The sequence below is a fragment of the Ptychodera flava genome, chromosome 9 (genome assembly GCF_041260155.1).
Source record: "Ptychodera flava strain L36383 chromosome 9, AS_Pfla_20210202, whole genome shotgun sequence".
NCBI classification, from domain to species: Eukaryota; Metazoa; Hemichordata; class Enteropneusta; family Ptychoderidae; genus Ptychodera; species Ptychodera flava.
In genome coordinates, this window is record NC_091936.1 from 20,481,784 (window position 1) to 20,722,156 (window position 240,373).

General features: G+C 37.8%; 10 protein-coding genes across 20 annotated transcripts; 6 read left to right on the forward strand and 4 right to left on the reverse strand.

Annotated features, from left to right (window-relative positions):
- Nucleotides 1–8,990: 8,990 nt before the first annotated feature.
- LOC139140290 (aromatic-L-amino-acid decarboxylase-like) lies at nucleotides 8,991–40,598 on the forward strand. Of its 2 annotated transcripts, XM_070709438.1 has the most exons (10): nucleotides 8,991–9,260; nucleotides 11,180–11,400; nucleotides 11,848–11,997; nucleotides 12,670–12,728; nucleotides 29,661–29,785; nucleotides 32,981–33,137; nucleotides 33,629–33,845; nucleotides 35,962–36,127; nucleotides 38,142–38,248; nucleotides 38,715–40,598. In XM_070709438.1, the coding sequence occupies exons 2-10, from the start codon at nucleotides 11,193–11,195 to the stop codon at nucleotides 39,017–39,019; spliced, it is 1,494 nt and encodes a 497-aa protein (XP_070565539.1). In that variant the 5' UTR covers nucleotides 8,991–9,260; nucleotides 11,180–11,192; the 3' UTR covers nucleotides 39,020–40,598. The 2 variants fall into 2 exon arrangements, with proteins under 2 accessions (XP_070565539.1, XP_070565540.1); XM_070709439.1 differs by lacking the exon at nucleotides 11,848–11,997.
- Nucleotides 40,599–59,727: 19,129 nt separating this feature from the next.
- On the reverse strand, nucleotides 59,728–69,613 carry LOC139140292 (uncharacterized). 3 transcript variants are annotated; one of them, XM_070709441.1, is made up of 6 exons: nucleotides 69,516–69,613; nucleotides 65,549–65,650; nucleotides 65,379–65,406; nucleotides 61,256–61,414; nucleotides 60,799–60,989; nucleotides 59,728–60,110 (listed from the first exon to the last, which is right to left on the reverse strand). In XM_070709441.1, the coding sequence occupies exons 2-6, from the start codon at nucleotides 65,606–65,608 to the stop codon at nucleotides 59,973–59,975; spliced, it is 576 nt and encodes a 191-aa protein (XP_070565542.1). In that variant the 5' UTR covers nucleotides 65,609–65,650; nucleotides 69,516–69,613; the 3' UTR covers nucleotides 59,728–59,972. The 3 variants fall into 3 exon arrangements, 2 of the variants coding, with proteins under 2 accessions (XP_070565542.1, XP_070565541.1); XM_070709440.1 differs by lacking the exon at nucleotides 69,516–69,613 and adding an exon at nucleotides 67,285–67,309; XR_011553973.1 differs by lacking the exons at nucleotides 65,379–65,406; nucleotides 69,516–69,613 and adding an exon at nucleotides 67,285–67,716.
- Nucleotides 69,614–75,015: 5,402 nt separating this feature from the next.
- On the forward strand, nucleotides 75,016–92,341 carry LOC139140293 (uncharacterized). Of its 2 annotated transcripts, XM_070709442.1 has the most exons (13): nucleotides 75,016–75,130; nucleotides 75,941–76,024; nucleotides 78,867–79,053; nucleotides 81,675–81,830; nucleotides 82,394–82,530; nucleotides 83,384–83,541; nucleotides 83,721–83,903; nucleotides 84,368–84,457; nucleotides 85,013–85,111; nucleotides 86,114–86,236; nucleotides 87,635–87,769; nucleotides 88,276–88,392; nucleotides 89,020–92,341. In XM_070709442.1, the coding sequence occupies exons 2-13, from the start codon at nucleotides 75,991–75,993 to the stop codon at nucleotides 89,131–89,133; spliced, it is 1,533 nt and encodes a 510-aa protein (XP_070565543.1). In that variant the 5' UTR covers nucleotides 75,016–75,130; nucleotides 75,941–75,990; the 3' UTR covers nucleotides 89,134–92,341. The 2 variants fall into 2 exon arrangements, with proteins under 2 accessions (XP_070565543.1, XP_070565544.1); XM_070709443.1 differs by lacking the exon at nucleotides 75,016–75,130 and having other exon boundaries at nucleotides 75,743–76,024.
- Nucleotides 92,342–101,400: 9,059 nt separating this feature from the next.
- Nucleotides 101,401–126,476, forward strand: LOC139140294 (uncharacterized). 7 transcript variants are annotated; one of them, XM_070709447.1, is made up of 12 exons: nucleotides 101,401–101,711; nucleotides 114,903–115,089; nucleotides 115,379–115,534; nucleotides 116,182–116,318; nucleotides 118,660–118,817; nucleotides 118,997–119,179; nucleotides 119,678–119,767; nucleotides 121,529–121,624; nucleotides 123,315–123,437; nucleotides 124,132–124,266; nucleotides 124,816–124,932; nucleotides 125,984–126,476. In XM_070709447.1, exons 1-12 carry the CDS (start codon nucleotides 101,678–101,680, stop codon nucleotides 126,095–126,097), a joined length of 1,530 nt encoding a protein of 509 aa, XP_070565548.1. In that variant the 5' UTR covers nucleotides 101,401–101,677; the 3' UTR covers nucleotides 126,098–126,476. The 7 variants fall into 7 exon arrangements, with proteins under 7 accessions (XP_070565548.1, XP_070565550.1, XP_070565552.1 ...); XM_070709445.1 differs by lacking the exon at nucleotides 101,401–101,711 and adding an exon at nucleotides 102,065–102,227 and having other exon boundaries at nucleotides 116,182–116,309; XM_070709444.1 differs by lacking the exon at nucleotides 101,401–101,711 and adding an exon at nucleotides 102,067–102,227.
- A 14,205-nt stretch (nucleotides 126,477–140,681) lies between these two features.
- LOC139140296 (uncharacterized) lies at nucleotides 140,682–153,194 on the forward strand. Its single transcript, XM_070709453.1, has 12 exons — nucleotides 140,682–140,791; nucleotides 140,989–141,175; nucleotides 142,360–142,515; nucleotides 143,938–144,074; nucleotides 145,621–145,781; nucleotides 146,235–146,417; nucleotides 146,634–146,723; nucleotides 147,845–147,937; nucleotides 148,264–148,386; nucleotides 148,645–148,779; nucleotides 149,550–149,666; nucleotides 153,035–153,194. The coding sequence occupies exons 1-12, from the start codon at nucleotides 140,758–140,760 to the stop codon at nucleotides 153,143–153,145; spliced, it is 1,527 nt and encodes a 508-aa protein (XP_070565554.1). The 5' UTR covers nucleotides 140,682–140,757; the 3' UTR covers nucleotides 153,146–153,194.
- Nucleotides 153,195–153,930: 736 nt separating this feature from the next.
- Nucleotides 153,931–168,352, reverse strand: LOC139140295 (ATP-dependent RNA helicase DDX51-like). Its single transcript, XM_070709452.1, has 14 exons — nucleotides 168,233–168,352; nucleotides 166,586–167,698; nucleotides 165,959–166,109; nucleotides 165,521–165,666; nucleotides 162,737–162,915; nucleotides 162,068–162,176; nucleotides 161,436–161,566; nucleotides 161,054–161,075; nucleotides 160,524–160,700; nucleotides 160,208–160,323; nucleotides 159,536–159,652; nucleotides 156,208–156,373; nucleotides 155,457–155,591; nucleotides 153,931–154,883 (listed from the first exon to the last, which is right to left on the reverse strand). The coding sequence occupies exons 2-14, from the start codon at nucleotides 166,670–166,672 to the stop codon at nucleotides 154,857–154,859; spliced, it is 1,563 nt and encodes a 520-aa protein (XP_070565553.1). The 5' UTR covers nucleotides 166,673–167,698; nucleotides 168,233–168,352; the 3' UTR covers nucleotides 153,931–154,856.
- LOC139141209 (uncharacterized protein DDB_G0286299-like) lies at nucleotides 166,845–168,255 on the reverse strand. The gene is made up of 3 exons (XM_070710832.1): nucleotides 168,233–168,255; nucleotides 166,940–167,698; nucleotides 166,845–166,854 (listed from the first exon to the last, which is right to left on the reverse strand). The coding sequence occupies exons 1-3, from the start codon at nucleotides 168,253–168,255 to the stop codon at nucleotides 166,845–166,847; spliced, it is 792 nt and encodes a 263-aa protein (XP_070566933.1).
- A 257-nt stretch (nucleotides 168,353–168,609) lies between the features above and the next one.
- LOC139140297 (protein adenylyltransferase FICD-like) lies at nucleotides 168,610–170,913 on the forward strand. Its single transcript, XM_070709454.1, has 2 exons — nucleotides 168,610–168,905; nucleotides 169,672–170,913. The coding sequence occupies exons 1-2, from the start codon at nucleotides 168,620–168,622 to the stop codon at nucleotides 170,766–170,768; spliced, it is 1,383 nt and encodes a 460-aa protein (XP_070565555.1). The 5' UTR covers nucleotides 168,610–168,619; the 3' UTR covers nucleotides 170,769–170,913.
- A 4,919-nt stretch (nucleotides 170,914–175,832) lies between these two features.
- Nucleotides 175,833–183,605, reverse strand: LOC139140298 (transcription initiation factor TFIID subunit 8-like). Its single transcript, XM_070709455.1, has 5 exons — nucleotides 183,301–183,605; nucleotides 182,236–182,397; nucleotides 178,438–178,562; nucleotides 177,499–177,646; nucleotides 175,833–176,942 (listed from the first exon to the last, which is right to left on the reverse strand). The coding sequence occupies exons 1-5, from the start codon at nucleotides 183,440–183,442 to the stop codon at nucleotides 176,596–176,598; spliced, it is 924 nt and encodes a 307-aa protein (XP_070565556.1). The 5' UTR covers nucleotides 183,443–183,605; the 3' UTR covers nucleotides 175,833–176,595.
- A 332-nt stretch (nucleotides 183,606–183,937) lies between these two features.
- LOC139140300 (rab11 family-interacting protein 2-like) lies at nucleotides 183,938–234,055 on the forward strand. Its single transcript, XM_070709456.1, has 9 exons — nucleotides 183,938–184,257; nucleotides 212,143–212,284; nucleotides 214,411–214,539; nucleotides 217,080–217,225; nucleotides 226,102–226,229; nucleotides 226,764–226,871; nucleotides 228,050–228,413; nucleotides 231,808–231,950; nucleotides 232,909–234,055. The coding sequence occupies exons 1-9, from the start codon at nucleotides 184,170–184,172 to the stop codon at nucleotides 233,080–233,082; spliced, it is 1,422 nt and encodes a 473-aa protein (XP_070565557.1). The 5' UTR covers nucleotides 183,938–184,169; the 3' UTR covers nucleotides 233,083–234,055.
- The last annotated feature ends 6,318 nt before the right edge of the window (nucleotides 234,056–240,373 follow it).

A 240,373-nucleotide genomic window follows, 5' to 3' on the forward strand; every position in this document is an offset into this window, starting at 1 on the left:
TTTCAAGACAACATCACAAGAACAAGAAAATCACAGACTTGATTCAAATTGAGATTTACGACGCCAAATACCAGAGGTGTAGACACGTGGCATTAGAATCGGAAAAAATTACAAAACAAATCAGATGAATATTCAAATATCACTACATTCTGTATGATTAGTGTGACCTTTCTAATTTGAGCACATCAAGTATGACCGTTCCGAATCCACAACATGAAATTATCTTCCTGAAACCAATGATAAAACACATGACGTCATTACCTGAATACTGCTCGAGTGTTGAAAAATAGCAAACACAATAAAGGTCCTTGAAATTATCTAATAAATGACAAACAAGCCACTCACTAATAATACAACTACGTTGTGTTTTGAAAGGAAAAAAATTATGAAAGTTCACCGATACTGCACAACACTGAACTATTCACAGAAGACACTTAATATATACTGTTAAAGTTACAAGTCAGTTCTGTATGACCTAGGAAATATATTAAACAAATACTACCTATATTTGAATGAAAATAAGTTGCGATTTTGAAACAAAAATTAATTCACAGTCTAAGACAATAAAGAAGGCGAAGAAAAGAAGACGATTTTTGTAGATAAATGAGAAAAAAATATCTCAGAGATTTACATGTACAGATTTTACGTGAGTTTCAACAAATTCGAAAATGATTGTCCTTAAGAAGTCAAATACCAATTGTGAAAGCTACTACACACGGTGTTGCTGAGTTGATTTTACTCTTCCATGCTGTCATTTGCAGTTTATCAGTTATGCAAATAAGCGATAATAATGTAAACCAAATCGGAGCAAAACTGTATATGATGAATATCACATCCAGCTATCCTTTGAAATCAAAGAAATGAAAATTTCATACAGAGCTTTGAGATTTACATGTATCTTGTTTTTTAAATGAATTAAGTAAATATGCACATCTCCTATGAACAGTAAACCGAGAACGTTATTGTAATGTTGATAAGAGTTAATTATTTAACTATCCAATCAAATTCCAGGTCGCCTTGTCAATCACCAATTCTTATGAAATAAATTAACAATCCTACATATTAAAGAATATGCTAATGGTGCAAGCCGCGTATGGCAAACACTTCCCCTAACATTCATTTTTATCCAGTAACTTCCCCTTATGCCAAGTTCAAGTTGTATTTGATATTCTGTTCTCGAGTAACTGAGCCAATAAACAGATTTATTGACAAAGATAAGGGAAAACAGACCTACAGACAAACACTCAGACAGACTGGTGGACAGACATCAGTGTAGCATCAGCGCTTATGTGTAAACATTCGAACGACTCATGGCCACTTTACAATACTTCTATGCAACCATGAGGATTTCAAGGTGAATTAAAGGCGGGCGTTTGCGCCTATTAGCTGTTCATACACTCAGTGCCATTCAAAATCACAATGTCGTGAGATAATGTTTACAAGACCAAACAACACACAGCCATGGAGGTAGCAGAGACCTTCTCTGCTACCTCCATGGCACAACGGACAATTGTCAAACAAAACAAACAAAAACAAGACTAACATATTATGCAAATCCAAATCGATGAAAGAAAGGAATGATTTCTTAAATCAAGAAGTGGTGTCAGGTTATTTGTAAAGAATGAGCACATCCTTCCCACATGTGTCAACAGCCTCAGATCAAAGGTCATAATGACAAATGGTCATGCTCAATGTACAATGTCATTGGTGAACGTTGGTATTATTCAGTGAACACATATCGTATTAATTTACCCGTTGATATTTGCAAAAGCAGAATAATGTCCATTTATGAAACCTCTTTCACAGGGGTTGAGCAATATCATGAGTACTTCATTCTTCTCTCAAGTATTGAACGTGATTAAATGATAATGAAATAGTTACGCCTCTTTTCGAAGTGTTAAGGACAGAAACATATATTGTATTTCTTTATAACAGCATAGCACATTTTGAAATTGCCGTTCAAACGTGAAATTGAACGTAGGGTTGAGGGTGTTGCACTCCTCGACATCTCGACATGATGTTTAAAGTTCTCATTCTGTTCCTGTGTAAATCATGAAAATGTCGTCTCTAAAAGGAATAGTTAATCGGCGTGGAGATATAATATATATTTTTTTCATTTCATGGAATGTGATGTCAGCTGTTTCCGGTTAGGCTGGTGAGCCAATGCTGCATCCACAGATTTGCTTATAGTATTCAATTCAAATATGTTGTGTTTCAGAATAATTGACAGTAGGGCTTTCATGTAGGTTGTCGGTGGTTTTTTTACATCATTTGTGTTGGCTGCGTATGGCTACATTTTGTGGCATGTTTGTGTATATTGATATAGCGGTGGAAACGCAGCTATCTGTTGCCGGGGTAGCGTGCGTCGCTATGCGGGTCATCAAAATGTCAACCCTCCACGGATACGAGTTGACCTGTTGATGACCCGCATGGCGACGCACGCTACCCCGTCAACAGATGGCTGCGTTTCCACAGCTAATATTGATACCACGTATAGTGTTACCAGAAAAGAGATTTTACATAACCCTTACATTCAACATCATTCCTGTCTTTCAAAGACAAGTAAAACTATTCATACTTACATAGAGTTGCACGTGAGTATACACATAGCTCCTTTCGCTACACTTTCTTCTGCAATGATTATTTAAGATAGAATTTCAGCTTTTTAATTGCCGTAATCTCCGCTACAAGGTTTTAAAAATGCTACTTATACTGACGTCTTCCCCCTAAGAAAGCAATACTTATTTTATTCGTCACTACATCCGTCAATGGACGAACTATAACAATAAGGCGAATAATATATGTCGAAACTAAAATTCATAAAAATATATTGTCCTATGTGAAAGATAAAAACATAAATGTACATCATTCGCATGCGTGTAAAAATGCAATATTACAGAAGCAATTGTATTTTACTTTATAAAATAAATCAACTAATCGCAATGTAGTATACAAGACTCTATCCTTGAAAAGTCCTCTGTTCACACACTTTCTCGCCCAGCCTTGGACAGTTCGATATGTAACGAGAGGACAGTCTACCAAATGCTCGGACCTTGCAGTGTATATGGAAAAGATAAATTACTGTTGCTACGCTTGTAACTACTCTCCTGCGCGAGAATTACATCAAATGCATACTTTAACTTATGAACAACTTCAAAACAGAAATATCCACATTTCGTTCACAAGCGCCCTCTTTTGGGGAAAAACTAATCGGTTTATCGCCTTCTCTGTTATATATCTCAATATTTTAATCCCGTCTGGTCATAAATTGTCACTATTATCGTTACAGCCTATCTTAGGAATCGGGTATCGCTAGTACATTCAACACTATTAGGAAGCATGACTTACGATGACATGACGTACAACAGCGTTTTATTTTATCCCTTCCGATTTAGACGACATCTGTCGACGGTATATTGTGTGGAACAGAGGGAGCCGCTGATGGCGTGCATTATCGTTTCTACTTCAGTCTGTGCAATCACAGGCTTTTGCGATGTACGGAAAGATTGAATCAATAATAAATTTAACACGCCCATTTATATCACTACTATTTCCCCTCCAGATAAAACACTCGAACAAGTACATTTATTCAACGTACGTATCAGACTACACACACAACCCTTACGTCACAGCCGCCTTCAATTATCATGGCCCTTGTCCTTCAAACTTGTTGTGTTGATTTTCAGCATCGGCATTGATAAAGCATGTACATTTACAGTCACTGTCTAGCTGTGACTGTCTCTGTATTCGGTATATTTGCACATATCTCCCATTTCGAATCAATCAATACGCCGAGTGAGTTTATATATCCAAAATCTATATCTACTCATGTGGAAATGTTCATAGACGTGTAAGAGAGAAGGGCAGAGCTGTTTTTTGTCTTTGTGACAATTTGTGTTGATACCCTTTTTTAAAGCTAAAGAAAATGAATGAATGACGAGTTGCACGTTTTATAATGTTCAGCAAGAAGGAAAGAACGCATGGAAAGGTAAGCTTACGACCCCAACAGTTTTTCCATTTACTTAGTAATAACGAAGTTGAATATAAGAGAAGTTAAATATAAGTTGGATAAATGATGATTTCACGTTTATACCGCTGAGCAAGAATAAATAACGTATAAGAAGATAAGTTTACGACCCCAATAGTTTTTTGTTCCATTTTGTTGGTGGTAATAAGCTGTTAAAGAGTTCCAAACATCACTATCATTCAAGGTATATAAATTATTTTCCAACCAAAAGGAGCAACTAGAACTAATTTTAAATGTAACACAAAACGTTTGCCTCTCAAAAACTTCTAATATCTGTTCTGTCTAACCATGTTTCAAGCCCTCTATTTCTCTGCCATATCGCCCTTCGTAGCACTGCTCAAGTGCCGACTAAGTACATCATATTTTTGCATTTCTAATGGTGAGTGCTCTTTTCTCCTGTATAACAAACTGGCTGTTCATTGTGTCGGAGTGTAAAAGTGCATCACTTTTCAGATACAATTACTTTGTAATTGATTATCTTAAGCAAGAATGTTACGCAGCTTAATACACATGTTGAAGAGGGTTTTGTCAGAAGGCCAAAATGGTTTTAAAACACCCCTGCTGTCAAGGACGAGAATCTTTTTATAGCAACATTCTGGTCCATTAATTCCTGTAAGCTGCGTCCGCAAGATGGCTTTGAATAAACCTTGCAATTTGTCTGCCAGGGATTATTATTGATATTGTCAAATGCTAGCGATGATTGGCCATTTATCAAAAGTGTCTTAACTCATCAGTTTATCATAAGCATATTACGACCTCTTCGTGGCGTGATACTCTTGTAATTAAAGCCCCACTAGCTGTATCTTTTAGCATTATTTTTATGGTTTTAATTTCAAGCTAAAACAAGGCAGTATTGCTGAAGGCAATGAGTACTTGGGCCGTGATAGAGTAATTTTGAGGACAATATATACTACTATTCAAATATGGTCTTGAATTTCCTCCTGTCAATTAGGCATTTGATTGACTGGTTATTAAACGAAGCAATGGCATGACAACGGCAAAATATGTCTAGCAACTTTTGTGGAGTTTGAGGCAGGGGTTCTTTATTTATAGTGGAAATTGCTCAAACTCCTTAAATATTCAAATTACAGCAAATTTCTTTTGTTCTCGATGGTAGATGTCTAATATTTAGATGGGCATATTTAGATTTCTACCCTATAGTTATCCCTATACACCAAAAATCGGACATCCAGCTCTATTGGCTTGCTCAGTATTAGATATGCGCATAATTAATGAGGTACAATATGTGGTGTCATAAGGTGTCCCATCATACCAAATATGAAGGGTGTAGCACTTGTGGTTACTGACTTGTGGACAAATATATATATTTGAGGTCAAAGGTCATTGAGGTCACGTGACATTTTGTCAAAATAATTGTATTGCTAAGTTATTCCTATATACCAAAAATCAGACCTCTAGCTCTATTGACTCGCTCAAAATTAGATATGCGCATAATTAATGAGGTACAATATGTGGTGTCATAAGGTGTCTTATCATACCAAATATGAAGGATGTAGCACTTGTGGTTACTGAGTTGTGGACAAATATGTATATTTGAGGTCAAAGGTCATTGAGGTCACGTGACGTTTTGTCAAACAAATTGTATTATTAATTTATCCCTATATACCAAAAATCAGACCTCTAGCTCTATTGGCTCGCTCAAAATTAGATATGTGCATAATTAATGGGGTACAATATGTGGCGTCATAAGGTGTCCCATCATACCAAATATGAAAGGTTTAGCACTTGTGGTTACTGAGTTATGGACAATAATGTATATTTGAGGTCAAAGGTCACCAAGGTCACATGATATTTTGTCAAAATGTCTGAGATATCTGCGTGAACCGATGGACTCACTGATGGACTCACGGACGGATATGACCCAATCTATAAGCCCCCTGGACTTTATCCGTGGGGACAAAAAACTATCAATGCATCCTTTAGGCAATATGAATACGATGAGAAACTAAATTTTTATTTTTCTTGGCCTTATACATGGGAGTCTATGGAGAACTGCCTTATACATGGGAGTCTATGGAGGTGTAAACTAAAAAGTACTCTAACACGGCCAAATTCGATCGCATATTGTGAAACAAATCGACGTGCATCTGTATAGGGTTGAGTACTATTCTTGTGCAAAGTTTGAAAGAAATTGACCACGGCATGTCTGAGATATCTGCGTGAACGGACGGACGGACTGACATGACCAAACCTATACCTCCCCAGGACTTCGTCCGTGGACACTAAAAACAACGCAACAGTTATTACAGCTACACCGGCGGTAGGTTCATATCCAGAGCCCCGTACGGTCTGCCGCCGTCGCTTGAAAACCTTACCTAGATGAAATTTTGTCTATAGGCTGAAATTTCGCCGAAGTTTGACAAAATTGCATCGATTTTTCAGGTTCATATCCGATATTTTTGAGTTTTGAGTGCAGACAGAAATAAGTTTTGAGGCAACATGGCTGCGACCCCATGTTGACCCCTAGCCCTGCGTACGATGCTATGTGCTACAGCTAACACACAGCATCGTACGCAGGGCTAAAAGTAGCGAGAGTTGCCGACATCGACGGTTATTTACGAGAAGTGAATAAAAGACTGTCATTTTTGGAAGCGATCGAGTAGCTGAGGTAGGCTGGGATGCGACTTGGGCCCAAGAACGCTGAATTTCGGCAGTAATTTGGCTTTTTACGTCAAGTCCCAAAATGGATTTGAAGTCACCGAACCTACGTACGGGTCTTTGCAGGGCTGTGGTGAGCGGGGCGATTAGCTGTAGCGGAACACACAGCATCGTACGCAGGGCTAGTTGACCCCAAGTGTAAATGTGTTCGCGATCAAATCTTCCTATATTTTTTTTCAGAATTTTCGACAAAATCATTGCTTCTTAAATCTTTTGTAAAATATAAAATACTAAAATAAAAATGCGATGTGCCATGTCTCCAGATTTCTAAAATATCGTTCGTTGACCGTTCGACGGAATACTCATTTCGCAAACTTGTGACGCAGTTGAAATTCAATACTGACCGCCAAATAATCTTAATGAGACGAGATCATTCTAAACATCCTCCAAATTATCCAACCATTCGCGTTAGAGTTCAGCTCGCTTAGAGTATCATAACATTCTTCGGCCTTCGTTTAGATCGACCCTAATCTCTCCCATTCAGGAAATAAATACACAAGCTACCTTGACAAAACTTCGTGCACCATCCAGGACCAAACGCACTACAATCTGTCTTGACGTCATCATCTCCTTACATGGTAATCGGCATACCGTATTTTTTAGCAAAGGAGACACAGAATACGTCGGAGTATTCAGTTTCAAAACGTATTACATTGTGTGATGTTGTCAAAAAAAAGGTAATGTTACTGCAGTGGTATAAATTACAAAACACAAAAGTTCAAATCAGTTTATATTGACTGGCTTTACCCAACATTTCATATTGTTTCTTATGCCAGATTTGACCACGTGCTTACTGGCGACCCCTTTACATGCAAATTTTGTGTCAAATGGTGTGTTCTGCTGGAAAAACAAACGTACGATTTCTATATGAAGGAGGCGAATTTGCCCTCAAAACTCGAACCACCCCTTTATGGGGTGTACCTAGCTATTTTGAACGAGCTTCTCGAATCTGCAGCTCTATTTCGAAATGATGGTGTGGTTTTCTCAGCTCAAGGATAAGTGTTCTCCATCGCTGTGGGCATTACTATTCTCAACTGGGGGTACAGTTTCCAGTCGTAATGTTTTTCATTGTGTCCGGGATATAAAACCTTTCTTTTACACACTTAATACTTTGATTAACACTAGTCCACATCTTGTCAGCGATTAAACATGTTTCAAGTTTAAATGTTAAATTCTGGTCTCGAGCCCTCTTGTTCGACCAAACTGAAATTACCCCTCCCACTTTGGCTCGTCCAGTGGGTGTAGCAAGGGTCGTGCCATCGCCTAGGAAACGGAGGGTGCATTAATTGTTGCATTTCGATGCACATTTTGATTATATTCAGAAGATTTTGTGGCAAAAACTCAGATAAAGAAGCATTAATATTCACATCTCACTTATTCAAGACTGGCTGAGAGCAGCACTTCCATTCAGTTAACATCATTACGCCATTTATTATGCCAAGAAAGATGAAGCCAATTCAAGACATTTTGCCCTCCCTGGTCTCAGCCAGGAATGGTTATACCTTACAGAGTTTTTTCCCACGGAATGAAAACAAATGTACTTGGGCTGAGGCCCAAGTACAATAAGTTTGTGAGAATGTACTAAATAATTTAAGTTTGTGTATACAGTTACTATGAACTACCGCTGAGACTGTATATGCAATCTTGAACAAGATAAAGATTACACTGCCATTAAATGTTTACGCAAACATTAAATCGCAGCACCATGAGGAAAAGCAAAAACTGTGGATACTGTGCATATCTGCACTGAAATCTTCACATAAACTGCACAGAGTAGTCCAATGTAATGCATAGGGGTGAATGTTTTCAACTGTGACATTCTATTTTCTCTTTCCTTTGTAATATTACTAATTTTTGAAAATTGTGGGATATCTAAAAGTCGGTTAAAATTTGAATTTACTTGTCAAATGTTTCACAAAGGAATGCTTTCCTAATGCAGTGAAAGCCCATATCCCTTCAGAGGGTAGAATTCAGAGAAAACCAGGAGAGAATGGGAAGATATTTTGAGGTCAACCAATTTCAAGAGTTACAGCAAGCGGGGCTTTAATTCTCATAAATGAACCGAAAAATATGTGCAAAATCAGCTCAAAAACGCCGCAGGAAAACAAGAGAAACACTAATGAGCACTAATGACATAAGTACGGGTTACTTCGTGTACACATGCGCGTTTCTAGGTGTTACAGGTGTTATGCAGATACCATGATAACATACGCATTACCTTAATTCATATACCTCAAAACTGCCCACTTGTGAGGTCAGTGTCCTTACGTTGTCCGGAGGCGGAGCAATGAAGATGACAACGTCAGGTTGCTTGAATTAAGGACAGGCATTTCATTTTCTTGGTTATTTTTTTTCATATTAGTCGTTACGCAGCGCATCGAAAACGACATACAGATCAATTAGTCTGTTACATAAATAGAGATATTCCAGTTGCATTCTGAGAACACAAGACTTTAAGGTTGTTGTGGCGGTGTGGACAGGGAGGTACTGACTGCTGCGGAGATAGTTAGTAGGAGGTGGACCACTCTACCGGCCGAGAGAAATAAGTTGAAAAGTGAGTCTGATTTTTCTTGCAATTTTACGTCTAACTTTTCAATAGACACTGGGTTTTCCTGGGCTGAGTTTCGTATATGTGGATGCTCGAAGCCCAAGCGATTATAAACCACACTTTTGTCAGGAATGCTGTAGGGCAATTTTACTAATGTTTGCAGTTTTTAGTACTGAGTGGTAACTTATTGGACTAATTTCGTACAAAAATATAAGCTTGCGTTTATTAAATCATTTCGTATGTAATTTTCCTTACATTTTCCTTATATTGAAAGCAAAAATGTTATTAATTTTGGTTTGGTTCGAAAACAGCTTTACTAACCTTTGTTTGCTGTAGTAAACTTGTGGTACGGAGGCCATATGAGCTTACAGTATCAAGTTACTTGCGTTTATCTTTATTCTATTATTAAATTTATATTTCCATCGATTGATGTCCTTCTTGACATCAATTTCCGTTCATACTGAAGAGCTTGAAAGTGCACAACATTGACATTGTCAACATCTGTTTCCAGGACAGCTTCCTGTTCAACTATTCGTCGGAAGGATATCGGTAAAATTTGAGGTCAGAAGACAATAACATAACAGTGAACTGTGCCCGATGTTTTAGAGAATGGTCTAAAATAGTGTATAGAAAGATAATGCTTGTCATAACGGTGTAAAAATTCTCATGCCGTAGCTTGTGAATATAAATTCTATGCTCCCTGAGAACAATGTCAATCTTTTATCATAGTAAACTATCAACGATTCGAAAAATATGCACGCTTCACTGAGTAACCATGACAGTAACCTATTTGCGCACAGTTTGATGTTTTGGCGATCTCATTTCTACAAACAAGTCCATATTCACCACTCAAAACTATATATTATAGCTACCACGGTGATAAAAGATTACAAATAGTTTCCGTTGAAGTGTCTCTGTTCGATTGTTACAGGTCAGTTAACTTCGCAGGGTAAGAAATAGCACAAGTCATGGGTAAAATATTCATAAACAGCACGGCGGCAAATGATCTAATTCTTTTGCGTTAAGGTACATGCAGTATGTGCCTCAAAAGTGAAAGACTTAGGCTATTGCTCAAACTTCTCCAATTAAAAATCAACCATTCTCTTACCAAATCCAGAATAAATCAGGGATCACCTCGCAAAGTTTTGTAGTAGAGAAACAAATTACCCAACACTTTTTGATATTTTGAATTTAAAATGGCCGCCACCCCTGTGGTTACTCTTTGGGAAAAATGAAAGGTTAAATTTCTGAAAAGCTAGGACTTTGAAAGTTTTTCCTTACTCCAGTAGTTTGAAAATAAGCCCGAAAAAGTGGTAGAGAAGAAAAGAATTATAAAAATTTGAGAGTCCGAATGTCTATTGCCGAGGTGCATTCTACCTTAACGAGAGAAGCGTAGATGTAGTCAGTTTACTACGCTACACTTCTACAACATTTAAAATTCTCGCTTTGGGGGTAATTTTCCTTTGCACGACTTAATTTAATCGAATTGCACGTAAAATTTCTCTTTGTCGCATTCTGCGAACAAGTTATCTTATGAAGAATATATTACTGCTCAAATATCAATTACACCATTGAGATTTGTTTGGTGTTTATCGTAACCTTCACATTATTTTCAATTCGTCCCTTTCCTCAACGTTCTGCTTTGAACAAGCTGTCCGCTAAAGGAAAAACGTTGTAAAACAATTTTAAAATTCTACTGTTGTATTTGAAAAATGAATTCTGTATAAGTTTGAGTTGGATGACTATTCTGAATGATAGTGTCCTTGCTTGTACGACCAAAAACTAGCGAATGAAAAAAGAGGGACATAAAGTCCCTTGTATGACAGCTAAGTCGGTGGTGAAAAATGTGAAAATTCATTTCAGAGAACAAAATCTAAGGCGAAATATGACAAGGGAAGTGTTTATTATATTCTTGCCTTCAATAGTCTCTTAGCGCATATGGATAATCATACCATGGAAAGACTAGGATACGACAGACTCGAGTTGGGATCAGAAAGAAGGCGGTTGTTGACCCAGAAAGTCACGGATTTCATTGAAGAGCACCTGCAGAAAGTAGAAAAGAAGGAAACAGCATGCTTTAACATCAATGATGACAGAGCATCGGGTTTGCTGAATTTCTCTATCAGTGAAGAACCAAAGGATATTGGTATGTACGGCGATTTTGATTCAGCTATTCTGATTATATACAGTGGTACGTAGTATAATTATGCTGCAACACTGTGGCAGTCATTATTGCACATAGGCTGCCTAATCGACCAACACGACTATACCACTTTGGCTGTCACTCATATAAAGAATTTATGGGGTACCTGTAATATCACATCCCTATTCATTTTCTTTCATTTCTCTTTCTGAGAGAGAGGGGGGAAACTTGTGCCATATTTTCGAAACTGCCAGCCAAAGTTGCTAATATCACGTTTACTCGGTATTTATTATTCAGCGATGAGGCTTTTTGTCATTCTGAGGCAATCTGAGCCCGGTAGTCTTCCTTGTGCAAAAGAAGGGTGTCAGAAAAAAGTTTTAAAAACGAATCCAATGACAGTGTCATTTTAAGTTATGACGTATACCTAATCACTTTCGCTTTCCGAAACAGAGTCACTTCTGAAAGTGTATGAAGAGCACGTACTACAAAATGGCGTGGATCTAAGCCATGGCGGCCATCTTGGTTTAATACCCAGTGGTAGCGCTGTGTATCCTGCCGCGCTGGGAGATTTTCTTGCAGCAAGTATTAACAGACACTCTTGTGAGTGTGAATTCTTATGTCTCAGGCTTTATATCTTTGGTTTGCCTCAAGTAAAGATAGTTTCGAAGACTTCAATTGCCTTGCATAAAGTCTCTTATATTTTAGTTATTTATGAGAAAGGAAAAGAACTAACAGCTTTCTTTACTAAAGGCTCGCGTGTTAAAATAAATATAATCTCAAAATGCATGATATGGACTTGTCAAGTGTCTGCTTCAGCTGTATGTAGTCATCCTCAATTTTCAACTTACAGTGAACCGAGTACATTATGTTCAAATTAATGAAGAAAGCGAGAATTAAAGGTATACTGTCACCTGTTTCAATTTTGCCACAGTTACCATGGAAAGAGAAAATCTAACCAATCACATAGTTTAAGCCGGTGGCCGCGTTTTAAAAACAGCGCCCTCACATGGGAATGTTGAATACCAAGGAACGCCCCTTTGACCATATATGGGCATCTTTAGATTACAGGTGACTGTATACCTTTAAAACAAAGTCCTTTCTGTACGCTGTAGCCCATTCATTAGGCGAAGGGAAAAAATATGTTTGCTTTTTATAAACCCATTTTACTTGAAGTTATCATTCGGAAAGGGACACACGATTTTGCCAGATTTTGCTAAAAGGCCTTGCTAAAACGTCAAAGTGTGGGTTAACAAACCCCATTTTAAATTCCAGGTGCTTTCTATCTTGGCCCGGGTGCTGCCCGACTCGAACAACTGCTGATATCATGGGTAGCTGGTCTCTTTAACTTCCCAGTAGTAAAGTAAACGTGGACAACTGGGATTAATAAGAATTTTACACCCCATTTTATTCATTTATCTACATGAAGCGAAGGAAAAATTAACCATCCATGTAACTAAAGTATAACCCTGACCTATATATGAACTCACGCACGCGCAACAGTGCATTGTCCTGAACTAAGCGGGAAATTCCCTGCTGAGCATGTTTATCATGTACGGGAAATTCCGTGTGAGTCATCACCATCAAACTAGCCTATATAAAGGACCCCGTTGTCAGTCGCGGAGTTAGCTGAAGTTAACTAACTTTCATATCCATTCAATCCATAATATCGTAGATATCGCTCCAGCGGCGGACTAAATCCTTCTTGTTTTTGAATTTCTAGCGCCTGATGAAATATGTCCTGAATAAGTTCTGACCCCGGAGCCTCTGTTGTTGCGCCTTTTTCTTGTATTTGTGTAAGCAGCTGTTTATATTGAACATAATAATGTTTATATTTCTCTCGTCTCTTTGCTACACCAGTTTTCCCTTGTATCACATCAATAACAACACCTGGTATAGGAGTTAAGGCTAACAGTACCGGAACTGTTGGAATTGCTGCTATTACAGCAGAGCTTACAAGAATTCCTTTAGTAATATTGAGAGCCATATCAATTCGACCCATTAATTTATAACTTCGTCGATATGCAGCACTTGTTCTTTCTATGTAATCAGCCAATTGTTCAACGCTTTCAACAACTGAGATGTGCATTTTTACTGTATATGTAAGGGATTATAAAAATAATTGTAGTAATATAGAAAGACAATATGGCAGAAGGAGGAGAAGAAAATATAGCACTCCAGGATTTCGATGATGCAAATGTAAATGACGATGATGATGCTACTGCTGAAACAACTTTTTCCTATGATGATGATACCTTTGCAGAAGCCGGTCCTTCCCAGGCTGGCTCACGCGATAGCCCGCAGGTGGATCCTTCGACTAGACATAGAGTAGAACTTACAAAGCAAGAGGCTGAACGACTCTTAAACAAATATAAGATTACTAATACGGATGCACGAAACGAATTTATTTTAAATTCTAAGATTGAAGGTGGTGAACTTTATTATAAAGAAATCAGAGTTACAACAGATAAAAGAAGTAGATTTTAGAGTCAAGACAGTTAAAAAAGAAGGCAGGAGGTTCTGAATTTATAAATAAAGTATACGGAGGAGTGGAGTCAAAGCGCAGAGCCCGAATATGTGAGTCGTACATTGTATTCTGTAGATGTGGAAAACGATAAAATACCGGCTGAGAAGATGACGCCAGAAGACATGGGTATATACAAAGATAAACTGACAGAGTTACGACAAGATGCCTCTGGTAATGCAGATAAAATACAAGCTTTTGAAAATAAAATCGAACAATGGAACAATCTAAACCCAGAATATAGAGCTATTAATGATGAATTAAGGATTGCGAATATGCGTATTAGCGACCTTAACAACGAAAAAGTTAAAATAAGGCTATTGAAAAGAGAAGCTGAAAAAAGTTAAAGGAAATTCCTGAAGATCACACCCAAGGAAAAGAAAAAGCCAAGAACTACTAGCTGAACTCATAACAAGAGAAGCTAAAGTTGACAATCGAATTGAATACGAACATGGTAAGATCAGTGAGGCACGTGAAAGTCTCGCTACGACTAGGTCTCTTCGTGATGTAATTTCCGATCCAGAATTATCACTGAGACTGAAGCTGACAGAATTATTTAAACGAAATGGTATAACAATCGCTGCAATACTGACTGCCCTTGGAATGACAATATCACACAATTGCCCTGGCTGTAACTAGAGGAGGAGGGGGAGGAGGGGGAGGAGGAGCAGGAACTGGCGGGTCTGGTTCAGGTCCGCCCAAAGTATATACAAAAGCGAAAGAAATTGTAAAAGCAATTTGGTGAATGGTTAAAAACCTTGGCCGCAAAAAGTGCTGCTGCAATACCAGGTTTAATCGGTTCCCTCGTCAGTTTTCTATTAAAAACAGCAGGATCGGTGGTCGGATTTGTCGGAGAACAGCTATGGATATTTTTAACTGGTTTAACATTAGTAATTATAAATAAAATTATGTATTAATATATGACACTCCCCTACGGCATCAACATGTTTGGTGAAAAGAATATTGCAAAGTTTCTTTCTAAAAATAAAGACCTGTTTGGTTTCTCTGTCGAATTGGAATGGTGCAAACTCCGACGAGTAAATCGACATATACTTCGAGCAAATCCAGGTGTCCGACTCAAAGATGATAATCTATATCATAACATATTAGCTTTCGTGAAGGAATGTCAAAAGACTAACTTCTTTAAGCGACTAGAATTCATAGCTGTATTCCAGGATACTGAGGATGACCAAGAGGCTCATCATCTCCAAGAATATTGGGTTCTTCGATTGATTCGCGACACAGGCAATCGATTTATCTTTCAGGCAGACGGAAATATTTACGTAAAGATGTGATTTTTTCTTCTAAGTCATTATATACACGAAGTGAAATGTAAGATGTGATTTATTTTCTTTTTTTCTTCTACTATATACATTACACGAAAATGGGGTACGATAGAACATTATCACCGACTTTCACCAACCGAATACCGAATGGAACGAAGTCAGAAAGAACTCATCACGTGATTGCTCATAATCCAAGTGAGGCAGATCCAGGCCAGACACTTATCATACGATGTCCGAAGTTAGAAAGCGGAGTACTCTTAGTTCCAGATACTTTCGACCTGGTTTTTGATCTCGAAGTAACGGGAGGTGGAACTACCCGTGTAGTACAAAATGTTGCAAAAAATTTGGTGAGCGTATGAAACTCACATTTGAGGGTCAGACACTTTTCGATTTGAATAAATATAACCTTATTGAATGTTATCGCGATCTCTTCAAACATAAAAAGGAGAGAACGAACATGACACTGTATGGAATTCAGAACGAAAATCTAAGAAAATTAAGAAGCGGTGCGACCGATGCAGATACCGCCGTCGTGGGCGATAAGTTACTTTTCGACACATATAAAACAAAATATGCTATTCGTCTCACTCACCCCCTCGTGACAGGTCATGGAGTTGCATATCCAAAAGCGTTAGGGAGTCATATTGAATGGGAAATTACGTTGGCACCCGCCCCCCAATTACTTGTCAGTAATCAGTTTATTACAACCAATTATAAATTAAAAAACATTCAAATGGAATACGAGACAATTTCTGACCTCAATCTCGCGAGGTCAACTGCTGGTTATTACAACGGTGGAAAAGTTACCTTTACGAGCATATACATTATTTTAGAACAATCCCATTCAAAGAATCGGACACGGTTATCAATGAAAATATAAATGTACCACGACGTAGCATTAGAGGTATCGCTATACTCTTCACTAAAAATCAGAATCAGGCAGAACTGAACAGTGAACTTTTCTTTAACCCATCCATTGAATCTGTGTCTGTATCAATCGAAGGCATTGCAAATAAAGTGTACGCTCAGAAGATGATACCAAGACAATTTTGGCGAGAGGTGCGACGGTATTTTGCTGAAGATAAAGATTGGTGTGAAATTGATATAGATGAGGCCGATTATTTGAAGAATAAATTCTGTCTGTTTATCGATCTGCGTAGTTTTAAAGATATTGAGTTTCATGGAAATGGTTTAAAAGTAATGAACACAAAGGACGGAATTCAACTTGAGATCCTGAAGAAAGATACCGCGTGGGTTGGCGATGACGCTCACAATGATAATATATTTGCCCACATTTATGTTATCAGTGATGCCCAGGTCACTGTTGAAAATAGTAGATTAATGTCTTTACAATATTAACCATGACCCGTAGTCCGTCCTATCGGCCATGTTTCTGCCAACCATTCGCCTGTGTCTGGATTGTATAACTGTACACGTTTGATATCATTTGGCGCCATCATGATTTTACTGCGCTTTTCACTACGGATTTCTCCAGCCTTTTTCCGTACAAACTGTACAAACTGTGCCGGCTCCGGCTTCTTCCCAGTTTCAAACAGATCTTTATAATCTTCAAAGTTCAAATGTTTTCTAACACAAACATCTTTCACCCCTTTATTTTTTTTCGTCTCCGAAGTTGGAGTTCGAAAAGCATACACTTTCGAGCGTATGCCGACAAAATCAAGAATAGGTTCACCATTCAACTCATCTTTAAATTTACCTATCACTTTTTTATTAATCTTCGGAAAGTTGGGGCCACCATGGCCCACTCATCCCACTAGTATCATATATAGACTTCTCACCATTCTTTTCCACATCTTCTCGGACTATATCATTGAAAGTTACGTCCGGGTCCGGGATCGGTACACTGTAAACAAACTGTCAGTATCCATGTAGGCTAATCGTATTCCAGGGAACTGCTTTCGAAAGTAATTGTAATGCGTCTCATACATAAGCAGCTTAGAAAGTTCCAGTACTGCGGCGCCGATGAAAACTGGTTTTACATATCTATGCTCATCCGTTTTCAGTTCCAGTAGGGCACTGTCGCAGGAATCACCATCCTCTTCGGAAGTTATGAAAGTTATATGTTTCATCTTTGGATTATACTTCTGAATCTTTTTACGTCCACTATCCGTGCCGTTCCAGTCCGAAACAAATTTAAAGTCTCTGTACTTTCGAACATCTTCTATTGTCTTACCGAACATTGCATTATTCATCAGCTTATAGAAATTCTTTTCAAAATCTGTCCTCCCCTTTGCCCTCATTTTAGTGTTAAAGTCATATATTTCGCGAGACATGGAGCTTCATCGAAAGCAAGCACCCGATAAATCTTTTTCAATCTCATTCCCATCCGAAGATAGAATTCCAGCAACTTGTAGTGTAAGACATAGGACTCTCTATCCATCACACTTGTAATCAGTCGACCGCCCTGCCTCGGAAATTCATAGTGATGCGGTGCTAATGGCAAATCGCTGTGTTCTTCATGTAATTCGCTGGGTATTCTAAGTCTACTTCTAGAAAACTTGGTGGAAAGGTGGAACCAGGTCCCCACGCTCCGCCAGCTCCGCCCCCCGCTCCGCCGGCTCCGCCCCCCGCTCCGCCGGCTCCGCCTTCCCATTCCTCCCACTCTTCCATCGTCATCCAATGAAGTCCGCCCGTAGGCATTGCCTGACTCATTGCCCAGCCGTAGAGATTGTTTGCATCGAGATATTTTATTTCGGTCACCGGCTTCTCTGGATCGTAATTCCCACCAGTGGCGCCGGCCGCTGGATGATTTGTCTGTAAATAATGAATATTACACTGGCTGATGCCGCCTCGAATTCCCCGTTGTACGAAATTCATCTGCTCAGCATCTTGAATGAGCCCAAACTTATTACCCGTGTAAAGTAACATAGCATCCCATGTCAAGCCAGGCGCTGACATATAGTGGGCTGGATCTAACTTGTACGCTTCTAAACATGTGTCACGAAAATTTTCAAATATATTTGCAAGAAGTAGAACGTCAGTCTCACAATAGAATTCCATATAATCACGAATCGTCTTACATCCAACTTCGTCCCATACTCTTAATGCATGTTCGTAATCAGACTCCGAAATCCCCTCTTCCGTCAATTCGCTATAAAATTCCCCTCTCTCCGGGAGCTCACCCTCTCCCAGTCTGTCAACCGAGTCTAAATATTCGTAGGGGAAGAAACCTTTCGCCCTTTGAATGTCCGGGTACGAAAGTGGCGCCGCCGTCCACCCGTGGGGCTCCGGCACAGTTTTTGCCAACTTCGCCAATGACCCCATCATCAACTGAGCACTGTCCATAAACTTTATAGAAAAGTGGCGTCTCTTTATCTCCCTCTTCCCTCCGGCAACAACAATTGAGGCGTGAAAAATAAATGTTTTCGAGAGACCCATAATTCCTCCATTGCTCGTCTTAGCTATGATTTTAGGCTCTGGTCCGGAACCCCCATCATCTCCTTCGGTAACGATTTCATGTAATTCTTTCAAAATAAAAGAACCATCGTATCCCTTGAGGTTGTGAAAGTAGATAGGAATGGTTCTCGACGGGCGACATCCCTCGCAATAGAAGGTCGCCTCCTCCTTCACTACTCGGTATCCTGCCGGCTCTCCACATGCAATACAGACTGGATCACATCCGTCGCGCCGGTAATTAGAAGGATCCCTCATCGGTATTATTTTCCAATAATACGATTTCGAATAATACTCGGCCCGTTCTTTCATATCCTTCAGAAAGTCTGTAACACAGGAGAGACCTGTGAATGTTCTTTTACCATAAACAGTGGGTGGTCGCCCCGTTCCGAAGGCGCCCCACCGTTCCACCATAACATACGAAAGACAAATTGGAATATGTCGACCGGTCCCCTTCTCAATAATTGCCTCAGTATCTGCATAGACGACGTAGGGGGCGGGGACCTTCTTCCGATGTCCTTCGAATTGACACACTTCCTTAGGAAAAACTGGCTGGGAGTCGTCTGTTCCACAGTATACCTGATGTTTTTCTAATTCTTCTGTTGACTTAAAACCTCTTTTACAAACCAGGCAAATACACTTCTGTCTGCGCTCATTCTTTCGATTAGTACGAGAATTACGAAGGCGATTTTCCGCAGTAATTGGTACGAAGTGAGAACGGCCGCCGTCTTCGCCAACTATCAGTAAGATATTTGCTATTTGATTCCTATCGGCTTCACCTTCGGCTCCGCCAGGGCACTATATAACACAGTTATGTCGGACGGGGGAGCGGGATCATTTTCGTAGATCTGAAATACTTGAAGTTTGATGCCTGGATTTTGCTGCTCGAAGCGCCTGAATACAGTCAGATCGGCGGGCGTGGGCGTGGGAATACCTTCCCAACAGTAGTCAGCCATAAATGGGGCGTACGTATTCCATTTTCTCCTTACCTGACCACATTTCTTTTCACGAAACTCGGGTCGGCCAACTTTAAACTTGCTACGATGGCGTATTGAAAACAGTTCTCGCTGCCCGAAGGTAGCACCAGATCGCTCACACAATGCTTATTTTTTAACCATCTGGGAAGTTGAATCCCAGCCCCCGGGCCAGCCCCGAGTAAAACTTCTACTAGAATTACTTCAAATTAAGTATCTCCTCGAGAACGAGACCAGAACCCTCAACATTTTCAATTGTATCAAGCATACGATCGTAGCGATCTATTAATTGTTGCCCCACATCCGATCCCGATCCTCTTACATCTTTTGTGTATGTATCATTTAATTTAACATACAATGAACGCGGTTGTGTATTACCAGTTTTCGGATCCGATAATTTGACTTCCATTTCAGTATAAACAGAGTACATCTTTCGTTCCGAATGGCTTTCTTTGACCATACCTTCAATATCCACCAGCTCCCCGATATCCTTGACTCGCTTGACTTCAGGAAATTTTTTTTGTAAAACTGCTCCCTTGAATGCTGTATGTAACTGGCCATCTTTATGATATATATACTATCCTAAAAATTTTTAAAATGAAAAATAATTATTCTATGATAGGTCATCAAAATCCACTATAATATTTTTGTCAGCATTTATTTGTTTATATATCTCACCTAATCTTTCTAAGTCGACTAGTTCTTCCACATCTTGAATTTCTGGTTTATTAGGCGCAGCACAAAATAACCTCTCACAGTGAAAGAAAGGCCACGCTTACTTAAGCGCGGTTTAAATGCTAAGAATTCTATCTTACTACCTTTTCGGATATTACGAGGTACAATAGCAGGATTTTCTCGGACTGGCAAGGGCTCACTGTTTTAAAACCGCAGTCAATTTCTTGAACCATATCAATACATGTAGCGAAATCGTGAGCCCCTCCCCCTCTTTTAAACTGAATTTAAAATACGCAACTGGCTGAGGCCCCTCGCTCCCTCGCTTCTGATACACTTTAGATGGATTGTAAAATCCGCAGGAATTATTCTTGGAGTGAGCGGCCAGGCTTAGAGCATAACTTTTAGCAGTAGATGCATCGAAACTTTCACCTAGGGTACGGAATATTATTAAATCAGTAAACTTTTGAAGACTCGGTTGCCAACGGACACACACCCCATCACATGTAGCTGGATCTCCTCCCGAACCATATTTAGGTCCGATGGGGAAAACCACTTCTAGCTCACTGTCTACGTATATGAAAGGATCTACCAATGATTCACCAAATATGAGTTTGCCGTCACTGATTGAATATTCTCTTCTCCGGTTTCAAGTATTTTTATTGCAGTTGAAATAGAAAGGATTGTCATTGTCTTATCGTATATATCTTAATAAAAATAATTTTAAAAAATTTTTTCTATGATATAGTATCCTAAAATGTCATACATATTCATAATGGACCAACTGGAAGTGGTAAGAGTTACGATGCATAAATTTGGATCCCTATCACGTACCAGAATTTGACACTAGTTTTTCCAGCAACATTGCCGACTTTTATAATGGGCGCTCCCCCGTTTCGATTGCTGATTTTCAGAACAGTTTATAGAACATACGCTTAGTTTACAATGTCAGCTGGGAGGAGGGAGGGGGGTACCCCTTCAGAACAATACATTATTTGTGACTCTTCCATAATTCAACATCTAACTTTTTCTAGAATCCGGGGCGTTTCCACGGAGTGGGAAGAAAAAAGATTGTTTCTAGAGCATTTGACCATTTACCCAGTTTCATTATCATATTCAAAGATATGCCTTGGGATTATTGCAGGCGGAATGTGTTGACTCGAGCCAGGTCGTACGAAATAGCCGCCTTAGAAGAACTAGAAGAGATTCACAACAAGTTCAAACAGACTTTCTTAGAATTTGCCACGACTACAGGCTTCCATGTTTGGTAATTCATCAATCTCTTACCCCCCTCGTCTCAAGAATATACTTAATCCAACATTGATACTGAGACAGTCGGGCCAGTAGAATATCCACGAGCTTTTGACTTTGGAATTGCATGGAGCGGCGGCAGCCAGGGATTTTTAATAGACGGTTTCAAGGAGGAGGAACTTGAAAAAGCGTACTTCCCACCTGGTCAAGAACAACTAGAACAACCTCGAGTCTCACTAAAGAACCTACACAAACTTCTTAACGCTTGTGAATCTGTGTGTGCTTATAATGCTTCGTTTGACCTACGAGCACTTGACATTATGAAAAGGGGGGACTTTGAAGTTACTTGTCTATGGCTTATGTCAGTTGTGTACATTATACTTCAACCAGAACTTATCGATAAAGCTGAACAAGGGGGACTCGAAAGAACGGACTGTGGTAACATGAGAAGTCGTTTTGAAGATCTTGCAAACTTAATATGTTCAGGAACTGAGATACCACCTCATCCACATACTGCCGAAAAAGATGCAGTAAGTGAACATTACTTACGACAGTACATGATAAATACTTGGCCAGGTGGGGGTGGAAGTGGGGTGGTAAACTGACACTTTCGGCTTTCAAGAAATTAAGACTTTTTCCATGGTTCTTATTGAATAACTTTCGTAAATACTTACGTTAGTACTTACGTAGTACTTGACAAGTACCAGCACAGGAACTTACGTAGTACTTGACAAGTACCAGCACAGGAACTTACGAAGTTCTAATAACATTTTCCTCTGGCTCCCAACTATTGAAACTTTCTGGATAACCTTTCCATTTTATCAGATAATATTTCTTTCCTCTAATTTTTTTCGTCTTCAAAATTCGTTCTACTCTGTACAGCTCGTCCGAAAGGGCGCTCTGAAGTTCATCAGAATAGAAAGTGCCGAGTATTTCCTCTCCATTCAGATCTTTTATTTTGTAAACTGGTGGCGTTCCCAAGCCAGCTGCGTACACAACTTTTGAAACCACGAAAATCTCCTCTGTCCAATTTGGTAAATACCTTTCTTAAAAGTGGTCTTGTATTTTGTAATTCGAACACCGTTCTCCCCGCTTGAATTCAGGGTTGGCTCCCCCGGCTGCCAACTCAGGACCGATAGTGTATAAAATGCCTGCCAATCGTTCTCCTCTGTTACGTCCCTGGGTTTCATTTTGATACTTCCGTGAACGGTGTTATTGTAATTCTCGAGAAGGTGGGGTAGAATAGAAAGCCATTCACGTGTCTGTCTGTATGTAAAGTATTTCCACATCATCGTCTTGAGGGTCCGATTAAAACGTTCAACGACGCTAGCTTTTTTGTCACTGTAGGTGTGAAACCAGTGAATTCCCACCTCCTCCAACCACCCCTGCATTTTTCGATTAGTAAATTCCCGCCCCTCATCTGTCTGAAGTTTGTCGGGCCTTCTCCCGGATTTCTTAATCACGTCTTGTAGCGCCTTCAGAGTGTCATCGGCCGTTTTTGACTGTATTGGCCTAGCCCAGGCATATTTACTGAGTACATCGATTACTGTTAGCATGTATCGAATGTTATGATTCTCTTTTGCGAATGCTGCAGGGAATTCCACAAGGTCTGCTTGCCACTGTGAGTCTATCGATGTTACAAAAACGCGTCGGCCGCCCGTAGCATGAGAACGAGGTACCGGTTTATGTAGATTATAAGTTAGCTGAGTTTTTAACCAGTCCTTCACCTCTTTCTTAGTGACGTGGAGTCCGCTGGCCCGTGCTGCGTCATACAATTTTTGTACACCTCCAAAACCAGTTTTCGGGTTGTAATATAATTCTCTAAGAGTACCTTCAGCTTCCATAATTGTTATATTATACGAATAATTTTATGTCGTACGGTTGCCGTAAACGAAATACTAGTTTACTGAATGGCCTACTTTTCAATTGCTTGATTAGCCCACGCTTCCCGTTCTGACACCTCCATTCCATATTCTTTTATAATAGTTTTGTTGTCTATCTTGTTCGGTGTGTAAAATAGTACTAACATCTGTATGTTTTCCCTGAATGGTTTACTAATACTAGTATATTGTTGAGTCAGAACCCAGACAGATAATCCGTCGTGCCTTGCGCTGAAACCAAGTTGACTAAAACGTTACTGCGCTTCTTCATATCTTTGGACGAGGCGCAGTCGTCGAGGATTATTAAAGTGTTCGTGCCGGCCCATTCTTTATGCACGTAGGTTAATGTATCATCCACTGCATCGAGTCCGACTGGAAATATAAACACATTATCATCGGTGAAAATGAATCTTCTATTATACGCTTTATTATTCATGAATGTTGGGCAAATGAATATCACATATTCGAATTTCCTTAAGTACGGACCGGTGAGGAGGTCCAACATAAATTCTGTTTTGCCAGAATATGTCGGTCCAGTTATAATCATGTTGAATGGTGGGGTTACGTATATTGACATTTACTCTGGATCTATATACTGTAAATTAATGAATCTCTTCTAGTTCTTTTAAGTTACTGGTTCGAGTTAGATGAAACCCAGTCACATCGACAGCATCTGAATGAACTATATAGTTAGTGACTTTATTCCAGTACCTACAATAGTAATGAATATTGCTAAAGATAACAAACCAATTTTTACCATATTCGTGAATAGGGTCTGCAGATGCTGCCCGTTCCGGGGAGGGGAGGGGAGGCCCCCGAGTCGTGTCATTGTGAGGTGGTGGTGACTCTCCGGGCTCGTCCTGCCACTTCACAGGATCTCCCCCCTCCATCTCGTGTACAGCACTTTCTCGAACTTCCGTGTTATATCACCGTTCACCCGAAGGACATAGATTCTGTTGCGTATTGCAATTCATTATTATAACCCGAGATTGCCGGGCCCGAAAGATGACCATCTCAGACGGTAAGAGAAGTAAATTGGTGAGACTGCCATATCAAGTTTTACACCAGTATTCATTATTGTGTCTTGATATCGCCTATAACTAATTACTTTGTCGGTATTACGAATTTCATCTTCGAGGAGAACACCGAATTCTTTTCGGACTTGCTCTGCACTGCCAGTATCGCCCACTATGGTACTACGAATATTCGCTTGTGCGCCAAGTATGCAATATACGTAGGCTTCAAGGCTTTCATTGAGGCGGGCGAGACCGGCCTTTGTTAGTCCCGAGTCTCCCTTCAGAGGAATGAAACTATTGTATTGTCCCTCCGATCCATCATTTCGGAAGAAATAATAGTGTGGTCTGTCTTTGTCGGGCAGTACATGTTTTTTTCTTTCCAAAAATGGTATGTGTATAGAAAACGCCTCCGTCGGCGGAGAGGAAAAAGTCATGACCGTTGTATATCGCTTTTGGCTGTCGAACGGGACCACGATTAGTGTAATATTCATAACCATAACCAAGACCTTTATTTTGACCTTTTCGATAACGAAAGTCGGACTTCGTTGGACTTATATTTCCAAATTCTGTACAGAGAAGTTCATATTGGACGAGATTGTACGGATTGTCGCCCGCTTTGAAGGTGGGGGTATCGTCTGGAAGTGCAACGCCCATTTCGTGAAGGATCCGACGTATTGTAAAGTATACATGGAAACGGCAGAATGATCGTATTTGCGGAGGAAATTTCTTATCGAAGAGATGGGTGAATGATATACCACAACCAGTAGTGCTGCACCATACAGCGAAATTCAGTTGCTGGTCCCAGTATTTCATCTTTGGACTGCCCAGCCAGACATTACTTTCTTTCGCTGATCGATGAGTGATTACGTTATCTTTGAACACATCCCGTGGATGGAAAGTAAATTTATCTGTCGGCGTTACATATATTTCTAAGTCCATGAGAATAGGTTTTATTCCCCGTCCGGTTTGGAAGGAATATCAGCATGCTGTACTGTCGGTACGCTCGTCTTATTCAATTGAAAAGCAACTGGGAATAGGTCTGTACTCATTATTCGTGTTTCTATATACAGATAGATTTAAATGGAGGAGAATTTTCTCGGATCCCTGTCGGAATCCCTGTCGGTACGGTTCTGTTAGGGGTACTAACATTCCAGACTATGTTAATACTTTATTTCGGATTCAGGTTTAAACGAATTTTTTATTTTTTACTAAGAATAGATAACATACTGCAAACAATGGAGAATTTAATAAAGTCATCGGCAGCGGCAAATATGACAGCGCATTCCGAGGGGCTTCGGCGCCTTCGGACGCTCAATCCATAATAGAGACAAAACGTGAAAAATACTCTGTGTCATCGCAAGTGGTCAAAGTAAGTTATTTTTTGGTAAGGAGTTTACAGTTAGAGAAGTGGAAACGTGGAAAGATGAATTCATAACACGAGCCTTTAAAGTCTATGAAGCGAAATACAGTTCTCTTATAAGTGATACCATCACTCAAAGTTTCATAGATCTAGGAGCCCGGCAATAAGTCAGGTAGTTCCAATCGATGATCGAGATAACTATGCCACTGATCTTAAAAAGGATTTTATTCTAAACAGTGAAATAAAACGATTATCAGGACGGATAGGGTACACGTGGGGGCCCCTGATTGCTCTAATTTCCACCGGTTTAATTACGGGTAAACATTTAAATTTAAAAAAATCGGGTTTAATATAGTACCTGAAATAAATGGATTCAACTTCGACGACTCAGCAAACGGCTCCGCCAGGGACGACCTTACCAGGGACGATCCTAACACCAACACCGGCACCTCCGACACAGCGCAACATAGAGAAAGTGACGTTACCGACGAAGCATCCAGGAGAGTTGCTGCGGGCAAGAAATTAGCGGAATGGAACAGCAAAACAGGGAGAAGAAACTAAAAGCAATGGAGAGGGGGGGGGGAGGGGATCGATGCGGTAGCGACTGAAGCAGACCTACCGCCTACAATGAAAGAACAGTGTGATAATAATTCACGCTGGTATAATAAATGTTATCTTGTTTTAGGAATTGTGGGAGTTTCATGACTGCATTAGGGCTATATTGGGGGCGTGCTCGGCATACCCCCTGTCCCGTTAATCGATCGAGTCCAGATCGAAAGATCCTCCCCAAAAGAAAGCGGAAAAAACAGAGCCAGTAGCGGCTCCCTCCAGAACAGTTCCGACGGGAGGGGAGGGGGAGGGGGAGGGAGGACCCAGCTCCTCTACATTGTAATGATGGATTAACTCCCCATATTTTTTATTTTTATTTTTTATTTTATATACTAGTCAGCAATCATGGATATTAAAACAGTTGTAAACACAATGTACGATGGTATTGTAATCGCAGGACTTGCGATGGGATATCTTATGATCTCCAGCAAATTTCTGAAATAGAGGTTGGCGATCCAAGTCGCCAAATTTGACTCGATTGGCAAAATTAGGCGGTGCGACTGCTGCCGCGGTAGCAACCAAAGATCTCCTTGAACAGAAAAATATTATTCCTGCAGAACCTTATACTTCGTAATGGGCACCTTCGGAATAATAATAATATTCATCGAACATTTATACTTAGTAATATATACAGCGCACAACAATGATCATTTGGATTGAAAGCCAAACAGGTGAACCAGTCACTGTTAATTTTTACCCTTGCATTGACACGACACAGTTTACGAAGATAAGACTGCTAGAGTGCGGACTATATAATTCATGGCATAACATAACATCGACGAATAATGTAATAAAATATCAAGAAGGTGACCAACCGAAGAAGACTAAATCAATACGTCCAGGTAACTACAATATCGATACGTTAAACAAAGCAATCGGTTGAAGCAAAAAATTAATTTTGAAAAACATCTGCCGACAAACCATGTTTATCTAACTTGGCTAAAGATATTAAAGTCTATTTCAATGCCACAGGTAGCTTCGCCAACGTCGTCGGCTTTTCAGATAAACCTGAGACACACCCAGTTATAAAAAGTACTATGAGTCCGAAGAAAGTGGATTTCTTAACAGTCACTAAATATATAGTTCATTCAGATGTAGTCGATGTTACTGAAATTATGTTTCATTTGGTTCGGGTGCCTCCGGAGGATACATACAGGGGAAAGTATCGAACTGTTTACAAATACTTCCCATCCGGGATACGAGAGAAATAAGTGAAAAGGTTACTTACGATTTTAAAAACGGAGCAATTTCTATGCCATTGAGAAAAGGGGGAGATTACATGAATTCAATTCGTATCTGGATAACGGATCAGGATGGAAACATGATCGATTTCAATAACTGGCCAATTAGCTTTTGTATTGAATTATTGTAGTCCCGAAGCGGGCCCCTACCGGTGTAACCCTATCGGAAGATAAACCATCCCACGACCAATCCTCCAGCAATATAGATCATCTCATATTTCTTTTGCTCAGGACTGGGCTGATAATAATCTGAGAATTGAACTGCCCCTTCGGACGGTCTGACGTAGAGTTGCTTTGCACCGCTTCTGCTCTTCTTCCAGGATTTCTGCATCTGTATCTCTTAATTCTGCCGCAGCATGTGCGTCCTTTGCCTGATTTTCTCTTTCCCAGTCAGCCTGTAGTAATCTTTTTTCTGACCAGACGTTGCGATCATGTTCAAATTTTTCTAATGCTTTATCATGTCGGACCTTTTCTTCAATAAGAGCATCACCATTACCAGAAAGCTTTTGTCCGATAATATTTCCTCCTGTGAATGCCGTTGCATTTAATACAGCACCGAGAACTGTCATTCCTATAGCTGAAGCCATGACTGTGTATTGTATATTACAAGGTATTATTTTAATTTTCACTGTATATAGGTCCCTACGGAGTATGTCTGATCCAAGTGGCTTCGGTCTAGGTACAATTCGTATGCAAAATCTTGAGCTTGAAGATCTGAGTGATGTTAAAGTTAACAATAATACTAAGATGGCTGCTAATCATAATAAGGATTACGTCCTTCGTTACAAGGACCGCGCAAAAATATTTCGTTTTAGCCAATGCCGCGGCGCCACCCCACGAACATGCTGTAGAATTTTCCGAACTTAAAGACATTGATGAAACTGTAATTGACGCCACAAAGGCTTCGAATGATTCTACTCCTTTTGCTCTGACATGGGATTCGGCTAGTCAGAAATTCATGCCTTATAATGTGCCGCGTAACATCTTAGATATATTGGATAGTGAAATTGCAGGAGGTGTTGCTGAACCACCAGGAACTCCGAATGTGATTTATTTTGATAGCAATGTAAACAAATATAAATTGTTAGATTTTCGTAGTTGGCTTACTCCTACGAATCCATACATTGCACTTCTTGGTATACCGATTCATCTTAAAATTAGTCCTCTTAATACAATAATGAAGGCAGATAATACACTAAGAAGGTGGATAAACGAGGGGGAGAATTATTGCTCGTATACAGCTAGCGGAGTTCCAGTTAGATTATTTTGGGACACAACTTTAAAGAAACTGGGTCTTAAAAGTGTCGGTGATGAGGCAGCTGTTCTCACTTTACAGACTGTAAATCAACAGATGACTGATAATATGAAAATACTTCAACATGGTACAGTTCTCATTAGATGTGTAAAGTTAGCTACTGGAGATGAATTTGACGATTTGGTTGGATATTATGCTATGAAAACAGATAACAGAACAACTTGTGATATTATCATAAGTATCGATAAAGATCGGGGAGGGGAAATGAGTATTGAATGTTTTGTTGGTGGGAATAGAATAGAGAACGACTTAGGAACTACATTGTACGTAGAGATAAAAGAGTGAACACTTTAGATATCAGTACCATTCATCTGAAACGTCTCATATTATTTGAAGTAATGGTCTTCCGTCACTTTTAAGTTCAGAGGAAATTACTAAAATTTTATCTATCAGGTGAACAAGTTCGCACCGATAGGAACTTCGTGTTCAACATCAGCTAGACTCCGCGACCGGCCGGACTGACAACGGGGCTCCTTTATATAGGCTAGTTTGATGGTGATGACTCACACGGAATTTCCCGTACATGTATAAACATGCTCAGCAGGGAATTTCCCCGCTTAGTTCAGGACAATGCACTGTTGCGCGTGCGTGAGTTCGTATATAGGTCAGGGTCACACTTTAGTTACATGGATGGTTAATTTTTCCTTCGCTTCATGTAGATAAATGAATAAAATGGGTGTAAAAATTCTTACTTCATCCCAGTTGTCCACGTTTACTTTACTACGCTGGTCTCTTTAACTTCCCAGCCGGCTTTGCTGGAAATCTAACTTCCGGTGGTTCAACAGCGACAGTGCTGTCTTTTCTGACTGCCAGGCAGAGCAAACAACTGAAGGCAAGAGATTTCGAGAGGTATGACCGCAGTGTGCGAAATTAACGTCGGTCCGACGGTCCGAGACCGACAGATTTCTCGTCGGGCCGAAAGTTTTTAGCAACATGTCGGTCCTTATGACCGACTGAAATTTGGAATAAATGATGAAAATTTCTCCGTCAAGACCTGTAACAGATGCAGATGATGACTGACTCTGAATCATGTGATTCAGACTTGAATGCCATGCACCTATCAATGTTTCCCAACGTGGGAGTGCGGGGCAACAGGGGATATTGATCGCACTTCGAGTCCTGGTAGTGGGGAATTCGAGCTCTATGGTACTCCAGACGGGTAGGGGGTGGGGTTGACAATGTCGCAACATAGTAACTTTTGTTTTGCGACTTCTTGCATTTACGAAGTCTAATCCCTCCGATCGATGCGCATGGTACGGTGCAGCTGATTACATTCAGATCAGTATGAATTATGTCCGTGCATGCAGATTCTAGCAATGAAATGAATTGATTTTGGTGTAATAATGCGATACAATATTATAATAATACTCGTCTAGTGAGTGTAACCCTTGTAATGTTAGCATATCTGTGTCATATGACAACAACACCTGGTATCACTTCACTAGTTCCACACTTGTGTTCGGAATTTACATGTACACAAATGTACATAATACAGCCCTTCATTTTATCAAACTGACTCCGTTTTCTTTGCTTTGATTTTCCATTGAAGCGTTCAAAACATAAATGGTTCATAGAAGTGTTTAAGACAAAAACGACTAATATTTGGTTTTGAACATGGAGGTATTTTTTTACCTCTATGGTTTTGAACTACGCCCGATACAAGGACTAGATCTTACACGACAGCCCAATTATGCTACTTGCAGTCGACAATCAAGTTCACGTTTCGCTGCGTTTGTTTGTGGACCATTTTATAAAATAGAGCGGCCTTATCATAACAGTTTTGTCGAGTTGCACGATCCGTTGTGTATACTCTCTGAGGCAGAGAGTAGGGCTTCAAATTGTTTCGATGTATAGGCCTACCGGTACCGTTTTACGACAGGCATGCAAACCTCACCGTCATCCTGGGCTGTAGGCCTAAAAGTCGCAAAAAATACGTCTTTTAAGATTTTACGGTGTTGATTGTCGAGTGTCTGTCAAACTTTTCAGAGTCATTTTAATAACTTTAAGCTTTCAAAGGGCGATGAGACCCAGCAATCGCTCAGGCACAACTTTTCGATCAGAAAATATACATTCATTTCCGCGATTGGCGTTTGCCATTCATGTTGTATGCAATTTCTATAATCAAGAAAAGTTACGATACTTGTCGTTTTAATTAAAAGTATAACTTCACCTGTTTCTTCATGAATGCAACAGAGGCCACATTTAAGCATATTTATTTTTTGAAAAATGTTGAAAGTAATCCATACGTCATATCAAAATACATACCAAGTATTTTCTCCCTTCTGTTTAAAAAAACGTAGTAATCAATGTTTGCATAAAAAATTATTCATACACTTATGACTGTTTTCAGGGTACTAAGCTATTCACTCACCCTTCTACCATTCGCGTTGGCTAATTTCAGAAGTGATTTTCAGCTCGCCAACCGTTTTCAAATCACAATATCACATGCCCTGGTGTAGTATACATTTGTACACAGCAATGTAGAGAACACCATTCCCCATAGAAAGTCATGAGAGACAAATTTTCTTGCTTTCATTAGTCACGAGTAGCCAGTGCACGAGCCTGTATTCCCCGGTCCCTGGGTGTTTGACATCATTTTATAGTCCGAGAGTGGGGATTTGACATGGCTAGAAAAAATGTCATATTCTCCTGTTAGTCCCATAGTCCCCCTCCCCCGTGGTGGAAAACATTGATAAATGTGTGCGCATGACAACGAGGAAGATGAGGGCTGTGATCTTTTTCAGATTCCAGATCATGTAGATGAATGATTCATGATCATTCACCTACACTATTCTGCAATCTATGTGAACAATAGTCCTTTTGAGTGAATACTTACTGACTGTATTGATAAAAGGACATGAAAAATTAAATATTACAACATTCAAAAGCATAGTATTGGTGGAGAGGTTGACTTTAATTGTCGTTAACAACTGCATTTATTGAGGACCGGCAGTTTTCTGTAAGGACCTGAAGCTTTGGCTTGGTGTAGGCCCTTATGACCTGTAGCTATTTTCTCTTAATTTCGCACACTGTATGACCGTGTGGATAACTAAAACATGCGCACGATAAACGAAACTAAGTGGGTTTGTCCTCAACCCCCCTTCCCCTAAACGTAAGTTTGGAAGTCCGAAAATCCAACATATCCTTATTCTGTATCTGCCTCTAACGATCGGATGATTACGTCGCTATGAAATCACGCATAGGCTACCCCCCTCCCATGCCCCCTCTAAAATCAATCTCTGTTCAGTGCCAACTCAACAATGACGCAACCAATGGAATGAAATAATACAGAGTATCCAAAATGATTGTTAAGTTATTTTTTCGCGCACTGATTCACATGTATGTCAACTGGTGCCGCGCCTGTGCCGTACTGGCCTGGTACACGCCAAACAATGTAGCGCGATATTTTGTAATACAGAAAAAAGTGTAGGGAGATGTTGCGATAGGAAAACGTAGTGCGATTTTTGCGCATGGCAATCGAAATAAAGCCAAACCCCCTCCCCCTCAAAACACAGAAGTTGCGTTTACCGTGCGCATGTTTTAATTATCCAAGGCCCCCAAAACTCGTAAAGATAGACTGCAGCTTGCGAATAGGGATTTTTGTTTGGTGTTGGACTCATTTTTTAATTCCGTGTAATCGGAATTTAACGCCTCGCTTTTGCGAAAATTGATAATTAATGTTTTCTAACATAGATTAACATAAGGATCGCGGTCACGGTGAATTTCTTATGTCGGTAAATTTATGATTTTCAGACTTTAATGCGACCCTGATTTCGATTGCAGTAAAGGAATGGTTTAGAAAGTCTTTTGGGAAAGTTTAAGCCGTAGTTGAAAACTTAAGTTTTGTGGCAGCTTCTCGAAAGGTACTCTGCAATATACCTTTAACATACTATTTCTGTGTTATGGCTGATGGGTATAAATTCTCTGCAGTGTTTCAGCGAAGAGATACATGTAAACAAGTGATAGCAGTCAATATTATTATACGTCTGGTCAATGTAGTAAATACGTGAGTTTCTGCAGAGTGTGTCTTCCATTATTCCGCAGGACAGTAATCTATCTCACAGATGCACTGCACGTGTGTGCATACAAGGCGTTAAATGTAATCGGTCTGGGCGAGGCTATTTTGAGAAAAGTACCCATGGACAAAAAGTTTCGAATGGTTCCAGAGGAATTGCGGAAGATTGTTAAAAGAGACAAAGAGGTATCTAATTTGTTATCCGAATGTAGCTATCACAGGTGTCATGTACTTCTTTCAGAAAAGTCCAAGGACGCACACTAGTGTGGTGCTGAAATATGACGGACATTCTTTTAACAGAGAGGGAACTGTATGGAATACTATCACATTTTTTTCGACGAAGTGCATTTATGACTACCGATACAAATAACAGCAAATTCATTTTTGTCCATCTGCAACCTCGACTTTTGAAAGAACCGGGAAGTGTTCAATACCTGTGAAACAGGCAAAATAATGTGTATTCTTTGGCCGGAAGACCTACGGAGATAAACTGTACAGCTGAACAAGAGAATGACTCGTAGCGAGGTCTTTGTTTGATTTAAGCAAGAAAAATGTAATAACCGAGCCAGTTTACCATAATAAATGAAGGGCAGACAACCTTATTAGCCAACCAATTTACTTGCTCACTTGATGGCATACGTACTTAAATTATTTCTTTATCTCTATTGTGCCACCAGGCCGGCCTCTTACCGGCGATAGTTGCAGCATCAGTTGGCACCACAAACTTTGGCTCCGTTGATCCAATAGATGAAATCGCAGACGTGGCTGAGGAATTCAACCTGTGGCTTCACGTTGATGCGGCTTATGGTGGATTCTTTGTGTTGGTTGATGAGATGAAATATCATTTTAAAGGAGTTCATCGGGCTGATTCAATCATCGTGGATCCCCATAAAAGTAGGTCTTGAGTTTGCTTTCATTTCAAATGTTGATCTTTTCTAGAATAATACTCATATAGTAAAAAAATACATTGGAGAACTTTTCTACCATACCTTCTTCAATGAGGTGATAATTTTCTTTCACTTTAACAAGTTTAGTTAATTTGCAGCGTATAAGGTAACAAATTGGAATTATTTTGTACGCTCAACTTACAGTCTATTTGACTAAACAGCTGAAAATCAAAAATGTCTTATGCTTCACTTGAATCACCTTTAAGGTCGAACACACCTCGGGGACAGATATTTCGCTCTTGGTGTAAGAAAAAAAATCACCGTCTCAGTTTTTCAGAGTCGAAAATTTCATTTTTCTCCGTAGAGTTAACAGGGATGGCGACCATTCTGAATTTTAAATATTGGTAAATATTGGATGTTTTGTTTCTCCAGTGATCGGTTACCCCTGATTTGTGTTCTTGATTTTAAAAGAGAATGGTTGTGAGATTCCTGGAGAAAAGTTTGAGAAAAAGTCTAAGTATTTCATTTTCGAGGCGCATACTACCTTAAATATCGCTAGGCAAATAGATACATTGTGTTCGAAAGTGAAGAATTGGTGTTTCAGGCTTCCACGTGCCTGACAAGATGTGCGAAACCGCAAACGGAAACGTTAGTTTTGTATAGCGATACGGGTAGCACATAAGGCTAGAATATAGCATCTTTCATCTTTCTCGTAATGTTTTGGAACAGTAGCCTATCGGATCTATTCTCACATAAAATGTTATTTTACTAAGAATCTGCTATTCGTGGTTTGTTTACGACCCAGTCTGTTTTCTCTGGTCCGGGCTCTGGTCGCTCTTCAAGAAAGCGATAGCTCAGTCTGCCAAAGGTACTCTCCTATCCGAGTTAGGACGATGATATTTTACGTATATCACAGACTGGACAAAATCTACCAGCACTATCTTTTATTGAAACACGCAAATGGTCGAGCTTAGTCCGTGATATTCGGCCCTCTGAAGGATTTGTATGTACGCCATGCATACGCACTTCCTGCAATGGCTTCCTTCCATATGACAAACAAGACATTGTAGTGGTCATCGACCAGGGCACTCTTCCTAGTTGATCAACCTTCAGCAATTCTTTTCACCTTCAGAAGTTCCCGTAACCTCTGTCCGCAACTTGAAAACTAAATCAGTGATTGCTTGCTGACCTCATCTGTTCGCACTACGACCTTCTTTCGCCCTTGGAAATGTCGTTATGAAAATATGGTTCTAGAACTACAGAAAGTGACATAATCGAAGGTTATTTTGGTGTTCGGATAATCGGTCACTGTTTCTATCACGGTCATAATCGTTGCTATGACGATTCAGTCGACTGATCAGAATTTTTCCTATACCTGACCATACTAACTTAAGAAAACTAAGTCATGAAAGTATCGCTATCTTGTTTTCCGAATTTATTGTAGCCATAATTTTAAAGAAAACGGTGCAGTGCATAGAGCAAGGTGTGCGATTTTCCATAATCATCGAGTTCCAAACGACAGCAACGAGCCGGAGGTTACCCCAGCTTCCGGATTTGCATTTTCTTAGTACAACGATATGAACTACATTTGACCCCACTCCTATTCTTAGATTTTGTTTTCGTTGGTATTTCTATAGGGATTATATTTGACCCGCATAGCGATAAAACAGTGTTATGAATATATGAATATGTTCTTTCATCGGTATAAGGGCAGCTAACATGAATATAACTTAACGTAGCAAATATCCCAACGTGAAACAATTTGACCAGGCATAGAAACAACCAGAAATGCCAACAGAGAAAATAAAAATGTTATAGTAAGAGCGACTATAACATATTCGACAACATATTTTGTGTATTGTCGATCAGCGCTAAACTTGTATTTTTTTAAATTACACCACTTTCATTTCCCTTGTCTCCTCTCGGTTGCCTATCAGTGTTGCAAATTCGCGGTTCGCTGTGTCCTACAACATCTCTAAAAGCGTCGTCATTCAAAAAAATATTTTTGTCTTAATAGAGTGACAAATAAAAAAGTGTGTCGAGTTCGCGCGCTTGTTATCATTTGGCGCCACGAAAGCTAAGTATGTTTGATTTATTGCGACAATGTATCTACACCTTTGCAGGTTTGTTTATGCCATTGGGGTTAGGCGTCGTGGTCGTAAAAGATGGATACAAACTGCATAATGCCAACATCTTGACCGTCGAGGCGTCGTATTTAAGAGACGTGGATATGTTTCAGGACGAGAAGTCACCAAAGAATTTTTCATTTGAACTGTCAAAACACTTTCGGTAAGTAGCCACCTGGTACTTGAATGTTTTCCGCACATCCGTTGTGCTGTTTGCTCGTCCAATATTTGCAGAGGCCACAGTGAGAAAGTTCTTTCTTTTGCGCCCACTCAAATGGTAGGTGGATAACAGTAGAAATTTTAAAAAAATGTAAAAAAAACCCAAAGCATAGTGCCATTATTTTGACAAATTTACTCATTTAACATGCTCATGCCTGTGACTATTTGTCTGGAGAATAAAGTTTTACTTCACATTTTTTCGCGATGCAAAATCGTGGTTTTCTTTTGCGATAAAATAAAGTCAACAATAGAAACTTGTGATAGGTAAGCTTTTAGGTTTTTACGAGGAAACTAAAACCTACACGCGCCAAAACGCGACCCAAAACGAAGATTTTACTAGCTCAGAGCTGCTTATAGATTGTCACAAATAGGAAGATATAAATGTTTGCGCTCTTAGGTATGATAGGTACAAAAAGTTAAAAAAATCATTGAATTTGCACACGACAGCACTGCGTTACGGCGTATTTCATCTTTTCCTATTTGCACTATCTGTTATACCATTTTTATATAATTATTTGGTTCATAAGCTTATGGTGTTTATACAATTCATAAGAGACTTTATTAAAGTACTGATTTGATGGCCGCTCCCGATGACTTGTATACCTTGTATACATATAATACTAGACTACACCTACAGATAATGAAGTATTTGTACGCAAATTTGTCAATCTCCGTACAGAGATTGTGTGCCGCGTGGATATTTATAATCTAGCTAGGGAGTCTCAGCAGTAGTAACACTAATCTCTGCCACAAGCGACGGATTTCACCAACTGTTGGGTAATCCGCGTTTTCCATGATATACATTTTCTGTATTTTTATGTAAGCATACTTCGAACCGAAGCAAAACTAGTTAGTGAAAATTACACCAGTTTTAATATCAATCGTCGATTCCGTGAACTCTTGCAAAACATAGACCTTGCTCTGTAGGCTATCACATGGATGTAAATTGATGATTCAAAATATCTGCACCAACTGGTCAGCATTGCAGACGCGATTGTCAAGGTTATGGAAGGTATAGGTATCATTTTTACTAGTGTATGTGTATTATTTTTACCACTGTACGGAAAGTGCGGTCTCTTGCCGGACAGCTCCTAGATTTCAGTCACGTTTGGAGTGAGTCAGGTTAGGTACGCGCAGGACTGAAAGAAGTACCACTTTGGAATATTTAAATTTGCCTGTAGTAGAAATTCACTGATCACTGCGTCTAACGTGACCAGACGTAGTCCTGCGTACAGGTCTGTGTGTTCCCGGCGTTACACGGCCTCCCCCACAGCCCTGCCCCCACGGTCCATATAACTGGCGAGATTTAAAATGGCGGTCTCCATGGGTAAACAACTTGTCGAGTACGTTATGTTTCAGAAAACGAGCGGTTTTGGACGTTAGGAGAAGTTAATCGCATCTTTTCTGGGGTCGATTAGGAGGTAAAGGTAGGCAGGGAAAGGATTTTGCCCCGATAGAGCTGAATTTCGGCCAAGAGACCTTGTTTTCGTTGCGGTCCGGATCTGGACCGCAAGGCTAGGGTCGCCAGTCATCTCCATAGACCGTTGCAGGGCTGTGGTGGAGGCCGTGTAACGCCGGGAACACACAGACCTGTACGCAGGGCTAGACCAGACGCAGCACTGAGGCGGGGACCAGCCAACAGCAGAGATTGGTGGCGCGCGCCGGTTAGGGTTAGGGTTAGGGTTAGGGTGAATAACTCGGAGACCCTCTAACTTTGTTAGAATTATCTACGCCGCACTGCTGCCTCGCCACCCTCAAATCTCTGCAAGCAGATTGCACATTTGTATTTGTCAACTGGCCGTCACATCTATAAGGAAATGGTTGATCTCACAAAAGTCACTGGTTAAAATCTCACAGCGTAAAGCCACAGCTGACAGTCTACTTTAACCACAGTCACGTGGCGAAAGATATTGTTCTTTAATACGACATATCTGTTTAATTTCATGGTTGAATGACAGGGGAGTAAGGGTGTGGCTGCCCTTGCAATTGTATGGTATAAAACCTTTCCGAGAGTGTCTTAAAGAAAAAGTGGAACTGGCCAGGTATTTCACTTCAAGACTTGGAGGTATGAAATTTTTCTTAGTTTCCTCTTCATTTTTTTGCCTTTACTCACTAAGCAACGCTAAGAAAGAACTACTTTTGGTCAGAGTTTAAGTGAAGGGTTTAAGTGATATGACATTATTTTGTGTATATTTACACATTGATTGATCATTGAATTCTGTACAGTAGCTGTACAGAAGTATGCTGTGCAGGGCCCTTAGTTGTATTTAAAAAGAAGATGGGCGAAGATCTTTTGAAAAAACTTGTTCAGGAGCACATTCTTTACAACGTCCTGCAACAGAACTTCTACTAAGGCAAGATTTGATTTTTGAAGATGACTTGTTGATTTGTACTATACTGAAAGCCAGTGAAAACTCAGCCTACTCGTTTCAGACTGGCCCCTGACTGTTGAAAGGAAATATCTTTAAAATTTCTACGCTAATAATCACATCATAACATTTTCGACAAATCTGTGCTTCTATTAATTCCAGAAATCCCGGGTTTTGTGGTTGACAACTACCCACAGCTTACCGTTGTGACGTTTCACTATGAGACCGGAAATGACGACACCAATGAACGCGTCAATCAGCACCTTTTGGAAAGGATATTACAAGACGGATCCGTTTACATCTCTTCCACAACAATCGGAGGGAAGTTTCGACTTCGAATCTGTGTTCTGCATTTTCGAAGTCATAAGGACACTATTGACTTTCTTTTGTCATTTCTCACAAAAGCAGCGGTAAGTTTGAGTTCAGGGATGATTAAAAAATTGCACTGGCGCAAATGTAAGGTATGATGTCCAGATTTAGGCCGGTTCTTTGAAGGAAAGATATTTGATGCCAAACCATTGCACCATATATCCACCGTAGAAAAAAGGCGGTTCAAAACACAAACTATGGTGTTTGAATATTGAATGTAATAAGGCAAACCTTGAGGGCTCAAAGAAATTGGAGGGGCTCACTCAATCACAGTACAAGCGGAATTATTTAGCTTACACTACATTCACTGATTATATAAATAGGAAAAAGAAGTGTGTAGCATTGAAAACAGCAAAGGTATCCTTTAGCTATATAGCTTTGAACAATGTTTAATATACGAAACTTCTCACCTTTTGAGAAACAGCACGATGTGATCCAACTCCAATAATACATCTGATCCTTGAAGACGCCAAACCAAAACGCCACTGTGGATAAAACCTTCACCTTGCACACGTGGTAAACACATGTTCAATGGTGAAGTGTTCCGAATAATTTCTCTGATTTCTAAAATTTCAGTGAAAAGTAAACTTTGCAAACATATATGCCTGTTGTGATCATTATCCGCCAAAGCAAAATGAATTATTTATAATTAGTTTCAAATTACATTTGTGTTCAGTAACGTTATCTTCCGTGTATAGTATACAATAGTAGACACTTTTGTACTTTTGTATTTTTCTATGGATTTTCATTTGATGTGAGTTCAGCTGAGGAAAGTTGTATCTTTAAGTTAGGAGATGAAATTTAAATGTACATCGATGTTTCATCAAAGTGAGTTTCTGCTTCCAGGGCGTGGTTTAAATAGTTTTTGCATTGTCTCGACATTGTCATATGATCCTGCAAATACATCATTAAGTTTGCCACTCACTCAATTTTAAATAAGTATGTAGATAAAGAAAAGACTCAGAAATACTCGGATCGTGTTTAATGTATTGCAACATATTATGTCGATTATATTTTGAATGCGTCTCGGGGACAGACATTTTCTCTTTTAGAATACTTTTCTGGTATTGTATTGGCTCATTTTGAAGCTCTTGGCGTAAATGAAGTTTTCTCCGCGTTGTGTTTGTCGAGAAGAGAAATGTAATTTTCCCCTGTAGTATTGATACCGAGACGGTAGCCATTTCCATTTTTGAATTTCAAATATTTGTAAATTGAAGATAATTGTTTCTCTAGTACCTAAATTTGCACGGCGACCTCGGAGTCTTATTACAGATTTTGGGAAAAAAATGTTAAAAGTTTTCGTCAGGAAATTTTGCAATGAGTAAACGTTTCGGTGTTTCACTTTTGAGGCTCATACTACCTTATGTGTTGACAAGCGCAATCCGATTCTGTCACTTTCACCCTTTTAGTGCTGTATTTTTCCACCAACATTTCAGTGCAAGATTTAACAATTTTTTATGACTTTTTTCAATTTTTCAATTGTTTGATAATTTTAGACCGATGGACATTACATTTCATTGACTATAACCTTTGGCAAAAATCTGAAAAAAATAATGATAGGGTTATATTTTATGAAGGCCAAAAATTGACTTGGGTTTGCAACGTGTCAGTTTTAAGTCTACACGATCATGACTACTTCATTAACCAGATTTTGTTTGGAAATAAAACTTGTCACCATCGGAAGTAAAACGATATTGATTCACTTCAGTTACTAAGTCACATTGTCGATTCGCCATGCAGTACGGTTGCAAAATCTGATATACACAACGTGGGGTGTTTGTCTCAGTTTTTGAGATTCTCTCTATATCGGTCTCATTCTCTGTTCCCGACTCTCTGACTTTCAATCTGTCAGTGTGTATTTGTGTAAATTTTCTCTAACTCTATGTGTCCTCTCCCCTCTCTCTCTCTCTTCTCTCTCTCTCTCTCTCTCTCTCTCTCTCTCTCTGAAATAATGATCATTTATGGCAATGTGCTAAGTTTTCATGATAATTGCGTGCGGCTGTTCTCAATTTTAGGCGTAGCAGCAGCTAGCCTCCGACAAGCAAAGTAATTACGTCGCTTTATCTCTACATTCGTGCCATAATAGGTACAGAAAAAGTGCATCAAGACCTTTCTGCCAAGATAGATACTCTAAACAACTATGGACACACGTTCTGTTTAGTGGCGTGGGCATGAGTACGTGCTTATAGCCTGCGCTGGCTTTGTTCTCCGCATCTTTTTTTCTAGTCTACACTATGCACTTTACCGAACTTTTGGAAATTAGTTCAAAGGACAATCATGCTTGACGATAAAACGATCCTTATCATGATGTACAGCCTCACAAAAGTTGAACTGTACTTAATCGACATGTTTCCGTCTGGAGTTAAACGTTCTACTTGAAAACTCAATGTTGTCATGGTGATGAAATTATTCGCAGTTGGTACTAGATTGCCATAGGTAAAATATGTATGAAATGATACGAAACACAGTTTTTCATTCTCTACTCAGCAGACGATTCTCAAGGTTTTCTTCTCTTCGAATAGAGCGAATTCAAAATGGGATAAATGTCGTGAAATAAGTGAACGGCGCACAGTATAGATGATCTGTATAATTTGAAGACCGCGTTTCACAGAGCTTCCAGCTTAACGACAGTTTCGTCCGGCTTGACTACTCATGTGCCAGAATTTACCTATACATTTGGTGGTGCTGAAAGCAGAGCCCGTGATTAATCTTTTCCCTCGTCAGTGTTGCTCAGAAATACCACTAACCACTAACTTTCGCAAAATGCGGCAACTTTCCTTGAATCAAAAAGCAACTTCGGGAAATTATAATTGTTATGGAAGCTATAGGGTTCGCGTCACTATTAAAACCACATAAATGTGTTCACATGGTATCTGTTCTTCTCTACACATGATGCAGCAACGCACACTTTCATGATAACAATGTTCATGGCAGTATGTATATGGTATCATAAAGTTCGTGTTCTTAAAGCCATGATTGTGACCAATATCGGCTCGTGGCCAGTCATTATCGTATAGTGTCCAGCGCTATTGCGGCACACGCTTCAAAGTACTTCTCAGGGTGACATTTGGTGATAGACAAGCAAGGGCCCCAATACGTGCAAATTTCGTCAAGTGTCAACGTGTCCTCGTTCTGATATTCATATACACGTGTGTCTTGTAGGTGTTAATGATATTTTCTGCCCGAATGATCCCCTGACACCTGCACTTTTTTGACCAAGTGTACCATTTCACGTACCCTGTAGGTCTCGTACGTACACTGTAGAAAGTCACTACAAAATCATACGTGATTAGTGTGTACGCTGTAGTGTGTTCATAATATGTACATTTATGTAAATAAAGTTGAGAGAGAGAGAGGGGGCGGGAGAGAGGCAACTAAGAGGAAAGAGCTTTAAAACGTGTTTAGGGCAACTATCGACCAGTGACTCTTAAAGACAAAATTCAGCGTACATCGGGCAGCTTTTTGTGAGAAAGCTAGGCAACCCTGGATCTTTGGCAGTGACCAAAACGTTATTGTTAGCAACTGTGAGGAAAGAGATTTTTATGAAAAAAAAACGAATTAAGGACAAGCTATACATACGATATACATATTATTCCACAGCTCAGCATTTTATTATTTCAGCGAAGGAACATACGATATCGAATCTATTGACCGTGCAACAGCAAGTCGAAGACTCGTGGTCGAGATGAATGAATATTAGGGAACAATACACTTATGGCATACACAACCAGCGAATTCATAATTATTATTGCAAAGTTATTTTGCTTAAACGATTCACGTGAGAAGTTCATAAACTGTTTTATTTCCTGTTTTACTTTTGTAATAATAATAATATTAATAATAATAATAATAATAATAATAATAACAAGGTAGTATTGCTGAAGGCAATGAGTACTTGGGCCGAGATAGAGTAATTTTGAGGACAATATATACTACTATTCAAATATGGTCTTGAATTTCCTCCTGTCAATTAGGCATTTGATTAAGCTGGTTATTAAACGAAGCAATGGCATGACAACGGCAAAATATGTCTAGCAACTTTTGTGGAATTTGAGGCAGGGGTTCTTTATTTATAGTGGAAATTGCTTAAACTCCTTAAATATTCAAATTACAGCAAATTTCTTTTGTTCTCGATGGTAGATGTCTAATATTTAGATGGGCATATTTAGATTTCTACCCTATAGTTATCCCTATATACCAAAAATCGGACATCCAGCTCTATTGGCTTGCTAAAAATTAGATATGCGCATAATTAATGAGGTACAATATGTGGTGTCATAAGGTGTCCCATCATACCAAATATGAAGGGTGTAGCACTTGTGGTTACTGAGTTGTGGACAAATATATATATTTGAGGTCAAAGGTCATTGAGGTCACGTGACATTTTGTCAAAACAATTGTATTGCTAAGTTATTCCTATATACCAAAAATCAGACCTCTAGCTCTATTGGCTCGCTCAAAATAAGATATGCGCATAATTAATGAGGTACAATATGTGGTGTCGAAAGGTGTCCTATCATACCAAATATGAAGGGTGTAGCACTTGTGGTTACTGAGTTATGGACAATAATGTATATTTGAGGTCAAAGGTCACCAAGGTCACATGATATTTTGTCAAAATGTCTGAGATATCTGCGTGAACCGATGGACTCACGGACGGATATGACCCAATCTATAAGCCCCCTGGACTTTATCCGTGGGGACAAAAAACTGTGTCACTGCATCCTTTAGGCAATATGAATACGATGAGAAACTAAATTTTTTTTTTTGGCCTTATACATGGGAGTCTATGGAGAACTGCCTTATACAGGGAGTCTATGGAGGTGTAAACTAAAAGTCCTCTAACACAGCCAAACTCGATCGCATTGTGAAACAAATCGACGTGCATCTGTATGGGGTTGGGTACTATTCTTGTGCAAAGTTTGAAAGAAATTGACCAGGGCATGTCTGAGATATCTGCGTGAACGGACGGACGGACAGACTGACATGACCAAACCTATAACTCCCCCAGGACTTCGTCCGTGGGCACTAAAAACAACGCAACAGTTATTACAGCTACACCGGCGGTAGGTTCATATCCACAGCCCCATACGGTCTGCTGCCGTCGCTTGAAAACAATCTCATAAACCTGGCCATATGGGCAACTGTGTATGGGCAGCTGGATGCTTTCCCGGAGAAGGCGAGCTGTCACGTTCAAGCTCAGGATTATTTGTCGATCAAATTTCAGTAAATTTACCTTACCTAGATGAAATTTTGTCTATAGGATGAAATTTCGCCGAAGTTTGACAAAACTGCATCGATTTTTCAGGTTCATATCCGACATTTTTGAGTTTTGCGTGCAGATGGCTGCGACCCCATGTTGACCCCTAGCCCTGCGTACGATGCTATGTGCTACAGCTAAACACACAGCATCGTACGCAGGGCTATAGGCTAGCGAGAGAGTTGCCGACATCGACGGTTATTTACGAGAAGTGAATAAAAGACTGTCATTTTGGAAGCGATCGAGTAGCTGAGGTGGCTGGGATACGACTTGGGCCCAAGAACGCTGAATTTCGGCAGTAATTTGGCTTTTTACGTCAAGTCCCAAAATGGATTTGAAGTCACCGACCCTACTACGGGTCTTTGCAGGGCTGTGGTGAGCGGGGCGATTAGCTGTAGCGGAACACACAGCATCGTACGCATACAGGGCTAGTTGACCCCAAGTGAAAATGTGTTCGCGATCAAATCTTCCTATATTTTTTTCAGAATTTTCGACAAAATCATTGCTTCTTAAATCTTTTGTAAAATATAAAATACTAAAATAAAATGCGATGTGCCATGTCTCCAGATTTCTAAAATATCGTTCGTTGACCGTTCGACGGAATACTCATTCGCAAACTTGTGACGCAGTTGAAATTCAATACTGACCGCCAATAATCTTAATGAGACGAGATCATTCTAGACATCCTCCAAATTATCCAACCATTCGCGTTAGAGTTCAGCTCGCTTAGAGTATCATAACATTCTTCGGCCTTCGTTAGATCGACCCTAATCTCTCCCATTTAGGAAATAAATACACAAGCTACCTTGACAAAACTTCGTGCACCATCCAGGACCAAACGCACTACAAATCTGTCTTGACGTCATCATCTCCTTACATGGTAATCGACATACCGTATTTTTTAGCAAAGGAGACACAGAATACGTCGGAGTATTCAGTTTCAAAACGTATTACATTGTGTGATGTTGTCAAAAAAAAGTAATGTTACTGCAGTGGTATAAATTACAAAACACAAAAGTTCAAATCAGTTATTTTGGACTGGCTTTACCCAACATTTCATATTGTTTCTTATGCCAGATTTGACCACGTGCTTACTGGCGACCCCTTTACATGCAAATTTTGTGTCAAATGGTGTGTTCTCCTGGAAAAACAAACGTACGATTTCTATATGAAGGAGGCGAAAATTTGCCCTTAAAACTCGAAACCACCCCTTTATATGGGATGTACCTAGCTATTTTAAACGAGCTTCTCGAATCTGCAGCTCTATTTCGAAATGATGGTCTGGTTTTCTCAGCTCAAGGATAAGTGTTCTCCATCGCTGTGGGCATTACTATTCTCAACTGGGGGTACAGTTTCCAGTCGTAATGTTTTTGATTGTGTCCGGGATATAAAACCTTTCCTTTTGACACTTTTACTTTGATTAACACTAGTCCACATCTTGTCAGCGATTAAACATGTTTCAAGTTTAAATATTAAATTCTGGTCTCGAGCCCTCTTGTTCGACCAAACTGAAATTACCCCTCCCACTTTGGCTCGTCCAGTGGGTGTAGCAAGGGTTGTGCCATCGCCTAGGAAACGGAGGGTGCATTAATTGTTGCATTTCGATGCACATTTTGATTATATTCAGAAGATTTTGTGGCAAAAACTCAGATAGAGAAGCATTAATATTCACATCTCACTTATTCAAGACTGGCTGAGAGCAGCACTTCCATTCAGTTAACATCATTACGCCATTTATTATGCCAAGAAAGATGAAGCCAAGACATTTTGCCCTCCCTGGTCTCAGCCAGAAATGGTTATACCTTACAGAGTTTTTCCCCACGGAATGAAAACAAATGTACTTGGGCTGAGGCCAAGTACAATAATAATAATAATAATAATAATAATAATAATAATAATATGCCTAGAACAAGTTGTTCATTATTTTGATGATCCGTATTTACTGCAAATTACAATACCGAACAACCGTTCGCTGTGCACGTGATCCCATGAAGGTAGTATACACGATTTCACAAATCGCAGAGGCCTATAAATTTTCCTAGGGCAAAGATGCTTTATGATTCTCAAAATGAATATCAACTAAATCTCAGCGGCGCCGAGAGTTGCAAATCTTTCCATACGAACATTGAAAAGCGGCAACCGTAACGTTAACAGAGTCCATAAACTGCAACAGTGAGAGTATAGGCGTCACATTCAACGTTTCAAATTTCCGGATCATTTGCATCGTAGTTTATGAAACCACAGAGTAACATAAACAGAGTGGCAACACTTGCATGCCTTTTGTTCCATGGTCGTCTCGGTAGACTATTGCTTTTCATATTAAAATGAGCTTCAAAGGTGTTAAACTTTTTGGAGGCTTTGTTTGTGGTTGATAATTACACGAGGATTATGCGAAACATACGACGAGATGGCATCGTACTGCCAGTCGCGTAGCAACCATAAGGCTTAGTTACTTTGTGAGCTTTCAGGCCAGAAACACTGCTTCACGCCAATCAAAAATAACACGCCAGCATTTCATAAACATGTCCTTTCTTGACGCACGTGTAAAAGACGGTATGACTGACCGTAAACCATTGAATAAAACCAGACAGTATCGATAAAAGACTTTCAAATTTGGTTCAAACACACTCATTATATATTCATAAAATATGAGAGGAATTTTAAAACGGTAAAACCCACTTTCCTGAAGCTCAAAACACTCCCGTTTTTGCCAGCACATCAATTCCGATCAGCACCAACGACAACGACAACACAAACTTTGTCGAACATACTATCGCTTAACAATTGGTGAAAATCCGAAAATTACCGAAGGGTGCATGGTCGGCACTCTTCGGAAAAGAGAGCCAAGAGCTTCGTGAGGCGAGGCAAAACATGGATTGATTACGTAACCGCTTCACGCCTTAAACAATAGCTGTTGCCACTCTGTCTATGATGTTACTCTGTGATGAAACTTACCAACGCTAAGACGACTTACAACCATTTTCAGTATTAGACAGCGAAGCCACTGCAGTGAACTGCAATAAAACTGCTCACACTAATTAGTTTCAGCTGTAGCCAGCTGGCAAAGTCGACAACATTGTATCCATGCAGACAGTTTGTCTGGGGAAGTTGTAGTTTATTGAGGCAACACACTTTTATGAGCTGACTGCTATAGCATCAAGTAAAATTGTATGTCTCATGCAGACAGTGTGTCTGGGGAAATTGAAATAAACAAGACTTATACATGGACCAGTGCATGGTAATGTTACATTGTATCTCAATCTTGAACACAGGGTGCCAATCGTAAAACTGGGCAGTTTCTGTTAATTTATTTTGACTGCCCACATGCAGAGTTAAAGCCGATCTTGTGTCATCTGACTCCGTTAATGTTATCGCTAGCTACAGCTGAAACTAATTAGTGTAAGCAGTTTTATTGCAGTTCACTGCAGTAGCTTCGCTGTCTAATACTAAAAATGGTTGTAGGTTGCTCAACGTGCGGCCCGGACGCAGTGTTCCTGCTAAGCTATAATGCACAGGGACTTGTATGTTCAAATTTCAGGGGGTCGAGTGTTGGCAAACAAACCGGCCACAAAACAAAAAACAAGGATTCAAAATTTGCAAAAGTGGATGTACAATACATGTAGATTGAGTTCAATAATTAGGACTGGTTTAATACGAAATTTTCAAGTCAGATTTAACTTCAGGTCGAGGGAGAAATACAAGCCGCCATGTTAATTTGTATCGACTAGTACATAGAAAACCATCGCAAAAAAGTTTCGACGCAGCGAAATTGATGATACGAATGTTGTCGTATCGTAGAACGGCCGAAGTGTTAATACGATGAGTAATCACATTTTTGTCGGTTAAGGACAAAGTGAGCTTGTGCATGTAATAATCATAATTTTTGTTTTAGTTTTTATTCTCTCACAGAACAACAACAAACAAACACAGATAAGAAGTTAAATAATAACGTGAATGCTTGTCGCGAAATATTGCACTGGTCCGCCAACTCGTCTATCCCAACAATGATCGTATATACATACAAAGTGTTGCCCGTTTATACTTTAGCGCTTCCGTCTGTAAAGTTAGTAAGCCTTCAGTAATAATAGGGGGTGGGCCGAGAGAATTCAGTGCACACCTGCACTGTAAAATAAGACCCTCCCCTATCCTAGTGTCTAAAGTGTGACCCTCCCCTGTCCAACATTCTTAAAGTTGACCCTCCCTCAAACACTGTAGTATCCCTCCCCCGAAATTTCTGATACAGTATCAGCTAATTTACATAAAAAATCAATTATTACGTAAGTTAAGGGCAGAAATTACAGGGGAGGAGGCCTGGCGTTTTGAGGGAGAGGATCGCAATTTATCACCCAAGCATTTTGAAGGGACATGATATTTCATATATTTGCGGGAGGGTCACCATATTTTGCGCAACTTCCATAAGAAGGCAAGAAGTGACTGATATAGTACTTCACATAAAAATATCAAATCATAATACATAGGAGTCTATCAACAAACTATTGATAATTTCCCCCCACAAAACATGTTATATCAGTACATTTATATATGTTTGATAATATAGTAAACACCTATTGCCTGGTCATGAGGGCTATAGCGACCGTCTATTACCCCGAGGGGCCGTGTGTTACCAGAAACACATCGCTATTCCCCGAGGCCGTAGGCCGAGGGGTATAGCGATGTGTTTCTGGTAACACACGGCCACGAGGGGTAATAGACGAGCGCTATAGCCCGAATAAAGACCAGGCTATAGGTGTTTTATAACACACCACATGCTCATGTTGTATTGTTATATAGTTTTTAATGTGTTTTGATATTTTACACCGCAACAATCCATTGTGACAAGTTTACTGGGCGATGTTTCCACAGCGCTTTCAGTTGTACGTGGTACCACTTTCTTTCAAAAAATATTCTTAGCATACCTAGCGACATCCTTAGTTGCACCTTAATCTTTTCCGTCGATGAGCTATTCAAGTTCCTACGCTGTTGGAATGTTGGAAAATGTTTGAAAATCTGTTTTAGAGAATGAATCGTCACCCATCCCGGACGCACATCACGTTCTAGTCACCCGCCATTGCTGCAAAGCTGCAGACGACACTACGGTCACGTGACCAGGCACTTTTCCAAATTTGGTCAGAGCTATTCCCTAGGGAAATAGCTTTTCAAAAAATACCCTCTGACGTCACTTTTGTCGATTTGGTGGGGACTAGACGTATCTATTTTCTCGTCACGTGACGTATTCTGGCGAATCGCGACACGGAATGAGCATGTGGCGTGTTATAAATGTAAATATACTTTGCTTGAAGTGGGAAGTAAAACATGGATGTGTGTACAAGAAATAGGCTTTTTGGATTTCATCGAAAATGTTGATTCACTATACATGGCCAAAATAAAACTAAAATATCTGTGCATTTATAGACGTTTAATAATTCATATAAGTGTACTCAATCAGACTAGGGTGGTTACAAGAGCGTAAGTGTACAAGAAATTGGATTTTGGAATTTCACCGAAAATGTTGATTTTCGATGTATATATGATATAATGGTTTAATGTAGGATACTACTGCTTTTTTTGCTTTGAAGATTATGAATAATGTGTATGCATTAAAAGGAATCGGTTTATTTCGTCGGTGATTTCCTCTTCAGGAAATATCACATGGACAATCCAAGATTAGGCCGTGAAATCAGCTGCTGTTAAAAGTGACCCTCCCTAAGACAGTTTTATAAAACGTGACCCTCCCTGTAGTCACTGAAGTCTCCCTAATAGATATTCGAATATTACCACCATCCCATTCCAGGGGCATTTCAGAACTGCTGCCGTGCCTCACCCACTAATATATTCCTCTCAAGGACGATTGATTCGCATCATCTATATAACTGAAGATATGAGTATTAGTCTGCTACTATGACGACCGTCAGGTATGGCTTGACAAGGAATTGATAAACGTCAGTTAATCAAAAGGCACAATATGCACCTGCGATGGCATCATATGAGTACGTGCAGGGTAAGAGGTTAAGGTAGTGATAAATCACCTGTCACTTCTGAAAATATAGCAACGAGCTTTATCAGTCTAAATAAAGGTGGGTGGGAGCACATAACGCCGTTAACAGAACAGATTATTGAAGGCTATTTAGCTAACCTAGTCTTCATTAATTCACTCACTTAGCAGCAAAATCCAAGCGGGACAGAAGATCAGTGTTTCTCCAACAACGTATATATATAAATCTGAATCTGTCCAACATTGGAAAACTTGTCAGTGTCAATAACACTGTATGGTTGAACAACTGCCATTGGAGTTGCCGGCTGGTCATAAGTCACACTATGCTTCTCCACATTAGCACTTTCAATACTTTTAGAAACATCGGAGACAGATAAAAGATGCATTTTACTGACATTTTTTGACGAAAGTTTATGGAACTGTCCCAATGTAAGTTTGATGCGAAGGATTCTTGCTCTTTACCTAGTGATCCTCTCAACTATCAGAGATTTTCACTTAAATCTTCTCTTCTATATTTCTAGTAGAGAATTTCCTGAAAATATCTTCAACACACTCTATTTCCATTTTCTGTCCATTTGCATAACAGTTCATACCTTACCTTGTTTACCGTTGCCTATTGGCACATATAAATATATGGGTTAGTATGTCAGTGCAAATATGAATGCGTGTGCGTTCGTCTATCGTATCCTACAAGGGGTCGTGGAAACTTTAAAAAGGCGCTCTAGAAAACAGACCTCACTGTGTTATTGGATATGACTAAGCTCTATTCAAATCATCATGAGGAACTTCGCATAAATATACGCCATCGTTACGCTATTTCATTTCGGAATGTAGAAACTCGGATTTTGCTTTGAAAAGTTTGTTGTCTAAATATCTATCAGCAGTTAACCTGCGGTTCGCTGTGTTTCGTGAGACATTTAAATGTAAATTTCGTTGCTTAATTCGCTCACTTTCAAACGATTCTTCAAGAGAAGCGAGAGGGGAGCTGGAGGTCAAACGTAGTGAGTTTTGTTTTTCATGCGTGTGTTTTAACTATCCACGGTTCCTAACTAGAAGCCGCAACCACGGAAATCACTCACCCTTATCTTGTGGTTACCTGCTAGGGCAAATACACTGCTGTAAGTCGGTTGGTCAGTTGTTACTGGCGTGACTAAGATTTTAATCCATCGTGTGCACCTGTGTATTCACCACCCTTGGACACAAACAAGGGGGGCAAACAGTGATGATAAATTTGACACAAAATGAGACCATTTCGTAATTTTGGAGCATCAAGACGTAGCAGGTCACCAAAAGGTGAGTGGAATCGATATAATTCCCATGTTCGGATGGTAGTCTGTTGCACCGCTCTGATTAATACACGATCACATGCCCTATAATGAGCCTACACACCCAAATTTTCAATATAAATGAAGCTTGAATTAATTCCCTCTGATTAAACCAAACAGCATACCTTTGACTTACTTTGACACTCACCCTACCATTTATCAAGATAATTACTACAGCATTACGAACGATCATTTTTATTTCTCGCTTTAGATCTTCTTCTTTCTTATTGAAAGTTAAAATTTTTGAACAAACAAATAAACATTTTGATTACAAGGCTCACTAAGTTTGACAATTTAGTCATGAAATGATTATTTTGGTCTGCGTGTGAAAAATAAATTACATAGTAATCATTCATGAAGACAAACTCTGTTCAGTTGCATTACACTGGATGAAATGATTTTCCAGTCCAGTCCACAGTCCTATGCGCCCTCATCGGCTGTGTGATAAAACAAGGGAGGCTGTACACGCTTAGCTAGCTGTCCGTTGCTGGCTTTCGAATTCTGCGAACGGGTCTCCAAGTACTAGCAGTCAGTGGGTTCCCATTGAGATAGTCTGGTGCCCTGGCCAATTTCTACCGCTTGCTGCGCTGCTAACGGAAGGGTCAAGTACGGGCTAATGTTTCAGTCAGAATTTTGACTGCATATTAATGAGCACAGTCACCTGACAAGATCATGCAATCAGCACATCTGTACAGTGGCAAGCTCGGAAATTAGATAACGAAACATCGAACGTTGAAGTTGTTTGCACTGCTTCACTTTTAAGTCTCCGACTCTGTTCTTCTATGATGGTATTCAGTGGTGAATATTTGAATGATTATTTCGTCTATGATTTTTTTTTCTCAGAGGTGACCTGGTGACCACAACGACCTTTGGCATGTACGGCAATGACTCAAAAATAAATGATTTTTGGTTTTTCATTTAGTTTCGACATAGGATGCTTGGTTCGGGAAACTATGAAGGTAAAATAACTCCCTAAGCCCCCCCCCCCCCCCCAAAAAAAAGAAATGTTTCTGGTCAGGTCTCCCTTTAAAAAATGGTGCGTCGACGAGAATTTTATTTTTATTTTATTTTTATTTTTTTCCCCTCAAGGGAGGGAGGAGGGTCAGGTTTATAGTTTTATCAATATAGTCACATATATACTGTTCATGCAGTCACTGATCATGCCCCCCAAGAATTTCTCTTTCTCTTCAGCCATTTTGGTTTGGTGTCAGCCACGGCCGCCGGCCACAAAACATAAAAAAAGGGTGACGTGCTGTTGTTCAAGTGACGCGCGCGCTGACCAGAAACATTTCTTTTTCTTTTTTGGCCTAAGCGATATGAAATCCTTTATTTTCGCAGGTAGCTCAAAGTTGGAAATAGATACAACGCAATCACTGCAATCGTACTATTGACCAATGATTGCCATGCTTACAATAACTCATACTTGACCCCATTTTCGTTAGCAGCGCAGCCAGCGGTAGAAATGGGTCAGGGAACCAAACTGCCGTTGACACTGTAAGATCCGTCGTTTAGAGGCACTCTTCACGCTCCGGGAGCATAGAGGGCGTCCTTGAGCGACGCATCTTGCAGGCGGCAGAAGTTGCAACTGAAAATGCCATAAGTTGAAAATGACTGAGGGCAGCGCTTCCCCCAGAGCAGTTCACACTGGAGTAAACATGTTCACAAGATTCAATGACGTCACTGAGGAACTGCATGTCTGCCCTGTGGGCAGCTCAGATATATTTCTGCCCTCAGGGCAGATTTGCAGATCGGATAGGAAATGTATATCTGTCCTGAGGGCAGCGCTGACATATTACTGCCCTCAAGCTAAGGCTGATTGGTAGATATAAACTATGCAATACTTTAAGGAAAGGAAATGTATGTTCCTTTAAGAAGAGGAAATGTATGAGTATAGTGTATATCTACCAATCTGCCCTGAGGGCAGCAATATATCTGAGCTTTCTTTTTCAAGATGACTATCACTTTCTCATGTTTTTCCCTGAGTTTGCAAGTTCGAATATTCATCTAAAATCACAATCTTCTCTTCTTAACCTTGACTTTTTGATGTATTGGCTTCTTTACTAAGATTCGAAAACACAAATTTCGGATTTGAGTGCGTCATTATTTATAATTATTGGTCAGTTTAAATGAAACCGATTTTACTTGTTGACAACTTTGACCTCTAATAGTAAGTAATGAATGGAATTTCGTACTAAATGGCAAGGTCTGATTATCGTATAAAATACATATTGTCTTTGTAATAAGCCAGTTTTGTGGACCCTGCGTTACCTTAAATCCTGGTATTCGGCTGACAATTGGTTTTTATAATTTCGCAAGTCTATACAAATTTCTGATCGCAAAGAAGCAAGCGAAACTGATATTCATATACATGACAACATGTTACAATAAAAAGGCTTCATCTGATATGCATATTTTGCTTATTTTGGTCGTAAATCTCGATTTTTTCACTAAATGTATTCCAAGTGTCCCGAAATAAAGAAATCGACGACTTATTTTAAGTTTATAAAGTCCTCAGAAGCCCATGCCCTCTGAAGACCATCATGATTGAACCAATTCAGTGATGATTTCGTTACTGGATGATGGTATTGCATCGTCGTACTACATTTGACGTTTGGATGCATGACATTCTGTGACAGTAAAAGACTTCTGATTTGGATATTTTGAAGCAAATCTCAATCTCTCGTTATCGTGTGTCGCGAAAAAAAGCAGTCGAAGACTGATTTCAAGTTGTGTATTTGTAGAGTCCTAAAGATGTCAGCGAAACTCGCCAAACGGCACTACGCCCTCTACCGACCACCATTATGGTTTTCTTCGTGCTCTTGGATCGCCTCTCTCACAAAGTTTCCAAGGAAATGGGCAATTTCGTTCTGCCATCTGTATGTATAACGCCTCTTATCACATGCACAAGCCAAGTTTGTCGTCTCCGAACAAAAAATACGGGATTTATTCTCTGGTCGTTCTACGTCACGACAACCCGCGTCTATGTCATCAATTTTGGTGCGTCGGACCTTTTTTGTCGATCTTCGGTGTGCTCGTAAATATGTAAACAAACAGCATGGTGGCCGATGTTTCTCCCACGATCAAAAGTCAAGAATGAAATCGATATTTTCACAGACTACGACATTACTAATCCGAACAATGTAAACACAAGAGTGTACCGCCTGTATATTCCGAAGAAATTACGTGAATAATTTGCGGAAACAACGAACTCGAAGCTGGTCGCGTATACCGTGGGTTTCGTACGCATTGCAAACAGGGTCAGCGCGCACGTTTACAGTGTTCGCGCCGTCGAGATTCAGTCCGGCGATATTTGTTCCCGAAAAATAGCGTATCTTCGTCTGTGATAAATTTCTAGGACTATGCTATCTTTGAAATAGAGTATAACTTTGCGGAAGGTAGCCTACATGTAGACCGAGAGCTGTCATTTGCTCCGCACATGAACGAACATGAGCGCAAATGCACACGACGGACGACTGGAAATGATTGACAACTTATGCACGGCGTACTGATATTTATTCCTAAAGTAGTTCAAAAGTTTAAACGCGGAATCGTCATGGAAAACTTATTTTATTTTGCAAAAAATAACGAATTATTGGCTTGTGCATGTGATAAGTATATTATTCCCTAATATTTTTCTTCGTTCAGCGAAGGAAAATACGAGTGACGTAATGACCGTGTCACCACGAGTCGAAGACGAGTGGTGACACGGTCATTACAGTCACTCGTATATTCCTTCGCTGAACGAAGAAAAAATATTAGGGAATAATATCTAATAGTACTGTAACGGAACAGCGGCAAGAGACATACACATAGATAGGTAGAGACAAACCGTAAACTATAGAGGCGGAGAACGAAGGGTAATTGAGCCTCACAGGAATCACTCATATTAAGTTCCTGACAATTACTTTTGCCCATATTTACAGTAGTACTCTTTGCTTTTTTTCTATATCTGACTCGAAGTGAATCATGCATGAATTGCTTTGATCCATAAGAAAGACACGCAGACCCAAACGGTAACAGGACAGTTACCCCGGGACATTTCAATTGTCCCCGGACATTTGCCACCTACCATTCCCCCCCCCCCCCGGCTATTTACCACCGGACACTTACCACTCAGACATTTACCGCAAAAGACATTTACCATCAGGAGAATTACCAATCTCTTAAAAATTAATTTTAAAGGACGTCTGAGTCACTGTCTTTATTTTCAAACAGTTTCAACTGTGTTTTGATATTATATCATATACAGTGTCTATGATTCAAACAGCCTTATGGATTGCATTTTATATGTTGGTAATGAAGAAATAAGTAAATATTTTATAAAACATCTCACACACATTCTAACCGTAAATTCATTTTATTATATAATTCATGTATAGACATACAGTGTCAAGTTCAAGATTAGCATTTCAATTAACAGCTGCAGAGAACTCCGCGTAGCGTAGTGGTGAGAGTGAGAGTTTTTTAATTCGGGCTTCCCGGGTTCGATTCCCTGAAAGGCATAAGTAAAAATGTGTAACGTATAGTAACCTATGCGAGGCATAGTAAAAGGTAAATCATGTGGCACCCAGCAGGAGACAGTACTAGTAAAAGATGCACTTGCAGTCTTCACGATTGTTCGGGCACCTTCTTCTTCCGATAAAGCAATATTGTCGTTAAGGGGTAAATATCCGGGTGGTAAATAGTTGGGGGGGGGGGTAAATGTCTGGTGGTGATTGTCAAGAGGGTATTTGTCTGGGTGGTAACTGTCCTGGAACCGGACAAACTTGTGTGTTGGCCAATAGGATGTAATAGGGCTTCCAGATAACAGGTTGGATACAAAAAAGGGTACTTTGAGGGACAGATGTTCGCCTGATAGAAAACGTAATTGATTTTGAAGAAAAAAGAAGAAAGGAAGAGCTAATTTGTTTTTAGATTTTGTAAGGCGTTTGATTCTGTAGAACACAATTTCATGTTATTGGCACGAAAGAAATTTGGTTTACAGGAGTCCAATATAAGATGGATTGAAACAATTGACAGCGATTGTAGCTGGGCTTTAATAATAAATACATGTATTTCAAGAAAGTTTAATGTACAAAGTGGCATCCGACAGGGTTCTCTACAATCAGCACTGCTTTCCTTGGTTGTTGTTTAAGTTTTAGGACACGTTATAAGAAACGATCCAGGGTTGGAAGGTCTCATCATTAAAACTGGGAAGGACAATAAGAGGTTTGGTAACTGGAAAGGAAGAAAAGATGAAGGGATGCGATGGGTTCACTGCTATACAAACCATTCAAAGCGTTAGGCATTTACTTTGGACATGACAGAGACGAGCAGAAAAAAAAACTTAATTGGGGAAGTGGATCGAAAATATTGCATCAATGCTAGATACATGGAAAAAAGGCACCTCTCAGTATTTGCGAAAATTGCCATACAAAAATGTTTTGCTATGTCCTAAATTTTATACTGTGCCTCAATGATAGACATACCGAAATATGTGTTACAGAAAACTGGTAAGCTTTCCTTAGATTTTATGGAAGCGGAAACAGGCAAAAAATAATAAATCTATTGTGATAAACAAATTAGAAAAGGGGCATTGATGATGATTTGGTGTAGAATTTATGATTAAATCCCTCAAATGTTGATGGATATCAAGAATCATTAATAGTCAGGATGAAATTTGGAAAACCGTTGAGTCTCACTAGAGTAAATTTTGAGATAGCTCTCTCGTAACTTTCATACGATTTAGACAAATCTGAGCTTAATAATATGGCGAAGAATGTACCTATTTTTATAAAGAAATTTTGAGTAACTGGTTAGAGGCAAGAAATAAAAGAGCGTTCATATGAAGTTTAATACCCAACAGCACTGGGGAGAAAATCATATGGGGAAATAAGATTATTAATTTTAAAAAACAAGGTTCTGTAGTTCAAATAATTTATAGATTCTGGACTAACCTACATGGCAGACTGATGTATTTAAAATGGAAACTTTATCTCGCCTACAAGTTTATTTGAGAATTTAAGATGTAAAATAAAGTGATTTTCACAATTAAAAGTGTTGAGAATGGCTATTCCAAAGTCTTGGCATGCTGTGATGGAAAAAGTACAAACTTTCATTATATACCATCAAATAATTCTTTGTCTATTCTTTGTCTTTTTACACGTGTCTTTCTTTAAGAGAGATGAATGTAAATAGACAAAGAATATATGTTGATGGGATGTGATGATGGCAAATATGGAAATATATCACATTCCTCTTGTAAAGATTTCTATTATAACTTTGCCGAGGCAAAATCAGAAAAATCACATGCTTGTAGAATTTGAGAACGATCTTCTGGAGTGACATGAACTTGGGAAAAGATGGCGTTTTAAGCTGAAGGTGATGTACATAAAGAAAATTGCTCAGTTTAATTATTTTATGTCATATGATAGGTTACTCGTAGGTATTACTTGTGGAAATAGCAGACATTTTTGAATGTGAAGCATGTCATAAAAAGACTATTGTGAGCATTTCCTGTTTTAATGAATTCCCTAGAATGCGTTTTTTGGCAGAAAGGTGCATGAGTTTATAATATAGTTTGGATAACAAACCTGAAAAATATTTTGGATTTTGATAGATTTTATGAGATAAATACCTTATGAATGTAACAGTTATAAATATAGCTACTAATGCAGTATACAAGTAAAAGATGTTAAATGTGAAATCTGCTGAACATTTCCTTAAGGAAGGATTGATGTATTTAAAATTACAAAGAAGAGTGAATACGTTGAACAAGTGATTAAGTATTTATAGTGGAGTTCATTTTGTGAATGTGGTATTTCTCAGAAAAGTCAGTCAAAGTTTCTTTTTTTGTGTGTGTTCTTTTGAGGTTTTTCTTTTTTTCTTTTTTCAGTGTTAAACTTAGGAATATTGAGAGACGAATTAAAAGTGTTTACAAAGTGAACTGCTTTGAAGTTACAGTTTATAATGCCGTTGAAACGTAATCTTCACTTGGATTATGATCTGCGCGAATATAATACGCCTGCATTCTCGCCAACAATGGATTTAATGTTATTTCAAAGGGACTCGTAATGCTCGACAGACAAACTGTGTACCGTACTTTTATAAGCCATATTTGGAGGTTTTTTACATGTGGTTGTGCTGAACAAGTCACTTTCGGCAGAAAGAAAAGCTAAGATTAAATGTCAACAAGCAATCATAAATTCACGTCTGCAATCTCTTCAACAATTTAATCTCATGGCAGTTTCACAGTCTATACACGGACTGCAGGACGTGCTATGACCCGTGCTACAATAGTTCATACAGTCCTTGCACAGCCGTTTCTCTCCATGACAAAAACAGAATGAACTTTGTGAAGTACACGATTGACATGTCATACCTACTTATCACGTACAGGAATTCCAACTGCTCACGACACAATAGAAGGCTTATCGTCAACCTCTCTGATTTGATCTAAACAAAGGACCGGACAGGCTTTATCTTATCAATATCGATAAGGCACTCAGTTTCGGTTTTGTTACATCATTGCTATTTCTGCACATCACTTTGAACGGAACAACATTCTTTCTTACTCATTACCCCTCTACTACAGACCTAGTTTAAGAAATTAGAGTCAAGACTCTTGTGGACAACTGTTTGCGACGGGGAATATGCTTATGCAGATATCGCCATTTGATGTTTGTATCTCGCAGATGAGTGTACGGGACTATGGAAGTATTTCTTCTTCATAGCCCTCTATACTCTGCTTTTATCGAGCAAAACTACAAACACTTTAGTGTTAGAAAAACTAGTCACTTGCTCAAATTGTTATTCACAGGGAATGTTTATCTTCCGTCTGTCTGTTGTTCGCTCATCTGTCTGAAGGTTCAATATCTCAAAGATGGCTTACTGTATTGGAATGAAATAAACTCGGACATATTGGTGCACTTCAAAGAATTCTTCATATGTCGGCGTCTCTGGCCTGTACGATTGTGAAGTCTGAAGGTAAAAGTTGTTTTAAGTGGCGGTGACCAATTGGAGCAGAATTGCTGACTTCATCTGCTGTACATGAAGGGTACCGCATGTGTAAGGTCACATGTGGTGATCTTATTTCTGCATCTGTTTCCATTAAACGATTCAATATGGCTGCCAAGGAGTCGTTCTGTAACACATTATTTTGTATTTCAGGCCACTGCTAAGACGTGTCTACCACATGTGTCCAACATTTTTACCGTTATACTATCTGACAAATATATTCATGTCGATATGTTTTTCATACCATTTAGAGTAGTTTTATTTACAAAAAAGATGTGTAGATATTTCTCACCTACAAGGATACATGTATATGTGTAAATGGTCAAATGGTGCATCTTCTTCTTTCTACGTGAGAGATTACTTGGCCCCCATAGTTTTCATGATCAGTTTAATTGCAATGACAACATTCATGAGACCTGTATCTGCACAATTTAAATGATCTCAGCCTATTAGTGTAAATGAAAGTACAGCCGCATTCATCAATTTACAGCAATCAAGCGGTTCCTCCTTTTAACCTCGATGGCTAGGTCAGGTGCAAGTTCCAAGAGATCACAAACCACCTTAATTAATGACAACAGCTCATCGTCTTTATCGCTTGATGCAGTATCCAGGAAAGCCTAATGTAAGTGATAACGGTAAGGAAACGTTAACGTATGACAAATTTCGCTACATTCAAATATTTTCAGATTCACGACATGATGCTAGCTTTGATATATGATTAGGTAACTTATGATTAGTAATTTACTTCTTACACGTGAAAGCATAGACAGCAGAGGGGGAAGACGGACGCGTCTCTGCGGCAAAGATCAAAGAGAATTGAAATATGCAGTGGCTGACCTTTGTTGCTAACGGTGGCGCTGTACAGTGGAGCCCCTAAGTTAATTATCATAATTTAGCGTAATCCGCCATCTTGGATTGTAAGTCTCTTGAAAAAAACGTGTGTTATTCATGCAGCAGCAATTTCTCTCATGATTCAGAATTCTCTTTGACTCTGAAGAACCCTGTTCTTCTCCCCTTTACTGTCTATGGTGAAAGCAAGAAATGGAGAACTAGAAGTAGTAATTGCAACGAAACTGTCCGTTTTGCAGTCTGTTTATGGAAATAACCGAGCGTTGAGCAGGATTTCGATTACCAACGACAAGCTACTTCTATTACACACTAACTAATGGTCTTGTGGGAGAGTCAAAATGACTCATGGACAAAACAAAATTATTTGCCATTTAATTTAAACACACCAGAATAGCTTTCAATGATGATAGCATGTCAACGTAAAAATGTTTAGGACTGACTTATTATTTAACTTACCAGTGCCTTATATTCAAGATGAAGGATTCCAAAAGTTGTTGTGATGAGCAAGAGAACAAACGACCAACACTTTGTGTCGCCTGTAGCTACACCGACACATAGACCAATCGGCGCAAGGAATGAGGGTTGGAGAGTCCAAAATAAGGCTCGTTTAAAGCCCATACCTGCATCCGACATGACACGGTAATAACCTGTGTGTGGAAAATGATGAATCCCTTCAGCAAAAAAAAAAGGTTTATACTGAGAGAAAAGTTATATCCTGTGAAACAATTAACGGTTATGTCACTCGTCAGCTGTGCATTGTAATAATATCATTGTCATTATCAAGTCTACCGTGCTTGATTTTAACCTCGTTTATATTAGCGTTAGAATAAACCCACAATCCTACAATTGAGAAGGGTGGCGAACACTGGAAAGATGATTTATAAGGTAATGAACAAAGGTCATCTCTTCTTACATATTTCAAGCGGTGTAAGCCAAAGTGTTTCCATCGACATCAATGCGAGCATAGCCGTTGCCCCATCAAGTTGACTGAGGATTCCTACAGCCATGCCACTAACGAAGTTGCAAATAAGGCACATGATGAGTACGTACCAAACGCCATCAGGAAGACTATCTAGAGTAACAAATCAAGAAATTGCAAAAGCATTGCAAGTATAACGAAATTGCATTCTCTATACATTGTAGTCGATTATCGGTCAAAAACTGATTGGTTACTAATCGAATTGCACTTCAAAAATAAAAGCATCTTGTGCAAAGTAGAGCACAGACAAAACAGTGAAAAAAGACATGTGTAAACGAATTACCAGAGACGCAGTAGGGAGAAATGTATGATAGTCGAAAAACAGTCTAAATATTATACCTAATACGTTTGTCACCATCGACGAGGCGTGAATTGGTCACTTTTACACACTTGTTACATACGCGCTAGTTTCAAAGCCATGGACGTTTGTCTGTTTCATCAAATCCCTCCCACAAGAGTTACTTTTTGTGGGAAGGGGCTGTGCGCGTACTGTCTGCTCCTTACAGCCGATTTCTTGACTGATTTCTGCGACCAACTATGCATCGTTCCATCTATAACTATTCGATTTCTGCGACTAATCTAACTGAATTCTGAATGCGCCTACTACCATTGAGAAACAATGACTTTGGTTTCATTTACCCCAAAATGATTAATGTTATGTGCCGATGGATACATTTTGTAAATTGATTAAGGTAGAATGCACCTCGGAGATAAATACAATAACATTTCTTTTCTGGTCTACCACTTATGGGGCTTCATTTTAAAGCTCTTGGCGTAAGAAAACTTTTCACAGTCTTAGTTTTTCGAAAATCGAAAATTGTATCTTTCTCCATAGAGTTAACACAGGGATGGCGGCTATTTTGAATTTCAAATATTGGTAAATTTTGGTTAATTTTTTTCTCTAGTCCCAAAATTGTCACGGTGATCCCCAATTTCTGTTCTTGATTTTGAAAGTGAATAGTTAAAATATTCCTTGAGGAAAATTTTAGCCAAAATTTAAAGTTTTTGAGGCGCATACCACCTTAAACTCTATGTACCCGTCGCAGTATAATTTAGAGAAATTATACCATTGATTATCGAAGGGCATGTTGCTGAATATGTGTTTGTATTTACTGCCCGCAAGACGACAATGCTTCCTTGTTTTACGATGTATTACAGCGAGGGATATAATGTGGCGGGTTACGACAAAGAAATACGACCAATACAAGACCCAATTATTAAACATGGCTGAGTTTCAGTTTATGACAGACGGCTACCTTCATTATATGGCACCAAAATGGACTACACTCAAAAGGCGGCATTCACAAACGTGAATCGTGATTGGAATCTTGATTCGTTTTAGATCTCCCTCAATGTCCTCAAAACATTCCAAATCCCACCCTTTACAAAAAAGTTCAAATCCCCCTCCGAGAAAACGAAATTTATGGAAGATATCTCTTTAAATTACATCATTAACAATTATAGAATTGCTTTCTGTACAGTGTGTGTTGACAAGCTGCATATTTGGAGGTAGGGCGTGGTTTAGGGAATATTAACAAGACATAATAATCGACCCAAACATAAACAGTACTTTCAAAATGTTACAGTCACTGTCTCTTTAAAAATGTTTAACTGTGATTCCTGCTTTAATGCTGCCGAATCTTCCAAGATCAGTACTCTTTCACAAGGTATGACTTTATTTTTCAATACGAGGCAATGCTTACGGAGCAAACAACCCTGTGAAGGCCCTGACACAACCCTGTAACACAGGTTTCTGACAACAAAGACGGTAAACAATACAGTTTGAACAGATTGAATGCACCGCTGTGAGCTGTATACAATACGCTGTACCACATGTATTACCTCTGGTATATGACTATGAACATTCAATACTACACAGATGTCTGAAAAGTTTGCTTTTCTTGTACCTATAATCATTATTGCTGTAAGTCTCACAGGAACATGTGAGTGCTACAAGCACCCGTGGATTTTCTGTTGTGTATACTGGGGCACAATGACCTCAATTAGATGGAAAGTTGCTGGCAAAATTGTGCATTTCAATCACTTATATGCTGTGATAATGTTAAAGTAGCTGTATTTTTATTATGTTAATCTTATTGCAATTGTTGTAACTATGCATCGTTCCATCTACAACTATTCAATTTCTGCGAATAATCAAACTGAATTCTGAATGCACCTACTATCATTGAGAAACAATGACTTTGGTTTCATTTACCCCTAAATGATTAATGTTATGTGCGGGGGAGGTTTTTTATAAATTGGTTAACTTTTTTTCTCTAGTCCCATAATTGGAACGGTAATTCCCCCCCCCCCCACGATTTTTGTGTTTGATTTTGAAAAAGAATACTTAAAATATTCCTTGAGGATAATTTGATCAAAAGTTTAACCCTTTCACTTTCACTTTCGGGGCGCATACTACCTTACACTCTGCGTACACGTCGCAGGTTAATTTACAGAAATCGTACCATTAATGATCAAAGAGAATGTTGCTGATTGGGTGTTTGTACTTACAAGCGAGGGATGCAATGCATTGCGGGTTAAGTCCCAGAAATACGACAAATATAAGAACAAATCATCAAACATGGCTTAGTTTCTGTTTATGACACGACGTACATTAAACAGCTCCCTTCTTTACATGGCAGCAAAATGGACTACACTCAAGAGGCTGCATTCACAAATACTTGGCCCGCTGGAGGACTCGTGATTGGAATCTCAATTCGTTTAGGATCACCCTCAATGTCCTCAAAGCATTTCAAATCCCACCCTTTACAAAAAATTTCAAATCCCCTCCGAGAAAACGAAATTTATGGAAGATATCTCTTTAAATTACATCATTAACAATTATAGAATTGCTTTCTGTAAAGTGTGTGTTGACAAGCTGCATATTTGGAGGTATGGCGTGGTTTAGGAAATATTAACAAGACACAGTAATCGACCCAAACATAAACAGTACTTTCAACTGTTACAGTCACTGTCTCTTTAAAAATGTTTAACTGTGATTCCTGCTTTACTGCTGCCGAATCTTCCAAGATCAGTACTTTTTCACAAGGTACGACTTAATTTTTCAATACAAGGCAATGCTTACGGAGCAAACAACAAAATAGTTTGACCTCTGTCATGGACCCTGTGAAGACCCTGACACAATCCTGTAACACGGGTTTCTGTCAACAAAGACGGTAAACAATTAAGTTTTTAACAAACTCAATGTACTGCCATGAGGACTTTCAAGACGAATGCAATGCTCTGTACCACATGTAGTAACCTCTAGTACAAGGCTATTATAAGGAACATTCAATACTATACAGTTGTTTGAAAAGTTTGCTTTCCTTGTACCTATAAGCATTATTGCTGTAAGTCTTCCAGGGCATGTTGCAACGTCTTCAGCCGCTTGAAAACACAGCTTGTGTTAAGTTTGCTGGACATTTGCACTGTTGAGAATGACGTCTCTATCCCCTATTACGAGGTCTGCTTGTGGTTTTTCTTATAAAATTTAAGCTTTATTCATGCTATTGTGGTTTTATTCCAAAACAAGAGTCAAAAAATGCTATAAAATTATTCTAGATTTTTTAAACTTGTCATTTACATTAGAGCTCTTTGATGACATAACAACGTTATTCAAGATTCATTTTTATTGAATTACCTACGAAACTTTAGATTCTGAAAAAAATTATAAGGAGCCAAAATATTTTCAGATTCCACCCTATACCGAGTGAAAACTATTCAAATACCCCTCTACTACCCAAGAACTTTAAAATTCCTTCGAATTTCATCAGACCCACCCACCTACCCAGTATTATTGGTGAATACAGCATATTTCGACGACTTTCTCAGACAACAAAAGAAAGACGATCAACAAAATGCAGTTAAAGTGCAATCCTGCAATAGAAATCTATGAACCTTAATGAGTATTCAACTACAGAATATCAAATATGCTGAAGCACAGCGAAATGAAACTCTTCCACAAAGTGCATATTTTCTCAACATCGCCAGCTTTCGCGAATTCTGTCAAAGAATGCAGTTCAACCACCACAACCATTAAAACACTAATATCACTTACAATTTCTCTCTCCATGGCGTTGTCCTCTCTGTAAGAAATTGACGAATTCAAAAGTTTACAACGATATTTTGTACAATTGCCTGTGTCAACAATATCATTGTCATTTGAACCGTTTTCTCCATGTTTCTGTCCGATCTTATCAATAGCCACTGCAATTAACGTTTACCTACCAGAGCTCCACGCCGCCTATAAAAGAGGTGCAGGAAGAATGCCAGCGTTGCAAACCCCATATGATGTCAAGTTTCCTAGGGCTTTCAGACTTCATGTACGACCTAGAATAAACATTGAAGCTAGGTGAAATCCCATTTGTGGTGCGGTATTAGCTAATTCCATTGATCTGCATATAGAAATGCAGGGAGATGTTGTCATTTTCTTAAAAAGTTCTCCAAAAGCTTAATACAAACTGTTTTAAAAAGTGGTTTCGTCATGCTAGATTTCAGGACAAAGTGGCAAAAATTATTAGTTGCTTTACCATTAACACAGACAAATAGAAAGATAGACTAGCAACGGGTCTTGTTCAAGGTGTGGAGTGGTTACGTAACCCCTCCATGTACGCCTCGCCTCAGGCAATTCTCGACTCTCTTTTCCGGAAAGTGGCGACCATGCACCCTCTGGATTTTCGCCAATTTTTAAGTCAAAGTATGTTCTGCAAAGTTCGCGTTGTTGTCGTCGTGCAATGCTGCGCGGAATTGGGGGAAAGTTTTGAGCTTCGGGGAGATGAGTTTTACCATTTTAACAATTCTTCTCACATTTTTATGAATATATAATGAGTGTGTTTGAAACAAATTTGAAAGTTTTTTATCAATATTGTCAGATTTACTCAATGGTTTACGGTCAGTCAAATTGTCTTGTAAATGTTCGTCATGGGAGGAAGTGTTTATGAAACTGCTGGCGTGTTATGTTTTGATTGGCGTGAAGCAGTGTTTCTGCCCGGAGAGCACACAAAGTAAGTATGGTTGCTACGCGACTGGCAGCACGATGCCATCTCGTCCTACTTTTCACATAATCTCGTGCAATTAACAACCACGAACGAGGTCTCCAAAAAGGCTAACACCTGTGAAGCTCATTTTAATATGAAAAGGGCATAGTTTATCGAAATGACGTGCCGCGTTGCTAGTCTGTCTTTCTATTTGTCTGTGCCATTTAGAAACACGATGACTCCGTAGTTTTACGGAGTGCTTTTGATAAATGTACCATTATTCGTTTTCATTGCTTTGGTAGCTACTCAAGTGTTCCTTTCTACGTCTGACAGTTATTTGTAAAGGAATGTTTATGAAATCTACACTGAAAGAAAATTGTTATGACTCACTCATGGTCGATTCCATCCCCTTTTTAAGAATGAAATGAACGTGATGTGGGCTGTATAAATCGGAGAGCACGGTGCATTTTTACGAAATGTACCCAAAACAGTGAAATGGGGACCCATATTTTTTTTCTAATTGCTTGAATGGAATGTCTTCTAAGTTATTTCAACAATGTCGAGTTGCGCCGGAGAAAAAACAAGCAGTATACATCAATTACAAATTTTGTAAGCCAAACTTTGATGTAGCAATTGTAATTCAATTATACGCTGCAAAAACAATAGGCAATTGCCAAAGGCGTGGGATGGTTCGTAGCAAAATCCTTGGCTTAGATTTGGTCAGACTCAGCATTGAGTAATTGTTCGCACATAATAGAGGGACGACATCGCTGTTTGCTTTTATAACCATTGTCCATTATTTCAGAAGTCAGCTGTGGTGTCAAGAACCTTTAAATAAATCAGAGGGTGGGGCGCCAAATCATACATAACAATAAAGAAAACAATGACGCAATGGCCCGTACACGCCAGAAATATACGCTGACGAACTGACTGCTTCTACATAGTTACTTGTAAGTTTGCGTCAAACACAAAGTGTACAAAAATTACCTGTATAACAAGCCGTCAGTCTTTTCAAAGCAACAGAAAACGTACCTTCGTTTTCCCACTACCCACTGGCTGTACTACTTTCTGATTCCGCATGTGTATGATTGCGCACGCGTATCAGCCAAACCATGTACGGAAGCCAGCCTTGCGCATGATTCGCCGTCAAGGAAGGAGAAATCTTCACACTAGTTTCCGATCGCACGGAAAGTTTACAGCTTTTTACTCTAGTGGTGGTTTTAATGACCTAAAACAGTACCCTCGATCACGAAGGATAAACAATTCTCAGAAAGATTTCGAATTCTATTTTTTAGCTGCCAAGGCTTGCGACAATGATGCCAATTGTGTACACTAAAGAATTATTTCAAGCACTATACATATCCGCAACAATGCAATGTAGACTTCTTCTTCGACGATAAATGCGTGAGGGGAAATTTGCTTGTAACACCTTTCAGCGAAATGCCTGACCTTTACAGCTTTTTACTCTAGTGGTGGTTTTAATGACCTAAAACAGTACCCTCGATCACGAAGGATAAAAAATTCTCAGAAAGATTTCGAATTCTATTTTTTAACTGCTGAGTCTAGGGACAATCATTCCAATTGCGCACACTTAATAATTATTTCTACCACTATACATATTCTCAACAATGCAATGTTGACTTCTTCTTCGACGATAAATGAGTAAAGGGAATTTTGCTTGTAATACCTTTCAGCGAAATGCCTGGACAAAACGCAACCGAGAGTTCCTGTCTTTGTGAATGTTGAACTGCGCTGTTCCGATCAAAGGTTACAATCAATCATAGCGAGTGCCGAATGTCTAAAGTTTAAACACTGCACCACTAAACACGAAACTATGTCGGTCGTTTACCTGAACCTTTGCGTGTTGAAGATGTATGAATGGGTACAACAGTTCACTGGTCTGCCGTAAAAAATGAAAAGATGGAAATAGATTAACAATGGTAAGGGAGGGGCGCCGTTCTTTCCTTTTGGTCAAGTGCCAGATTTCGCCAACGCGATTTAAAATCTCATGCATGGAGTATTGCACTGGCGAAGTAGGGCTTTCATATCACATTCAGTATTCATAAATTGGCAATTGCGCTCGCCATTCATATTACATTTGTCTTACTAATCGTGCTGCAGTAGTAATGATGCAATAGTTAATTTAGTGGACACAGAAAGTGTTATTCATTTATCATCAGTAACTAGGAAGAGGGTCAGGGTTGTGCAACTAGCCGGAGGCCAACGGTAATTAAAGATATACAGTCTCCTGTAATCTAAATATGCCCATATATGGTCAAAGGGGCGTTCCTTTCAATCAAAATGCCCATGCGAGGGCGCTGTTTTTAAAAAGCGGCCACCCGCTTAAAATCTGTGATTGGTTAGATTTTCTCTTTCCATGGTAACTGTGGCAAAATTGGAGCAGGTGACAGTATACCGTTAACCAAGCGACGCCCACACTGACCTGCACGGAGAAATGTGTCAACGTTCGCAACAGCGCAGACAAAATATCGGGTAAGGGCTGCTAGGTGGCGCAACGGTTAAAACTAGAGAACAAGCAAAGCCGGCCATTCTAATCTATATTTAGTCGTCGAAAATGTATATACCGACTGACCAGGAATATGTAGATAACTTTTCTCAGTTGCTATGATGGTGCTTGTAATTGTTCATTATCTATTAATTTTTTTATAGACCAATGAGGTCGGTGAGCTTTGATCTAACTGGATACGACTTCAACTCATCATTTATTTCATATTAAATTGTATGTATCGGCGAGGTTTCAGAGACATTTGTAAGATTAATGAAGTAATTATTCTATATGTGTCGACATTTAAACGGAACCCAGATATGCAATACGTCAGTCCTTCCGCCATAGCGGCGTTGTGAATCCAAAGTTGACGTCAGTGCCCATTCGTTCTGTATACAGTGAGTAAGTCCTTACACATACATGTGATTTCATAATTCTGTCACAAAACAGAAACATTCACGGAACCCTACAGCTTATTGAACGTGACACTTTACAGATACGGTGGATTGTAATTTGTGTACATAAAGTATAGTTACTTGAGACTATTGTGAATCGGCAAAGTAAACAGATGTACAGTTTCGATAATACCGTAAAGGTATACATACACACGGTCCCTCCACACAGTAGTATATAGGAGTGGAGAGATTCGATTCCGTCAATTATAACACAAGGCGGCTATTTAGCAACGAGTTATTGTTGACGTAGTACTTACATGATATAGACCACTTTCAATACAACCACCGATGACGTCATGATTCATGAATATATGACCGATTGTTATACGTGCAGTTCTACTCGGGTACATTTCTCTGCAAGGGCGTCACATGTGAGGCTAAAGGCTACATGTTAAAGGTCATAGAAGCTCTTGAAACCTGGAACTACTTTACGTTGCACGATGGGGATATCGATCTACCTATCATTAATAAGACTGAGGAGTGTCCATGATGACATGATATGTTTATGATGACCTTGGAGTTGCCTTGTGTATTGTCCTCGACGCTACGCTTCTCGGATAATACCCCTGATTTACGATATACTTCGGCATAAATCCAGATATTTTCAAAATAACCTTATATTATTGTCACCTCTATATATTTGTGAAAGCATAAAGTTCGGTTTACTGCAGAAAGTGTGTGTGTCGTCACCACGTTGATCATACTAAAAATAGCGTAACTCCTATATTCAAGATCTCTCCTGGTCACTTGTGTGGTTCACTATCACGACAAGGCCGCTTTCAAACAAGCTGAACTTACATCTTTGGGTTCACTTTCATTGTTTAAGAATTTAAGAACTTGACAGTAACATTGACTAGATTCTAATAAATCTGCTGGTTAATTAGTTTCATAAGTTGTAGAGTGAAGTGATCATTAATTGAACAACAGTATAGCTTGAGACTTCCCATGTTCATTTGCCTGTTGTGACAATACCTCTTTTAACATAACTAAGGATACATTGAACTTTGTGACAAATTAAAGTATTCTAACCTCTTATCATGTGTATTTAGTCTTTACCTGTCACGACACAAATAATCTTATCGGCTGAGGATTATATCTCAAAAGCGTCAGCAAGTTTTGGTTTCGTACAGTCATCTGTATTTTTGTAACTATGGATTAAGAACATTGTTATATACGGCTTATTTACAGCTGCCATATAACAACGAGGTGTAGTGACAAGCATAACAGTACAACCAGTCGCCATATTGATTATTATTTTTATGCTGGCTTAGGGAGCCTTAATCACTTACGGCGGGGGAGGTAACTCACAAAAATGATAATACAATGACAGACAAAAGACGCAGTGTCGTCAGGAAGCCTATCTGGATCATGAAAAGGAGAATTCAACAAAACGATTAATTTTATGTACAATTAATTAAGTAAAGGGGTGAGCAGATAGAACATCAAGTTAGTGAGATGGAACTATACGAGGGAGACATGGGGAAGTTATTGAACGGGTTTTTATATACTTTGAGATAAATTTTACTGATAACCCTTCAGCTTCCGTTATTTACAAAAATATAATAAATGAGAGGTTGTATCCCATAAATACGACAATTTTAAGGGCCACGCAACAACACACGGCTTAAGTTTACATTTCTATACCACAAATTAAAGAGCATCTCGCCACCTAAAATTACACCCAAAACGAACTACACTGCTGGTTCAACAATTTTCTCATGTTGGTATTTCAACGCATGAAGGCTACAAAACGCAGCACAATGTTACCTTTCATTTCACAATCTACGAATAGAAAAACACATCTGTATGCATACCTAAGCCCACAATCACTGCAGAATGACAAATTGTTGGAAGCAAAGGGAAAAGGAAACATCTCCTCAAAGAACACATTTTCTCAACATCCCAAACTTGCCCAATATGTTTCGCAAGAAGAGCGATTTAACGGCAGAAAGCTATAAAAGCCGATACTACTTACAATTTCTCTCCATTATACCTTCAGGGCGTTCTCCTCTCTATGACAAAGTGATGAATTCAAAACATTACAACAATATTTCAACAGTTTCGCATGTCAGCAGTATTTCGAACGGCTTCTACATTCTGCCTCTTCAGTAATAACAAATTAATTCTTATCAGCGTTAGCCAAAATTTACCTACCAAAGCTCCACGGAGCTTGTAGAATAGAAAAGAGAAGAACGCCGGCGTTGCCAATCCCATCGCACTGTGATGTGATGGCAGCTTTGAAACTTATACTACCTGGAATAAACATTAAGTCACAACTTGAGTGTTATTGGTAGTCAAAGAGTGCTTTTGTAAGTCCTGGCATTTAAGGTTACTGTGTGGAGTATTTTAGAAGAAATTGTTAGCTCGTAACATCTCGTTGGTTGTTGAAACAACGTTCATACGCGTAAGAAGAATGGGTGACGATATATAAGAGACCGACTGTGAGCCACACTTCGACGCCTTACAAATAATACTCGGATTGTATTTTGACCGATTGTAAAAGGACTTGGAAGATTATACTATGGGGTGAAACTTAGCATTGAGCAACAGTTCTACTCGGAAATGGGACAAAATCGCTGTCCTTTTTAAGAACGTCGTTGATTATTTTGTATCATGAGAACAGTCAGTTATATATTAAAACTGTTACTGTAAAATAAAACAAGAGGTGCGACGAAAAAGGCACACCTGCAACCAGGCTACGTAGATGAGAAATTGTAAACAATGACGCAGCTCTCGTAAATGCCAAAAATACACCTAATAGCGAAGATTATACAGCAGTGAAATTATATTTTATTCATAATTCATGATCCATTTTTCACTCATAATAATTCATAATCAATAATAATTTATTTTATAGTTCATATTAGTCAAATTGGTCTCTCATGACGGTGACAACACGCAAAATAGTACAATGGACCCGTCATGTTGATGCGTCGGCGCTAGAACCAGTACCAAGTGAACACATAATAAATGCCAGGTGTTCGTGTCGTGTAGCATACAGTTTTCATTGTGCTTGACTTAACACAACAAAAACCTGCCAGTAACCCGTTAATTTCACTGTACTGGTACATTTCAGGGCAAGACGGGCCACTATACACTTGCCGAGGCAAAATGTTGATAAGATCATAATGTTTTACTTAAATCATAGTAAAATGACTTCAGAGTAAAAAAAATACATGCGCATGATAACCCCTATTTCCCGGAATATCTTTGTACGCTGAATTGCTTTCCTTGGGGTTGACATTTTTGAATATCAAATAGACACCCCTCTCCAGTTCAGTGTTTATTTGGACGCTTTGTGTTATTTTTTTCTTATTTCAGATGACACACTCTTAAGGTTTGCCAACACAAAGTTGAGACTTGAGTGAGATTCGATCACATTGGAAGACGCGTTTACCATTCAACACCGCCCTCACGCGTCGATTCGTGGAAAACCCTTTGATCGTGATAAAACTGACCAACGACCGGTGCTTATGAACTCTTGACTTCCACCTATCTGCTATCTGACCTCACGGCACCTGCATGTCTCATTTTTGGCAAAGTTAAAGTTGAAGTGAGACCAAATTAATTTACAAGAAATCGAGTACTTTGAACTATTTTCAACTTCTTCTGAAATAGTCCGTGGGCTGGAGGGCCCCACCGTGCACACCCCCCCCCCCCTCACATCTCTACCCCATGGGTATTTTTTGTTCTTTAGGACCTGCTGAACAAGAAAAAAGATGTCAACATCGGATATTTTGAGATGCACTACCTATCTGGGCTGGTTTTTGATTTGCATGTACCGCGAAAATGGCGAAAAATGGGTAGCGGTAGGGGGTACTATATCCTCCCCTACATTAAGTAAATTAGCATGAAATAACACAAACCTTGCATATTTTGGAAAGCTCAGATACTGTTCTATATGAGAAACACCAACTTTAGCAAAATAAATTTGTATATTTATAGAATAGGACGACTTTAAAATGAATTTTTATGACAATTTTGAATTTTTTACCCGAATTACCATGTAACAATTTTGATTTACATTTTATGAAGCAAAATTTTGACAGCTTTTTGTGTTTACATTATTTATTTCTACATATTAAACAAGAAAATAAGTGTTAACATTGGATATTTAACAATACACTACTTCTCTGGAGTCAATTTTAAATTGCGTACATCGGTATGGGGTGCCCAAAAGCTGGGGGTAGAGGTACCACATTCTTTCCCTGATGAAGTAAACTGGCTTGAAATACCATATACCTTATAGTTTTAGAAAGCTTAGACACGAGGCTTTCTAAAATGCATAAGTTTCTAGCAAAAAAATATGACGTCATAGAATTGAATGATGTTAAATCAATTTCTTCTGGTTATTCAGTATTTTTAACCGGAAGAAAATATGATACATATGGTTTCCTTCCAATGAAGCAAATCAAATGGACTTATGGATGTTATTTACTTATTGCAATATACTAAAGAAAATAAATGTCAAAATTGGGTATTTTCCATGCAGTAATGTCTCTAGTCACTAAACTTACCAGTTTTGCCATACTGGTTCATCGTGAATGAGCGTTTTATTGGTATGCAATGAACTAATGCACAGCTATAAAAATAAGAATTTAAAACACGCCCATGTAGTCCTATTATCATTTTCTCCTTAAAGTAATATAAAGTGTTGATGACTGTCAATTTTTATTTATATACTTTTAAAATATTTTTCTATAAAATAATTTTGATAAGACGTATTTAGAAAATTTTCTATGCCTCCTTGTCTTCCTGATCCAGCAAGCATTACTGATTCAATTAGGCCATGGGTCCGAGGGGGCGTCTACCTGCACTTCGCCCCACAGGGTAACAAACCTGTATTTTACAGAAGCCTTCGGATCCAAAGAATTCGAAATGGAATTTTAACAGAAAAAATATAGACTCTCAATAGCTGGTACGGTCATGTTTTGAAATGTACCTGAAAATCACGATTTTGCGGCCCACGTACATTTTTGTCAAATTTGTCTTCTTGTAAGTCATCTGCTGAGCTTACTCTTGAAATGTGTACTGTGCATTTGTATCATTGACAAATGACTTTCAATCTGGACTTTGATTCAAAATTATTGTATTTATGTCTACAGGCTTTGTTGACAAGCGGAATATGGCATGTTACAGCATATTGTAGTGAGACAGCAATAAACTGTATTGCATAGAATATTGAAAACATTATCATAACAGTTGCACCTTCTGTCCCGCTGCAAGGTCTACTTGTTGTTTTTTATTATGAAAATTCAGTAGCATTTACACTAGTAGATGTTCGAAACAAAAGTCTTGAAATGCGAGAAAATGGTTCCAAATTTTTTAAAATTACTATCACTGACATCAGATCGTGGATGACATAAGGCTGTTATAAATTTTTAATTGAATTACCTACTAGACTATCAAATCTGAAATTGCGAAAAAGATATAAAACAAAAATACTTTAAGACTCCCTTAAACCAAGAGCAAAACATTTAAGTCCACCTCCACTACCCCGGGAATTTTCAACCCACCCTCTGAATTCCTCCACCCCCACATCCCCCAGTATTTGTTGAATGTAGCTTAATCATAATTTGCTATTCCCCAGTAAACTAAGTTTACTGGGGAGCAGGGTCGATAGACGTTGATCTAACAGAGTATGACTTCAATTTATCATGTGCTTCTTATAGAATTGTATCAATGAGGCACCAGAGACAGTTGCTATCGTAAATGGGGTCACTTTATGAGTTCATTACACGTGGGTCAACATTGAAACGGACTCAAGTGATACGTCATCCGGATCCGTTCGCAATTGTTGTGTGGTTTCGTACCGGCTGTTGAGTTGTGAAGCCAAACCGGCCGTTAGCAAAAAGTGTCTCCTCTCATAACAGTAAGTAATGTACAAGATAGACAGTAGAGACTTCTCTGCTGTCTATGTTTACAAATACATGTAGTCTTAAATCAATGAACAAAGAAGCAGCAGACGGACCTAGGCTACAGTTTTCAGGCAGAAAATTAGGATGTTGACCAAATAACTCGTTGGCAGCTCATAAGGTATAGTGGACGGACGTCTCCTACCTTATGAGCGGCTAACGAGTTATTTGGTCAGGGCGATAAGCCCCACGTTGGTGATCTGCAGAACAAATTAATGAAGGGGACTAGGGAGGGCAATTAACAGATATAGACTGTTTTCTTTGAAATACTATACAGAGATAGCTGGGGTAAAGTAATAGGCACACACTAGACACAGGTAAGGCTTGTATAATGAAAAAAAGTTTAATATATGACATTTTTTGATCATATTCATAACTTCTAGAGTAAAATTGCTTGCGATACCCTGTAGTGCAACCTGATTCGTGTCCTTGTCTCTGTCGGCGTGTCACATGAAAGGCGAAAGGTCACATGGTGCACGATCTGGGGGTCATTTATTGGAAATGCCAATGCACCGATTATTCATAGTAAGATCTGAGACTGCGTATATGTATACCCATTATCAAACTCTGGTCAGCTGGTCAGCGACCTCGCTGATACTGATGAGCGAGGTCGCAAAAACCAAAAATCACCGACCGCCTCACCGTAGCGCTACAATTTTGCAGCTATGGTCAGCTCTGTTTTCTGAACACCCCAGGCTGTGTGAGGGAGAGAGGCATTTTATCCTTGAACAGCTATTTATAGCATTGAAGAGTTTCTTTGTACATAGGGAACCCCGGCAAGGATATTGTCGTTGGTACGTCAGCCGTGTGCAAACTAATGGCGGATAGACGTGCAGGCACTACAACCACAGGTACGTATAGCAACAGTGTGACCATGGACGTACCTCCTGTGGTACGCACAGGGAATGGAGTAATCTTGTTGTTTTGTTGTTGTTGTTGTTGTTGTTGTTGTTGTTGTTGTTGTTGTTATTGTTGTTATTGATGGTGATGGTCAATTTAAATGCCCAGTGATGAGCGACCCATCACCATCGACCGGGAAGTTCAAATGTGATCGATTTTGACCGGGTACGACTTGGAAATCGCCGTTTTTCCACTCGTTTGCAGGTCGGTAGTTCAAGTGAAGCCCAAATTAGGTCAGTGAGATAAATTTCAGTGCCTATGATAGCACATTTCAATCGATCGCTCGTGAATGGGGTGTTTTTTCTGGGCCTTGAAGGTGGCTGATGAGCCTTGATCAGGGGCATCTCGATTCCACCCTTGGTTGTATAATAGGACGGGAGTGACGTTGGGCGACCTACGTCGTTTTTTGGTCACGATTACAGTTTTCTTTTACAATTATCTACAACATCGACAAACAACAGCAAGGAATGACACATTGTTTTTTAATATTTTTTATTATCGTCATCATCATCATCATCACCATCAACAACAACAATAACAACAATAACAACAACAACAACAACAACAACAACAACAACAACAACAACAAGATTACTCCATTCCCTGTTGTGGTACGTCCATGGTGTGATCGGGGCTCAGAATGACCACCTGACCACTCAACACCATGATTTTTATGAGGTGAGATTGGTGCCGAAACAATTGTGTTAACATTATTTCATTATGTTTACATTATTTCGTATTGTCAATTTGTTTGCATTTTTATGTTATTATGTTTACATTTTTATTTCGTTTTCTCATTGTGTTTGCATTCTTATTTCATTGTCATTGGCATTTTTATTATATTATGTTTACATTTTTATTTCATTCTTTCATTTTGTTTGCATTTTTATTATATTATGTTTACATTTTTATGTCGTTTTTCTTATTTTGTTTCCAGTTTTATTAAGATATATTTACATTTCATTTCTTTAACATAAATGAAAGAATGAAATAATAATGTTAACATAATATAATAAAAATGCAAACAAAATAAAAGAATGAAATAAAAATGTAAACATAATGACAAAACGAAATATAATGTAAACTACATAAAATAATGTTAACACAATTGTTTTGGCACTAATCTCACCCCATAGATTTCTAGGGTGTAGTATGTTCATTATAAACACTGACATTTCTATTAAAAGCGGTAGTGTTGTGCCGAATCCGATCTGTTCGGTCGGGGAAAAGCTGCATTAATTACGAAACTTGGATAGGCCAGGGAAATCAGGGTTACCCACATTGAGAGGAAATTCCATTACTGTGATATATGGATGGACTTTTGTTTTGAAAAAATAAATTTATTCCAACAAAATGGCAAAACAAACAAAACAAAACAAAGCTACATTAATGTTAATGTATTAAGCTAACTTACGAATTTTACAAAGCAACTCGTCTGAAAAGAATAATGAATGAACGAGTTAAGCTTTATTTGCGTCTCAAGGCCACCGGCCCATATGCAAAGAGGGATTACATCTGATATTTTCTGTCGAGTCCAAAATGAGTGAATAATGATAAACAAATCACATAAACAGTATAATACATGCGCCACACAACGTTGTAAAAGTTACAATACATAACAACGATTCAGTGAAAACAGTCGTACACATGTATAAATCTCAATCTGATTAAATCAGATGTACAGTACGGCGACGTCTACTTACGCGTACGCGGTATTCTCTTGCTGTCGCCTCTACAGCGTAAGTAGACGTCGCCGTACTCTATATCTGATATTAATCAGGTCGGTTTAAAACTCTATTCAAGCATTTTCTCTGAGCTTGAATGCTCTGTAAACAAAATTACAAAGACTTAGTCTTCTGAGACACATGAACTCATACATTTTACAAATTTGTAATAATTTGGTTCAAGAAACAGATCTATGGTAAGTATTGTCATAAGATGTTGTACAGTGGGTAAATAACAAGAAAGTGATACTCATCTTCTACCATATTCATTACAAATATTATAGAGCCTGTCGGCTGGAGCAATTTTGTATCTTCTGCTTTCCTCTATTGTAAAGGGAAGAACCGAACACTGAAAACATGCAAACATTCGAATAGCTTGAAAGTACAGATATTTTCGGGTTCCAAAAGACTCTTAAAGTGAATATATGTACGAAGCTTCGGTTCCAACGCTAAATTTTCTATTCAGCGTTGTTTAAAAACATCTCTAACTATATTTTTAAGCGTGCAGAAAAAAACTGCTTGTGGAAAAAAGAATCATTTAAAGGGACTAAGTCGGCCATTTTTTATGAATTTTTTTTGATACGAGATGCTACTTATATTATTTGACATGTTGAAAGATACTAAGTGAATGGGTGACCATGCACATATTCGACCCGGTTTTAGACACGATACATGAAACCATCGCGAAAATGAATTAACGGTCATGAACATTAATTCATTTTCGCGATGGTTTCATTTAAGTATCAGCATTTGTGGTGACACCGAATTTTACTCTCTGGAACTTCTGACCACGCAAAGTTCATATCCAAATCAGTATGCTTTCTCTCAAGTGTTGATATGGCTAATATTAAAAATCAGTTTCCTACAAGCTTTCACCAATATTAACCCACGATTTCGTCAACATACTGGCTCATCTCACAACAATCTTTATGCCAGCCAAATGGCTTGATTGGACATCAGATCAAGATGTACAAGGCAGAATTTGTGTTCTTCATTATCACTGGTTTAGAAATATACATCCACGAATTTGCCACATGAGCCAATTTTCCATCGAAAACTTCAATTATAGGAGACGAGACCGATGTCCGCTCTGACATGAAGGACTTCTGGGCCGCTCACTCCAAAGATGCGACAGTGGAATCTATGATGCATGACACAAAAGCCTCGACTCTGACTGAAATGGAAAGCAAGGAAATAATGTCAATGTTACCAAACATCGAAGGCAAGAGAATTCTTGAACTGGGAGCTGGTATCGGGTGAGTCAAAATAGGGTCTTCTGAACGGTTGTTTTGATGCTCTTTGGAAATGTTGATCATTTCATCAGAAAAATTTGTTCGAAAATAACACGAATACTAGGTTGCGGCTGAATCCCTTTAAAGGCACCATTTTAATGTACATACACCGAAGCTTGGCTTACGTGCAATAACGGCGCTGTGCACCCTAACCCAAGTACAGGTAAGGAACTGGACATAAATTACAGGGGGGGGGGGGGGGTGGGCGGTGTTTTTCGAAAAACCGCTGCGTAAAAAAAGTGACCCTTCAAAAGTTCATGCACAAAAATTAGTGACCCTCCCCCTTATCCGTGCATGAAAATAAGTGACCCTCCCCTGTTACTCAATACCCCCCCCCCAAAAAAAAAACCCGCAATGTGTTAAAGACCCCCTTCTGACTTGCTATACTTTTTAAGTCGCCCTCCCGAAAGGAAGGCAAAATGTGGCCGATATAACGCGTTGTCCAAAAAATATCAAATCATATGTGTGTTATTCATGTAAATGTACTTTGCTTGAAGTGGCAGGTAAAAAGTGCATGCCTGTACAAAAAATGTAATTTTTAGATTTTATCGATAATGTTGATTCACTATACATGTAGTCGACTATAAGAAAACTACGAACGTGTATTTTCCAGTATAAAACTAGCTATATCTGTTGATATACAGATGTTTAATAACTGATATAGATATACTTGATTAGCATGGGTTGTTTACAAGTGCACATGTGAACAAGATATTTGATTTGGAATTTCTGTCAAAAGTTGATCCACTATACATGGGAGTCTATGACAAAACTATACATGGGAGTCTATGACAAAACTGTCAAAAAATTTCAGAATTAAAAATTTGCACTATTTGTGCATATATGGATCCTGAATAATTGACATAATTGTGCTTGATTAGAAGAGGGTGGTAAAATGTGCATCTGTGTACAATAACTTTGTTTTTGGAATTTCGCATAAAATGTTGATCCACTATACATGGAAGTCTATGACAAAACTGTAAAAAAAATTTTCAGAATTAAAAATATGCACTATTTGTGTATATATGACCCTGAATAATTGACATAATTGTGTTTGATTAGAAGAGGGTGGTAACACGTGCATCTGTGTACAATAACTTTGTTTTGGAATTTCACATGAAATGTGGATCCATTATACATTGTAGTCTATGAAGAAACTATGAATAATTTTTTTTAAATACAAAACTTGGCAAATCTGTGTATTTATATATGCTTGATTATTGATATTTATGTTCTTGATTAGACTAGAGTGGTTACAAGTCCATGTGTGTGCAAGAAATTTGATTTTGGAATTTCACTGAAATGTTGATTCACTATACATGGCAGTCTATGGTGAAACCCTATGAATAATTTTTTTCCAATACAAAAATAGGTAAATCTGTGCATTTATGTACACTCAATTATTGGTACTAATGTTCATGATTAGACTAGAGTGGTTTCAAGTCAATGGTTGTGCAAGAAATTTGATTTTGGCATATCACTTAAATGTCAATTTACTATACATGGTAGTCTATGATGAAACTATGAATATTTTTTTCCAATACAAAAATAGGAAAATCTGTGCATTTATGTACACTGATTATTGGTATTAATGTTCATGATTAGACTAGAGTAGTTTCAAGTCAATGGGTGTGCAAGAAATTTGATTTTGGAATTTCACTGAAATGTCCATTCACTATACATGGCAGTCTATGATGAAACTATGAATAATTTTTTTCCAATACAAAACTTGGTAAACCTGTGCATTTATGTACAACTAATTATTAGTATTAATATTCATGATTAGACTAGAGTGGTTTCAAGTCCATGGTTGTGCAAGAAATTTGATTTTGGAATTTCACCAAAATGTTGATTCACTATACATTGTAGGCTATGGGGAAACTACAAATAACTCATAGGTTATCTGATCCTAAATTGTTATTCAAAAGTTGTTCGACCTGAAGCTTCCAGTTGTTATTGATGACACTATGCACTATTCTGAAAAGTTTGTATTCTGTCAATGTCCTCAAAAAATAAAAAATGTACATACAGCGACATGAACGTTTGACACCGACCTATACCCAATGTATTGTCAATGGGAGAATGATGTCAAATAAGTAATCTCCCAAATTGTTATTGAAAGAGTCATTAGGGACAGTTATGCACAATAGTGTTGAATAAGTAGAAATCATGATAACTTAAATCAATGTGGCTGCTTGATCATCAATACATTGTTTATTATACCTGAAATTTGCGCCCGAAGGGCGCGCCGAAAATGGTAATGGCAGAAAATAAAAGTGCCAGGAGGTATTTTTTCTTTTTTCAGTATTCCATAACGTGCACATGCAATTTCAGCTTTGATGCATGAAAAAGGTGACCCTCCCCCATAGGCTTGCACAAAATGTTATGACCCTTCAAAAATGCTTGCGCGAAAAATGGCGACCCACCCCCAAAAAACACCGGCCCACCCCCCTGTAATTTGTGTCTAGTCCCTAATTTCGAAAAAAAAATACCATAGCAGAACCAGCTTGTAAATGTGTAAATTCCGCAAAGCATGGAATGTGTTCTAAAACTGACACGATCATGATAAATATCGCCCTCTCCAGGCGGCAAACGAGACTATTCGCAGAAAAGGCAGCCCACGTCACGGCGGTAGACTTCATCGAGACATTCGTCGAAAAAAATAGACAGAGCAACAGCCATCTAGAAAATGTTGAGTTCATCCAAGCTGACGTCACCAAGCTTGATCTTCCCGAGCAGAGGTATGGTTTTCGAAAGTCCATCTGCCCCCACAACATCTTAAGATATCAAAATTTACACTTGAAGAATTATGGTCCACATCGTTCTCGCGGTAGAAATCAATTTAATTCCCATGCCCAATCTTGATAAGGACATCCAAGCTCGCCTTATATTATTCCCCAAACAGAGATTGCAACAATAGAAGGCGTGTTGCTTTATCAAACCAAGAAAACAATAACCGAAATAAAGTCTGCCCTGATTTCTGTGTGTGGGCAAGACTTTCGGCGTGATGATACTTAAACGGGTTTATACAAGCTCCATTCGTGGGGTTCGACGATACAATAAAAGCTTCTTGAAAGTATCAATGAATTTCAAGACAATTTTATCTTGTGGAATGGCGAATATTCTTATTTGCCATAGAACAAAAGAATCCTACCTAAGCTTTGGTCGCAAAACAGACACTGAGTGTAAATCTAAGTAAATCAAAGCAGCACCGTAAAAGAGCTAGTATTTTTTATCATTATATTTCCAATTTTCAGGGGAGAAACTTGTTGACCTTCCAATTTTATCCTCGCGTCCCTTTCAGCTATGATATTGTGTTTTCAAACTGGCTGATGATGTATTTGACTGATGACGAAGTCTTGAAGCTGTTTACAAATACTCTGATATGGCTCAAGGAAGGCGGTTACATGTTTTTCAGAGAATCATGTTTTGGTCAAGCAGGTATTTATGTTGTCATGACAATTGTTGTTTACTGCGATAGTTCACTGTCCACATGGTTAACATATACTAAATTTACGTAAAAGGTTGATGAAGACTTTGTTTCAGTTCAACGGCTGTACCGAAACAGGTGATCGCGGCCGAAGCAGCTCCTTGTGAACGAAAAGACGCAACCAAAGTTTATTTTTTCAAAGTCTTTCAGTTACTGTAATTTGAGAGCTACAAAAGTGGTGAACTATGAACTTGCATCCAATGTTGCATTTTGCTTCACATTTGCTCGACAATCATCGCCAATTTTCGGGAAGAGGTAAAGTTTATCAACAGGACAATCGCACAGCCGCAGTCGGGACGACCCCCTAGCTCCCTTTAATATTTCATAATACGTGCTACGGTAACAGATTTTGTGAGTAATATGAAATTCCTAAAATTTATTGTGCTGTTAGAAATTCCACAGATTCTATGGCGTTAAATCTTTTCATGGAAGAGTGTATTCTTTCATATTTTTCGTCACTCTTTTCTGACAGACTTCGATTGGAACTAATTTGGGATAATTGGATGGTGAAGTAATGTCAGTTTATCTGCAAATGTAAACTCATATGCTTTTCTTTTTAGATTATACACTTGTTTTTATGAGTAATTTGTAATATTGCTACATTCAGCTATAGGGCACCTAACACTTTTGAGAAATTTGAGAATTATAAAGATCAAATTAATTAGTTCTAATCTGCGCATTGTTTCATGTCAGGAATCAGTCATTCAGGCTTCTGCGATCCCTTTTCTTACGAATAACGAAAGCAATGCCACATTTCCGTGAAATAGTGAAAAGTTTCATGTATTTTGTCTTTATATCTTTAAGGTGACTTTGATCACGGCGAAGACAATCCAACATTTTATCGTCTTCCAAGTCAGTACAACGCGCTCTTCCACCGCGCGTTTCTGCCCAGTGGAAAGGACGGCGATGAATCACGTGGATTCGAAATCATTTTCAGCAAAACTGTGCAGACATATGTCAAGGTAAAGGTCCTAACGGCTTACGGTTGGTGAACGTCTCTGAGTGTTGTGGCTTCCCGTCGACACCTCACTCGACGGTTTTCCACCATACATGTATGCTGCCGTGCTTTGTCGATCGTTTTCAAATTTCAGCACGTTCACGCACTGAAAAGTCACGTTCGATTCTCGTTTGCCTTTTACAGGTGAAGCATAATCGCACCCAAATCTGCTGGTTGCTACAGAAGAAACGTATCGCTGAATACCGTGGGTACACCACTTTCCAAGCCTTCCTTGACAACCAACAATACGCGAAAAAGTCAATCCGTCAGTACGAGAGAATGTTTGGCGAAGGAAGCATCAGCCCCGGGGGCCTAGAAAGAGCTAAGGCAAGGAATAAATGTCTTGCGTCTCTCTTTGTTTGATGGGTACTATCCGGTATTTGATACTCGCAAAAATGTCATAAGATGTCAGTATGTAGCGATACTGAAGAAATTGTGTTTGTTTGGGAACTAGCTTTAACTCTTTTTCGGTAACATGTCGAGAGACAGCTTTCAAACAACTTACGTTCCTACAAAACAGTCTGAGACGAAGAACCGCGTTGAAAAGCCGGCGAATTTGGTCACAGTGAGTGAGTGTTTTACTTGAAGACATTCATATCACTAAAATACATACCAAATTTCGAAATTCGACTTCTGATTAGAATAAGTGGCAGAGCATGCTAAATCCTCTGAACTCATTTGATTTACCGAATCCAAAATGTTTCGGGGTTTTGGGCGACCAGATAATCTAGCGGATGAATACATTTACCATAAATTGCCAGCTCACGTTGACTTGTTATCCTTTGTTTCAGGAATGTATCAAGACGTTAGCTTTAAAACCCGGACAGAAAGTTCTCGATGTAGGTTGTGGAATTGGTGGCGCAGCTTTCCATATGGCTGAGGTATTATCGTACCAAAATAGAATACACAGCATTAAGACACTTGTTCATATAGAAGGCTAAGCTGTGAAATGAGAACAAACGAATGTACCTAACTCATATCCGGGTGTTCAGTTCAAGTGAAATATTGTTGTACGTACATTCTACGACCCTGTGTTTATTCGAAGATTTTCGGAAGCGGTGTGCCATCTCTATCATCCCGCAAACAACATTAAGTCTTGGCATTTTCGTTTGTGAATCTATCATTTTGCTTTAAACCCCTAGCAAACAACCATATCAGGCTTAATTCTGCACTGGGGTGGACTTTCCGCTCGCTTTAAAGCCCAGCTTTGCATGTTTCCCATTTGGAAAGTGTTCGATTTCGAATACTACGGTGACCTAAACCATCAACATGAAATTATAAAATACCAGGATGGAAGGTCATGTTAAGGTCATAAAAATGGTCTGTTGGACAGCGCTATATGGGAACATAAGGTTCAAAGTATTCAACGTTTAATCATCATAGAATATAATGTTAATTGCACTGTTATCATCAGTTTTGAATTTTACATATTACAGACCTATGGTGTAGAAGTATTGGGAGTAGATTTGTCCTGTAACATGATTGAAATAGCCATGGAACGAACTGCTGCTCCTGCAAAGACAGAAAATCTACAAGTAGGTCGAACATGAACGCGTTCTTACATTTCCGGGTTCCACATGCACTCGCACATTTTCATGAAGTTGGACCAGAGGTGACGTCACCAAAATCTCCATTAGAGTTCCTCAACAACAATATGTACTAGTGATATAACGCACATTTCTCCATGTTTAAAGTTCCAAGACAAGTTGGACTTTTCGTCAAGGAATTTTTTGCACACAAACTGAGCTTGTAACCAAATTAAAGTATATATTTCTGCAAGCCTAGATATTCGCAAATCCTGTGATTTGTATTTGTAACCAATATTAGAATGAGGATCATGTGACAAAAAGTTGAATAACTTCTTAAAAACCATTTCACCTTCCCCTTTCAAAACGTTGCCGTGTTTCCGGTTGAAATTTCCAACAACGACAGAAAGTATAATGACCTTGAAAAGTGTGTTTTTAATTTTTTTCTAGTAACAAAATTTATAAAGGTGCAAGACTATCGCCAAGGGATTAATCACCAATAAGAAAATCATCATGTCTTTGAAAACGATCTACAACCACTAACAAATATCGTAAAAAAAAACCCTTTGCAAGATTTATGCAGCAATTTTAATCACTCAAGTTTCGACTTTTCAACACTTCAGCGTTTGTACGGGAGAAGGTGAAATCCGATTTTGAGAGGTTATTAAAATTGTACGCTACGTGATTCTTATGTAAACAATGATTGCATTATTTAACATCTAGTCTTTCAGAAAATGCAATACTTTCATGAGGTTGTGAACTGAGTCCCCGCCCCACAGAATTCACTGTTTGGAATGATCAATACTTGTCTCGGAACTCACATCAAGATCTAGGCATCGTTTTCACTTAACTTTAATCTGTATTTTTTCATGCCCAGGCTGTTTGTTTTACCCTCGTCTGAGACTCAGAGAATGATAGCGTGAAGTGTGGTGTTAATGCAAAGAGTGAGCGCGCAATTTTAACCTATATTTAGTGACGTACTTGGTTACAATTTCTTCTCTCCTTACTCAGGTGCAGTTTGAAGTGTGTGACGTCACCAGACGAGATTTCGATCCGAATGCTTTTGATGTCATCTACAGTTCATATATGATTGTCCACATAGCGGAAAAGTCATCGCTATTTGCCTCTTTGCTGGTAAGTCAGGGGACTCTTTTAAATGTCATTCGTGAAATCAATGTTGGTGCACATGCTTTGGTTGGAGAGGAAGAAAAGCAAAGAAATCCCAACGAAAAGTAACAAAATAAAACAGTTGTGTACTAAAGACGCTGCTGTGTTGAGGAGGAAGGGTACCCTTGTATATATTTGTAAAGAAACTGGTATAAGTAGATGGGGACTTCAAATTAAAATCACTCGCCTTGTAGCCACACTGGATCACATCGTCAAACAAATTTGATACGAATAAATGTATCGTGGCATAATCCTTGTACTAGCTTTGAACAAAATCGGTTGACATGCGTCTGAGAAATAGCCTAAAATTGCATAAACTGGCTTCATCCTTCGATGGCTTCATTATCACGCAAGCCTAATCGTGGACCTCAGACGCCAACGTCCAGGTTCTGCTAGACTTGGTTCAAGTCGGTAAATTTTTAAAAAATAAAAACATTCATAATAGTTTATCTTGTGTCTCTCCTATTTCGTACAGACATATTCGGAATTTGGTAGCCCAGGCCAGGTTTTCCCAGCGATTGCATGAATGCGTAACCTTTGAGTCTGCGCAGTATAGTGAGTTAGTTTCTGCCGGACCCTGTGATTCCGGGTGAAACTCCCTTGTATAGCGTTCACCCGACTCATCGCGTCCACTCCACTCACGCACACGTTTCACAGGAAAGCACAGTACAAATCATTGCGTTCAGTCAAACATTCACAAATCACAGACTTGAACCAAGTCTAAGGTTCTGCAAGCTATTACCAAATGCTTTTGTGTATGGAAATGTATTGCTTTCCAATCAGAATAGACTATCGACAGTCACTTGCACACTTTCTGTCTCTTATTGGTGTTGTCTCTCGTACATACAATGGGCAAAGCGTAGCGCCGAAGGTACGATCTGGGCATTCCGAAAGCAGCTGGGCATAACCACGAGTGCCGAAGGTACGAGGGACCCTTGTATCAATTTATGATTTCGCTTGCGATTCCCCCCACCGTCGTATATGCGAAAAACTACATATGATCAATAAGAGATAGAAAAGGCACAAGGGACTGTCGACGGTCTATCCACACAGCAGTCCCTTGGGTTTTCAATCGACAGGCTGTCACTGCTGCATACACAGACGGAAAAACAGACAAACAGACACACACAGATAGACAGAACGACAGACTGGCAGGAATGCAGGCATCGGAACATTGGCCTGCGTGTTTGAAGATGAGCGGTAATAAACAGGAGAAAACTGCCCTTTAAACACCTTAAGTTGCCATGAAAGTATCAGTATTATTACACATGAAAGAGTGCATTTCATTTAGAAAACGTAGGAATTAGCAGCCTGGTTGAGCTTGACCTACGCGGCCACTGTTTGACTCCTTTAATTTTCCTGTAGAAATGGACAAAGCCCGGTGGAAAACTGTTAATCAGTGACTACTATTGTGGTAGTCCGGACGATCATTCAGAAGATTTTAAAGAGTATGTCAAACAGAGAGGGTACACCATGTGCACCACGGCCAAGTTTGGTGAAGTGAGAAAATCTTTGTGGAAATTAAACCTACAATCATAACGATGGATTTATGCCCTGCACGGTTAATGGGAAAGTATCCGATGCAGACATGGTAATTAGGGTAGGGCTAAACGATCTTTGAAAGGGGTGGTAAGCACAAGGATACGTATTTTATGCTTTCGTAGATTTGCATATCTATGATATCAAAGAAAGCGGAACATACTCATTCTGTCCAACATTCTGAGCTGCCTTCTACTTTCAATTGATATGCATGCGATTTTTTTATTGTTTGGCACATGGTTTTACAGTCTGTTCATGATCTTCTCCGCGTATCTTTTCCAACTATGGCCACCTTTTCTAAGATGAAACAATATATCTGTCATCATTTCATCCAGTTAACCCATATCTAGAGTTGCCTCCCCATGGCGTGTGTATCTCAACATCAGATTTTAATGAGATCGATCATCATCATGAGGCGGCACATGCGCACTTTGACAAGTGAATGGACCTGTTTTTGTTCTCGGCAGTTACTTTCATCCGCTGGATTCATCAATGTCAAGGTCGAGGACAGGACGAATCAGTTTACTGAGATTCTCAGGCGGGAGAAGAAACGGCTGCAAGAAAAGAAAGAGAGTTTCGTGAAGGTGAGCAATCTTATATGACATCTGTAGCAGTATGAGACTACAATGCCAAAGTAAGCTATGCAGGGACCTTGCATTAACCCTTTAATACAAACGTAGAGCACTTTTTACCCAGGGACTAAGCTTATGGGTAGACCAATTGATGCCCTTTGAAATGACCCATCCATCCAACGACCAAGTTTCCTGCATGCTTTCGATCACACGTCGGCGAAGTGGCACCATTCGAAAAATATAGAAGGGGCGCAATGCTAAGCTTACTCGTCTTTAATTCCAAAACATGGCTTGAAGTGGGGAGAGTTTGCTAATGATAATAAGTCATGGCCACATTTTGCGATCTTCATATGCCATTATTACTTTCACTTGACCTAACCCAAGCTTCATCACGTGTTCATGAGACAAACATGAGAAACCCCGTGGGGAGCAAATTCAAATCTCTTAGCGTTCATAGAACTCTGAGAATGTTGGTGCGAGTGTACGCGTATCGACCCTGAACTCTGTGCAACGTTAACTTCATTTCCGTAAATTTCAGAAGTCCTCAACTTTGCTTCAAATTGAAAGAAACCCGCGTGTAATATGAAAAATTCCGGGATGTATTACTTAATAAATTCATGTAAACTATTAAATATGCAGGACTTTTCAGCAGAGGAATACCAGAACATACTCAGCAGCTGGGACAACAAACTGAAATGGTCCGAAGCTGGACATCACAGACTTGGTGTATTCTATGCAGAGAAGCCAGAGTAGTTTGGGAACGGATTAGACTAGCATCTGCTATTTTCCGTTTCCGTTTACCCTTTATCACAGCACAAATGATTAAGGGTAATAAAGATTATTATTATTGTACTTGGGCCTCAGCCCAAGTACATTTGTTTTCATTCCGTGGGAAAAAACTCTGTAAGGTATAACCATTTCTGGCTGAGACCAGGGAGGGCAAAATGTCTTGGCTTCATCTTTCTTGGCATAATAAATGGCGTAATGATGTTACTGAATGGAAGTGCTGCTCTCAGCCAGTCTTGAATAAGTGAGATGTGAATATTAATGCTTCTCTATCTGAGTTTTTGCCATAAAATCTTCTGAATATAATCAAAATGTGCATCGAAATGCAACAATTAATGCACCCTCCGTTTCCTAGGCGATGGCACGACCCTTGCTACACCCACTGGACGAGCCAAAGTGGGAGGGGTAATTTCAGTTTGGTCGAACAAGAGGGCTCGAGACCAGAATTTAACATTTAAACTTGAAACATGTTTAATCGCTGACAAGATGTGGACTAGTGTTAATCAAAGCAAAAGTGTAAAAAGGAAAGGTTTTATATCCCGGACACAATGAAAAACATTACGACTGGAAACTGCACCCCCAGTTGAGAATAGTAATGCCCACAGCGATGGAGAACACTTATCCTTGAGCTGAGAAAACCAGACCATCATTTCGAAATAGAGCTGCAGATTCGAGAAGCTCGTTCAAAATAGCTAGGTACACCCCATAAAGGGGTGGTTTCGAGTTTTGAGGGCAAATTTCGCCTCCTTCATATAGAAATCGTACGTTTGTTTTTCCAGGAGAACACACCATTTGACACAAAATTTGCATGTAAAGGGGTCGCCAGTAAGCACGTGGTCAAATCTGGCATAAGAAACAATATGAAATGTTGGGTAAAGCCAGTCCAAAATAAACTGATTTGAACTTTTGTGTTTTGTAATTTATACCACTGCAGTCACATTACCTTTTTGGACAACATCACTCAATGTAATACGTTTTGAAACTGAATACTCCGACGTATTCTGTGTCTCCTTTGCTAAAAAATACAGTATTCCGATTACCATGTAAGGAGATGATGACGTCAAGACATAGTGCGTTTGGTCCTGGATGGTGCACGAAGTTTTGTCAAGGTAGCTTGTGTATTTATTTCCTAAATGGGAGAGATTAGGGTCGATCTAAACAAAGGCCGAAGAATGTTATGATACTCTAAGCGAGCTGAACTCTAACGCGAATGGTTGGATAATTTGGAGGATGTCTAGAATGATCTCGTCTCATTAAGATTATTTGGCGGTCAGTATTAAATTTTAACTGCGTCACAAGTTTGCGAAATGAATATTCCGTCGAACAGTCAACGAACGATATTTTAGAAATCTGGAGACATGGCACATCGCATTTTTATTTTAGTATTTTATATTTTACAAAAGATTTAAGAAGCAATGATTTTGTCGAAAATTCTGAAAAAAATATAGGAAGATTTGATCGCGAACACATTTTCACTTGGGGTCAACTAGCCCTGCGTACGATGCTGTGTGTTCCGCTACAGCTAATCGCCCCGCTCACCACAGCCCTGCAAAGACCCGTACGTAGGGTCGGTGACTTCAAATCCATTGGGACTTGACGTAAAAAGCCAAATTACTGCCGAAATTCAGCGTTCTTGGGCCCAAGTCGTATCCCAGCCTACCTCAGCTACTCGATCGCTTCCAAAAATGACAGTCTTTTATTCACTTCTCGTAAATAACCGTCGATGTCGGCAACTCTCTCGCTAGCCCTGCGTACGATGCTGTGTGTTAGCATCGTACGCAGGGCTAGGGTCAACATGGGGTCGCAGCCATGTTGCCTCAAAACTTTTTTCTGTCTGCACTCTAAACTCAAAAATGTCGGATATGAACCTGAAAAATCTATGCAATTTTGTCAAACTTCGGCGAAATTTCAGCCTATAGACAAAATTTCATCTAGGTAAGGTAAATTTACTGAAATTTGATCGACAAATAATCCTGAGCTTGAACGTGACAGCTCGCCTTCTCCGGGAAGTCAAGCATCCAGCTGCCCATACACAGTTGCCAGGTTTATGAGATTGTTTTCAAGCGACGGCGGCAGACCGTACGGGGCTCTGGATATGAACCTACCGCCGATGTAGCTGTAATAACTGTTGCATTGTTTTTAGTGCCCACAGACGAAGTCCTGGGGGAGTTATAGGTTTGGTCATGTCAGTCCGTCCGTCCGTCCGTTCACGCAGATATCTCAGACATGCCGTGGTCAATTTCTTTCAAACTTTGCACAAGAATAGTACCCGACCCCATACAGATGCACGTCGATTTGTTTCACAATGCGATCGAATTTGGCCGTGTTAGAGGACTTTCTAGTTTACACCTCCATAGACTCCCATGTATAAGGCAGTTCTCCATAGACTCCATGTATAAGGCCAAGAAAAATAAAAATTTAGTTTCTCATCGTATTCATATTTCCTAAAGGATGCAGTGACAGAGTGTTTTGTCCCACGGATAAAGTCCAGGGGGCTTATAGATTGGGTCATATCCGTCCGTGAGTCCATCAGTGAGTCCATCGGTTCACGCAGATAACTCAGACCTCTTTGACAAAATATCATGTGACCTTGGTGACCTTTGACCTCAAATATACATTATTGTCCATAACTCAGTAACCACAAGTGCTAAGGCCAAAAAAAAAAATGTTTCTGGTCAGGTCTTCCTTTAAAAAATGGTGCGGCGATGCGCATTTTATTTTATTTTATTTTATTTTTTTCCCTCAAGGGAGGGAGGAGGGTCAGTTTTATAGTTTTATCAATAAAGTCACATATATACCGTTCATGCAGTCACTGATCATGCCCCTCAAAGAATTTTCTCTTTCTCTTCAGCCATTTTGGTTTGGTGTCAGCCACGGCCGCCGGCCACAAACAGAAAAAAAGGGTGACGCGCTGTTTTTCAAGTGACGTGCGCACTGGCTGTCCAGAAACATTTCTTTTCCTTTTTTGGCCTAAACCTTTCATATTTGGTGTGATGGGACACCTTATGACGCCACATATTGTACCTCATTAATTATGCGCATATCTAATTTTGAGCGAGCCAATAGAGCTAGAGGTCTGATTTTTGGTATATAGGGATAAGGGACGGACCATTAGATCTTGGGAGGGGGGATGGTCAAAAACAGAAAAAAAAAATTTTCAGAGCAGAAAGTTAGGAAAAAAAAAATCTTCAAACTAGTTTGCAAAATAAAAAAAAAATAAATAAGAAGACAAAGGCGTAAAAAAAAAATCTGCAAAAGTCTTTAAAATTTTGAATTTGTTTTAGATTTTACCGACAGAAAGCAACTTTCTGTATTTTTTAGTACATCCTCCCGGCACATTTTTAATTTTAATTTATACATTTAGAGTGACTGTATCCCTTATACTGGAAGTTGTGATTATCTTATCTTTTCAGGACTTTTGTATTCTGATCACTTGAAAATTATGAAATTACAGAACCTGTTTTCTACTTGTTTCCTGCGTACAAACCAAGCAGGTACACTAGGTAAAACATTGAAACTATGGTATGGTTGTCAAGACAGAAAGTTGTATTTGCCTTTTAAGATCAAGGTAAACAGATGCAGGCCACATCAGCTTCATTTTTTTCACAGCATTTTATTGCAATGATGAATGCAAGAATGGGTGAACAAGTAGAAACAGGTCAATAATGATAAAACAACATATCAAGTCATTATGTATTATTTTGCTTTTAAAAAGGCATTTTCAATTCTTTTTTCTCAAAAAACAGCCTCAAAAAACAACAGCAACACATGTTTTAACATTCAACAATACACTACGTAGAATGCCATCTATCAAACAAATCCCAACACAAAAACACACAAAAGGGGTTGAACTTTGAAAGTTTCTCGATAGCAAATACTGAATAAATCTGCATGAATAATCGTTTTTGTGTAGCAAATTTCAAAGAAATTGAACAAGCCCTTTCAGAGAATACAGATTTTTTGACCATGAATGGCATAAATTGCCCTAAAAAGACAAATATTGAAATTTCAACACATCTATACACATCCAATCAATTTGGACATGCTGCTACAGAGAAATAGATGTTTTGATCAAAAAAGGGCAACAATTGCTCTAAAAACACAAATATGCAAATTTAACTATATTATTTAGCTTATTTTAGCTTCTCAGCTTGTCAAAATCAATTGTAAATCATGAGATATGCATGATGTTTGGTGGGGTGAATGTAGGCATTTCACCATGCAGTAGAAAGGGAAGCCAGGAAACCAAAATAGTCAATTTTCAAAAATATAGGAAGCTACTGAGGAGCACTGATCATGTTTCAGAGGAAGATGTGTAATCCGAAAAAAATGTTCCCACAGTGCCACCAAATAACACCATTTTAATCTCTATTTTTCAAAAGCTCCAACGGCAGGAGGGGGACACCCCCTCCTGACCACCCCCCGCAAAAAAACTCCCCAAGTGCCACCAAATAACACCATTTTAATCTCTATTTTTCAAAAGCTCCAACGGCAGGAGGGGGACACCCCTCCTGACCACCCACCGCAAAAAAACTCCCCAAGTGCCACCAAATAACACCATTTTAATCTCTATTTTTCAAAAGCTCCAACGGCAGGAGGGGGACACCCCCTCCTGACCACCCCCGCAAAAATACTCCCCAAGTGCCACCAAATAACACCATTTTAATCTCTATTTTTCAAAAGCTCCAACGGCAGGAGGGGGACACCCCCTCCTGACCACCCCCCACAAAAATACTCCCCAAGTGCCACCAAATAACACCATTTTAATCTCTATTTTTCAAAAGCTCCAACCGCAGGAGGGGGACACCCCCTCCTGACCACCCCCCACAAAAATACTCCCCAAGTGCCACCAAATAACACCATTTTAATCTCTATTTTTCAAAAGCTCCAACGGCACGAGGGGAACACCCCCTCCTGACCTCCCCCGGCAAAAATACTCCCCAAGTGCCACCAAATAACACCATTGTAATCTCTATTTTTCAAAAGCTCCAACGGCAGCAGGGGGACACCCCTCTCCTGACCTCCCCCCGTGACCGCTTGCGTGGCCGCTTGTGGTGCTTGGCACCACATCTTTGCCCTCTTTATCTTCAGACAGCGACGAACTAAAAAAAAATTATAAATCTGAAAATTTACTCTGAAAAAAAAAATTTGCACAGCTAATCTCAATTGGAAAAAAAAAATTTCAGAAATTTACAATAGTAAAAAAAAAATTTTCACAATTTCATTGTGACCACCCCCCCTCCAAAGGTCTAATGGTCCATCCCTAAGTTAACAATATGATTTGTTTGACAAAATGTCACGTGACCTCAATGACCTTTGACCTCAAATATACATATTTGTCCACAACTCAGTAACCACAAGTGCTACACCCTTCATATTTGGTATGATAGGACACCTTATTACACCATATATTGTACCTCATTAATTATGCGCATATCTTATTTTGAGCGAGCCAAGAGAGCTAGGGGTCTGATTTTTGGTATATAGGAATAACTTAGCAATACAATTATTATGACAAAATGTGACGTGACCTCTATGACCTTTGACCTCAAATATATATATATTTGTCCACAACTCAGTAACCACAAGTGCTACATCCTTCATATTTGGTATGATAAGACACCTTATGACACCACATATTGTACCTCATTAATTATGCGCATATCTAATTTTGAGCGAGCCAATAGAGCTAGAGGTCTGATTTTTGGTATATAGGAATAACTTAGCAATACAATTATTTTGACAAAATGTCACGTGACCTCAATGACCTTTGACCTCAAATATATATATTTGTCCACAACTCAGTAACCACAAGTGCTACACCCTTCATATTTGGTATGATGGGACACCTTATGACACCACATATTGTACCTCATTAATTATGCGCATGTCTAATTCTGAGCAAGCCAATAGAGCTGGATGTCCGATTTTTGGTATGTAGGGATAACTATAGGGTAGAAATCTAAATATGTCCATCTAAATATTTGACATCTATCATCGAGAACAAAAAAAATTTGCTGTAATTTGAATATTTAAGGAGTTTAAGCAATTTCCACTATAAATAAAGAACCCCTGCCTCAAACTCCACAAAAGTTGCTAGACATATTATGCTGTTGTCATGCCATTGCTTCGTTTAATAACCAGTTAACCAAATGCCTAATTGACAGGAGGAAATTCAAGACCATATTGAATAGTAGTATATATTGTCCTCAAAATTACTCTATCACGGCCCAAGTACTCATTGCCTTCAGCAATACTGCCTTGTTATTATTATTATTATTATAGTGATAGCAGAGGATAAAACCAACAAGACAAGAAGTATTTCAGGATTTGCATATTTGCAAGCTCAGTCAGGCTTAAGAATTGCGCATGGAGAATTACGTCATGAATAAACTTTTGAAATGTGTTTCTATGGTCAAATGTCATGACATGAACTTACCGAGATACCTTTATTATGCATATTGATACAAGTAAAATATTGAAACACGGGAGCCTGTTTCTGCCTTGAAGAAAAGGATGAATGGTCGAAGAAATGGATGAGATGGACGATTGAATGAATGAATGAATGAATGAATGAATAAATAAATGAATGAATGAATGAATGAATGAATGAATGAACGAATGAATAGATAAGTAAATATATGATGAGTTTATGTGAATCGGTCGATCGACCAATCAATATGTTTAAAAAGCCGGAGGTGAAATCGTCGCACTTAAAGAGTTCCATAATCTGAAATAAAACGAATTTACGAAGATTATTTCTCATGCATACTCAGGCATCAAAGGCAATATTGAAAGAATGGAATCTATATCCTTGTTTTGGATATACTTTGATGTCGGTCGACCACGAGGCGTGTACGTGTTTTGCACTATTTACAGGGAAACCTTGACAAAAGATAATTACATTTCGTGTATTTTCAAACTCACAAACATATTTAACTTAGTTTGCGCCTCGAAAATGAAAGACTTACACTAGAATTTTTGCTCAAACTTTCCTCAAGCAAACTTTCAACCATTTTCTTCCTAAAGCATGAAGCAAGACTGAAAATCTAGGGTCACCGTGGAAATTTTGGCACTAGAGAAACAAAGTGCCCAATAAGTAAGCAAGAATGTACTCCCTCCAGGTCCATAATGGACGAAAAGCAAACTTTGCACTCTATAGTCGTGTAAAGTTTGTTTTTCGTCCATTATGGACCAGGAAGGGGTATATTATCACCATAATTTTACAGTTTTGGCAATTCCAGTGAATTTGTAGATATAGAAACATCTGGGACACAATACTAGATAATCGGAAACATTATCAGTAATAATCTAAGGGATGACGTCACAAAATTAACTGGTGTTGACAAAACTATAATTACCGATATTTAAAATTCAAAATGGCCCCATCCCTGCATTATCTCTATGAAGGGAAATAAATATTCCCGATTTATACTTAACTAAGCCGGTGAAAACTTCACTTACTCCATAAGCTTTAAAATGTGCCCCACGAGTGGTAGACTAAAGGAATATGGCAAAAGTTTGAGAGTCCCTGTCCCCGATGCGTATTCTATCGTAAGTTATGTATACGGTTGAAGTTACTGATATACTGTTTTGACAAGATTGTTAGTTGCCCGACAACTGGCCCGACGTATGCTGATCCATTGGATTTTCAAAAAATTCCAATTCAATGTTTAAAAATCTTCTTCTCCAGAACCAATTGACCCACCAACTGAATTGAAATTTGACTCATATCGTCCTTATTGTGAGTACCTTCAAGTTTGTTAAAGGCATACGGATTGGCTATGTGGTTTGGCGGCCATATTGGATTTTCAAAACAATCTTCTTCTCCAGAACAGACACACTATTTTATTTGAAATTTCACTTTTATCATCCTTAGTGTGAGTATTATCAAGTTATCTATTGGTCATGCTATTTTGCGGCCATATTAGATTTCACCAAAAAAAAACAATAACCATGAGATGATATTCAAAATTCTTCTTTACAAGAACCAAAAAAATGTTCAAGCTCAAGTGTTACAAATAGTATCATCAGTGCAAGTACTTTCAACCATGGCAACCGTTTGGGCCCCGGCCCACCAACGCTGCTTGCAGCTCTAACTTTTTTTGCCTTGTTTAAAGATAGTAACATGGCAAAGCTATTATGTATTACTTGAGTAAGCCTAATTCAAGCGCCATTTGCCACGATTCATGATTCATGTGCCACTATTCATTAAAACTAACTATCTATCTATCTAGCAAATTTGTATAGCGCTAAAATTTCCAAAGATAAACAATGCTCAGTGGCGCTTAGCGGTACAATGAAAATGCTCTCTGGAATATGTAAGTTTTTAAGTGTCGTTTGACAATGTTGACATTAGGAGAGGTTTTTATGTCCAGGGGTAAAGACTTTCAAAGGATAGGAGCTGCTGCAGAGAAGGAGCGGCGACCATAGGTAGTAACATTCCATCTAAGTGTGAGCAGAAGACATTTATCAGATGAACGTAGAACACGTGATGAAATTCTTGAGATTTTGTGGTAACTGCATGTATTGTGGTATTGTGTGTAACTGTTGATAAATCTTCATTAGGACTTCAACGGCGCCTTTATATACAGTCATGAAGTTGTGGCGTGCGATACGTGTGTTTATGAATTCTACATGGATGGGCGAGGGTTATTACAGTAAGGGACTGGACAGAAATTACAGGGAGGGAGGGCCGGTGTTTTTCAAAATGACATGGTGCATATCCATGGTGCGTAAAATAGTGACCCTTCAAGAGTGTTTCAAGGAAAAAGTGACCCTCCCCAATTTTCATGCGCAACTCAAACTGATTACTGATTTATAGGCCAAGTAGTGGAATCGAGGTCAATGGTCACTCTGGTCACGTGACATTTTGTAAAAAACTTTTCTCCAATACTTATCCTTGTCCACTAAAATCAGACTTCTTGCTCTATTGGCTGACCTAGAATTAAATATATGCATAATTAATGAGTTACAGGATGATGTAAGGGTCAAAGGTCAGGGACTACCCAGAAATTAAATTGTTTATTTTATCGAATATTTTGACCTTCCACTCTTGTCAATTTTGAGTAGCGTCTATATGTCTTGAACTTTAGAAACAAATTTTTGGTAAAAATGAAAGTGCATGCCTGCACGGAGATGTTCGACAGAACCTTTATATGACGCACGCGTAAGTATTCTGTAGTGGTTATAGAAGCAGTTTGTAGAACCGTATTCCTAAGGAGAGTTCTTACTTTTGTTTGCCGGTGCAGTGGCAGTGACAGTGACAGTGACGCTGCCCGTAGGCAGTAGTATGGCAGAAGACGTATTAGCTTTGATAATTTTTACAATATTTTTTTGATTTTCAACTGAGTTTGTGTTATACTCCATCTATCTTATTGAACTGTCAAGTATTGACAAATGACTTCAATAATGAACAATAGTGTTTTGATTTCATGCTTTGTTGACAAGCTGAATATGGGGTTTCAAGCATGCTGTAAGGAGACAGAAATTATCTGTATGACTTGCATAGAAGTATTGAAAAAATTATCAACATTTGCAGCGTCTGTCCCGATATAAGGTCTACTTGTTGTTTTTGTCATGAAAATTCAGTAGCATTTACACTATAACGGATTTACTTTTCAAAATAAAAGTCTTGAAATGCGATAAAATGGTTCTAAATTTCGTTTAAATATTACTAACACCAGATCGTGGATGATATAAAACTGTCACACATTTTTTATTGAATTACCTACTAGACTATGGAATCTGAAAATGTAAAATAGAAATGAAACCAGCTCAATGACACTAAGACCCTCTGATCATATATGTATTATTAATGTAATATCAGGTGATAAATACCAAACAAATTCCATATTAATCACACAATGTATTTGAACTCTCTCATCCTGAATGTTGACGACCAACCCAAGCTTCAAACACAAGGATGTATGTATCAAAGTCAAGTGGTAGTAGAGTTCAAGGGAGAAGAACTGCAACTTATGATGAAATTTTTGTTATTTTTGTTCCGTCAGAAAGTATGTTTTCAAATTCTTACTAGGTCATTTAACATACACAGTATTGGCTTTGCACAACACAGTATACAATATGCAAGGTTACAAAGCTCAATTTCACAGGATTTTAGGAATAGTACAAGAAACCACATTTGGGGAATTCTGAGTTAAACTAGAACGCGTCTCGGGGACAGATATTCGGACTCACATTTTTTCAACTTTTTTCTGATCATTTTAAAGTTCTTGGCGTAAAAAAACTTTTCACCAACTTAGTTTTTTCGAAAATTGAAATTTTTTTTTATCCATAGAGTTAACACAGAGATTTTTTTGAATTTCAAAGATCGGTAAATCTTGAGTAATTTTGTTTCTCTAGTTTCAAATATTTGCATGGAAACCCCCGATTTTTATTCTTGATTTTGAAAGAGAATGATGGAAATATTCTTTGAGGAAAGTTTGACCAAAAGTTTAAGTCTTTCACTTTCGAGGCGCATACTACCTTAAGAGCCCCTTAAAGCAAGAGCAAAACATTCAAGTCCCCCTCTACTTTCCCCGGAATTTTAAACCCATCCCTCTGAATTCCTCCAGCCCCACATCCTCCCCAGTATTTGTTGAATGTAGCCGAATCATAATTTGCAATTCCCCAGTAAACTAAGTTTTGACAGGCAATCAAGGCCGATAGACGTCGATCTAACAGAGTACAGTATGGCTTAATTTATCATATATTCCTTATCGAACTATATCAATGAGGCTCCAAGCCAGTTGCCATAGTAAAATGGGTGGGGGTTCGCTTTATGCATTCATTATAATATTTGTGTCAACATTGTAACGGACTCAAGATAATGTGATACGTCATCCGTTCCGCCATAGTTGTGTGGCTTCCTACCAGCAGTTGAGTTGTGAAGCCAAGGTCGGTGGCCGTGAGCAAAGAGTGTCTTCACTGTCAGGGAGCCGTCATTATTTACGGCCTGGGAGGGTCGGAGTAATGTGAGGGGGGTCACTCAAAAATTGAAAGCCACAAGGGGGTTGCTCAGAATGTTGAGAGAAAGAAGGGGAGTTACTCAATTTTTGGTGCAAAACTAATTGAAACACCTCTCAGATTGCACCATTTCACACATCAATTTCTCAAAAGTTTCGATGCGAGAGGGGGGACACCCCCTCTCGCGCTCTCTTGGGGTGTTCTAATAGTTTTACATAGTTAAAATACAAATTGAAAACACCTCTCAGATTGCACCAGACTGAACCATTTCACACATCAATTTCTCAAATATTTCCATGCAAGAGGAGAGGGTACAACCTACTATGATACTTTCCCCCTCAGCCTCCTGCTTGTTCTCCCCTGTACTTTCCAATTCTGCCCTGTCAGATATAGATATCTTAGTCGGTGAAAACCCTGTCATGGCACCCATCCAAAGTAAACAATACTATATGGTTGTATACTGGTTATAGCGTGAATTTTATAACTACATTTTATTGTGACATTGAATTTCATTTTGTTGGTTTCACCTTGTTCAACCGTCATGAGATACCCGATAATAATCTAGCAGGGGTACACTTGGATATGAAAGGTCTTTACTATTGCTATATTTTTGTAAATTTTACAAATACATGTCTTGATATTTAACTTTTCTAAGTTTGGGGTCAAACTTTCTGTGTTAGAGAGGGTATTACTAAAATTCATCGGGGTTGGCCGGGGGAGGGGGGCTACTCGAAATTTCAGCGTTTCCGATGAAATTCCTTCGACCCCCAGACCGTAAATAATGACGGCTCCCTTAATACAGTAAGTAATTTTGCACGATAAGCAGTAGAGCCTTCTATACTGTCCATGTTTACACCTACATGTAGTCTTAAATCAGTGAACATAGAAGCAGCAGACGGATCTACAGTTTTGGAGGGAAAATTAGGATGCTGCCAAAACGAGTGGAATCACTGAGCATAAAGCATAGTTACGAGTGGAGTGATACGTACCGGCCGCTGCGTACCAAGTACGCGGCGGCCGGTACGTATCACTCCACTCGTAACTGTGAGCATAAAGCCCAGAGCCACGTGTAGTCGTAGTGAGTCAGAATAGTAAACAACACAATTAAACAGTTTCGATATCACCATGACGATAGGAAGTGAGACAAGAAGGTATTTAGTATCAAACACCGCCATTGATGACGTGATCCATAAATACATCATCGATTGTTTCGTGCAACCTGTCTCTGTCGGCGTGTCACATGAAAGGCGAAAGGTCACGCTTAATAGCTGCTAGGTCACAAAGACACTTGGAAGTTGGACTTGTATCTGTATTGTGCACGATTTGGGGCCATTTATAGGCACGAATTATTCTTAGTAATAAGATAAAAGACTACATCATGACCGTAATCGAAATAGGAGCTGCTCTGCTTTCTGAACACCCCAGGCTGTGTAGGGAAGAGAGGCATTTTATCCTTAAACACTATTTGCATTGATTAGAAGAGCTTCTTACATAAGGAACGCCGGAAAGGGCATTGTCCTTGGAAGGTCAAGCCTCTGCAAAAATGGCGGATGGACGTGCAGGCGATAAATGCACAGGTACGTATTAGTAATAGTGTGACCATGGACGTACCATTTGTGGATTATTTCTAGGGTCTAGCAAGTTAACTAAACACACAGTGTTGTCCTTAGAAGCCGGGTGCCGGGTAAATAACCCGGCTGTTTTGCATTTTTTCCCGGCTACTTTTAACGTCATTAGATTATTTTTATAGACCTGTAATTTCGGGATTGCACTGCCAGCTGCTAGCTGTTAGACGGCACACGTACGATTAGCAGTTTCGCGACCCCTTAGAATTCCCCGCATGAAACATAAAACAGTTTCTAAATACCCGTTTGTGCCTTTTTGAGCCCGATCTTTTATTTGTTAAATAGTGTGATTGGCTGATGGACGCGCCTATGGTGTTGTCTTTGTTACGAGCAGTGTAATTGGTTTGATTAGTATGAAGGTCATCTTTAGGTTATGATTTTTAACGATGGTGTCAAAAAGAAATGCGGCGTCGGCCACTGGCACCTTGTCGATGGAATATTTTTTCCCGAAGAAAGCCCGTTCGAAAGGTATACTTGATTCCAAAAATATATTTAGTTTATGTATGAAAACTTCAATTTCGCTGAATTTGTGAGAAAAAAAGCGCCGAAAAGATGTGATTTTGATCGACGATTCGAAGTTCATAAGACTGCAGCTGCAGCTAGCTTTCCGCCGCCGCGCTGGCTGCCTACGTCACGGTCACTACGAGTATGATCTTCTCAACAAGTCAAGTTATTCTCAGAGCAATGCCGACGCATTTTCTAGATTTAAAAAAAATGAGCAAGAACTGATTTTTTAGAAGCAACTGTTTATTTGAATGGGTATTTTTTTCATTGATTATTTTTACGTACTAGAATCCACGTCACAGGCTAGGCATGTGTGTTGCCGACCGTTGCCGACCGGTGCATCATCGTCACGGCTCACGGCTTTACCATGGCGCTGATCAACAGGACAATACGTCGTGGATTCCGGCACGGGTTCAATTTCACAGCGCCTCTCCATGTTATCTATGTTGGGTTGCCCGATAGTGTATTTCGATGGACCCTCTGAATCATTTTTTTCACGGACTCGTGGAGCAAATTTGAAAGAAAAAAGAGTTAACATTTCCTTCCGACGCCATGCGCCGTTTGCATTTAATTTGTTGCAACATTTCTGTCAATCACTCACTTTGTGTCATAAGTTTCAGAAACTATCGCTCGCCTGAAAATTAGCTATGTAGTAAGTTCATAGGCACAGATGACATGGTAACGTGCCTCTGACTCGACGATGCCGATTTTTCAGACTACACTCAGAGAATCCGAAACTTTTCACACAAAATGAGTGATTTACAGAAATGTGGCAACAAATTTAATGTTAAGCGGGCACTCATCTCGTCTGGTTGTCGCCTAAGCTCAGTCGCGGAGAGTGCTTTCGCAAACATTTTACTATTAATATTATTACGCATTGGATCTACGCTCTACGCATTTTTTCATTGTTTTGAGTTTTCTATATACGCATTTTTTTTCCGTTAATGCGAACACTGTTACAGTGAATTATCTTACCGATGTTTTTCTTAACAAAAGCGAATGTGTTATGATTAGAATAGAATGAGTTTGATGGTTTTGGGGAAACTACTATGTGATAATGAAGAATGGGAAATGAGCAATGAAATGAGCAGACAGCGGGTGATTTAAGATTAAATGTTACATCTTCACTGCAAATAAAACCATAAGTGTGTCATAAATAATACAAACAAAACAAAATCATGTTTGTTTGTTTTGTTGTATGTGAGCCACGTCTCTAGATCTAAGACACACAACAAAAGTACTGTTTCAGGCACAGGCGCTAAATGTCACCTCAGATGCCACCAGAGAACGCCATTTCCACTCAAAAATTTCATTTTTCGCCCTGCGAGAGGGGGACACCCCCCTTCTCCGCTCTCCCCCCCTCGTTCGCTAGGCTCACTCGCCGCTCGGTCGCTTCGCTCCCTCGCAGTAAACCCGTCTACTTTCTTACATTACCCGGCTACTTTTAAAGATAAGGACAACACTGTAACCAGACACAAAGGTTTCTTTACCAGCTGCGGCAATGTTGTGCCTATTCCGATTTGTTGGATACTGCGGCAATGTTGTACATATTCCGATCTGTTGGATTGGGTAAGCCTTATTCAAAATTCACGATTCGTGTCCTGCATTTTAAGCTAGAAACAGGTGCATTTTCACTCCAATTGACCTTTTCGATTCATATATACAGAAAAATCATCATTAGGGCTTCAACAGTGCCTTCTATATGCAAGAAGTAGTACCCTGCGATATGAGTGTTGACTCATTCTACTTATAGCGGGCCCGGACTGGAAAGAAATTATAGGGAGGGAGGGGCGGTGTTTTTACAAAAGTGTCCCTTCAAAAGTGTTTGCAAGAAAAAGTGACCCTTCCAAAACTTATATGAGCCACAAACAGTGACCCTCTCCCTATGTGTCACAATCCATATCAATAATATTTAGACCCTTTCTCTTGCGGCCATCGTGGATCTTAAAGGCCCATGAGCTGCAACTCTGCAAAATTTGTCCACCATCAAATTCCTCAGATAGTAATTGCAGTCTGCAAATTTAACGATATAGTCATTACCTATGCCTAAACAACGGCTTCTTGAGGCAGAATAGGCAAGAAATTATACAGATTTTTGTTCGTTTTAAATTTCCCGCCATTTTCAAAATCTTACCATTATGTGAATAACAAAGAATTTTTGTCAAAGTGAAGTGAATCCCTTTCCCGTCCTTTCAAAGGGTTACACCATACGCTGTTATCATGTAGTTGTGTGGAGTCGGCCATATTTGGGTGCGGCACCCACTTATTATTTGTCTTACTGGAACCTCCATGTAGTCCTGCTGCTTATGCTTGAGTACACATTTCTGGGTAAGAATATTTCTATGAACTAATTTTAATATATAATCATGAAAATAATGCCAAAAGTTGCAGCTCATGTGCCTTTAACGTTAAAACTGACCACATTTGCATCACAGTTGATAAATTTCTCTACAAATACTTTGTAGATCATAGAGGCGGGTTCCTATGTGCCAAATTTCAAGGTCACAGGCCCTGTCAAGAGATTATTTTTAAAATATCATTTTCCCGAATTTTCTAGGACCTTTGATCTACCCTACACCTCTGCAGCCAAGCTACGGCCTTATCTTATCCTATCTAAGTCCTAGAGGGCTGGTGTCTATTGAAGAATGACCAGTATGGAACCAAACTGCACATCCATATTTTGGGGTTGTCCCTGACCTTTGACCCTTATATCATCCTGTACCTCATTAATTCTGCACATATCTAATTCTAGGTTAGTCAAATATACCCAGAAGTCTGATTTTTGGTGGAGAGGGATAACTATCAGAGAAAAGTTTTCTGACAAATGTCACATGACGAGAGTGACCTTTGACCTCGATTTTAGTACTGTGCCTATAAATCAGTAACCAGTTCCAGTTGCGCATGAAAATTGGGGAGGGTCACTTTTTTCTTGGAAACACTCTTGAAGGGTCACTATTTTAATCACCGCATCATTTTGAAAAACACCGGTCCTCCCTTCCTATAATTTCTATCCAGTCCCTTACTGTAATAACCTCGTGGGGCCCTAAGTGTAGAAACTCGTAAACAAACATATATCAGGCTACCGCTTCATGCATGTAGAAGGCGCTGTTGAAGTCCTAATGGTGATTTATCAGTGAACATGGATCGATAGAGTAAATCTGAGTGAATATGCATCTGTTTCTAGCTTAAACTGCAGAACAGGAATTGTCTATCATGAATATCGTGAATCGTGAATCTTGAATGGTGAATCTTGAATTCGGCATACCCTGTTGGAATCAAGTTCGGTTGGGGAGGCTGCAATAAGTATGGGACTGGGATACGCCGGGGAATCAGAGGGTAACCCAGGAAATTCCATCACTCTGATATATGGATGGATTACTTTTTTTTTTTTTTTTTTTTTTTTTTTTTTTTTTTTTTTTTGAAAAAATAAATTTATTCCAAAATGGCAAAAAAAACAACAAAACTACATTACTGTGAATGCGTCAAGCTTACGTACAAAATTACAAAGTAACTAGTCGGAAAAAAATAATTTACGTCGAAAGAAGAGAAAGGAAAATATCAATGGATGGAGGGATGGATCATTTCAGAAGCGGCATCACTGAAGCGCCCCCATTCCGAGTTTTGCCGAGCCCAAGAAATTTGTTTGAGGTCGTCTTTTACAAAACATTTGATGCGCTATAACTATACTGTAACCATGTCATACGTTCATTGCGTTTATAGACCTGATGGAAGATACGGCAACTCATTTAATCAAATGCTGTAGGCCTATTACAATGCGTCGAATGATGCAAATAAATCCTTGCTTCAAATAGCTAAACAAACTGACGAAAGAAGACTGTAAAAAATACCATAAAATCGTCCGTTTTCGGAGAAAATTTGAGTACGTCGTGATTCAATATTTTACCACGTACATTTCTACACTAACCTATCGTCACCTCCTCTTCAAAAATGTAACAATAGCCGAGATCCTCTCAGTCCGGGCTCCACAGGATCATCTCGTTACAACTAGGGCGCCACCTTATCACTTGTTCCCTTGTCGGCAATATCCGAAGAATGTCTGTTGTACTTATCAGCACCACTTTCTGGGCCTATTCTTCCCTGCATACAACCTTACTTCCATCTTCTTACGTTTTTATCCTCATTTTACTGCGGCGAAACAGTAAGGTTCTCTCCTCTGTCTAACACCGCACGTTCAAACTCTAGCATTCACACAGCTACGTGTAGCGTGTAGTACATTCATTTTACAGGAGCAGCCAACGAAGCTGTTTGTGCAAAAAAGGGAGTTCGTGCGCAGTTTTTCAGCGGGCTGGCACTTTAATAATAATCAATGGGCAGGGGAGAAACAGTCAATGTTTACTCTGGGCAGAGAAGAAATTTCGGCTTTTACAGTGGGCATGGATAAAATAGCCTTCAGTAGGTACCGGAAAATCGGTAGAGGAAAGAGAATGCTGTGATTGGATACGAAACATTAAGTGGTGTCCATGTCAGTAGTGGGGAGAGAGCAGTGGGGAGCTTGAGCTGTTAAGGGGGAGATAAATAGTGGAGGGCAGTGGGTATTTTAATTTCAATGGGATAGCATGTTTTTCGCATATGCTGATGGCAGAGCAGTTACGAACAGCTTAGCTTTCCATTCCAAATTACAAGGTCAAGGTCAAAAATATGTAAAATCAGTATATCACGTATATGGTGATGATTGTATAAAAACACACGATTGGAATTAATTTGGGAAAATTGGATTTTCATATTTTCCAATTTCTCAAAAGTGTTAGGTGCTCTGTAGCTGAATATTGCAATATTACAAATTCCTCATAAATACAAGCGCGTAACTTGAAAAGGAAAGTACATGAGGTTACATTTGCAGATAAAATTAGTCCGTGGGCTAGAGGGGGTCTACGTGCACCCCCCCCCCCACAGGATAACAAACCTGTATTTTTCAGAAGCCTTGGGATCCCTAGAATACGAAATGGAATTTTAACAGAAAAAATATAGGGATGGAATAGCTGTTATGGTCATGTTTTGAAGGGTACCGCAAAATCACGATTTTCCAAGCCAAATGCATTTTCGTCTGTCTTCTTGTAAGTCATGTGCTGAGCTCATTTGTTAACATAACCTCACTTGTTTGGTATCATTAGAAAGGGAATATATTCCTCTTTAAGATGACATATTGCATTATGCAATATCGTCTACAGTTTTTGTCAAATATAACCAAAACTTACCCCTTACCCCAAAATTTAACATTACAAATTACAGAAAATCTCAAATTCTACCAATAGCTAGGCATAATAAAAATGTAATGTTTTGTCTGAAATCTGTTTTATTTGATACAGGGACATATCAGAAATATGAAATAGACTTTTAACAAAAAATATATTGGGAAATTACAGCTGTAACAGTCATATTTTGTAGGGTACCGCAAAATAACAGTGTTGCAGATTTGCATGCATTTTTGTTAAAACTGTCTTCTTATAAGTTATCTGCTGAGCTTGTTTTTGAATATAACCTGGCTTGTTAGGTATCATTATAAAGATAATTTACTAATCTTCAGAATGATATATTGTAACATGCAATATCTTCTATAGTTTTCATGATATATAACCAAAAATTACCCCTACCCAAAGTTTACATTGAAAATTTCAGTCATAGCTAAAACCAAATTCTACAATTTTTTTAGCTTGACACAAAAAGTCTGGCCGTTTTTGCTATTAAATCTGTTTTATTTGGTACAGGGACATGTCAGAAATATGAAATAGACTTTTAACAGAAAAAATATTAGGAATCTACAGCTGTAACAGTCATATTTTGAAGGGTACCGCAAAATAACAGTGTTACAGATATGCATGCATTTTTGTTAAACTGTCTTCCTGTAAGTTATCTGCTGAGCTTGTTTTTGAATATAACCTGGCTTGTTAGGTATCATTAGAAAGATAATTTACTAATCTTTAGAATGACATATTGTAACCATCGTCCGCTCGCACGGCTCGTTAGCCAGACAGGAGTCTTCCACTAACCACGCCGTGCGGGATACCCCCACTATTTTGCGTTAAGGAGTTTGATGGAATTAGAAAATCAGGCGGACCAATCAGAGCACGCGTTACACTCAAAGAGAAAACCACGCCTACCTTCCAAACGCCGACCACCGCACTGTTTGTGCACAGCTTTTCTCTCGATTTACTTACTGGTTTACTAGACTTGGTTCAAGTGCGTGGTTGTGAGCATGTGAGCTGTGTGAACGTCTGGAATGCAATGATCTGTGTTCTGTTTTCATGTGAAATGTGTGTAGGATTATGTGAACGCGTCGAGTGGGGTGAACGCGATACAGGGGAGTTTTACCCGGCACAAACTAACTCACTACTGCTGCTGCACAGACTAAATAAAAACGCGTTCGATCGCAACCAAATTTTACACGAGGAACTTTTACAAATCATTTTATTTTTTGAAAATTCACCGACTTGAACCAAGTCTCTGGTTTACCTTCGTCCTGTGACACCCTAATGGCTCAAACGGAGATTTAGGAGTGGGAAGGCAATCTTGCCCGAGTTTAATACAGGATTTGATTGTCATGCATGGGGAAATTTTACTGCGTGGTGGGGATAAAATTACGGGCGATTTTCTCGTCATTCATTGAGGTGGCGAAAAGTTCCGTTTCAGTGATCGTGGGTTACGAAATGTATGGCAACGCTTTGTATCGTGTAAAGCGTTAGATGTCTCCCAAAGAAAAAAATCGACGAATAAATATGGCGATAGTGCAGAAGATGACTTTGAAAAAACTGACGCTTGTAGTCTATGAAAAATCCACCGATGAGTAAGCTTATATTGCTTGCTGACGCTTGTAATCAATGAAAAATTCACCGATGAGTATATTGCTTGCTGTGATGAATAGGTCATTTTTTTTTTGAACAACACCCAAACAAAATCCGGTTCTTTGATTTCCAGTTCAAGCGTATTTCACAAAGTCCTAGTCCATGTTTTCGAACCATGCTTCTAGTTGTTTCTCCCGCGGCGTGTCGATGTTCTGTTCTGGTAAATCCTGTTCATCGTCTCACAATGTTTACAATTTTCCAAAGATATGAACAACAGAATAGCTGCCGGCCGCGCCAGTTGACAGGACCACAATGTCTAAACAACGTCTGAGTAATGGGTTTATCGTGAAATTTTGAGGTCAAAATTGGAGGAGTGGTTTAACAGATTTACTTCGGCGAGTAGAACTTTTCTATTTCGCGCCACGATCTTTTGAGTTTGGCGGGTTGATGTTTTCACCTTACAAGTTGAGCGACAGCTGGGAATATCTTGCGGTAAGACGCGCTGGCGGCTGGATAGGACCTTTGTTTTGACGTTTTGAACACATCAGTTATTTCAGCAGTAGATTTCAGTAGTATGAAATGTAAACGAATACTTGTAAATGTAACACCGAGAAAAAAGTGGGAAAAGATCAATACTACTTCATTCGTAGTAACCGATTATCTGATTGGCTACTTACTGGTCACATACAGTCGTGTGGTGGCGCTTTTAAAAACACGATTTAGGGGGTCTATCAGCCAAGGTCTGATTTCGGGAAGCATCCAGCTGCCCGGAGCGGAGACCTTGGCAAGCGAAGATGAGGTTATTGTAGCATGCAATATCTTCAATAATTTCATGAAATATGACCAAAACTTACCCCTTACCCCAAAGTTTACATTGAAAATTTCAGTCATAGCTAAAACCAAATTCTACAATTTTTTTAGCTTGACACAAAAAATCTGGCCGTTTTTTCTATTAAATCTATTTTATTTAGTACAGGGACATATGAGAAATATGAAATAGATTTTTAACAGAAAAATATTAGGAATCTACAGCTGTAACAGTCATATTTTGAAGGGTACCGCAAAATAACAGTATTGCAGATTTGCATGCATTTTTGTTAAAACTGTCTTCCTATAAGTTATCTGCTGGGCTTGTTTTTGAATATAACCTGGCTTGTTAGGTATCATTAGAAAGATAATTTACAAATCTTCAGAATGACATATTGTAATATGCAATATCTTCTATAGTTTTCATGATATATAACCAATACTTACCCCATACCCCAAAGTTTACATTGAAAATTTCAGTCATAGCTAAAACCAAATTCTACCATTTTTTTACGTAGACATATAAAATCTGCCCGTTTTTGCTATTAAATCTGTTTTATTTGGTACAAGAACATGTCAGAAATATGAAATAGACTTTTAACAGAAAGAATATTGGGATTCTATGGCTGTAACAGGCATATTCTGTGGAGTACTGCAAAATCACAGCAGTGCAGACTCAATATGTGTTTATGTTAACTTTGTCCCATTGTAGGTCATCTGCTGCGCTTATTTTTTAACGTAACCATGTTTATTTGGTACCATTGTAAAGCTCATTTACTACTTTTTTAAATGACATATTGTTATATGCCATATCTTATATAGTTTTCATGGAATATGACGAAAACTTACCCAATACGACAAAGTTTATATCGAAAATTACTTTCGTAGCTATCGTCAAATTCTACCAATTTTCTAGCTAGACATAACAAATAAGCCAATGCTTTATATAAAATCTTTTTATTTGGTACTGGGGAATGTCAGAAATATGAAATAGACTTTTAACAGAAAATATATTGGGACTCTACAGCTGTAAGAGTCATATTTTGAAGGGTCTCGCAAAATCACAGTATTGAAAACTCGCTTGCTTTTTTGTTAAATCTGTCTTCTTATAAGTCATCTGCTGAGCTTGATTTTTGACATAACCTGGCTTGTTAGGTATCAATAGAAAGGTAATTTACTAGTCTTTAAAATGACATATTGTAATATGGAATGTCTTGTTTAGGTGTCATGAAATAGGACCAAAGCTTACCCCATACCCCAGGTTTACACAGCAAATTACTGCAAATCTGAAACTCTACCTTTTTTTACAATTTATTAACTTTACATACCAAAGGCAATGCTTGTATGCAATCTATGAAATCTGTGTTTTTGTTAAAAAAGTATGTTACAAATATGAAATTAACTTTTAACAGGAACATAATATGATTTTGTAGCCTTTTGGATCATATTTGGAAGGGTACCCAGGTATCAGGGCAAATTTGCTGAAACACATACATTTGCAATATATGGGTTCCCCCTCCAAAAATGATCCAAGTGGCTACTAAATTGTATCATCTTCCCGTTAAAAGTTAATTTTATACTTGTGACATACTTTTGTAACAAATAAATCAGAATTTAAATAAGAATTGCCTTTTGTATTATGTGCAGCAAAAAATGGTAGAATTTAAGATGAGCCGTAATTTGCGATTTGAACTTTTTGGGTATGGGGTAAAGTTTGACCATATTCCAGGAAAACTATGAATGACATTGTATATTACAATATGTCATCTTAAAGAAGAATAAATTGCCCTACTAATGATACCTCACAAGCCAGGTTGTGTCACAAAATAAGTTCAGCAGATGACTTACAAGAAGAAGAATTTAACAAAAAAGGTGCCAGTTTGCGGTACTGCGATTTTGCATTTCCCTTCAAAATATGGCTGTTACAACTATACAGTCCAAATATGTTTTCAGTTAAAAGTCTATTTCACATTTTTGACATGACCCAGTACCATATACAACAGATACCGCAACAGAGCTATTTTTATCATGTCTAGCTAAAAATTCACGGAAATTGATCATGTTATCTATATGACAGTACTTTCAATATAAACCTTGGGGTATGGGGTACGTTTTGGTCATATTCCATGAAAACTATACAAGATATTGCCTGTTACAATATTTCATTGTAAATACCAGTTAATTACCTTTCCAATGATACTAAACAAACCCGTATATAATCAATAACAAGCTCAGTAGACGACTTATAAGATGACAGATTTAACAAAAACGCATGCGAATCAGGAATACTGAGATTTTGCTGTACCCTTAAAAATACAGCTGTTACAGCTATAGAATCCCAATATTTTTTCTGTTAAAAGTTCATTTCATATTTCTGATATAGCCAAGTACAAAATAAAACAGATTTCATACAAAAAATTGCCTAATTTTTTATGTCTGCGTAAAAAATTGCTTGAATTTGACATTAGCTATAACAGTAGTTTTCGATGTAAATTTTGGGGTATGGGGTAAGTTTTGTCATTTCATAAAAATGTGTACAAGATATTGCATGTTACAATATGTCATTTTAAAGACTAGTTAATAATCTTACTAATGATACCTAACAACTTACATTATATTCTATAAGAAGCTCAGCAGATGACTTACAAGACGATAGATTCAACAAAAATGCACGCAAGTCAGGAATACTGAGATTTTGCTGTACCCTTCAAAATATGACTGTTACAGCTGTAGATTCCCAATATTTTTTCTGTTAAAAGTCTATTTCATATTTCTGACATGTTCCTGTACCAAATCATCAAAACAGATTTAATAGCAAAAACGGCCAGACTTTTTGTGTCAAGCTAAAAAATTGTAGAATTTGATTTTAGCTATGACTGCAATTTTCAATGTAAATTTTGGGGTATGGGGTAGGTTTTGGTTATATTTCATGAAAACTATAGAAGATATTGCATGTTACAATATGTCATTCTAAAGATTAGTAAATTATCTTTCTAATGATACCTAACAAACCAGGTTATATTCAAAAACAAGCTCAGCAGATAACTTACAAGAAGACAGTTTAACAAATATGCATGCAAATCTGCAACACTGTTATTTTGCGGTACCCTTCAAAATATGACTCTTACAGCTGTAGATTCCTAATATTTTTTCTGTTAAAAGTCTATTTCATATTTCTGATATGTCCTGTACCAAATAAAATAGATTTAATAGCAAAAACGGCCAGACTTTTTGTGTCAAGCTAAAAAAATTGTAGAATTTGGTTTTAGCTATGACTGAAATTTTCAATGTAAACTTTAGGGTATGGGGTAAGTTTTGGTTATATATCATGAAAACTATAGAAGATATTGCATGTTACAATATGTCATTCTAAAGATTAGTAAATTATCTTTCTAATGATACCTAACAAGCCAGGTTATATTCAAAAACAAGCTCAGCAGATAACTTATAAGAAGACAGATTTAACAAAAATGCATGCAAATCTGCAACACTGTTATTTTGCGGTACCCTTCAAAATATGACTCTTACAGCTGTAGATTCCTAATATTTTTCTGTTAAAAGTCTATTTCATATTTCTGACATGTCCCTGTACCAAATAAAACAGATTTAATAGCAAAAACGGCCAGACTTTTTGTGTCAAGCTAAAAAAATTGTAGAATTTGGTTTTAGCTATGACTGAAATTTTCAATGTAAACTTTGGGGTAAGGGGTAAGTTTTGGTTATATATCATGAAAACTATAGAAGATATTGCATGTTACAATATATCATTCTAAAGATTAGTAAATTATCTTTCTAATGATACCTAACAAACCAGGTTATATTCAAAAACAAGCTCAGCAGATAACTTATAGGAAGACAGTTTTAACAAAAATGCATGCAAATCTGCAACACTGTTATTTTGCGGTACCCTTCAAAATATGACTGTTACAGCTGTAGATTCCCAATATTTTTTCTGTTAAAAGTCTATTTCATATTTCTGATATGTCCCTGTATCAAATAAAACAGATTTCAGACAAAACATTGCATTTTTTATTATGCCTAGCTAAAAAATTGGTAGAATTTGAGATTTACTGTAATTTGCAATGTTAAATTTTGGGGTAAGGGGTAAGTTTTGGTTATATTTGACAAAAACTATAGAAGATATTGCATAGTGCAATATGTCATCTTAAAGAAGAATAAATTTCCTTTCTAATGATACCAAACAAGTGAGGTTATGTTAAAAAAATGAGCTCAGCACATGACTTACAAGAAGACAGATTTGACGAAAATGCATTTGGCTTGGAAAATCGTGATTTTGCGGTACCCTTCAAAACATGACCATAACAGCTATTCCATCCCTATATTTTTTCTGTTAAATGCCATTTCGTATTCTAGGGATCCCAAGGCTTCTAAAAATACAGGTTTGTTATCCTGTGGGGGGGTGCACGTAGACCCCCTAGCCCACGGCCTAAATCGACATTACTTCACCACCCAATAATCCTAAATAGTTCCAATCGTGTTAAAATTGACTGAACCGATCGTTTGGCTACACCAAGTTCTGAGGGTATTTATATGAATTGCAGTCTTCATTTTATTCACTCGTCAGTTACAAACAAACGCTTGCAGTAATACAAAGCGGAAAGTTCAAATACTGCCGTGTGTTTTATGCATTCACTAGGCAGGATATTTTCAAAGTGATCGAGGTAGAGCTGCATTTCTTCAATTAAGTGTGGGACAGCATTTGTGGTGACACCGAACTTTACTCTTTGAAACTTCTGAACACGCCAAGTTCATATTCAAATTAGTATACCTTCTCTTAAATTAAAATCGATTTCCTATACAAGCTTTCCGTAATATTGGCCCACGCTTTGGCCAACATACTCTCTCATCTCACAACAAGGATTCAATGGGGTTCCCAATATCTTTAGGGCTTGATTGGAGGTCAAGGAGATGTAAAAGGCAGAATTTTTGTTCCTCATTATCACTCGTTTAGAAATACATCTACGAATTTGCAGCATAAGCTACTTTTCCATTAAAACCCACATAATTACAGGAGACGAGACCGATGTCCGCTCTGACATGAAGGACTTTTGGGCTGCTCACTCCAACGACGCGACAGTGGAATCAATGATGTTTGACACAAAGGCCTCGACTCTGACTGAAATGGAAAGCAAGGAAATAATGTCAATGTTACCAAACATCGAAGGCAAGAGAATTCTTGAACTTGGAGCCGGTATCGGGTGAGTCAACATAGGGTTGCCTGAGCGGTTGTTTTGATGCCCTTGGGAAATGTTGATCATTTCATTAGAAAAAATTGTTCGAAAACAACACCAATACTAGGCTGTGGCCGAAATGCAGCATTTTATGGCATATACACAGAAGAAGCTTGGTTTACGTGAAATGACGGCGTTTCGCACCCTAACCAAAGTACATTTACAGCAGGTCAGCTTGTAAATGTCGTGTAAATTTCTCAAAACATGTTAAGTGTTCTTAAACTGACACGATCATCATAAATATCGCCCTCTCCAGGCGGCAAACGAGACTATTCGCAGAAAAGGCATCCCACGTAACGGCGGTAGACTTCATCGAGACATTTGTCGAAAAAAATAGACAGAGCAACGGCCATCTGGAAAATGTTGACTTCATCCAAGCTGACGTCACCAAGCTTGATCTTCCGGAGCAGAGGTATGGTTTTCGCAAATTCAAATGCCCCCTCCTACAACATCTTAAGATGTTAGACACTCTTGAAGAATAATTGGCCAAATCGTTCTCGCGGTAGAGATCAATAAGGTTGATGTACATGTGATGAGTACAAGCTAAATAAATACCTTAAAGATAATGTTGAATTTTACTCTAGCCAATATTCCCGGTGTTGCCAAATTCCCATGTTCAATCTTTGATAAGGAAATCCGTGCTCGGCTTATAGTATTCCCCAAGCAGAGAAAGCAAGGAAACAAAATAAAGTGTGTTGCTTTATCAAACCAAGGCAACAATAACCGGACTTAAGTCTGACTTGATTTCCGTGTGTGGGCAAGGCTTTCGGCGTGATGACATTTTAAACCGGTTAACTTTATACAAGATCCATATCGGCGATACGATAAAAGCTTTTGAAAGTAACTATGAATTTCAAGATAATTTACCTATGGCTAATATTGTTATTTGCCATAATACAGTAAGATCTAACCTAGGCTTTGGTCGCAAAACAGGCTGAGTGAAAGCATATCTAAGGCTTCAGCAGCACCTTAAAAGAGCTAGTATTTTTATTGTCGTACTTCAAATTTTCAATGGAAAAACTTGTTGGCCTTCCAGTCGTATCCTTTTGTCCCTTTCAGCTATGATATTGTGTTTTCAAACTGGCTGATGATGTATTTGACCGATGACGAAGTCTTGAAGCTGTTTATAAATACTCTGACATGGCTCAAGGAAGGCGGCTACACGTTTTTCAGAGAATCGTGTTTTGGTAAAGCAGGTATTTATGTTGCTATGGCAATTGAAATTCACAAGTTCACTGTCTACATGGTTAAGCATGTACAGAGTTTATGCGAAAAGTTAATTTAGGGAGCCTTCAGTAATTACATGGGGGGTGGGCTGGGGGAATTGGGGGAGGGTCACTTTTTAGAAAACAGTTCAAGGGGGAGGGTCACTTTTTATAAACCTATCTTGGGGGGAGGGTCACTTTTGACAAAAGCTGATATTATGGCCAAAACTTTGATTGTCCGTGTAATATTTCCTGAATAGGAAATCACCAACAAAATACGCACACACTTATAGATCGCCATGCATAGTGAATTGACATTTTGGTGAGATTCCAAAATCAAAGTTCTTACACAACCATAGACTTGTAACCACTCTAGTCTAATCAAGAACAATAATCTTAATAATCAAGCATATATAAATGCACAGATTTATCTAATTTTGTACTGAAAAAATATTATTCATAGTTTCATCATAGACCCCCATGCATAGTGAATCGACATTTTGGTGAAATTCCAAAATCAAATTTCTTGCACAACCATGGACTTGTAACCACTCTAGTCTTATCAACAACAATAATGTGAATAATCAAGCATACATAAATGCACAGATGTATCTAATTTTGTACTGAAAAAAAATTATTCATAGTTTCATCTTAGACCCCCATGCATAGTGTATGGACGTTTTGGTGAGATTCCAAAATCATATTTCTTGCACAACCATAGACTTGTAACCACTGTAGTCTAATCACGAACAATAATCTAAATAATCAAGCATACATAAATGCACAGATTTATCTAATTTTGTACTGAAAAAAAATTATTCATAGTTTCATCATAGACCTCCATGCGTAGTGAATTGACATTTTAGTGAAATTCCAAAATCAAATTTCTTGCACAACCATGGACTTGTAACCACTCTAGTCTTATCAAGAACAATAATGTGAATAATCAGCATACATAAATGCACAGATTTATCTAATTTTGTACTGAAAAAAAATTATTCATAGTTTCATCATAGACCCCAATGCATAGTGTATGGACATTTTGGTGAAATTCCAAAATCATATTTCTTGCACAACCAAAGACTTGTAACCACTGTAGTCTAATCAAGAACAATAATCTAAATAATCAAGCATGCATAAATGCACAGATTTATCTATTTTTGTATTGGAAAAAACTATTCATAATTTCATCATAAGCACCATGGATAGTGAACCAACTTTTTTGATGAAATTCAGAAATCAATTTCTTTCAAACAAATGTTCATTTTACTTCCCTATTCAAGCAAAGTACATTTAAATACATTATCAAACATAAAATACAGATACAGCATGTTTTGTGGGGGTAAATTGTCAATAATTTGCCTGATAGACTCCATGTATTATGATTTGATATTTTTGGATGAAGCACTAAATCAGCTACATCTTGACTTTTTATAGTTGCATAAAATATGGTGGCCCTCCCTAAACTGTATGAAATACCATATCTCTTCAAAAATTCTTGCGTTATAAATTGCGACTGTCCCTCCAAAAACACCAGCCCTCCCCTCTGTAATTTGTCCCTAACATAACAATTGAACCAATTGTTATGTAAATTAGCTGATACTGTTTTAGTTATTCCCGGGGAGAATACCGCAGTGGTTGAGGGGGGGAGGGTCAAGTTTTAGAATGTCGGACAAGGGGGAGGGTCACATTTTAGACAGGAGGATAGGGGAGGGTCACATTTTACGGTACAGGGTGTTCGCGAAATTCCCCCGGCCCACCCCCCTGTAATTACTGAAAGCTCCCTTAGTATTAGTTTCAGTTTAACGTTATTTAAAGGGAGCAGGAGTCCCGCCTGTGGCTGTACGCGTATGGTTCGACCCATACAACGGATCTGTTACTATGCACAACATATCTCAACACTCCTTCTGCATATCCGAATTTTACAATGGCGGCTCAACCGAAAGCGAAGGGACACAACCAAAGTTTATTTGGCAAAGTTTTGCAGTGGTCGGAAAGCTACAAAACTGGTGAACTATCAACATTCATCAAATGCAGAATTCGCTTCACATTTGCCCGACATTCATTGCCAATTTCCGGGAAGAGAAATTCCATAGATTCCATGGCGCTGAATCTACTCTTGGAAAACTTTATTATTTCATATTTTCCGTCAAAATACAAATAACCTTTTTCTGACAGACTTCATAAGAAAATTAGGCACAATTTCTCATGTCAAGAACTAGTCAGGCTTCTGCGATCCGGGTTTTTTACAAATTAAGAGAGCAATGCCACATTCCATAAAAAAGTGGAAAACGATTTCATGTATTTTTGTCTTGTCTTTTATCTCTATCAGGTGACTTTGATCTTGGCGAAAACAATCCAACTTTTTATCGTCTCCCAAGTCAGTACAACGCGCTTTTCCACAGCGCGTTTCTGCCCGGTAAAAAGGATGACGACCAATCACGTGGATTCGAAATCATTTTCAGCAAGACTTTACAGACATACGTCAAGGTAAATATCCTAACGGCCTACGGTCGGTGAACGTCTCTGAGTGTTGTGGCTTCCCGTCGACACCTCACTCGACGGTTTACCACCCTACATGTATGCTGCCGTGCGTGGTCGATCATTTTCAAATTTCAGCACATTGCACGGTGAACAAAACACGTTCGATTCTCGTTTGCCTTTCACAGGTGAGGCATAGTCACAACCAAATCTGCTGGTTGCTACAGAAGAAACGCATCGCTGAATACCGTGGGTACATCACTTTCCAAGCCTTCCTTGACAACCAACAATACGCGAAAAAGTCAATCCCTCAGTACGAGAGAATGTTTGGCGAAGGAAGCATCAGCCCCGGGGGCCTAGAAAGAGCTAAGGCAAGGAATAAATGTCTTGCGTCTCTCTTTGTCTGATGGGTACTGTCCGGTATTGATACACGCAAAAAGTGTCACAAGATGTCTGCATATAGCAATAGTGAAGAAATTGTGTTTGTTTGGAACTAGATTTAACACTTTTTCGGTAACATGTCAAGTGACAGCTTTCAAATAACTTGCGTTTCTATAAAACAGCCTGAGACCAAGAACCGCATTGATCACAGTGAATGACATTCATATCACTAAACTACATCTTACCAAATTTCAAAATTCGACTTTTTAATTAGAATACGTGGCAGATGAATGAAAGCCGGACAGAGATTACACTATGTCGTTTATGTCAAATAATTTTTTGCTCAAAATGTGAATATTTGATAAGCATGCTAGATTCTCTGAACACATTTGATTTTAATACCGAATCCAAAATGTTTCGGGCGACCAGATAATCTAGCGGATGAGTACGTTTACCATGAAATGTTGACATATTATCACTTGTTTCAGGAATGTATCAAGATGTTGGCTTTAAAACCCGGACAGAAAGTTCTCGATGTAGGTTGTGGAATAGGTGGCGCAGCTTTCCATATGGCTGAGGTATTATCCATACCAAAATCGAATACACAGCATTAAGACACTTGTTCTTAAGAAGGCTAAGCTGTGAAATGAGAACAAATGTACCTAACTCATATCCTGGTGTTCAGTTCGAGTGAAAGATTGTTGCACGTACATTTTTACAACCCTGTGTTTATTCGAAGATTTTCAGAAGCAGTAGGCCATCTCTATCATCCCGCAAACGACATTAAGTCTTGGCATTTTCGTTTGTGAATAATCCATCAGTTTCCTTTAAACCATAGACCCTCGGTTTTTTCTCGAGGGTCTTTAAAGCCCCAATAGCTGATAATTTTATGCATTATTTTCATGATTTTATTTTCAAACCAAAGTTGGTTCATGTAAATGTGCTAACTGAAAGATGTGTATGGAAGTAAGACTGCTCGCTGATTTGGACCATGCCAACGCGTTTTTAAAGGTTATGAATAATAAACGGGTGCCGCACCCATAAAATGGCGCCCTCATGGGAAAATACAAAAAACAGTATTTCCTGCACATAGACATCGTGATCATACCAGAAACGAGCATGATGCAATTTACTTGAATGCACAACATAGGATGGCTAACATTTTGTTGTTGTAATCTTTATTTTCTTTGTCATATGATTAGTTTTTGAAAATGGCGGGAAATCTAAAACCTTTGAATATATATGCCACTTTTGACACTCGTGGGAGCGTTTTACACTTTTTCAGTCTCTAATAGGTCTTATTCAAAGAAAACTATTGGAAAACTAAGGATATTTTGAGATCGGTTTATTAAACATTCGCAGCTATTGGGGCTTTAAACCCTCAATTAAAATTGCCATATTAGGCCGAGTTCTTCCCTGGCGTGGAACTCACTTTAAAGCCAAAATGTGCGTGTTTCTCATTTTGAAAATGTTTGATTTCGAAGACTACCTAAACTATCAACATGAAATTATAAAATACCAGGATGGAAGGTCATGTTAAGGTCATGAAAATGGTTTATAACACACCTCATCCGCAGTCTGTGTTCAAATTTGCCAATTGATAGTCACGTGCATTGGATGCGTTCTTTTTGTGCTGATCCACGTAAACGACGTCATCAGGCATCATTTGTCGGAACTGTTGCCTGCCAGGCATCAGTTCCGAAAAATGATGCCCGCTGACGTCAAAAAACATTGGCGCATGCGCGAACTGGAATGTAAACAAAGATGTCGTCTGCGGCCGAGCGAAACGATAGTCGAGAAATTTCTCGGTTTATCCTACTTTCTAAAGAAGAACTGAATGCTCTGGTTTCCAACAAGAACTCGAAACGAACGAAAATGATAGTCAAAGGTGCATTGAACGTTTTGCAGAAGTATTGCGACCCTGTCGGGAAAATACTTTTTTTTTGCCAAACCACTTCAACATATTACATCATTCATGCGACAAGTTTTGTGTATAGTACGTTCTTATGCATGGCTACGGATGAAGTGTGTTATAAAACACATATTGACTGGCCATGCGGGCGACAGCATACGTCTTTAACCCCTCGGGCCTGGAAGTCACCCCCAAACACAGACTGTTTCCCTCAGCCTACGGCCTCGGGAAACAGTCACGGTCTGTATTTGGGGGTGACTCAGTCCCTCGGGGTACAGACGTATGCTGTTGCCCTCATGGCCAGTCAATATGTGTATACTGTTCAACAGAATCGTAAGTCATTGCTCTTCTATGGCATAAGAACATATTAAGGTGCAGAATATTCAACATTTCAATCATCATCAGTTTTGAATTTTACATATTACAGACCTATGGTGTAGAAGTATTGGGAGTAGATTTGTCCTGTAACATGATTGAAATAGCCATGGAACGAGCTGCTGCTTCGAAGACAGAAAATCTACAAGTAGGTCGAACATGAACGCATTCTCACGTTTCCGGGTTCCACATGTACTCGCGCATTTTCATGAAGTTGGACCAGAGGTGACGTCACCCAACTCATCATCAGAGTTCCTCAACAAGAAGATGTACTAGTGATATTACTACACTTAAGGTTCAAGGACAAGTATTGAGACCTTTCCAACAATGACTCGAATTTTCTACACACGACTATTAAGCTCGTAACCCAATTAAGGTATATATTTTCTGCAAGCCTAGACATTCGCAAATACAGTGATTTGTATTTTGTAATCACTATTTGCATGAGGATCACGTGACAGTAAAGTTCAATAACATCTTTAAAATCGAGGCTTTGTTACCGCCCCTTGTACAAACGCTGCCGTGTCTCCGATCGGAATATGCAGCAACGATAGAAAATAAAATGACCTTGGAAAGTGTGTCTTCAAATGGGTTTTTTTGTAGTCTTTGTGTAACAGACTAACAAAGGCGCAAGACTATTGACTAGTGATAAAACAAGTATTATGTCGTCTAGAAAACGATCTAGAACCTCAAACATAAGTCTTAGACGCTCTTTAAAAGATTGCTACAACAAATTCTTATCAAGCAAGTTCCTATTTTAAACACTGCAGCGTGTGTCTTAGAACGGGAGAAGTTAAAAACCGATTTTGAGAGGTTGTTCTAATTGACTGTCACGTGATTCTCATGTAAACAGTGATTGTATAATGCAATATCTAGTCTTTCAGAAAATATATAATACTTTCATTGGATTGTGAACAGAGTCCCCCCGCTCCACAGAATTCATTGTTTTATAGTGACCATTACTTGCCTCGGAACCATAACAAAGATCTAGGCATCGTTTGTTCATGCCAAGGCTGTTTGTTTTAACCCCGTCTGAGACTCAGAGAACGATAATGTAGAGTGTGATGCTAAAACAAAGTTTAAGGTTCCAAGACAAGAAATTTGACCTTTTTAATCTAACAATTCTCTAACAGTTAATAAGCTCAAAACCCCCATAAAGTATACATTTTCTGAAAGCCTAGATATACAGGAACATTTTGATAACCACAGTGTCACCATTGTTTACATAACTATCACGTGACAAGGTAATTTGCATAACCTTTCAAAAATCGGTTTTCCCTATGTTTTGTCTCAATACCTCAAAATATCTTACTCAAACTTGCTGGAATGCAAGCTGTCACAATGCTCTTCCAAAGTGTGTCTCAGATTTTTTATATCTTGCTTAGTTTTTTTGGAGCACAATTTTAAAGAAATCAACTACGGTAAAATTCACTGCCCTGGAAGTTTTTCCGGCATAAAAACTGTTTAAGAAGGTTTAAAAAAATTCTGAGACAAACTTTTGAAGACCCATAGGACAGCTTGCACTCACATAAATTTCAGCCGCATATCTTAAAGCATTGAAACAAAACATAGGGAAAACCGATTTTTGAAAGGTTATGCAAATTACCTGTCACGTGATAGTTATGTAAACAGTGGTGACACTATGGTAACCAAAATATTCCCCTATATCTAAGCTTTCCGAAAATATACAATTTACAGGGGTTCTGAGCTTATTAAACACTACAGAATTGTTAGTTTAAAATGTTCAATTTCTTGTCTTGGAACCTTAAGCTGCAGCGCGCCACTTTGAGCATAATGGTGTGACGTACTTGTGTACAATTTATTCTCACCTCGATCAGGTACAATTTGAAGTGTGTGACGTCACCAGACGAGATTTCGATCCGAATGCCTTTGATGTCATCTACAGTTCACATATGATTGTCCACATAGCGGACAAATCATCGCTATTTGCCTCTTTGCTGGTAAGTCGGGGGACTTTTTTAAATGCCATCCATGAAGGCAGTTTTGGTGCGTATGCTTTAGTTGGAGAGGAAGAAAAAAAGCGAAGAAAATACCCACGAAAAGTAACAAAATAAAACAGTTGTGTACTAAAGATGCTGCTGTGTTGAGGAGGCAGGGGTACCTTAAGTTGTATATATTTGTAAAGAACTAGTCTACAGTAGATGGGGACTTCAGATTTAGACGCTCTTCAGCGGCTTCCATGACCCGACCAGATTTGGATTAATTAAAGTCGGCTTAGACTCATAAATCCAAAAAGTCTAACGATTCATTTAAATTAATCAATTTAAAATTTGCCTTAAGAATGTGGCCCTACAAACTGTTGACAACATTTCTATAACCACTACAGAATATTTAGGTGTGCGTCAAAAAAGGTAGTGTTTAACACCTGCTAGCAAAATTGCCCAATACATATTTATTTTTACTGCATGTACACACATACCTTATAAATATCCGGATATACGATATAGTTTTTGGAGCCTTCGAAAATTCTGATTATATAGATTGGGGATTTGAATTTTTGGAGGGTATTGAGGGGGGTCTGAAAAACTTAGACTTCAATCGAGATTACTCCAGCCCCATCATCATTATTTGTGAACGCAGCCTTATTGAACTTGACCTATGCGGCCCTGTTGAACTTCTTTAATTTTCCTGTAGAAATGGACAAAGCCCGGTGGAAAACTGTTAATCAGTGACTACTATTGTGGTAATCCAGAGGATCATTCTGAAGATTTTAAAGAGTATGTCAAACAGAGAGGGTACACCATATGCACCACGGCCGAGTTTGGTGAGGTGAGAAAATCTTTGTGGAAATTAAGGGATCTAGCCACAGTGTTATTGATATGTTTTAATAATTGGACCTAAATTGATAACGATGGATCTATGCTCTCCACCGTAATGGGAAAGTATTCGATGCAGATATGGTGATGAGGCTAGGGCCAAACGATCTTAGAAGGGGGTGTAAGCACAAGGATACGTATGCTTTCGTTGATTTACGTATCTATGATATCAAACAAGGTGGAACACACTCATTTTGTTAAAGCTGTCTTCAACTTTCAGTCATATGCATGTGATTATTTTAGTTTATTTCGCAAACGGTTTTACAGTCTGTCCATGATCTTTTCCAGACAACTTTTTCTACTGTGGCAACTCCAAGATGAAACAGGATAGCTGTCATCATTTCAGATATTGTTGATCCTTGCATTGTCTTTCTCGTCAGGCTTTGTCACACCCCCCCCCCCGGGCCCTCCCTCGGTGTACATCAGATTTTAATGAGATTGATCATCATGAGGCGGCACATGCGCACTTTGACAAATGAACGGACTTTTTTGCCTTCTGCAGTTACTTTCATCCGCTGGATTCATCAATGTCAAGGTCGAGGAAAGGACGAAACAGTTTACTGAGATTCTCAGGAGTGAGAAGAAACGGCTGCAAGAAAAGAAAGAGAGTTTCGTGAAGGTGAGCAATCTTATATATGACATCTGTAGCAGTCTTAGACTACAATGCCAAAGTAAGCTATGCAGGGACCTTGTATTAACTCTATAATACAAATGTAAGGCATTTTAATACCCAGGAACTAAGCTTATGGTAAACTAATTGATGCCCTTTGAAATGATCCCCCCCCCCCAACGGATAGCCACTGTTACCCTCGGGATAGACATGGGAGGACTCCACGGGTCAATGAGGCAAGACTGAACAACACAGGGCTCATGCTGATCTACAGTAAAATTCAACGCCATCATAGAGGAACGGTTGTATTTCTTCATCACAAAAGTTACCCTTGGACAGGCACCTATATTGCCTTAAGGCAGATAGCCCACTGATCTTCCGGTGATCCAGAAAAACAAAGTTTTATGAAACATTTTGATCACCGTGGAAGAGGCACTATCCGAAAAATACAGAATGGGGAAATGCCACTCATGGTCTTTAAATCCAAAACATGGCTTCAAGTGGGAACAGTGTGCTAACCTGCCATGATAAAAATTTATGGCAATATTTGCGATCTTAGTATGTCAGTATCACTTTCGCTCGACCAAACTAAAGGTTGATCACGTGTTTATGAGACAAAATACAATTATGTCATACCAGTATATTGATGGCGCAAATACAGCGATCTGATTGGTCGAGACGTGAAAAGAACCGTGTTATATTGGCGATATACCACGGCTGGCATACGCGCGAGCTCTCAGTTTGAGCAAAAATTCCGTTTTTGACGTTCCACGCCAGAATTTCAATATACTGTTATGATATAATACAATAAATCACACCCAGCGACCCTGTGGGGAACAACTTCAAATCTCTTAGCGTCCATAGAAGTCTTAGAATGTTGTTGCAGTGGTACGTGTATCGACCCTGAAATGTACAGTGGTACGTGTATCGACCCTGAAATGTACAACTCCATTTCTGTAAATGTCAAAAGTCCTCAACTTTTCTTCGAAGAAAACCCACAAGGATGAAAAATTCCGGGATGCATAACTTAATAAATTTATGTACATAATTTAATATGCAGGACTTTTCAGCAGAGGAATACCAGAACATACTCAGCAGCTGGGATAACAAGCTGAAATGGTCCGAAGCTGGACATCACAGACTTGGTGTATTCTATGCAGAGAAGCCAGAGTAGTGATAGTTGTCATAGAGAGGCTCAGTGAGGCTTAAGAATTGCACATGGAGAATTACGTCATGAATTAACTTTTGAAATGTGTTTCTGTGGTCAAATGTCATAACATAAACTTACCGAGATATCTTTATTATGCATATTGATCCAAGTACGATATTGAAACACGAGAGCCTGTTTTCTGCCTTGAAGAAATGGATGAACGAATGAAGAAATGGATGAGATGGATAAATGAACGAACGAATGAATGAATGAATAGATAAGTGAATATATGATGAGTTTACATGAATCGATCGATCAATCAATCAATATGTTTAAAAAGCCGGAAGTGTAATCGTCGCACTTAAAGAGTTCCATAATCAGAAATAAAAAACGAATTTACGAAGATTGTTTCTCATGCATACTGCCATCAAAGGTAATAGTAAAAGAATGGGATCTATATCCTTGTCCGGGATACACTTTTATATCAGTCCATCACGGGGCATGAACATGTTTTGCACTATTTACGGCCAAAGACAAGGAGAAATATGTGTCTGTGTTGAGGAACCATAACAAAAGGTATAGTTAAGCTTACATTTCGTGTATTCCCACAAACATAATTAAGGGAGTTGACGCCTCGAAAATACAGACTTATATTTTTGCTCAAACTTTCCTCAAGCAAACTTTCAACTATTTTCTTCCAAAAGCAAGAATAAAAATTTAGGGTCACCGTGTAAATGTTGGTACTAGAGAAATAAAGTATCCAATGAGTAAGGAATGATGTCCCCCTCCTGGTCCATAATGTACGGAAAGTTTTGCACTCCAAAGTCTGCTTTTCGCTCACTATGGACCGACAGGGATATTATTGCAATTGTTTTACAGTTTTCGTAATTCCTATGAATATGTAGACAGAATACATCTGGACCACAGTACTAGATAATTGGATACATTGTCGGTAATAATCTAGGGGATGACGTCACAAAATTAGCTGGTATCGTCAAAGCTATATAATATAATTGACGATATTTGAAATTCAAAATGTCCGCCATCCCTGTGTTATCGCTATTGGGGAAAATAATATTCCCGATTTTAATAAAACTAAGCAGCTGAAAACTTAATTTACTCCATGAGCTCCAAAATGAGCCCCAATAAGTGCTAGACCAAAGGAATATGTCAAAAGTTTGAGAGGCCGAATAACCGTCCCCGAGGCGTATTCTACGGTAAGTTATATACTCTGTTGAAGTTACTGATAAACTGTTCTGACAAGATTGTTGGTTGCCCCACAACTGGCCCAGCAGCGTCTGCTGATCCATGTCGGATGGTCATGAACATCTTACTGGGTTGCACTACTCTCAGTTTTGTAGATACTACGTTGCCTTTCACGCAAAGTTGCACTTTAAAGTGATATGGTCGTCGGAACTGCGCATGTGCAACTTTCTTTTTTATAAACATTGTATTTCATGCACTATATGTAGATGCATTATGTCAAAGTAGCTGCAACATTTAAATTTTACGATGTACCATTAAGACTAACATTTTTTAACTTTCATCAATCGCCAACGTAGCTTGGATACAGTGTATATATTGGTCGCAGGGGTTACTAGCGACCTTTGAGCGCCATTCCGACGACCACCGCCCTTTGATAAGAGAAATTAACTTTATAAATCATAGCTAGTCAACAAGCCAATTTACCATGTTTCTGATAGAGACATTATAACAGTAACCCGTCAAATAAAATAACTAGTGTTGAAAATGTAGTTGCTACGATAATTTTAGAGATTAGCATAAATCAATAATATTTGGAAGAGGTAATTCAGCTACCCGTACTCACATTCAAGTTATACAAATTCTATTAACCGTGCTTTTGAACCCATCTTTTATTCACCGCTTGTCTTTGACCGCAAACGGACACACAGTCAGCTAATATATTTGACGAAAAATATAGAATTTAAAACTTTCACAATTAAAGAAATGTCGGTTGAGTTTGAGCTATGTACTTTGAAACGTCCTAGATACACTGTGTTAAATTCAAGTCCAAGTGTCCCCTAAGTTCCATTCCAAGGACTTTCAGTGCATGATCCAACTACAAAGAGTAGCCCGCAACCATAACACCATTCATTCATTCTGCCCCAGTTTTGCAATATAAAACGATAGCAGATAATGTTATTTTAACCCTTTGAGTGCTGTAATTTTTCCCACCAAAATTATAGTGATACATTTTACCAATTTTTAAAAAATTTTTTGTAATTCTTTTGAAAATTTTGGACCAGGTGGACTGTATTTATCATAAATTCAAGTTTTTGATCAATTTTTTAGGAAAAATCAGAACAAAATGTTTGGAACTAAAAAATTGTTTGGGTTATATTTTTATGAAGGCAACAAAAATTGACTTTGGCGCTCAAAGGGTTAACAACTGAATGCTTGGCCGGACTAGAATCCATTGTTCAATAAGCACACATACCATAAACAATACTAACATACTCTAGGTAGAAGAAGAACATGTACTCGTTTCATAAAACCAGTCCATCAAGGACTCTGATACAACAAGTCGATGCCAAATTTTCCTTTAGATCACGTGCTTTAAGAATAAAAACGCCAAAAATCATACTCTACTATGTATCTGATTGTTTAAAATATGAAATTAGACATTCATATATGGTATTGCTGCCCTAAAAATCCCTAACAGTACAATGGCAAATAATTAACAACTTTTATAGTTTTTAGTTCATTTGCCTAACAAAAGGTATCTGTAACGATTGCTTCCCTGTCGGAAAACACATGAAACCTAGTACCTGTTTTCGTTGATTTTATTGCAGTGATATTTGGTTTATGCGTGATAAATTGACAATTTAGTATTGCTTCGCGTCGTTTTACGATGTTTCCGAAACAATATGCAACAATAAAAACGGTAAACATTTCAAATTGGGTTGCGAGAGCAAGTTCGGCACCTTGTTGACATTTTGTACATATAAACATTGTCCCCTAGCCGCTCTGCAGTCGATGATATGACACATAATTGTGACATCAACTCGAAAAATTTCCAGTGCAATAGAACAATACATTTGTAAGAACGTTGACTTGGGCAAGTACAGACCAGGATATGGGAAATCTACACCGATACAGCAGTGCATATGCATTCTACGGTGCATGAATTACCGATTACTAATATTCATATTTGATCCATTTAATTTGACTTGTTAAGATCTGAAATATAGAGAAAAGTGATACTGCTGCTTAGCGATTACAACTTCGGAACCCCCATAAACAAAAAGCGCCACCACCGAAGATTCGGCCAGGTGATTCAACCTTGTGAAGAGTCCCCTGTTCGTTATCAGTCACCATGCACGCATATTCTTACCTCTAGGGACGATAACCAACCTTCGGAATTCAACGAGTTATGATACTCAGTACAAACGTCAGTCAAACATTTCAACGGTCTGATAAAAAAATATTAACATGTCTGATTCCAACAGACTTCACATGGCAACACTTGGTCTGGCGGAGGCAGTGAGTCTCAGAGTTGACTTTGTACAGCGTCCCCACTACTGGGACTGCGTAGTAGCCGTCAGTTGTAGCCGTCTTCAAAACTGTACTGCCGGGGGAGGCTCTAGACTAGAAAAGAAAAGGAAACTGGAGAACAGAGTTTATGAAACAAATCTGCTGGAGATATTGAAAACATTTATTATTAATTTGTTATATATATATATATATATATATATATATATATATATATATATATATATAATATATATATATATATATATAAAAGGGATGCAGGAGAATGATTTTACAATTTCCTCTCTACAACGTTGTTTCGTGAGTCGCGAAACTCACTCATCAGGAGACTAGACTGGAGTGAATCTACTCTGTAACTTCGTGTCTGGACTTGTGGAGCCTCAAAATGAATTGCTGTCGGTTATGGCTGATTCACTCCAGTCTAGTCTCCTGATGAGTGAGTTTCGCGACTCACGAAACAACGTTGTAGAGATGAAATTGTAAAATCAATTCTCCAGCATCCCTTATATACCTCGCTCTACTTTTGTATTGAGCACTTTGTATCGGACAAGTCGAACCGCAATACTTCGTATATATATATATATATATATATATATATATATATATATATATAATATATATATATATATATATATATATATATATATATATATATATATGTATGTATTAAAAAATGTTAATAAGTTTTCACCCTTACGACATAAAACGCAGTATCAAATTCTCTTCAATTGCAATGACGCAAATATTTTACGACTTAAAGCCCCCACTCAATTATCAGATTTATCTAATATAAATATTATTTCCTTGATAAATATTCAATGGAAAACATCAGAATGACAAACTGTTAATGGTAGTTGACATATTTGCTAATGCGAGAGCCTGGGATTGAGAAGGGCGCCTTTAAGAATAACTTCAAGAGCTTAACAAGGAAAGTTTCACTTGATGTTGGCTCAAAACGTTCAAAAAGCTATGGTTGTCGGATCCGTGCGGTTGCGACTTTTCTGACATATATATGTGAGATGCATTGTCTTGCCTAAAAAAATATTGAATCAGAACGTAGATTCCACACGATTTAAATTTCACAATGTAGAGTACAGAAAGTAATTTGTCATGACTTTCTATGCTTTCCGTATGTGTATACCATGAGTATTCCGTTAGCGAAGTGCAGATAACGATGGTTTTCTAACAATTGGCAAAGTCGCTTGCCTGACGGTGATAGACAGCCGTAACCGACAGCAATTCATTTTGAGGCTCCGCAAGCAGATTCTAAACTAGACGAGGAGACGCTTGACAGCAACCAAACAAACTGAAAGAGTACAGTTCCATTTCATCAGGGTTATCTCTAAGCTATACTGCCTGGCTAGACAGTCACCAAGGTGAAAGTCTACTCCCTTCCCTGCAGATCTACCTTCTTGAAGTGAAAGTATTGAAAGCGAGGTGAATGCAATGATATATTGCTTAAACTGTCAAACAGAAAATTACTTAGCAATATATCGGAATAGTAAAGGCGACTTTTCTTCTCAGACACGTTCGACGTTATTTGGTCGGTTCTGTATACTTTTAGAGGTCGGTCACATTTATCAGAAACTGAAAACATGATTAAAGATTACCATCCCCTCTGTATTACCCTATTTGTAACAATCAACCCTATTTGTAACAAAATTCAATTTTCAAAAAACTTTGCCGTATATGTTGAAATATTAATAAAATATGCATAATTGTATGTTTGAGGGCAATTTTCTTTTTTTTTCCTTGTCAAAACTCATTTTTCCGAAACTGCTTTTGTTACAAATTGGGTTGATTGTTACAAATAGGGGTGGCATGTGTCAACCCTATTTGTAACAATCAACCCTATTTGTAACAAAACCTCAGTTTCAAAGAAACTTGGCCGTATTTGATGAAATCTTGATGAAATATACATATTAGTATGTTCGGGGGCAATTTTCTTTGTTTTCCTTGTTGAAACTCATTTTTCCGAAAATGCTCGTGAGATTAAATTTCGTTGTGCAGGTTCCTAGGGATAAGAGCCCTACTCGTAAGATATAATCAAGTCGTGCAGATATATGCCAAAGGTTTGTTTTGGGGCAATTTTCACCATTTTCGGTCAAAAATGTTAAAAATCTTGTTTTCTGACCGAAATCATACTAAACCTATATGGGGTTAACTTTTGTTACAAATAGGGTTGATTGTTACAAATAGGGTTGACGTGTCAACCCTATTTGTAACAATCAACCCTATTTGTAACAAAATTTAACCAACTTGAAACTAAACCTAATTTTCTACAAAACTTGGCCGTATTTGATGAAATCTTGATGAAATGTACATATTAGTATGTTTTGGGGCAATTTTTATTTTTTCCTTGTCGAAACTCATTTTTTCCGAAAATGCTCGTTAGATTAACTTTCGTTGTGCAGGTTGCCTAGTATAAGAGGCCTACTCGTACGATATAATCGAGTTGTGCAGATAGATTTGTTTCGGGGCAATTTTCCCCAATTTCGGTCGAAAATGTTAAAAATCTTGTTTTCTGACCGAAATCATACTAAACCTATATGGGGTTAACTTTTGTTACAAATTTGGTTGATTGTTACAAATAGGGTTGACCTGTCAACCTATTTGTAACAATCAACCCTATTTGTAACAATCAACCCTATTTGTAACAAAATTTAACCAACTTGAAACAAACCTAATTTTCAAAAAACTTGGCCGTATTTGATGAAATCTTGATGAAATATACATATTAGTATGTTCGGGGGCAATTTTCCTTGTTTTTTCCTTGTCGAAACTCATTTTTTCTTAAACTACTCATTAGATAAAATTTCGGCGTGCAGGTTTCTAGGGATAAAAGGTCTCCATCTCAGAGGTAATCATGTTTTTCAGATACATGCCAAAATTTGGTGGGGGCATCAGTCACTAATTTTGGTCTAAAATGCAAAACAAATCTTCTTTTCTGACAGAAGTCATACTAACCCTATTTGTATCAAAAGTTAACGCTATTTGTAACACTTAAAACATAAATTTTGCTCTTCCAATAACATGGTTTCAAAATAGGGCAGTTAGGTCGGCTGGTTTTTTTTTCCCCAATATTTTTTTTAAAATATGCACTTTCAGGGTTCAGGGCGATCTAACACTTACCACAACATTTCCAGAAAAAGCGTATCATACATATTAAAGGACTAATTACATAAAAGACGTCGACGTCCCAAGCAAAAGATCAAATATCAGGTGACGAACACGTGATTTTACGGGGGTTTTCTGTCTTTTTGTTTCTTCCGTGTTTACGTTGCTAAAAAGTTTAGGGTCGCAGTCTAAAAAATAGGGTAAGTCGGGTTATCGGAACAGGACAACTTTTTTCTTTTGCCTATCCTATCCATCTGCAGGCCACCGAGACTTTGGTCGGCCTCTGTAAAGGATGCTTCATAGTAACTTAAATCATCATCAAACTTTAAATTTTAAAAACTTTCAATCACGTCGCCCTCGAGTTCTATATTTTTTTCCTCCTTCAGTCGTATTTTTCTCTGTATTACACCCTAATAATGCCGTACAGCAATGACATGCCGTAAAATCGATAATTTTATCAAGCTTCAGCAGCCGAAAACCATATGGAATTAAGGCAGAAAGGACCCATCATGTAGTTACTCATAACCCAAGCCAGGCACAGATAAGTGAGACACTACACATACGGTGTCCAAAGTTAGAGAGTGGAGTCGTTTATGTTCCAGATACCTTCGATCTGGTATTTGACCTTATAGTATCGGTCACCCAAATAACCGAGTAGTTCAGAATATCATAAAAATATAATCAAGTGCATTGTTTAGAATTCGAGGGACATATACTTCTCGATCTTAGTAATCATAATGTTATTGAATGTTATCGTGATTCCTATGAACATAAAAAGTAGAGATGAAACGTGATTCTGAAGAGTATTCAGAATGAAAATCTCCGAATCTAAGAAGTGGTGCGGCCGATGCAGATAATAACATCGTTTATGATAGTCTACCTCTTGAGGTTTATGATACGAAATATGCCATGCACTTGACTCATCCCTTCATCAAAGGTCATAGGGTTACTTATCCATCAGCGCTCGGCAGCAACATCGAGTGGGAAATTACCCTTGTGTCTCTGTCTCCTAGTTAATTGTCAGTGAAAATCTCCCTACAGCAGGTTATACAAACTGACGAATATTCAATTTGAATATTAAAATGGTTGTAGACTTCATGACACTACTGACACTGGAAATGCATTCAACATTTGAATTTACAGTTGAGAAATACCTAAAAAAACAACATTTTCCGACGTTGAAATATTTCAGGGCTAAAAGCAAAACTAAGAAATCATTCTTGATATTAAAACAAATGCAAAACCAACTGGAACGTTCAATGCCTGCTCAGAGGATCAACCAAAACCAACCTTTAAGGGACCCATCAAAGGCAAAATTCTTAGATACTCGCCTACATGCAATACCCAATCGATTTCAAGAAAAAATGTAGCATTCTTCACAAGCAAATTAATAGACAGAGAATGCACGGCAACATAAACCAAACCGAAACCATACTCAAAACCGTAAATAGAAAAAACAAACAAACAAACATTCACAACATAAAATGACTTGATCTTCACAACAACATTTAGGCTCAACACATATCAAAACAAAGGATAAAAAAGAAAGCCCGTCAAAATATTTGGAAGAACTTGATAAGTGGGAAGCAATAAAAACCCTTTTGCCGAAACAACCAACAAGAGCCTACAATAAACAACAAGTGTATAAATTAAAGCGCGGCATTGAGGGTTAAAATGAATCCAAACAAATGCCAAGGCCGGGTCTGTGATGAATTATCTGAAAATTAGGTAAAACGTCACCACAAGGAACCTTCATACGAAATGTCAAAGCAATAGGACGAGTAGATTCTAAGAAGAAGATTTTTGACTGTTTTTTTTTAGCAAAAATGGCGAAATTGCCAAAAAAGAGTCGTGCATAGATCAGCACAATTCAATACGTCTTGAAGGAATTATCTCCAGAAACCTGTATACCAAATTTCAAACAAACCACCTCGCAATTTTAGAAAAAATATTTTTTTGAAAAACGACATATTTCCCCAAAATATAGACCTAAATACGCATATTTCATCAAGATTTCATCAAATACGGCCAAGTTTTTTGAAAATTAGGTTTTTTTTACAAAATTATTAATTTTGTTACAAATAGGGTTGATTGTTACAAATAGGGTGATTGTTACAAATAGGGTTGACACGTCAACCCTATTTGTAACAATCAACCCAATTTGTAACAAAAGTTAACCCCATATAGGTTTAGTATGATTTCGGTCAGAAAACAAGATTTTTAACATTTGTGACCGAAAATGGTGAAAATTGCCCCGAAACAAACCTTTGGCATGTATCTGCACAACTCGATTATATCTTACGAGTAGGCCTCTTATACTAGGCAACCTGCACAACGAAAGTTAATCAAACGAGCATTTTCGGAAAAAATAAGTTTCGACAAGTAAAAAATAAAAATTGCCCCAAAACATACTAATATGTATATTTCATCAAGATTTCATCAAATACGGCCAAGTTTTGTAGAAAATTAGGTTTTTGTTTCAAGTTGGTTAAATTTTGTTACAAATAGGCTTGATTGTTACAAATAGGGTTGATTGTTACAAATAGGGTTGACACGTCAACCCTATTTGTAACAAACCCTATTTGTAACAAAAGTTAACCCCATATAGGTTTGTATGATTTCTGTCAGAAAACAAGATTTTTAACATTTGTGACTGAAAATGGTGAAAATTGCCCCGAAACAAACCTTTGGCATGTATCTGCACAACTCGATATATCTTACGAGTAGGCCTCTTATACTAGGCAAGCTGCACAACGAAAGTTAATCTAACGAGCATTTCCGGAAAAAATGAGTTTCGACAAGGAAAAAATAAAAATTGCCCCAAATCATACTAATATGTATATTTCATCAAGATTTCATCAAATACGGCCAAGTTTTTTTTGAAAATTAGGTTTTGTTTCAAGTTGGTTAACTTTTGTTACAAATAGGGTTGATTGTTACAAATAGGGTTGACACGTCAACCCTATTTGTAACAATCAACCCAATTTGTAACAAAAGTTAACCCCATATAGGTTTAGTATGATTTCGGTCAGAAAACAAGATTTTTAACATTTTCGACCGAAAATGGTGAAAATTGCCCCGAAAAAGCCTTTGGCATGTATCTGCACAACTCGATTATATCTTACGAGTAGGCCTCTTATACTAGGCAACCTGCACAACGAAAGTTAATCAAACGAGCATTTTCGGAAAAAATAAGTTTCGACAAGTAAAAAATAAAAATTGCCCCAAAACATACTAATATGTATATTTCATCAAGATTTCATCAAATACGGCCAAGTTTTGTAGAAAATTAGGTTTTTTGTTTCAAGTTGGTGGTTAAATTTTGTTACAAATGGGCTTGATTGTTACAAATAGGGTTGATTGTTACAAATAGGGTTGACAGGTCAACCCTATTTGTAACAATCAACCCAATTTGTAACAAAAGTCAACCCAATATAGGTTTAGTATGATTTCGGTCAGAAAATAAGATTTTTAACATTTTTGACCGAAATTGGTGAAAATTGCCCCGAAACAAAGCTATCTGCACAACTCGATTATATCTTACGAGTAGGCCTCTTATACTAGGCAACCTGCACAACGAAAGGTAATCTAACGAGCATTTCGGAAAAATGAGTTTCGACAAGGAAAAAATAAAAATTGCCCAAAACATACTAATATGTACATTTCATCAAGATTTCATCAAATACGGCCAAGTTTTGTAGAAAATTAGGTTTAGTTTCAAGTTGGTTAACTTTTGTTACAAATAGGGTTGATTGTTACAAATAGGGTTGACAGGTCAACCCTATTTGTAACAATCAACCCAATTTGTAACAAAAGTTAACCCCATATAGGTTTAATATGATTTCGGTCAGAAAACAAGATTTTTAACATTTGTGACCGAAAATGGTGAAAATTGCCCCAAAACAAACCTTGGCATGTATCGGCACGACTTGATTATATCTTACGAGTAGGCCTCTTATCCCTAGGAACCTGCACAACGAAATTTAATCTCACGAGCATTTTCGGAAAAATGAGTTTCAACAAGGAAAACAAAGAAAATTGCCCCCGAACATACTAATATGTATATTTCATCAAGATTTCATCAAATACGGCCAAGTTTCTTTGAAATTGAGGTTTTGTTACAAATAGGGTTGATTGTTACAAATAGGGTTGACACATGTCACCCTATTTGTAACAATCAACCCAATTTGTAACAAAAGCAGTTTCGGAAAAATGAGTTTTGACAAGGAAAAAAAAAAGAAAATTGCCCTCAAACATACAAATATGCATATTTTATTAATATTTCAACATATACGGCAAAGTTTTTTGAAAATTAAATTTTGTTACAAATAGGGTTGATTGTTACAAATAGGGGTAATACACCCTCCAGCTCCGTTTAATGGTAGAACAAATGTACAATACGATGGCATCATTTCTGGTACGCACCTAAATACACCTTGCAACTCTTTCCATCCAAATACTCAGAGCTGATACTAGTCATAGTGAGCACACTGACGCAATCGACTTTGGTCAACACAAAAATCTGCATGTGGCCACACTCACACTTAAGTAATCCCTATAGGGCTTCTAAAAGATCACAATGTGTATATACAGCGTCAGTTGTAATCACACGGAAGATCACACATCCTATATTCAGAGTGTAATCTGTCAATAAACTCTAGGCACATCATATCGTGATATAGAAAAGAGGTAAGGGACAGATTAGATGAACTAAAATCTCTGTGATACCACAGGGTCAGGCAAAGATATATATTGATATAATGAATAACATTAAATATTTTGACAAAAGTAAGCCTGAACTACGTGCCTATTTATTCCCTTCCAATCTCTCTGCATATAGTCCAAATCCAGTATCTGCTAAAGCCCAACCTAATTGTTTTCATGTCATTAATTATTGCAGACTATTTTCTTTGAAATGCCACACAGAGATATAGTTAGGGGCTAGATGGGCACACATATTTTATCAAAGTGTTTAAAAATAAATATGTTATCATCAGATTACAGCGCGCTGTAATGAATCACTAAAGTGTCTGCCGGACCATGTAGTGGTACGTACACTATGTTCTGGTCAACCACTCTGTCACTTACCATATTCACGACGCATGTGCACGACGCAATGTACTTTAAACAGATTAAGTCAATAGTTATTTTAGACGGCGACACTGATGTCGTACCTATCCTACTCTATTATAGACAAATCTATTGAATCGCATCTGCAACTGTCACCATAGGTAAGTCCACTTTCGAAAGACATCGGTTGAACTTGATGTTAGTTTTCACAGACACCCTGACTGACAAAGTTGACTTTGACAGCATATACGACAAGCCACTCGGAGCCATACGCTACCGTCATGCTTTGCTTAATCCCGTTCGATCCTGGCAAAGGGCATCAAGGTATCGTAATTTACATAGTCAATGATAAACCACCAAGAGCGGCACTGTATATTGCTACTCATTCCTGTTATTCTTATCTTCTGTTCTTTATTCCCCAAGAAGTGGGTGCATTTGTCGGCATAAAGTAAATATTTTACCCGTTCTTCCAGATGTCGAAGCTCTAAAATAAAAACATTGACAGTGGTGTTGAGTTGGTGTTCGCCATTCTGCGATTGATGCCTTACGTCATGTCATGAAAATCGATCCATGGTAAGGTAGAATGCACCACGGGGACAGACATCTGGACATTGAAACATTTGCAATTCCTTCCTGATCTACCACTTGTCGGGGTTCATTTTAAAGTTTTTGGTGTAAGAAAACTATTCAATGTCTTGGCGTTTTGAAAATCGAAAATTTTATTTTTCCCCATAGAGCTAACACGGGGATAGCGGCCATTTTGAACTTTTGATTTCAAATATCAGTAAATCTTGGGAATTCGTTTCTCTCGTACCAAAATTTGCATGAACACCCCTCCCCCATTTTTATTCTTGATTTTGAAAGAGAATGGTTGAAAGATTCCTTGAGGAAAGTTTGAGCAAAAGTTTAAGTCTTTCACTTTTGAGGCGCATACTACCTTAAATAGGAGATTAGATAGCGTAAAGTGTGGTCTGTGAAGAGTTTGCAAGGCTTACAAACACCTTTGCTCTTTCAGCATTGGAAAGCTGTTCCTTGAATTTTCCACACTGTCAATATGTAAATTTATGTAAATTACCCAAAACTGTGGCATGGGTTACTCGTGTTGCAGGTTGTGCTATAATAAATCTCTGTAATAGCGCTTGAATATTATCGACTAAACAGGTCAAATTGGTATTTTTGATAAGATTGTCGACGTGTTCCCCGTACTCACGATGTGAAAATAATCATATCATTGGACACTAATCGTGATCAAGTCACGTCCATTCGCACGAGTGTACCGTGAAAGGGCATACACCTCACAGACCCACAATGGTCATACAAATGAAATAATATTTGACCATAATAGCATGTTGACAGCATGTCATTCATCTTGGTCATGATGCTAAAATTTACATGTCGCTTTTAATGTGGTGTTCAACGATTCGGCCAATAAACGAGTGCGGTCCAGCGAAAGTGAGTTTGAAATCACGTGAGACTCATTTCTAACTCGAACAGCGAACTGTTAGTTTTATGAATGATTTATTTCGAATACAACAGCACTCGAAGTTTTGCTCGTTTTGTCTTTCCGGTACGATGTCAAATATCTTTGTGGGAGTTCACTGCACGCCCTCCACCAAAAGTCACTTTCTTGTTTGACGTGTGTTCATTGCTGTCAAGTTCATCACACTCCTTTATTCCATATACCTCGATAAGATTTTTCCCGGGATTTCCTCCGAATTTAACATGATTCAAAATGTTACGAAAACTTAGGTCCACGGTATTGGTGCAAGCAAATTGTATCGAAGTCTGCCGCCCTCTACGGTGCAGCATTCCTTGCAAAGTAACGGTGATACCAATGTGATGCAAAGTTATTATAACGACCAGTAAGACTGGTCGTTATAATAAATTATATACATTACTTACATAAGTAAGTGTATTTTTTTCAGATCCGCGCACGCGTAGTTTTAGTGTTGTTCGGTAAATAAGAAACATTCAGTGGCAAAACCAAGTCATGACCTTGACTTATACGTAGCAACAAAATATTTCTTTGGGGCAATCACATTACAACCATTGATACATGTGGTGACATACAACGACCATCCTCTAGCATATACAGTGTTGTATGAGAAAACTGTCAAATAAATGCAAAAAGTCTGTGTTATAATTTTGGTGTGTGGTTGTGGCCGCTTATCTGCCCGTGGATTTTAAGCAAGCGAAAAATTAAGAATTAGCTCACTTTGGCCCAATCGGCAATATATTATCAGTAGAGTTCTACCAAATGAGGAGTATTTTCTATAGCTGTAAGACGGCAAAGATCATCGCGATCGTGAGCAAAAATGTTTAGTTATTCGAAAGCATGAAAAGTTTAAGTCGTAAAAACTTAGCGTAGACCCTAGGACAATGTAAGATATTACTTAAAGGGACATAAGCTGTAACTTGTGGCAAGTTTTTCAGTATTCTGCTTCTGTATATCAACTACCGTGTCTGACCCTAATCCGTTTGTCATGATGAAATTCGAGTATTCTTTTTGTCAACACAGCTTGTATGTGTGTAGTTATCATTGTTTATAGTTTACAAATGAATTCTAGTCCCGGGTTGGAATACAATTTTTCAACAGTAATAATGGAGATTATACTCATATAGACTGTGTTGATATGCTAAATAAATGGCATTAAATTACAGTTTAGGGATTCGATGCATAAAGTGAAAGGAAACCACAGAACAAAAATTCTAAAAAAATAGCCACAGATACAGTTTATGGAACTTTAAAATGACGTTTACTGTGGTCCACCTACCAGCAACTGATTCCGAAGATATGCGTTCAAAATATCGTAATTGGGGGGGGGGGGGGTTAGGTAATTAAAGACAAAACTTGTCATGGTTTTGATTTTCACCAGAAAATTATAATTTTGTGTCAGAACAGCCATCTCCTGTTGAAGATATATTTGAACTTTCCGTAGCGTAAGAATTTTGTACGCTGAAAACATTTATAGATCCATGGAACAATGGCCAAATATGTTGAAGGGGTGAACTCTCAAGGTACGTGAACAATACTCACACACGCGCGCACACACATACTGAATACTCATATGTTGTTCGCATTATGGATTCTAACACTTTCAACGAAAAGTTGCTCTTCTGTACTTGCATGGAGAGAGAATTTGTTCGTAGAGTGTGGACATTGTAATCTATACAGGAGCTGTAACTTAACAATCAAGTTCAAATAACCCACGCAGGAGAAGAAAATGTCCGCAAAACTATGCAGGATTTCTGGACTGGTTATTCTCACCACGGAGCATCAGTGAAAGAAATGCTATTGGATTCGGCAGCCGAAGCAATAGCTGACCCGGAGTGCCAAGAAATCTTGTCGATGCTGCCAAACTATGAGGGGAAGAGGATACTAGAACTCGGAGCTGGCATCGGGTGGGTTTTGTGCTACGTAACTTGTTCGAATACCGCAAAAATTACCGCTCGGAATTTTTATGATTTATGATTTCTGATTTATTTCACCTAGAAAAGGTATGATCACAACTTCAAAAACAAATGTGTGTTTGATTGTATACAATCAAACAGTGCTTTCATAACTAGGTGAAAGGCTAGAAAGAAAATAGTCCATTGGAGTTTTTCATTGGCCCACGTCAACCATTCTGTTTCGGAAAAACGTGAACTGTCACAGTATTGCAAGGCTATTGAGCGGAGACGTGATTCGTGTAAGCTAACCTTTGAACTCAAACTATTAGCCAATCGAATATCAGCAAATGTGTAATGCGCGTGCGTATTGTACACAGTAATTGTTATCGGTCGAAACTCCTCAACTCATTAACACAAACAGGAATTCAGGCTGCTGAATTGCTGTCGTCAATCTGTTGTCATTGTTGATAAAATAACTTGAAGGATATGTCTAATATGTATCATGTTGAAAATAAATATCTCTGGAAAGCGATCTTGCTTTTTATCACAATACAATGAAACACAATAAAAACTAATTTACACTATCCGAAGTACGGAACCGAGTTTGCCCTACAAGTGTATGCCTGGAGTGTTCAGCTATTGGCTACGTCATCTCTGTCTTCTCAGCGTGGAGTAGAGAAGCTGTCGAATATTCCTGACATGCGGGTGAGAGGGGGAAGGGTGTAATACGTCAGCCGGTGTACACGGTACTCTTTTTTATTGGGCATTGTAAGATCAGCCCAAGTTTTGTGGATTTTAGTGTGATTTTACTGTATATCATGTCATGTTGGTAGCAACAATAACTTGAATTCGAATTCACTAATGAATATTTTATTTTCAACAAGATACATATTAAAAGTACTCCCTTTTTGTTTCATTAACACAAATAAGAAAAACCAAATTACGACAACTAGAGAAGAGTCAAAGTTCCTCTTTTAGCTAATCGTGCACAGATCTTGAAATTTGACCTGAAAATTAGGACTGATGAAATTTACTGATACCGAACAGCCAGTATACTGTTTCAGAGCAAAATTTAACGGGAAAGAAATATGCTCGGCCATGGCGTGCCCTTTTAGAGGTTAATCTGTTTAATCTAACATGTTTAATTAAAGGAGTGAGATAAGTGTACTGTGATGTTGCCTTTATTTCTTCATTAGTCGTTACACGGGATTCCTCGCCAGAAGGGCAGCACACGTCACGGCGGTGGATTTTACCGAGGCATTCGTCGAGAAGAACAGACAAACCAACGGCCATTTTCAAAACGTGGATTTCGTCCAAGCCGACGTCACCAAGCTAGAACTCTCAGAACACAGGTAAAGGTCTGACTCACGACAAAGTAACGCTAAATTCACATAAAACTTTTCCAAAGATGTAGCGAATGCATTCCATTGTTCCTATGCTTCGTAGTATATTGTGGGATAGAAATAGAGAAAACACATGAGTTTTGTTTGCTTTGCATATGAAAACTAGGAATTCAGTGTTCGCGGTGACTTTTTTCTCCTCGCGTACGGCATACGCATTAGTCTGCTAAAATTGCGTAATGGCGGATTTGAGTGCGTAATTTCACTTCCGCACTCGATTGATGAAAAACTGACTGTAAATATAATGTTCCGTTGAATAAACCTACACTACATATTCGGATTGTACGATGTAACATTATTTTAATGAAAACAGTTTAACGAACAACTTGAACAATGTTGATTCTCAGAAACGTAACAGCGAAGGGTATACATACATGCGACTGTCAAAACACATCGGGCAACCCAAAAGTTAGAGTTATGGAAGCTTATCCAGACACTTCTGCAGTGTTCAAAATTTATCGGGATTCCGTCGAGCTCTACCGATGAATCATTTTTTCACGGACTCGTAGAGCAAAGTTTAAAGAAAACAGATTTGTCTGCTTCGACGCCATGCTGCATGTGTGCTTGATCAAAATTTGGGAACAGCGAGACGTGATGATCGTGCGCGGTTGGCATTTATATAATTTGTCGCAAGATTTCTGTCAATCACTCACTTTGTGTCATAAGTTTCAGAAACTATCGCTCGCCTGAAAATTAGCAACGTAATTCATAGGCACAGCTGACATGATAACGTGCCTAACGTGATAACCTGTGAACTTCGATGCTGATTTTTCAGACAACGCCCAGAGAATCCGAAACTTTCCACACAAAATGAGTGATTGACAGAAATGTGTTGCAACAAATTTCGTCTGGTTGTCGCCTAAGCTCAGTCGTGGGGAGTACTTTCGGTGTTATCCTTTGCGTATAGAAAACGCATAACAATGAAAAAAATGCGTAGGGAGTCAAGTTCAATGCGTAAATACGCACGATTTTTGCGTAAACGCGAACTCTGGAAATGTTTTTTTTATAGTTTTCAATGTCCTTTTCAAAATGATTCCATCAAAATTTGCCAGTGTAACGGTATGCCCCTTGAGCTTTACACGTCCTTGGCAATGCTACCACTGTATACCGTACAGCCATAAGTGTGGCGATTACAGTTATTGTACCGTGTCCAGGAACTTCACGCTGCTTGAAAAACAGAGATGGAAAAAGAAAGAATTGTGAAAAAATATGAGAAACATTTACGGCAATACTTTTGATCAATGTCGACTTCAATATAAATAACACAACTTTTAGTCCTCAATAGGTTTTATGCTATTTGAAATCAAGACTGTAGGAAGAGTGACTTTGACACTGACCTTAATTCTTCTATTATCTTCTCGTTGTGTCTTGCAGCTATGACATTGTGTTTTCAAACTGGTTGATGATGTATTTGACCGATGATGAAGTCTTGGAGTTGTTAAAAAATATTCTTTTGTGGCTCACTGAGGATGGGTATATGTTCTTCAGAGAATCTTGTTACCGCCAAGTGGGTAAGTCAAAATTTACCCGCGAGAGCTTGGTTACGATCTTCCTATAACTTGAAGGATAGAATGCGCTTTGGAGACATTTTTGGACGCTGAAATTTATATATTTTTCTTGTCTAAAGCTTGCTTAGACTCATTTTGAAGGCTTTGGAGCAAATGATATTTTTACCATTTTGTAAAGTTTGTAAAACTCAACAATTTGATTTTTGCCCGATAGAGTTATCACAGATATAGCGGCTTTCGTGAATTTCGAATAATGGTTCATTTTGACTTAATGGTTTCTCATAGCCAAAACTTTGTCCCTAAGTCTTATTCTTGATCGAGTGAGAAGTGTTCAAAGTTTCTTTCAGGAAAGGTTTAGGAAAAATTCACAATTTTCTGTTTCGAGGTAATACGTTTTAAAAGAAATTTCGTGGGCTCGTGTTGCCAGTAGTGTTTAAGAGCCTCACTCTAATTAAAGGTATACAGTCACCTGTAATTTAAATATGCCCATATATGGTCAAAGGGGCGTTCCTTGGTATTCAAGATGCCCATGTGAGGGCGCTGTATTTAAAAAGCGGCCACCCGCTTAAAATCTGTGATTGGTTAGATCACGGTCCCTGTGGTTAGATTTTCTCTTCCATGGTAACTGTGGCAAAATTGGAACAGGTGACAGTATACCATTAAGGGGATCGAATAAACTGCTTTTTTTGTTTCCAATTGCACTTGTTATTCTGAGCGTTTTGAATTCAAAATAATTTGTCGTTAAAATAGAAAAATCAACATTTAGTGATGCAACGGTTATACAGAGAGCCACGTACCTGTCAACATTGTCCAACGATAACGCTCCATATTACGGTAGCGAAGATATCTATCATGCAAAATATATGTCTAATGAAGTTTCGTAAGAGGTTCGCGCACAATTTCAACTAACCTCGAAAGGGAGGGGGTCGATCGTCGGAACTCTGCTCAAGGTTGCCAGGGACCCCTACGACCGATGTAAACACTGTATCTAGGGTACATTGGCGATTACATGTTTGTTAACAATGAATATCGTAAAATTTAAATGTTGCAGCTATGTTGACGTGATGCATCTAGATATCATGCATGAAATAAATTGTTTGTAAACAAGAAAGACGCACACGTGCAGTCCTGACGACCCTTTCCCTTTAATGTAAACGTGTGGGAAATAAATGTTAATATTCCGATGTCTTTAAATACCTGGATGCATCCATTTTGCCCTTTGAATGCTTTTCTCTCGACATTTCTACATGAAAACCGTGCGTCGTTGAAGGTGTTTATCCGCACATTAAGGGATGAAACATAAAAAATACATTTTACCAATCAGGATTTTACATCGTTTCAGTAGGTATAGTAAGAATACTTTTATCCCAGAATTTTGTCAGTGTAAATTGATGTGAACATATTTTTTTTGGCAGAAAACTTTTTAACAATCCCACTCTTGAGATTTTTTTCCATTGCTGACAACCCCCTTCAAAGATATAGTGGTCTGTTCCTTAAAGGTTTGGTATCTTACTATAAACTAACGTTATGCACATATATGTAATTTCAGGTGAATATATTCCTCATGGGACGAATCCTACGCGTTACCGTGACCCATCAGAGTACAACGCACTTCATCATAGCGCATTGGTACCATTGCCAGATGCTGATGGCGCTGCTTCTACAGGATTTCAACTCATTTTCAGTAAAGCTGTGCAGACATACATCAAGGTGAGACTCAGGCAGTTATTTTATGGGAAATTCAAGCTCAATTTTTTCCTTTTGGGTTAAGAAGAGTCTTCAAGAAGTCTGCTCGTCCAATTGCTTTGAAATTTGATTATTCCCGGGACTGTTTTTATTTAGATTTGTGTAATTTATTATTTGCCAAAACTATGCTTTTATATTACTTTTTTCAGTTTTCGTTCATATTAAAGGTGCTATTCACAAAGTACTACTCTGATTGCTCGGAAAATTAGTTTGTCGGGCTCTAAATTGGTTTGCTGGGGTCTCGGTCCTATGTTCTCAATCAGAGTTTTTCACATTGTGACAAGACATTTCCTCAAATGATTACGTGCATATCTGATGTTGCAGATTAGGGTTAGATTCCATACAGTAGGGCTCTGTTCCAGTGACTCTGGTCAAACTGGAGAGCGGTGGCATTAGCGCTGATTTTCATTTTGGCAGGTGAAGAAAACTCAAAGACAGGTCTGCTGGCTGCTACAGAAGAAACAAATCAAAGACAGTGACGGTCGCATTACTCGTCAGTGTTTCCTTGACAACCAACAACGCTCCAAACAGGGAATCCTGCAGTGTGAGATGATATTTGGACATGGCTATGTCAACCACGGGGGACTTGAAACAACCAAGGTAGGATGATGGTCGACTGCGTGACTTAATGTTACAGATTATTGTTTAAGGAAGACCCCATGGCCAGTTTAATATTCCAAGATTACAAATTACTGGATCACCCTAATTATCAATGTTCCAAAATGATGGATCACAATATTTCACTTATCTTAAAAACTGATAGAATATTAGTTTCACTTCCAGCTTTAGTAATTTTCTTGTACTTTTTTTTGCTAGGAGTTGGTTGACATGTTACAGTTACAAGCTGGACAGAGAGTGCTTGATGTTGGATGTGGTCTGGGTGGCGCTGACTTCTACATGGCTGAGGTGGGTCAGGCATCATCAATGTCTGAAATTTTCCACTCATAGATTTACGACTTATACTGTCAACATTTGCACAAGGACTATATAATTTTATTTTTCCCAATGGTCAAGAATCGGTGATTCGTGTTCCTCTGTCCTATCATATGAGTGAAATTCTCCTCTCCCTAAAAATTACGTGAATATTTGTGCTGTGAAAAGGTTTGATATTGTTTTAATTTGTGTCACTGGTGAACTTGAAGGATATACAGGTGCGCTCGACATTACAAAATGTAGCTTATCCAATATCTCAAGTTCGTGTTCATTATCCAGATTATCTTTAACTGAGGTTGAGCTGACACTTGTGACATCACCTATTACATGCCCAGCAGGTATTCTGCCAACAATGTGCTATGGCATTTATATCTGGATTAAACTTCTGTGAGAGAAAGACGCTTTGACAATGTAAAATAGTGGCAGAGGATAAAAGATTATGAGCAGGGATTTTTTGTACCTGTGGTAGTTCCTGTCTTGAACTACCTGTCACTTGGTAATTTCTGCATAATGTCTCTGAATATTGGATGAAACTATAGCAGGAAAAGTGTGACTGAGACAACTATGCTCATTTCATTCCAACTACAAGTTCTTTGGAATGCATGTATGTTCAAGTAAAATACCACACAATTTATTAGGTTACCACTTTGAGTTACACCTAAAGGTATGCGGTCACCTGTTCCAATTTTGCCACAGTTACCATGGAGAGAGAAAATCTAACCAATCACAAATTTTAAGCGGGTGGCCCCTTTTTTAAAACAGCGCCCTCACATGGGCATTTTGAATACCAAGGAATGGCTCTGTGACCATATATGGACATATTCAGACTACAGGTGACTGTATACCTTTAAACACTTAAATGAAAAGTTCAGTTAATGTTGTTCAGAATGAATGATTGATCAATATTTATTATTATTGCTATACACTCTGTAATTACTTTCTCTAGACCAGATTTTACAAGTAGAGTTGTAAGAATCTGAAAGTTTGAATATCTGTCCCAGATGCAGTCTGCTTGAAGGTATTAAACACCTCAAAACTGAAAGTTGACAACTTTTGTTCAGACTTTCTGGACGGTTATTATTTTAACTTGACAGAGTTGTGGTGTAGATGTCCTTGGAGTGGACTTTCTAAGTAATGTAATTGAAACAGCAATGGAAAGAGCTGCCGACAAGACGGAAAATTCACAAGTAAGAAAACTGTTCAATTTCAATTTTCATCCCAGAAAAAACTGCAACAGAGAAACCATTAATGAATTGCAAGCAACTGTAGTAATCTTTCCTAAAATCTGCTGGGGGTAAATTCATTTCAGCGGTTTGGTTGCTGTCTCACAGAAAGTGCCCAGGATCCGAATTCAATGTTTGATAAACAATCACTAGAGATGAGAAAGGAATCGCCCACTGGCTTCAACTTGAGTAGCTGCAGTATTATTAAATACATTGAAATATTAATCAATATAGAAATGCATGCACTTGATATAATTGATAGTGAAAAATATTTTCACATTTTTCATCAGGTACAGTTTGAAGTCTGTGACATCACTAGAAGAGGCTTTGAAGTGGAATCATTCGATCGGACTTACAGCAGAGAGACGATTCTTCATGTTTCTGATAAACGGTCCCTGTTTGCTAACTTTTTTGTGAGTGAAACCTAATATGGAAAACATAAAATTGTTGAACCAACGCCGATTAGATCAAATGTTGTGTGGCTTCTAAGCCAGTGAAAGATTAATTTTTCAGAATCTGCAGGCATATCATCTGCCATTGAGTTTAAAACACATTGGAATAATGCTGAGTACCGAAGAAGCTTGTTGTTTAGCTTTGGTACATGTTGGAATAACCCTAGTATGCCTTCAAATCGATTATGAAATGCAATTTTTGTTTCACCGTTATTCCAGAAATGGACAAAGCCAGGAGGCAAAGTTTTGATCACTGACTACTGCTGCGGTCCACCTGAAAGTCATTCTGAGGAGTTTCAGACATATGTGGCACAACGCGGGTATACTGTATGTACCCCTACTGAGTATGGCAAGGTTTGTGAATCCAGTATTGGGAAACGGGGGAAACTCTCTTAAATGGTGAGATCACTTGTTTATGTAAAATGTATTTCTAATGAAATGTCCTGAAATTCCAATTCTCCTAGCAGTAGAAACAGACAGTCAACCAATTAAATTTTTAGTATTGAGGGAATCAGTCGCAGCTGTGTTATTGCCGTTTCGCTTCATCTGGTATCTGTTGTCTAGCTTCAGGCTGTATGTTTCCAAATACGAGAAGTGCTAAATTTGCATAAGAACGCCTACAGGGATGCCATGGTGACATGATGCACTGTAGTATACAGGAAAACAATCAATGGTTGCACATTTATTAGTACTGTGATAGTTTTCATAAAGTCCAATTACAGCACCATCTATCTCACAATCAATCACCAATGGCAACAACGCAGTGTTTCACCACGCGTTCAAATACGGTTGCCGTTCTTCCCGATGCAAATCCAAATGTAACCTGTCCACCCCGATATCTGTAAACAGGTCCACAGTCACCAATGGTAACAATTGGTGTGGCCCAAACATTAGTGGTTAAAGGGTGAACAAGTCCAATTTTCACGAGCACAAGGCCAGATAGTATTTTAGGATTTACAGAGCCCTGTAGAAGATGTATAGATGTAATACAGTCTTTTCTCTGCGATTGGAAAAATGTACGTCATTTTTTGAGGTCTCCTAGACAACTTTTCATGTCATCTGTCATCAAATATGTAGTCAACTTCTGCCTTATTTGATAAATGACTCGTGATTTCTTTTTACAGTTACTTTCTTCTGCTGGTTTCAGCAATGTCAAAGCTGAAGACAGAACAAATCAGTTTGTCAACATTCTGAGTCAGGAACGAAAGCAATTCATTGAACAGAGAGACGACTTCTTGAAGGTATAATATTACACATTCAAATTTACAAATATCTTATGGTAAGATTCATTGTGACTGATTTAAGAAATACTGACATTACTGAAAGTTTCATATTGCTTAATCCTGAAATCTTTTTTGTCATCCAGACAAACATAAACGGTAAAATCTCTCCACAAAGCAAACAAAAATATGTGGGATCATCAAATGAGCTTAGTATAAAGTTGAGAAGTGTCCCATGTACGCATGTTCAAACTGACACTGGGATTTCAAATTCTGTCATTGATAGTCGATGCTCTTTAAGGCCGGGGACAGGCTTTAGTGTAGATGTGCATCTTTAAAGGTAGAATGTGCCTTTGAGGATAGACATTCAGACTCTCAAACCCGTGCAATACATTTTGGTCTGCCACTTGTGATAACTCATTTTGTAATTATTCATGGAATAAATACAGTTTACACTGGCATATATTTGTGAAAATCGGAAATTTAATTCTTCACCATCGAGTTGACACAGCAATGGCGGCCATTTTTAGTTTCAGGAGTCACTAAATATCGGGGAACTTTGTTTATCTGGTACCAATTTTGCACAGTGACACCTGATATTTTATTCTTGATTTGGTAAGAGAATGGTTCAAAGTTTCCTTAGCAAAATTTGAGGGCGTACTATCATAAAGGGACAAAAGCTTAAAGGTATACAGTCACCTGTAATCTAAATATGCCCATATATGGTCAAAGGGGCGTTCCTTGGTATTCAAAATGCCCATGTGAGGGCGCTGTTTTTTAAAAAGCGGCCACCCGCTTAAAATCTGATTGGTTAGATTTTCTCTTTCCATGGTAACTGTGGCAAAATTGGAACAGGTGACAGTATACCTTTAAACTTTTGATGTATTCATTATATTTGTTACAAAAGACGACACCACTTTTATTTGTCTCCCTAAGAAGTATGTTGAAATGCGAAGTATTAGCTTTGCCAAAACACTGCTCTTATTGGCGAGTGAATTCTAGTCCAGACGAGAATACACTTGTTAACAACAACATTGGGCATGACACTCATACAGGCTGTGTTGACAGGTTGAATATTAGGTATTTCAACGTGACTAAGTAAGTAGAGAATAAGAAATGACAAATTTTACAAACATATACTGCAGAGTATATCAACAGTTACGCCATAATCATGCAATGCTAAGTTGAGACTTGCCAGTGCAGCAGATACAAGCGTTCACACTCCGAGATAAATTCTGGCAATGTTCATAAACTCTGCCACTGAATGATAAGCCCTGTGGTTCTGACCACAGAATTTTTTTATGATTATTTTAATCACAATTCCATTTTCACAAAATTAACGTTCAGCTTATACTCACCATATTCTCAAGGCTGACTGTAAATTTGAAAGTCATCATGAAATTCTATACTTTTTCTTGTCGGTTTGGAAACCCTAGCAATCATTAACTGAATGAAAAAACAGGACAAAACCAGTGTCCTTCATCTATCATGTGAATTCAAGTTAATATTTAAATTGAGATAAAGCTCTATGATATTTCAGTAGGAGGCAGGAGTTGTACAGGTTGTAACTTCTTCGTTGTGCTGCTTTTCCCAGTAGCAGATCTTAAAATTTCACAAAACATGTAACACTAGAGGCCCCACTTGCATATCTGCACATATTTAGTCTTTGGAGTATTTTTTGTCACAAATTTTGATCACTAAATATAGTATTACAAAAAAAACAAGTCATTGACAATGACATAGTCCCCACTTGTAAAAGGAGTATTAGTCTTGATGGGGCAGGGAAATGTGGTCATTAAGAAGTATCACTGGAGTGTATAAGTTCACATCTATGGGCACGTAGGTTTATGTCATTTTTCCCAATTTATAACAAGAGGCATGTTTAAGTTATGGTTCTAAATCGGGAAAAAAGATCAGACCTCTAGCTGTGTTGGCCAGCCAAGAAATACATATGTGCATAATAAATGAGGTACGAGATGTGAAATCTTAAGGTCTAATATCCTATCAAAATTGAAGCGTATAGAACTTGTGGTTACTGAGTTATGCATATATATGTATAATCAAGGTCTAAGGTCATCAAGGTCACGTGACATTTTGAAAAAAAAATTGTATTGCTAAGTTATCCCTATATACCAAAAATCAGACCTCTAGCTCTATTGGCTCGCTCAAAATTAGATATGTGCATAATTGATGAGGTACAGTATGTGGCGTCATAAGGTGTCCCATCATACCATACATGAAGGGTGTAGCACTTGTGTTTACTGAGTTATGGACAAATATGTATATTTGAAGTCAAAGGTCACCAAGGTCACATGACATTTTGTCAAAAAAATTGTAGTGCTAAGTTATCCCTATATACCAAAAATCAGACCTCTAGCTCTATTGGCTCGCTCAAAATTAGATATGCACATAATTAATGAGGTACAATATGTGGCGTCATAAAGTGTCCCATCATACCATACATGAAGGGTGTAGCACTTGTGGTTACTGAGTTATGGACAAATATGTATATTTGAGGTCAAAGGTCACCGAGGTCACGTGACATTTTGTCAAAAAAATTGTAGTGCTAAGTTATCCCTATATACCAAAATCAGACCCTTAGCTCGATACAATAGGTACAATATGTGGCGTCATAAGCTGTCCCATCATACCATATATGAAGGGTGTAGCACTTGTGGTTACTGAGTTATGGACAAATATATATATTTGAGGTCAAAGGTCACCAAGGTCACGTGACATTTTGTCAAAATATCTGAGATATCTGCGTGAACGGATGGACTCACGGATGGACTCACGGATGGACTCATGGACGGACATGACCCAATCTATAAGCCCCCTGGACTTCATCGTGGGGACTAAAAACTGTGTCACTGCATCCTTTTTGCAATATGAATACGATGAGAAACTAAATTTTTATTTTTCTTGGCCTTATACATGGGAGTCTATGGACTGCCTTATACATGGGAGTCTATGGACTGCCTTATACATGGGAGTCTATGGAGACTGCCTTATACATGGGAGTCTATGGAGGTGAAAACTAAAAAGTCCTCTAACACGGCCAAATTTGATCGCATTGTGAAACAAATCGAAGTGCATCTGTATGGGGTAGGGTACTATCCTTGTGCAAAGTTTGAAAGAAATTGACCTGGGCATGTCTGAGATATCTGCGTGAACGGACGGACGCACGGACGGACATGACCAAACCTATAAGTCCCCCCGGACGGTGTCCGTGGGGACTAAACAAGCTCATTAACTCGTGCCTTCATCACTGTTGTCATTAGTATCATCGTCATCATCGTCATCATCATCATCATTGTCACCATCTCTTCTCTAAAACTGTTCCTTAGCAACTGGACTTCTGACATTTCACTAATATTTTTCTTGAACAGGAGTTTTCAGAGGAGGATTATCAGCGCATTGTCGACGGCATGGACAGCAAACTGAAAAGATGCCAGGCTGCAGGTCAACAATGGTGTCTCTTCTATGCAGAAAAACAGTAGTGATATAAAGTTCTTCGAACAGAGACTGAATTTATGACATATGCCCATATCAGGCAATTTTTAATTCTATTCATTTTGTATTCCATATGTGTATCTATTGAGTATGCTTGCAGTCTGCAGAAATCTCGATTCATACAAGTTTAAATATTTAAGTATAGTGCATGGTGTAACTGTGTGAGGCGCTTTTAATTGGAATCTCTTTCATCACAGTGCGATAATTTACCCAGTTGTTTGATGTGAATTGTCACATTTTTACCCTTTGCTGAGAATTCACCATGTGGCCTCCAGGTTATTTGAACATTAACAGTACACAGTCACCTGTAATCTAAACATGCCCATATGTGGTCAAAGGGGTGTTCCTTGGTATTCAAAATACCCATGTGAGGGTGTTGTTTTTAGAAAGCGGCCACCCGCTTAAAATTTATGATTGGTTAGGTTTTCTTTCCATGGTAACTGTGGCAAAATTGGAATAGGTGATAGTATACCTTTAAATTTTGTGTCTCTGTCAGCCTTTTTCGAGATTGGCACAGTGTGCACTGGCTCTGCACAACATGTTGGTCAAATGCTACACAAATAGAAAACACAGGAAAACTGAGGTGTTACTTAGTTCAGGGAAACTTAAGGTGTTTTAAATCCCCTGCAGGTAGCTGCTAGGCAATCTATGAATGCTGAATGCTGCCCATAATAGCACTGAATTGACAATGCCCTTGGCAAGTAACTGTCAGTTCTGCTTATGAACATGCTGGGTGTTAGTGTAAAACAATAAATACAATGTACAAAGAGAATATGTTTCTGGAGTGTCTTTATTAAAAGGCTTAGATCTTGCTCATTTTTTGTTATCATAAAATTATTTGTACTGTTAATTATAGTTTTGAAAAACACATTTCATACGGAACTTAGTAAGCTTTTGATTTTTCGAAATTTTTTGAAGTAATTAATTTCGACATGAAACTTTGATGCTTAGTTTAATCGCCAGGTTGGTCAGTCACTTACACAGTACCATACTGGTTCATCTTCAAGTAAAAACTTTGGCATCAACGCAGAAAATTATAGGAGGTATGGGATCCATTGCAGGTAATAATTTGGAAATTCAAGCTCATATATTTTGCCATTTAGCACAGCGGAATGATAAAGCTGTGGATATTTGACAATGAGCAGCCACCTGTCTGCCAATCTTTAGAACCCTGACTCCCTGATAATGTATGACATCACTATCCATACCGAACCCATTAAAATTGGGTTCAAATGTTCCGACTTTGTATGGCAATGGCGGCTGCTGACTTTGACAAGAAAATTAGTTACAAATTATTGCAACGGTGAAATGTCTGCTGGGTAAGACGCAATTTAAAAATTAAAACCACCCTTTCCTTAAATTCACAAGAGTTTTTCCCTGTCTGTAGACTATGAAAGGTTACGGTGTAGCCATGGCAACCTGTTATTTGACTATGAAAACCAAGAAAACCACATGGACAGACCATTGAACAGTGGTGGCAAATGACAGTAATACACTTGATGTATTTATTGTACAGGGCCATTTCAGCAGCGAGGTGTCTAGTTTCGAAATGAATATTTGCTACTTTTGAATTTCACGTACATGTAGTTACGGTGTAAAAACTGGCGTTTTCAAAAAGGAAACTGCTAAATGTTACAGTACTCAGTATATGAGTAACACTTTCTCCAACCACACTGAATGGTGTTTGTTGAGCATCTCTCAGGATTTTTTGCCCTTCTCCTCATTCTGTGAAAGTGAAAGAAGTACAAATATAGTATTATGAAGAGAAAAGTAAGATTGGCCATCCAAAGAAAGGGCTTGAAAAACTTTTATTTTTAAAACGGAAATTTATAAACCGTAATTACATCTACATCCAACTACCCAGGCACCTGTGTACAGCTCATATTCTTTATCACCACTTACTATCAGTGATTCAGGATGGTCCAACTTAATGCTGTACACAAATAAAACAATGTCTCACTGATCTGGCATTTTATCTTGAATGGATATGATTATTGGACCAGTTTTGATATCATATTACAAGATAAATTATATTTTAGAACAAATGTTACTTGCAACAGAGGTGATGTGATTACGTGATAACCTCATCTCTGTGTAAAAGGTTGTAACATGTGCTATCATGCACTAGCATGCATCAGTTTCTGTGATACATCAGGCAACCTCTTGTTGGCTACGTCTTGCATAGTATTACCATGACATTTTCATAATATTATTGACTAGAGGTTGCAACACTAACATCTGACAACTGACAGTGGGAACGTGTATTTTGCATGGTGTGCACAAAGTTCCTGCACTTACCTGTAATACTTCTGGCAATTTTTGAAGGGCGCCCTCATAATCCTCTATATGAGGTTGTAGTGCCTTTCGTTTAACTTTCATCCACTGTACATTGCCCTTGCCAGCATCCTTCAGCATGGATTCGAACCGCTTCCTCTGAAATGATTGAAAATGCCATTTTCTTTTAACTCTATGAAGACACTACAATTAAAAGCTGCAGACAGACCTCAAACTGCATAAACCTATTGATATAATTCATCTGTAGATCTAGCAGAAAACATACTTTGAGATTCCTTGTGGAAGATTTCAAGCAACTCTAACATCGTAATATACTTATAACAATAGGTAACATGCTGTGACACTGAAAGTTTTAAACTTTTAAACTTTCCCCTGAACATTCCAAAAGGAAACTTTAAAGCATTCTCTTTCAAAAATCACCAGTTACAGTAAGGGATACTGTGCAAATTTGGTACTGGAGAAACAAATTACTAAAAATTTACTGATATTTATAAAATTCAAAATGAACGCCATCCGTAAGTCAACTCCATGGTGAACACTAAATTTTCGATGGTAAAAAAACAGCTCTGTGAAAACTTCATTTAGTCTGCAAGCTAATAAGTCCATACAAGCAGCACACTAGAAAAAGTAAAGTAACACTTTGAGTCTGAATATGTCCCCGAGGTTTTTTCTACTTAAAAAGGTATCAATGCTGACACAGAAGAAACACAGATGATGAGCAAGAAACATGAGTCGACAAAAAATGGCAGCCCACCTGTTTATCCAAGACCAGGGTATAGGCTGTACCTTCTCTGCCAGCCCTGGCAGTCCTTCCCACACGGTGTATGTAAGTCTTGATGAACGGTGGTACATCATAACAGATAACTGCATTGGCTTCCACAATGTCCATCCCACGAGCCATGGCATCTGAACAGACCAGGCTGTAAATTTGTATAATAATGATGTTACACCCAGAATTGGAGTAATCGTATGGAAAAGTTTATGTATGAAGAAGCTGAAAAATGCAGACTACAAACTTTTATTACACGTATGAGACAAGCTTGGATGGGGTAAGCTGAATTATGGAGCTCATAAAAATATAAAATTTCTTCAAAAATGTCAAGAACTGGGATGATTACACTGGAAGCCTTAGTATGGATCGTATATTTATTTGAGCAGACAGTTGTATACAAAAAGGCAGGCTGTTTAAATCAAATGCAAAGTAACGTTTATGATACAACATCAGAAGCTTCTTGCATTGCCCTAGATACACATGCTGCTGTACAATAGACTCCTTACAGGGGGAATGTCTGTAACTTTTGAAAATATTTTCATTTTTTTCGTTCTAGAAAAGAAATCCATTTACTCATTCCTCTTCCTAAAGTATGTTGAAATACAAAGTAACTGCCTTGTTAACTCAACGCAGAGCCTACAATTGAACAATGCTTTTGTTGCACACTGAATTCTAATTCCATCTAAAATTCAGTTGACATCAATAGTATATTAACACTACACACTTCCATGCATGTTGCGTTGGCAATTTAAAAACTACGCATTTCCAATGATTTGTAAGCTCAACAAGAAACTAGAAAATGAAATTTACACGATCTGCAGTAACTGTAGCTCCCATCCTGGACTATTTAGTGTTTGTTCTCTGGTCAGATATTTGAACATGTGTGAAAGGGATAAAGTGCATGAAGTGAAAATACTTAAATGAAATGTACTGGAGACAGTGAAATATGTTTAATGTAATTATTCAGAATATGAATGAAAAAATACAGAATTAGATATATCGAATACTGTGATACAACCATTAACTCAACAAGTCATTTACAATGACATAGTCCCCACTTGTAATAGGAGTATTAGTCTTGATGGGGTAGGAAAATGTGGTCATTAAGAAGTATCACTGGAGTGTATATGTTGAGATCTATGGGCACATAGGTCTATGTCGTTGTTCCCAATTTGAAACACATGAGGCATGTCTAAGTTATGGTTCTAAATCGGGAAAAAAGATCAGACCTCTAGCAGTATTGGCCAGCCAAGAAATACATATGCGCATTATAAATGAGGTACAAGATGTGACATCTTAAGGTCTAATATCCTATCAAAATTGCAGGGTATAGAACTTGTGGTTACTGAAATATGCATATATATGTATAATCAAGGTCAAAGGTCATCGAGGTCACATGACATTTTGAAAAAAAAAATTATATTCCTAATTAATCCCTATATGCCAAAAAATCAGATCTCTAGCTCTATTCACTTGCCCAGAATTAGATGTGTACATAATTAATGAGGTAAAGCGTGTGTTGTCATAAGGTCTCCCATCCTACTAAATACAAAGGACATAGCACTTGTGGTTACTTATTTATTGACATAAACATATATTTTAGGTAAAAGGTCATCGAGATCACATGACATTTGGTCAAAAAATTTCTCTCCTATAGTTATCCCTATATACCAAAAATCAGACATCCAGCTCTATTGGCTCGCTCAGAATGAGATATGCACATAATTATTGAGGTACAGTATGTGGCGTCATAAGGTGTCCAATCATACCAAACATGAAGGGTGTAGCACTTGTGGTTACCGAGTTATGGAAAAATATGTATATTTGAGGTCAAAGGTCACCAAGGTCACGTGACATTTTGTCAAAAAAATTGTTTGCTAAGTTATCCCTATATACCAAAAATCAGACCTCTAGCTCTATTGGCTCGCTCAAAATTAGATATGTGCATAATTAATGAGATACAATATGTGGCGTCATAAGCTGTCCCATCATACCATACATGAAGGGTGTAGCACTTGTGGTTACTGAGTTATGGACAAATGTATATTTGAGGTCAAAGGTCACCGAGGTCACGTGACATTTTGTCAAAAAAATTGTATTGCTAAGTTATCCCTATATACCAAAAATCAGACCTCTAGCTCTATTGGCTCGCTCAAAATTAGATATGCACATAAGTAATGAGGTACAATATGTGGCGTCACAAGGTGTCTGATCATACCATACATGAAGGCTGTAGCACTTGTGGTTACTGAGTTATGGACAAATATGTACATTTGAGGTCAAAGGTCACCGAGGTCACGTGACATTTTGTCAAAAAAATTGTTTTGCTAAGTTATCCCTATATACCAAAAATCAGACCTCTAGCTCTATTGGCTCGCTCAAAATTAGATATGTGCATAATTAATGAGGTACAATTTGTGGCGTCATAAGCTGTCCCATCATACCATATATGAAGGGTGGTAGCACTTGTGGTTACTGAGTTATGGACAAATATGTATATTTGAGATCAAAGGTCATCAAGGTCACATGACATTTTGTCAAAATATCCGAGATATCTGCGTGAACGGATGGTCTCACGGATGGACGAACAGACGGACATGACCCAATCTATAAGCTCACTGGACTTCTCATCCGAGGGGACTAAAAATTGTGTCACTGCATCCTTTTTGCAATATGAATATGATGAGAAACTAAATTTTTATTTTTTGTGGCCTTATACGTGGGAGTCTATTGAGATCTGCCTTATACATGGGAGTCTATGGACGTGTAAACTAAAAATATGCAAATTTCACCACGATTTGCCCAAATTTGGGAAGATCACTCCTATGCACTTCCATACCAAGTTTCAAATCAATCGGACTTGTGGTTTCAGAGCAGGAGATTTTTTGACCAAAAATGGGAGAAAATTACAAAAAAATCATGAAAAATAGCAAGTCCAAGATACTGACCCAAGATGCGCACAATCATTTCATGTCAGCCCAAAGTACTTACATGCTAATTTTTCATGTAATCTGCTCAGTGGTTATTGAGTTTTTTCAATTTTGACTGTTTTTACATTTTTTCACTTAATTTGCATATTTTTGGCAATGACAACTTCATTTGAACAAATCTCATCTACAGCCCATCATCCATGTACACACCAAATATCAAGATGAAATGTACAGCGGTTTTGGAGTTTTTGATGTTGACGGACAGACATACAGACATACAGACATACAGACATACAGACATACAGACATTTTCCTAGCCTATAAGAATAGCTTCCATTGCCATATATACATATGGCTATGGGAGCTAAAAAACCTCTTACATTTGTACTTCACCGTCCTTGAATTGTTTCAGGAGACGTGTTCTCTGGGCTGGGGTCAGATTGGCTGAGAACTCACCCACCGAGCTTCCTCTGCACAGCTTCAGCAGCAAATGCAATCTACAGAATGACAGATACACGATAGCATGATTTCATACTTGAGTGATGGCAAACTGCAGTGCACAATTCTTGAATCTAAAGCCATCAATATGGGAAGATGATTTTAGACTGTTACTTCATATTATCTGTATCCATAGCATGTCTTTTCATGATCTCACAGTTGAGAACAGAAGTGACTGATAATCGCTTGCTAACCATTCTTTTCAAATAGAATCAAAATTGCAAATTTGTTATAGCTTGGTGTGGGTAATTTGTGAATACTGACATCCTGGAGGTAGCACAGAGCTTTCCTGTAGCACCAACAAAGGAAAGGGACATTGTGGTTTCACTGACATAATTTCCTTTGATAATAGCAGGGACATGGTTTCACTCTGACAGGTAAACAATAAAATTTGAGTGAACAAAAATGCTTTACATCGACAAATGTGTGATCAGGGCCTATCCTGCATTCATATTTTCTTGTGGCTTTTGATGTACCACACATTTACTGTAACAAACACATACATTGTGAGTCATTGTCATCACTATGTCTATGTAACAATATTTGTTCTTTACCTGTGAGTTGCCTCCACTGTGTTAGTGAAACACAACACCTGTGAGAGTTTGAATTTCTCCAGAAGGTAGAGAACCATCAGGGGCTTCTCACCAGCATCGCACTGAATTAAATGTTCCTGGTAGTCAAAAGGAATATAAATTTGTGTGAATAAGTCACTTTTTCTTTTTTCTTCTCAAAAAGATTTCAGTATCTTGAAAAAGTGTGTTTTAAAAAGTCAAAACTTACAGATGTGCAATCAATCAACAAAATCTTGAGTTCCATTCAACTACTGCATATAATATTGAAAACAACAGAATACAAGCAAATGAGACTTACAGTCAGGCCAGCTGGAGTAGTGTATTTACCAACAAACTCCCCTTCCTTTTTCAATATGGAGTCAGGGTCATTGGTTGCCTTGACAACAGATGTGAAGAGTCTGGGTTGGAAGAGATTCAGCTGCATCAGTTTTTCTGGGTTCTGGGAGAGTGTTGCTGAGAACAGCAGTTTTTGCAACTGTCAGGAATGGAGAGATAAAAAAATTAACATCAGTCATGATTCTGAAAAAAGTGCAGCTTGAAATCAGAAGGTATACAATGAATTTCTGGCATATTTTCATCTATGTTGAATAGACAGAATTTTGAAAATGTTACATACAGCATATGAGACAATTTATGCAACATGCCTAGTTCATATTTAAAGACAGAATGCATATGAAAGACAGAATTTCAGGAAGCCAATGATGTCACTCCCAAAATCTTTCCATGATTAGCTGTATGTGGCTAGGACACATTTTGAAGTAGGAAATGACATCAACAAATGCATGCATATTTTATAAGAATGAAAATTTTTATTGCATTAATACTTACTGGAAGTTGGATTTTGAAAGCACTGCAAAGAGAAACGGAAATAGAAATTAGATAAACAGAAACATCTTGGATCTGTCGAAGTACCACTGAATAGATCAAGGAAAGAAAGTGGGTTTCTCTCAGTCGTCAAATCTTACTGTTCTGGTTAGCAAAGTTGTGAAAGAGTACTGGTATTTTGTTTACTATGTCTCACAAGATCTCTATAGATCAATCTTAGTTGATATTACTTTCACTTTTGCTCTTGTTGTCTTTACATTTGGTGGGCTCTCTGTTGTGGTCTTTGAGCAAGGAGGGTAGTCTTGACGTCAGGTTATTTGATGTGGGAAATATCCTCACACATACGATGCGAATGTTGACAAAGTATGACACTGGGTACACTCACTTTGCTACTGTCATCTTTGTGTGATACTTTCTGACAACAGAGCCATCAACACTGGTGTAGGCTGCTTTCTCAACTTGCCGGATCCAGTCTCTTGATATCTGATCTATCATGCGGTCTGCTTCATCAATAACCTACAGATGACAAAGCGCATACAATATTGACAATTGAACTGTGAAATCAATGAGAGCTTCATTACATGTTATTCTAAACTCCTCAAAGCTTAGGGGTCAAAGTTCAGGCATGTCAAAATTAACAGAGGGGAATATTTATTCCCTAAACTAATACAAAAATATCAAATACTGAGCAGATGATGAGAAAGTGATTCAGAAATGGTCTAGCCAGAGTAACCTGTTAACCCAATTCCTAGTAAACAGGTCCATAACAAAAATTGATAACAATGGGTTTGGGCTAAACCACAGAGGTGAAAGGGTTCATAAATATGCAATTATACACAACACTGTTTTGCACAATCCTTTGCTTTACTAGAGGGGTTTGTAAAGTTCAAAACCTGACAGCTGTCTGAGCTGTCCTTGATAAATTTACTAAAGGTCTAACAGAAAATAGTCTCTTTATGCTGTTTGACTAGTTTCAAGTCCAATATGTATAGAATACAAAATTACATGTGATCTTACCAGGAATCTCAAGTACTGCAATGTAAATCCTTCTGTTTTGCTGATATGATCTACCAGTCTCCCTGGCGTTGCTACGATGATGTCTGCCAGACTCATAAAACCACAGTTACTGAAAGAGGCAAAATATAATTCTATCATGACAAGACTGATGAAACTAATTCATAAGTCTTTATGGGGAGACACGTGTCATAGGACAACATTTTTTGTAAATACTTCATTGGTATCAGTGATTCGTACCTATACACATGTAGCGAAAGCACTTGCACATCTTTTTTTTCAGGAAAATTCACTGACTTGTAATCTTAAACCATGAAACCAATCTAGCATGGTCTGGGAAATTTGCAATAATAATAATGGATGCTCTAATCTAAATCTAGATTCTATCACACTCCCTTGTTCACAATGCAGTTTCAACTGATTTATCTTCAACGGTTTTGCCAACAAAGGCCTTATGCTTACTGCATTTACAAAACTGAGTTCGACTATACAAAGTTTCAAGGGCATTAGTAGTGGGATGGGCCACACTGCATAGCCGACGAGAGGATGTAGAAGTCTAGTCTTTGTCAGGATATCTTGTGATTGCATAAAGTTCATATTTTACCCAATATCAACAATACAACTGAGAAAATGGAGATTGAAATACAGTTGTGGGATACATGGGATACATACCCTTCTTTAACCAATGAGGATTGTTCTTGAGAGAGGGTTTTGTGGCCAGCTGTGAGCACAACCTTCAAACCAGTTCCTTTACTGATTCTAGAGAACACTTGATGGACTTGCATGGCAAGGTCCCTGGTGGGTAGTACGACTAGCGCCCTCACTTGACAGACTATGCGCTTCATCAAAGCCTGAAAGTGAGCACACCAGTATTTTGATAAATATAATACGACATCCATATTATATCGATGTGACTTCATTTTTTAGTCCTTACAATCCCTCTACACCATACAAAAATTCTCCTGTACAGAAACTAGTTCACTTACCAAAAACAGTAAAGCACATCATGGTAATAACGATATCATTGGATTTGTCTCAATATTGTCAGCAATCAATCGGTACATGATAGAGTGATCGCAATCTTTAATACTAATGATTATTGTGATCTAATGTTGTGATAAGCCTACTCCAGGATAAAACTTTCCCTTCTTATTTTCGCAGTGTTCTATGGATAAACAGACCCTGTGGTACCAGCAAAGACATGTGGATGAGCTCACAAAGAAGAATGTGCATATTTCATTGTACGTGAAATGCACATGGTTTGCTTGTACAGTGTTCCATTCAAATTGTGGCAGTTGAAGGTATCAGGATCAGTTTGATTGTGAAACATAGGGCCAAAGTCCCTGAAGCTACTATAGACATGGATACAAAATTAAGTATTTCCTGACTGTATGAAATGATCTCACTAAGGTCATCCTAGGGACATGTAAACCAAATATTAAAGCGGTCTGACCAGCGGTTTTGAAAAAAACAAGCGACTCAACAGTTGACAGAGCTCTGCTGTGTTATGTAGAGAATAACCTTTTGTGACACATGTATTGATGAAGAAGGTGGATATCTTTGATAGCTCATTTCAGGATGGCCTGACCAAAAAGGGAAAAAAATTCTGTAAAAATACAGATTTGCATATTTCATGAGACTATATTAGTCTATAATAGCAAATAAACGAGAGTTAATTACATTCTAATTAAAGTAAACAAGACTTGCTTAAATCAAGATTTACGTCATAAAAAAACAGCGTATCTGTCAGGTTATAAAGAATCTTGAGCAGGTTATCTTTTAATATCAGTATTTTCATCCTATTAACCAAGCATATTTTAACTTTCAAATTAACATTGTAAGTAAGTTCTGTTGAATAAGTTGAAACAGTACATACTCAGAGAGAAAGCACACTGAAGAGACAAATGTTTGAACTTAAGAAGTTCAAGGTCATCAAAAGCATTATAAGGAATCATGTTACACTTTCATTGCACTGTTTACACAGATTGCATAATTGCTATAAATAGCACGAGGAATCTTACAGCTCAGCTTTACCATAAAAACCCTATCACTTTGACCACTCTTTTAATTGACCACTCTATTTTTTTCCTCAAAAAGTAATCGCATTTTATCCTTACTAAGTCAACCATAAATGGAAATTAGAACTTTCTCTATCTCTATTTATTTGACCACCCTATCATGACAAACTATTATGAGCAATTTCTTTTAGATAACATAAATGGTGGTTCAGAATATATCAAAGTTGGGATTCAGGAAAGTTGCCTTTACATGTTTTAATCCTCCAAGATGTTAAGCATTTCACTATGAACTGTCAAAAAAGTTGAACTTTCTGATAATTCCACACTAAAATTATTTTGGCTTTGATGATTTCCTAATTAATTCAATTATTTAAAATCATATTAATTATTTTTTCTGGGTGAATTGATAGGGTTTATACAGTACAAGAATTACATACAATGTAAGTCAAATTTTGACCAAAAATGACAAAAAAATTCCTTAAAAATACACATTTGCACATTTCATCACAATTTGAACAAATCTAAGTTGGGTTATCCTAGGGACCTGTATACCAAATAACAACGCTGTCTGACCAGCGGTTATGAAGAAGAAGATTTTTTACCAAAAACACCTTTTTGGCATTAATTTGCCTATTTTCAACAATATCAAAAAATTAAAAAAAATAGTTTCTCAAAATCATATTTTTCATCTACACAACAAATATCAAATCAGTAAGTACTGCGGTTCTCAAGATATTTGAGTGGACGGACGCCTCACAAACGGACATACATACATACATACATACATACATACATACATACATACATACATACATACATACAGACTGACGACGGACGCCGGACGGATACCCATCCCAATAGCTTCTATAGACTATAGTCTATAGTAGCTAAAAATGCCATTCAGTATTCCTGACTTTACGATTTGAAAAGTACAATAACAGAAATTTTAACACAAAATATGTGTACATGTGTATTATCTACGATAGCATCAGCCCTATAATATCCTGGTGCCTAGCCAGTGGACTTCATAAGTATGCTCACTGTAAAGTAATATGAAATCTTCTGTACAATACCCACAAATATCATTTTCATGATGTTCTCATATTCAGAAGTAAAACAGCATGAAAATCCATGCTAAAAGTATTACTCATCTCAGATACTGAGTAGTCAATTATCACATCTAAATAACAAGGCGGTCGGTCATTGTGCCAGGATTGCATCATCAGATCCTGTATCTGACTTGTCACTAAATGTCCCCATAAGTCAAAACATCACACTAAATGACAAAATGTTACCTATAGACTTGTATCTAACTAGTGACTAGCCAGGGACCGCATCGATACGAGACGCACTACACTAGCAAAATTGAAATGCCTATGCTACATATAGAACATAGAAACAATGCACCCAGGTTGCCCACCAAGGGGAATGACTGTACCTGCACAATTGGAATTACAAATGCCAGAGTTTTGCCACTGCCAGTCGGTGCAGACACGCACATGTCACTGGGCCTGAAACCTCCAATGCCAGCTTGTAAACCATGCCTTACACACTTCAGTATTGCCGGAATAACTTGCTGTTGAACTACAGAACAAAAAATATGAATATTTACCACCTTGGGGATGGGGAAACAAATATTGCAGACAGGAAGCGCGCCCATGAAAGTATATGAATCAATCTGAAAATGAATTTCTCTCAATCAGATGGCAAAAAGACTTTAATTTTTATTAAAGTTCACTGAAAGCTAAATAAAGCTGCAACAGACCTATTCATCTTGTAGGAATATTTCTTTATATTTTGACAACCATGTCTGGGCATAATCAAATGTAAATCAGGGTAATCATTTTATATTAAAAACATTCATTCAGAACTTTACCTGGGAAAAAGTGTGTGAAGCCACACTCTTGTAACTTTGCTAAGAGTTTCTCATCAAGTCCGGAGAGATCTTCAAGTTTACAAGTTTTCAGATCACTCACATTTTCAATAACTGAAGGGTTGGCGAGCCAATTGGGTAGGACTCTATGCACCTGTATACCAACAAAGAAAATTGAGCATTGAAAGAAACTGAAAATTATACATTATGTAATTTGGTTGTGTATCCTTTGTAACACTGGTTTTGCTTTGAACAAAATGCACTAATGGCAAAGATCTTCAGTTATAACTTGTATGCAGTAGAGGATAATTCTGTCTTATACATAAATTGAAAATCCTGCATCTGTTTGCACCTGCACTCATTTGAGTCCTTGGTAGATGTACATCTGTTTCTATTACTAAAGTAGGATATTTTTGCATAGGCTCGTCTGTACAGATAATCACATTACAAGGATCATGAAATTACTCAATACTAACTATGCTTTCACACAGGAAAAATATCTCTGAATAGTCACAATTCCTGCTTCCTAAATGATTTACTTTTAACTTATAAAGAATTATAACTTTAGCAGGAACAAATGGTAAATTATGCAAAACTCTGTTTTGAGTATTGGACTTTACAATGACTCACTTTTTCTGCTTTCTGATTTTCAATATCACCTAAAATTGTGAATCCAAGGTCTCCATCTTCTTTGGTGACTTCACCTTCCGTTTCCATTTTTTCTTCCTCGTTTTCCTCTGATATCTGATCACTTGGATCATCCTCACTGTCATCTTTTTCGTCTGTATGACTTTCCAATTCATCTTTCTCACAATCACACTGTTCCCTGCTGATGTCTTCTTCTTCTTCTTTTTCTTAGATTTGTTTTTTGTCGCTGTATTATCATCAGTCAGGTTATCCTGAACCAATTCCCCGTTCACTGAATCAGCTTCCACAGACTTTCCCTTCACTTTCTTGGCTGCCCTTTTAGATTTTTTGACAGACTTGTCCTGTAAATTTTGATTCACCGATGTTGCCGTAGAGGGTGAAGATTCCCTCATTTTTCTTTTCTTTGTCAGGGTTCTATCATCATCATCATTCTCATTATCATCATCAACTTCATCATCATCAACAGTGGCAGGTCTTGTCACATTTCCTTGACACTGCACTGACTCTCCATTAATCTCAGTTTCAAGACTTTCTGATAAAACTTTCCTCTTCTTTTTGCTTTTCTTGGCATTTTTCACACTTACTTTTCCTTCATCTTTTTGCTCCTCTTCTGCCATACTCTTCCTTTTATCTCTCTTCTTTTTCTTTTCAGCTCTTGGCATTGTCACTTTATCTCTTGTTGCCTCAATAACTGGTAAGGAGTCACTGTTATTGTCCTCATCATTAATATTTGAAGTTCTTTTCAAACCCTTTTGCACATCATGAGATTCTCCATCTATGCCCTCATTTTCAGTTCCATCTGAAACTTCTTTTCGAGTTTCTGTCTTGTGTTTGGATGATATGACACCCTCTGTTCCACTATCTTCATCCTTTTCTTTGTCTTCATCTCCCTCTTTGTTCTTTTTCTTTCTTTTTTTATGTTTTGAAACGGTGTCAATACCTGGTTTGCTCACTTTCTCGTCTGTTGACAGTAAACCATCATTTCGTCTTTCTTGCAGTAATTTTTTACGCTGAACCTTTTTATACAGATTTGACAGAAGAACATCTGGAGATGAGGGCGTTGCACTTTCCGGGGTGTCATCTTCCCCCATATACCTGGATTCATTAAAAATTGAAATGTAAAACGATGATACATGTTCTACAATCACACAAGAAAATTGTCAATGTGAAATGATACATTTATCTGCAACTCAAGATTTCTTCTCACTAAACTGTAAACAAACTTTGTGTCACTCCTTTACGGCAAATAAAAATTCGCATATATTTCACTGTCACTGGTACTAACTACTGGCTCTAACCATGGAGCTAAAAAAGGAGCACGACAGGTGTATGGCCCTGTGGAAGCCGCGACCAACGCACAGCCAGCCATACCCACAGGCACCACCGTAGGTGATAGCGCTTTTAGTGTAGTAGACGACACTAAAAGCGCTATCAACTACGGTGGTGCCTATGGCTATATACAGTAGTGGACACCCATGGCTATACTGTGTCTGTATCATGAAACCTGGAAACCTCCATGGTTCGGCGGCATGTTTGATCCATCAACTTCCAAGCATCATTTGTAAAAATTGCACGATCTCTCATAATTACTCTTTATACTTTGAGTCTTGTCAATTAGTCCTATCTTACCTGTTGATTGTAAACAATGCCATTTTAAAGGAAAATGTGCTGGATATGCTGCGAGCAAAACACTGACACGGCTGGTCAACACGTGAACCGCATGCTGACCTAGGAAAACTTTTTCCGGTTGAATACTGTCCAATGGGTTTTCGCCAACCGTACGTTAGCAATAGAAAAGAAACATAGAATTTGTAGCACACTATTCCTTTAAGTGTTCGTTTATATGTATAAATTTTACCAATATTAACCTTGTTTAACATGTAATTTCAATAGATAATATTTTTGAGATTATGCAAACATTTATTTGAGTACAAAATTGTCTATATCTTTCAACATTTTCTTTGACAAGTTTCGAATCCTGTTATACTAGTTCCGTCTTACAGGTCGATATTTACTATGTCGATATGGAAGACTTGTACCGGTGTAATGCTGTCAATTCGAATTTCCGCTTGGTACAGAACCGAAAAGAACGACAAAAACAATGAAAAAATGTTACCAAAGTTTTCTTTTATTCTCGTATTTTTCAGCGGGGTAGCGTTCTCCGTGCTTTTGTCTATAATTCCGTTTGAGTGGATACCTCTCGGATTGGGCCGAACGAGATCACCACAGCTCGATCTTCTTCCGGGAAGCGGTCTTCACAATTTTCCTATGACTGTCAAAGAAAGACCCTTGGTACGACCAGGTAAGTGGGTTACCAAGTTCATAGCATTTATTTTTTGCGTGTCGATGTTCAATGTCAAAATTTGATCTATAGGTATACGATATTTTAATGTGACCTGTTTTGACAGCTGACGGTTTTACTTACGTCACCAGGAAGTATGCGAGGGAGGGCGTTTCTGGTGGGAAAGGTTTAATACGACAAATGGGCTTCAGCAGACCGCTATCTCACACCTATTGGAGCATGGAGGTAGTAGAGACTCCATGATTGGAGTAACTATATACACCCTAAATTTAGGGTCTATGAAGTATAAACTGAAGTAAAATGTCACATTTGGGTATACGTGATGTAAATCTCGGTGTGATATAAAAAAGTCATACCTAACACGGTGTATACAGCACATATGTAGTATGTACACAAACACTATCGAAACCGAAACTGTTTGGTTTTAGTTGTGTTTGTTCGGTTTTTTTGTAATGCAAAAAACAATGGAGCAAACATAATTAAGTTTCATCACATTGTACTTAAATCACATGTTTACTATCTTGCCCAATACTGGACCAGAAGAATTACCCTCTACCCCACCCAAACTATTTCTGTATACTGTCCCTCAAATGTTCATGTGAGCATAGACACATCTGAAGTCTGATATTATAGTAATAGCAATTCACCTATTTCCCTTACAAGGGAAGAATTGTGATACAGTGTCTGTGTGGTACGTCCACAAAGAATACTTCAGTTATTTATAAACCTAGACTCCATCATTTGTTTTACTTTTTCACTGTTACAGATATCAAAGGAGAAGCGTTGGCTGCTCTCCACCAAGCCCTAGATGCAAAAATACACGGAAAGAGGGAAAAAGCTCACAAACTTTTTGAACATGCTCTGGCTCTTGACCCAAACCATGCAGATGCGTTGAATGAGTATGGCGAATTTCTTGAGGCGGAGGACATCGTGAAGGCAGAGCTCATGTACACATGTGCATTGTTGGTTCAACCAAATCATAATAAAGCTCTAATCAACAGGAAAAGGACGCAGCCCTTGGTCGAAGAGATTGACCAGAGATATTTTGTTCGCATTGATATGAAAAGGGATGAATTGTATCGAATTCCGGGGAATAACCCAGCCCTCCAACGAGCACAGCTTGAGATGTACTATCAGCATATTTATCATACGTTAGCAATTGAGGGAAACACACTGTCACTCGCTCAGACTAGAGCTATCCTAGAAACTGGGATGGCCGTGCCTGGAAAGAGCGTCATGGAACACAATGAAGTACTGGGACTTGATACTGCTATGAAATACATAAATAACAGCCTGGTTCACAGGATCGGCTCTATTACAGTTAAAGATATCCTTGATATTCACCGCAGAGTTCTCGGCAATGCTGAACCGCTAGAAGCTGGCCAAGTTAGGAACACCCAGGTGTTTGTTGGCAGTCATGTCCCACCGCCACCTGACCAACTAGAGGAGTTGCTAGGAGAGTTCATCACATGGTTGAACTCTGAAGACGTTCAAGCGCTTCATCCTATAGAGTTTTCAGCGTTGGCACACTACAAATTAGTGTTCATACACCCGTTTTTTGACGGGAATGGACGGACGTCACGACTTCTCATGAATCTGATTCTCATGCAGGCTGGCTACCCGCCAGTAACTATAAAACACCAAGACAGGCATGCATATTACGAATACCTAGAAACAGCTAACAAGGGTGATGTCCGGCCGTTTATACGATTTATTGCAAGGTGTACAGAAAGGACTTTAGATGAATATTTATGGGTCACTAAACCAAAATCAGTTGTATCTTTTTCAGAAGTTAGGCGGTATGATGATGGCAAAACCATATTTTTGAAAGATAATGATGATGATGATGATGAAAGAAAATGAAAGTTCTCCCGAAATCTATAATGTGTAAACTCTGATAAACTGAAGGATTCAGCTGTGTTTGAGTGCTCCAGCAACTTCAATGCTAACCACGACCACAGGCGTAGTGTTACATATCTGTTCTCCAGTAAAATCTTATGTGAATCAATCATATTGTACCAGTACTTTGTTTCTTTGAGTTTACCTCAGTAACTTTTACTGCAACAGTGTTTTTGCTAAGGTAACATTGCTGCTGTCCCCTAATCTGATTGCATTGATGTACCCAGGAGAACCCCGGTAAAATGACTGGGGAACCGCCCTTAGCAAAAACACTGCTGCACTTTCAGTCATGGTTGGCGTTGGAGACGGCAGAACACCTGAGCACAACTGAACTTTTCAGTCTAAAAAGCTGGCTGTTCTGAGAATTATGAAAAACCCTAATGATATGGATGGATGGGAGACAAACTTTTATGGTATTATGTATCCATCAAGGAACATGTTCTCTTCGACACTGAACAAATGTAACAGGTATACCCTTTCAAAAAGAGTTTTGATGTGAGTGTATACATTGTATACATATGCAGATGCTTACTTGAGACCATATATGACTGTCTCTTTAGGTGAATGTGCCGGCGTAAATTTACGTGCTGTATCTCGATATGCAGCAGCATATTTAGGGTTTGGGGTCTTCAATTTCTGCTTTGAAAATAATAGTTATAATATGCAGATCAAAGTAATGATGGATAAATGAAATGGGAATGTCAGTAACATTTGACTGCATGCCAGCCTTAACATATAAACCATGTTCTGCATGTTACCAAAATGCAAAAGTTGCCCTCCATGATTAATGGAATCGCTGCTGTCTATGAGTTTCAGTATTCTTGGCCCATTGCAGACTTGCCTGAGGTTCTTACATTTACATGGTTTTATATCTCTTGCTTTAAACAGTCAAGTATGAAGAACTTGACTTATAGGGAGTAGTTATTTAAATGACATGTTTCTTAGGGGATCTAGAGTAAGTTAGGCTAGTTTGGGGTACTGTTAGGACTCCCTATGAGAAACCATTTAACCTTGCATTCTCCAGTGACTCAATCCACAAATCTGTATGTACATTGGTATAGTATACTTTGGTAATGTATCCATCAATAGAATGGATATTTCTGTGCTGTAAATTTTTTAAAATTTTCTGAAAATCCCAGTCTTTACTACTGTGTAAGTATTCCTTAATAATGGGATTTTCAGAGATTTTTAAAGCATTATAGGTATTGCTGTTTTTAGATGCTCAGTGAAGTTTGCCATTTACACTTGTTACATTATATTTTTTAACGGTATCAACACAGACAAGGAGAAAACATTCTCCTTGTCTGTGGTATCAACAACTGCCTATGTCCAAACACTGTAGGTCAACAGGAATAAATTTGTCATCTTTTGGGAATATTTTAGCCTTCATTTCTGCACATAATCTTCACCCCTCTTTCGCTCCTATAGGGTTTGGCATAAGTTGGTAATGAAAGTATTTGATGTGCCGGCCTGGTGTTCAAATAGCAGGGAAACCACTCATTATAGTTATCAATTGTGGAAATTCTAATGAATGAATTACTTTCTTTTTTTCCAAAAGACAAAATCAATTGAACATAGACCCCAAAAGAAGGCAAATTTGCTCCTTCAGATCATGTGTTACATTAATGTACTGAAATAATGTCAATGTTCGGGATCAGTGTTAAATTTTACCAGTTTTACTGTGTTTTTCTTGCAGCTGTTAATGTTCTGCTCTGATACAGATGAATAACAAGGGATGTTTTTACTCAAATTAGCGGAAGTGTTTGCAACATTAACATCTGTTTTCAGATATATTTGTTTTGTGCACAATTTTATTTTTGGTCCATCTCTTCATTACCATTTGTCGGCGTATGGCCAAACAGACCATAGTATGCAGAAAAGATGCTGGGTAAAATTAAAGGGTTGGTTAAAGAGAGACCGGGTCATTTCAGCAATTTCCATGTTTAAAATTATACTCAATCATCATATTCTTACAATTGAAGCAGTTGTTGGAAGTGAAAATGAATTTTCAAGTCATGGCTACAATATTTTTGGTAATTTTTTCAGAGTTTTTTGTTCTGTGTGTTCACATCACCTCTTGGCCAACTCCAGGAAGTACGCGAAAATATCCATTACCAACTTCATTTGGTTTTCTACCATGCATTGCCTGTCTGCATGATCAATGGTCCCTGTTGAACTTATAAATTCATGTCTTGGTAAAATCATATTCAATTATCAAAAGTAACGATGCACTTCAAGATGGAATTACAAAACACTGAAAAAATTGTCAGAAGTTTCCAAAGTTACGAAGAGGTTCATAGCGATAACAAGAAAGGAATGTGCCTGGGTCATTATATTATCAGCAATTCAAGTCATATTTTATTGTTTCTGTCTGTGCCACTGTATTCACTTCACAACTTGACAGCTGAATTTAGTTGCCATTTCTTTTCTCTGTTCTTCTGATACATGTGTTAGATATTCCAGGCATGCAATGAAGGCCCTTAGAGGTTAATACCAAGTGTAATTCACAGTACTAAAATTGCACTTAAAATACTACGGCAAATATCTCAATTACCCTCAAAGCATGTGTCTTCTACATTTCTTCCCTGGACTAATATTTAATCATGGATATGATATTTGAAGATGTGCTCGATGAAAGCATAAAAAAGTTATTGTCAAATGTCCAAGGTCACCCTGCTTGGTCACAATAATGTGATACAAAAATTTCAAAGCCCAAAAAGATTCAGTGAGCTTTGTCATAGATGTCTGTGAAACATTGTAATATTTGTTTTGCAAGAACAGTTTTGCTCTGGTTCTCATTCAAGAAAATTTGCCATGCTAAATGTGCTTTTTCTGAGATAGTCCTTCCTCAAATATGGCACGATGAAGTAGGAAATATTTTAAGGGTGGAACCGTATCTGTGATGTTGATAGTCAATACCAATGTCTGCAATTTATACTGTCATGTGAATATCAATTGTCAGGTGGAATTACCAGTATTTGCATGGAATGTAGAGTTTAATTTTCCCAACCGCTATGAAGAGCAGTCACAGGCCCTAATCTTGCCTTCCAATGATGTTCATGTAATGATTATTTGTCTGGGAAGATATGTTAAATTTTAGTACACGTATGTGTGAATCTAGATCTATTGGCAGAGTTATGTTCATGAACATGCTTCTGTTAACAATCCACTTTTCTATTCAAGTGTACTTGAACTTCAGACAGTTTTTGTATAACTATCTAATGTATATTATCTGATCTGTATATTGTGCTAGATTTTTCCCTATATTTATTTTAGGCATTCTGAACTTTTTTATAGTACTTTGTACCTTTTCTGTTCTCAACATAGCGCTCTGCTATCCAAACTTTTATCATTTCTTGAACTTTTCATGTGTGTATATTGGAAAATAGGTACATCATCCACACTGCACTGGCTGTTGAATATTATGTGCCCATCTGGTGCTAGAATTTGCACATTTTGCTTGGTAGGAAATGCACAATATGGTAGGCCAGATGGCAAGTGGCTGACAACAGTTTTAGGTTTCTGCCTCAACCGTGGCTTTGAAAGGGGAGAGGCTTGTGAGTGCATGAGGCTAGAGGCGACATTGGTGTTGATGTGACGCAAGTAAGACAAGACTCTGTATGATTTTTATTGCTATAAACAGTATCACATCTAGCATCTTGTGTAAGTCAGCTTAAATGTCCTGTGATAATTATCTACTGGTGGATTAACTTTTAAAGCATGTGACACCTAATCTAAGATCTTAGTGTCTCGTTGGGTATTATGCATTTGAACAGTGCCCACATTCAGGGCACAGGCAACCATCAAACCACCGCCAATACCACAACCTTCTACTGTTATGCTACATTATGCTGGCATCACAGCATTTTACTCAACTAAGTTTTATTTTCAAATGGTGCAATGGATGAAGTATTCTTCCAGTGGCAAACAAAATACAAAATTCTTTTGTCTGTAATTAACAAATCTATGTATAACTATTAAAGATTCTATATATTTATTTCAAAAAATAAATCTGCAATTATAAAAATATGAGTATTGTGTCTGGTGTCAGATTTCGTTGGAAGTACACTATATGTGCTGTATTGCATCATACTGAGTTGTCCTTTGTTTTGCAATGGCAACAGCTGTTATATACTGAGCAAACCATGAAAAATGTGGAAGTAGTTTGCAGCGGCCTGGGGAAAAACCACTGTGACAAGATAGACGAAAGAGACTTATTTTGGCCTTCTATGAAAGTAAGAATATATAACAAGCAAGATCAAACTATTTTGGATCTCATTTGCTTCCAATGCATCGATGTTTACCTTGTTTTCTTGTTTTTGTTGCTTTGTATCTTTTTCTGTCACTTTTTGTGTTAGTAACTGAATCTATCCATCAATTACTTTGACTGGCATATGCCACACAAACGCAGTTGACCCCTTGTACTATGAAAACAAATACTTTTATTAGTCTTATATATATAAAGGTGTCATCAGCAAACAAACTGCAGTAAGTAAAGACATGTTGTGACAGAATATTCCAATGGAACAATATCCTTTGGCTTGAAATGAAAGTTGGTTGGGGTTTTAGACATGTGTCCGTAAGCATGAATATTCGCTAGTGTTATCAGTGCCACTAACACATTTATATCATGTCTGACTTGATCGACATTGTAACATCTGCAAGAAAATACAGATAGGGCTCTAATAAGATCTGCATTGATCACAAGTGGCATCACTTACAGAATACAATTCTTCATGTACATTGCATTTAATTTTTTCATGACTATGTTGTATGACCAACCATGCAGTTACTGTGAACAAACAAAGCTTGATTATGCATGGAGGAAAAGCACACACGGCAAACAAATTTGATCTTGTTCTCTAGCCCCTAAATGAAAGTTTGGAAGTTCAAAACTCCCCATTGAAAGTTCAAAAAAACCCCCATTGTAAAAATAGGTTATTTGAAGTTTACGCAGCTGACAAGCTTTCTAACAACAAATATTTCAAGAGATATGTTTTCTTTGTTATGCATGGCATATTACACTAATTTACTGCAATATTTTGGTTAACTCTCAATTAACCAAATACAAAAAACGGACTTCTTTCCAGAGCTCTGGCTCAAATTTTTGAAAAGGTAATCATCTGGAGCAATATGAATACTGTAGCACTGATGCAATGATGAACTGATGAGAAATATGCTCCACTTTTTTCAAGTCTGTACTATCTGCAACAACAGAGAACTTAGCCTCAGAAACAGTTCCAGTTTCAATGGTAAAGTGTGAGTGTGTTTGAGGGTGAAACTGAGAACTTCACCTACAGGAGTCAGAAACACTTGAAGCCTCATCAGAATTTCGCTATTCCCTGATCTCTCATGAGAACCAGATGAGATTGGGTGACCTTTAACCTGGGTCTGGCATCCATGGACTTTGAAGCATCTCCTGTTTCTCATTTCCTTTGATTTGGCATGGATACCTCGGATTAGGAAACCAAAGTTCGCCCATTCTGCTTCATATTGCTGCCATCAGAAGTGGCAGGTAATGCAAGCAACCGACCTGGTTCTATTCATGACATCCTTACCAAGACATTATTATTTAACGAAGTAAATTTTCATCAAAGCCAACTTTGGAATATGCCAGAGCATAATGCACTTGGATGTTGAGACCCAACACTCAGGCTTGTCAATTTACATTGACATGGTCAAGTTCATCCATCCATGATCTGCAGGGAAGAAATGTACAGACTTCCACCAGCTGTTGTTCTTGAGGGGATTTAATTTAGATAAACCCAAATGTTTCCTCTTGTTTTGCTAATTACACAGCTGAATTTGTTTTCAGTTTCCTTCGAACTTTTGGCTTCTTGACAGCTCGTAAGTATGGGTTATCAATGACTGCCTCTGTCTTTTCACTTGATGGTTGTGATGATGCCGCGGCAGTGTCACTAGTCCCTCCTCCTCCTTCCTGACTGCTCTGACTAGCCTCTGGATTCTCTTCCCTGTTTTCCTTGTTGGTCAGAGCTTCACTGTCTTGAGAGTCTGTCTGCCTGCCATCGGAATCCGTCTGTTCACTGGGATCATCCTGTTCCTCTGAGTCGGCAACTTCATGTTGGTGTGGCAACACGGCATCTAGGTATGGAATTGCTGGCTTTTTGCTTGCAATCACTGAAAAACATTGATTATTGGTAGCATTCAGGCAACTGGATAGAGTGAGTTGTACTTGCTTGACGAAATATGCAAAGCATTAAAACATTCAAATAGACAATAACTATACTGTCAGTATTGCTGGAAACAAAATGATTGAAAATAGATAAAGGGACTTGTAGTTGTGACTTAGTTTTACTAAACTGGAATACCCAAATTGAACATCTATAATGTCTGACCACTTATGGTGTTTATAATACTGTTTGAGGACACAGACACCTGGGACTGATACCAGACCACTACATCTGCTTTTCCATTGCATATTGTTTAATTGATACTTCACAACATTTTACAGCTTTTCAGCACTCACAAAAATATATCCTTTCTTGATGAGATATTGCATTTCATATCAATTTGCCATGCTATTCCCGCGATGACTTTGCTCGTGGCATCATTATATCATTTACTTTTAAAATACCATCATTACTGAAAACCAACAGAACAGCATCAAATTCCAAATAGAAGTTACAACGTCAATTGCAATACTCCTTTGTAGACTAAGATGTTGAAAACTTACACGGAAAGCTAACGTTATCATCTGGAAAGAGTGACTGGGTTTCTCCAGTTTTAGCCATGAATCTGGTCAGTGCTCTCTCTACATCTCTTCTTTGAGATGCTGCCTTCTCTCTGATTGCCTGATAGTCAGTTTCTGGTCTTCTGTATGTCTGCAAAAAACATCATTTTTATTGTGCACTGCTGTGTTAAAGTTATAATCAGGTGTCTTCACGTCAACATAAATAGACTTCAAGTGTCTCAGATGAGAATGTGTTTCAATCTTTTGAAAATTCATCCTGTGCATTTCAGCACCTGGTTTTCATCTGTTTTCCATTGTTTACGATGGTATATTGATTCCAGTCATAACACATAATGGTGAAACATTGAAAATTCCCTGTAAACTGGTCCATAATTTAACACTGCATGATTGATAGCAATAAGTATGGGCCAAACCATCGTGGTGAAAGGGTTAGTGCATTTCAATTTAAGTTGTTAGCCTGGTACGCGCAGAAGCAGAGCCCAAAATTCTGGAATGTCAAGTGACCTCTGCACCACTTTGATGCATCGCTGACTCAACAGAGTTCAATTTGACAGTAGTCCCTCAGCCCATGTGGTTTGACAAGAGGAAATTTTCCATGTCACATGTATTGGTATAGGGCTGTCTTAAGGAAATTTCAAGAAATTCCTTAATGCTCTCAAAGAGTTCAGAAATCTTAATGAAATAATGAGGAAATTCGCTTAGAAATCTTAATGAATGGTATTATTAATGAATTATACACTGCAGGACTGACAATGACATCATATCACATTAGGTGAAGTGATCGCTTCTGAGAAACTTGTCACTCTAACTGAATGTACACTGATTTTGACAGAGGCCTTTCCATGTAGTGGAACCGTGCAAAATGTAAGATGCACTATTTCCATGATATTCTTTGTGTAAGAGTAAAATAAGTTTACTCACAGGTGTCTTGATGTATGTGTGGGGATTTGGAAATGAAGGCAAGTAATCTGCGATGTGTGAGGGGTGGGGTTTCTTCTCTCCTGCCTGAAGGATTCGGGGATTAACTGGAGGTCTCAGCTGCTCTTCTGCACAACAATAGAAGGATGAGTTGCATATAGTCACAGTGGTATTACCACATATAAATCATGGTACAATGTCAATTTTAAAAAAATTATTCAATCAGCCAACTGTTATTAATCTATTTGTTCTAATAGGTTTCTGTTCATGCTGTGAAAAATACACAATTATGCTACATGGCGGGATTAATATTATCATAATAATAACGATTCAAATTTATCAGTCTGAACAATCTTACTAGGAGAAATTATAATTGCAGATGTTTCACATATCAATATTCACACAGCTGGCTTTTTTCAATGCCAAGTTGCAGGAGCTTCCCCAGTCAGACATCCACTCTTTCAATTCCAGTGAGTTGCTATCTTTCAGCATAAAATTCAAAATTGTGTTCACTACAGTGATATTGTTTATACATTGAACGATATGATCAATTAAAAACTTTAGTTTCAGTTCAGCTTCTTAACCCTCTTCACCCCCAGTTCCCTGTATACAGGTCCAACTTTACCATAGAAACAATGGATTTGGGACAAACCATGTGGTGATAGGGTTAAAGGCAGGGGGAGCCTATAAATACCCCCTATCTCCCTGGGCATTCATAATCCAACATGAGTGGCACATGGTAGCAGCGTCAACGAATGCTCCCGAAAATCTGGATCTTTCAAGAACCATGGTGTAAATTAAAGCACTGTTCCAACATATTACGTTTTGTGAATACTTGTGGAATCACCTTGTCGGCGAAATTCTCTCATTTTTTCTATTTTAAGTTGCTTTTTGATGCCAAAAATGCTTCGATGCTGTGTTTGAAGCGTCCAAAAAACAATAGATGAAAGCGTTCAAACAGCTGCCAATCACGAGGGGACGCGCAAAGGTGTAAACGATCAAACATTTGTTGTGTAGGCCTACATCGGATCGATTACGACGTCAACAATGAATAAACGATTCTTACTATATACTGAGCAAAATACATGACCAACGGTTACATGGACAAAACCCGCGACATGCGGACTCATTTTGGATCGAGCACGAAGAACAACTTTTCTAACTACTTTCAGCCGAAATCAACTCGATTCCGATCTATGCCTACACATGGAGCTACCAAAGCAGTAGCACCATGGCCTACCCAAATCACTCAACCGCTCACAGACGGCGAAAAATTGCTCTCGTGACGTCCAAAACCGTTGTTTGCTGGCGATGCACGGTCAAAGGCCAATGCAGTGGCCGGCCACTGGATACGTTCATGCGACGATTGTACACTGAGGTGCCCATGAGCTGCATTATTTCCCGGCGGTCAGGTCGGGGCAATGAAACTAAATCGCGATCCATTCATCTCTGTTGGAGTTGTCCAAAAAGAGACACTTGCCATAGATTATAGCATCAAATGGCGACCGTTCAGACTGAAACATGAAAGGTCTGAAGATCGCCGTGATGTCGTTCTTCTCTATACGTTTTTCTGAGCTTGTTTTTTGACGAAATTGCTCTAATATTATCTGACGTGTCTTTGAAATCTTTATCAACTTCCTTTCCGGACCAGGGCGCAACATTACCTTTTTTCACTTTCATAGTAACCTAGGATTCATTTAATTCGCTGATTAATATACTCTTCTGTACTTCCTCGATTGTCTGTAACTGACTTTACTTTCCGATATCGATATCAAGAAATTTGACAACTACTAACGAATAGTCGGCAAAATTTACAGAAACTGCAACAATAATTACATGTAGGTAATTTTATCGTCTTTAGCCAAAGCGGGTTCGCATGGCAGAAGCAGTATATAACGATCTGAGTTCCAATTTTTACCCTACAGTGTGAGTGTAGTATTCGAACAACTGCGATCATAATCTTACGCTGTTCCGAGTGGCCTTAGGATTATTTATAATATACAATAAATTGACCCTATCAAAATTACTGTTTTTTACATTGCTTGGATATCGATATTTTTTCTATATTTTTTGTCTTTGATTTGAAGTCTTTTGATTCTCCATTGGCTGCAGCTCGGGATTTTTCAAGATAAACAATCAATTATACATTTCCTACATCTTTGAAACGGGGATTACGGTAATCTTTCTTTTGATGAAAATTTTGTGAACGTCTTTGCAATGTGTTCCCACCATGAGTGTGAACTGATTCTTCGTTAGTAAAAATCGTCAGAAATGGTCCAGTGGCCGTGATAAAATAGACTCGGATGCAAAAATCATTGCGAGGAAGATAGTAAGAAATTCACATTGCGATATTTGCTGTCGTATTTCTCAACAGGAATAACCCATTTTTACGCATTGTGTATAAGAAGATCAAGGTGTTCGGCAGTCAATTGCTTCTATCATAATAATCTTGATCGCAGCTATTAGGCGAGAAGACAGCGGGCTCTTATAATCTCGCAAAATTATTGATATTATGTCTTTGTGTTGAAAATTTTCGATCGAAGGCAGCAGCTCAAATCAACAGCCGTGGTATATTGGGTGTTTATCACTGGACGCAGAACTACCTTGATATCAACATTACGTTCTGTACCAATGTACGCCCCTGAAAGTTATAGAGTCAGCTGTGGCATCGGCAGTTACACATTGGTCGTAATCTTTTCTTATTCTGCCCCGTCTTTTGTACCGTCTAGAAATTTCAAAGCTAGAAATTTTTTACCGTGACATATAACACAGTGACCTTGCACACTAATGATCATTCCACTGTTTCTGTTGGGGTTTGTTGGTTTTATGATTTGCCCCGTGGCCCCGGTAAAATATTTTCCATACGATACACAGTTGAATTTTTTTAGGTAAATTTAGTATATTCCCAGTTTGTGGGGTAAAGTTGTCTAGAATGAAAGGTTGAGTTGACGCTGATAGAGTAGATGTCGGGCCCGGCACAGTTGACTGAGGTCCGGTCGGTTTGGGGTCGTTTAGTCCAGAAACCTGCAAAGTTCTGTATGATCATCGTTCGGCATTTGGGTGTTTTAACTCAAATTTTTTGGACAAAGTAATTCAGTAATAATGTACGCCAGATTCCTTGTGTTGTTTTAGCCACCGTCATACGCGTATACGGACGGCTTTAGATTAAAAACGGTAAAAATGTTCAGTGCTCGTAAATGCGTGCAAAGTTTATTTAGTGACTGTTTACGCAGTATAGTCATCAATACGACTAGGATTTGCCACCACGTAACGACTGTAATCCTGCATCAATAGTCCATACGAAAATTTTGTGCTGAATCGAAGGAGGTAAAAATTATCGTAGGAAAGGTCAGTCCATTTTCCGTCAAAGTTGTTGATCTGCAAAATCTTCACTGTGCACAAACTACATGAGTGGCTGTTATAGGTCTACACGTCCCACGTGCTTTCCACTGTTCCTTGTTACGAGCTATGTTCAAAGCGCGGAGTTACAGACATTGGTGAAGTACCGGGTACATTGATTGTGTTCAAAACCTCTACCTGTTTGCTCCTCGTGTTGTTTTTTTGTGTCCCTAACGTCGACTGGCTCTATGCTGTATGTTGCGTACACACATAGCAGTCGGGATTAAGATTTCCCGGGTAAATAGATACACTCAATAGTTTATTCCGCCTCTGACGCAAAGATACACACTGTTTTACATGTGCCACTCCTAGGCCCTGGGATCGATTGTCCATAACTTCTTAAGAATGAAAACTGAGACAATAAAAACATGATCATGCAGTGATACATATATATGAACTCACGAGGCTGGATAATGACTCGCTGTGATTTCTTTGCAAAGAGTGTGAGTGCTGCCAGGTCTGTACCCATTTCAATAAGTGCAACTGCAACATCATTTAGCATAGGCTCTGTTCTTCCTGAGAGTTCACAGTAGGCTCTTGCACTTCGGCCAAGCTCAGAAATGTCTGTTATCAGAAAGGAATGATTTTATTAAACATAACATTCAATAACATTGTTGCTGATAAATGTCCACTCGCTTGCACTTACACCGTCCTAACCTTGTCCATCAGCTGACATAAACCCTCATACTTAGTTAGCACCATCACCAAGCACTATTGTGATGGAGGGACTTGGCAGTCAAGTAAAATGTTATTTGTTTGTGCTGAACTTCTACATCTCTGTGGAAGTAACATTCATAGGGTGCTGGTCGCTTCAGCCCCGTATTTGTCAACCCCAAGTCATTTCGTCCCAGAGCCCAAGATGTTTTGGCACCACTGTTTTCGACATTTCAATGTACATGTATTGTTTCATTTCATTATTGGAAATGCTTGATGTTGTTGTTGAACTTCCTTGGCTGTCCAAATTTAATATTGGACCACGAGAAGTCACGCTTGTAACTTTATCGTTGAACCAAATAAGTGCCGTACACCAAATTAGCACACTGCCGCCAGACTAGCATGCAGTGGTTTCAGCAGTGTGTTCCACCAGAATTATTAGAAGTATTGCTATCAGAAAATATAAACGACATTGATACAACTTGTAACTCTTTGTAACTCAGATATCCATGGTCATTTACAAACAGCCTCTAGGAAATACAGTGGTGCCGAAACGTCTTGGGTCCTGGGGCCAAAATGACCGGGAATAACTGGGTCGAAACAGTTTAGTGCTGAATCATGTAGAACAGTAGAAACCCCCTGCTATCTTGATATCAACTGCTGAACAGCTGTGAAGCAACGAGCACTGCCTTGATCAAACGTTGATGTAATATGTGATGTAATACGCCAGATTATTACAACACAATAGATAGCACAGAGGGACTGTGATAGCACTAAGATTGGTGTACATATGTGGAACAACCGTGTACTCACAGCTTTGAACGATCTCTGTAAGTGTTTCGACTGTAACTTTGTCAGCTGCTTGATACCCATTGTCAAAGCACAGCGCCGCCATACAGGTAGTAAGAGCCTTTCGTCTCGAAGCGCACAGAACCGAATTCTCTGTCGTAGTCATATTTCTGGACAAATCTCTCGGTTCTTATATTTTGTAGCACTGTCTGTTGGAAAAATTAAGACGTCGACTAAATCTGACTCCAGCTCAGGAGGCCTGAGCTCTCGAAAGCCTTACGAGACCTGCCGTTCTAGGAGTTCTAGTTCTGATATGTACCACTTCCGTTGTCTACTTTGGTTTGTTCGGTATAACATTTCTCGGGAACGATACTATTTTGGGAATAGGGGAGGTTAAGGGATGTAAGCGATGCAAAATAACTACCTCGGCATTTATCTTGTAAAAATGGATGAGGGGGTAATTTTACGCATTGTTAACCCACATGCCTATTCAGCTTCTATCTGGTTACCTTCTATATATCTCTGGTGCAACGTAACGTTCTGCCTCCGTGGAATGGCGACCTCGATAATGCGACCTGTTTCGCTTGCTCGCTTTTGCACAAAATGGATTATTCCAGTGAAATTAATTTCACCTCGAACGACTTGTTCGCAGCGCCTTGGCAAGCACAGGAAAACGCAGAGGTGAATACGACTATTGTCTTCCGATCGTTCTACCCAGGATTTCGATTACGTAATTCAAATATATATGGACAAAGTAGTTTCAAGAATGGTTCCAGCAGAAGTGCTTATCTCCAGCTCGACGATGAAGTGAAACTGAAATTTTAGGCCATTTATTGTGAATACGAATTCGTGTACTGTATAGACCGTTCCTTTGACACTCCGCTTTGGCTTGCATGATGTCCGCATCGGCGCCAACGTCTGCGACAACATCGCCGACCGCTGTCGGATACCAACGAACACCACAGATTTGTCGTGTCACAGGTAAGGAGATTATCCCGAAATGTGCAGTCGTCAATTTTGCATATCATACCTCGGCTCTGACAACCCAACTCCAAGTAAAACATGATGACTGCCCTGTTTCAATGTTCCATCTCACAAAAGCGTACAACTTTCAGCGACATCACTTCACATCCACACACTGCAGCAGCAGCAGTAGTGATGTATTGTGTTGAGAATGCCATCGGCTGCGTCGTCGTTATTGTGAACGGTAATCGTGTTTTAATTTTAATTAATTATCAGTATTGAAAAGTGCTACAATGGTTCAAAGTGGACTGGCTGCTTTTTAGCGAGAGGGGGAGAGAATAAAACATGCCAACATATTTATAAATATCTTAGGAATATGCTTGCTCTCGCGCATGCTTCATTGATTGATGTACGCTATACGCATAAGTTCTACTCTCGAATATACAAAATCTGTTGTGCTTTGAAGTAACAGTAGGTGTGAGTGCAAAGCGTTGAATTACATCGTAAAGACGTATAAACAGTTTCACAAAACCAACAATGAACGTTAATTTCGTTTGATGTATCACCGAGAGACGTTCATTGAAATATTTTTGAGTGTACAATGCTAGGCGACAAATACAACGGTTCAACCATGTTGTCTATAGATATGGAAATCACAGGTACTGAGGTAGCATGCTGGTACGTCGGCAAAGCACGAATTTTTATGAGTCAATTGTACCAATTAGTGACCGTCTGACGTAATAAGTGTAGCCCTCTTATGCTACATTATTTTTCAGCTGTTGAGCTGTACATCTTTACATCGCTCATTGTAATTTGATTGTGAGAAAAATTAAAAGTGCTGTTATTTCAGTGAGATGCTGTTTGATATGTTGGTAACAATATTGATAATGAGGTTCTCACACCGCCATCAACGTATGAAGGGTTGAATGAAGCATTGTGTTGCTGCCCAGCCATCATAAATTTTTTGTATGAATAAATTGCATTAATTATCCTAACGTGCCAAATTGTATTGTAGCTAACTATATACACATGTTAGAGTGCATTTTCAATGAATGAATGCCTATCAAGCCAGGGTGAAATATTAAACATTGATTGCATGGTATTGCTAAATATATAACAGAAAAAAAAATAGCGATGAAAATTTTACAAATGGTGAGTACAGTAGTTCAAATGCAAATGGATGGTGACAGCAACACACATGTGAATGAATCATTCCATTTCTGTTCTCTCCGCCTCTGGAGAAACTATTAATCCAAAGTTTAATTATTATCACCAATAATACCAATTAATGCGTACACCTCCTTTAATGAGTCTCCGCAAGCAGCAGAAGTAAGCAGCTATTATTGGATTAATCCGCTGCTCCTTAATGCATTTCTGCCATTGAGGAGACGGGCTTTCCCAGTTTGACCTTCCCTACCTTTTGACCTTTTGACCTTTGTGTTCTTCGTCACCATCAAAGCTCCGCTTATTCCCCCAGAACGAACGTCTATTATTATTCAAATGTCTGCATCCTGTGTATTTTCAAATGATTAGTAACTGGGTCTCAGCTCAATAATCTTTCCAGTTGATGGAACATGCCCTAAACAAAGCCAATTTTAATCTACAGTTTGTTATGTTTCGTCATTGAGTTCTCATTATCTCCAGTCAATTAATCATGATGTCTTATAATTTCATCAATTAAATTGGTTAAATTCACCTGAATAAGTCTCTCTGGTGAACACCCAATATGTATGACTTTGATGAACCTAAAATTTATGTTTGGAAAGCTGTTTTATGATCATGAATAAGAAGGTTGTGCTCTATTTGTTTCAATAAGTACCGCAACATAAACAACTTCAGCCATCATATATATAACTCCCTGTGAATTTGAAAAGTCATATACTTTTGTTCTTTCTTGGCAAGGAATTTCCCTTCTACGGGGGAAAATCTGTCTAGGGTGACAAATAAGCATTTCAAACTTTTTCTTGGTATGTTTGAATTTTTTTATCTAATAATTTTTCATCTCAGTTCCAGTTTACAATTAATAAAAAGAAACAATTATTATTAGTGTATGTATTGCCATGAGAATGTTATGGTATATTAGATTTCTATCCTTTTCCAGTCTAACTGTTGAAAGAGCTAGGATTGGAACATTCTGAAATGCTATTCCCAATTTTAGAGAACATGCTGTAGTGACACTCAAATAAATACTCCAGAGGGTTTCATTTCCAGCTTGCTTTAATCATGACACAATAGACAATTTTTTAAAATGTAGCAAAAATGGTTTCTATTTTCATTCAGTGAAAATAGCATGCATTTAATACGTAATTTAAACGCTTTATTTTTATGGTGGTCAATCCTGCATGGTGTCTCCTTACCAGTAAACAAATTCAATTACCATCATTGACATATCTCTGAATCATTGGAATGCTACCAAAGAAGAACTACATCGTGTTGTCAATAAATTAACCATGCTAAATGTGATCTTGTGACATGTGGGTATGAAATACCTAAGTTTGTCCATTCACACTTTAAAAACACAGCTGGCTGAATCTCCTGGGAATTTTATTTTGAAATAATTTTCAAAACTCCCTGCAGAATAAGAGACCTTGACCTTTCAGATGACTAATCCCATCTACCCAGGCAAGTGATGTCATTCCACGATAAGCAGCCATGCTTTGCTTCTGACCTCAGATGACCTTCGCTTTGTCATGTGACCTTGTAGAGCAATATCAGTTTGAAACGGCAAATGTTCATCTCTCATATTATTTATTTTCGGTAGATATCAAATCTATCATAACTTGCTAAGAGAGGAAAAGAAACTGCAGAAAAAAATTATGCAAAAGGGGAAATTTGAAGTGCGGAATCATCTGAGAATGCTTGATGAATTGCAGAGTGAAAGGAATGAGTCAGTTCACAATGGTTTTGATGAGATCTGAGATGTGAATCTACTCATGTAGACAGCTTGTGTTGCTATGTTTCAGGAGGACTAATGGTACCATATTTCAAAATATCAATTTTCAAAATCGCCTTCTCAGATACAAAGACTTTCGTCTGCAAAGGCATTTTTCAGCATCTGAATAAATTAAAAGAGCAGAAGAAATGAAATTGGACATTTTCCTGAACTGTTCGATAATTCAGTCATAGCAAAAATTAAAAAGTAACTGTTCAGTCAGAGATAAGAGAAATTGGACGGTGATTTTCAACTTGTGTGTAATTAATATATGAGATTCTTATTGTGGAGAGAATTTCAGTTTGATTTGTTACCATTAGCAACAATGCCAAAAGCCACTTCAGTGTTCGGTAGTAATTCGCTCACATGGTGTGAACCACTTATTTCCCATTCATTGTTTTGATAATTACTCTCGGAGTAGCCTCTTTGTGGATTTGGAATGATTTAGGATATTTGAAAGCATGGTTGTGCATGCTGCAAAGCGTGAATATTTTTCCCGTGCTATATAGCCAGATGATGAATTGCCAATCCCTTGGAAAATTTGAAATGCCATCAATGGACTGGGAATGAAAAAATACAATATGTGGCAGTTACTTATCTGGTGTTGTTGATGAAACATAAGTGAAATGTGAAGTTTGCATACTGAGATAGAACATTGATTGAAAGAGCAACACTGCAACCCTAACTATAGAATGATGCAATAGGTACATGTAACTGCAATTCAAATCATTTCATTTTCTCTGTTTTCTACCTGAATGGGAAGAGTGCTGTATCTACTGAGGCAGACGGCACTCTTCCTGTCAAGTAGAAAACTTAAGCAGCGTAGTCAATAATATACAAGCAGCGTTGTCAATGTCAGAAATATTGGATTAAACACGATTGGTTTATTTATTTATTATGTGTGTGTTTGTTTGCGTATTCATTTACACTTTTGACAAACAGCTTATTTTCAGGCATGACTAATTTTTTTTGAGTCTTACAGAAAAAGTAAGGCATTTTTGTGTAGATATTAAAAGATGGTTGGAAAACATTCTCTTCTGCTGTAGAATATGAAAATATATATAACTGTATATATAAGAATAACAGGTAACTTCTCAAACAACTTGAGATATTGGAAAAGAAATTTTTGTGGATAAAACATATATTTATCTGTTATGGAAACAAATAAGAAAATATTGTCGGTATATAACAGGTAATTATATATTGGCTAGAAAATTAGCAGCAAGTCAAATAATGAATTGCACTACATCAATGACAGAATGTTTAACTTGATATAATAACTTTGATGCCAAGTTACCATCAGAATGTAGGTCAGTTAGCAATGAAATTTTCAAGATAAAAAGGAATGGACACAACCACTGTCTTTACTTGAATAAAACAGGTATATTTTCTATAGCAAGAACAAAATGCAAAATTTGGTCTGATTTTAATGGGATATCGCAACGATGGGGCTGTTTTTGCATTTCTCAAACCAAATTTACCCTTCAAGAACAATCTGAAAATTTTATAGACAGAGTATTTTCTTGCAAATACAAAATGATTGGTTTTCATGTTGTAGCAGTAATAATAAAACTCTCTCACTCCACTCAAAATCTCCAAAATTCAGTAGCTTTTACTTTTCCCAAGTTGAACTAATGATCCATGCAGTTGTTACATCAGAAATATTATTAATACTGTGCAAAATGCAAATACAGTCCAAAGGAGTTATTATCTACCAAGATTTTATAAAATTCATGCTAGCGTAAGTGAGACATGCATGGCATAACTTGACTATGTGGCATTGGATGGTAATTGATAGCCTTTGATGACAGTTTCAAGTAGCTGGTAATATCTGTCACACTTCTGAAATGACAACTATATCACCCTTGCGTTGACACTGCCTGGAAGAGTACTGTAACAATGGTCTTGCAAAAAAGAGCGAGAAATGCCCTTCAGGAAACCTGTGTCACTCGGCACTGTGCAATTTATCAAACCTTGTCTGATACTTGCAAGCCTGCAAATAATCCCTTTCTGGGCATTAGGGTTCAATTTGCAATTTCTCCAACATCCGTTCGAGTCATTTGCTCTGAACTTAATGGGTCTAGGTTTCTTATATCTCTGTCTCCAGTGCTATAGGTTACTAATGTTTCCATCGAAATGTTTTTTTATCTCCAAAAAAATAATACAAAGTAGCTTTCAGTTTCACTGCATGTCATGTTGTAACATGCTTTTACCAGGGGATAGATGAAATTTGTAGTTTGATTTTTAAACCTGGTAATTCATAAATAGCTATATTCTGAGGAGAAAAGAAATATTACATTGATTTCACTGAAATTATAACACACACACACACACACACACACACACACACCAGTATATATACACACAACTATCGGGAAGCCGGGCCATGATGAAATTTACTTACCCTTACAATGTAACACGTCATACACGGACATGCAGATAATGTGTTTTTAGTCATTTCTTGATACACAGTTTCCTTGTCCTGAGATAATTATCAAGGAAAATACAGATCATAAGCTGTAAAATGTCATTGCGACATGGTTACATTACCCTTTCCTACCCATTTGCCTGTACAGTGGTCCTACTTTGCCATTGAAAACAATCGAGTCGGATCAAACCACTGGTGATGATCAGGTTAAAACATGTAGAGGGTCCACATAAACTTTGCATATTATCTTGCAAACAACAATGAGCAGATTATAATATTGATATTTGTATGAATACTAATAATCTTGTGACTGGAAAAATAATCACAATCATACCCATCGATAATCCCATAACACTAGGTCAAAATTCGTAATACATAGTCAATTGTTATAAACACAGACTCAAAACAGCACAGAACAGACAGTGGAGCACCGGTACTCACAACAAAGTCAAATTCATGAAAGAAAGATATATGGATCTCTTGAAAAAAGACGAAGAAGTTATTTTTCATTCTCAAACAAGTCTTTATGTTCAGTTAAAACTTAAAGACCACTGTTGCATATCTCAATCCTCGCGTACTTTAAAACTGTATTAATCTTTATGTCTAGAACATTCCTGTAAATGGAAAAGCAATTACATGTATGCACATTTGCTGCTGCTGTACCTGTACAATTATCTACTTACTGCATTCTATAGTTTTTAACCATTCTTCCACAAAACGTAAAACGTGTAGGCATTAGCATATAGTGGTATGAAAAGCAGGAATTTTTTTTAAGTGTGAGATATGTTTCAAGCAGGGTAATTCTTAATGTGCTAGTGCTAGTTGACAGGTCATGTGGAAACATAAAGATGTGGAACAGAAACGTTAAAAGAACATAAAAAAAGAACACAGGAATACACGGACAAAGATAAAGTTGAGACTCTTTACACAAAGTACTGTTGGTTTCGGAACCATAACAGCTCACAGTGTCAGATAAGTTATTCAGGCTATGCAAATGAAACTGCTGCCATTTTTTCTATGCTTTGTAGTAACATTCACTGTGCTATGATAGTGGAATTTTCAAATTTTTGTCTATGCTTTGTTTTGAAAAGGACACATTGGACAAAGGCATTTACAATTTACAATCAAAAGGAAAAAAGTTGGAGTTACTGAGTTACTGTATTATCTTAACCCTTTGAGCGCCTAAGTCACTTTTTGCTGCCTATATAAAATATATCCCAGTCAATTTTTTCAGAGTTTTGCCAAAATTTTGATAAAAACCTGTAGCTAATGAATGTAATATCTTTTCGATCCAAGATTATGAAAAAATTACAGAAATATTAATAAAAATTGGTAAAAAGTGTTCAATTAAATTTTGGTGGGGAAAAATCACAAGCACGCAAAGGGTTAAATGACAAAACAGTTGCTATCCAGAAGATACCAATATTTGACATTGAAGGTGACCTCACAGTTGTTGTGATTTTGTCCCATATAAAAATATGGTACATAACAGTTCAGTGATTTTCACAAAATGAATCGTCTATGAGGTTTCAGAGTCACTCACACATGACAAATAGCAATCCTAGACAGTGTCAATAGAGGGGATAATATATTGTGGCAACTGGAAAATGTTTGATTTTTAGCACTGAATAAATTGTGTGTCCAGAACTCTCAATAACCGGAGGATTATTTGTACTACAAGTTCACTGAAACATGTGATGTGATTTAGAACATGGATATGCATACTAACTCTTCTCTATAAAGTGCATTGCACTGGAAAAAATACCCGGTAGGTTGTTGAATAAGAGCAGAGCTGTGTGTCATGTAATAAGCAAACCAAAGGAGACTGGTAGATTTCTTGTGAGTTTAAATGTACTATAGTTTATCAATCAGAAAAGAAACTTCTGCACTGATGAAGTCTGCGATTATCCGATGCAACCTAACCATGTGATTCTATGTTGTATAGGGAAAGTTGAACAAGATTGCAAGATTTTGTCCTCAGACAAAATGAAAAACATCTCCTGTCTCCTGCAGGGTTGATTGGACTCTGGAGAAAGTAATTTTCATCGATTGTAAATAATGCGATTTCTCTACAACAGGAAAAAACGTGATGAAGTCACACTTTAGGAGCTTCATGAAAGGATTATAATTTCAATCAAGGCAAAAAAAGCACCGACATTGATCGATTGAGCACATGATTTTGGTCAAAACCATTTTAGTACAGGTACAGGCATTGTACCGGTATACGTCAGACCGCGAGATGCTGCCTATGATGCTGAGCAGTATATCACGCTGTGAAAAAATTGACTGTCAGTGAGTCAAAATGCCTACACCTGTGTCTTATGGTTTCTTGAAAATGATTGTAGTTTTGGCATAAAATTTATCACCATTATTCAAATTACAGAGTAAGTTTATGAAGTCCTTAATATGATTTGTATTTAGGTTTGTACTTTTATGCATTAAGTGATTTACAAAAACTGCAAGCGACTGTTCCCGGGTCTTTGTATAGATATATAGGAAACAAATATGACCAAATCAACATTTGGAAATTTCTCTCGATAAAATTCTACGATAGGGAATCAATCCCTCTTTTCAGTTTTTATTGAGAGGTTTTATCATCATGGGGCATGCGCTCGAGATAGAGAAATATCAAGGGAACGATTTCACGGGAATGGAAGTGCAGTTTTCAAATACCCAAGTTCCCAGGACCCAGAAGCATCGCAGCGATTATCGTCTCAAGGGTGACGTTGTAAATGGCAGTGTGCTGTGGTATAGCCAAGGCTTTGTGAAATTCCTTTCTAGTGTAAATATCACAGATACTGTGGGTATGTTTGCTGAATGATATCCTAACACAAAATATTCTAGGTGAAGTTGCCGGTACAAACTTTCTATACAGATGCAATTATCTATACACGGAATATATTTGATGAAACCATTCTATGGTAATTTTGAAAGTAACAAATAAAAATTTTCATTTTATCGTTTCACCATGTATGCCTTTATGTATGCCTATGAGTATTTTAATTTTTGTTACTATACACAAAGGGAATTTGTGATCAAGGATGCAATAAAATGTATACCTGGTATTTTTTCTGTTCCACTTCAATGCAGAATTGTTGGGATCCAACTCTGCAGCTGTAGGGGACAGGGACTTGCATGGCAAGATATATTGGTAATAAAAATGCAACCATTGGTGCCACAGAGGCTATTTGACGGCTGTGAGGTTTCCTCAGCCCCCAGTGTGACAAATATGTGGGGATTAATTGATTAATTTAGCAATTGGTTGGTCAGCACGGAGCCAATTAACTTGAGCAGTCTCCTTAGTGTATCCCCACCTTCCAATTATCACTGTAAAAACCCATCATTTCTGGTCTACTTGGTACTCATGCACCGGGCACGGCTGTTGGTTTATTTGTCTCACCGAGGATCTGCCCAGCTGAAAGGTTAACGGAGTGACTTGTAATCCTTGTCTTTCACCATGATTGGCAATATATGAATTTGTACATCAAAAGGAGTTTATACTGATGAATACAATACCTAATCCACATTTTTTTATATTAGTTCTACTCAACATGCTGATCAGAGCATGATGAATTTACCATTGGACTTCTGCATACATTAACATCCAACATGGCTGTAATATTTTTTCACAAAATTTTTCGCAAGACAAAAAAGGACACTTGGATCACACCTGAACATATTGCCATTCAATGCTCCCCCAAGGAGCACCTGTATACTGGTATTAATTTTTTATTAATTTATGATGAAATTTCTCATAAAAAACACTCTTAGGAAAATAGATTTTAATAATACCCCAAGGAGTACTGGGAGCTGTCAGTCATTAAAGTGCCTATTTAATTTATCTACAGCATCAGAATAATAATAATAATAAATTGTCAATATCTACAGATATATGACCAATGATGCTGGTTGAAAGGTACATTATCAGACAAGAGACAGGACAAAAAAAAACAACAATCAAACAGATTGATAGAAATGGTCAAAGGAGTTTTAAAAAGTAGAGTTTTTCAGATTTAAAAACTGACAGGTTTGAAGAAAGACCGGAAGATTATTCCAGAGATTTGGAGCTGTAACACTAAAAGCACTGTTTACCAAATTTTTAAGTGTGTGAGTGCTGTAGTTTGAGTCATCGTCTTACAGTTTCCGTTGGAGAAACCATACATTAAACCTGCAGGAAGGATACCATGTTACATGTACTAAGTGGAGCAGGGATATTGGGAGGCAAAAAATACAATTTCAATGAAACTTTAGAGGCAAAAATAGAATATTTTTAAAAAAGTAATAATCATAACTGTAGGACTAGTTGTGAAGCAAAAATGTACCAGACAACAAAATATATTGTGAAAATATGAAAAATTGCAATAAATATCACTTTTATTTGGTAAATCCTGCCACAACTATTCTTACATTAGAAGGTACCAAAGGTGTTAGGAGAATGGAGAAAAATTGTACCGGTATCTGTGAATTGTACCTGGTACCATACAGTATGTTACAAACATGGTAGAGCCTTCTGTTGAATGGTGTTACCATCAAAACAGAAAATTCACGATAGACAATACCATACAGTGTAAACCTCAGTTATTTATAACAGGTATTCTCACACTGCGGCTCCATGTGTTGAGAAAATCTCAAGGAGACATCATAAAAGTTGTGAAATACAAGTAGCCACCTCGCCTATTGCCCGCGAGGCAAACTCATTGAAAAGTCCGCGTACAGCCCATTTCAAGACCTCAGCAGAGACTGTGTTCTTGTGAGATATTGTGAATTGAGTATGGTAGCACAGAAACATGTCGTGATGTACAAAATGCAAATTATCATCAGAAGGTTCTGCTAAATGGAGATGAGGCTTTTGTGATATGGCAATGCTTTTGGTTTACATGTTCTATGTATCGGTATATTTGAGGGGTTTTTGATAAAAGCTGCATGCACATGATATAATGCTTGAGTTTGGGTGAGATGCGTGACATCGAAAAACTGCTGCTTGTTGTGAATCTCCTGTAAAAGCTTTGAAAAAGCAGCCATTTTTTTCTTTCTGGTGGCCTGGAGGGCTGTGTGACTTGCTTGTAATTTCTTGGAGATTGCATCGGCACCTCAGCAAAATGAGAAGTGACATTTACGTCCCCAAGCTACGGCTAACGTAATAGCTATGTCAATTTTAACCAATCCCCAATGCCACCCACACCTGTGATTCCCTATTGCCGGGTTTGTTGCAGACGTCGTTACTCCAGGGAGTGGGAGTTCAGCAACGATGTGCAAGCAGTTCAGCGTTTATTACCTGCATTTCCTTATTGAGCCACAAACATGATTGTAGGTTTAGCTACAGGATAAAATCCCAATTGGAGATTTTTGTTACAGACACTGCTGCCTGAAATTCTGACAAATTTTATAAGTATTGCATGCGTGATTGCAGCGTGTAATAAGTTGTAATGTGTCATTTTTAGTGTTCATAGTAACATTAGCAGTCACCTATTAAGTCTTATCTATATTTTTCTTTGATACATAATTTCCAAAATTGCAATTTAAATTTCAGACATATGTTTATTGTATAAATATTATGAGAGATAAATTATGTTATTTCATTTGCAAACAGCCCTGTTGTGAGGGGGAGTTACGGGGGATACACAAATTGCAGACACCTTGGTCACTTGGCAACAAGACCAATATCTCAGTAGAGGTGACGTATTAAGCCAGCACTGTCCAATAATATTCGTCAATTGACCAATACAATATTATTTATAAAGTTGAAAAAAGCTGCCGTCTGACATTTTTGCATGATCCTTGTCTGTGCTGATTAGTAATTGTTATGCATTGATGTCAATGCATGCACATATCATTATTCTTGGCTTTTCGACTCATCTAACACTACAGGACAGCTTGCCTGGAAACAACGTTCACATCCCTAGCCATGCACAGACTGTTTATGAAGGTACCTGGATTGATCAGTCAACGGTTATATTACTGCCTCTTTTATTTTTAGGTGAACTTTAACTTGCAATCGTATCAAACCAAATGAAAATTATGCAAATTATGCTTGTGTTCATGCATCAGACCAAAATGATCTTCATGGTTGAGTTACTTTGACATATTGCCGTAACTCTTTCATTGCCAGGAATTAATCAATAATAATGATGACTCCGTAGGCATTGCCAACCACCTGTAAAGCACACGTTCAGAGTTGACCAACAGATCAAAACATTCAACCATATGTATGCACCATGGTACAAGGGCATATTCCGTGACCCTAAGCAGTATTCCAGTTTGGCTGAAAGGTCACAGAATCGCCATATAGAATTAAATCCGTCCGTCTAAGGTAACATGGTTTTTTTGCGTACAAGCAGTTGAGATTTTTAATCCCTCCTGTAGCAGTACAAGCTAAACTCTCCGGCACACATGTAAGTCTTCTCCGCTCAAGGCAAGATTTAGCCCCTTTTTCTGTCTGGGCAGCTTTGGATTAAGGGATTATCAGATTATACCTGTCCAACTCAGTTAGCATCGTGTCATTATTACCTAGGGGAAGTAACAGGCAACCAACATGCAGAACTTGTTTAGATGAATCAGTGTACCGTAGAATTTACAGTGAATGCATTACGACTGCAAATATCTTATTATTGTGAAATTATCAGGATCATTTCAGTATCTAAATACAATACTTTACCCAATTAGACATCAACCTGGATGATTTTTTTTTTCCCAGGATACTCAAGTTCTTGATCAAAATGATCTCCCAAGATTCTTTATCCTTTTTAGCTGCACTCACAAACAATAAACAAATTGTCTGGACATATATAGCTGCAAGATTCTATACACGCGTCGATAGATACCCCAGTATTGCTAAAAGATTACATTTACACAACTGACTCTGCCATTGCCATATGTATACCAGCATAATTATCTTAGCTTATGTTCAGTGCAGAACCAGGGTATTTCCAGGGTATTTCTGTAAAGGGTTGCTGATAAGTAGAGTTGTTAAATTTATACTGTAACCAGATAACGTCTTCTTGAAGGTAAATCCATTATAGGTGCTTAAGTAGAGTGCAACTTCACGCTGTAAAGTCACTTATGGCTCATCTTGACAAAATGATGCCCGAGCATTTTTGATACTTTAACTTGCATAAAGTTATCGGGCAGGTATTGTGGACAGATCACCTAATGAAGTGCTTTGTTTGGGACAATAATTACAGTCAACAAATGCTACAGGGTGTAATTCCCTATCATGTAGAATTGGCCAATCAAGGCAATAACATGATTGGTCAACCTTGGTCATGTAAATTACGTATGTACATATATGGATATATGACGGCCATTGCAAAGATAATATCATGTGGTGATATTGTATATCAACAGCAAACATATCTTTTTACATTTGACATACTATAGTGACAGCTTTTTAGCTCCGCTGTCAGCGACGCGGAGCTTATCAAATAGGTTGATTTTCCGTCGTCGTCCGTCGTCCGTCCGTCGTCGTCGTCGCGTCGTCGTCCGTCAACAATTGCCTTCTCCTCTGAAACCGCAAGTCCAATTGCTTTGAAATTTTATATGCAGTTCACTTAAGGTGACCTCACTTCAGTTTGTTCAAATTGTGGTGAAATTTGCATATTTGTATTTTTGAGGCATTTTTTGGTGTTTTGGTAAAAAAATCTTCTTCTCTGAAACTGCTTGTCCGATGCTTTGAAATTTGATATGCAGTTTGCTTAGGGTGACTTCAGTCAGATGTGTTCAAATCGTGGCGAAATTTGCATATTTGTATTTTTAAGGCAATTTTTGTCATTTGGTAAAAAAATCTTTAAAAAATCTTCTTCTTCAAAACTGCCAGTCAGATAGCTTTGATATTTGGTACATAGGTCCCTAGGGATGATCTATTTCAGATTTGTTCAAATTGTGCAGAAATATGCAAATTTGCATTTTTAAGGCAATTTTGCCATTTTTGGTCAAAAAATTTATTTCTCAAAAAGTACTGGTCTGACAGTTTTGAATTTGGAATACAGGTTTCTATCGATGAATTTATTAATATGTATTGAATTTTTGATGAAATCTGTAATTTTGTATTTTTGGGGCAATTTTTGCCATTTTTGGTCAAAAAATTTGTATTTCCAAAACTACTCATCCGATAGCTTTGAAATTTGGTATACAGGTTCCTACAGATTAACTAAATGATAGTTATTGAAATTATGATGAAATCTACAATTTTGTAATTTTGGGGTAATTTTTGCCATTTTTGGTCAAAAAATGTGTATTTCCAAAACTACTCATCCGATAGCTTTGAAATTGGTGTACAGGTTCCTACAGATGAACTAAATGATAATTATTGAAATTATGATGAAATCTACAATTTGTAATTTTGGGGCAATTTTTGCCATTTTTGGTCAAAACATGTGTTTCTCAAAAAGTACAGGTCTGATAGCTTTGAAATTTGGTATACAGGTTTCTACAGATGAGCTAAGTAATATATATTGAATTTCTGATGAAATCTGTAATTTTGTATTTTTGGGGCAATTTTTGCCATTTTGGTCAAAAAATGTGTATTTTCAAAACTACTCATCTGATAGCTTTGAAATTTGGTATACAGGTTCCATAGATGAACTAAATGATATTTATTGAAATAATGATGAAATCTGCAATTTTGAATTTTTGGGGCAATTTTTCCTATTTTTGGTCAAAAAATGCGTTTCTCAAAAAGTACTTGTCTAACACTTTCAACTGCTTTGAAATTTGGTATACAGGTTTCTATAGATGAACTAAATTTGATCTTTTGAAATTATGATGAAATCTGCAATTTTTACTTTTGGGGGCAATTGTTGCCATTTTTGGTCAAAAAAATTATTCTCAAAAACTACTCATCAGATAGCTTTGGTTGACATGTTCTTAGGGATGATCCTATGTGATACATTCAAAGTATGATGAAATCTTCAATTGCGTATTTTTGCAGCTTATTTTAGCCACTTTTTTCTGGCCACTGCATCGAGCTATCAAAGATTTCCACCCTTCTTCATCAACATGTGTCAAAAATAGTTATTCTCTACATAAACACAGCGGAGCTATATCGGCCGCTAGGTCGCTTGTTATCAAGTTTGTCTTTGTAGAATCATTGTGCATATACCTAAGCATCAATCAATGGCTGTTGAAAATGAACTTCACAATGCATTACCAGTGCATTTGTCACTATTTTTGAACACGTGACAGTCTTCAAGTACTAACACTGATCAGTGAGTAATTATTTATTATCATATAGTGGAATTGATTACTCAGTATTTCAAGGGGACTCTTGAAACTCATCAGCCTAGCTGCTATCGTTGAGGGCATATAGGTCAACACTTGATCACTTGTGAGGCTGTGCAACTATTTGCACGCTGCAGCGTTGATAACAACATTTTGTTTCACAAAAGTTCATGTTTTGTAGAAAGATGTTCTGAAAGGTTTTTTCTTCTACTGATACACCCACAATGGGAATAAGGCACTAATGTTTGCACTATCCAAAAACTACAAAAAAACTTTATTTAGGAAGAATAAATGACATCGAGTCGTAGGCCAAAAAAAAAATTGATTTGTTTCTTGGTCATCTCGCATATCATTTCAAAGTGTGCGTCTCAACTCTTTTTTTTCCTGTTTTTAGCTCCGCTGTCAGCGACGCGGAGCTTATCAAATAGGTTGATTTTCCGTCGTTGTCCGTCGTCGTCCGTCGTCGTCGTCGTCGTCCGTCAACAATTGCCTTCTCCTCTGAAACCACAAGTCCAATTGCTTTGAAATTTTATATGCAGTTCACTTGGGTGACCTCACTTAAGTTTGTTCAAATCGTGGTGAAATTTGCATATTTGTATTTTTGGGGCATTTTTTGCTGTTTTTGGTAAAAAAATCTTCTTCTCTGAAACCGCTTGTCTGATTTCTTTGAAATTTAATATGCAGTTTACTGAGGGTGACCTCATTTAGATTTGTTCAAATCTTGGTGAAATTTGCATATTTGTATTTTTTAAGGCAATTTTTGTCATTTTTGGTAAAAAAATCTTTAAAAATCTTCTTCTTCAAAACTACCAGTCAGATAGCTTTGATATTTGGTACATATGTCCTTAGGGATGATCTATTTCAGATTTGTTCAAATTGTGCAGAAATATGCAAATTTGCATTTTTAAGGCAATTTTTGCCATTTTTGGTCAAAAAATGTATTCTCAAAAGGTGCTGGTCTGATAGTTTTGAAATTTGGTATACAGGTTTCTACAGATGAGCTAAGTAATATATATTGAAATTATTGTGAAATCTGTAATTTTGTATTTTTGGGGCAATTTTTGCCGTTTTTGGTTAAAAAATGTGTATTTCCAAAACTACTCATTTGATAGCTTTGAAATTTGGTATACAGGTTCCTACAGATGAACTAAATGATATTTATTGAAATTATGATGAAATCTGCAATTTTGCACTTTTGGGGCAATTTTTTCCGTTTTGGTCAAAAAATGTGTATTTCCAAAACTACTCATCTGATAGCTTTGCAATTTGGTATACAAGTTCCTACAGATCACTTTAATGATATTTATTGAAATTATGATGAAATCTGCAATTTTGTAATTTGGGGGCAATTTTGCCATTTTTGGTCAAAAAATATGTATTTCCAAAACTACTCATCTGATAGCTTTGAAATTTGGTATACAGGTTTCTATAGATTAACTAAATGATATTTATTGAAATGATGATGAAATCTGCAATTTTTATTTTTGGGGGCAATTGTTGCCATTTTTGGTCAGAAAATTTTATTCTCAAAAAACTACTCATCAGATAGCTTTGGTTGACATGTTCTTAGGGATGATCCGATGTGATATATTCAAAGTATGATGAAATCTTCAATTGTGTATTTTTGCAGCTATTTTAGCCACTTTTCTCTGGCCACTGCATTGAGCTATCAAAGATTTCCACCTTCTTCATCAACATGTGTCAAAAATAGTTATTCTCTACATAAAACACAGCGGAGCTATATCGGCCGCTAGGTCGCTTGTTCATTTGTCCTATGGAAAAAGGAAAAATGTATCAAATTCCACCAAAAATAAAAAAATTGAGAAAAAAAGTCACATCTCTGCATCATTTTTGCCACATGTCAATGACCAGAATCAAACCTTTTATTTTTTTGGCCTTAGTGAGGGAACAGTACACATGGATATGCAACTGTGTGTTTTTTAATGACATAAACTCCTCTCAGTTTCAAACACTGGATTGTCCGACATTTTTTGAACAAAAGTAAGCAGGCTAACTTTTATTCCACTGAGGGTCAAAAGTAGCCCCAATACATTGACTTGGAGTAGAAATGATTAACAGCCTCAGCTAAAATAATATTTGGTCTGTATTACTGGTATAGGCTGAAAAATTTGAACATGTACACAAGTTTTAAGTGAGATCCGACGCCTAGTAAAGCCTGCATTAACTAGAATCATTTCACCTCAATAACATAGCAATAGTCCAATTACTCCAATACTTGGTTGTACATCCCTTAGGGATGATCTCATTAAAATTTGTTCAAATTGTGTTGACAAAATTATCTTTATTATGTTGTTACGGCATCATTTTTCAATTTTGATGGAGAAGTCCTCATCAGTGCTGGTATCATTGTTCTATTAAGTAGCTACATGTACCTCTCTCCAAGGGATAAGGGCAAATTATGATGAAGTCAGCTATATTGTGTTTGAGGTGGATTGCGCCTCGGGGACAGATATTCGGACTTCCAAACTTTTACAATTCTTTTCTGATATACCACTTGTTCGGGCTCATTTTAAAGCTCTTGGTGTAACAAAACTTTTTACCATCTTAGCTTTTTGATTTCCTATGAAAAATTTATTTTACTCCATAGGAGTTAACACGTGGGTGGTGGCCATTTTGAATTTCAGATATCGGTAAATCTTGGGTAATTTGTTTCCCTGGTACCAAAATTTGCACGGTGACTCCCAATTCTTGTTCATGATTTTGAAAGAGGATAGTTGAAAGATTCCTTGAGGAAAGTTTGAGTAACAGTTTTAGTCTTTGATTTTCGAGGCACATACATGTATACTACCTTGAGGGATATTTTCCTCACTTTGAGTGACAAAAATCTTTTCCCTTGAAACTTAATGAAAGTTCTCATCAGCTTTGTCCAATAGTGTGCTTGTAAGCCTTTTAAATTTGTTGTTATAAATTATGATAAAATTTTGTAAATTTTGTGAAAGGGAAATTTAGCCTTAAACCTTTAAAGGACAGAGTTTAGGGAATACTTTCTATGCCCACTTTGCATTATGCAGTATATACTAAATAATTTTCAACATTTTTATATGTCATGAATAATGCATTATTATGAGTCCTCTGAATGAACTATCAAGGTCAGTGACACATAGCAGTTTGCAGGATTCTGTCTGAAATAAATTTGATAATAATAAGATCATTTTGAACGTCACCTGAAAGCTAGATTGTGCAATGTGGTATTAAAATCAAACCAAAATTGATACATGCTAGTGTACTGACAAATGAAAAAACATAACAATTGCAAAACCCTGAAGTAGATTATTATGCTATCTCAATGTATGGAAGTGATGCAACTCAGTATTTTTAGTGTCTGTATCAATAACGGTCAGTTCTAGTATGACATTGTAGATCTGCTGGTCACAGCATCAAGTGTCAGTATATTATACATCTGTCTGGTTTTTATTTCAGTAAATAAATATATGTCTGTCTGTATTTCAGATGTTTTTGTGAAGGAAATCACATACTGTGACTAACTGTGCCATTTGCATTTTGGATGTTGGATAGTAAAATGATTCTATTCAACTTTCCTCTTAAATACGAAAGCCTTTTTTTTTTGGAGGGGGGGGGGTCCATTGAGACGTTGTCATTCATCAAATTAACGATGGCAATACAGCTGTAAGACATCATTTTGTTGCAAAACTGACTTCACATCATTGTATTTATGCTAGGCTCCAAAATTTCATAAAATCACATTGCTATATCTCCGTGTAAGCTTTATAAATAAATATTTAAATAAATAAATGAACATACTATTGGTAAATAAATTGTGTCACATTGTCCCAATTAAGGCATAAAGGGTCATAGGTCGACACTTCCTGATGTTTGTTCCGTTGATGGTACCAGTGTGTCTTGTACTAGAATGTTGTAAATAATCGGGTAGATAACTTGATCAACCATTCAAATGATTTCTTTCAGGCTTGCTACGATGGTTTGTCCAAAATTATGGTCAGTTCCATAATTTCTTTATTATCTTTGTTTTTTCGTCATGTAGAGTGACAAAGTGGAATAAGTTGCACACAGTTTATGATGTACGAGAGATCCGTGATATGCCCGCATTAATAATAGAATCATCATTTACGAATCTTTTGCATTATTTATAGAAATGGCAGTTAGCGTGTTACCTGTTTAAAGTGCCTCTGGCAGATATCAACAGTTATGCTCCACTTTTGAGTAAGGTAATTTTGTATAATAATCAGTGAGCAACAGAGTTAAGTTTTCTTCCACCCTCTTTTCAGTTCATGTAATAACTACCAGGGGAAAGCGTCACTTTTAGTCATAAAATGCCTTCTCAACCCTTTCATCCCCATGGTTTGGCCCCATATTCCATTGTTTCCTAATGGCAAATAGGACCTCTAGACAGGAAAATGGGGTGAAAGGCTTAAAGTCGAGCATGAATACAAATTATATTGATTATGGATAATTTTAGCTTCAAACAAAAAAAACAATGTTGAGCAGTATGCTTAAATGTTTATATTCTCATCAGGATACATTTATCATGGATAATAGAAATTGTGGTATATCTTTGTTTAACTGTTCTTTCTGAGAATTGAGTCGTACTTACTACAATATTCGTTGTACACTCTTCTATCACAGTATTCATACAAACAAAACGGTTATCAAAAATCTAACGAAAATTACTGTGACAAAGTGGATGCATAAAGACAATAACTTTGTCCATGTAGAGTTCCATAGCTTGTGATGTATTACTTTAAATTTTCTTTTACTACCCCTTGTTCCTTCCTCAAAATCATGTGAAGTGCGTAGTGTTCAGTTTGTCAGTGCAGATTGTATGGTATGTCTTCAGTGTCCAAATGTTATATTTGTTGTTGACTGAATTTCAGTCCAGACTACATTCCATTTTTCCTATTGTACACAATACAGCAAGGCTAAGAATTTATATTTCAACATACTTTATGGATCCAAATGAAAATATCAATTTGTTTCGATAAATTTTACGGAACAAAAATAATGAAAATATTGTTGAAAATTAATAGCTAAGTATCCCCTCCCACCTTTTAATGTTGCCCCTCCTCTTTGTGCCTCAGTGCAGACCAGACCAGGACATCTTTGTATCACCTTATTAACAGACAGCAAGTTGTATTCAGGTCTGGGCAGTTGGAAAGGAGTAGTGTTCAATTTTTTTCCCAAAGAAGGAAATATTATCGTAGGAGGAGTCATGCTGTGAGAAAATAAGTAGTCCCCATCGTGAATGGGCAGTGCAGCTTAAGCTGTTACTGACTTATTTTTCATCAACATTGTATGTTGACCATACACGTTTGTGTACCTTTAACCTTTTGAATGCCAAAGTCAATTTTTGTCACCTTCAAAAAATATACCCAGGTCAATTTTTTTCAGATTTTTGCCCAAATTTTGATAAAAAAACTGTAGCCAATGAAATGTGATATCCATTTGGTCCAAAATTATCAAAAACATTACAGAGAAATTCATAAAAATTGGTAAAATGTTACACTAAAATTTTGGTTGGAAAAATAACAGCACTCAAAGGGTTAAGAATCTGGATTTTACAAAAATCCAGGCATTTTAGCCCTACACTGAACCAAGACTATGTTTCAAGGACAAAACCAGTTTCATAACATCATATTTTTGTTCATATTATCTGATACACCTTCACAGCATTTTGTATCACCAAATGAATTATGTATTTTAATAAATATTTTCCGCTTATGCTGTCATTAGAGCGATAGATGAAGTGAACTGCTATCTTGCCTCAAGAGAATGAATTGTAATTTATGTTCAGTCTCACAGCATGATGAAAATCATTAGGAATTTCCGTGATGTGGACATACAGTGATAGCATCCCCTATTGCTATGGTATACTGTTAGGTGTGTGGATATTAAAAACTGCAAAAACATATTGCAAATAGGGCTTGTTCCTCATGTGTCCATTAAACAGGTTGTCAAGATGAGAATACTTGTCCGCAGCGTATATTTAGCGTGATTTATTCCAATATAGCGGCCTAGTGGGTGTGATAAATATTGCTGTGGTATGATCAATCTTTTTCAAAAGATGGGATTGGTTTGCCAAAAAGTAATTCTTTTAACATGTAAATTTTTACATGCAAAAAACTTAAAAATTAAAAGATTTATTGAAAAATGCAAGCTGTCAGTATCAATTTGTACCGGTAGTTTTCAAAACTACCAGTCCAAGACAAGTAATTTAAGAACCTGTCTGGGACAGTCAGATGCAAGTATCATTTCATGTTCTGTCAAACCATTTTCTCAGTAAGAAATGTTAAAGAATGATATCAAAATAAGTGTATCATGTGAACTAGTTGGTGTCAGAATAGCGTACCATATTACGGTAAATTAGGATCAGATAACTGTCAGTACAACAAATAAAAATAGTGATTGTATGAATAACAAATGTGAAATTGGTATTTGAATAAATGTATGTAGACTAGTATCAGAATATATTAGATATACATTTTATCTGTGAATGTTATCCATCGATAAGATTATTATGTTGCAATAAAAATGTGTCATGAAGCTGTTATCAGAATTCATAGTGTTACAGCCTAATATTAAAAATAAACAAACATATATCATCAGGCCAGTGAGTGAAATAAAAATTTTGATCAAGTTTGTCATTCTATGGCCGATTTCAAATCATTGAATTAAAATACACATTTCAGAACAATACTTTATGTGTATCCAACATAATAGTTGAAGATTTATGATAATTTTTGTTTGGTAGAAACAATAATAATTAGACTATTTGAAGTTGAACTACATATTGTTATGTATGACAAACAACCGGTGTATTCAGTGCATAAGATCTTGACACAAAAGTAGCACATATGTGCATTTTTCAAAGTTCAATGTACATAAAAAATAGGCGCCTTTTGCATAACAAGTGATGCAATATATATCGGTAATTTGCTCTTTCCTTACTCAGGGCGTTATAACCCGGCAGCACTGCGCTTTCATAACGCTTAAGGTTCATGTTCACACCAGCTGCAAGAATTTTTCACTCAGATGGCAAATAGGTCATTACCCTGGAGGAACATCCGAGTTTGCATTAGTTATGCTTTGATGGCTATCCCAATTAATTTGCATTCTCTATGATCTTGCCAAATACGGCTCATTATTAAACTCAACCGCAAAAGAAACAATTCACAGCATCATGGTGATTAATCTGATCTTGAAAGTCACTACAAAAGTTGTACAACTTGCACTCTGTGGCACACCATCGCAATTATTGCAGCATTGGTAAAGTTTTGACCCCAAAGGTAATAGTTGTCACACCCCAGTAGTATCAAAATATCCACGTGTTTCAAACGTTTTGTCCTGTCATTAATTTTCCATGACAGTTGACACACTGAACAGGTGCATTCTATCCTATTTCACTGAAAATTTTTTGAAGTAAATTATTTGTTTGCGGTTTCAGGAGGCCACATGTTCTGGACATGATGCCAAAGAAAGGGTCTTTTAAAAAAAATGTGTGCACTGTAGTCATGTTTGACTTGAATTCTGGTGCATCTGACTGCCTTGAAAATTCAGTACTTTAGGGCTTCAGAGACTGGTTGTTTCATAGTAATAGTACTTGTGGTGGTGCTTGAAGCTTATCACAAAACGCACTGATTGGTTTTTGGAACATTGCCAGTTTTCACAGGCACTGTACAATCAGTACCTGTTTGTTGTTGCAGTTAGTCTCCACAGCCTTTCACCCTAGTATCCCAGCATGCCTTGTAAAACAACTACACTATTGTATTCTGGAAACAGGTATGCTTGTTGCTCAGCAAGCAAGACACTGAAGTGTTCGATTGCGTCTCTGAACGGCCTTTTCCATATGAAAATTTGAAAAGAAACTGTGATCCTTTACTAGGTTGTTGAGGCCTGTGTTTTGTTTTCAATCCTTTCAATAAAATAATATATATGTTGAAATTTCAATTAATTGTGATGTGGGTTTGCAATAGAAATGAGGCTTGTGTTTTTGAATCGTAGATGAGCAAAGTTTTACAAATAATGTAAGCAAACAGCAACATTGAATAAAGAACACTTCAGTACAGGAACCTAATAGTGCATATTACATAGCAGGCTCTAGTACACTCATTTGCTATGATGATATGGCAGTGTTTGATTTTGCCCCCGTCTGTTCTGACTTTCAAAGGTACTATTTGTGAGGTGAAAATTCACAATTTAGATATTACCATATCTAAGGAACAGTTGCCATTATTATACAGCATCTCAAAGCAAATTTTAAAATGATGTCACAAATGCTGTTTGAAAGAACTGATTTTCACACACTGAGAATTAGAGATATCTCTCAGATGTACTGGTACAGTTATGTACTAGACCATAAGTTACGTTGTTTCTAATGTACATAATGCTATATGAACACATACACATACATGTAATATCGTATTGTATGTACATATGTATATGTGCATAGAGAGGGAAGAGTGCATGCTCAAATGTTAAGGGTTACCATATGATACAAGAATCTAATATGTTTGATACTGAAAATCAAAGCTGACTGAGTTTTGTCATAATATACTGCACCTTTTACTATCAAAGGAATACTATGCAACTGACAAGATATACCGTAATTACGCTCACAAATTTGGTTATTCAGTGATGTGCTGATCAGTATGTACATGTAAATTCTTGGAGTTTGAGACTCAGTGCAAACCACTGTTAAGCTTTTTGTTTACCTTTGTATAGATGGATTAGATGAATACACTGACCCAGGCTGCCCTGTATTCACAGCAGTGTGTGTGTGCCTATTTCCATTTGACAATAACAGACATGACCTGTGCAGCGTTGATTTGTACCGCAGCCAACACTATCAGCCGGATCACCGTTTTGCTTTTGCAGAAGACCAATGTGTAACACTGATAAATATTTTAGCAGTAACAATGTGATATTTATGCCGTAAGTCTGCTAGCTTTATCTGACAGTGTAGTCTAGCTGCAAGCAGCAATTTCCTTTCATATCAATACTGCCATCGTCAGTGCTGTGACTTACCGTGATTCGTGCAAGCCGGATATACTCAAGCTGTCTGCAAAATGTATAATGACAGGCTCGTATCCTGAGCTGCACTGTCATTTATAAAAATAATGCCGGCAGTCATGTAGATACAGATGAAATGAAGACTAGAAATGATAATAAATCATGCGATTTGGTGATACTGCATGTACGGTCCATTTGTAAAAGTGTGTCAACCTTCACAAGATTTTTTAAAAACTAATCGTCCATGTCATATTCTCTGAGTTAGTATACATTGTGACACATCATGCAAATCAAATTTATTGATTTATTGACAGCTTTCATTCAACTCTGAAGGAAAATATTCTGTGTTCATCAGTTGAAAAAAAACATTCCACAAGGCTTAGAATTTAAATTTATATCTGGCAAACAATGAAAAAGAATGTTATGCATTTGCTCTGAGACTTGTAGTTTGCTTTGCACACTTTGCCAGTTGATAACATTTGCGACAATTCTTTTATTTTAGAAATTCTGGAATTGAGTAATGTGTTCTACATAGGTTGCACCTTTTAATGTTTAAGTTGCTATTTTCTAACCTTCGATTATATATTTCATGGTCAGAATTTCTGCTGATGTTTTTATTCTGTTGAAAACGTAGAAATCCACCCACATTATTACAATAAATCATCAGGAAAGGTTTTAACTGCAATGTGATTTGAGTATACAAGAAAAAATATGATATCAGCCACCTCACCAGTAATTCAGAAAACAAATTCAGATTCAAAGCTTGCCCAGTCATGTGGAGAACATAAACATTTATTGAATCCTAAATGGGTTACTTGAATCACTGTCCATAATCCACCCACTTTCAAGATAGTTCAATTTCATTTTTGCCTATGATTGCGGCGATGGCAGTGATGATGATGATGATGATGATGATAATGATGATCAAAATAAGATTAATGATGATGATGATGATGATGATAATGATGATGATGATGATGATGATAATGATGATCAAAATAAGATTAATGCTTTAGCTTTAATATTAATTGGAGTATGCGCATATGCACAAATATGACAAAAAAGCAACAGTTCCAATAGGACATCAACCCTGGGTGAAATGTTTCAATTTTTACCTCATCTTAAAATAGCAGTCCTGCCGTTCAGAGTTGAAAGTGCCGGTATCTTAGCTACTCCAGTATGCTAGCTGTTGTGTTTGTTTGTGCCAGGATTATGTCAAAAGCATTTTGTTTAACTTTTCATTAATAATGCAAAGGTTCTCCATGCCATCAGCTGTGTGTACTCAAAACAAGCGGCATTCACAAGGGACAGAGATGAGAGCTCCAGGTTTTTGGATTAATGTATTAGGTTTGTATGGTAGGTGATGTACCTGTATTAAGCTTGAAGGTCTGATGCAGTGAGGGCATCTGAAGTGTGAATTCCTGTTTGAAAGATCAGTGTTTTAACGTGAGTTAGCTAATGCATGAGACGCAATGCTGTCACTGGACAGACGAAAATAAAATTGATAAAGGAGAGGTTTAGGGCTCTGTTTCTCTGAAACCAATAAATTTTTGATATACTAATTACCATTTTACGATTGCATACAGACGTAGCCCAGCATATCCATTGCGACGATTTGTATATTACATTTCTAAGGTTCAATTATAAAATGATCCCCTCTTGCCCTTCAATGTAACTCATCCCCCTCCCCTAAGAAAACTCCCCATAGCCTACTCCCCTCCATATGATTTTGCCGACTCAATAAGTAAATCACTCCAAAAAAATAATGGAGTCATATTCCCTGCCTGGCTGCTAGGCCGTATTCTAAGTTTTCCAAGTTGCCTGCTTAGAGTAGAAGCATACGGTTTCACTGGCCGTCAATGATGAAAATTGCCAGTCTTCCCTGTAGCTGCCCATTGTTAAGGTAGAATGCGCCCCGGGGCAGATACTTGGACTCTAAAATTATTAATTCTTTACTGATATACCACTTGTGGGGGTTCATTTTAAAGCTCTTGGAGTAAGAAAAATTTTCACTTTCTTAGTTTTTCCAAAATCAAAAATTTTATTTTTCCCCATAGAGTTAGCACAGGGATGGTGGCCACTGTGAATTTCAAATATTGGTATATTTATAGAAATTTGTTTCTCCAGTACTAAACTTTGCACTGTAACCCCTGATTTTTATTCTTGATTTTGCAAGAGGATGATTAAAAGTTTCATTGAGGAAAGTTTGAGCAAAAGTTTTAAGTCTCTCATTTTCAAGGTGCATACTTTCTGTAAGAGAGAAATGCCCGCCAGCTCTCGCATCAAGAAACTGGTTGTAAACACCTTCTTGTAATGAACAGTTTTGTTTGCTGTCGCTGTTTGTATCCTGTGGTTGCTGGCCTTTTCAATGCGGCAAATGAAACTGGAATGTAAATTTACACTATCCAAATATACTGGAATGTACAATGGCACTGCAGGAAGTGATTGCTGACTCAGATGAATGCCAGGGGCAAGGCTTTAGTCATGGATGTGTTCTGCTAGTGTGAAACACTAGACACCAAGGCTGAATGTTGCAGTGTACCAAAGGTGCTTAATTAGTCTCTGTACATGTGTATCAAGTCTCTGGCTTAAAAATGCTATTTATAGCTTTTTTTTTAACGGGCAGCTGTAAAACAGTGACAGATATGCCAGCTGCTGGAATGCTTCCTGTATTTCCCTGATGGTGGAGCCATATTTCAATTATTTCCAAGAAAGGATTCTCGGCATAGCCAAGATCAAAATGTTTGATTGAAAGTTTTAAAATTAATGGAAAAACGTGCCTGTTGTATGCAAATGCTTTACACCATAGTACACTGGTATAATTGTGAATGCTCGTCCAAGGTGATGGTATGGTATTTCTGCATCAATGATTTACAGGGATTGTATCCCATAATTCACAGTGACTGTATATGTGAATCCTTATTTGCAAATTGTAAACCATTTTTATGTTCAGCTTGTTTCAAATTGTCTTCTTTCACACTTGTCGTCATTTACAGCACCCTTTGCTGTGTGATGTTTGTCTGTCTTGCGATGAGAAATACTGCATCATGCATGTGTATCTTATTAACCATGAAATAGTCATCAGTATACATTGAACAGAATTTGTCAGTGCATTACAGCTCCATTACCTGTACAGCAATGTACTGAATGTAATTTCAAGTATTTTTCTTCTGACTTAGTGTCTGTAAAATACAAAGTTCTTGTAGTATTTACTCCCAAAATCTTTTCAAAATGCTCAGCATTTAAGTTTTCAATACTGTCTTATGTCACACAGTGTGAACAAATGTAATGTCCAATATTACAATCCAATTTTTCAGTCCAGATGGAAATTCATTTGTTAACTGTCACTTTGCATATTTTATTATGCATTCTACTTGCAAGGCTAATAATATATACATACTGGTATACTGGTAATGTGTATTTCAACATACTAATACTCTGAGAAGAAAAATAAATTATGGAAGTTTATTTGTAAACAAAAAAGATAAAAACATTATCAAAAGTGACAGCTTTTATTCCTTATAGCAAATAAAGTGTTCAAGGTACATAGTTTTTTATGTCCTTGTTTTTTTGTTCCAACGCACTGTAAGTGTAGTGTTACTTGACCTAGCAGTATAAAGAAATCTTTTGCTATGGTTTAGAATTCAGCGGCTACTTTCTCCTGCTGGCTCAATTTTCACAGGTTTATTCAGCATAATTACACTGTTAACATGTTTGTAAGCAAAAAAAATTAGACATCAAAAGAGATAATACCATAGCCTTTGATAATACTTCAATCTAGTTTTCCTTTTACAAGGGATACATTTTCTCATTCTCATGCTTAACATTAACCCTTTAAGGGCCAAAGTCAATTTTTGCCGCCTTTAACAAATTGAATGTAACCCAGACAGCTCATTTTTCAGATTTTTTCCAAAATTTTGATCAAAAACAGTAGGCAATGAAAAGTGATGTCCATTTGGTCCAAAATGGTAGACAAAATCACAAAAATGTATGAAATTTTTTTAAATTTTGACCCAAAATTTTGGCAGGAAAATTTACAGTGCTCGAAAGATTTTTGTTGACTACAAAGTATTAACCTTGCTATGGTACTACAAGTATTCATCAGGTACAAACTACACTCATGTTATTTTTCAAAATGAATTTCAGTCCAGACTAAAAGCCTAAGAAACTAACAGAGTTGTAAGTATCATCCTGACCACCAAGTCATATCATATGAATTATCAGTTTGTTATACTCTCTGCTTCAAACTAATGTACTCTTGCCTATTAGAACACTGTAAAATCTGTTCTAATCATTCCACAATCATGTGTTTCTTTCACAGTGCACCAGGCCAGGCATCTGATGCACAAGGGAAGAAACGGCACCAACGATGCCTATGTGATCATGGCCATGGGAAAAGAGAAATTCCAAACATCTGTGGTGGAGAGAACCACGCACCCCCAGTGGGACGAGCAGTGCGATTTGTAAGTTAATTGCAAGAGTGTACTTTGGTATTGAGATATAATAGCAATAATTGTTGACACAGTTTATGCATGGTCACCAGTGTTTCCTTTAAGCCATATCAATCAATCAATAAATCAATCAATCAGTCATAATTTATGAAACATCGGTATACCATGTTACCCATATTTCAGAGGCGCTGAACAGTTATGAAGCAAACGCTTCAGTAAATAAGTAAGTTTTAAGGTTCCTTCTGAAGTTATAGTGGCTGAGGGCTTCTGTCAGAGTTCAAGAGGAGGTTTGTTCCACAATTGAGGCATGGCACATGAGAATGCTCGGCCACCATATGATTCAAGAATGTCTCTTGGTTCCTTCAGTGGACATTTAGCAGAATTCATACATATTCACGCACTGGTACCCAAAGACAGTTCTTACTCGAGAAATATTGTATTGTACCAGGGTAGGCTGACTCAAAGAAATCACCAGAAATTTCTAAATTCTACCCAGTGATTCCCTGTATAAATTCATTGAAAGTAATAGGGCAGAGTGATGTACCTGTACCAATGGCAATAGAGTTGCAATAGATTATTGCATTTGTGTTGTGTAAGCATACAATACTTGTGAACACTATACAAAGAACTCATAACAATTCATGATATGATCAAGTCACTTTTACAACCAATAAATCCATTATCAAATCACCTAATATGTAAATTTAAGGTTATTATGTACATTGCATGACACAATTATCACAATTATTCTGTAGCATTGGTGTAGACAGGCTTTACAGAATAACAATTTTCAGACAAGCAGCTGATTTGTTGCTAGGATCCCTTAATTTCTCTCTGCATTGGACCACGGTTGTTGTATGCATAAATGAATCATGATATTGCAATGCAGAAAAATTTGTAGCTGAGGTACAATAGATAGGTGACAATACAGATATTGCGATGGTAATTACTGATAATCAGTGGGCTTTTTTGTCACATTTTGAAACTAAGAAATGTCATACAGGATGTATTGTTATCCTTTTAATTAATATTGAATGAGGAAGAATTTGAGCAGGCATGATAATGTAAATAAATAAATTCATTCCATTAATGATGTGCATTATATATGCATACATGTTATTCTAATTTTAGCTCTGTACCTGCATGTGTTACTATTTCTGTGAATTTAATACAAAACGTACTTGAGATTAAGATCAAATTTTTGATGGAAAAATGCTATTGAAAAGAATTGCCCTTCAGAAAAAAGTTTATTTTGACTTCACAGGTTGAAGTTCATTGCAAAACATACCCTAATGTTTGCTTGTACAGCAAGTTATATTCAGTGAAATTGACTTGCCCTGACATATTGATGTGATGGTGTAGATGAAATATATTTGCTTCTGAACAGCCCAGATGTGATGGTCGAGATAAAATATATTTACGGTAGCCCTTACAAGCCCTGTAGAATATTGCTATTTATATGGAAATGATACAATTATCAGTGTAATGGATATTTTGATGGTAAATTGCCAGCCTCTGTGCATAGCTCATTGGACCCTGAAATAAAGGGAATTTAGTTTCATCTGAATATGTACTAATTGCTGTCATAAATGATTTCATGTGCTTTTCAATGTCACCAGTGAAGATTTAGAACTGCCTACTCAATGTATCGATGGAAACCCTTTGGATCATCGAACTGTGAAATTGTTGTTTGCACAGTGTTCATGTAAAGATAGAGACATATATGTAGGTTTCAGTGGAATCTACTTAAGTGTCTGCTGTTGCCACATTTATTTGTTCATGATAGCATTGATTCACAAAGTCTCACAGAGTCAGGCAATAGCCTGCAATATCATTGGTAAATGTGAAATAAATACATTTGTACAAAATGTATAAATGAATGTCTCTATTTAGAAGTGACAATTGTACCATTCATTTATAAAAACACTCTGACACTACCTAAAACCATGCAAAAATCATGAAAGCCACTAGAACTGGTTGTTATGGCAAAATACAGTCTCAATGTTTCAAACCTCAAACTAATTACTTGAAAGAGAAATTTTCTGGTTTTTTGTTTTTATGCGTGCATAATATTTGCTCATTCCCCACAAATGTTGTGTCAAACTTCAGTGTGTTTGCCTTTCCTTTCTCTCACACAGGCACGTTGGTAACACGGAAAGCTCTGTGGAGCTGCAAGTTTTCCACAAAACCAAACTCCTGGATGAATTCCTAGGATATGCAGCCATTCCAATATCAGATATTGAATTCCATGGGATACCAATCCGAAGGTAACATAATATCATATTGACCACTCCCTGTGGCCTCCATCATCCCCCCCCCCAATACCACAACCCTCCCTTTTATTTCCAACCTCTTTCATATCATGTGGCAACAGTTACTGATAAATAGAACATGTTACTGAGCCAGTTTAATTCAAATATTAATATCGTCACGGATCATAGAGCAAAGCATTTATTGAAAGTGATGTAATTGAATGCTCACATGTTTTTATCTATGAAATGGGTCATGCATGTTATTATAATGCTGATAATCAACACTGCCAATATTAGTTATTTTCACTCCATTTTATCGATAAGAGATCCTTGCAGCATATTTCATGCCATGGCGCCGGTAAAATGTAGGGTACTATGTTTTGAATCATTAGAAGCAAAGTTCAAAGTTCAAAGTTCACCAACATATTATTGTTTATTAAGTGCAGTGTTTTATGTTGCTTTTCTTGCATATTACCAAATTTCTGTGAATGGCCTTTACTTGCATTTTTGACAAGACTGAGTATTTATCAATAACCAAACCTATCCTATCCTTTAGTGAGCCTCTCTCTGACCTTATTGAACTTTTTTTTTCACGTGTTAGCAAAACTCTTGTTAAATCTCTTGGCAATTTTCCAAGTTTTAAGTTACTCTTGAGTCACGTATCACTCAAAATACATAATTCACAAAATAATAGAATTTAAAATTTTTTACTGGCATGTACATGCCATATTTTCAAGAACTATGATGAGAAAACATTTTACATTTTGTCCATGCTAATTTACATTTTCCTATATTCCCATTTACAAATACCGGTATAAAGAAATAACAGCACTGTTATGGCCCAAGTTGTTCATACTATTTGATGAATTGAGTCAGTTCATATCAGCCACTCTCATTGAAATGTAATGTACTATAAGTTGTGAGCATTTTCTGAATCTGAGAAATGTACAATCATTTACAATTTGAGAATAAACAGACCTATTCCTCATGATACATTGATACATTGCACTATATGTAGCCAGACGCTGTAATCTCGTTATGTTTCCAAAAAGCCATTATTCAGGACCCCTGTTAAGATGTCACTGATTGGGTTTACGTATGGTCATAACATTTTATATAATCATCACTTAATAGATTATGACACCACGATATTACAGCCGTATGATGCTTATACATACACTCTAGAATTTCATTGATAGCATTAGTCATTCAATTACGGTGAATCACTAGATTAATATCATGCATATTATCACAATACACAGTTCAGCAGTAATTCTACATCTACAGCGTATGGCCCTTTTAGTCACACAATGCAGTACAGTTCTTTATTTGACCCAAAAGTAATCCTGGATACATGCCAACAGATTCCTGTGAAGAGTCTGTGAATTTTCATTGACTTCAAGTCATACATGATCTTGTTTCACATTAGATTATATAAAGACAAATGTTTGTATGTGCATATCATATGCAAGACTCTCCTATGTCCATGAACTTTCATTGACTTCTAGTCATTGATGGTGTTTTTCACATGTCATATGCAAAGACTCAGCTACACTACAGCACTCCTACACTGAGTGGTATAATATCAACTATTCTTCAACTCCCAGTACGACACAGCATCATTTCATTCTGTATGCAAAATTTCTGATACTTAACAAAACTATTCTTTAAACAACCTCATTGTGTAAAATTGCATGGCAATCAGCCATTGTTTGGTATCTACCATCACATCTGGCTTTCACATAGTATTGTGTTTTCCCTCACTCTCTTTCTATATAATGAAAGGTTTGTAAACAATCTCACGGCAGTATGTCATGAAATTACTGTAAACTATATACCGTAAAATCAGCCATTTATGTCATATACTACCGGTTTGTAGTATGTACCAAAGTTCTCAGTTCAGTCACTAGCCAATGTCAAGAAATTCTACCCAAAGTTACACATGACATGCAAAATACAAAAAATATTGAACATAATATATTTTGCAGAAAACACCTACGTTTTGGAGAGCAACATTTGTTCTAAAAAGATTTGCAAAGTACACCCTCATGCCAGGAAGTTTTTCTTTCCCCTTCTAAAATTTGCCACTGAAATAGTTTCCAAACTTTCATAATTGCAAACAGCTGTATTTTACTGCCCATCCTCTGGGCTTTTCAGTTTGCACATTGTCATAATAAAGGACAATTTCACCTGCTTGCCAGTCAGATAAAAACTTAAAAGTTTCCTCCAGATAAAGAAAAGAAATGTGTGAACCTATAACCTTTCCTCATGAACTGCGTTTGTCATTGTTGTCATCTACGAGGTATAGCCATCTTTCTTGTACTCGTTGTCTGTACCTTCCACTCTTCAGTGTCAATTGAATACTTTGCAGTCTTTCTCTTTAACCCATTCACCACTGTGGTTTGACCCGAGGTCATTGTTATCAGTGGTGACTGTGGACCTGTTTACAGGCAATTTTGGGTGGACAGGTTAAACCCACTGCAGGCTATTGAAATTTGAAGGTAAATAGCCTACATTCTGGTTTCATTACTAAAATGATGGTTTTTACATTATAGATGGCATAAACTACACAACAAGCCGGGCAGGAAAGATGCGAAGGAGAGGGGTGAAATTGAAGTGACGGTCAGTTTGGCCGTGGATGTGTCTGAGAAAAAGAAGAAAAAGAGAACCACTTCATTCAGAGAAGTTGCATCTGTTGTCGGTGAGATTTTCAACATTGATATGATATGCTTATTAGCAGTTGTGATTTTCTTTAAGGCTCGTAACCCTAATTCATTACAGGATGCTCTTTTCTACCAGGGGGTATCATGTAAAATGGAGCTGGATGGAACAGCCAAATTTATATAAGTGCAGAAGGTTATAGGCTACTCCTAGATTGCAGATGGTATATCATTGTCAGTTCATTTGCATACTTAAACAGTGTTCATTAATAAATTTTGCATAACTACCTATATCTAGTATTTATTTATTTATTTATTTATTTATTTATTTATTTATTTATTTGTTTATTTATTTATCTATAAAGCAAGCATTAGATACCACAATGTCGGGAGGGGAAATTAGGGGCTTGGGGTATACCGGTTGTAAAAAAAGACATGCATCTCTTTTTCTTGCTCCAGAATCCCAGATGTTATATTTATTCATTGGACTTGAAATGTTGTCTATATTTTCATGTCACTGCCTTCCCAGCATTTACAGATATTCTGTGCAATGCTCTCTTCCCTGTGTAGACATTAAAGTAGTTAAAGGTGATCACCATTGCCAATACTTGCATACATTGTGAAAGGACATATTATCTCATGCCGACTGAAGCAAACTATGTGTGATAGGGTTGAATGTCAAACATCTCCAGGATAAACCTTCAGTGGCATTTCTAGGCCACAAGACACCTTGAAATGGTACACCTCATATTTGCATATAACTCTGTATGACCTGCGGCTCAGATCAGTCTTGAATCATTTAGAAGCTGTCTGATTAGTTCATTCCCCCCTCCCCCCAGTCAAAAAGTCATTAGTTTATTTACGTCACCTGGAAAATATAATAATCATTTTCAAATGTAGATGTTTCCTTCTCTTTACTTCCAGGAATATTTAGAGGTTACATGTATTTTTAGCAATAAAGCACACCCAGCGATGGTAATACCATTTTGTCCAGTTCACAACATACCGGTATAATGCACGAGTGAAGCGAACTGGTCAAACTCAAGTGGTATACCGTCGCTGGTGTGATTATTTCTATTTATATGACATAAAAATATATTGAAATTCAGATATGGAATGTCAAAAAAGAATTCTTGCTTAAGCTGAGAGCTCGCTCGTGTGCCATATATCACAAATACCGGTATACAACAGTCTTTTCAAGTCTTGACCAATCAGATTGCTTATATTGTTATGTAGGTCATTTCCCCCACACTCATCATGACCTGAGTTCAATTAGTCTAGAACATTCCAAGGTCACTGCCCTTGATGACCTCACAACCTTGAATTCAATTAGTCATGTTTGGAATGTTCTGGAAAGTTGATTAGTTGTGTAAGGGAGATAATTTTAGAACAGTAATTAGCATGTCAATAAAAGTTCTAGATTGTTCTATATGCCTTTATAAAAGGGACGTGCACAGCTTCCAGTCAGACTTTTGGGATCGTGTCTCTTGTGTGTTACTAAACTCCAGCAGTAGTCATTCTCAAGACTTTCAAGACCTTCACTGTCAACGCTGGATTTATACTGTGGACTTTGTGCAGCTTCAAGCCTGCAAGCCAAAGGACTGTTCATTCATCCGACTGACTGTTACAACTCTGAGACTGGAGCTTTGCCGTCCCAGCTGAGATAAGTAGTCTGTACACTTTTAAAGCTTGTATTCTATCCCTGACTTAGCAATTAGTTTTATTTTTCGTAATAAATTTCGTTTTATACGGAAACTGCTGAGTTCACCTTTTGTTCGTTTTCTGTCACGTAACAAAATTGGGGGCTTGTCCGGGATTACGAATATTTTGAGCCGTTTGAAAACATTTTGCCAGCCTTTTCAAAACTACTGTATACTGTGAACTCAGTGAAATTTAATCATGGCGGAATTCAAACCAGACGAATTTATGGATGACCTTGATCAGGACACATTTAATTCCCTCAGAAAAGACAACCTCATAACACTGGCCAATTTCCTTAAAGTAGAAGTCAAAAGATCTATGCGCAAGCGGGAAATACAGTACCGTATTGTCAAACATCTAGTTGATTTAGGCCAATTTGAGGAATCCACCCTGAAAGATTATGAGCCCGAGTCTACCTCTGAACTCAGAAAATTAGAATTAGAAATGCAGACAAATTTGGAGATCAAGAAACTAGAATTACAAATGAGAGAGAAAGAATTACAAATGGAAAAAGAGAGACAGGCAGATTTGGAGCTTAAGAAATGGATTTAGAAAAGGAAAGATTGCAAATGGAAGAAAGACAGAAAGAAAGGAAAGGCAGGAAAGATTAGAAATGGAAGAAAGACAGAGAGAAAAAGAATTGCGATTAGAAGAACAGCGATTACAGGTAGAAATAAAACGTTTAGAGCTTGGACAGTCAGGAAAATTCTTCCCTTCAGACAAGTTTGACATCACTAAGCATTTCAGGTTAGTTCCCCCTTTCCAAGAAAAGGATGTTGATAAATATTTCCTTCATTTTGAGAAAATTGCTCAGAGTCTGAATTGGCCTAAGGAGTCCTGGTCTATGCTTTTGCAGAGTGCTTTGGTGGGTAAAGCCAGAGAAATTTACATTCAGTTGTCAGTAGAGCAGGCTTCAAATTATGATTCTGTGAAGGAATTAATTCTCAAGGGCTATGAGTTGGTGCCTGAAGCTTACCGTCAGAAATTTAGGGATTGTGAGAAGGTGAAGGATCAAACTTATGTTGAATTTGCTCGAACAAAAGAACAACTGTTTGATCGTTGGTGTTCTTCGGAAAAGGTCAGTCAGAATTATGACAAATTACGACAACTTGTTTTGATTGAGGAATTTAAAAGGTGCATCCGGAGTGACATCAAGACGTTTATCAATGAACAAAAGGCAGATACATTGGAGGTTGCTGCACGTTTGGCCGATGATTATTCATTGACCCACAAATCTTCATTTCTCAGCAAACCATCCCAGTCCTTTTCATACAGAAACAATGCAGGTAAATTTAACTCGTCCTTTTCATCCAAGAATTTTTCAAAGGAGAGTAGGAAATCAAATGACAACAGTTCACAGAGTTCAAGTAACACTCCCACATCATCAGATCCCAAGTCTCAATCTCCTTCTGACAAACAGTTCGGTACACTTTCTTGTAATTATTGTAAGAAAGACGGCCATTTAATGTCAGAGTGTTTCAAATTGAAAAGAAAACGTGAAGGTCAAAGTGGTCAAAGTGGATCTAAGCCCACCGGCTTTATTTCTTCATCAACTCAATTAGAGTCTAATAATGTGTGCAACACATTTTCTGAGGTTAAACCCCTCTTATCCCCAATTAATGAGGTCAAGGTCAATTCTTCTCAAGATAGCATTATGGGTATTTTCGAACCATTTATTCATGATGGTTTTATATCACTTTCTAGTGATTTTTCTTCCGCTACCCCTGTCAAAATTTTAAGAGATACCGGGGCTTCCCAGTCTCTTTTGTTGGCAGATACCCTGCCGTTTTCTGAAAAGTCATTTTCAGGTTCTAAAGTTCTTATTAAAGGGGTAGATTGCAATGACTTTATTCCTGTTCCTCTCCATAATGTCTATTTGTCTTCGGACTTTGTTTCTGGACCTGTGACTTTAGGTATTAGGCCTTTTTTGCCTTTGAAGGGATTCACCTTCTTCTTGGAAACGACCTTGCTGGGACAAGGTCATTACTAATCCACTTGTGACTGATAATCCTAGTTTAGATCAGGATCCAGAGCCAATTGAACAAGAGATACCCGATTTATTTCCTTCATGTGCTATTACTCGAGCCATGTCAAAGAAAACTTCGAGAATCAAAATACTCTCAAAAATAATGTCACAGATGTTGACTTAAATGACACCTTTCTCAGTCAGGTGTTTGACACGGATCATTCCGTTATCCCTCGTGGATTTGAAACTTCCAGTAAAACTTCTGCTGACCAAAGTCAGACATTTTCTAGATCAAATCTCATTGCAGAACAACACAAAGACCCAGATATTTTGTCTTTGTTTGACAGGGTAGATGATGAAGGTAAAACTTCAGATAGCTCTGTTTCCTATTATACAAAATCTGGTATTCTCATGCGTAAATGGAGACCTCCAGATGTTTTGGTTGATGACGATGGGCTATAAAACATCAAATTGTGGTTCCAAAGCTCTACCGTGCTGAAATATTGCGCCTGGCCCATGAAACCCCCTGGGCTGGTCACTTAGGAGTCAGGAAACTTATCATAAAATTCTCAGTCACTTTATTGGCCTAATCTCAGGCAGGATGTAACACATTTCTGTAAACTTGTCACACATGTCAAATGGTAGGAAAGCCAAATCAGACCATTCCAAAGGCCCCTTTACAGCCAATTCCTGCATTTCAAGAACCATTTAGTAGGACTAATAGACTGTGTTGGGCCCCTACCAAAAACAAGATCAGGAAATGAGTACATGTTGACAATTATGTGTACATCAACTCGGTTCCCCGAAGCCATACCACTGAGAAATATAAAGACAAAGACTATAGTGAGAGCTTTAGTCAAATTTTTCACTTTATTCGGCCTCCCTAAATGTGTCCAGTCCGATCAAGGCTCCAACTTTATGTCTGGTATTTTTCAACAAGTAATGGATCAGCTAGGCATTAAACAGTATAGGTCATCCGCCTATCATCCAGAAAGTCAGGGTGCTCTTGAGCGATTTCATCAAACTTTGAAAAACATGATTAGGACCTACTGTTTTGACACAGAGAAGCAGTGGGATGAAGGAATTCATTTTCTGCTCTTTGCTGTTAGAGAGTCAATTCAGGAGTCTCTTGGTTTTAGCCCATTTGAGCTTGTATTTGGACATACAGTCCGTGGCCCACTTAAGCTCGTTAAAGAGAAATTCCTATCAGACGATGATGATTGTCTGAATATTTTGCAATATGTGTCAGATTTTCGTACGAAACTCTCTAAAGCATGTGAATTAGCCAGAGAAAATCTTGAGTCATCTCAGCAGTCAATGAAAACAAATATGATAAAAACACCTCAAAACGGAAGTTTGAACCAGGTCAAAAAGTTCTTGTTCTACTTCCAATTCCTGGCAAACCACTCCATGCTCGTTACTTTGGGCCATACCTAATTGATAAGAAATTGAGTGATTTAAATTACATCATAATAACACCTGACAGGCGAAAACAAAAACAGCTATGTCACATAAATATGCTAAAGCCATATATAAAAAAAAAATAAAAAAAAAAAAAGTAAAATAAGTTAAAAAAAAAAAAAACAAGAAAAAACAGCAAAAACAAAAAAAGAATAACATAATATGCTTAAGCCATATTTGGATAGGGATAATCCTACTAAAACAAAGCCTGTCAGTACAGTCAGTTCTGGCCATTATGAAGATAGTGATACTGAAACTGACTTGAGTGAAAATACTCTAAACTCAAAGCTGGGCTCGGTCAAGCTTCAGAACTCAGAAATCCTGGAGAAGCTGGAGTCTACAAAGTTGGCACACCTCCAGCCAGAACAACAACAACAGGTGAAAGAACTGCTCCATGAATATAAACACCTGTTTCAAGATGTTCCAACGAGGACAAACGTCATCTATCACGACGTTGATGTTGGGGACAGTAAGCCTGTAAAACAACATCCATACAGACTGAATCCAACAAAAGCGAAATATCTCCAGGAAGAAGTCAAATACCTGCTGGACAATGACTTTATTGAACCCAGTAAAAGTAACTGGAGTTCGCCGTGCATACTTGTTCCCAAATCAGATCACAGTTATCGTATGTGCACGGACTTTAGGAAGGTCAACACTTTAACAAAGACGACACTTTCCCAATCCCGAGGATTGATGACTGCATCGACCGAGTGGGAAAAGCCAAGTATGTGACAAAATTTGACCTACTGAAGGGATTTTGGCAAGTCCCTCTGACGGATCGTGCTCGTGAAATATCCGCCTTTGTTACACCAGACGGATTGTTCCAGTACAAGGTGATGCCATTCGGAATGAAGAACTCTCCGGCAACGTTCCAACGGATGATCAACGACGTCATATCCGGGCTAGACGGATGTGCAGCTTACGTTGACGACGTCGTCCTGTATACTGACACCTGGGAGGAACACATCAAGCTCATGCGGAAGTTCTTTGAGAGACTGAGCAAAGCAATGTTGACTGTCAACCTTGCCAAATCTGAGTTTGGTTGGGCGAGGGTAACTTACCTCGGACATACTGTAGGACAGGGTGAGGTAAAACCTGTTGATGCCAAAATCAGTGCCATTTCAAGTTTTCCCATACCAAACTGCAAACGACAACTGATGCGCTTTCTCGGTATGGCTGGTTACTACAGAAAATTCTGTCCAAATTTCTCCACAATTACTGAGCCTTTGACTAACTTACTTAAAAAGAAAGTAAAGTTTGTTTGGTCAGAGCAATGCCAACAGGCATTTGATACACTTAAAGTCATACTTCAAAGTGCTCCAGTGTTGTCTGCACCAGATTTCACTTTGCCATTCAATTAGCTGTGGATGCTAGTGATACGGCTGCTGGTGCTGTTTTATTGCAAGAGGATAGTCATGGTGTAGATCATCCTGTTTGCTATTTCTCACGCAAATTTAACAAATCTCAGAGAAACTACTCTACAATTGAAAAAGAGTGTTTATCTTTGATATTAGCTTTACAGCATTTGAAGTTTATGTACTTCTTCAAATCAGCCAATAGTGGTTTATATTGATCACAACCCTCTTGTTTTTCTGCAGAAATTTAAAGGCAAAAATCAGAGATTGCTAAGATGGAGTTTAATGTTACAGGAGTTTAATCTTGACATTAGACATATCAAAGGCAGAGACAATTTAATTGCAGACTGTCTCTCTCGTATTTAGAGTTATTGTTGTCACTTTCAAGAAATTTTATTGTTGTTCACTTTCAAGAAATTTTACTTTAGAGTAAAAAAAATTTGAGTACTTAAATCCTTTTCAAGATTACATTTGTAAAAGAAAGATTTTTCTTTGAAAAATTTCTTTTTTTGAAGAGGGGGTGTGTTATGTAGGTCATTTCCCCCACACTCATCATGACCTGAGTTCAATTAGTCTAGAACATTCCCAAGGTCACTGCCCTTGATGACCTCACAACCTTGAATTCAATTAGTCATGTTTGGAATGTTCTGGAAAGTTGATTAGTTGTGTAAGGGAGATAATTTTAGAACAGTAATTAGCATGTCAATAAAAGTTCTAGATTGTTCTTACATGCCTTTATAAAAGGGACGTGCACAGCTTCCAGTCAGACTTTTGGGGATCGTGTCTCTTGTGTGTTACTAAACTCCAGCAGTAGTCATTCTCAAGAATTTTCAAGACCTTCACTGTCAACGCTGGATTTATACTGTGGTCTTTGTGCAGCTTCAAGCCTGCAAGCCAAAGGACTGTTCATTCATCCGACTGACTGTTACAACTCTGAGACTGGAGCTTTGCCGTCCCAGCTGAGATAAGTAGTCTGTACACTTTAAAGCTTGTATTCTATCCCTAACTTAGCAATTAGTTTTATTTTCGTAATAAATTTTGTTTAAATGGAAACTGCTGAGTTCACCCTTTTGTTCGTTTTCTCTGCACGTAACAATATGCACCATCAATATACTGGTATGATATTATACCCAATATTGCCTGCTCCGTTTCGTATCTGCTTGAGTGACATTTGTGCTATATGTAGGACACCAGACTTCGTCTCGTGTCTGACGTACAAATGACATGAATGCATACATGACGCAAGGAACAGGCAATATTGGATATTATATTACCATGCCCTGCCCGTCGCATTTTGATTGGTCTCGAACTGAACCACGTGACAGACCACAAATACACAGTAAATGGTTTGTTTACGTGCCCGTGAATATGAATAATAAGATTAACAACTCAAAGTATCGTAACTTTACAGCTCAAACGTAAATCATAATCAATCACAAAAATAAAATGGAGCAGTTGTAGGTCTATTTGAGATACTTTTTTCTGAAAACATCTCCGGATTTGCCAATTTTTAGAGTGCGCGTGACAGTGCGTCGTGTATTGCTCAGTTTCTGGGGCCCAGTTGTTGTTTGCTCCAGAAATTTTCACAAATTTTGACAGTTTTCTCGGTTCACTGATAATATAATGGAAATAACAGACTCCACTCAAACCATTAATGTTTATTTGTGGGCGCGGGCTCGAGGAAAGCCAAATTAACGGGCTCGGCAAGCCTCGCCCGTTAATTTTTGGCTTTCCTCTCGCCCTTGCCCACAAAAAACGTTAATGGTCAGCGCATCGCCCGTTATTTCCATAATAACTGATTTATCATATATACCCATGCCCAGAATTTTACCATTGATAGGAAAAACCTTAATTTTGAGGCTTTACTTTTATTATACCTTGCATCTAAATATTGAATTATTTGTGTGAATAGCTTCATTCATAAACTATACAAAAGAAGTCAACATCGCGCCTGACATTGCAACGAATCTTCGAGATATCAATGAAATCTAAGAGGAACGATATTGGGACTTTAAAATTGGCGTACTGGCAAACATTTTAAGGTGTACCATGCTATTACAGTCTTTACTGGTCAAACACTTTTCTCTGCTTTATTAAATCTCTCCTGATTTCGATCACGCGAAAAGTCTTTTGACCGAAGGATCAGTTGTTTCTGAAGCTGTGTGGCTTAGCTGAATAATCCTGACAATATAAGTGAAAAATAGCAATGGACATGAACTACCGATATTCCAGTACAGTACTTGTTTGTCAATGAATAAATTATAGCAATGTTTATAAAATACTTCAAAACCATACAGCGGCTTCATTTACGATATGCTATGTCCAGTTACCATCAGTCGTTCCTTTCACATGGTATACCTACATGACCATTGACAATGAATAAAAGATAAAGATCTTATTGTCATCATCAATTTGATTTTCAAAACCCTAGGGAGCAAATTTCAACTTCCTCATCGAGAGAAGCAGGCCCCGCCAGAAAAAGTCACGCAAGATTCCGTGGAGGAAAGTCTACCACTTACAAAAGATACCATGCAAAATGACAAAGTACAGGAAATCAAGGTAACATTATAGAGCATTTTCTGCTAGAGGGGGTTGGTTAATTTGTTTTTGTAATAATCCAGAACACTGTCATCGCATAACTGTGCTTTCTGTTGAATGGTTTTTGATTGTCATCTGTCATGGTGACTGCGTAACCTGTTCACCTGACTCCCTGTAAACTTGTCTCACACTCACCATTGAGAACAGTGGGTTTTAGCATGGTTGTGAAGGGATGTTGATGCAGTGTCAGATTGCAAATCAGCGTTATCCAGGAATGAAAGAAGAGAAGTACATTATGACAGCAGAAAGTGATTTCATGTGCGGATATACATCATGAATGTTTTCAAAACGCACTCAGCAGCATATTACATTGCCATATCGCACACACTTTACTAAAGTTCAGATGCAATGGGTGAACTTAGTTATTTTGATGATTTTGCTCATCAAGTTGAGCGATTTCCTTCAGAGCAATTATTGTTTGCAAGTAGGTTGTCAGATTCCATGTGTAGGAGGGAAACCTGGTCTAAATTCTGGATTCTGTGTCTCCACAACCAGGCAGACACGAACACTCTGGATAGTGTACATTCACATGGGCAGGACATCCCGCATCGGAAGTCAAGTTTTAAAAGGAGGATGAAGACTGCCATTGGTCTGAAGAAGAAGGTAAGGACACTGTGTGTTCTGTTATATAGTAATTCAGGGTTAGACTTCCAAACTTACCGTCTGGCTTTTTAGAAAGACTTAATGAAATGCTCATATATTTGACTGCATACAGTACGCATGTGTGAAAGCCAAGTCCACATTCCATTTTATCATTGAATTTTGATCACAGCTGCAACAAGTTGTTTGTACAAGACAAAACTTGTTTTTTTGTGATATAAGAAATGACTGAAGAGCATTTCTATGGCATCAGAAGATTCTCTTCTCCTTCAAGAAGCCAATCCAGAAATCTAAAAAAAATTTTTTCATCACGACTAACAATGAGTATCCAAAATCCATAGTATGCTTTGCCTGAGCATCACAGAGCGTTGTTAGGATTCAGGCAGAATCGGAGGATTGGGAATACTGGTACATCTTCCCAGGACATGTTTGCAATTTTCAGCATCATTAAAAGCGCCATCCTTTACGGTGTGTGTGGATCAGTTCCAGTCGCAATCACCTGAATGACTTCAGTGAGAATTTCTAGGTCAACTGTTTTCTGACATAGGAGTTTGCCCTCTAAAAGTATCGACTGGGCTTTGATTTTGTTATTGTCACAGCGAAAGGAAATCTGCAAAGTGGAACATCAGTAAAAATGTTACATAACTGTAAATTTCATTGTTTTAGGGGGAAATCAGTGAATTTAAGGTAGAACGCACCTCGGGGACAGACATTCGGACTCTCAAACTTTTACAATTCTCTTCTGATATACCACATGTTGGGGTTCATTTTAAAGCTCTTGGTGAATGAAAACTTTTCACCGGCTCAGTTTTTTTCGAAATTCAAAAATTTTTATATTTCTCCATAGAGTTAACACAGGGATGGCGGCCATTTTGAATTTCTAATATCGGTAAATCTTGGGTGATTTGTTTCTCTAGTACCAAAATTTGCACGGTGACCACTATTTTTATTCTTGATTTTGAAAGAGAATGATTGAAAGATCCCTTGAGGAAGTTAGAGCAAAAGTTTAAGTCTTTCACTTTCGAGGTGCATATTACCTTAAACCCTACTTGAAAGTCTTATAAATCTTCAAAGCAATGAAATTAAAAGTTCCCATGAAAGTCGGCAATTTTTACGGTTACATATTTTGTGTATGTGTTCATTGTTTGACCATTGGGTGTTCATCATTGTTTACCCTGTAGCATTCAAAGGAAGAGGTCGCCCTCGAAGACAAAACCAGCAAGCTGGGAACAAGCAACGGTTCAATAAGTCCCTCATCGGAATACGAACTCCACTGGGCACGGGACTGGAACAGATCCGTGCCGAATGTACGTGACAGTCGGGATGCGCCGTTGCTGGGCCATAAACGATCCCGAACTCAGTCAGTTTCTGATATAGCATCGAACACTTTACCCACGGGAATAGGATTTAGTCGGTGTGCATTAAGGACAATTTCAGAGGATAAACTGTGTCAGGCCAACGGAGACACTGGTAAAGATGGTAGCCGGGACATTCTAAGCAGGGACATCATGGCTGAAGAAACTCTCTCAAATGTTAGCAGAGATGGTAAGAATTTGTTTTGTTTTTTCCCGTTCAAAATCGCCCACACAGCTACAATATATCATACATCGTATTGATAAAAAAGTAGCCTATTTTCTGAACAGCAAACTCTGTTTTCAGCAAACATTATTACTACAACTCTTTCTCAATCTTAATTAAGTTACAGAAATACCACTTGGTATTTTCTAAACAGCAGGTTTTTGTTGTGCAGTTGAGCCCTCACATTTATTAAATGCAATCACCATCCCCTAAACTACTAAAATCAAATTTGTCTCATATGATGAGATTTTATTGTTCAGATCTGGGTATTGGCCGTAAAGAAGCTTTTGAGTCATTATTAGTGAGTTGAATGGTCTTTTGAATTTTTGCGGTCAGTCTGTCATTATGAATATGTGACATAAAATCTGTCATTTGCTTTGAAAAGGCAAAGGAAAAACTATAAATCTGTGATCTGTGTCATTAGATAATTAGGTAACCTGCAAATGCAAATACCGTTCATGGATTTGTTATGTTGTAAATTTTAATACCAAAGTTAATGATGAACTGAGGAGTAGGGTCTGAATTCTTTGCTAGATCACTGTATACCAAATTTTGTCGTTCAAAAATCTATGATTTGTTGATTGGAGATTCACCGCCAGACAATGAAATTGTGTTCATGTGCAGTTTCTATGTGTAATATTAGTAAGATGAAAATTTGTAAACTGAGCAAATCGTGACAAGATTATTATAGCTGTATCTTGAGACATTTCTGTCCTTGTACAACAGAAGTAAAAAAAAAAAATTTAGAATCAATGAAATGAAAGGCCCCAATGAATTGGAAAGCTGTGATTTCACCTCTACAGAGTTGTAGGTTGTGTTTGTCCTCAGGGAGACACCAGCAGATCAAACCTTCACACGTTTGCTGAAAAAAAATGCATTGAGAGTTTTCTCAATAAAAAAGGCATGAATAGAACTTTACGACTTTCAAATTTAGGTTACTGATTAACCAAGTGCCAATTTGCAAAATTGGACTTCTCAATTATGTCTTTCCACTATACGTTATACATACCGGTAGGTGACAATAATAGAACGGGGATGTAATGGCCCAGTTGGTAATTAGGTTGACCTTTCATAGATGGTGCCTGTCGTGATATGTGAGATAGATGTCCTGGGTATCGAATCGTGATCCGCTGGTATCCATGGCAACAGAACATGAAATAACAATCATGCGGGTTTGTTTTAGCAGTTTCAAACTGAAATGACTTACATGTACACATCAACCAGTGAAAGAAATATTTTGTATTTCATTGCTTCAGTGAGATTTCCTTTCATGATGCAATAAACTCTTGAAAACATTCTCCACTCAGATAGCTTTGTACGGCAAGGATAATTGTTGATAAATGAAATTTGAAACATTTGAAAAGATCTCTGTTTTCTACAAATCTGTATTCTGATACATGCATAGAGATATTATTACCAAGGATGGTGACATTTGCATAATCAGCTTAATAGTAGAGTAAAATTCACTCAATTCCGAGAAAAAAGATTGCAGTCGTGAGACACTCAAAACAAGTATTTAAGACGTGCTACTGTCGTAGCCTTTGATGTGTGGGATCCAGGAAGGGTCTGAAATGGTATCGTTGGAAAAAGACTACCACACACAGTAGTTTATGTGGAGACACAATGTAAACTTTCTATTAGGGAATGTGAACATGAGTTTATGCGTTTTGTTTCCAAAATTTCATTTCATCTCAACATCTTGATGTTAGGAACCTCTGCCAGGTGATCTATTGAGCGAATATTCTTTCTTACAACCACTGTGTTATGATATAATCTGTCAAATTCAAAATAAGAATATATGTCTGTAGCTTATAATACAACCGTGTGTCTACAGAAGAGGGTAGGGAAAAGAGAACTAACTGCATGCTAGGTGCATGGGCATCTGTTGTGGAGGGGCAATACCATCCAAGCTTATTTTATTGTAATATGTTTTGTGTCAGGGAGTTGGGGAATTATTACATATGTATCACAGTTTACTTGCATCTAATCGCGCGCGTACTACCTGTATTTGCACTGCAGTGCAATACCAAAAACATTATGCCATTCCTTTATGTAATGAGTATTTACCAATTTTGACCCGGAACTATTTTTGTTTGTAAACACAAAAAATGTCGTCCACAAGATTTCATTTCACTTTGGTTCGATGCTAGTTATAGTAAAATGCATGACCTTACCGATCAAAAACTATGACAAAGAAAACTGCATGTACTTATTATAGTAAGAGGATGATTTTTATTATCCGGAAGAGCAGTTTGTTTTTCAGCGAAGCAAAAACATTGACAATGGGCGACGTCCGTTTCTAGCTCCATGGATACACAGTGGCCACCGTACCACGGCGGCCATCATACATCGAAACACATGTAATTACGGGCGCAGTGGAGCCAATTAAAATTTGCAGAGACGTTTTTGCCAGTAGTTTTCTCACCGGACATTCCCTTTTTGCAATAGAAAGTCACTTTTGCCTGCAGTTTATTCTGTGCTTGTGTGTCCACACACTATTGATAACAGCTCTTGTGTGCCACGGTGAACACTGAAATTTGATCGTTCGACAAGTTACGTTTGCCGTATCTTACTCTTAAATTTCCCGTAAAAATCTTCAAACTGTTATTTGTATCGATCATTTAGAAGAATTTCAAGCTCAAAATGTGAAAAAATCAAAAGCGTTCCATGCTCAAAGTTCTCTTCGTTTGGCTATCTTTGGCATGTTGCTACTTACGTATGTGTGAGCGATCGCAAGCAGCGTTCGAGCCCTCCGACGTTCCTCTTATGTCATCATTGATAAACAAGTAAACAATAGTTTAGCCAATCAAAATAGAGGGTGTGGCGGCGTTGACCAATGAAAAGTGAAAGCTGATTCGATGCCTCATTACAGTGATGTCAATGTTATATAACTCCGCAGGGTCGCCCTGAAGCTTTGACAGACAAGTAGTACGCACGACTAATCGTCGATTCTCTCGATAAATGATGCAAATAAAAGATAGAACATATGTAATAATAACAGAACCCATGGCCTGTGAGTGCAAGCGCACCGTACTAGCGGTATTTGCGGTATTTGCACTTTGTGCAATTTGTGCGGTATTTGCACTCGTGCTGCGGTGTATTCGGTGGCAGTCCTTTCACTTGTTCGCTCGTGAAAGGACTGCCATCGAATACACCGCAGCACGAGTGCAAATACAGCTAGTACGGTGTGCTTGCACTCACAGGTCATGGGGTTCTGTCATAGTATTTTATTCATACACTGTATACTTTCACAGACAAGTCTCATCGTCAGCATTTTGAACATGTTGCATTTTTTTTGCTTCAGAAAGCAAAAACTTGAAAATAATAAATCAGATATTTTTCTTTTTCATCCTTCCTGAAGACAAACTTAGGCATTCATTCAACAGTGGGTTGCCGGGACTGCGCATGGAGTATGTCCAGGTGAACTTTGAAACCCATCCAAAAGCCAACAAAGCTTCACACAAACTTACCATACCCAAGAGATACGCCAAGATGTCCAAGGAGGTAGGTCACATGACTATCACATGATTTTGATTGCCTGTGTACCCCATGTCAGATCATGACAAGCTCGCCAAAAGTGCAGTGTTTATAGTACACCAGCTCACCAGAAAAGACTGTTTATACAAATTCCAATTTTTGAACTTATTCAGGTTTTCAAGAACACAGTCACGTTTTTAAACATTATCTGATCTGTATATTCACAGTTACTCTGCAGAGTAAGCATGGTATCTTTGAAGGCTAAATCTTATTTTTTTTTCTGAGAGTAGAGAAAAGGCAAGTGTTCAAATAGCTGTTGGTACAAATCAAGGAGACGTCTGTGTGGTTTAAAGTAGATGTACTTTTACAGCATAAATTATTCACTGGAATTTTATTTCACTATTTTTGCTGATAGATAAAATATGCTAAGTTAAATCTCAATGCATACGTTAAATAACTTCTAAATCAGTTAACTTAAAGCAGTAAATTTGAAATGTCAAACATCAAAATACTGAAAATAAATCCTGTGAAAACTAAAATGCCAGTAGCTTTAACTTTTGATGATTTTTTTACCATTTCTGTTTGTGAATGTCAACTTCAAGTTCTTGTTCTACTCCTCAAAGCTTGTGAAGATACCGACTCTATAGCTCGTCAAAAACAGCATCTATCATATAGATTGAGCTGAGATTGTTTACATTTGAATTCTAGTCCGGACCAGAATTCACTTGTCAACAAAAACAATGCAGTCCACAAATGTACAGGCTGAGTTGAAAAGCTGAATACTGTGTATCTCAACATGCTTTGGGGAGTAGAACAAGAAACTGTGGTTGACATGCTGAACAAAAATAAAGAAAAAAATCATCGTAAGATACAACTACTTGCCGTTTATTAATGTCATAGTGAATACTTTGTCAAATGAATATTGAATAATATTGATATACTCGATGATTTACGTACTGTTATGGGTTTTTTCTTGCTTTCTAAGGAGTTGATAAGAGAGGTTCTCGTCTCGGATACAAATCTGAATGAAGAGAAGAAGTACATTAAAGAACTGGAGGACTACATTGATGATTTACTCTTGAAAGTAATGATTGAAACGCCCAAGATTCTGGACGTGAACTACAGACCTCATCAGCCGGGTACATCCTTCACTTTGTGAAGTCATTCACTTTTTTATTGAATGCTTTGTTCTTTGTTGAGAAACAGAGTAACCGGTAATCTGTTTTTTGGTCAAAAGATATCGGCTCATGTTTGTTAAACAGATGACATCATTGTTTTGGTTTTTTTCAAAGTATGATCTGAAAATAGAAGAATAGGGAAAGTTTATTTGTTGCCATGGCAATTGCATTTGATGTCAGTTTCAGTCTCTGTTTCTTGACGACACAATCATTTATCACATTTGTCACATGATAGTCATAGGAGCCATTAAAAAATAGTAACTTGTTTATCTGTAAGTCTCTAAACGGCCCAGGAAGATATGAAAAGAAAGAATATTACATGTAATGTTTTCTGAGATAACATGCACTATTTATGGCACTTGGCACAGTGTGACGTTAAATTCATAAATTTTGCAACATTTATTTGGATGAAATGAATATGAAGTCCTGACGTTAATTTGCTCGTCAATGATAAATACCTTTATATTACTTGGGAAAACTGTTTCTGATCAACAAGTTCACAAAATTTCAGTGAATATTGATGGTTGCTGGACTAGAGAAACCTGTATTGGGGTAGATTTAACAAACTAAAGGTCCAAAAATGCTTAGTCGGAGATGTAGCAACTAATCCATAACTTGTAGAGTCAACCGTAGCTTGCCTTGCTTGAGCTTTAATCACTTCAAATGTTGGTGCACATGGAACTCAAAAACAGAGAAATTGAAATGCACATTATTGGTAAAGGGCAAATGTACATGTACATATGGGCTTGAAATAGACATCGGTGTTCATGGTGGAATATGTACATTACACCTCCAACTTTTAATAGATACATCAGCCCCCACCTGTTTGAAATAATTGGCTCAGTGCTTTCTGGGGGTGTACGCATACAGCTTGTTAATAACCATTTCATGGTTTAATATTTTTGTGTCCTTTAAGAGTGAGAACGTGTGAAACATATGAGTGCTGTGGAATACAAAGAGAGAATAACAACCTTGTGGCTAATTTATGGCTGTATAAAAATAGTGTTGAACACAATAGCATGAAATGGAGGTCACAGGCACAGACAACCAACAATGGCTTCACAAAATATCAGAGGAGAATCACAGCTCTATCTTCAGATCAAACTTTGTCAAAAATTGTGATCAGAGACATAGACGTACATCATTTCAATTGGGAGATATTTTTGAAAGACAGAACTTTACTTCTACCACACTAACTGGGTACTGCCTGTCAAGTTGTGGGTGTGTAGATTCAAATGTATTATGTAAGAAACAAACTTGATCACCCTGCATATGTTATGAATTGAAACAAATGACTGGTATTGTCCTATTATTAGTAATCTCAAACCAGGGATGTATGTTAAAAGTCATTTCATCGTGTTTTTTTTTAACCAATGATGCATGGGATGATATTATCGGTGTCATCAATATATGGCAATTAGAACTGTTTTATAGATTGTGCTAATTTTAGATGTGGCTTAATTTTGTTCTTTGAAAGAACGACAGATGCCTCCTCAAGATTTTACTTGTTCTTGGAATACAGGCCACTGTCTGGGTTTGACTCCAGACTGGAACATTTATACATCGTAAGGGGCTCTGTGACCTCCAACCTGTGTTAGAGCATCTGCACTCGACTGAATCTCCAGTCTGGGAATAAGGAAACTGAGAAAAAGGGGTTTTAATATTTCAGATTTATAAGGGCAAAGCTGTAATTTTGCATTTGTTTTTGTGTACATCATGACAAGGAAGAATTTCTAACACATAAGATGAGTAATAATAAGTGCAGTGTAGTGATCTGTCGGACGTTGGAGCTTTTACTGTGGGTGTACAGTTTTAGACAGGTTTCAGTTGCTTCTGGTGTGTGCTTACCGTATGGAGAGCCACATGAACAGCGCCACCAGTGGCCAGATTTTCAATTCTACATGCGTATGTTTTTGTTCGGAGTTCAGATATAAAAGCCATAGCAGTTGTTTCTATTAGGTGTAAACCAGTCTTGAAAAATACAAAGGCATTTGGTTTGAAATGTCAGTTCAGAGATGTGTGCAGAAAACCTCAAGAAATAATTTTTTGAAATCTGTGAATATTGTTTTTAGAAAAAACCATTTCCTGTGACACTAATTAATTAGGGGCCCAAGCCTACCGGCTGGGCCCCTATTGGTTTTACTGGAGTTCAATATTCTTCTTCTTCTTCTTCTTCTCTTCTTCTTCTTTCGTTCTTCCGCTCCTTTTTTGGTGACCTAGAACTCAAACACCGCTCACCGCAGACTTCTAAAACTTGCAGGGCTAATAGGTATCTATAAGGTCTCGTGCACCTGGGTATGCAAATTTCGATGGTCACGTGACCTGGCGGCCATATTGGATTTTTCAAAAACCTAAAAACGGCTTCTCCTGATGATCTAGGGGTCTGGTAAATTTGAATTTTTTTCTGAAGGAAGCATGACCTAAGGTCTTCAGATTTTGTAAATAAATGGCGTGCGGTCACGTGACTTTGGCCGCCATATTGGATTTTTGAAAATACCCATTTAATCTTTAAAATCTTCTTCTCAAGAACCAAAACACCGTTTGAGCTGAAATTTTACTCTTGTCATCCTTAGAGTGATCTCTTTCAAGTTTGCGAATAACATTTTGATCGGTCATGTGATTTGGCCGCCATCTTGGATTTTGCGAAAATAGCAATTTAATCTTCAAAAATCTTCTTCTCAAGAACCAAAACACCGTTTGAACTGAAATTTTACTCATGTCATCCTTAGAGTGATCTCTTTCATGTTTGCAAATAACATTTCGATCGATCTCGTGATTTGCCCGCCATATTGGATTTTGCGAAAATCGCAATTTAATATTCAAAAATCTTCTTCTCATGAACCAAAACACCGTTTGAGCTGAAATTTTATTCATGTCATCCTTAGAGTGATCTCTTTCATGTTTGCAAATAACATTTCGATCGATCACGTGATTTGGCCGCCATATTGGATTTTGCGAAAATCGCAATTTAATCTTCAAAAATCTTCTACTCAAGAACCAAAACACTGTTTGAGCTGAAATTTTACTCATGTCATCCTTAGAGTGATCTCTTTCAAGTTTGCAAATAACATTTCGATCGATCACGTGATTCGGCCGCCATATTGGATTTTTTTAAAATACCCATTTAATCATTAAAAATCTTCTTCTCAAGAACCAAAACATCGTTTTAGCTGAAATTTTACTCATTGTCATCCTTAGAGTGATCTCTTTCAAGTTTGTGAATAACATTTCGATCGGTCACGTGATTTGGCCGTCATATTGGATTTTGCGAAAATCACAATTAATCTTCAACATCTTCTTCTCATGAACCAAAACACTGTTTGAGCTGAATTTTACTCATGTCATCCTTGGAGTGATCTCTTTCAAGTTTGCGAAAAAGATTTGGATCAGTCAAGTGATTTGGCCGCCATATTGGATTTTGCAAAAATTGCAATTTAATCATTCAAAATCTTCTTCTCAACAACCAAATACCATTTGAGCTGAAATTTTACTCATTTCATCCTTAGATTGATCTCTTTGAAGTTTGCGAAAAAGATTTCGATCGGTCGCGTGATTTGGCCGCCATATTGCATTTTGCGAAAATCGTGATTTAATCTCTAAGAATCTTCTCCTCCAGAACCAACACACCGATTCGACTGAAATTTGACATGTAACATCTTAAGTGTGATCTCTTTCAAGTTTGCGAAAGGCGTTTTGATCGGTCACGTGGTTGGCCGCCATATTGGATTTTCCGTAAAATATAAAATTCCAAGTGAAACATACAGTAACCTGTAGATGATGTTCAAAATCCTTCTTTTTCAAGCTCGAATTTTGCACATAATATCATAAGTGCAAGATTTTTCAACCATGTTAACCGCTTGGGCCCCGCAACGCTGCTTGCAGCTTTAATTAATTTTAGAACCAGAGGTTTCGTATATCCAGTCTTTCATGTTTGCAAAAATTGTGAGCAATAGTGAATTGGAGGGAATAGTTGTTGCTGCTGTCACCCAGACTATTGTCTGGTGATCTTGTTAGGCTTGCCAGGACTTGATCGGGAAAAAAGTTTCATTTTTTTCACTGAACAATACTTGCCACAGTGTTGTGTGTTCTCTGGAAATCTTTGCAAGGAAAGGTGATTCAGTAAGTGTTTTTTGTCTTGCCTTAAATTCAGCTGGATTATCTGAGGGAAAAGCTGTCAAAATATAATGATACAGTACAGATTTACTAGCAATGCATGTCAGTGACAGTTTTCTCTGACGAGATGAAATTCTGTGTCTCTCAAATTTCTGAACTGTTGCATTATTTTTCATAGTTTATTGCGTAAAGTAGGAAAGGGAAACTTATCATAGTCAAGTATGTACATGTAATACTCAAACGTATACGTCTTTCATCTTTTTAAATAATCGACAGCTGTAGAGCGCCCTCATATGTCATTGTAAGATATATTTGAGGGAGATGTGCACGTGTTTTGTACTATGTATATATTGAGATTTTCTTTTCTTCTTTCTTGGACGAGAGTGCAGAATTGTCTCTTATTTTGGGTGAGTTCTTCATAGATTTTCCAAGCACAACTGTTCAGGTTCATTACCATTGGATGGAAATAAGATGAGAATATATTTTGTATGTTTAACAACTAATGTGTTTAACCACTTTATTTTAAGTAGTATTGTAGTTTGTACATACTGAACTTTTGGGTTCCCTCTCCCTGCAGTGCGCCCTCTCAGTTATAAAATTGACTTGCCACTGACTCAAGAAAGTTCTCTCTGATGTGAGACATGTTCTCATATTACATGTGCTGGTACGCGGCTAGTTCAAAGAAATTTCTGTGTGTTCTGTGAGTGAGAAGGCACTCTGCTCCCCAAATTGAAGGGAAAAAAGTTTGACAATTCGTCCGATGTGGAAGAAATTGATACATGACACTTTTCTGCTTCAGGTAACAATTCATCCTCAGGGTCTATTCATAAAGTGACGTTCATAACCAAGTGATATCTGATCCTTTAGCATTCTCCCAAAAATATGAATAATTCACCGAAAACCTAACTTGTAAAATAGTTGAATTCAAAGATTTGGCCTCAGTGGTGTTATATGTGTGAGACATTGTCATGTTGGCCTTCTTTGGATGAAGCCATAATGACAGTGCAAATGTAAGACATCAAAATTTGTTTGGGGTCTTTTATGGACAAAGTTTTTTTCTTGCCAATCATAAAATCAGCTGTAGTTAATGATATTAGGATCGCAACTTGAATTTTCATGAATTTTTTTTCATATGCATTGCTGGATTTAAGGTAATATGCCCCTTGAAACTAAAAGACTGACTGTTTGCTAAAATTTTTTTAAAGTAAGCTTTCAACCGTTCTGCATTTTATACTAACTGAAGTATTGTGTCCATGGCAATGTGCAATATTTTTTAGAATATAAATATTATTTTCGCAAGTCAGACCTGTCGCTTTCCTTGTTGACTGCCTTCGAGACTTTGTTTGTAAATTTTATATTGAGTTTGTTCATAGTTTTATTTATTTGGAAGAGATACTGGTTTGTGCATATTAGCTCTTTAATCTTTGTTTTTGTATTTAGAGAAGCATTCTATTCCAACGTCTGTGTGTATTACGGAGTTCTTTAAAGTACTATTAGTCATTTTTGTCTGCGTCAAACCTTATTACCTAATTTACAAAAACGTTTTGTTCTGAGTTTATTTACACAGTTTCGTCAAGCCCATATAGAAGGTATATTTAATGGATAGATTTTTTTTGTGATGCAATCACTGAATTTTATGAGACTGCCAGTGACTTTTCAGGGGAGGAATCGTATGGGGGGGGGATATGGTAATGAGTGATCTTTGGTCTGTCTGTCCTCAAGGGAGGTCTCTGTTAGTACGTCACGTTTTACACTAAACAAAGTAATGGCATATTGCGTGTTCCCTCGCAGATTTTCTTGTATACTGTATGTATGGAAATGTAATGTATAGAACCTTCCCATGTTGAGGTCTAAAATTTATTTGCATTTTGGTTTGCTGCATAGTGAATTTTATTTTACCTTTGTGCAATTTCTGCAAAAGTGTTTACAGTGCAATTTTTTCTGATGTCAAAACTCTCGTACATCAATTTTATCTTTGGGTCATCCTGTGTTTGTCATTTCACAACTTTTCACAACTTTATCCTGTGTTTGTCATTTCACAACTTTTCACAACTTTGTCCTGTTTCATTCCACGGTCTGGATATTGAAGGAAGATGAGTCATCGCTAGTGCCGGATTTTAACCTGGCTATGAACTGCTTGTTAACAAAACTTTAAATTAGAGCGCTGATAGTGACATTACCTATCAACAGTAATATGTGTTGTAGTCAAGTTTTTTTGTAAATCATAGAATAGTTAATGTGGTATTTTTTTATCTTATGAATGTCATTTTCTGCCATAGTTGTTTACAAGAGATGAAGGCAATACATTTGAATTTCAAAATTAGCAACTTTTTATGAGCCTGTTTACCATTTGTATGTTACTAAAAGTACTGTTTTTTTCGCTGCTGGTATATTTCATTGTGCATTCAATCATGCAACTGGACAAAGTTCAAATGTAAATCTTCAGCTCTTCTGTCCACACAACTGTTAGTCGTCCCAGCATTTTTCTGATTTTTTTCTTCCCACACAAACAGAGGCTGTATAATTTGCATTTGAATAAAACGGTCATTTTTTATAAAGAAGTAATAGAAGGAGAATTGAGGGCCTTCAGAAAATATTGGCTCAGATTTTTCATGGAATAAAATGATTGTCGGTTCATGTCCATTCCATTTCATGCTACATGCTAACAAATGTTCTTTTGTTTGAAAATCGTAGATGTTGGTGTAATGCGTGATATTTACAATCATATTCCAAGTGTTAAAGGCAGCCAGTCGACAATCGTAACACAAGAACAAGGCAAGGGGGGCTTTTCTCAGATGCGGAAGAACAGGGAGACAAAATTGCAACTTGTCAGTAAATCTTAGGTTTATTAGATGTTTCATTAACTGTTGCCATGGTAACATCCCATGAAGGACATACATTGAACGCTGGGACAACGGTCAATGTGACTTCATCTTCTCTGGGCCAGTAGACCTAAATGGTCATTTCAGTGAGAGACGGCAGTAACACACACTTTAGGTACAATCACTTGTCCTCTGAACAATGTAAAATGACTTGTAACTTGGCATAAACTTTTAAATGGAAAATATTTGTGTAAAACAGTATTTATTAGAACAATGTCATGTTTCACATCAGTTTTATGACTCCAGTTACTGCAAAATTAAGTTTTGTTGGCGCATT

What these genes read in the sequence shown, in the direction of transcription:
- LOC139140293 (XM_070709442.1), top strand. Translation starts at nt 75,991, where the DNA reads ATGGCGGATAGACGTGCAGGCACTACAACCACAG. An exon ending in CAAAGACAGAAAATCTACAA is followed by an intron (nt 85,112 to 86,113) that starts GTAGGTCGAACA and finishes CTCCTTACTCAG; the next exon opens with GTGCAGTTTGAAGTGTGTGA. An exon ending in CCACGGCCAAGTTTGGTGAA is followed by an intron (nt 87,770 to 88,275) that starts GTGAGAAAATCT and finishes TGTTCTCGGCAG; the next exon opens with TTACTTTCATCCGCTGGATT.
- LOC139140292 (XM_070709441.1), bottom strand. Translation starts at nt 65,608, where the DNA reads ATGGGGTTTGCAACGCTGGCATTCTTCCTGCACCTCTTTTATAGGCGG. An exon ending in ACGCCATGGAGAGAGAAATT is followed by an intron (nt 61,415 to 65,378) that starts GTAAGTGATATT and finishes TTGTTACTCTAG; the next exon opens with ATAGTCTTCCTGATGGCGTT. An exon ending in GCTTACACCGCTTGAAATAT is followed by an intron (nt 60,990 to 61,255) that starts GTAAGAAGAGAT and finishes TTCCACACACAG; the next exon opens with GTTATTACCGTGTCATGTCG.
- LOC139140297 (XM_070709454.1), top strand. Translation starts at nt 168,620, where the DNA reads ATGTCGATATGGAAGACTTGTACCGGTGTAATGCTGTCAATTCGAATT. An exon ending in AAGACCCTTGGTACGACCAG is followed by an intron (nt 168,906 to 169,671) that starts GTAAGTGGGTTA and finishes TCACTGTTACAG; the next exon opens with ATATCAAAGGAGAAGCGTTG.
- LOC139140294 (XM_070709444.1), top strand. Translation starts at nt 102,146, where the DNA reads ATGGTGTCAAAAAGAAATGCGGCGTCGGCCACTGGCACCTTGTCGATG. An exon ending in GAAGAAAGCCCGTTCGAAAG is followed by an intron (nt 102,228 to 114,902) that starts GTATACTTGATT and finishes ACATAATTACAG; the next exon opens with GAGACGAGACCGATGTCCGC. An exon ending in ATCGTGTTTTGGTAAAGCAG is followed by an intron (nt 116,319 to 118,659) that starts GTATTTATGTTG and finishes TATCTCTATCAG; the next exon opens with GTGACTTTGATCTTGGCGAA.
- LOC139141209 (XM_070710832.1), bottom strand. Translation starts at nt 168,255, where the DNA reads ATGGCATTGTTTACAATCAACAG. An exon ending in GCATTGTTTACAATCAACAG is followed by an intron (nt 167,699 to 168,232) that starts GTAAGATAGGAC and finishes TAATGAATCCAG; the next exon opens with GTATATGGGGGAAGATGACA.
- LOC139140290 (XM_070709438.1), top strand. Translation starts at nt 11,193, where the DNA reads ATGGATAATCATACCATGGAAAGACTAGGATACGACAGACTCGAGTTG. An exon ending in AACTGCTGATATCATGGGTA is followed by an intron (nt 12,729 to 29,660) that starts GCTGGTCTCTTT and finishes TTACTTTACTAC; the next exon opens with GCTGGTCTCTTTAACTTCCC. An exon ending in TTGTTAAAAGAGACAAAGAG is followed by an intron (nt 33,138 to 33,628) that starts GTATCTAATTTG and finishes TTGTGCCACCAG; the next exon opens with GCCGGCCTCTTACCGGCGAT.
- LOC139140295 (XM_070709452.1), bottom strand. Translation starts at nt 166,672, where the DNA reads ATGGAAACGGAAGGTGAAGTCACCAAAGAAGATGGAGACCTTGGATTC. An exon ending in AAAATCAGAAAGCAGAAAAA is followed by an intron (nt 166,110 to 166,585) that starts GTGAGTCATTGT and finishes GTTGGTATACAG; the next exon opens with GTGCATAGAGTCCTACCCAA. An exon ending in TCCTCATTGGTTAAAGAAGG is followed by an intron (nt 162,177 to 162,736) that starts GTATGTATCCCA and finishes TGCCTCTTTCAG; the next exon opens with TAACTGTGGTTTTATGAGTC.
- LOC139140298 (XM_070709455.1), bottom strand. Translation starts at nt 183,442, where the DNA reads ATGACTACGACAGAGAATTCGGTTCTGTGCGCTTCGAGACGAAAGGCT. An exon ending in ACACATACATCAAGACACCT is followed by an intron (nt 177,647 to 178,437) that starts GTGAGTAAACTT and finishes TGTTTTTTGCAG; the next exon opens with ACATACAGAAGACCAGAAAC. An exon ending in TGATAACGTTAGCTTTCCGT is followed by an intron (nt 176,943 to 177,498) that starts GTAAGTTTTCAA and finishes AATGTTTTTCAG; the next exon opens with TGATTGCAAGCAAAAAGCCA.
- LOC139140300 (XM_070709456.1), top strand. Translation starts at nt 184,170, where the DNA reads ATGATGTCCGCATCGGCGCCAACGTCTGCGACAACATCGCCGACCGCT. An exon ending in ACAAAGTACAGGAAATCAAG is followed by an intron (nt 226,230 to 226,763) that starts GTAACATTATAG and finishes CTCCACAACCAG; the next exon opens with GCAGACACGAACACTCTGGA. An exon ending in ACGCCAAGATGTCCAAGGAG is followed by an intron (nt 231,951 to 232,908) that starts GTAGGTCACATG and finishes TTGCTTTCTAAG; the next exon opens with GAGTTGATAAGAGAGGTTCT.
- LOC139140296 (XM_070709453.1), top strand. Translation starts at nt 140,758, where the DNA reads ATGGCCAAATATGTTGAAGGGGTGAACTCTCAAG. An exon ending in CTGACTTCTACATGGCTGAG is followed by an intron (nt 146,724 to 147,844) that starts GTGGGTCAGGCA and finishes TTAACTTGACAG; the next exon opens with AGTTGTGGTGTAGATGTCCT. An exon ending in AGAGAGACGACTTCTTGAAG is followed by an intron (nt 149,667 to 153,034) that starts GTATAATATTAC and finishes TTTCTTGAACAG; the next exon opens with GAGTTTTCAGAGGAGGATTA.